This window comes from Pan troglodytes, chromosome 1 (assembly GCF_028858775.2).
Source record: "Pan troglodytes isolate AG18354 chromosome 1, NHGRI_mPanTro3-v2.0_pri, whole genome shotgun sequence".
Lineage (NCBI taxonomy): Eukaryota > Metazoa > Chordata > Mammalia > Primates > Hominidae > Pan > Pan troglodytes.
In genome coordinates this window covers 36189770-36471496 of record NC_072398.2, presented here as the reverse complement: position 1 = coordinate 36471496, position 281727 = coordinate 36189770, and the positions used below count along the sequence as shown (strand labels likewise).

The 281727-nt window shown below is 42.8% G+C and overlaps 5 protein-coding genes, 2 long non-coding RNA genes, 1 other non-coding gene and 2 pseudogenes across 30 annotated transcripts; 5 read left to right on the top strand and 5 right to left on the bottom strand.

Moving 5' to 3' along the window:
- Positions 1–23679: 23679 nt before the first annotated feature.
- Positions 23680–31316, top strand: LOC107974238 (uncharacterized). 4 transcript variants are annotated; one of them, XR_010150585.1, is made up of 3 exons: positions 23680–23796; positions 30005–30145; positions 30935–31316. It is a non-coding gene; the product is annotated as an uncharacterized LOC107974238 (long non-coding RNA). The 4 variants fall into 4 exon arrangements; XR_001716857.2 differs by having other exon boundaries at positions 23680–23808; XR_010150584.1 differs by having other exon boundaries at positions 23680–23808; positions 30001–30145.
- An 11217-nt stretch (positions 31317–42533) lies between these two features.
- BATF3 (basic leucine zipper ATF-like transcription factor 3) lies at positions 42534–57317 on the bottom strand. Of its 3 annotated transcripts, none has more exons than XR_001712395.4 (4): positions 57081–57296; positions 54372–54476; positions 43531–44434; positions 42534–43043 (listed from the first exon to the last, which is right to left on the bottom strand). XR_001712395.4 is itself a non-coding variant. In XM_016938395.4 (3 exons), the coding sequence occupies exons 1-3, from the start codon at positions 57156–57158 to the stop codon at positions 42855–42857; spliced, it is 372 nt and encodes a 123-aa protein (XP_016793884.1). In that variant the 5' UTR covers positions 57159–57317; the 3' UTR covers positions 42534–42854. The 3 variants fall into 3 exon arrangements, 1 of the variants encoding a protein (XP_016793884.1); XR_010150580.1 differs by having other exon boundaries at positions 44140–44434; XM_016938395.4 differs by lacking the exon at positions 43531–44434 and having other exon boundaries at positions 57081–57317.
- Positions 48293–48396, top strand: LOC112207040 (U6 spliceosomal RNA). Its single transcript, XR_002941522.1, has one exon. It is a non-coding gene; the product is annotated as a U6 spliceosomal RNA (small nuclear RNA).
- A 28214-nt stretch (positions 57318–85531) lies between the features above and the next one.
- On the bottom strand, positions 85532–87977 carry LOC134808163 (uncharacterized). Its single transcript, XR_010150575.1, has 2 exons — positions 87917–87977; positions 85532–87062 (listed from the first exon to the last, which is right to left on the bottom strand). It is a non-coding gene; the product is annotated as an uncharacterized LOC134808163 (long non-coding RNA).
- A 7032-nt stretch (positions 87978–95009) lies between these two features.
- On the bottom strand, positions 95010–148748 carry NSL1 (NSL1 component of MIS12 kinetochore complex). Of its 7 annotated transcripts, XM_003308742.6 has the most exons (7): positions 148455–148688; positions 144540–144618; positions 141357–141487; positions 139366–139420; positions 125319–125403; positions 96790–96857; positions 95010–95941 (listed from the first exon to the last, which is right to left on the bottom strand). In XM_003308742.6, the coding sequence occupies exons 1-6, from the start codon at positions 148686–148688 to the stop codon at positions 96800–96802; spliced, it is 642 nt and encodes a 213-aa protein (XP_003308790.1). In that variant the 3' UTR covers positions 95010–95941; positions 96790–96799. The 7 variants fall into 7 exon arrangements, with proteins under 7 accessions (XP_003308790.1, XP_514183.2, XP_054514518.1 ...); XM_514183.8 differs by lacking the exon at positions 125319–125403 and having other exon boundaries at positions 148455–148748; XM_054658543.2 differs by lacking the exon at positions 96790–96857.
- TATDN3 (TatD DNase domain containing 3) lies at positions 148741–173621 on the top strand. Of its 11 annotated transcripts, XM_063792332.1 has the most exons (11): positions 148837–148912; positions 149838–149901; positions 151994–152026; positions 153416–153489; positions 154012–154096; positions 159594–159656; positions 161218–161327; positions 161494–161549; positions 164612–164724; positions 169223–169324; positions 172008–173621. In XM_063792332.1, exons 4-11 carry the CDS (start codon positions 153473–153475, stop codon positions 172149–172151), a joined length of 690 nt encoding a protein of 229 aa, XP_063648402.1. In that variant the 5' UTR covers positions 148837–148912; positions 149838–149901; positions 151994–152026; positions 153416–153472; the 3' UTR covers positions 172152–173621. The 11 variants fall into 11 exon arrangements, with proteins under 11 accessions (XP_001170542.1, XP_009439720.1, XP_514184.1 ...); XM_001170542.7 differs by lacking the exon at positions 149838–149901 and having other exon boundaries at positions 148741–148912; positions 169244–169324; XM_009441445.5 differs by lacking the exon at positions 149838–149901 and having other exon boundaries at positions 148753–148912; positions 169247–169324.
- Positions 173622–180905: 7284 nt separating this feature from the next.
- On the top strand, positions 180906–181619 carry LOC134809588 (small ribosomal subunit protein uS7-like; annotated as a pseudogene).
- A 5402-nt stretch (positions 181620–187021) lies between these two features.
- On the bottom strand, positions 187022–204568 carry SPATA45 (spermatogenesis associated 45). Its single transcript, XM_001170715.4, has 3 exons — positions 204483–204568; positions 192795–193109; positions 187022–187198 (listed from the first exon to the last, which is right to left on the bottom strand). Exons 2-3 carry the CDS (start codon positions 193069–193071, stop codon positions 187179–187181), a joined length of 297 nt encoding a protein of 98 aa, XP_001170715.1. The 5' UTR covers positions 193072–193109; positions 204483–204568; the 3' UTR covers positions 187022–187178.
- A 5741-nt stretch (positions 204569–210309) lies between these two features.
- LOC134809583 (small ribosomal subunit protein eS28-like) lies at positions 210310–212138 on the bottom strand (annotated as a pseudogene).
- Positions 212139–213672: 1534 nt separating this feature from the next.
- On the top strand, positions 213673–260760 carry FLVCR1 (FLVCR choline and heme transporter 1). Of its 2 annotated transcripts, XM_514185.9 has the most exons (10): positions 213673–214626; positions 219140–219284; positions 228122–228262; positions 244894–244961; positions 246720–246823; positions 249314–249424; positions 249912–250017; positions 250572–250683; positions 256392–256459; positions 256622–260760. In XM_514185.9, the coding sequence occupies exons 1-10, from the start codon at positions 213889–213891 to the stop codon at positions 256694–256696; spliced, it is 1668 nt and encodes a 555-aa protein (XP_514185.2). In that variant the 5' UTR covers positions 213673–213888; the 3' UTR covers positions 256697–260760. The 2 variants fall into 2 exon arrangements, with proteins under 2 accessions (XP_514185.2, XP_009439725.1); XM_009441450.5 differs by lacking the exon at positions 249314–249424 and having other exon boundaries at positions 213734–214626; positions 256622–256820.
- Positions 260761–281727: the final 20967 nt, after the last annotated feature.

Genomic DNA, 281727 nt, shown 5'->3' with positions numbered 1-281727 from the left:
CTCTCCTCATGACCAGTAAAGCTCAGGAGATGAAGCCAAAACACACAAACCCATTTAAAGCTCCTGCTAGTGTTTCTCTCATATTCCATTGGCCAAAACAAGTCACAAGACAGCCTGACATCAAGGGGAGAGAAAATAGGGGAAGAAAGGATAAACACCTGCTGTTGATACACAGAATTGATACATGTGCAACCCAGGCCTACAGCTCACAGGCACCAGGGGCTTCTGAGCATTCTGGGCTCCTTCCAGCCCTCCCAGCATCACTGAGGCGGGGTGGGGGGACCACTGCTCCCTCCCTGATCATGGCCTGAAATTCCAAGTGTTTGCCCCCCACCCCAACCCCGAGGACACTACCAAGTAGGTGGCAACAGGAAAGTCTCTCTTCCTTTGACTGCCCCTCTCTACAGTCACCCCAGACCACACACCAGGCTGTACAGGTGTCTCTGGCAGTCTTTCCCAAAGGGGTGAGGGGAAATGTTAAAGCTGGGAGCTCTGCTGCCTTACATTTGTGTGTCTCCCAAGGCTCCCCTTCTTCCAAACTTCCTTTGAGAATTTCTACCCAGTGGCTGTGTGCAGGTCCTTCCCAAACATCCAGGAGCATCTGGCACTTCTGGAAGTTTGCTCAGAAGAGGAAGGAAGTGCATTTCCTACAGTTCCCCAATAAACCTCTCCCAGGGCCTCATCATCCAACTGCCAGGACCCACCCCCAATTCATTAACCATAAGGTTTAGGGAGGGGACTTGGCAAATCAGCCTCAGCCATATCCAAATGCCTGAAAGAAAACACCAAGAGAAGTTGGGGGGCAGGGTGAACGCTGGGGATATTGCCAGTAGGTAAGTGGGTCTGGGGGAAGAATAGACCTGGAAGATTTTACCACTGACTATGTGATCTCTGGCAAACCAATCTCTTTTCTGGGCCTTTATTTGTTTTAGTGTTGTTTTATTTGTTGAAAGAAGGGGATTGCCCTTGATGGCATTTAAGGTTTCTTCTAATTCTAACAGCCTGTGATCTAAGGAGCAAGGGGTGAGAAGGAAAAGACCAGCATATGGGTGCCCAGAGGGACACAGCACGGTGGGGGCCCAGTCATCTGGGGATAGCATGAGGCTAAAGTTCAAGTTCTTCAGCCCTTATCAGATTGTAGTCCTTATCACCAAGCTCAGCTTTACCTCTCAGCCACATTCAGGGTCATGGACTAAGGCCACGAAAATTGTGCACAACAGGGGCTACCTATCATGACGACTGCAGTATGTATGGCATCCCCTGGAGTTAGAGCAGTTCTGTCCTCATCGGTCACCACTCTCTGCCTCAAACCTCAGTTCCAGCAACTCCAAACTACCTTCAGTTCTCAGCACACGTCATGGTGCCTTCCACAGTTCCCTCTCCCTGCTACACCACTATCCCTTGATCTCCCTTCCCCTGCCCCAACCTTCCTCTGACTATTGCCTACTCATCCTTCAACATTCAGCTGAGTGTCCTCCCCACCCAGGTTCGGAGCCCCTCTGCGTCACTCCCATAATGCCTTATTACTGCACTCACTACACTGTATTGTACCTATCTGCTGTGAACCCCAAACTACTGTCTTACTAGACTCCAAGTTTCCTTGGGGGCTGAGGGGAGAAATTGTATCTTATCTGTCTTATTTTATGCCCAATGTCTTTCACAATACCAGACAAATGATAAACGGGCAATGTTTGGTGCATGAACAAAGAAACAAACGAACTGGGAAGGAAAACTAAAAGGAATGTCACATGCAGATGGTATAGGCCACCTTTGTTTCTCCCCCACACTCCAGCTGCCACACATACTACATCTATAGTTCAGTGAAATCATGTCAATAAACACCAAGGGTGAATGGTAACCTTTGAGCTAGGGAAAATAAATTGCCTGGGGAAGAAGCCTGTTGTCTGGTAGGCAAGAAAAGCCTTCCTTAGTGATGGTGGAGAGGAGAGTAAGGTTGGGGTGTAAGGTCGACTGGGGGCAGGATAGTCAGGAAAGAAGTCTCGAGGCGAGCAGGACTTGAGGGGCCAGTGGGGAGGAGGCTGGGTTTGGTGGGCAGATGGAGACCAAGCTGTCACACACCTGTGGCTCCACCAAGACAAGAAAGAGCCTGTGGCCTGGCCAGAGAGGGAGAAGAGGATTTGAGATGGAAATCTGAGTATGAGGTGTATGAGAGCAGTGGGAGAGCTCCAGCTGAAGGGGACTGAGACACAGAGGGACCCAGAGGGCAGAAGGAGGTGGCGCCCCTCCGCCCCCTTCTCCCACTCCCCTGGACTGTGCCCAAGGTGTCCAGAGCTGCCTCAAGCCCGGTGGTCTAAGCAGGAGACTTGGTGACGCTCCTTCAGAGACTGGCTTCAGGAAGTTAACTGGGCCTGATAATCTGGTGGAAATTTCTGTTTGTTTAGAGAAGATGATTAAAATTGCCTAGTCACTGGATTTGAATACTCAAGAATGAGTTTAATTGAGAAGAGAATGTTTCTTTTTAGATGAGGCAATAACCACCATTGCTGGGTTTGTTTGCACCAAGGGGAAGAACTTAAATATCTGAAATGTAACATGTCCTAAGATGATGGCCGGGGTGGGAGCCAGGGCTGACATGAAGTGTAAGGATTGAACCTTACCCTGAAACCGCCATTAAAGAGGTCACTTAGCACGGATTAAAATCCAGGCATTCACGTCAACATACCCTATGAATCTGCCCTCTCTGGAGCCAGGAGCAGCCAGTTCAGGACTTTCACTGGCCTGGCACCTGGCTCTGGTCTCACTTTACTTCCCATCACAGTCTGTCGGTCCAGAGACAGCACTGCGACTGCAAGTGTTTGGGCTGTGTGAGCATGTGCAGGTGCGGGAGTGCGCATGCACATCGCTGGCTGTGCGCGGTCTTGCAGCGTGCTTAGGCAAACCTCGCCCCCACCTGGGTCCGGGGCCGCAGCATGGTGAAACTGATGCTGTGCGAACACGTGTTTGATTCAGTTTAAATGGAGGTGGTGCGGACGAATCAAAGTTTTGCATCAATACGGTAGAACTTGCATAATCCAAGACCACCTGTTTCTTTTCTCTGCCTTCCCCATCCAAATCATCCCCAAATCATCCGTGAGAAGCCTCTGCTCCCATCAGTGTCATCCCTGGGGGACCCCATCAGAGAAGGGTGTGGGAGAAGCAGGTGCAGGTCACAGTCCTCCCTAGTCCATCTGCCTCAGAAACTATTCCTGGGGTCGGCGGCGTGAGGGACCCACCACCACGTGTCGTGGGCATTTGCCCCAGCACAGAGTTCACACCCCGTCCCCCAGGACCCCTTTGTGCGGGGGTCTGGGCAATGCATGGACTGGGCCACAGCCCGTGCCCCAAGCGAGTGGACTGCATTCTGAGGCACCTGCTCTATTTCTGCCCAGGCCAGGTGCTGTGGATCCAAGCACTGGGCATGGCCACAGCGAACTTCCCTGAACAAGTAGTACTCTTCCAGCTGATGAGTGCACTGGCATTTATTATGGTCGGGCCAGTGCTGGAAGTGGAGATGTCTATAAGATGATTATGAGGATAGGATGGAACCCATACTCTAAGAAAACAAAGAAGTCCATGGAAACGCACATCATGGGTATCTTCAAAAAGGACTTGCGTGGCGAGATCTTCAATGTGGCCATCCTTGGCTACCTCAGACCCGAAAGAACTTTGCTTCTTTAGAGTCACTTATTTCGGCAATTCAAGGTGATATTAAGGAAGCTAAGAAACGCCTACATTTACCAGAACATTTGAAACTTAAAGAAGACCATTTCTTCCAGGTTCCTAAAAGCAAAATAATGAATGGCCACTGATTAAAAAAAAAAAATCTTATTTATTCATTCACTGTATTCTAGTATTTCACTGCTTACAACTGTCCAGTCTCACCTTGGTTATAGTTTTAAAATCAAACATTTCCCCACAGCTGTGAACTAGTTTAAACAAAACAACATAGTTACTATATTGTGCTTCAATTGTTAAATTGTTAACAGGTTTTATTTATTTAAATACATAAAAAGCTTTATCTAAAAATAAAGATTTTCAAAATATGTTGATTAGAATGTACCACTAGAAGAGTATTGAGTGTCTTACAATGGAAATGAAATGTATATAAGTATGGGTTAAAAGGCAAGCCACTAATTTGAGATGAGAACTATAGTTCTCATGGCAAAAACCTTCATGTATGTACTTGCATAGCATATAGTCCTAAACAGAGAAGGCTTATAAAAGTAAATACATTAAATAGGAGTTGTATAGTTTATTATAAACCTAAGGGGAAAACTCCAGACTTTGTATTTGTGATATATGATGCATTAATATATTATTATAAGCATGAAGACATTTGTGAAACTTTTTTTGTCATTTTCTTTTTTCTTTTATTTATTTATTTTTATTTTTATTTATTTATTTATTTTTTTGAGACAGGGTCTTGCCCTGTCACCCAGGTTGGAATACAATGGTGATCAAGGTCTATTGCAGCCTTGACCTCCTGGGCTCAAGCAATTCTCTCACCTCAGCCTCCTGAGTAGTTGGGACTACAGGTGAGCCACCGTGCTCAGCTCAATTTTAAAATATTTTTGTAGAGACAAGGTCTCCCTACGTTGCCTAGGCTGGTCTCAAACTCTTGGCTGAAGCAATCCTCCTGCCTCAGCCTCTTAAAATGCTGGGATTACAGGCCTGAGCCACGGCACCTGGCCTTTAGTCATTATCTGGGCAGTCACATCATTGCACCATTTTCATTTTTGTATAGAGCTGCTTCGGTTCTAAGTGATCTAGACTCCCTCTGCATATCTTTATTGTTGTTAAGACAGTAAGATAGATGTTTTTTGAATCTATAGGTTCTCCTTTTTGTTGGATAACACTTCTTTCTTCTTCAGAGTAGATATTCTTGTAGATATCTATAAGACTTTAACATTTTTCTTGACTTTGATTTTTTTCCTTTTTTAGGAAAAACAAAGACACAACAGACTTCATCTTTAGATTTCCTCAAGATTTAAGTGAACACATAGCCGTTAGTTTATATGTACCAGTTTCTTAAAAAAAACACACATAAAATGCTTGTTTTCCCTCTAGCCTAACTATTTAAAGCCAATTAAACTATAAAATACTTAGAAAATTATTTATTCTTAATGTAACTATATGTTCCAGGACAAATCTAAACTGACGTAGTTGTATACACACAATGTAATTTAATGCTAGTCTAAGAATGCTTGTAGCTTGAGAGAAAGGCATAGATTTTGTTAAACAATCTTCATACTGTAGATTTTTTCCTCCTACTGACTGTGATTTTTGGCCACTTGAGTCTTTTTGTTGATATTAGCAGAATGTTGAAATCTTTGGATATTTAGGAAATTAAGATTACAGATTGTGTTGGGCCCTTTCAAACAGTATATTGCATTATAGTTCACTTTAGCAATAGATTTGGTGGTTGGTTTGGTGGAGGGATAGAAGTATATAGAAGGTAATTTTAAAAATAATTCACTATGGATCATTTTTTCCTAATCTGCATAAATGAATTTGAACTGACTTTAATAAAAATATTTTGAAAGTACATAGAAAAACATCTGAAGCAGTTGTTGGAGAAGAGGGAAACATGTATAAATTTAGTTGGATTGTGTTTTACTCTTTGGTAAACAATGCAGCTTGTGGCTTTTCATTTCTTTATAGAGCTATGTAGAAAATACTATTTTTCATATTAGAAATCCTGTACTTGAAAGAAGCCTCAATTATAAGTGGCTTCATGAAGTAAAGTTAAAAACAAACATGGAAAATGTGAAAATATTTGTGTTTGTTTTGTCTGACTAGCTTGCTGTTAATTATGTTCTCTTTAAGTGTGTGAATGTTCTTTTATACTTTATAGCCACCTTACATTTTGTTAAATAGCCATTGCTTTTAAGATGGATGGTATGGTGCGTAGAGGTTAGTTAACTGTATCCACATTTTTCAAAGTTTTATATTAACTACCTATTATAAGAAGTTACAAGGCCGGGTGTGATGGCCCACGCCTGTAATCCCAGCATTTTGGGAGGCCGACGCAAGTGGATCACGAGGTCAGGACATCGAGACCATCCTGGCTAACACAGTGAAACCCCGTCTCTACTAAAAATACAAAAAATTAGCCAGGCGTGGTGGCGTGCGCCTATAATCCCAGCTACTCGGGAGGCTGAGGCAGGAGAATCACTTGAACCCAGGAGGCAGAGGTTGCAGTGAGCCGAGATCAAGCCACTGTACTCCAGCCTGGGCAACAGAGCGAGACTCTGTCTCAAAAAAAAAAAAAAAAAAAAAAGAAAAAAAAAAGTTACAGTAGTGCCATTTTGATTAGTCTGAATGTTTTCAGTCCTTGAAATAAATTTTGACTAAGTAATTTTTTTTTTCAGAGCAGGAGTGGAAGTTTATTTTAAAAGCTTTAGGCCAGTAAGGAAAAAAAGGAAAGGAAAGAAGGAAAATGCAACTTGGAAGAGGGCCAAGCAGGCGACTTGAGAAACCAAGTGCACAGCTTCACATCTTGACTTGGGGGTTTTATTTGTTGGCATACTTCCAGGATCTTATTGGGAAGCTGCTGATCAGTTTCAGGTGTTTTCTATCTATTAGGAGCCTACCTTTCCCTGGCACCAGCTGTGACTAATTATTACTTTAAACAAACTGTTAACAACCGCCTGGCCATCACCTGATGGTTGCCCAACATTTCTGGTGTGTGTGTGGTGGGGAGCCCTCTCCTGCCGTGCTCATACCTGACTAGCTACCTACTGTAACATTTACCCCTGCCTTAAGAGTCCAAGACCCCAAATCTTTGATGGAAAGTGGATGAAGGTCAGTCTTCTGTAACTGTTTCCTGCTGACAGAGGGGCGGTGGTGGTTCTGTGAGTCTTAGCCTCTCACTGTCTAGGCTGAGTTGGCTCCATGAGTTGCTGAAAGTGGTATCGAACCAGGTCCAAAGAAGACAGAAGCAGGATTTTGCCTCAGTCATATCCCACAATGGGCAGTCTAGAGGCCCCTGTAGAAGGTGATTCTTGAATATTGAGAGGATGGTGTCCCTTACTGAGGATGATCTGGAGCTTAATGGCCTTACTTTGAGGTGAAAAGGCATTACTTATCTTTCTGCTTAAAAAGGAACCTCAGATCTTCCAGGGACTCGCAAGCGTGTTCGGGAGCTGAGGGCATTGTTTCCAGCTCTGGTGTCTCGGAGCCTTTCCACAGCTTCACTCAGGTGTGATGTATCCAGCTGGCGATCTCTGAGACTAAGTAATTTTTTTAAATGTTCCTTCTAAGTCTTTTTTTTTCTTTAACAACTCTATTCTTACAATTTCTTAAAATTGTGAACAACTAACCACACTACAAAGTTGGTGGACACAGATATTCACATTATAATCAAAGTAAACTTACCCAGCTGTTAATAAAACTTGCAAAACCATATGAAGCATATAGTCGTGACTTGCTTCCTGGTAATTAATCATGGTGGCCATAAGTAAGTCCAGCCATTGCCTTCCCATTTCCCAGGCTACAGGCTTAATAAGGGCTTTTCAAATTCCTGGATATTAGCTGGGCCATCTGGCTTTGTTTTGGCCGAGTAGCATCCAACTCCTCTTTCCTATTGGAGGGAAATCTCCTATTATATAGTCTTGGTGGGTGGCCATTTTGGAGACTAAAAAGACCAAGTCTTCCTTCTCTCTGCACTCAGCTATCCAGGTCATAGGCCTGAACCCCAGCCTGAGCCAATACTATATTGCTGCCAAGACTTCAATCTCGAACAAGTGACACATAGCCCAGAAGCAGTAGAATTCTTCTGCCGTGATGAGGAATCCACACCAGGCCACTCCGGCTAAAAGGCATGTTTTGTGATTCCTGGTTTTTTTCTGGGCTGTTTCCTCCAGACTCACACCACACATTTCTTCCAATAAATGTCCTTCCTGGTTACAACCACCAGATAGTCTTGGTTTCTTGCTCCTGAACGCGTTCCCCCTGATTGTGGCAGGCACTGTTGGTCACCCAGTGGCTGCTCCCCTTCCCTTTATTGCTAATAGAACCCCAAGTTTTTATTTCTTCATATCTCTACCTGGCCCAAGTATAGGGACCATGACTGGTCAGTCCTATCCCCTTGTGCAGCGACACGTCTAAGGTTAGGCCTGTGACCCAGCTCTAGCCAAAGAGACCTGAGGGGAAATGCTGGAAGCTTCTGGGAAAGGCTTTCCTCACTCATTGTGTCCCTGGCCCCTTTCTTCCTGCTTGAGAAGCCGCCACATGAGAAGAAAAGCTTGGAGCCACTGCAGCCATCTTGCCACCATGAGGGAAGGCAGCAGCAGCCCTAAAGAAAGCAGAGGGAGCCTGGGTCCTTGATCTCTCGGAGCCACCACAATGACCCTGGAATCACCTCCCTCTGAACTGCGGGTTTTCTCTGATGAATCAACCCTCGTCATTTAGTTCTCTTATACTAAGTGCTTTGTTATTTGCAGCCAAAACATTCTGATAAACTGATTCTCTGAATTTCACTGTCTTCTAAAATAATCATCTGTTGTTGGAGCTGGAAGAGATCTGGGAGAACTTTGAGTTTCTTTGTAATAGAAGAATCTGAGTTGGATATGGAGGCAGAAGCAGAGGGAGAACCCAGGCCTCCTGAGTCTTATCCTGTGATAAGCCTTTTCCTGTGGTGGTCTCCCCAGCACCCTGAGGAGGTGCCCAGGACATTTCACAGGGAGCCATGGGGATAGAGCCTGGATTCTGGCATCTGAGAATCATGGGCAAAGGGGCAAATAAGAAGGGGCAGAGTGAGCCTCTGCTGGGCCTGGGCAAGGCTGTGGACTGAGACACATAAGATGCCAGAGCTGTGTTCCTAGCTCTTTCTGTCAGAGCTCCTGTTGTATCCATGAGTGTGTGCATGTGTGTGTGCACATGGGCGCACACAAACCTTTGCCCTGGGTTCCACTTTTCAGACTCCCTCAGTCTCTAGGATCTCCTGCTTCCCCACCAGCCTGGCAGCAAGGTCCTCTTCCTCTCATGGATGAGTACTTTTTGCAGTTTCTGGCTGGTTTCATGCCCTTTACTTTTTTCTTTTTTCTCTTTTTTTCCACCTTTTAGGGCTTTATTTAGAAAGTGTATATGTAAGGAAGTAAAGCCATTTCCATTTACAGTTTACAAACTAGAACCAGTTTGCCTTGGAAGCCCAGTCTGGGTAACCAGCCATGTCCAGGCTGGCACAGAGGAAATCAGCACTCTTCCTGTACACCTGTAGTCAGCAGGTGAGATGAACAGGGCTGAAACAGCTCTTTAGTGTCAATTTTCATCACTGTGAAATCACCACTGTATAAATTTCACCACTGTATAAATCTACATTTATAGAGGGTGAAATGGGAACTGCTTTGAAAACAGTAATTGTGAGTGTATTCAAAACCAACCATAATGGAAAAAAATACAAGTGCATCAAATAAAGCCACAGTATTGTTTCTGAATACCATTTGGATAGAATGCATAAGAATGTATTACCACATACACACACACGTGTGTGCACACGTGCAAAAACTGAAAACCATGTTGCCCAGCCCAGAGTATTTGCACTTTATATGCAGGTGTATAAAAAATATATTGGGCACCTACCAGATGCTCACATCCTATAGATTAGCAGTTGTTCCCCCAAATCCAATGTAATTCATGAATTCTCATTTTCAGGAGAAACATTAATTTGGGTAAACCAAGGATTTTTACGGTAAAGATCTATAACGACTTTCAACTGAATTATCTCTTAAGTACATTTGTGTACATGCATATGTAGAAATACATTTACCTTACAATAGGACATAGTATTTTTATTTTTTAAAATGCAGGTTTTTTTTAAAGAAAATTTGCAGAATTTACTACACTAAACCCTTCACTTTTTTCATGCCACTGTACAATTTTTCCTACAGCTGTGCCTGGACCAAAGAGAGCTCAAAGAAAGGCTAAGAATTCACTTCTGGGACTTGCAAAGCTTCAAAAGAGTGAACCAGAACTAGGGGGAACATTGATCCTGGATGCAGCTGGCTGGCAGAGGTGCTGGTGTGCTGTTTCTTCAGCGGTTTCAGGAAGGCCCCCCCATCCCAAAATCACCCTTCCTTCACCTGGGAAGTCAATGCCTGAGACTCCACCATTAGAGATACAATGCAAACCTTCCTGGGAGACAAAACTCCTCATATACACCTTAAAGTGAGTTTTTATGATCTTTTCAAGAGGGTCAATGTTGAGAAGAATCCAAGTGGAGAAAGGATGAGGTTGGTTGAGGGTAGCACCAAAAGATTCTCTTTTTCACTCAGAATAGGTGCTGCAAGTCTGTCCTGCTGGTGATGCACATACTGGAGAACAAGAGGGTGGTGGAGAAAATTATGTAAACTTCCAGGGAGAAAATCTGGGCAAGGGGAAGGGCATGGAGGTGGGTGGTCAGGTATATCGGGGCATATTGTGGAGAGAAGTGTAAGAAGTATGTGGTTACTTTGGTAGTGGACACTAGAGAGACACTGAAGGTTCTTGAGGAGGAGAGTGACATAATCCAAAAGTCAAATCTGATGGCTATGTGGAGAGGATTGAATGGAGAGACTGGCATCAGGGACTCCAGGGAAGACATAATGAAGGGCTGAACATGGCCGTAAAGGAATAGGTAGAAAGGTCACAAGAAAGGCACAAAGTAGAATCCAGGTGAGCTTGTCCCCAAAGACGTGTAGGAAGAATGCTGATTTCTTTAAAGGGAACTAGAAAGGGAGGCCAGAAAGCTGGTTTATAGTGAAGAAATACCGAGTTTAAGGTACTTGTAGGTCATCCAAGTGGAGATATTATTATTGTCATTAGTATTGGCTGACAAACATTAAGAGATTACTCTCTACCAGGCACCATGCTAAGCCCTTCACATGCATTATCTCATTTAATTCTCATAACATCCCAAAGGGTAGATATTGTTATCCCCATCTTACAGATGAGGACACTACAGCTCCAAGAGGTTAGCTACTTGCCCAAGTTCCCACAGCAAGTAAGAACCCAGGCCCCTGGCTCCAAAGCTCCTAATCACCATGAGGCTCTGGTGCTTGGGGAAGAGGTCAGAAGCTGGTCTGTGGCCACAGAGATGACAAGGAAGATCTTAAGAATGGCTGGGACCTCCCTAATGAAATTCAAAAAGGAAGAGAAGAGAACGAATCTTTATGGCGTATCATTAGACAAGTCGCTGAACTGTCACCATCTGTCAGCTAACCTTGAATGAGACCTCTAAGAGCAATTTCCCTATTCCCCAGGATTTAAATGGGGTTTGGAGTTGGCATTGACAACCCACTAACAACAGCTCACAAGCTCACTAGCAGAGTAACCCGCAACTCAGCGTGAAGGAGGCTGTTTGCTCCTTCCACCCTCTAATGAAGACAACTTGTTTTTCTAAGTAGGACTTCTTTTCTGGTTGTAAGTCTTGGGACAGAACTTCGAAGCAAAATCTGGATGCAGAGGTGGAGTGGGATAGGAGGGAGCAGGTTTAGGGGTCACTGCACTTTTCAGCTATTCCTTGGGAGCTTCAGACATAGTCTGGAGGGTAGGGGAGACATTGATGAGATGAGAGAGTAGAGGATGGCCTGCAGATGGAGGGAGGTGGAGGAGACAGAGGCACAGGGCATGAGGGCTTGAGGGAGCAGGGCCTTGGAAGCATTCGCCCTCTCTCTGTGCTCACTTTTATCCACCAATTCCCCACTCTGTGCCTCTTCACTCTTTTTTCATCTTCTAAAAGAAAAGAAATTCAAGGGAACACTTACACTGAAGCCAAATTGGTTTCCTTCCCCTCCAAGCCAGGTGTCAGTGGTACCCCCCTCTCTTGGTCCCCCAGCATGATGGCTCCTCCTTCCTCATCCTGTATCCCTTCAGGAGCCACATCCAGCCCGATTAACTTCAGAAACTTCTCCTTCATCAGGCTTCCCTGGACCCCATGAGGTGAACCTTGAGAACTAGGAGAAAAGCTCCTACTCCCCTACCCCCAACCCCTCTTATGGCCTGGTGAGGAGAGGTGGGATGGGTGGGGTATAATCCCCTCTCAGCCTCCCCGTCAAGTCTGTGTTCCACACTCCAGGCCCCAGAGTCCAGCACACTTTGGGTTCCTGACACATGTTTGTGGAATGAATGAATAAATAAGTGAATGAGTGAATGAATGGGAGAATGGACATGCAACAAAGGATGCCAGAGCAGAGGCTGCTGAGTGGAGGAGGCTTCGGTGAGTCACAGGGCTCTCCATGCCTCCAGGGCAAAGCTGTGAAAACCATTAGCTGCAATTCAAGCCCAGCAGGCACAGAGCAAGCTTCAGTCACCCTGGCTGCAGAGTTCACACCCTGAGCACCCATCCCCAGACCAGCAGCCTTGCCTCCTACACCCAACTACCCCAGTGAGATCTGGTCACATGCCGGCCTCATCGTCCACACAGGCCAAGGGTATGGGGTGGAAGCTCCCAGCAGGCAAGGGCTTTGGCTTACTCACCTGTGTACCCCCATGGACAGGCTCACAGTAGGTGCTTAGTAAATACCAAATTAAGGAAAATAGAGTTATTTGGTGTTTGTTCTGGTCTGAATGTTTGTGCCCCCCACCCCTCCCAAAAAACTCAGATGTTGAGATCCTAACCCCAACATGATGGTACTAGGAGATGGGGCTTTATCGAGGTGATTACCTCCCAATCATAGGCCATTGGGAGGTGATTATGGTGGAGCACTCTTGAATGGAATTAGTGTCCTTATAAAAGAGGCCCAAGAGGGACCTGTCACCCTTTCTACCATGCGAGGACACAGGCAGAAGGCAGGCCTCACCCAACACTGAATCTGTCAGCACCTTGACTGTGGGCTTCCCAGCCTCTAGAATAGTGAGGAATAAATTTCGATTGTGTGTAAGCCACCCACTCTATGGTACTTCATTATAGCAGCCTGCATGGACTAAGACACTGCTCATTAGGTGCCAGCAACTTTAACACGCAGATGTCACACAAACCAAACAGTAGTTTTGAAAGGCGAGTCCTCCTGTGCCTATTTTTGCTGATGAGGAAACCAAGACAAAGAAGTTAAGAGACTTCCTAATGACCACAAAGTATTCTGGTAGCAGAGACCTGGCATTGGTTCAAATCAGGTCGTTTTGCTCTTAAGGCCATGTTCGTTCCACCAAACATAAAAACCCAAACCATCTGGGTTCTGGAGGAGGAAACTGGAAGAGAAAATCCTGGCGTCCCAGAGCCCACCCAGGTTTAGTGCACTTCCCTTCCTTCACCCCACTTAGGAGAGGCAAAGGAGGCACTGAGTAGGGAAGGATGGCAGCCCCTCCCATGTCTCCAGGTGGCTTGCTACTGAGGCCTCTCAGGTGTCCAGGATGGGGGAGAAGGGGACTATTCCTGAGACCTAGAGGGCTTGGATAAGGACTATTCCTGAGACCTGGAGGGCCTGCATAGGGACTGATAAGACCTAGAGGGCCTGGATAAGGTGAGCCTCTAGTCTACCCTAGGCCCTGATGGCCTCATCCTTCTGCTGGGAGCCATGTTCTGAAAGTACAGTGGATGAGAAGAGAGAGCGAGTGAGCCTGGCAAGGATAAACCAGTCCACACTTGACCCCAAAGCAGTGTGAGCTGGGAGTGAGCTTGGCCAGGAAAGTCAGTCAAGACGGAAACCCTTAGAAGACAGCTCCTGAGACAGATTGACATCAGCCCAGCCAGCCTCCACGAGCATGCCGAGGTGTCTGAGACGCACTCCAAAGGGCGCAGCCGGGTCAGCAAATTCCAACTGAGGCTGTGCTCTGCCTTCCAGAGCTTTGTGCCTGTAAGCAAGTCACTCACCTCTTAATGGAGATCATGATATAATTCACAAGATTGTTATGAGCATCGAAAGAGATGGGGCATTTGAGTGAATCCCTACCCAACAAAACATATGGAAGAAATAGAAAAAGGTATTCAACTAACATTTGTTAAATTGAACTGTTCTTATGTCTAGCTAGATGTGGGGTTTCATAGTTTTACTTGACTGGATTTGGGTTGTATTTCCCCATATATCCTCATTTTCCCTTTTGATTTGTAAGTGGGTGGGTGGGGAATGACAATAAAAATTCATTGGAGATGGAGCCAAGATGGCCGAATAGGAACAGCTCCAGTCTACAGCTCCCAGCGTGATTGAGGCGGAAGACGGGTGATTTCTGCATTTCCAACTGAGGTACCGGGTTCATCTCACTGGGGAGTGTCGGAAAGTGGGTGCAGGACAGTGGGTGCAGCACACCGAGTGTGAGCTGAAGCAGGGCGAGGCATTGCCTCACCTGGGAAGCGCAAGGGGTCAGGCAATTCCCTTTCCTAGTCAAAAAAAGGGGTGACAGACAGCACCTGGAAAATCGGGTCACTCCCACCCTAATACTGCACTTTTCCAACGGTCTTAGCAAATGGCACACCAGATTATATCCCTCACCTGGCTTGGAGTGTCCTATGCCCACGGAGCCTCGCTCACTGCTAGCACAGCAGTCTGAGATCAAACTGCAAGGCGGCAGTGAGGCTGGGGGAGGGGCTCCCGCCATTGCTGAGGCTTGAGTAGGTAAACAAAGCAGCTGGGAAGCTCGAAGTGGGCGGAGCCCACTGCAGCTGAAGGAGGCCTGCCTGCCTGCCTCTGTAGACTCCACCTCTGGGGGCAGGGCATTGCCAAACAAAAGGCAGCAGAATCCTCTGCAGACTTAAATGTCCCTGTCTGACAGCTTTGAAGAGAGTAGTGGTTCTCCCAGCACACAGCTGGAGGTTTGAGAACGGACAGACTGCCTCCTCAAGTGGGTCCCTGATCCCCGAACAGCCTAACTGGGAGGCACCCCCCAGTAGGGGCAGACTGACACCTCACACGGTCGGGTACTCCTCTGAGACAAAACTTCCAGAGGAACGATCAGGCAGCAACATTTGCTGTTCACCAATATCCACTGTTCTGCAGCCTCCGCTGCTGATACCCAGGCAAACAGGGTCTGGAGTGGACCTCCAGCAAACTCCAACAGACCTGAAGCTGAGGGTCTTGACTGTTAGAAGGAAAACTAACAAACAGAAAGGACATCGACACCAAAACCCCATCTGTATGTCACCATCATCAAAGACCAAAGATAGATAAAACCACAAAGATGGGGAAAAAACAGAGCAGAAAAACTAGAAACTCTAAAAATCAGAGTGCCTTTCCTCCTCCAAAGGAATGCAGCTCCTCACCAGCAACGGAACAAAGCTGGACAGAGAATGACTTTGATGAGTTGAGAGAAGGCTTCAGACGATCAAACTACTCTGAGCTAAAGGAATAAGTTCGAACCCAATGCAAAGAAGTCAAAAACCTTGAAAAAAAATTAGACGAATGGCTAACTAGAATAACCAATGCAGAGAAGTCCTTAAAGGACCTGATGGAGCTGAAAACCATGGCACGAGAACTACATGATGAATGCACAAGCCTCAGTAGCCGATTCGATCAACTGGAAGAAAGGGTATCAGTGATGGAAGATCAAATGAATGAAATGAAGTGAGAAGAGAAGTTTAGAGAAAAAAGAATAAAAAGAAATAAACAAAGTGTCCAAGAAATATGGGACTATATGAAAAGACCAAATGTACGTCTGATTGGCATACCTGAAAGTGATGGGGAGAATGGAACCAAGTTGGAAAACACTCTGCAGGATATTATACAGGAGAACTTCCCCAATCTAGCAAGGCAGGCCAACATTCAAATTCAGGAAATACAGAGAACGCCACAAAGATACTCCTCAAGAAGAGCAACTCCAAGACACATAATTGTCAGATTCACCAAAGTTGAAATAGAGGAAAAAATGTTAAGGGCAGCCAGAGAGAAAGGTCGGGTTACCCACAAAGGGAAGCCCATCAGACTAATAGCTAATCTCTTGGCAGAAACTCTACAAGCCAGAAGAGAGTGGGGGCCACTATTCAACATCCTTAAAGAAAAGAATTTTCACCCCAGAATTTCATATCCAGCCAAATTAAGCTTCATAAGTGAAGGAGAAATAAAACACTTTACAGACAAGCAAATGCTGAGAGATTGTCACCGCCAGGCCTGCCCTAAAAGAGCTCCCGAAGGAAGCATTAAACATGGAAAGGAACAACCAGTACCAGCCACTGCAAAAACATGCCAAATTGTAAAGACCATCGAGGCTAGGAAGAAACTGCATCAACTAACGAGCAAAATAGCCAGCTACCATCATAATGACAGGATCAAATTCACACATACCAATATTAACCTTAAATGTAAATGGGCTAAATGCTCCAATTAAAAGACACAGACTGGCAAATTGGATAAAGAGTCAAGACCCATCAGTGTGCTGTATTCAGGAATGCTGTATTCAGATGCTGCACCCATCTCACGTGCAGAGACACACATAGGCTCAAAATAAGGGGATGGAGGAAGATCTACCAAGCAAATGGAAAACAAAAAAAGGCAGGTGTTGCAATCCTAGTCTCTGATAAAACAGACTTTAAACCAACAAAGATCAAAAGAGACAAAGAAGGCCATTACATAATGGTAAAGGGATCAATTCAACAAGAAGAGCTAACTGTCCTAAATATATATGCACCCAATACAGGAGCACCCAGATTCATAAAGCAAGTCGTGAGTGACCTACAAAGAGACTTAGACTTAGACTCCCACACAATAATAATGGGAGACTTTAACACCCCACTGTCAACATTAGACAGATCAACGAGACAGAAAGTTAACAAGGATATCCAGGAATTGAACTCAGCTCTGCACCAAGCAGACCTAATAGACATCTACAGAACTCTCCACCCCAAATCAACAGAGTATACATTCTTCTCAGCAACACACCACACTTATTCCAGAATTGACCACATAGTTGGAAGTAAAGCACTCCTCAGCAAATGTAAAAGAACAGAAATTATAACAAATTGTCTCTCAGACCACAGTGCAATCAAACTAGAACTCAGGATTAAGAAACTCACTCAAAACCGCTCAACTACATGGAAACTGAACAACCTGCTCCTGAATGACTACTGAGTACATAATGAAATGAAGGAAGAAATAAAGATGTTCTTTGAAACCAATGAGAACAAAGACACAGCATACCAGAATCTCTGGGACACATTCAAAGCAGTGTGTAGAGGGAAATTTATAGCACTAAATGCCCACAAGAGAAAGCAGGAAAGATCTAAAATTGACATCCTAACATCACAATTAAAATAACTAGAGAAGCAACAGCAAACACATTCAAAAGCTAGCAGAAGGCAAGAAATAACTAAGATCAGAGCAGAACTGAAGGAAATAGAGACACAAAAAAACCCTTCAAAAAATCAATGAATCCAGGAGCTGGTTTTTTGAAAAGATCAACAAAATTGATAGACTGCTAGCAAGATTAATGAAGAAGAAAAGAGAGAAGAATCAAATAGACTCAATAAAAAATGATGAAGGGGATATCACCACCGATCTCACAGAAATACAAACTACCATCAGAGAATACTATGAACACCTCTACGCAAATAAACTAGAAAATCTAGAAGAAATGGATAAATTCCTCAACACATACACCCTCCCAAGACTAAACCAGGAAGAACTTGAATCTCTGAATAGACCAATAACAGACTCTGAAATTGAGGCAATAATTAATAGCTTACCAACCAAAAAAAGTCCAGGACCAGATGGATTCACAGCCGAATTCTACCAGAGGTACAAGGAGGAGCTGGTACCATTCCTTCTGAAACTATTCCAATCAATAGAAAAAAAGGGAATCCTCTCTAACTCATTTTATGAGGCCAGCATCATCCTGATACCAAAGCCTGGCAGAGACACAACAACAAAAGAGAATTTTAGACCAATATCCCTGATGAACATCGATGCAAAAATCCTCAGTAAAACACTGGCAAACCGAATCCAGCAACACATCAAAAAGCTTATCCACCATGATCAAGTGGGCTTCATCCCTGGGATGCAAGGCTGGTTCAACATATGCAAATCAATAAACATAATCCAGCATATAAACAGAACCAATGACAAAAACCATATGAGTATCTCAATAGATGCAGAAAAGGCCTTTGACAAAATTCAACAACCTTCATGCTAAAAACTCTCAATAAATTAGGTATTGATGGGACGTATCTCAAAACAATAAGAGCTATCTATGACAGACCCACAGCCAATATCATACTGAATGGGCAAAAACTGGAATGATTCCCTTTGAAAATTGGCACAAGAGAGGGATGCCCTCTCTCACCACTCCTATTCAACATAGTGTTGGAAGTTCTGGCCAGGGCAATCAGGCAGGAGAAGGAAATAAAGGGTATTCAATGAGGAAAAGAGGAAGTCAAATTGTCCCTGTTTGCAGATGACATGATTGTATATCTGGAAAACCCCATTGTCTCAGCCCAAAATCTCCTTAATCTGATAGGCAACTTCAGCAAAGTCTCAGGATACAAAATCAATGTGCAAAAATCACAAGCATTCTTATACACCAAAAACAGACAAACAGAGAGCCAAATCATGAGTGAATTCCCATTCACAACTGCTTCAAAGAGAATAAAATACCTAGGAATCCAACTTACAAGGGATGTGAAGGACCTCTTTAAGGAGAACTACAAACCACTCCTCAATGAAATAAAAAAGGATACAAACAAATGGAAGAACATTCCATGCTCATCAGTAGGAAGAATCAATATCATGAAAATGGCCATACTGCCCAAGGTAATTTATAGATTCAATACCATCCCCATCAAGCTACCAATGACTTTCTTCACAGAATTGGAAAAAACTACTTTAAAGTTCATATGGAAACAAAAAAAAGCCCGCATTGCCAAGTCAATCCTAAGCCAAAAGAACAAAGCTGGAGACATCACGCTACCTGACTTCAAACTATACTACCAGGCTACAGTAACCAAAACAGCATGGTACTGGTACCAAAACAGAGATATAGATCAATGGAACAGAACAGAGCCCTCAGAAATAATGCTGCATATCTACAACCATCTGATCTTTGACAAACCTGACAAAAACAAGAAACGGGGAAACGATTCCCTATTTAACAAATGATGCTGGCAAAACTGGCTAGCCATATATAGAAAGCTGAAACTGGATCCCTTCCTTACACCTTATACAAAAATTAATTCAAGATGGATTAAAGACTTAAATGTTAGACCTAAAACCGTAAAAACCCTAGAAGAAAACCTAGGCAATACCATTCAGGACATAGGCGTGGGCAAAGACTTCATGTCTAAAACACCAAAAGCAAAATAGCAACAAAAGCCAAAATTGACAAATGGGATCTAATTAAACTAAAGAGCTTCTGCACAGCAAAAGAAACTACCATCAGAGTGAACAGGCAACCTACAGAATGGGAGAAAATTTTTGCAATCTACTCATCTGACAAAGGGCGAATATCCAGAATCTACAACGAACTCACACAAATTTACAAGAAAAAAACAACCCCATCAAAAAGTGGGTGAAGGATATGAATAGACACTTCTCAAAAGAAGACATTTATGCAGCCAACAGACACATGAAAAAATGCTCATCATCACTGGCCATCAGAGAAATGCAAATCAAACCACAGTGAGATACCATCTCACACCAGTTAGAATGGCGATCATTAAAAAGTCAGGAAACAACAGGTGCTGGAGAGGATGTGGAGAAATAGGAACACTTACACTGTTGGTGGGACTGTAAACTAGTTCAACCATTGTGGAAGTCAGTGTGGCAATTCCTCAGGGATCTAGAACTAGAAATACCATTTGACCCAGCCATCCCATTACTGGGTATATACCCAAAGGATTATAAATCATGCTGCTATAAAGACACATGCACACGTATGTTTATTGCGGCACTATTCGCAATAGCAAAGACTTGGAACCAACCCAAATGTCCAACAATAACAGACTGGATTAAGAAAATGTGGCACATATACACCATGGAATACTATGCAGCCATAAAAAAATGATGAGTTCATGTCCTTTGTAGGGACATGGATGAAGCTGGAAACCATCATTCTCAGCCAACTATCGCAAGGACAAAAAACCAAACACCGCATGTTCTCACTCATAGGTGGGAATTGAACAATGAGAACACGTGGACACAGGAAGGGGAACATCACACACTGGGGCCTATTGTGGGGTGGGGGGAGGGGGGAGGGATAGCATTTGGAGATATACCTAATGTTAAATGATGAGTTACTGGGTGCAGCAAACCAACATGGCACATGTATACATATGTAACAAACCTGCACGTTGTGCACATGTACCCTAAAACTTAAAGTATAATAAAAAAAATTCATTGCAGATCTAGTATGTGCCAGATTAGTCCTTCTCAAAGCCTGGTTCCTGGACAGATTGCACCAACATCCCCCGAGATGCAAATTAGAAGTGCAAATAAATTATTGAGCCACACCATGGTCCTACTGCTTGAGAAACTTGAGGTGGGGCCCAGCAACTCATATTTTAATAAATCCTCAGGTGATGCTGATGCACACTAAAACCACCGTGCTAAGTGTTTTACATTAATAATCTCATTCAATTCCATACAAGCCTAAAGAGGTGGGAAGTATAATAACATCCCTGATTTACAGATGACAAACATGGGGTTTGGAGAGGTTAGTGGCCTGCTCCAGGTCCTCACCTGGTAAGGGAGCCCCAGGTCTGTGTAACCCACACCACTGCCCTCTCCCCTCACTACCTTGATGCCTCCCAGAAGTGAGACGCTTTTGTTCCAAGAGGGCTTCCTGTAGGCAGATGTGGGAGCAGGAGTCACTGGTGACACTGGAGCATTCTCCTGGGCTGATGGGTAGAATAGACAGCTATTTTTACTAGGTTTGCAAGACCAGCTGGATTGTTATCATCTATGAAACTATGCAAACATCTAGCACTAGGACTGTCCCATTCTCGGGCTGGAGCTAAGAAGACATCGCTACTAGTTTGCAATATTCCCAGGGCACCTACCATCTGCTAAGCATGAGCTTCCGCAACATTGAGACCTGTTGTAACCACTGACAATCATGTCGCCTTCAAGGATGGATTAAGTTCCTACTACTTGAAGGCACTGTGCTAGAGGCTTTACAATATATTCTTCTCCTGGTGTTATTATGCCCTTTAACAGATAAGACCGTTGAGGCTCAGAGAGACGCGGGGACAACAGCTCTTACGCAACGGGGCAGGGTTCTGGCCTGCATACTCTAAGGATGATTTCTTCCATTATGCTATCGTTTGAGAAGACAGGAGGGAGTAGGGGAGAACGGTGGGGGCTCCCAGCAAAAGGACAAGGCCCTCAGGGCCTGGGGTAGAACTGGAAGCCCACTCTTGACAATCAGTCCTTACCCAGGAGCACAGAGCCAGGGAAATCTGGTCCCAGCACCCATGCCCCCTTCCCCTCCTGGCTCCCTGACGCAGGAGAAAGCACCCTGGGACTCACTGCGGGCCTGCGGGCACCTGTCACTGATGGGAAGAGCTCCTGTTTCCTATGTGCGCCAAGAGGGCCCAAGGCAGACCTGCCAGCAGCCACGAGATGGCGCTGCGATCCAGGCGACTCCGGGCCCTGCAGCCACCCTCCCCGAGGCTGCCCCGCGGAGGACCCAAGCGGTCGCGGAGGACGCTCTCCCACTTCCCAACTTCCCTCTTTCCTCCCTCCTCCTTCCTCGCCCCCTGGCCCTGCGAAGAGTGAAGGCCGCATCAGGGAGCCCTAGGCCCAAGGGCGGGCTAGGACTCCCCAGTGACTCCCAGGCAGCCCGGGGACAGCTGCTTCTCCCCTCCCCTGCCCTCCCTTCCTCTTTCCCTGGGCTCCTCCCCAGCCGGGCCAGCCAGTCCTGGGCCACCGCGCTCCCACAGCACAACTGAAGCAGGATCGCAACTCGCAGACTTAACGACTGCACAACTAAACATCAAAAATGAACTCTTCGTTAGAAGACATCCCTCTGCTTGAAAACGTAGCCGTCGAAGTTCCCTCTATGTGTCAAAAATAAGTTATGCGTCAAAAATAAGTTATGCGTAGGAGCCAGAGTCCCGTGCCTGGTGTCACCTCTCTTTCCCAAAATCCTCTCCCATCAAGAAAACCATGCATGTGCGTGGGTCCGCGCGCGCGCACTTGGAGAGGTAGAATTTTGAGTTGAAAATCTGAATCTACCATGAAAAATTGTGTGACACCAAGCAAGTGTTTTAAGACTCTTTGAGCCTCAATTTTCTCATCCATAAAGTGGAAATAATACCTGTAATCACTTCATGGGCTGTTGGAAAAATTAAATACATCTAAACCATTTACAGGTGCTTTAACACATAGTAAGTACTCAGTAAATATTATTTCTTTTCCTCTGACACTTATGGTGTGTGTCCATCATTTGGCATTCAATGCAGGCAGCCTTGCGTTTTTGGCTAATTTCTCCTATAGGACATCCCATCCCCAAGGGCCGTGTCTTGCATATCTGTATGTTCAGGAGCACCCAGCACAGACTCGCGCCTGGTGCATAGTAATTAGAGTGGGCCATAGTGACCACCAAAAACCACGGCCTCTGGCTTCAATTCTGCCTCCCTCCTGTCTTCTCTCAGGTGCTGGCTTCATGCACAACCCTGCTAGCGCAGCTACGTAGTGTCCTCTCCTCCACTTCTCTGCTTTGGGGCGGGTGGTGCCCAGCTTTCAGTGGTGAGACCTGTAGCCTTTTGCTCTCTGCTAGGCCAGGGAGCCCCTTCTGAGAGGGTAAGGGGGGCCAGGGTGGAAGGGGCATGGTTCTTGTTTTGTGTCCTGGAGAGAGTGTGCTCCATATAAAGCCTGCTTGAGCAGAGGAGAAGAAGCCGGCCCCGGCACCTTAGCCTTGACCCAGGTTCGTGTGGTGTGGAGCCCTTGCTTCTGCTGTGATCGGGCCCAAAAGGTTAACAAGTCAGTTTGTAGAGGTCTGTGTCTGGGAGTTCTTTGGGGTTTTTATTTGTGTCTTTCCTGACTTTTCTATCTCTGAGAGTCAAGTCTTTCTTCCACATCTCTGTCTTGCACTGCAGTTCCCCAGTGCGCAATCATTCCATGTGTGTTGACGGACTGCCGGGCACATTGGCTCTGAAGGCTTTACCAAGCTGGCTCTCAGTCATATATATATATTTTTAATTTTTGAGACAGGGTCTCACTCTGTTGCCCAGGCTGGAGTGCAGTGGCACAATCATGGCTCATAGCAGGCTCGAACTCTGGGGTTCAAGCGATCCTCCCACCTCAGTCTTCTGAGTAGTTGGGACTACAGGTGCCTGCCACCACACCTGGCTAATTTTTATTTTATATTTTAGAGATGGGGATCTCATCATGTTGCCTGGAGCTGATCTCAAACTCCTGTGCTCAATCAATCCTCCCTCCTAGGCCTCCCAAAGCGCTGGGATTGCAGGAGTGAGCCAACAAACCTGGCCTCAATCAGGTCTTTAACCATCCAATTTATTCAATTCTGCCAGAGGGCCCCCTGCTGAAGCTGTTCACAGATTGCTCTGATATCATTAAAAAGCTAACCACATATGCAAATGAAGTGTTGGAGGTGTGAGGGTGGCTTGGGGTAGACAGTGCTTCTGGTTCATCTAGGAAGGCTTCCTGGTGGGGGAAGGGGAGGGGCTGAAGTTGTCATTGAAAAGGATGGAGTTTGATACAATGAGGGGGGTGGTGTGGTTTTAGGCCATAACCCTCCCTTTCCTGGGGCAGGTCCTCACATGAGTCATTCTAGAGTTCCCTTGCTGGTCAGTGGGAACATTCTAGTGTGTGACATCTCCCTGGCAACAAGCTGAGTTCCTGGAAAACAACAATCACAGAGAGACAGTCCACCACCTCTACCCTCTTAACTCTTCCTTAGAAACCCTACTGTCTGCAGCTGGGAATGAATGGAATGAAGGTCAAGGATGAAGTAATAACCAAATATTGGGTTTTGGGTGCCCTGGTAACTGTCCGGTTTCCAGTTAGGGTTCCTGGGTGACATCTTCCTTCTGGGGGAAGACAGAGTCAAATGAGAAACGTGAGTTGAGCCCAGGGGAAAGGATCATCCGGGAGATGCCTGAGGGGCTCCAGGGCATCGTAATCTCTTGCTTAGCTGGCAGAGTGGGGCTGACACGGCCAGCTGCTCTCTGCAGTCCTTGGCCTTCCTATTTCCCCCTGAGGACTTTGAGTGGGGAATCTAAACCATATGTCTCTGATTCATTTACTGTGAACTCATCACGTTGCTGTTTGGCAAGAGTCCTTGGATGTCTCGGAAGAGCTTTTGGTTTGGTTTCATTTGTTCTTTCTAGTGCTTTTCCTTTGAAATAGGAAGTTTATGTTTGCCAAAAATAAGTTGAAAAGCTAGATTTGATATTGGATCAGAGCATAAAAAGAAATCAAGAAGATATTATCCTTTGTGTTTCCCTATTTTTAACTTTGCAATGCAGGCAAGTCATAGCTGACATTTAATTCTGTGAATTGGGTGCTATCATTATCCCCATTTTACAAATGAGAAAACTAAAGCCCAGAGTGGTTAAGTAAATTGCCCAAGTCCACATAGCTAGTAAAGTGGCAGCTTTATATATGTGCACAGTAGCATCACCAAGGGCCTATCTTGCTTTTAGGGGCCTATGTAAATATTTTAATTTCTTTTAAAATCAGAAAAAATGAACTTGATGTTGAAAGAGAATTTAATGTATTTGTCTTTCTACCAACACAGTCATATAAAGTTTAACCCTTTCAGAAGCAGCACCATCTTGAGTACCAGGGAGAATGAGAGAGAGAATGGAAGGAGCAGTGGTTGGGTGTCCACTGTGCTCGGCGGGGCTGACCACTGTGTGAAAGTGGCCCAGATGCCACGTCAGCCCCCTCACTGAGGGGACTAAGCCCACACCCTAAGATAGAGAAGACTGTATTTAATAAAGTGCCACTGGGCTTTGACTAGGTAGATCACACGAGGCTTCACGAAGGAGCTGGGATTTGAGAAGAGGGTTAAACATGAAAGGATGGGAAAGTAGAGACAATTTGAGGAATGGAGAATTCCCTGTATTGGGGGAGACTGGGGGTAGCTGATGTAGAGGTTGTGTTAATTATTAGTTAAAACTCGGTTTCTAAACTACTTTTGAATTGTATTTTGTTTGTATTTCACTTTGAAGATCTGCATCTAGCTGTTATTTGTTTTCATTCTGTCAGTGATAATTAAAGCTCAATTGTTACTTAAACTCACAAATGATTATCTTCTGTAATAGAAAGGTAAACAGGACTTTTGTTTTTGTTCATTTTGTTATTTCCTGTTAGAGGTTAACTAATATTCATTCTTTAGCAGTTTATGTCTATATAGCAGACATAGATGTAGCAGGTATAGATATTGCTGTTTAGCAGCAATAATTAGGAAATTGTCCAAAAGGTCATAGGAAACCATCTCACTTCCTTATTTTTGCACCAAAATGACATACCAAACATTGCAGTGTGATTGCCATGGAAAGGACTCATGGTTTACAAACAGTGCCCCTCCGAGACAGGACTTGGTACAGACACCTTGGGGGACAAGGGGGTAGGCAAGGCGGGCAGGGAGTGGCCGGGGGGTGAGCAGCAGGTGGGTGCTGAGGTCCTTTTCCCTGCTTTAACCTGATCAGGCTGTTTACATATGTTAGGGTTTCTAGAAAAGATTTCATTTTTTAAAAGGGGGATCCTCTGAAAAAAATGAATTTGAAAACCACTGCTATAAAAACTTTAAGAAAGTTAAAATCTCTAGGAACTAGGTGGTTTATTTCTTTATTCTCTGCCTATTCCAGGAATAACCTAAGATGGCTTATCAAATATTAATACATATCATTCAGCAAGTTTTTTTAAGCAAAGCAGAAATGGAAAGAAGGAAAAATAATGATAGAGACGTCAGACATCCCCAGGGCAAGGTTCATGCACCAATGTACCCGAGGAGGAGCAGGCCAGCAGGGCTGGGCGGCACAGGCTGCAGCTGGCAGGCCTGGTTCACAGAAGGGTCACGCAGACGCAAGCCATCCTCCCTCTGCAGGATGAGGCGATGGTGGCCTGGGCAGAGCCCTGAGATCCTGTGGAAGCTCCTAGGATATTAGTGAGAGTCCTTGGGAGGTTTGTTTGACTTTGCACAAGCGCGTCGTTCTCCATCCCAGCCACCATCTTTGTCCTTTCCTTCCTTAAAGATGCATAAACCATGGCAAGTGGAGGTCTCTGCCTGCCCACCCGGCTGTCCTCAGTCCTCTGGCCACACACCCTTCACACCCTAGTCACCCCCCAATCAAAAATGATCAAAAGCCAAATTTGATCATTTGTCTTGGGTTTACTCTGGGCCAGGTACAGTTCCAAGTACTTCATACATTCAGTCCTCCATGTCTGTGGGTTCAACCAACAGTGGATAGAAAATATTTTTTAAAAACCAAACATCTATACTGAATATCTACATTTTTTTCTTGTCATTATTCCCTAAACAATAAAGTATAACAACTATTTACATAGCATTTACATTGTATTAGGAATTATAAGTAATCCGGAGTTGATTTAAAGTATACAGGAGGATGTGCATAAGTTAATGTAAATACTAAGCCATTTTATGTCAGGGACTTGAGCGTCTTTGGATTTTGATGTCCATGAAGACTGCTAGGTAAATTACTGTGTGGTTTCTCCCTGAGTCATCAGCGCAGGGATGAGGTTGGAGGAGCGAGGTTTTCCTGCCAGTATTTGGGTTCTCTTTACCCGAAGAAACCAATCCCCCGAAGATACTGAGAGACAACTGTATGTGTTAACACTTTTGATTCACACAACATCCCTATGAGGTGGGTAATATTATCATCCCCATTTAACAGATCAAGAAACCGAGGCACAAAGAGGTTAAACAACTTGCTCAAAGTCATACATCTGGTGACAGAGCCGAGATTTGAAAGCAGTTTGGTTCTGCGCTCTTTCTACTCTACCATGGAGCCCCAATTTCCCAACTCATTACAACCTGCTGGTTGCAGAGTGGGAAGTTATGCTGTCCCTGAGGCTGAAGTCCCAGGTTTTACCCTCAAGTGAGCTACTCAGTCACACCTTGGCCTGTCCTGTTTGGGGGCCACAGATGGCACCTTGCAGTCTGTCCAGCCATTTGTTGATATTGCAGATCCCAAAGAGAACCCAAGGTTGGAAGGAGTAAGGGAGCTCAAGGCAGGCTTTTCTCACAAAGGAAAAGGCAGCAAAGAAGTAGGATATGCAAGACAGGATCTTGGTTGCTCCATGGTTTCATCTTATCAATAATAATTGATGTTATGACAGATACCACTTAGAGCCAGACACTGTTCTAGGCATTTTACATTCATGATCTTATTTAATCCTCAAAGCAACTGAGCAAGGCAGGTATTATTAGTCTCACTGTACCAGGAGGAAATTGAGACCTAGAGGCCACAGTGAATTCATCTCTGCTTTTCCCCAGGCCATAGCACCCAAGTTTTCTACGTGGTCACCACCCTTGTGCCCTCTATACCCATTTGCACAGAAGCTCCTTCATGAGGGTTCTCAGGATCTGTATTTGCTTCTGCTCCTGCCTGTCAGTTCCTCAAAAGCCAAGGCTGTGCTCACTAGTTCTCTTCACGTCCTTCCTCTCTAACTCCAAGAGCCCCACAGAAAGCTCTTCGTAAGGTAGGCTCTGGTTCGATGCTGCAACTTCACAGCTAGGATGACATCAGCAGCTGGCACCGCTGGTGGAAATGCAGAAATGAGGAAACAGCCAAAAACAGAGTTCCCCGATCCTTCTTCACCCCCAACAACTCCTTACTTGCATATATATGCATAAAGGATGAGTCTGCCTAAACACCTTAGAAAAATGCCTACCCTTGAGCGTCCAAGCCTCAGCTGTGTAAATCATCATGCAAATGAGGCAGCAGCTGTGGGCCTGGTTGCCAGAGCCATTTGTGGGCCTGGTTGCCAGAGCCATTTGTGTCCTCTCACACCTAAAGAAAACACAAATACTGGTAGGAAAACCCCGCTCCTCCAGCCTCATCCCTGCCCTGATGACTCAGGGAGAAACCACACAGTAATTTACCTAGCAGGCTCCAGAAGCAGCCTCTTCACTTCCCTGCCAACCCTCCTCACCCACCCGCACCCCCGCACAGGCAGGGGGAGGTGATAATAAGCAGGCTCTTACCAGCTGTCTTTGCAGGGGCAGCAAAAATGATTGCTCAGCCTTGTTCAGGAGAACACACTCCCCCAGCCCTGGCTAATTCTTGGGCATGTGGGGCATGGGAAGGAAACTGGTGCCAGGCTGGCTCAGGTCTTAGAAAAGTGTCATTCATCTGGACAGTGCACGGACTTTGTAACAACTTAGTGATGGAACCAAAGCTTACTTTTGTGCCATTTATGAGGGAACTAATTTATAAGCAAAGGAACTCAACTATTTGCTCATTTATTCAATGTATACATGACAACACAATAAAGGAGAGCTTTAAAAAAAAACACCCTAAAAATGGCTGTTATTAGCATGAAAAATCAGCACTTTAGCCTATGGGAGAGAATTAGGCATTTTCAAGTTGTTTCAAGGGTCTTGAGTTTAGTAAAAAAACAGACCTAGAAATTTCAAATAATGCTTTTCTCTTTATTGAGATAGATTCACAGAACCCCCTTCTTGTCAACCTCTCTCACTCCATGCAATGAAAATACATAGCCTTCAAAAAAAATAAAATAAAGGCACTGTGTTTTACAATTTTTAAATAATTTACTTCTTCAAATTTTCAGAATATCTTCCCTACCTCAATTATTCTGAATGAATGAGATAACTCAGAAGAATGTTTTTATAAAGTGACTTTGGCTTTGGAATGTATTATTTGGGGTGCATTTGTAAGTCCTCTACATTCCAAGTTTGCTCTGTAGACCAGCAGCATTGGCATCACCTGGAAGCTTGATTGAAATGCAGAATCTTCAGTTCCCGATTCTCCTGGTCCAGGAGCTGCAATTTAGCAAGATCTCCAGGTGCTTTCAATGCACATTGAAGTTCAAGAAGCACCTGTTGGATATTGTCCTCATGGGCAATGACCTGACTTTGAGAGTTTTTGCTTTGCTCCCAATGATGCTAGAAGGGCTGGTTCTCTCTGAGCAAGTGGCAGTGTTCTGAGGACAGCTGGTACTAGACCTTGTTGGGGTTTGGCCTCAAAAACAGATCAAGTGGGTGGGTTCACACACCATGACCTTGGCAGCTGGCCTCCAGATCAGGAGGAGCAACGAGGACATTTCTTGAGCTACCTGTTGGATTCCCCTTTCTTGACTTCAGGGAAAGGAGGAAGTCCTCACAAATCCTTTTGTAATCTTCTCCTGTCTCCACTCTTTTATATCTTCAGTGTAACTGAGAGGTTTCACCAGTCAGGTAACCGGTCTTAAATTTCTTTTGTAGTAAATTTTGTATACAGCCTCGCACTTCCTTTAGAAAGTAGCATCTATTGTAACTTGGTAGCTGATTCAAAACTTCAACATTACATCTTGTGGCATGTATAATAGAAAAAGAACTGGGAAAACCCTAAGTGTTTACCAATTATTGGTTCAATAAATTATAGAACATCCATGCCATAGAGTATTAGGCAGTAGTTAAAAAGTATAGGGCCCGTCTCAATGTGTGAACATGAGACAGTGTCCAGGATGTATTACATGAGAAAGCAAATACTGTCGTCCCTCCCTATCCACACGAGATTGGTTCAGGAACAACGCAAAAATACCAAAATCTGAAAGTGCTCCAGTCCCTTATATAAAATGGTATATACTATTTGTATATAACCTATGCACATCCTCCGTATACTTTAAATCATCTCTAGATTACTTATAATACCCAATACAGTGTAAATGCTATGTAGTGGTTGTTATACTATGTTGTTTTTTATTTGTATTATTTATTATTATATTGGGTTTTAAAAATATTATCAATTCACAGTTGGTTGAATCCACAGATGTGGAATTCTCAGATACAGAGGGCCAACTGTATCTAGTATTACCTCATTTGTGCCTGAAAGAAGAGGAAACGATCTTCATGTATAGTCTTTATGTGCACAGAATATTGCTGGTTGTATATCTTAGAACCTGGAATAGCCACTGCTTCTAAACAAAGGGTCTTTTTTTTGTTTGTTTTGAGACAGGATCTCACTCTGTTACCCAGGGTGGAGTGCAGGGGCATGAACACGAATCACTGCAGCTTCGACTTCCTGGCTCAAGCAATCCTTCCACTTCCTGGCTCAAGCAATCCTTCCACCTCAGCCTCCTAGGTACTGGGATTACAGGTACACGCCACCTCGCCCAGCTAGTTTTTGTATTTTTTTGTAGAGAAGAGGTTTCACCATGTTGGCCAGGCTGGTCTTGAACTCCCAGGCTCAAGCGATCCACCCACCTCAGCCTCCCAAAGTTCTGGGCTTACAGGCGTGAGCCACCAAGTAAAGGGTCTTAAAGGCCGGAGCTGGGAGAAGAATTACTTTCGCTGTGTATTATTTGGTACTTTTGACTTTTTTTGAACTGTCTGTATATATTACATTTTAAATTCCCAAAGGATTATATAGTCATTTAAAAATTATGGTTATGAAGATTAATATAGCAGCATGAAAAATTTTTATGATGTAAAGTGAGAAAAGCGAACATCCGTAGTCAGTACGTGCATTCCAATGTCATCTATATAAAAATGAGCAAATAAAAAAAGACTCAAAGAAAAATGAACAAAATTTAAGAGTAGTTATGTTACAGCAGTGGGATTTTCCATAGTTATAGAAACCAACTTTATTGATGTATAGTTTATATGCAAAAATGCATCCATTTTAAGTATACTATTGGAGGAATTTTGACAAATTTATATACTCATATAACCATCACCACAATCAAAACACAGAACATTTCCATTATCCCAAAAAGTTTCCTTGTACTTTCTCATTCCATCCTGGTGTGCAATCAATGATGAGTTTTCTGTCACTATATCTTGTTTTCTGTCTCTATGAATTAGAATCATATACTATGTACCCTTTTTGTGTCCTGGCTCCTTTTGCTCAGCATAATACCACATCCATCCTCTCCTTCTTCCTTAGTAACTGCATCCTGGGCAATATCCCCAGCTGAAAGATTACGCTTCCCAGCCTTCCTTGCAGCTAGACGTAGCCATATGACAAAATGATGCCCAATGAAGCATACATAGAAAAGTCATGTGAGACTTCTGGAAAAGCTTCTGTAAAAGTGAGGAGCAGACACCCTTTTCTTTTTCTTCTCCTTTCTCTTGCTGTTGGCCTGGAATGTGGACCTGATGGATGGAGCTCTGGCAATCATCTTGGAGTATGAAGTGACCTTAAGGATGAACAGAAAAGAAAATGAGCCTGGGCCTTTAATGACACAGTGGAGCTGCTCCCAGCTTGGCTACCTTCCTCTTAGTCTGCTTTTATACAAAAATATATATATATCTTGTTTAAGCACAAATATTTTGAGTTTTTCTGCTGTTTGTTGCTAAAAGTAATTCTAATTGTTCCATAAGCCTTCTGGCACTATTGCATTTTTAAATTATGCATTTTTTGATCAAAAATTAAATTGTAATGTTAAAAAATAAAACTTTATACTAAGCTCTGACAAAAACAGTTTAAGAAAAACATTACAGGCTGGGTGCAGTGGCTCACACCTGTAATCCCAACACTTTGGGAGGCTGAGGTGGGTGGATCACCTGAGGTCAGGAGTTCGAGACCAGCCTGGCCAACATGGCGAAACCCCGTCTCTACTAAAAACACAAAAATTAGCCAGGCGTGGTGGCGTGCACCTGTAATCCCAGCTACCCATGAGGCTGAGGCAGGAGAATTGCTGGAACCCAGGAGGCAGAGGCTGCCATGAGCCGAGATCGCACCACTGCACTCCAGCCTGGGCGTCAGAGCAAGACTCTGTCGAAAGAAGGAAGGGAAGGGAAGGGGAGGGGAGGGGAGGGGAGGGGAATACAGACCAATATCCCTCATGAACATAGATGCAAAAATTCTCAGCAAAATATTGGCAAATTGAATCCTCAATATAAAAAATTAATATGCATGACCAAATGAAAGGTTGACTCAGCATTAAAAAATCAATGTCTATAGTCCCAGCTACTTGAAAGGCTGAGGCAGGAGGATCACTTGAGCCCAGGAACGTGTGGCTGTAGTGCACTCTGATCACACCTGTGAACTGCCACTGTATTCCAGCCCAGGCAACATAGCGAGACTTCATCTCAAAAAAAAAAAAAAAAAAAAATCAATCAAGTATTAATAATTCTCCACAGAATAAAAGAGAAAATCAAATAACCATCTCAATTGATGCAGAAGAAGCATTTGACAAAACTAATATTCCTTTATGATAAAAATTCTCAGCAAACTAAGAATAGACAGGAACTTCTTCAACTTGACAAAGGGCGAATCTGAAAAAAACTACAACTAACAACATAATTGTGAAAGACTGAATGATTTCCCCTAAGACAGGGAACAATGAAAGGATAACTGCTCTGAACATATCTATGAAATATTGTGCTGGAGCCCCTAGCAATGTCTAAGGCAAGAAAAAGAAATAAAAGGCATAAAAGGTTGGAAAGAAAAAGTAAAACTTTCTCTAATTACAGGTAACATGATTGTCTACGTGGACAATCCTATGGAATCTAAAAAAAAAAAAAAAAAATCCCAACCCTTCTAGAATTAATAAGTGAATTGAGCAAGGTTAAAGGATACCAGGGTGATATATAAAAATGAATATACTAGCAACAAAGAACTGAAGAATTAAAATTTTATAAATCCCATTTACAATAGCCTTGGAAAGCATGAAATATTTAGGCATACGTTTAATGAGTGATTTGTAAGACTTCTACACTGAAGATTATACAACATAACTGAGGCTGGGCATGGTGGCTCCTGTTGGTAATCACAGCACTTTGGGAGGCCAAGGTGGGCGGATGGCTTGAGCCCAGAAGTTCGAGACCAGCCTGGGTCTTGAACAAGGCGAAACCTCATCTCTATAAAAAATACAAAAATTAGCCAGGCATGGTGGTGCACGCCTGAAGTCCTAGCAACTCAGGTGGCTGAGGCGACAGAATCGCTTAAGCCTAGGAGATCATGCCACTGCACTCCACCCAGCCTGGGTGGTGGAGCAAGACCTTGTCTCAAAAAAAAAAAAAAAAAAAATCACTGAGAAAAATTAAAGAATATTTAAATACATGAATAGATGTATTATCATCTATGAATAGTGAAGACTCACTATTAGCAGGATGTCAGTTTCCTCCACATTGATCTATAGATTCAGTACAATCCTATGTGAAAACAGCTGGAGTTTTTAGACATTGACGAGCTGATTCTGACATATAAATTTACATAGAATTTTAAAAATAATACAATGAATCTAAAATAGAAAAAAATAAGACCAAGATTGTGACAGAGACACACATGAGGTTCTACAATGGCACAGAGGAAGAAAGAATAGCTCTGATTAGGTGACTCGAGGGAAGCTCCTCAAAGGAGGTGACTGAACAGCGCCAGCATCTGGGTGCTCAGGTAAGCATCTGACTTTTGAAAAAAACTCCCTGCTTGGTCCTGGTTGAGAACTATGGGTTCAAACAAGGTGGTGCCTCTGGGGACAGAGACGGGAGAACAGATGGAAGACAGGATGGACATGAACACCAACTGGACTTGGTGGAAGAAAAAAATCCAATTAACTCTGGTTTCCATCTTGGGAAGCTGGGTGGATAATGATTTCATATTCCAGGATTTGGGAAATGGAAAGCAAATTAGTTTTATACATGGCAGTGGGGATGAGAGAGAGGTTGAGAGAAAAATGATCTCTATATGCCCTCCAGAGAGCTCAGAAACTCAGTCCTCCCAAGTGGGTCCAGCAGTGCAGAGAGCTGGAGACAGGCTGACCCCAGCTGCCCTTTAGGTTTTGCCTCCGTGGGGCAGACCCTGCTGCTGAGGAAGTTGTGCTCTGAGCATTAGCTGGACAGTTGCTGAATCTTAGGGCTCTGAGCTACTATAAAGCAATTTTCTCCATGGTTTCGTTGTTTAGCATGGACTTTGTTAGCCTCTAGACAATTGTCCCTTGGTTTAGAATGCCAGAACAAATTTGACCAGTGGAGTCCAGTTCCAGGATTCTACTCACATTGTTCCACTGACGAGATTTTAATAAAGGGATATTTCCAGGGATGAGAGCCAGGTTACGGAGCCGACCAGGGATGTGGAGGCACACAGGAGCTCTCCATAGTGGAAGCTATTACCACGTGGAGGCTGGAAGGGGCAGAGGGAGAGGATGGTATTACTGAGGCCCAGTGGAGATTACAGCCATGGAGGAGGAGCTGGGCCCCTGGAAGAATGCAGCCACTGCCAGGCCAAGCCTCTGAATCAAGAGGGCACAGACAAAAAATATCCTCTATCACCACCCTCCTCACCCCTCAGTCTCCAACTGGTGCCTCCCACTGGCTAATGCCGATTGGAAGCCAGCAATCAGGGGAGCATGAGCAAAGAACGGTAGGGAAGGGACCAGGTGTGTGGGGTCAGGGGCAAGCAAGATACCAACACAGCCACACTGGAACACAGCCTGTGTAAAAGCAGGGGCATGGGTAACTCGGAGGAATGACAGAAAAACCATAGCACAGAAGTCAGGACTCTTGGATCCCTGCCCCAACGCACACTGAGCGTCCTGGGAGGCATGCTGCTGGCATCTTAGGCGTCGACTGCTTTGGCTGCAAAATGAGTAGGCTGGACCATTCAGTTGAGTGAACTTTGTGGCCTTCCACAGAGAGTTCTCTGACCCTGCTGTAAGTCAGCTGGCCCTCCCACCAAGCACAGACTGTGGCTCGACCCCAGGCAGAGAGGAGTAGTGCTGGGCGAGGGGAGTGCCGGGGAGGCCTGGGACTGGCCAGCATCTGGGACTAGAGCTGATGCTCCTCTTTTCCAGCAAACCCATGGGACATGCAGAGTCAACAAGGGACTTTTCTTAAACGTACTTTTCACGGTGGTGAGGTATATTCAAAAAGAAAGAAGAGTATTCATCTCCAGAGAGCAGCAGTTTCACAGACCCGTGTTGCTGTAGCTCCAAGTCCTGGTGCCCCCTGCTCAGTTCCTGATAACTGAAGATGAAACTTGAACAGCAAAAGGGAAGTTCTCCTGTCTCCTACAGGGTATCAAATCCTGTTTCTAGATGGTTTCAGTTCTTAAAGACACAGGATTCCATATTTTCTCACCCAATAAGCTGGAGGCAAAGAAGCTTCAGTGACCACCAACCACATTTGCACAGCCCTGGGGTGAAATGGGGCTGTACCGCAGAGCCTTTCTGGAATCCGGGTTTGAAAGGGGGTCCCAATATTTCCAACATGTGTCATCTTTCTCCTTATTAATGTAGAGAATTGGTCCAGGTAAGTGCACAGATTTGCTCAGTCAGCTCTGGGTCCCAGAGGGCCTCTTAGTTTTCTACAATTTTCTACCTTCCTAGTTTCTATAGGGTCAGATGCCTCATAGGAGCACATGCTACTGTTTTCTTTTGGAGGTGGGAAGGGCCTATTCACACTGGCTTCAAAGTTACTCACAGGTCAAGCTCAGGGAGTTGCTCGTTCCCTTACTGTGCCCATGAAGTGTCCCTGTCCTCTGGGAGGATAGACAGAGACTGGGATCTTGCTGCTTTCAAAGTGTTTGGTCACAAATACACGTTCAAATATGTGTTCTGCAGTTTATTTAAAGAGGATAAAGGAGGGAAACAAAAAAGACAAAGAGAAAAATAAGAAAAAGAAAAGGTGGAACAGGTGGTTAGCAAGGGTTCCCAAGCATGTGGAAATACATAGTAAAGAAAGAAGGTGATGCGTCCACTGAGGAAAAGGAAAGGGAAACGCTACCACAAAGATTTCACTGAGGCCCAAGGCGTTTTTCTCCTTGAAGTCAGACACCAGACACTGGAAGAGGTGGATACAAGATGCTGTGGCATCTTTCGCATCAGAACACAGTCATTTGTTTACTCATTTACTTAAATAAACAACAACAATATGGCCAGGTGCGGTGGCTCACGCCTGTAATCCCAGCACTTTGGGAGGCTGAGGCAAGTGGATCACCTGAGGTCAGAAGTTCAAGGCCTGCCTGACCAACATAGTGAAATCCCATCTCTACTAAAAATACAAAAATTAGCTGGGCATGGTGGCACGCACCTGTAATGGGAGGCTGAGGCAGGAGAATCACTTGAACCCAGGAGGCGGAGGTTGCAGTGAGCCAAGATCATGCCACAGCACTCCAGCCTGGTGACAGAGAGAGACTGTCTCAAAACAAGCCCCCCCCAAAAAAAACAAAAACAAAACAAACAAACAAAAAAACCCAACCAACATAACGGGATGCATGCTGTGATTCAGAGTCAAGGCAAGCAAATGGGAAAAGCCTCTCATCAAATTTGTCAGAGATCACAGAAGTCTTCTGAGGAAGCGGTGTCTAGCTTGTGCCCTAAAGGTGCTTAGGAGTTGGAGAGAAATGACGGGGAGGAATAGCAGCTATGAGGGCCTAATTCAGGACAAGGCAGCCCACCCCCCACAGGACAGCAGAACAGGTGAGGTGGCTCGGGGACTCTCTGCTCCTTGGAAATTACACAGTCAATACATCATGCCCTGACTTTCTCAGTGTCTCTATGCACTTGGGGGTAAATAAACATCTTCCAAAAACACTAGCTTCATTTGACACTGTTTAAATATATTTTTTAAAAAGGCAAAATCATGTTCTTATTTATACATGAAATATGCAAGTGTTAAGGCTTTTATTTATTGGAAATCACTAATCAATGAGGGAGCCAAGTGGTTGTAACCAGTTCAAAAGATAATCTGAAAAACAGGCATGTTTCTGGATTTGGAATATCAATATGAATGTGCAAATGGAGGCAAACTGGTCTTTCCAAGGGAGAGGGAGGAGGAAAATAAATTGATCATCTATGGGCAGGACATAATTTGCATGTCTACAGATAATGACTTTGCATTGTTATGAATCAGCTACAATTGACAGAGTTGTCAAAGCTCAAAGACACTGCAAGACTCTTATCAGATAACCTGAGGGGTGTCCCCTAGACAATGCATAGTTTCCTCTTGCATATTTTCCCTACGTGGCCAGCCTGTCAAATTCTCTTGCTTTTTGTCTCCTCTGGCCAGGACCACGGGTGATTTGTGTACCCAACTCCTCTGTGCACACATGATAAATGAAGTAATCCTAAGCAAATATTAAGGACTTACACGGTAATGATGTTGAACAGATAGAAATGTGATAACTATATTTACAGCATTTAAATGAAATTAAAGTTAACAACGGAAGAGATTTGTGTCCTGGGTCTATTTCTGTCTCACATCTCCATTATCATCATCAACCTATTGTCACTTTCATCACTGTTATTACAAGGCCTTTCTTAAGCAACGTCTTTGCTGATTTATGGGAACTCCACATTTACAACAGGCAAACTGACCTAGATGATGAATTATAGGAGCAAAGAAAGTAGGTTATGTCCATGCTCCTAAATGGGGAAACAACAATGAGAAATTCATATCACAAATATGAAAGTGATTTTGTAGGGGTTGGAGTAGGGGTGAAGGCTTAACTGGGATGAAGACAACTAGGGAGGGAGTACCCATTCAGTCAGTCAGTCACACAGATTTTTTTTTTTTTTTTTTTTTAGTGCTTACCATGTGCTAGGCATGGTGCTAAGCAACCAGGCATATAGGAATGAATAAAACACTCTCTGACCTGTTGCTTAAAATCTTAGTAGGTATGTTCCCTGTTCAGACCAGATGGGGGAAAGCATTAGATTTCCTCTGACCAAAACAAGACAGGTCTGGAGGTGAGATTTCAGAAGTTGTATGATAAGGGGGCCCTTTAAGGTGTATGTGGGTGAGGGATGTGTCTTTCCCTTGTGTGTCTTGTTTCACCACGATGTACACAATGGGGACTTAAGCTTTCATTGTTTGAACAATAATTTGTAAATTAATAACTAATCAGTATTTTAATCATTTTTATATTATTAGTATTTATTTTTATAAAAATTATTAGTTTATTGATAGTAATATTTATAATTGCATAAATGATTAATAATATTTAAATATTTATAATTAATATGATTTATGATTTGCATAAATAATTTATTACTAATAAAGATTCGATATTCCAAATGGTTACAACTAATTTGCAAATTAGCTGTAACAATTAAAGAACTTCTGGGAGGTACTTTCATTTATTCTTTCCACTCTCAGCCTCAGGTTGTTGTCCGCCACTGGTGTTTCTCAAACTTTCTTGCTTTCTCAATTTCAGAAAGTACTGCCTGGTGAATTGAGCCTTCTCTGGGTTTGTGACATTCTGGAAGGTACTTTTTGGTCTTGCCATTAGCCTGAAGGAAAGCCTAAGGAAGCTCTGTGAAAGCTGAGGATGCTTGGAAAATGGTCCTTTCTCTCAGGCTTCTGGGCAACAGTAATGATTACACATTGTCCAAGAACCTGCCAACCCCAAGTTCAGACAACACCGGGGCCAATTCAGAGCACAGCAGAAGCTTATATCCTACACAAGGCAACTGAAAACTTAACCCAGTTCCAGATGAGTCTTGACTAAGAAATGAATAGATAAGTAGCAGGTTATTAAGGGAAATCAGGGAAGTTCCAGAGCCCATCTCTGGCCTTTCAGGATGGTGTGGCAGAATGCAAACAATGGACTCTCCCTTGCACTTTCCCTCAGGGCTGTGGTTAGAATTCTGTGCTAGTAGCCTTCGTTCTGATCTGTGATGATATTTCTGGTCTTCTCAAGAATATCATACCAGAAAAAGGTGATGCTAGAACAGCCAAGAGAACAGGTGAGCTGTTTCAAGGGGCAGTTTGTCTTGAACACAGCCTTGGACTTAGGGTTCAAGCCCTTCAAGCATACCACGCCAAGAGCACTACCACTGCTAAATACAAACTTTTGGTGTGGGTCACGCTAATGGTGATGATGTCCGTGGTGGTGGTGTTGACCACACCTATCTCCTTTGTCTCACATAGATAGGGTGGGACGCTTTCATCAAGGTGGTCCATTTCCAAATGGGCACTCCAGAAAAGTTCCCTTGACTCCAAGCATACAACAGTTTCGAGATTTGGGCCTTGGTTGGCCACACCCTCAAACCTCAAATTATGCAGCATTATGGGGGTGTGAGGGAACTTCCCCCAGCACACCCTCCTGTGGATTCAGCAAAACCTTCCCAGGAGAAGGGATGATTTAGATTCAGAGAACAAGGATCCCCATTCCCTCCTTCCCTTTTCCAACCCTCTTTCCTTCTCTTCCTCCTCTCCATTCTTGCTTCTTTCTTTTTGCTCCCTGGCTCTCTTCTACAAGCCTCCTTCATGCAGCACGGATGACCCTGCCAGGACTTCCTGGACCTCAAGGGAGGGAAGGTGTGTCACTGAGAGCTGGGGCCTCCCTTTTTTTTTTTTCTAGTTCTTGCTGGGGCAAAGCCCACAGCCCTGTGTCAGTAAATACCCCCCGGGTGGTGGAGACCCCAGCATTGGTGGGAAAGAAGAGAGGGGCTTTTGGGACTCTCGCTTTCCTGTCTGTTAAGAGTCATCACTCTTTACCAAGATTTGGGGTCAAAATTGGGTCCTGATTACTGAATGGAAACCCCAAGGTTCAAGGCTGGCTGGTGCAATACAGGGCGAGATTGCGGACAGGAAGTGGTGGGGCTGTGTGGGTGTGAAGGAAGGACTTCCTCCCTCTCTGACACTTTCTATGCCGAGGGGGCCTTTCTCAGGCTGCCTTCCTTCCTTCAACCCAGCAGGCAGCCGCTCTGAGACTTGAGATGCAGATGCCCAGCACAAGGCCTGGTGCCCAGCGGCAGTACGAATAGAACCACGCAAATCCAGTCCTCAGCACCTTGTGTACTACCCTAGTCCCTCCTGGAAGAATACAGCACCTTCTCAGGCTTATACTCTGCAGAACTTTTACTTTTTCAGGTAGGAGTAGCCCAGGGGACATTTGTTTTTCAGGACTCTGGTCCCATCTCCAGTTATCTCAGAGGGGACATGACCCTCAGCACCATGGGCTGCCTTAGTTTTGCTTCCCTGCTTCCAAATATATTGCTTTCACATTGAAAGTGGAGGCAGTCTTGATCCTCCCAAAATTCAAGCTCAACCTCAAGCTCAACACAGCAGCTAGGGAGGAGGACGCCTGATTCAGTGGCTAATTTGAATAAAGTTCTCGATCACAGATAAAGCAATTGACAAATTGCAGCAAAGTAGCTGGATCTGGGAGATATTTAGGAGACATAATGGACAGGACTGGGTAGATTAGCTTGGGAACACAGAGAAATCAATAGGTTTCTAGCCAGGTGGGTGATGGACCCTTGATTAAATAGGTAAAAACAGATTGAAAAGCATGTTTGAGGGGAAGATGATGAGATCATGAGTGTATCTTGCGCCACGTTGAGTCATTGAGTGGAATGTGCCGGAAACATCCTCCGAGAGACACCTAACAGGCAGCTGGATGGATCCACAGGGCTGCCCACTGGAGAGAGAACTGGGCTCTGGGTACAGATGGGAAAGTTACCAGCATAGAGACAGATGGTGGCTGAGAAGAAGCAGGTAGAGCAAAGAACAAAGGTAAAGGCCATTTTCATAGGCTGTTGGGAAGTAAAGGAAAATAAGACTTGAGATGTGACCATTAGATTTAGTGACCAGAGCTTACTGGTAAACTCCAAGGAGTCAGTTTCAGTGAGGGGGTGGGAGAAAAGGCTGGATCTTATGGTAGAGCCTGACAGATATTCACCAAACCCAATTCTTCCTCCCACTGAGCCCTTGGCTAAATTTCATTTCCTGACCTCCCTTGTAGCTGGATGGGGCCAGGTGACCGAGTTCTGGCCATTGAACTGTGGGGAAGTGATATACCGTCACCTCCAGGACATAGTCCTTTGCCTCATCCCCCATGGACCCTCTCCTCCCCAGCCTCCCGGCCAGAATAGAGGGGCTGGGGGATGGCAAGGCCTTGAGGGCGCACAGCAAATGGAAGCTAGGGGACTAACGAGGATTATGATGTGGAGCCAGGGGATTACACCTGAGGTCAGGCTGAATAGGGCTTAAGGATAAGCAGGCCAACGGGGCCAGCAGGCCTGGACACCCTGAGTTAGCAGTGGAGTAGGGGAGCAGGCAGTAGAACAGCAACAACCACAAGGGTCGGAGCAGGTCAGCGGACAGTCAGGACAGCTGGATTTTGGAAGTCGGGTCAGCCAGAGTCCAGGTCCACAAGCCTGGAGAACTTGGAAATTCTGCAGGATCAGGCTGAGACTCCTGCAGGGCCACAAATTCCTGGAGTTGAAAGTCAGCAGCAGTAAAACTCCTGCATGTGCCAGGCACACACTTTGTATGTTCCTACTCACCACTGCAGAGACCCCTGGGATCCTGGCTCTAAGTCTACCATTACAGACAGGGTGCTCATCTGAACCGTGCAGATGGAAGGACAGGCCACATTTAGACACTACCTGAGCCGCACCCAGAGTACCTCCTTGTTACATCAGCCTGATTCAATTCATAGAGGATCAGGTGGGAGACCACCTGAGGTCTTAGCCTGGTTCTGCTGCTCACCCACAGGGGACCTTGAGCAAGTCTCTCCCCCTCGCTGCACCTGAGCCCCTTCTCTGCAAAGTGGAGGGGTCAGAATGGATGATTTTAATGTCTCTTGTTCTAAAACCTTGCATCATGCTTTCTGCCCCTGAACTCCCAGCAGGTATGAGTCCTGTTCTCTAACAGCAGCCTTCCAACACGTCTGACAAGGGCAAGTTTGCAGCCTTCAGCCCGTGAGTGTTAGAGACCAGGCAGGCCTCCAGTAGGAAGGGGAACTCTCCCTAGGAAAGGGGGTGTTGAGAGGAGTAGCCAAGAGTCAGCAAGTCCTTCACCCCTGGGAGGGGCTGCCTTCTATTTCTTTCTTGTTTTTTTACTTCTTTAACCATCTACATTTACAGCCAAGCACTTTCCTTTCTGTTCCCATTTCTTGTTCCCTTTATGATGGAATGGCTCCACCCTCCAGAACCACCTCTCTTCCAGGGAAAAAGAGAATTGGAGGATGGGGAGTGTCTTCCCAATTGGTTTTCCTTGCTGGGGCCAGCTTCTTCCTGGCTTGGTTCTGTTTTTCCCAAAAGGCGAGAGTCGGGCAGACAGGGCTTTTTGAAAAGAAATTGCTCCTCTTCTCATCTACCCGAATATTTGTTTAAATAAGGAGACAAATTTCTCCACTCAATTGTGACTCAGACTAATACAAAGTTTCTCCCCTATCCTACACCTACTTATAGAACAAGAAGGTGGCCTCAGAGTGGACAGTGCAGTTGAGAAAACCAACCGGGAATAGAAAATCTCCCACGCCAGTCCAGCATGAGTGTGAGAGTTGGCCAAGGTGGAAGGCTGTGCAGAGCATGACAAACACACGGGTCACACCCAGCATGCAACTTTGTGACCCAGCTGGGTCAAAGACTTCTGAAGGCCTAGAAGTGGCAAGGAAGTCCCATTGGCTTATGCTCCACCACAGCCCCCTAAAGCCACCTCCCCTGTCTGCTGTGGATGTGGCTGTGGGAGAGTGGCCAGGCAGGGAGGCAAGACCCATGAGCCACAGAACACCCAGAGAAGACAGAAGACGACCTCTCCAGGAAAAGGAAGTGTATTGTGCCTGTAAATTCCCAGAACTGGAGAAGGGAGAGACAATAAGCATCTTTATTATCCAAATTCTAGAGGAAATGGCTCTGCATAACAGCAGAACCTACTAGCTGCCAGGGTGGATGAGAATTCACTCCTGAGGGTGGCCTCCATGCTGGATCTGCACAAGGGCTCTGTAAGTTTGGCGCCTGTTGGATGTCGGGCTGAGCCCAGTCTGCAGGGAACACAGCTGGCTGGTCCTGGAGCTCCCAGGAGGCGGCCTGGCCACAGGTGCCCCCTGTATACAATTGTGAAGGAAAAGCCTTCCTCCCAGGTATGAAAATGACCAAGGCTCCTTGCTGGGCAGAGGAGTGTCCCCGGCTTCATCGGGGCAAGCAGCCGGCCACAGGGTCCGGCCGGGGAGGCACTGGCACAAAGTTCATAGGGCAGAGCAGCAGCGGGCACATCTTCTCGTGCTCCTTCAGTGCCTCTGTCAGGTGCTTCAGCTCCTCCGTCAGCTTCCCGATCTCTCTCCGCAGCATGGTGTTTTCTTGCTCCAGGCTCTCATATTCCTGGGGGAGACAGAATGGGCAAAATCATTTCTGGTGCAGTGTTCCCTTCCTCCGTCCTCCTGTGCCGCGCTGTTCACCTCTTGCCCATGAAAGCTGTCTCATTACGCATGTCCCCTCCACTGCTCAGATATTCAGATATTTGTCTATTTGATGAGTGTCTCCCCCCTCCCACTGGGAAAAACAATTTATTGAGGTATAACTTACATAAAATAAAATGTATCTATTTTAAGTATGATCCAGTGAGTTTTGACAAATGTATACACCTGTGTTGATCAATACACGGAACATTTCCACTACTCCAAAAAGTTCCCCATGCCCCTGTGCAGTTAGTCCCCCCAAATGCTGATGTGCTTTCCGAAGATCTCTATTGGGTTCACAGCTATACCCCCAGCACCTAGTACAGTACCTGGAACATAACAAATGTTTGTTGATTGCACTAACAAATGAATGAAAACATCCCTTGCCTTGGCTTTGCTCCAGCACTCACCTGTTCAGTTTCCTCTCCATCAGGGTTTACAGAGGCGTAGAACTGCAGGGTATCAGAGGGGTCCCTTAGCCCAATCCACACAATGTAGAAACCATCCATATCCAACTTGTTCTGGGCACTCCTGCCCTCAATGGACAGACTGTCATTTCTGGGCTGCTCTACTAGACAAATCCTCTTTGTTGGGCATGGTGACTCCCGCCTGTAATCTCAGCACTTTGGGAGGTCAAGGTGGGAGGATCACTTAAGGCCAGGAGTTTGAGACCAGCCTGGGCAACACAGTGGGACCCCATCTCTAAAAAAATTTGTTTTAACTAGCCAGGCGTGGTGATGCACACCTATAGTCCCAGGTACTCAAGAGGCTCTGCCAGGAGGATTGCTTGAGCCCAGGATTTTGAGGCTGCAATAAGCCATGATTACAGCACTGCACTCCAGCCTGGGTAACAGAGAAAGATCCCAACTCAAAAAAACAAAAAGAGGAAGAAGGAAGGAAGGAAGAAAGGAAGGAAGGAAGGAAGGAAGGAGAGAGAGAGAAAGAGAAAGAGAGAAAAGAAAAAAGAAAAGAAAAACTCTTCTTTGTACTGATCCAAACGCTCTCACTTTCAAATGTACCTGTTGGGTTTGGTTCCATTTAATAGAACCACATCTAGTAGATCCAATGCGTTTTTCAATATCGCAGTTCTTGAAATGTTAGGATACAGCATCTCAGGTCCTCTGAGTTCCTTGCATCAGGCTCTTCTTTGCCGTTCTGGGGACCCTCACCAACACACACTCCAATTTACCAGAATATCTCAGAAAATGTTGCTCCCAGGATGCAATGCATGGTTCTGGAGACCATGCCAAGGGCAAATGTGTGGCAGTGACCTCTCCTGTGCTGGGCCCAAGCCGCTGAGGATTCTCCCTGAGCCTGCAGAGAAATGCAAGCTTTATCTGCATGTGCTGCTTCTCCGTCTGTCCTTGGATGATGATGGATGCTATGGGGCTTAAGGGTAGGATTTTACATCCATCTCCACTGAATTTCATTCCTTATTTGGACATCTTCCAGACCAGCAAAATTGCAAAATCTTTTGGAATCTCAATTGCATCGTCTCATGAATGGTGACAGCACACAGCTTTAAGCCATCCACTAACTTAACACACAGGTCTTCCTTTTCTTCATCCAAGTCATTAATAAGTTCTACAAAAAATAGCCAATGGCAGAGCTCTACGGCATGCCAATAGAGACCCTCTCTAGGCTGGCAATCTCATTTAAATCTTGCTGAAATGTTTTCGTTCATTTCTAGTTTATAGTAAGGCTTTGTTGTACCATGCACATCATGCATTTCCCAAGCTCAGGGCCCAATTGCGTTACTCATCACACTTTCTCTCTGACTAGTAATTTTAAGGGAGTATCACTAAAGAAATGTGATCTTATAGCCCCCAAAGACACATGCAAATTCTCAACCCTGCCCCTTTGCTCTTGCAGTTATCCTCAACTGGACTGCCTTCCTCCTTTTCTGCATGGGTCCAGCTCAAGCCCACCACCTCCAGGAAGGCTTCCCTGACCACAGCACCTACAGGAACCACATCTTTTATTATGTGTTCTATTCTATTTTGTATCATACTCAATTTCACTCATATTAAGTAATGTCTCCCCCCAAAGATCAGAAATGTAAAGGACCTAGGAACTTCTGCTACTCCTCTCCTCTACCCCCTGCCTGATGCGCCACAGCACCAGCACCTACATGCTCAGTGATTCCTCAGCCCTCATCCTCTGTTTCTTCTTTAACCCCATCCTTTCCTTTCAGAAGGGACTCTCAGCATCTTCCTCCCTTTAAGAACCAAGGGGTCTGGCGGGGCTGCCTGTAGGGTCTATCTGAGCCATTCCCCAGGCAGGCTCCCAGGGTGGTCTGGAGCACTCTCCAGGGCAGCAAGCTGTTCTGGGGCCATGTGGCTTCACCAGTACACCAGCCCCATTCTGCCTCCATCCTCCTCCCTGCCTCCCACTCCCAAGCCTTCATGCCCTCCTTTGACCTCTGACAAGCTCTAGTTCTGGAGTGAGAATTCTGTCTACAAATCCAGCCAAAAGCTCTCCGTGGGCAAGGGGAGAGTCTGGATGGGAGGATGGGATGGAAGCCGAGGCGTCAAGGGAATCTTGCAGGCAGCAGAGGGATGAGAAAAGCTGCAGCACACACACACGTCTGCAAACACACACTCACACGCTCTCATACACATTCACACACTCTTACACACATACACATATACACACACACACGTCCGCAAACACACTCACACACTCTCATACACAGCCCGACACACACACTCTCACACACATACACACTCTCACACACACACACTCATACACAACCACAGACACACACACAGATACACAGTCACACACACATCTGCAAACACACTCATACCCAGCCACAGACAGACACTCACACACATACACACTCAACACACAGTCACACATACACTCTCACAGTCACACACATACAGTCATACACACATACATACACCTCGCACAGTCACACACACTCACAAAAACTCAGACTCACATGCACACTCCCCACATTCACTTTCACATACACACTCACACACACACACTCCACCCTGCAGCTGGAAATGCCCTTGACTTTCAAGTAAAATGGAGAGTACATTTGAATAGTTCCAACGTGCTAACATTTTAAGTAGATTCCAAAGGACAAGAAGCCCTCTTCCTTTGGTAGAATATTCCAAGCTGCCTTTCTACATATACTGAATTCCGCAGCAAGACGCTCTGAGCTTCCCAGTTTTGTCTCTGGAAGCCGTGCGCAGCCCTGTGGCCTGAGGCTTCCCTGACGTCCACTGCCCTCCTCCAACCCATGCTCAGAGTCTTCAGAGCCGCCCGACAGGTGCCCCACGGGCCCCTCATCTGCCTTCTTCATAAGGACTTTCTCTTCTAGGATTTAAGCATTACTCATAAACCCGCTGAGGGACTTTTATTGAGCTGAGGGAATAACAAGAAGAGAAGAAGTCAAAATCTTTAGGTGAGACGAGCCCTCTGAAAATAAAAAGAGGAGCTGGGAGGGAAGAAAGAAGAGGCCAGAGAACACCGAATAGCAGCAAAGGGGGAAGAAATGAAACCCACCTCACACCCAGAAGAAATTCCTGGAGTAAACGCAAACAAAAAGCAAGCAAAGAACATTAAACCCTTAATTATTTCCAAAAATATGACCCCTCTAGCTCGAATTCTGCCAAGTTCCAAATCCTTTGCCATGGGAGGGTTTGAGGTTGCTGTGCTCCCTCTCTGGGTATTTGTCGGGACAGTTTCAAAGCAGACACCTAAAAATTAGAGGTGGTGAAATCACTGTGGATCCCAGCTCTGCCTCAGAAATTAAGCTGCCTAAGGCAGTGGATCTCAAGTAGGGCAATTGTGGCAGTCTGCAGGGGACACTGGCAGCGTATGGAGACAGTTTGGGTTATCGCAGCTGGTCGGGGGTGCTACTACATCATGTGGCTAGAGGCCAGGGATGCTGCTCAACATCCAGCAGCACACAAGACAGGCCCCCAACAACAAGGAATTATGCTGCCCCATGCATAAACAGTGTTGAGGCTGAGAAACCCTGTTCTGGGCATCTAGGAGCAGGTGACTGGGATCAACGGGCTGCCTAGGGATACGCAGGGTCCAGGGTGCCTCTGAGGCTGAAGACAGGATCAAGGACTGGTAAAGAAGTGGGTACCAGGGACCAGATATGACAACTAAGGTGAGAAAGAAAGAAGTAGGAACAGGCTAACAGGAGGCCATAGCCACACACAGACCCCATTTCACAAGTTAGAAAACTGAAGCTCTGAGAGGTACAGTGACTTTTCCAAGGTCACATAGACTTGGGATCTGACTCCTAACTTCAAGGTCAACTGCAACTCTCTTGTAGCATCAACAATTCTGCTTTTAGTTAGCAGTGCCTGGGTCCAGATTTCCCCATGATGGTTACCAGAAGTAAGAGGCCATAAGATCTCAGGACTTCAGAATAAGTCTACTCCCAAGCCTTCACTGATGCACTTCCCAGCAGAAAAATTGTGTTACCAGCAAGGGCTGTACAAATGAGTGCCACAATCAGTTTCTAAGCCACATGGGTGCTGCCATGAAGCTCTCTCTTAGAACATGCAATATCTGAAAAAACCATGGCGACACATACCACAATCACATTGCCCAAGTCATTTGTCAGTTTGTGACATTTGGGGCTCCTGAGGATGGCACTGCTGCTTTCCTTTTGTGACTCAAAATTCTTTCTCAGTCTTACACCTTTGGGGTGCCTGGTCGAACCAGTCTGACCCACTTCTGAGCCACCTTTCAGCCTGGGTGAGACGAGACGAGACCCTGACTGTTCACTTTGGTTCTCATTTGTCAGTGTGGACTTTGGCACGCGCCTAGTGTTCAGAGATGAATGCAGGTCGAAATCCCCACGGGAGGTGTGAGCGGGTTGAAGGGATGATTTGAAAGCCCACAGTGAACTCTGAGGTCTACAGACACATGTTAAGAACTGCTTCTCATCACCGTAGTCCAACTGCCAGCAACCACTGCCCAGAAAACTCTGCCTGAAGGGGAACCCCAGCCCCTGCCTCTCTGGCTTGGCCTGTGCAGCCTCTTCCCCCATTCTCCCCTCCACAGAGGTCTCGCCTTGACGGACACTCCTAGGACTTTGGAGATGGAGAACAAGGAGGGGAGGGAGGTGGCCAAAAAACTCCTAAGAGCTGCAGCTGGGGCAAGTTTCTCAGGGTGTTGGAGGCAACAGAGGCTCAAGTACTCACTTCAGCAGCACATACATTAAAATTGGAATGATACAGGGATTAACATGGCCCCTGAGCAAGGATAATATGCAAATTCATAAAGTGTTCCATATTTTTTTAAAAACCCAGGAAGACGAAAGAGCAAAAAAAAACCCCAAAAAACCAGAGGCTCAAGTATAGGTAGAGTATGTGAGTGAGGTGAGGAGAGAAAAGTGGAAACTCTTGTTGCCCAGGCTGGAGTGCAGTGGCGCGATCTCGGCTCACTGCAACCTCCACCTCCCAGGTTCAAGCGATTCTCCTGCCTCAGCCTCCCGAGTAGTTGGAACTACAGGCGCATGCCACCACACCTGGCTAATTTTTGTATTTTTAGTGGAGATGGGGTTTCGCCATGTTGGCCAGGCTGGTCTTGAACTCCTGGCCTCAAGTGATCCACCCACCTCAGCCTCCCAAAGTGCTGGGATTATAGGCACAAGCCACTGTGCCTGACCAAAAAGTGGAAACTTTAAACAAGTTTGCTCCAAATATCCCCCCTCAGGATATGCAAGAAATGCAAGTAAAGGAGCTCCTAACCGTGAGGGATCCACCAGCCTCGGCCTCCCGAGGTGCCGGGATTGCAGACGGAGTCTCGTTCACTCAGTGCTCAATGGTGCCCAGGCTGGAGTGCAGTGGCGTGATCTCGGCTCGCTACAACCTCCACCTCCCAGCCGCCTGCCTTGGCCTCCCAAAATGCCGAGATTGCAGCCTCTGCCCGGCTGCCACCCCGTCTGGGAAGTGAGGAGCGTCTCCGCCTGGCCGCCCATCGTCTGGGATGTGAGGAGCCCCTCTGCCTGGCTGCCCAGTCTGGAAAGTGAGGAGCGTCTCTGCCCGGCCGCCATCCCACCTAGGAAGTGAGGAGTGCCTCTTCCCGGCCGCCATCACATCTAGGAAGTGAGGAGCGTCTCTGCCCGGCCGCCCATCGTCTGAGATGTGGGGACCGCCTCTGCCCTGCCACCCCGGCTGGGATGTGAGGAGCACCTCTGCCCGGCCGCGACCCCGTCTGGGAGGTGAGGAGCGTCTCTGCCCGGCCGCCCCGTCTGAGAAGTGAGGAGCCCCTCCGCCCGGCAGCCGCCCCGTCTGAGAAGTGAGGAGCCCCTCCGCCCGGCAGCCACCCCGTCTGGGAAGTGAGGAGCCTCTCCGCCCGGCAGCCACCCCGTCTGGGAGGGAGGTGGGGGGGTCAGCCCCCCGCCAGGCCAGCCGCCCCGTCCGGGAGGGAGGTGGGGGGGTCAGCCCCCCGCCCGGCCAGCCGCCCCGCCCGGCCAGCTGCCCCGTCCGGGAGGTGAGGGGCGCCTCTGCCCAGCCGCCCCTACTGGGAAGTGAGGAGCCCCTCTGCCAGGCCACCACCCCGTCTGGGAGGTGTACCCAACAGCTCATTGAGAACGGGCCATGATGACAATGGCGGTTTTGTGGAATGGAAAGGGGGGAAAGGTGGGGAAAAGATTGAGAAATCGGATGGCTGCCGTGTCTGTGTAGAAAGAAGTATACATGGGAGACTTTTCATTTTCTTCTGTTCTAAGAAAAATTCTTCTGCCTTGGGATCCTGTTGATCTGTGACCTTACCCCCAACCCTGTGCTCTCTGAAACATGTGCTGTGTCCACTCAGGGTTAAATGGATTAAGGGCGGTGCAAGATGTGCTTTGTTAAACAGATGTTTGAAGGCAGCTTGCTCGTTAAGAGTCGTCACCACTCCCTAATCTCAAGTACCCAGGGACACAAACACTGCAGAAGGCCGCAGGGTCCTCTGCCTAGGAAAACCAGAGACCTTTGTTCACTTGTTTATCTGCTGACCTTCCCTCCACTATTGTCCTATGACCCTGCCAAATCCCCCTCTGCGAGAAACACCCAAGAATGATCAATAAAAAATAAATAAATAAATAAATAAATAAATAAAAAGAAATGCAAGTAAAGAGCTTGAGTTACTTTGAGATATTCGGGAATGCAATCCCTGCAGTGTGGGATAGAGGAATACATGAAGAAAGCCCTTTGATGCGCTACAGTCTCCAGGGAGCAGCAGGCAGTGGCTGTCAGTGGCTGTTTTCTGGGCCCTCTGGTGTCTCCCAATGAGCTGGCCTCACTCCAGATTTGAGGAGGAGGTTCCTATGCATGGTGTCCCCATCCTAGATTGGCCTGGGAGGTCCAGGGGTCCCAAGGGGCTTTCTGTCATGGCCCGCAGTAGTGTGCAAGGCACTCTGTGCTCAACTCACTGGAGCTTGACAAAAGGGTTCTTTACACCATTTTTAAACCAGATACCTTGCCTCCAATAGTAGATTTAGTCATCCAATGATACCCACAGCTACAATGCCCTCCTGGAAGGAACAGAGAAGGGATTACTCACGTGGTGAGTAATGATTTGGTTCAGAGATGATGTTCCTTTGGTTCTGCAGAAGGTTTGGGATATATTTCCATTTTCCTAAGCCAGTCGTCTGCTTCCTCACCCGCTTGTGACCAACAACACTTGTGTGGAGCTAGTGAGGCTAAGGTGAGGGCTACAGCTCTGGGGTCTGTATACAGGTGGAGCCGCTGTCCTGGCCTCTTTGACCCTGTGATTCTCAATAAAGCTGGTCTTGCTGAGGTGATCTGCCAGTGGTGAGTAATCCTGACCCATTCCTTCAGCCCCACAGAGAGAGAGGAGAAGGGGGTGCTCTTCCGTGGAGTGTCTGGGCTTCAGATCAACCCACCCCATTTCTGAAAAGGGCAGCTGGCATGACTGTCATGCAACACAGTCTCTGGGTTGGAGAGCAGGCCAGGGACCCTACAGAAGAGGTCTCCACCCCACAGTTCCAAGAGAGGTCAGATAGGGGTAAACGTGGCACCACTCTGAAGTTCCCAGGCACCTGGTTCACTCAGTTGTCAAATGCAGCAGTGACAGAAAGTGCGAGAGAGCCAACGCTTCATACAGGTACTTTTTTGATATTGTAGTAAAATTCCGTGAGTATTTACATTACCTTCTGTGCTAGGCAGCATAATCGATTCACTCCTCACAGAAGTTTACATTCTAATCTCTTGAACCTGCGATTATGTCACCTTACATAGCAAAAGGGACTATGCGGATGTGATTAAGAAGCGTGAGATGGGGAGACTATCCTGGATTATCCAGGCAGACCCAACGCAATCATAAGGGTCCTTGTAAGTGAAAGAGGGTGTCGGGGAGTCAGAGAAGATGTGACAACGGAAACAGCACCAGAGTAACGCAGCCTGAGAAAAACGCAACCGGCCATTGCTGGCTCAAGGAGACTACAAGCCCGGGAACACTGAAGCCTCTGGAAGCTGGGAAAAGCAAGAAAACGAATCTTCTCCAGAACCTCCAGAAGGAAGGCAGCCCTGCTGCCATCTTCATTTTGACCCAATATGACCCACTTCTGATGTGTGACTGCCAAAGCTGTAAGATAGTAAATTTGTGTTGTTTTAAGCCACCAAATGTGTGAGAGTTTGTTTCAGCAGCAGTAGGAAATTAACATCCTTTCCTTGGGAAATTCTAGGCTTCCCACCGACAGGCAAAGCATGAGATCTTCCTCCTCTCTTTGTGACCCAATGGCAATGCCTTGGTATTTGTGAAATGGATCTACTCGACTGTGCTCCATGAAAGATCTTGTCCAAGATATTGTCCTCCAGATACATATTCAGTCCAGATTTACAACTGATGTTTTTAAAACTACTTTTTAAAAATATTAATGTACCTGGCTGGGACTAGGAGCTTCTTCAGGAGTAATGCCTCGGCCATCCAGCAGCACATGTGGTCTGAATACAGGGCCATGCACTAACTGGGAGCCACAGGTCCCCTCTGGGGGCTATTTTGGTAACATGACGCTAGAACCACAATTGCTTCAGGAGCAAGGGGGAAGAAAGAAAGGAGGCAAAGGGCATTGCCGTTCTTCTGTGGAAATTCTTCAGAACAAAGGCTGGGAGGGACCTTCTGTGACACTAGTCTAGAGACCTCAGTCTCTTTCTAGGGCCCAGCCTTCTTACTTCTAGGAAAGAATCTGACATTTATGATTTATGCCACACTGTGAATTTATATCGGAAGGTCACCTCTCTGTGGAGTATGTGCATTCTAAATTTGTTCTCTGTTCATTGTTAGAGTTTTAAGATTGCCCTTTTCCTCTTCTCTCCCCAACACACCTCAGAGTTTCCATGTTGCCAATGCCCCAGAATGGCCTTGCTGAGACGAGCATGGCAGGAGACCTGGCACAATGCCTCATGCCTGTAATTCCAACACTTTGCAGGGCCAAGGCAGGTGGATTGCTTGAGTCCAGGAGATTGAAACTGCTCTGGGCAACGTGGCAAAACCCCACCTCTACAAAACTACAAAAATGGCCAGGCGCAGTGGCTCACACCTGTAATCCCAACACTTGGGAGGCCGAGGCGGGTGAATCACGAGGTCAGGAGTTCGAGACCAGCCTGGCCAACATGGTGAAACCCCATCTGTACTAAAAATACGAAAAATTAGCTGGGTGTAGTGGCGGGCGCCTGTAGTTCCAGCTACTCAGGAGGCTAAGGCAGGAGAATCGCTAGAACCCAGGAGGTGGAGGTTGCAGTGAGCTGAGATCATGCCACTGCACTCCAGCCTGGGCAAACAGAGACTCTGTCTCAAAAAAAAAAAAAAAAAAAAAAAAAAAAAAAACCTACAAAAATAAGGGCTGAGGGGCTGAGGTGGGAAGATTGCTTGAGCCTGGGAGGTGGAGGCTGCAGTGAGCCATGATCATGCCATCACACTCCAGCCTGGGCAACAGAGCAAGATCCCGTCTCAAAAAGACAAGAAAGTATGGCAGGAGAGAGCTAAACTAAAATCTTTAATTATGCGCACCAACCCCGACAAAGACAAGACATGGAATGGTGGCCCACTCCTCAGATAGATCCTTGGATGCTTTCAAGGCCAGTTCCTGGTATGGAGCAGCTCCACGTCCCAACTGCAGGATTATGCAGGTGTATGCATGAGGGCGGAGGGAAAAGGAATGGCTTAGGATAAATCCTAGGCTTCTGATTTGAGTGATGAGAAAGATGGTTCGCTCCATTAACTACAGTTTGAAGACAATGAGAAGAGAAAGTCTCAGGGTAAACGGACAATAACACTCTTTTATGGATGTGGTACATCACAGGAGCCTGCAGTGGACCCACGGAGAAACAGCTCAGCAGACGCTGAAGCTATGGGGTCCAGGGTCCAGGACAGAGGGCCTGCCTGGAGTAATCAATGTTGGGAGCTGATGCTGGGAGAACAGATTAATAGATTAAGTCTTCCAGGGTGAGAAAAAAAAAAAGGGCAGAGTTTGAAACACTGGTCACCACCAACATTTAAGCAAATAGAGGGTCGAAGGCTAACAAAGAAATAGAGAAAAAAATTGGTGAAGAGGGTCAGGAAAACTAGGAAATGTGGTCTTTTAGAAGCAAAAGAGGGGAAAGCTTTAAGAAGAGATGGGTCCAAAGTGTCGAATGTTCTAACAAGGTAAAGGATGATGAGACCAGAAAGAGAGTCCTGGATAGGGCAGTGCCAGGGCACTGATGGCTGCAATGGGAGCAGTTTCTGTAGGGTGTGTGTGTGTGTGTGTACACACACACACATTGGGTACATGTGTGGATGTGTGTGTTTGTTTGTGTGTATATATATGTGTGTTGAGTGGAAAGGGGGTAGCAGAAATTAAATCACAGAGGATTGGGGAATAACCAGGAACCAGGGACACAGAGACAACAGGTGTAACTACTCTTTTTTAAGAAGCAAAGATGTTAGCGGATTACTTTGGAGGGAAACAAAACAAAACAAGAAGCAAGGACGTGAGGGAAGAAAAGAAACGGAGCAAGAACTTGAAAGGGAATCAGGGTCCAGAAGAGGCTCTGTTTTGTTTTATAATGAAAGAAACTTGAGCATGAGAAGCACTCAGTGGATGAGGGAGAAATGAACACGTCCGTGAGCAAACAGTGAGAACACTGGGCTGGAAGGACCTGGCAGAAATTAGATATGAGTGTTGCTGAAATCGTGATAAAGAGAACAGTCATCACCCCCACTCCCGTGCAAGGCAGAGGCTGTGTGGCTCTAAGGTGGCTTGCCCCTACCACGGTCTCACCTCATGGAGCTTGTCAGCCTTCTGGGTCTGCTTCTTCCGACTTCTCTGAGCAGCAACTCGGTTTTTTTCTCTCCTTCGGACCTTCCTGTCATCATCCTCAGGGCTCTGGGGAAAAACATTGGGTGGGTGTGATGTCGTGGCCCCTCGCCTTACCCTTTTCTGCCCTGTCTCATCACTCAGCGTTGTTCACTGAGCTTCATCATTTGCTTTGCAGTAGACAGCACCACTAGTTGCTATACCAATGGGCTCACAACAGCCCCTTGCCCAGGAGCACTCACCATGTGAGTGTGTGAAGTGTGTGGTGTGACCGCCGTTTAAAAGATGAGGAATAAGAAACTCAGAGAGGTTAAGGACCTTGCTCCAGGTATTACAGCCACTAAGTGGGTGAGTGGGAAGTGGAACTCAGGTCTGTTGGTCTCCAAATCAACGTTCATAAACCTCTAGCCCACAGGGCGTGAGCCTGGAAGAGCTGTGGTATCAGTGTCATCCATCTGAGACTGGAAAGCTGGGTGGGGGTGGGGGGCGGTGGAGAGATCTGCTATCTGGAACTTGCTGTTTGCCAGTCCTTATACCACCACACATGAAAGGTACTTTTGATACTGCATGCAAATCATGATTACACTTACAACTAATTGCAGCCACATAACTCTACCAACACACCAAATGATCTTAAACCCCACTGACAGTGTACTCATTTGAACAATGCTTGGCTGACATTTTGTTTCAGAAGTCAGCAAATTTTTTATGTGTCTTGAAAGCTGTTAGCTATATGTAAGATTTAACCAAATTCAGTCAAATCCCTCAATAGTGATCATGAAACAGGCAGGTGGAAAAATGCACCGACCATGGTAAAAACACTTCAATCAGCTATAGAAAACATGAAAAAGGAGAGCAGTATTTGCTTTCTAGAACCCCATAAGAAGATACCACCAAGCGGGAAAAATACCACACTTACAGAGTTTAAGAGCCAAGAGGTACAAACAAGGAAAACTACTCAGTTATTAATATTCATGGAATGCAAATATTAATAACACAAAAAAGGATATTTTCAGTTATCATTTGATCTCATCTTGTATTCCACATAAGACACACATCTTCCCAAGTTACTGCAGGTACGAAGTTTCAGATATGCAAGAATATAAAGGCATAAAAAGGAGAGGAATAAATAACATACATAGCAAATAGAAGCTTAAGGGAACAAAGTATGATAATACAGTCTTCTAGAGAGGCAAAGAAGTCTTGATAAACAAAACCAGAACATTACAGGGGAACATGTGGTTAGAAGACAGCTCTTTAGCTTTAGAATCACACAGATCCTAGTTTTGTATCTTAGTGTCAACATGGCCTTGTGTAAATGGTTTAAATTCTCTAAATTTTCCGTTTTCTCATTTATTGTAAGCATAATTCATTCATTCTTTCAATATGTATTAACTGGGCACCTACCATGTGCCAGACACTGTTCTAGACACTGGGGATACAAGCCCTAAACAAAGGGTCAGTGAACTCTGCAGACTTGGTGCTAACAGCCTAATGCTTAGGATTGGGATGCGATGAAATGAGATTTTGTCCTAAAGCTCCCAGCACACAGTATGCCCTCAAGAAGTTACCTGCCTTTGTTGAAGTTGCTACTTTAAAAAAAAATGTATTCTGCATAGTGCTTTTCATGCCTCTTTGCTCTCTGTAATCAAAAAGTCACTAGCACAAGAAAGCAGCCTGCATACTGCCCTCGGGGAGCTGACTCTAAACTGGACTCATCACCATGATCACACCTGCCAACCCAGTAGAAACATTTAATCAAGACAGAAAGAGGTGAGCGAAAGTTAGAGATAGTATTATGTTATTAACCATATCTGATTCAGTCTCAAAAATCCTGAGAGGTTGATGTTACTATATTCATTTTACAGATGGGGAAATGGACGGTCCGAGAGGTTAAACAAATTGCTCAAGGCTGCTCAGCCTGTGTGTGGCAAAGCCCAGGCCCAAACTCAGATCTCTGTGACACTCCAGCGACACCTGATGACGTGCCGGGCGCTGAATTGGGAAGGTGGGGAGTAAGGATGAAAAGACCCAGTCTTCGTCGTAAGGCAGGTGGCCAAGACCCAGGCAAAGTTTCCAGACGGCCGTCCCTGTGGCCAACCTGGTCTCTTTCCTGACTGCGCCGCCGTAAACGTTGCTAGGGGACAGCGAACTGGGAAGGGGCAAAGGGTTTCCACCAGCTGGGGGCGGAGTCGGCCCTTTGTGGGTTCCCCCCGCCCAGGCTGACTAGTCCGGCGTTCTCCATTCCCGCGGCAGCACCCCCCCAACCCGGGGGAATCCTGGAGGGGCTACAGGCGCGGGTGGTGGGGTGGCAGTCGCTGGCTGCGCCAGGATGGGGCGGCCCTCAGGGCAGTGCGGAGCCCACGTGCCGGGGAGCACCGGCCATGCCCGGCCAAGCCAGGCGTCGGCGCCCTCGGGCTTCTTCCCCCAGAGGGCGCAGGAGCTGGCTCAGGAGCCATTCCAGGCGCCGCGGACACTGTGCGGACGCCAGGGTCCCTGGATCGCCCCCACCCCCCAACATCCCTACGCCCCCACCTCTACGTGTCTCCGGCCGCACCGCCACCTCTGCACCTCCGCAGTCACCACCACGGAACTCCAGCACCCACCTCCTCGCCCCCCGCGGCGCGCCGGTCCCCGCACCCCACGGCCCTCCCTGAGCCTCTCGCCCTCTACCTGCGGCTGCGGCTGGTTCCCGGGCGCCGCGACGCTCCTCTGCAGGACGCTGCCGGCGGCCGGGAGCCCTTGCGACATGCCGGGCGCTCCTCTGGCCCGGCGTGCCCCGCCCCGCCCGCGCGCCCTGCCCGTGGGGCTGCCTACGGGCGCTGTCCCGCCGCCGACATCCTCGTGCCGCACCCACGGCCTCGCGCCGGCCCCGCCCCCTCAGGCTTCCCGCTCTCCCCGCTACTCCACGCGTCGGCCCGGTGTCCCCGCGCGCCAGTCCCGGCAGCCGTCCTTCCCGTCCCACGTCTGCCCCGCCCTCCTTCTCCCACCCCCGCCTTGTTTCCTCCTCTGCCCGCCCTCTCTCCGCACCTCGGGGTCCCAAATCCCACCCCTGCCGCGGCTTTCCGCCGGCGCCCCGCGCTTCGTGGAAGTCACGTGGTGGCTCTGAAACCCCGGAGGGAACGCGAAGCCCACCCACGCGAGGCGACGCCCGGGGGGGTGGGGACCAGGGGGGCGCCATGCAGCCTTTGGGGTCCTTCGGCCGCTGCCGGGGAACTCAGGTTGAGAAACACAGTGGGTGTTTTGGGGTCGGTGTTTTTTCCCGGTCCCATCGCGGCATCTTCCTGCGCCTCAGCCACGCCCTGCGTCCGCCCCCCGGCGCGGGGGTCACAGTCCCGGGGGACTTTCTCCTCGGCGATCAGTCATCCGGGCGCCACTCTCGCTCCTCCAGCGGCCCCGAAGCCGCGGCTCTGGGGCTAAGACGCCGGCTTCACCGAGTCCCACCGCGCACCCTGAGCCACGGGCGCCCCAGGGACTCTGCAGGGAGTGCCTGCCCTTCCCGTCTCGGGTCCGCCGGGCTGTGGGAGGGAACGAGGCGGGGCGGCCCCGAGGGTGAATTCCCGGAGCGGAGGGTGGGCATGGGGAGGATGTCCCGGACAAAAACGGTGACGGGCTTCCCTGAGAGCGAATCTGCCACGTGGGACGTCACTAGTGACAGGTTTGGGGATCTGGACCCGCCATGCCACGGTTAAACGGCCCAGATCATTTTTCTTTTTCAAGATTTATCTGCTCGTGCCAAGCTGGGGACCGGGTTGAGGTAGGGCAAGTCCCTGTCCACCTGCCTGCCAGTCAAAAGATGCGAAGCCAAGACAATTACACGTGGTCCTAGCGAAGGAAACACTAGCGGCCACAGGCTGTGGTCTGCATGCTGTGAGCACCGGGAAAGATAACCGCGACTCGGGATGGGCGGGTGGGAACCAGACCAGAAGGGCAGAAGTGCCTACCAAGTGTGGTCGCTTGAGTCTTCAGGTTTGTGGGCAGCAGTGGGCATGGGGACAGTCATTTCCGATTCCTTTCTAAGTCTTAAATGAGTGCACGTGCCCCCCGCCAGGATTTAAGACCCACTCTTGCAAAAGCTTTGAGAGAGCTTGAGTGAACTTGGCTGCCTGGAGGCCAGCGGGAAAGCGAGCGGAGATTCTTGTCTGTGTGATCAGAAGCTTCGGCCAACTGAGAGGCGGGGAGGAAGACGGAGGGTGGACGCAGCCCTTTAGAGTTGCAGCGCCACACTCCACAGCAGCAAGGCTGCGCAGCAGAGCCAGCGCTACGCTGGGTTATCTGCCCGGATTAATCTTCTCGTCTCCGTTATTTCATCACTCAGCTTAACTGGTGGTTGCCCCAGGACTATTTTGCATCCCACAAGGTACCCACACAAGGTGCCTAGCATAGCACACTACATACACTCAACAGGTGCTCAGTATATGTATTGCACTAGGTCAGCTGAAAGCTCTCATTCCTGAAGCACTAAAAGGGCTCTAACGAGCTAGGAAAACATCTGGGTCAAGGGGTTATCATTTTCAGAAGTGATTTCATTCCCCAGTGTTTTTTATGCACAGAAAAGGCAAGGTAGAAACACCTCGGGAACATTCCCGTGCACTCCTACGCTTTATTCTGGTCATGCCCACTTTTCTCACTGAACCACATCACATTTTAAGTCCTTTGGGGCTGCTGCTTCCCTGTCTCTCCCCAGGGAGCCTGGAACCATGCCCCAGCACACACGAACTCTTTATATAGGCATAGTCTACTGTCTTGTGTTACGCAAGGGTTTCTTCAAATGCATTTAGTCTTGGTTAACTAGGTAGCATTTAGGGCAGAGATCAATTTGATGTAAAGATCATACATCAAAATGAATGGATTAAATAGCTAGATACAGAAATGAAAATCAGAGAGCTAAAGCAGAATTAAATTCTTATTTAAGTCATGGAAGCATAGGCAACATAGTGAGACCCCCAACTCTACCAAAAATTAAAAGAAATCAACTAGCTGAGTGTGGTGGTGCACACCTGTAGTCCCAGCTACTCGGGACGCTGAGGCAGGAGGATCACTTAAGCTCAGGAGTTTGAGGCTGCAATGAGCTATGACTGCACCACTGCACTCCAGCCTCCAGGGCAACAGAGCAAGACCTTATCTCAAATAAATAAAATAAAGTTGTGGAGATAAGACAAGGAAAGGATCTTATAAGAATACATGTAATAGGAGAAATTGACTTGATAAGATCTGAACTATATAAAAGGGCTAAATTGTTTTAGATGACAGTATAACCAGGAATGTAAAACAAACAGATTGGATAAATACAGTGCATATGAGAAAGGGTTAATATACAGCCCACGAAAAAGAATAAGAATATTGAGACAACCCGCAAAGGTAAATTGCAGAAGGGATATGAAATGGCATTTCCCAGCAGAAGAAATAATCAAGGAAAATAGATATAGGAAAATATATATTAAAATAAGAACCTTTTTAAGTTAGCAAAATAAAAAGTAATATCAAATGCTAGGGAGAGTATGGTGAAATTAGTACTCACATGTTTCACTGGCTTCATTGTAAATTGGCACAAACCTGCTGGAAAGCAGTTTTACTGTCACTTTCAAGACCCATAAAAGAGTCATCACTTTTGACTCAATTTTCCTACTGCTAGAAAATCATCCTAGAAAGATCATTGAAAATACTAGGGAGAAAAATACTATATGCACTAGAAGTTCATAATAACATTTTAGGAGTGAAAAATGTAAGCAACATAAATGTCCAATTATAGTTGAATGGCTAAACAGAATATGTTATTGCCACAGGATAGAATGTTATGCATCTTTAAAATTACAAGCATGCAGGCTGGATGCAGTGGCTGTCACCTGTAGTCCCAGCTACTCTAGAGGCTGAAGTGGGAGGATCATTTGAGCCTAGGAGTGCAAGGTGCAGTGAGCCATGATTGCACCACTGAGTTCCAGTCTGAGCAACAGAGTGATACCCTGTCTCTTAAAAATTACAAACATGCAGACAAATTTGCCACTTGGAATGTTTATTTGATCTGAAGTAGAGTGAGAAAAAAAATCAGGATACAAAAAGTACATATATGACATGAACAGTATGTACGAATGTATGCATATGAGAAAAGATTGGAAGAAAACGTACCCTGATGGTAGCCTTTCTCTTATAATGATGGCATTATAATTTCTTTTACCTGTACTTGTTGAAAAATGGTTTTTATTATGTTAGCATCTTAAAACATTTCACATGTATAAGTGATATAAATATATTTGTATGGCACTAAGCTCCCTGGCCTCACCAGAATGCCAGCACTTCTCTGATCAAGTGGTTTGCTCTAATAACAGACTTTTCCTTGCTTTTCTGTAATATCTTCTCGTTTGTTTTATTCTCTTTAGTCAGAAGGAGAAAGAAAAATGAAAGTAAAGAAAAGATAAGAAGAAGCATTTCAAATGTCTCCTTTTCTTCAGCCTTTTATTTTCTTTTTATTTGTATTATTTTCCTTGAACTGGGAAGAGAAATTATATGATTTGGCAATTTCCGATTAATACCACAATTACCCTGGATTACATCTTTGGGGAGGGGGTAGGAGGTGCAAGAGGTTTATAGCTCAGTGACCAAATCCTCTGGTGATTCACTTCACAAAAGACAACCCTTTATAAAAACTCATCACTCCAGTTCTAGCAAACACTGTCACTGGTTCACCTTTGCTTCTCTTTTAGGAAAATTGGCCTTTCAGTCATTGTAGTCTCATTGCCCTTCCTTAGAAGGTGGTCCTGCGGGCTCCTGGTGGGGCTGGAGAATAGAAAGCTGAAGGCAGAATCTGCTGTGTTTGCCAGAACTCAGCCACTGTGTGTGGGGCCCCGTTCTAGGCACTGGGATACAGCAGTGGACAAAAAACCGTCCATACCTCCCGGAGCTCTCGTTTCAGCAGAGGAAGGCAGACAATAAACAAAATTTAGTAGTGTGTCAGAGGGTGGTACATTTTATGGCAGAATACAAAGCAGGGAATAGGGACTAGGTGTGGGGAGAGGTGCACTTTTGAATAGGGAGGTCCAGCCAGGCTTCTGGAAGGAGGTGAGAGAGGGAGCCCTTTGGATACCTGCAGGAAGTGGTGCAGGCTGCACCAACAGCAAATGCAGAAGCCCTATGAAAGCCTGCCTGGCACTCCAGAAACTGCAGGAGGCTCATGTGGCTGGAGTGGAGTGAGGAAGGGGTGGAGGCCAAGAGATGAGGTCAAAAAGGCGGTAAGAGCCAGGTCTTGCGGAGCCTCCTGGGCTACTTGCTTCTACTGCGCGTGAGATGGAAAACACTGGAAGCCTTTGGGCTGAGGTATGACGTGATCTGACTTGAGTTTTTTATGAGATCGCTTTGGTTGCTGTGTTAAGAACAGACTGAGAGGGGCAAGGGAGAAACAGGAAATGACAGCAGCAGTCCAGGATAGCTGGGATAGGGGCTTGGGAGATGTTGGGAGTGGGAAGGCCGAGGCAAATTTGCCAGGAAGTTAAAGGGCTTAAGCTTCAGGGCACCTCACTTACACAGGCCCCTGTCACGACAGCTCAGAAGGGGCCCTAGCAATGTGTCCGCATGGTGATGTATTTTAATAAAATGTGCAAAAAGGGGATATTTAAACCATAAGCTGTGAAGGCCACTGTTTCTTTTCACCCCAGCATCCCCCAGTCTCTTCATACCTAGTGGTATTGCAATGGCTATGGACATTTGAGGGACCTAGCAAAGGAAGGTTTAACCAGATATATTAATATAGTAGGGTATGTGGGTTTCAGAAACTCCTGTATACAGTCACATATTTGCTACACATTTTGTATGGCCTCCAGAATATTCTGACTGCCCACTGTGCTAACTCACTCGACAACATCTATTGTACTGAGACATGCATAGATCCTACACTGCCCTGCACCAGACATATATGTATCAAGGTGGTGGAGGGGAGCCCCAGAAGCAGTCTGTGAAAATCCTTCAAATCAACATACGTGTTAAGTTGTAAACAGAGGATTCATTTCTTATTTGCATCTAGTCAAAACCAAATTATCTCCTGTCGGGAATGAAAGCAACAATACAGCTTATACAGTTACAAATTGCATTTTGAAAAACCCAGAGGGGTTTTTTCCTTTGTTATCTGGAGTTGCATATTTGACTTTTTAACTGCTATTGGAAATGTGTTGTGAAACATTTGTTCATACATGAAGAGCACCATCCTTTTTCATCTCTAAATGTATGTGTGTGTTAAAGAACTGAAAGAAAAAATATATATAATTAATGAAATGTAAGAAAGACCTAAGGATAAGCAATTGAAATCAATAGAAATGTTTCTGATATTAATAAACAATTTGTAACAACATATTTCAGATTATACTAGAAGCAATAGTTTATTCAGAGAAAAAGATAAATGTCAAATGGAAGCAATGAGCAGGCTTTTGGGTTGTTTGATGATTCAATAATGAGGAAGGATGGATCATATAAACACAATAGGAAAATATTTACAATTCTTACTGCTTTCAGCTGAAATATTGACATTGATGAGGATAATACCAAGCTCATAATATGCCAACACGATGAGGACATTTATAACAAATTGGTTAATGAGTGTCATCAATTCTAAGAATATTTAAAATGAATCACAGGAAAAGAAAAATATGAAATACCCTGAAATGTTACAACTCATAAATAAAAAAATAGAGGTTTTTTCCAAATCTGACAATTCTTTTTGTTTGTTGTTGATGTTGCTGTTGTTGTTTTTGAGACGGAGTTTTCTCTTGTTGCCCAGGCTGGAGTGCAATGTCATGATCTCGGCTCACCACAACCTCCGCCTCCCGGGTTCAAATGATTCTCCTGCCTCAGCCTCCTGAGTAGCTGGGATTACAGGCATGTACCACCACACCCAGCTAATTTTGTGTTTTTAGTAGAGACGGGGATTCTCCATGTTGGTCAGGCTGGTGGTCTCAAACTCCTGAACTCAGGTGATCCACCTGCCTTGGCCTCCCAAAGTGCTGGGATTACAGGCGTGAGCCACCATGCCCGGCCCTACAATTCTTAAAAATTATATGACACTACCAATAAAGAATGTGTTGTGAAGCTGAAACAAAATTATCTGAATATTTTTTACATTAATTTTTCACCCATTACATGGAAAGACTGAATTATCTTTCTAGTCTGTAGAAAATGTTATTATGGAATCATTGTCTTATGAATAGGAGAACAAAAGCATGCTGCCAAAAACTATAGTATAAGAAAAAAGTATTAAAGAGGTATGTGGAGAAGTTAATTGAAACAGTATTTTTCCTGATTTTCTAATATTTTTGGTGTTTGTCAGCTTTTGAAATTTGTAATCTGCTGTACTTTTTTTTTTTTGAGACAGAGTCTCATTCTGTTGCCCAGGCTGGAGCGCAGTGGCGCAATCTCAGTTCACTGCAACCTCCACCTTCTTGGGTTTAAGCAATTCTCCTGCCTCAGCCTCCCGAGTACCTGGGATTACAGGCGCCCACCACCACGCCCAGCTAATTTTTTTTGTGTGTGTGTTTTTTAAGTAGAGACGGAGTTTTACCATGTTGGCCAGGCTGTTCTTGAACTCCTGACCTCAAGTGATCCACCCACCTTGGCCTGCCAAAGTGCTGGGATTACAGGCATGAGCCACCTTGCCTGGCCCTGTACTTTTTTTTTAGAATGAGAAAATTACTTTCCTAACTCAGAGCCCTGTTTGACAGTCTGTGACATTGTGGTAGAGATGGGCAGCATCTAATAGCTAGCTAACTCACAACCTTCCATATTTTCTTTTTTCTTTTCTTTTTATTTTTTCTTTCTTTTTTTTTTTTTTTGACAGGGTCTTGCTCTGTCATCCAGGCTGGAGTGCAGTGGCATGCTCAGGGCTCACTGCAGCCTCAACTTTCTAGGCTCAAGCAATCCTCCCACCTCAGCCTCCCGAGCAGCTGGGACTACAGATGCACATCACCACACGTGGCTAATTTTTGTATTTTCTGTAGGGACGGGGTCTCACCATGTTGCTCAGCCTGGTCTCAAACTCCTGGGTTCACGTGATCTTTCCACCTCAGCCTTCCAAAATGCTGGGATTACATATATGAGCCGTAACGGTCCATATTTTTATGATACTTGGTCATCCGTAATAATACAATCTAGAATCAATTGAAAAGCATAGAGAAGAAACAGATTCTCCATAATCCAAGCATCCACACAGAGATAACTGCTAATATTTTGGCATTTATTGCGTTCCCACTTTTTTCTATGCAAGTATATACTACATATATGCTTATATGCATGAAATCATACTCTAGGCCAGGCACAGTGGCTCACGCCTATAATCCCAGCACTTTGGGAGGCGGAGGTGGGCCTCAAAACTCTTGAAGTCAGGAGTTCGAGACCAGGCTGACCAACATGGAGAAACCCCGTCTCTACTAAAAATACAAAATTTGCTGGTCATGGTGGCGCATGCCTGTAATCCCAGCTACTCGGGAGGCTGAAGCAGGAGAATCGCTTGAACTGGGGAGGTGGAGGTTGCGGTGAGACAAGATCGTGCCATTGCACTCCAGCCTGGTAACAAGAGCCAAACTCCGTCTCAAAAAAAAAAAGAAAAGAAATCATACTCTGAGCTGCTTTTTCACTTAGTGTTACAGAGCATCTTTTCATGACAATAAATATACACCTGTCATTATTTTAAATATGCACAGTTTCCATAGCAGATATGCCATAGATGGTCTAAGTAAGTCCTTACTGTTCTGTTGTTTTTAATTTTTACATATGATGAAACAACATTGTTAATATCATTGTACTCACGTATGTCTGCACTTGTCTGATTATGGCCTTAGGATTTTTTTTTTTTTCTGAGATGGAGTCTCGCTGTGTTGCCCAGGCTGGAGTGCAGTAGCGCAATCTCTGCTCACTGCAACCTCTGCCTCCCAGGTTCAAGTGATTCTTCTGCCTCAGCCTCCCAAGTAGCTGGGACTACAGGCACCCACCACCGTGCCCGGCTAACTTTTGTATTTTTAGTAGAGACAGGGTTTCACCATATTGGCCAGGGTGATCTTGAACTCCTGACCTTGTGATCCGCCAGCCTTGGCCTGCCAAAGTGCTGGGATGTATTTATTTTTTTGAAACGGAGTCTCACCCAGGCTGGTGTGCAGTGGCATGATTTTGGCTCACTGCAACCTCCACTGTCATGGGTTCAAGCAATTCTCCTGCCTCAGCCTTCCGAGTAGCTGGGATCACAGGCACGCGCTGCCACACCCAGGTAATTTTTGTATATTTAGTAGAGACGGGGTTTGGACATGTTGGCCAGGCTGGTCTCGAACTCCTGACCTCAAGCAATGCACCCTCCTCAGCCTCCCAAAGTGTTAGGATTACAGGCATGAGCCACTGCACCCAGACAGGTGTTAGGTTTAATCACTAGGAATAGAATTGCTGAGAATAAGGAATATTTGTATTTGCAAGGTATTGGACACATATTACCAAATGGCCTTGCAATTAAGAGTCCTGCCAGCACTGTGTGAAAATCGTACTAGCTAATTAGGTAACATTTTTAGGTGGGCTACATTTCCAGATCAGAGGAACTCAACTTGTTTCTCAGATCACTTGTTGAATCCTGATGAAGGAGAAGAAATCAGGAACAGATAAATATACGATGGGGACCTCCCCACCCTCCGCCCCCATCCAACTTCCACAGGCAGTTCTACATTGACTCCCTGAAGCTGTGTCCCTGGAGCCCAGGATTCCCCAAGGGGCAGGCAACCTTAGTTCTGCAGCCTAATCCAAAATGCATCACCACATTTGCTCCAACCAAACTTCTCATCTGGCAGGCTTTTCTCTCCCACTTCACAGAGGAAAGACTAGGAAGAAAGCAAGTCAAACCCGGGTGTTCATCTCACCTCTGCTAAAGAATGGGGGAGTGATTTGGGGGAGAACACTTAATCACATTAGGTCAGGTTATTATCCTCTTACTTCCATGCATTGCATTGGTTATGGAAAAGGATAGAGGAAAAAAGAAAAATCTGAAGGAGAAAAAAGTGGGTGGGGGGGAAGAAGAGAGTAAAGAAGGTATTCATGGTGAGATGCCAGCAAGTGACTCTACCTGGGCCATAGAAGGTTCTGGAATAGAGACTGGGAAGTTTAAGTGACTGGTTCTCTGTCCTGGTGTTCTCCCTCTCTCCGTCTCTCTCCTTCCCTCTTATGCTCCCTCCCTCTCCCTCCCTTCCTCTTCCTCTCCTTCCCTGTCTCCAAGGAGACCAACCTCTCTCCTGGGCCTCTCCTGGGATATCCCACAGACATCTCAGACTCGGCATGCTCAGCATTAAGTTTATTATCAAACCAAATGTGCTCCTCTTCATGCACCATCTCAGGGACCTGTGCCAAAGGCTGCCCAGCCACTGGGGTGGAGGGCATGGCCACATTTTCTGTAGACCCCACACTCAGTCTCTATAGCTATAGCACCTACTCTGGGGCTGAGCCAGGTTTTGTGGGGCCTAAAGCTGATACTACTAGGAGCCGCCTCTTTAAGAAAAATCATTCAAATCTAGATATTCAAGTTAAATATTAAGTAGAATGAGAAAATAAATCTTAACAAAATATTGCAAATATAAAATTCCAGAAGATTGCATACTTATTTTCATTAATGGCTAACACACTCTACTGTGTCTGTTTTTGGCTGCAAGCTTTTTGACCACCTCTTCATATAACAATGCTTTTGAAAGTTATTTTTATAGAGATAATAGAAAGATAACTCACTCTTGTGATTGATTAAAATTATATTTTTGATATTTGAGATTACATAAATCATGTGATTGATTCTACCCAGAGGTATAGTTGCTGATCACTCACCAAAATTCAGGAATTCCAATCAATTCTATTTTCTATGATTCCCATCAAAGAGTATATACAGGCCAGTCACAGTGGCTCACGCCTATAATCTCAACACTTTGGGAGGCTGAGGCAGGAGGATTGCTTGAGCCCAGGAGTTCAGAGACCAGCCTGGGCCACAAAGTGAGACCACATGTCTACAAAAAAAAAAAAAAAAAAACCAGAATCCTACATTTTTACGTATCTAATGATTGGAAGCCTCTGCCACCAGCTAGCTTCCACTGCATATATTTCAAACCTCCACTGCCCACTTACTTCTGTTTTTGGCACTGTAGGACATGTTCATATCCAATCACCTCTGGCCCTGCACCTCGGCATCTCCATGCCAGGTAAGTTGGCTTGGTGTGTGTTAGGAGTATGTATCCTGGAAGCTTCGCTTTCACCAGTATCCTAGCAATAGCAACTCTACTCCCAAGTGAAACCCAAACTCACTGCAAACTCACCCAACTCCCCTTCTCTCTCTCAAAAATGCCCATGGCCACCCATGCCACCTGCCCTGAAAGAATATATGTCAAAGGGAAGGCTGGAGTGGAAAGAGACAGCAATCTTAATTCATTGAAGTCGAAATATCTTTCTTTTGCAAATTTTGCAAAATAAAATTTGTCTAGGTGAACACAGTACTGTGTCCCCTCCCAGGGCCTGGGAAGTGGATGGGCTGAAGCTTAACGTTAGTAGCTTCACAGTGAGTCCATCTTCACTTCTGTCTTCGCAACATCTCTATTCCTCTTCCTTTCATCTCCTTCCTCCCTTCCTTCCTCCTTTCATCTGGGCCACAGCAACAGCCCTGTGACAGGCCTTCCTTCTGCTCTCAAGGGCCTCCGGCCCATCTGACCTGCAAATTTGTCATGTGACTCCAGTATTTAAAATCCTGCCAGGATGTAGCCCAGCGGCTCTGCTTGGCCTCCAAGGCTTTCTCTAGAGGCTGCTCTGACTTTCCCTTCCCCGACTCGCCTCACCCTCATGCTCATGAGATAGAAGGACTGCTTAGGAACCTCTAGACCATGCCAGGATGTCTCTACTCTCTATGGCTTTTGTCTTTCTCGGTCCCTCTTTTCTCCACGCTTATCCCTTCCCCACCCCTAACTCAGTCGGCTTCATGAACACGTACTCCTCTTTCAAAAGTAGCTTCAACATCTCTCCCTCCAGAAAGCCTTTCCTTGACAATCAGGTAGAATTAACCACATATTTCTTTTTTCCACTACTCTACTTTGTTATAAAGTTTTTAAAATTTTGTTTTTATTTAATAAGAAATATATGTGAAGGAAGCAAGTACAGAAAAACATTTTTTAAAAGAAATATATGAATGCATTCCCAGAATAAAATGGAATTTAACCATTACAGATAAATTGAAAGTGATCAGCACTTTTTTTTTCTTTCCTGAGATGGAGCCTCCTTCTGTTGCCCAGGCTGGAGTGCAGTGGTATAATCTCAGCTCACTGCAACCTCTGCCTCCCGGGTTCAAGCGATTCTTGTGCCTCAGCCTCCTGAGTAGCTGGGACTACAGGCGCCCGCCACCACACCCGGCTAAATTTTTGTATTTTTAGTAGAGACAGGGTTTCACCATGTTGGCCAGGCTGGTCTCGAACTCCTAGTCTCAAGGGATCCGCCTGCCTCGGCCTCCCAAAGTGCTGGGATTACAGGGGTGAGCCATCGTGCCCAGCTATGATCATCACTTTCAATTCTGGTCATTAATTTTGTGTGTATCCTTCCAGATTTTATAATATGTATATACATACTCCTCATTTACAAATCTGTCTCCTCCTCCTAGATTACAAACCATATGAGGACAAAGGCAATGTCTTCATTATGCTGGCCCCTCCCAACTCAGTGCTAGCTGTAGTAATAACCAGCACTAGAAATGATGCATTGAAGCGCAGACAATTGAAGAAACTTGCCCACGTTACCCAGAGAAGTGACTGGGCTGGGATTCAAACTCAGGCAGAGCATGCACTTAATATAATTTTAATTGGTCAATAATGAATAAATAGTCATGTTGCAGCAAGTGACATTTGGATTAGATAGAAGAGTTACCCCAAAAAGAGGTCCAGTACATATCAAAGTACACATGAGAATGTTTAATGACTTCTACGTGCATCATGGTGGCATACTTCATTCAAAAATTAAGAAAGTATTATTACCATTATTTTTGAGACAGAGTATTGCTCTGTTGCCCAGGCTAGAGTGCAGTGGTGGGATCTTTGCTCACTGCAGCCTCCGCCTCCCAGGTTCAATCGATTCTTGTACCTCAGCCTCGTGAGTAGCTGGGATTACAGGGGTGCGCCACCACTCCCGGCTAATTTTTGTATTTTTGGTAGAGACGGGGTTTTGCCATGTTGGCCAGGCTGGTCTCTAACTCCTGGCCTCAAGAGATCCACCCACCTTGGCCTCCCAAAGTGCTGAGATTACAGGCGTGAGCCACCACAACCAACAATAACTTATTTTTTCTTATTTTCCCCAATTTTGTTTCTAAGGGAGAGGCGCCTAGCAAAAATGTGTTTTTGCTAAAGTCTTGTAATGCTGGTTTCTACTGAAGCCCTAAATGATGCCACACCATAGGAATTCTAGTAGTGTAGTATCTGAAGAGATTGCTCATTATCCTGTTTTAAACCATGAATAAGATATGTGCCATTTGTGACGTACTTAAAAAAATAATTTCACTCATTTCCTGTAGGACCTACTACCACCTACAACTGATTTGCATTTTCTTGGATCCATTTCCAACTTCTTGTGCCTGGCACAGAGCTGTGCTCACAATCCTGGTCACACATCTGCTGAATGAATAAACCACGAATGACTTCTACTGACAGCAGTGGATTTCCTTAGAAAGACACTAACAACTTTGGTAGTTCCCCTAACACTCAAAGTGGATGCCTGGGGCTGTTTCAAGAAATCTCTTTTCTTTCTTAACAATAGCCCATGCTCTTTGATAGTTTAGGGCAGAAAGAGCCTTAGGCCAGTGGTTCACGCTTGTAATCCCAGCACTTTTAGAGGCTCAGGCAGGAGGATTGCTTGAGCCCAGTGGTTTGTGATCAGCCGTGCAACATGGTGAGACCCCATCTCTATGAAAAATGGCACACACCTGTAATCTCAGCTACTTGGGAGGCTGAGGCAGGAGATTGCTTGAGCCCAGGAGTTGGAGGAAATGATCATGCCACTGCACTCCAGCCTGGGCAACAGAGACTGTCTCAGAAAAAAAAAAAAAATTAGCATCTCAGTCTTCTTTTCAAAAAAGCAGAGCCAGTTTGTTATTTCCCTCCAATAGACCTCACGTAGGCAAAATTGGATTAACCTTTATCCTTGGTTCCTGATACTCTGACATTGTTGTTTCATGAATATACTTCTTGTGTTTATTTATTACTCATTTGTTTGTTAATAATATAACAGACATCTCTAAACTCATCACCTAATCCAAGAACCAGAACGATGACAATCCCTTTTATTTACCTCTGTTCTCTTCACTATTCCAGCCCCTTTCTCCCCCATCTGTCTATCCTAAATTTTGTGTTTATAGTTTTGTCACATTTTAAAAATTAAACTTTTTTATTTTGACATATTTGTAGATTCTCTTGCAGTGAAATCCCATGTGCCCTATACTCAGTTTCCCCCAATGGTAAAATCTTGCAAACCTATGTTCTGTATGATATCACAATCAGAAAGGATATTTACATTGATACAGCCAAGACACAAAACGTTTCCATCACCACAAGGATCTCTCCTGTTGCCCTTTCTTAGTCACAACCACTTCTTGCTCATGCTTTGCCTACCCGCTCCTTTACCCCTGGTGACCACAAATCTGTTCTCCATTTCTGTAATTTGGTCATTTCAAGAACATTATATAAATGTAATCCTACAGCACATAACCTTTTGAGATTGGCTTTTCTTCACAATTCTCTGAAGATTTCATGGAAGTTGTTGCCTGTATCAATAGTTTGCTCCTTTTTTGTTGCTGAGTAGTATTCCATATACAGCAGGGATGTACCACAGTTTGTTTAACCTTGTCAAGGACATCTGGGCTGTTTTCTAGTTCTTGGCTATTACAAATAAAACTGCTATAAACATTTGTGTATCTGGGCATGGTGGCTCATGCTTGTAAGTGCCAGCACTCTGGGAGGCCAAGGCAGGAAGATTTCATCAGCTCAGGAGCTCTAGACCAGCCTGGGCAATATAGTGAGACCTTGTCTCTAATAAATAAATAAATAAATTAGCCACGCACGGTGGTGCGTGTCTGTAGACCCAGCTACTCAGGAGGCTGAGGCAGAAGGATTGCTTGATCCTAGGAGGTGGAGGTTTCAGTGAGCCATGATCATACCACTGCACTTCAGCCTGGGCAACACAGTGAGGCTCTGTCTCAAAAAAAAATTGGGTACAGAGTTTTGTGTAAACATAAGTCTTCATTTCTTTGGGATAAATGCCCAAGTGCAATTGCTGGGACACTTGGTAGTTGAACATTTAGTTTTCTAAGAAACTGCCAATGTGTTTTCCAGAGTGGCTGTATATTTTTAATTCCCACCAGCAATATGTGAGTGATACAATTTCTCTGCATGCTCTCCAGCATTTGATATTGTCATGATTTTTTATTTTATTCATTCTGATAGGTGTGTAATGATATCTTATTATGGTTCTAAATTGCATTTTCCTATTGACTACTAATGTTGAACATCTTTTCAGGTGTTTATTTGTCATCCATATATGCCGTTTCATGAAATGTTTATGTCTTTTGTGCATTTTATAATTATGTTGCTTGCTGTTTTGCAGTTCAGAGTTCTGAGAGGCTTTTTTGTTTTTTTTCAAAGTCTCATTCTTTTGCCCAGGCTGGATTGCAGTGGTGCAATCATGGCTTGCTGTAGCCTCAATCTCCTGGGCTTATGTGATCCTCCCACCTCGGCTTCCCAAGTAGCAAGGACTATAGCTGTGTGCCACCACTCCTGGCTAATTTTGTTTTGTTTTGTTTTGTTTTTTACTTTTTGTAGAGATACAGTCTCTTTATGTTGCCCAGTCTTGAACTCCTGGGTTCAAATAATCCTCCTGCCTTGGCCTCCCAAAGTGTTGGGATTACAGGCATGAGCCACCATGCCTAGCCAAGAGTTATTTATATATTCAAGATACTAATCTTTTGTCAGATACACGGTTTGCAAATATTTTCTCCCACTTTATAGCTTGTCTTTTCATCCTTTTAACAACATCTTTCAAAAAGCAAAATCTTTAATTTTAATGAATCCAATTTATCCATTTTTAAAAATGAATGATGCTTTTGGTGTCAAGTTTAAGAACTCTTTGCTTAGCCCTAGATCCTGAAGATTTTCTCCTAGTTTTTCTAAATGCTTCAGTTATATATTTGATATTTAAGTGTGTGACCCATGTTAATTTTTCCATAAAGCGTGAGACTTAGGTGGATGTTCCTTACTTTTTTTTTTTTTTTTTTTTTGAGACAGGGTCTCACTCTGTTGCCCAGGCTGGAATGCAGTGGTCTGATTTAGGCTCAAACTGCAACCTCTGCCTCTCGGGTTCAAGCAATTCTCATGCCTCAGCCTCCCATGTAGCTGGGATTACAGGCATGCACCACCACACATGGCTAATTTTTGTTTTTTTAGTAGAGACGGGGTTTTGCCATTTTGGCCAGGCTGGTCTTGAACTCCTAGCCTCAAGGGATCTACTGCCTCAGTCTCCCAAGGTGCTGGGATTACAGGCATGAGCCACCAAACCTGGCTGGTTGTTTGTTTCTTTTACCCATGGATGCTCAATTGTTCCAGTACCATTTGTTGAAAAGACTTATCTTTCCTCCTTGAATTGCTTTTGCACCATTGACAAAACTCAGCTGGCCATATTTGTGTGAGTCTACTTCTGGGTTCTCTATTCTGTGTGTTCTTGATCTGTGTGTCTACCTCTCTGCCAATATCCCACAGTCTTCACTATAGCTATATAATAAGTCTTGAAATTGGATAGACTGAGTCTCTCTACTTTCTTCTTTTTCAAGATTGGTTTAGCTATTCTAATTCCTTTGCCTTTCCATATACATTTTAAAATAATCTTGTGTATATATATTTTGGGATTTTACTTACTTACTTACTGGGATTTTGATAGAAATTACATTAAATATGTGTATAAATCTGGAGCGAATTGGCCAGATTGAGTCTTCCATCCATGGACATGTTGTGTCTCTTCTTTATTTATATCTTTGACATCCTTCATCAATGTTTTGTAGCTTTCAGCAAATAAGTCCTATACATGTTTTGTTAGATTTACACCCAACCACTTTTTGTTGAGTGATTGCAAATGGTATTGTATTTTTATTTATGTGTCCACATGTTCATTGCTAGTATAGAGAGATACAACTGATTTTTGTAGGTGTATCTTATATCCTGTGACCTTGCTAAACTCATTTGTAAGTTCTAGGAGTTTTTGGTGCATTCCTTGGGATTTTCTGTGTAGACAATCATGTCATCTGCAAATAGGACAGTTTCATTTCTTCCTTTCTGATCTATACAGTTTTTCTTTTATTTTCTTTCCTTATTTCACCAACTAGAATTTCCAGCACTATGTTGAATAAACTTCTGAGAGTGGACATTTTTGCCTTGTTCCAGATCTTAGAGGAGAAAGCATTCCATCTGTTATCATTAAGTATAATAATACTAGCTGTGGGGTTTTTGTAGCTGTCCTTTATCAAATTGAGGAAGTTCCCCTCCATTCCTACTTTTTCTGGGAATTTTTATCATGAATCATTGTTGATTTTGTTTTCAAATGCTTTTTCTGTATCAATTGATATGATCATGTGATTTTTCCTCTCTAGACTATTAATATGGTAGATTACATCGATTTTCAAAAATTTAACCAGACTTCCATTCCTGGAATACACTCTGCTTAGTTATAACTTTTTTTTCTTTTTTGTTTTGAGACAGAGTTTCGCTCTTGTTGCCCAGGCTGGAGTACAATGGCGCGATCTCGGCTCACTGCAACCTCCACCTCCCAAGTTCAAGCGATTCTCCTGCCTCAGCCTCCCGAGTAGCTGGGATTACAGGCATGCGCCACCAAGCCTGGCTAATTTTGTATTTTTTTTTTTTTTTTTGGTAGAGATGGGATTTCTCTGTGTTGGTCAGGCTGGTCTCGAGCTCCCAACCTCAGGTGATCCACCCACCTCGGCCTCCCAAAGTGCTGGGATTACAGGTGTGAGCCACTGCACCTAGCGAATTTATATATATACACTGCTGAATTCTTTATATTGCTCAAATCCCTTAGCTGTAATAGGACTATTAAAATTATTTCATATTGGGTGAGTTGTGATGGTTTGTGTTTTTCAAGGAATTGGTCCATTTGATCTAAGGTGTCAAATCTATGTGTGTTTCATTGTCCTTAGTATTCTTTTATTATCCTTTTGTTATCTGCAAGTTCTCTAGTGATAGTCCCTGTTTCATTTTTGATATTAGTGTCCTTTGTCTTCTCTCTTTTTTTCCTTGTTGGTCTTGCTAGAGGTTTATCAATTTCATTGATCTTTTCAAAGAATCAGCTTTTTGTTTCAGTGGTTTGCTTTATTATTATTATTTTTTTTACCAGCATCATTGATTTCTGCTCTTAATATTATTTTCTTATTTCTGCTTGCTTTGGGCTTATTTTGCTCTTCTTTTTTAGGTTCTTGTGGTGAAAGTTTTGAAACATTTCGTGCTATAAATTTCCCTCTTGGCACTGCTGTAGCACAAATTTTGATATATTGTGCTTTCATTTCCATTTAGTTCAAGGCATTTTATAAAAAGTTTCTTTTGAAACTTCCTATTTGACCCATGGATTATTTAGAAGAGTGTTATCTTGTTGTCCTCTTACCTTTCTGTTATTGATTTCTACTTTCATTCCATTGTGGTCAGAGAATACACTCAGTATGATTCTAATTCTTTTAATTTATTGAGGTTTGTCTTATGGCCCAGGATATAGTCTATTTTGGTATACATTTCATGGGTACTTGTAATGAATGTATATTCTTCTGTCATTGGGTGGAGTGTTCTATAAATATAGATTTGATCCTGTTTGTTGATGATGTCTGAGATCTAGAGACTTGCTGATTTTTTTGTCTAGTGGTTCTATCAACCATTGTCAGATTTCTTAATTTTTGCCCATCTAGGAAGTGTAAAATGTTATCTTATTGTGATCTTAATTTGCATTTCCTTGAGTTCTAGTGAGATTGGTTATCAAATTATGTTTTTATCCCTCATTGTACTTTTAAAAATATATCATTGATACTTTACCAATGATATAGCTTATGAGGTTGGTGCAAAAGTAATTGCAATTTTTTGCCATAAAAGTAATGGCAAAAGCCACAATTACTTTATACCAACCTAATAATTAGTCAAATTTATTGCTTTATTTTTCCTTGTTTTTTCCTGTTTTTGTTTTGGTTTTGGTCTTGTTTTTACATATGTAGTGACCTCTGCCAATGGATCTGAATAGAGATGGGTAATTCTCCTTGTGTATCTCTACCTGGGACAGTGCCACAAACAATTAGACACACACTTAGGTCAAAACCCTTCAATTATTCCCCATATTGTGACAAATATAATCCAAAACTTTAGGCTGACTTTTAAGTCGTATATGGCACACTTTAAATTTACCTAATCCAGCTGTGTCAATGCCTCCCTGTTTCCCAGCTTAGCTTGTTCCTCCCTCCACAATTTTGGCCATGTCATTTTCTTTGAATACAATGCTGTCAACCAAAATCCTATTTATGCTTTAAATGTGGCTCAAATGCTCCCTCTATGGAGACTTTCTTGATCATTCCAACTGGAAGTGATTGCCTTCTTCCTCTTAACAACAGATTATAGAACGTCTGTCATATAATGACTGCATGGTTTGGTATCATAATGCATACAGCTGGGAAACCACTGGGTGGTCTCAGTGATTCAGAGCAGAAGTGTCTTATTGTTTCTTTACATCTATTTTATTGACTTGTAGGCGAAGTGCCTTTCCTTTATTAATAGTCTTTTTTTTTAGATGGAATCTCACTCTGTTGCCCAGGCTGGAGTGCAGTGGTGCGATCTCGGCTCACTGCAACCTCCGCCTTCTGGGTTCAAGTGATTCTCCTGCCTCAGCCTCCCGAGTAGCTGGGATTACAGGTGTGTATCACCACGCCCTGCTAGTTTTTGTATTTTTAGTAGAGACGGGGTTTCGCCATGTTGACCAGGCTGGTGTCGAACTTCTGATAACCTCAGGTGATCTGCCTGCCTCAGCCTCCCAAAGTGCTGGGATTACAGGCGTGAGCCACTGTGCCTGGCCTCTTTTATTAATATTCTAACTCACGTAGTGAACATTGTTAAAATTCCATCTCAAATGACTATATCCACCAAAAGTGGTGTATTGGATAAACTGCCAACTTGTTCAGCAGAAATATTACTAATATGATAGATTGGAGGAATAAATTATTCAGAATGCTGATAAACTCATGCTATGAAGTGATTTCCACATACATGTCAGTTAGATGTGGGAGATGAACTATCAGTAGCAAAACAACTGACAAAATGTATTTTACTTGTGTATTTATTTATTTTAGATCCAAGGGATATGTTTGCAGGTTTGGTACATGAGTAAATTATATGATGCTGAGGTTTGGGTTTCTAAGAATCCCATCCCCCAAGTAGTGAACATAGTACATGATAGGTAGTTTTTCAACCCATTTCCCCTCCCTCCCCTACTCCTTTTGGAATCCCCAGGGTTTATTGTTCCCATATTTGTGTCCAAGTGTACCCAATGTTCATCTCCCACTTATAAGTAAGAACATAATAGTTCATTTGATTTTTGGTTTCTGCATAATTGCTTGGGATAAAGGCCTCCAGTTGCATCCATGTTGCTGTAAAGGATGTGATTTCATTCTTTTTCATGGCTGTATAGTAATCCGTGGTGTATATGTACCACATTTTCTTTATCCAATCCACCATTAATGGGCACTTAGGTTGATTCCATGTCTTTGCTATTGTGAATAGTGCTGTGATAAACATATGAATACAGGTATCTTTCTGATAGAATGACTTATTTTCCTTTGGGTATATTCCTAGTAATGGATTGCTGGGTTGAATGGTAATTCTACTTTTAGTTTTTTGAGAAATCTCCAAACTGCTTTCCACGGGAACTGTACTAATTTGCATTCCCAGCAACAGTGTATAAGCATTCCCTTTTCCATGAAACCTCACTAACATCTGTTTTTTTTTTTTCTTTTACTTTAATAATAGCCATCCTTACTGGTATGAGATGGTACCTCGTTATGATTTTGATTTGCATCTCTCTGATGATTAGTGGTGTTGAGCATTTCAAAAAATCTATTTTAAAAGTCTGACTTTTGGCCAGGTGCAGTGGCTCAGGCCTGTAATCCCAGCACTTTGGGGAGGCCGAGGCAGGCGGATCACCTGAGGTCGGGAGTTTGAGACCAGCCTGACCAACATGGACAAACCCTGTTTCTACTAAAAATACAAAATTAGCCAGGCGTGGTGGCGCATGCCTGTAATCCCAGCTACTTGGGAGGCTGAGGCAGGAGAATCACTTAAACCCGGGAGGCAGAGGTTGCGGTGAGCCGAGATCACACTATTGTACTCCAGCCTGGGCAACAAGAGCAAAACTCCGTCTCAAAAAAAAAGTCTGACTTTTATTGTGAGTCAAAGTGGGCAACACTCCACCGAATTTTGAACTTTTGTATCTTCAAGTTAGTTAGCTGATGGCAGATTTTGGAGTAATTATTGTTAGCTGATAGTTTCAGTGGTCTGCATACTATAAAGGGATTTACAAAGACTAAGTCTAAATACACCTTTATATCATTATTATTTTATTATTATTATTATTTACAAAGTTCCCAAGAGCTAGAATGTTATGTCATTTTTTAAAGTAAGTGATTTCAGGCAAGTTTCATACAACATATCTATATATAAAAGTAGCCATGAATTTTTATATTTTGCATGGATACAATTTTATATACCAGGCAATTCCAGACTTTATTAAAAATTGAATCATAAATTTTTAAGTCACAGAAGACTAGAAGAGATTCCTAAAAATGAAGATTCTCATTATAAAAAGGGACACCACAGAAAATTTAAAAATTCAGAAAACAGCAATAATTATTGATCATTAATAATAAATTATATATTTAATTAATACATAGTGAAAATAATTCAGTTATTGTTACCACCAATAACCCCTTTACCCAGAGACAACTGCTGATAACATAGATCTTAGAGAGATTGTCCTAGATCTTTTTTTGGTTTGCGTCTAGGCAAGATTATACCTGAGGTTTGGTTTTTGTTTTTCTTTTAATGAAGGACTCTGCACTGCTTTCAGCGTTCCAGGACTTAACAACACTGATGATCGGCAGTTCTTTGCGTTTATTTTTGGTCCTACATGTTGTTCTTCAAACCCATTTCCTCTTGTTCTTTCCCCAACAGAGGCAGAGAAGCGTTGGCCTCGAGCTCTGCCTATGACTTTCCTACAGAACTAAACTACCACACCTTAACCTGCTCTCCTCAGGGATGAATCAATTCAGTGTCTTTCCTCTTGGCAGGTGAGTCTCATTCTCCAATTGTTTTGCCACTTTGGGGCATCCCTTGAGCCTTCTGAGAGGTTGAGCGCAAGGCATATTTCTTCTAACAACTAGCTCACTTTATTGACATTCACCTACCTGAAAGCAGGAAGCTGGATCAGATAACTTTGGGGACTTCCTTTCAGTTTTGACTTTATGTGGGCCCTCTCGGGACGTGGCTTAGGATTCTGCTCATGGTAAATATTTGGTAAGCCTTACTGGTTGTATGACTCATGAGTGTGGTTCCTAATAAGAGTCACAAAAAACAGTAAAAGCAGTTCCAGGAATCTGCTGCTTACTCAGTAGTGGTGGATGCAGCAGGGAAAATAATGCAGGCTTCCTGCCCATTTCCCAGCCACTTCTCCGTATATGCACCTGGTCACAAAGGGATGGTCACAAAGACCATAAGACAGACCCCAGAGACCCCAGGCAACGTGTTCCCTGGCAGGGAGTGTGTCCTGCGGATGGTGTTCCTCAAGGAGCACAGGCTTCTTAGGGGTGGCTTTCACTCAGCTTGGAAGGGAGGTCTAGGTAGAGGGGCTCACTCAAGTGGACTCCTTCTCATTTCCTCGTTTCTTTCTAAGGAAGCCACTTTTAAGTGTGATGGCATTGAGACCGTGTATTGCTGCACCCCAGTGCCAGTGAACCTATGAAATACAGCCGTGCTCACTCTGTGCCTCACATGGAATCTCTCTAGAAGTAACTGGGAGGCCAGAGCAGGAGGGAGCCCAAGCAGTGGAGTGATGGGGCCAAAATGATCATCTTTTGAGAGCTCAGACTCATCAACATTCAACCTTTGCAGAGGCACCCAAGGCCTTTACTTTTGCAGAAAGTGCCTGAACTAGTCTGTCAAACACCTTCCAAAATTGGCCCTTTATTCTTTGGAAAGTTATTCACTACTCCCGTTATTCATCTTGCTCTTGTGTCTCTGACGTTTTATTTAAGCTCATACCACTTGCTCAGAACACCCCCAATCAACCTCTATCTTCTCTCATCATTCTCAGGGCTCCTGAAATTACCTCTTCCAGGAAGTCTTCCCTGACTAACAAGAACAATGAAACTTCCTGGCTTCCTTCTACACTAACCGCTCTCCTCAAATAACTTCCTTTTTGTTTTCACAGAACATAAATGCTGCAATTTATTTATTAGTTTAATGTGTGTTTTTAGACTCTCAGGAAGGATGTAATTATAGATGATGACTTCTGAGAAGTAGGATGGTGTCCAGCTTGATGTGCAAATGGCCCCAACATATCAGCAGCAAAGGCTGTTGCCACAGGTGTGACTTTGCAAGTAATTGCTCAGACTTTGCCTTCAGAACCTGTTCTATATTTCCAGTGGTGCTGCTTATATGTGCAGCATTAGCCAGATTCTTCAGTAGTATTCATTCAACAAATGCTTATTGAGAGCCTTTTATGAGCCAAGTACTGTTAGGTACTGGAGATATAGTGCCCATTGAATTTTTCTTTGAGAAATTTTATTTTTACCAAGCTCCCAAGAGGTAGAACTTTATGTCATTTTTAAAGTAAGTGATTTCAGGCAAGTTTCATGAAACAAATCTATATATAAAAGTCACCCAGGCTGCAGTGATCTCAGCTCACTGCAACCTCCACTCCCCACCACTCCCCCACCCCGCCTGCCAGCTCAAGTGATCCTCCCACCTCAGCCTCCCAAGTGGCTGGGACCACAGGCGTACACCACCACACCCAGCCTTTTTTTTTTTTTTTTTTTTTTTTTTTTTTTTTTTTAGTAGAAATTGGGTTTCACCATGTTGCCCAGGCTGGTCTCAAACACCTGAGCTCAAGTTATCCACCCACCTCAGCCTCCCAAAGTGCTAGGATTACAGGCATGAGACACTGTGCCTGGCTGAAATTTTTAAGATTATTGTGGTGGACCACCAATTTGGTGGCCCACACTGAACTATTTCTCTAAGTATTTATACCCTTGTGTAGTCTCCTATCCCTCTTGATTTTGAGCTGGGCTGTGATCTGCTTTAATTAACAGGATATAGTAGAAGTGGTGTTGTGCCAATTCCAGGTGTAAGGCCAAGAAGAGCTGGCAGTTTCTGCTTTTGTGGTTTTGATATCCCTTAGCTACCATGAGCAAAGACCTGCTACTCTGCTGGAGAAACTGTGTGGAGAGTCCACTTGGAAAGGGAGTGGCTCTGAGACTACAGGGAAAGGGAGAGAAGCTCAGACATTCCAGTGTCCCAAAGAACCCAGTCTCCAGCCAACCCAACTGAATACAGACACATGAGTGAACACCAGCAAGACCAGCAGACCATTCAGCTAAGCCCAGCTCAGATTGTAGAATTGTGAGCAAATAACCACTTGGTTGTTTTAAGCCACTAGTTTGGGGATTTTTTTTTTTTTTTAATACGAGCAACTGGTAACTTAAAAATCTCATCACTTCTGAAGACAGGAGAGTAATATACGATCTTCCAAAGCAGTTTCAAGATAATTTGATAGATTACATGTTTAGACATTTAAAATCAAGCAGAGGCCAGGTGTGGTGGCTCACACCTGTAATCCTAGGCATTTTGGCAGGCCAAGGCAAGAGGATCATTTGAGCCCAGGAGTTCGAGATCAGCCTGTACAACACAGTGAGACCTCGCCTGTACAAACAAACAAACAAACAAACAATCAACAAATAAAATAAAATAAAATAAAACAAGCAGAGTCATGGTAGCAATAAACCTTTTAAAAAAAAAACCTAGCCCCCTCCCCCTCCCCCTCTCCCTCTCCCTCTCCACGGTCTCCCTCTCCCTCTCTCTCTACGGTCTCCCTCTGATGCCCAGCTGAGGCTGGACTGTACTGCCGCCATCTCGGCTCACTGCAACCTCCCTGCCTGATTCTCCTGCCTCAGCCTGCCGAGTGCCTGGGATTGCAGGCGCGCGCCACCACGCCTGACTGGTTTTCGTATTTTTTGGTGGAGACGGGGTTTCACTGTGTTGGCTGGGCTGGTCTCCAGCTCCTGACCGTGAGTGATCTGCCCACCTCGGCCTCCCGAGGTGCCGGGATTGCAGACGGAGTCTCGCTCGCTCAGTGCTCAATCTTGCCCAGGCTGGAGTGCGGTGGCGTGATCTCAGCTCGCTACAACCTCCACCTCCCAGCCACCTGCCTTGGCCTCCCAAAGTGCCGAGATTGCAGCCTCTGCCCGGCCGCCACCCCGTCTGGGAAGTGAGGAGCGTCTCTGCCTGGCCACCCATAGTCTGGGAGGTGAGGAGCCCCTCTGCCTGGCCGCCCAGTCTGGGAAGTGAGGAGCGCCTCTTCCCGGCCGCCATCCCGTCTAGGAAGGGAGGAGCATCTCTGCCCGGCCGCCCATCGTCTGAGATGTGGGGAGCGCCTCTGCCCTGCCACCCCATCTGGGATGTGAGGAGCGCCTCTGCCCGGCCGCGACCCCATCTGGGAACTGAGGAGTGTCTCTGCCCGACTGCCACCCTGTCTGGGAGGTGAGGAGCGTCTCTGCCTGGCTGCCCCGTCTGAGAAGTGAGGAGCCCCTCTGCCTGGCAGCCGCCCCGTCTGGGAAGTGAGGAGCGTCTCCGCCCGGCAGCCGCCCCGTCCAGGAGGTGGGGGGCAGCCCCTGCCCGGCAGCCGCCCCGTCCGGGAGGTGGGGGGCGCCTCCGCCTGGCTGCTGCCCCGTCTGGGAGGTGGGGGGCGCCTCTGCCCCGCCGCCCCCTCTGGGAAGTGAGGAGCCTCTCTGCCCAGCCGTCACCCCGTCTGGGAGGTGTACCCAACAGCTCATTGAGAACAGGCCATGATGACGATGGCGGTTTTGTCGAATAGAAAAGGGGGAAATGTGGGGAAAAGAAAGAAAAATCAGATTGTTACTGTGTCTGTGTAGAAAGAAGTAGACATAGGAGACTCCATTTTGTTCTGTACTAAGAAAAATTCTTCTGCCTTGGGATGCTGTTAATCTATAACCTTACTCCCAACCCTGTGCTCTCTCAAACATGTGCTGTGTCAACTCAGGGTTAAATGGATTAAGGGCGGTGCAAGATGTGCTTTGTTAAACAGATGCTTGAAGGCAGCATGCTCCTTAAGAGTCATCACCACTCCCTAATCTCAAGTACCCAGGGACACAAACACTGCGGTCGGCCGCAGGGTCCTCTGCCTAGGAAAACCAGAGACCCTTGTTCACATGTTTATCTGCTGACCTTCCCTCCACTATTGTCCTATGACCCTGCCAAATCCCCCTCCCCGAGAAACACCCAAGAATGATCAATAAATACTAAAAAAAAAAAAGAAAAATCACTTCAGTTCTCAATGTTTACCTACTCAAAAAAAAAGCATACTAATCTTTTTTTAAAAAAAAAGAAAAAAAAAACCTAGCCCATATCAAGTTCTTAGATAAGAATTACCAAGTCCATCTTCCCTAAAATAAACTATGAAATTAATGCAATCCCCCAAAATTACCAACAGGATATCCTTGGCATCTCAGCCAAGCTGATATTAAAGTTCATGTAGGGAAATAAATAAGCCAAAGTAGCCAGGAACTTTATGGAAAAATAGTAATAACAAGTGGAGGAAGATAGTCCTAAGAAAAAATAAATCTATCATGATGCTCTACAAGTTAAAGCAGCACGGTACGAGCATATGAAAAGAACAGACTAGGAATAGATCTAAATATATATTCGATTTTATTAGATGAAAAATGCAGCCTCTCACATCAGTGGGGGAAAAGAGGTACTATTCAATAAATGGTGTCAGAACAGGTGGTTAGCTCTCTGGAAGAAAATGAAAGGATCAGATGTCCCCCATAAACAACTACTCTACTCAGTAGGAAGAAAAAAACCCACAAAACAATAGCATTAGTTCAGTTCAGAAAATCCAGTTCAAGCCAATTATTCAAACAGTTTTTGGGAGGTAACACTGTCTCTATGGGAAGACTTGGTATTTTTCAGATTTCCCTGCTGTTTATCAAGATGGCATATGCGTGTAGGGAGAAGAAGAGGTGCTGGAGCCATCTATCCAGGTCCCTGTACTCTCTCTGGCCCTCTGGTCTCCACAGCAAATGCCCCTGTCCACCTTGTCTCTGGGCACATCTGATGATAACGTCTGTGGCTGGTTTATTGAATTTGTTCTAGGCTTGTGTCCCCCACAGACCACCTGGCTCATCTCAGCTCCCAGCGGCACTGTGTTACCCCTGAGGTTGGCTCCTCTTCAATGTCCAGACCGCTGAGCCACTCTGCAGTCCTCAAATGCAGAGTGATTGGGTCACTCTCCATGGTGTCCACGAGAGGCTGCCAGCCACCTCGGTGGGGTCCTCCCACAATCCTCCACGTGGCACGTGGGGATCTCCAAATGACTTCTGTGCAACAACAGAGCCGAGCCCGGTCCCAGGGGCTGGATGGTGTCCCTCCCTCTGATGGACACCAGCACAGGACGGACTTTCCCGTCCTGTCTCTTCATGGTGGGTGAAGAGCACAGGGACAGCGTGCTTCCTGGCTGTGTCCTCTCAGAGGCCCTCCAGTCCAGTCTACTCCGGCCTTGGAGATGACTGCCGAGAGAGGGAGGGCGGGCTCTGGGTCACCCAGCTTCATCCTCTTCATCTTGCGCAGTTCACCAGAGGCAGAAGGGATGAAGGTTCCCCGATCCCCTTCTCTCCTAGACTGCCCCTAGAGCTAGTCCACCAGGCTTGGCTCCTAATGTGTCAAATGGGGGTGAATGGAATTTAGAAGATCTCTTTTTCTGAAAACTATATATGGCTTTCAAGACTTGCCTTGAGACTCAGAGCTGTTTCACAACCCTTTGTTCCAGGCAGGGCCCAGGATCCCCTTCTAAATTACTGAGGGGCAGTAAGTCCTGGCACTCAGCACATGGCAGGAAGGTCACTTAACCAGGGAAATAAGTATCAGTCAAGTTAATGTTTCCAAAATATACTCCTTGTAACAGACATTACCTAAATTTGAAAAAGTGACACAATTTCAAGCAGCAGTCAACTAAAATGATTCCTTTTGCAATTTAGGTTAATATCATAACTATACCACTGGAGAGAAAGGACAATGAATTAGACATGTGCCACATACTTCTCTCAAAAACTTTATGACTCAGTTGTCTGGAAGTTGTTTTGTAACCTTCTAAAATTCACACGTCACAAATTCAGAATTTACTATAATTATAATCCTGAACAATCAGGACTGTTAGCTTCCCACGATGAAAGAATGACTAGCTATGATGATTTATATTTCCCAAGAAATTAACAGCAAAAGTTCATATTTAACCTCATTAAGATAATAAATTGCTTTAAACAACTTTGGGCACTTTCTTAGACACTAGTATTACATAGTAATATTCACCATTCATTAACTGCTGGGAAATTTAAAAATGTTTGTTGATACTCTCTGTTGCTATGTGTCATTGAAAAAAAAATGAGAAGAACCAACGAGGTCGCTGTGGTGTAGCGGCGAGAGCGTCTGAGACTCTGGACAAGGCCTTTGCTGTGAACCACGGGGAGAAGGTGGAAGCAGAGTTTGTGGTCAGAAGGCCTCGCTCTGCTCTACATGGTCTATAGACCGCTAGGAAGGTGGCCAGGCACTTCCCTTCTCATCTCCACCTTTCTCATGAAATGGGCGTGGTAATAGCCCTTAATTCATGGATTGTCTTGAGGATTAAAAGAGATGATGCATGTGAAGCTTTTAGCATGATCATGGCATGTAGTAAGCACTCAATACATGGTAACTACTAGCATTATATTGATATTACCTTCAGCAAATAAGTTGATAACATTATATATGTAAACATTTATTTAAAGTATTTTTGTACAATTCCAGGCATAAAGTGGATTCTTTATATGCCTGTTTTAAAAATATGCTGCTTTAAACAGTTCTACAATTCACGCTATTTATTAATGGCCTTTTACCCAATCTGGGACACTATTACAGTTGTGGCTTTACTCAATTTCTTCCTTTTCTTTGGGTAATCTTTTATCTTGAACTACCAAGAGTAGATGAATTGTGAGCTCATATAGCTGGAACAAATCTGACATTGTGGGTTTGTTCAAACAATTTTTTCAAATCAGATTTACAGAGGGATAGAAATGAGAAAAGGAGTTTTATGTTAGGAAAAAAATGGTTTCTGAGAATTCTGAGGCTCTGATCTGATGAGTGAAGGGAACCACAGGCTTATCTGCACATCACTTATACCATTTGATGAGATCTCTGGAGAATGGAACACCTTCACAGACAACATCAGGGATAAACCTGATCACCGTCCCCTTTGTTGCCACATCTCGCAGCTTCTCCCTTCTGTTTCCTCTCACTCTGACTCGAGGAGGGCCCTCAGCGCAGAGAAAATTAAGTCTAGTGTTTGCAGGAGGGCAAGACTGGGAGTGCTGGGGGTGGGGAGGCCAGAGTCCACCACTCTGGCAAAGAGCAGTGTTTATTTGTGTGTTTGAACGTTTGTTCCCTTTGAATATGAAAGAAAAAGAAATGAGGAGTAATTTTAGTAAGGAGGATTTCTAAAGAAGCAGTCATTTGTCAATCTGAAATTTTTTTTAAAGGAAGAATTCTTGGGTTGGGCTTACAACAAAAATAAATTGCAGTAAGTGTTAAAACTTGCCAGTCAATTACAGGAATATATTAGTGTTCCATCGTAGTTTCTAAAACCAGACAAAATCATTTCTTGCAAGCAGCTAATTCCACAGAAGTTTCCAAACCCATGAGTTTCACTCTCAGGTTCCCTCTAGGAGCAGAAGTGCAGGTTTGCTTGGGCTCCTAGCCTCTCCCTCAGCTCCCTCTTTTCCCTCTAATGGATCCCTAGATGCTACTGATGGCTCCCCTAACTGACGGCAAATTGCTTGTGGGCAGGGTCTGTGACTTGGTTTACAGGTGTACATCCACACAGCTCTTAGCACAGTATTTAGATTCATCGAGTATGTGTGTAATAAAAGGTGTGGCTACGAAAAATCATTTTACAATATTGTCTGGCACATGGCTGGGAAAGATCCTGAGGCTCTGGAGCTGGGGTGTGTGGGACCTGGAGCAGGGGTGCCCTACAACTTTGCCCATTTTTATTATTCTGCCAGTGTCATCCCCTCATTTCTACACTTCCTCAGGATCAGAGGCAGGCACACAGGGCATAGACAGAATATGACAAGTCAGAGAGAATTCGAACACTTATTTTAACCTTTTCACCAAATTTTTGTCAGAGAAGGAAATGAAGCAAGATACCAAGGTCAAATCCTCCTCTCTTTTCCTTTTTCCTATCCGCTCTTCTGGTGGAGATGCTCGGCTATAAAACGGCTCAAAAGAGGAACAGCTAGAACATGGAAAAAGCAATGTAATCAGCTGGTGCTGCAAAAGGCAGTGATGTGTGGACGAAGGGGTTGCTGGGGTGACCCAGGCAGCAAGGACCCTGAGGGGGCAGGTAACCAGAAGCTGCCCTGTGGAGGAACTAAACCTCCAGAAGGATTTTTTTTTTTTTAAGAATGAAATGGGCCGGGCGTGGCGGCTCACTCCTGTAATCACAGCACTTTGGGAGGCCAGGGCGAGTGGATCACCTGAGGTCAGGAGTTCGAGACCAGCCTGGCCAACATGGTAAAACCTCCTCTCTATAAAAATGCAAATATTAGCCCAGCATGGTAGCACGCACCTGTAATCCCAGCTACTCAGGAGGCTAAGGCATGAGAACCTCTTGAACCTGGGAGGTGGAGGTTGCAGTGAGTTGAGATCGCTCCACTACACTCCAGCCTGGGTGACAGAGTCTCAAAAAAAAAAAAGACAAAGAAATGCGCCAAGTCTCAGGTATTTATGGACTGGTGAAGAGTTGTGTGGAGGGTGGCATTCCCATCAAGGTGGCATCAGGGGCAGAAATGGACAAAAGAACTCCAATGACATCATTGTAGAAGATGTGGGCCACAGAGCTACATGAATGGGCACCAAGGGAGGTCTTAAAATCTGCAACTAGGTATGAGCCCAAAGGCATTGGAGCCATTCTCTGAGTAAGGCTAGTCAAGGTGATGATAGAAATGCCCAATCTTTTACACAGGCACAGGAGTCAGCTGGAGCAGAAGACCTGCAGGGAGAAGTTGAATTTTCTTCTCTAGCTATCCCAGGCCACCCAGAAGTCAGGGGATGTGACCAAAGGAAAAGGTGATCAGAAGGCAACTATACCTGCTAGCACAGTGACGTCACTGAGGGATGTCAATGCCATCCTCTGCTCTTATGTCCTGCAGGGATATGGGAATTAGACTTAGTTCTAGTAGCCAGGAGACTCTGGAGTCCTAATTCAGGTCAGTTTCCCAGTGATCTGTCCTCAGTTTTTTACCTCTCCCCTCCCCACGCTCACCTTCTAAGTTCAATTAATAATGAATATAAATGCCACAAGCCATTAATGTGTGAGATTGTGATCCAGGGAAACCAACAAGTTAGAAATTTGCAATATGAACTCATTCATTCAACGAATATTAGTTTACAGCCCATGGGCAAAGTATGAGCAATGTAGAGACACAGCAACGAATTACAAGGGATTCTTTACCCCTGAAGCTTCAAATGAATATAACATTAATTTTCTCAAATCCTTTCATATAAAATCCCCAAGAACCCCCTTCAGTGGTTCTCTAGAGAGATACTTTTTTCTTCAGAGACTTTCATAGTATAATCTATTTGCAAAACAAATGGTCAGAGGGGAGAAAAAAAAAAAACCCGAAGAAACCAAAACTAGAATTATCAGCCAAAAACAGAGAATAGAAGTCTTATCTGAAATATACTGTGATAGGCCAGGTGCAGTGGCTCATTCCTGTAATCCCAGCACTTTGGGAAGCTGAGGCAGGAGGATGGCTTGAGCCCAGGAATTCAAGACCAGCCGGGGCAATATGGCGAGACCCCATCTCTAAAACAAATAAACTAGCCAGGCATGGTGGCACACGCCTGTTTTGAAACCCTGAGAAAGCTTCTGAAACCCTGAAAAACTGAAACCCCGAGAAAGGTTCTAGGGGATGATTTGTCTCTTAAACCAAATTTATTTTCCCTTAATTACTATATGCATTTAATTTTAAAAATCAAATCTATGAGGCTTCTATCAAAAATTATCAGTCCCTGGCCCAGTTCCCCCACCTAAGTTCATCCACAGAGTTAATACTTCCCACTTTGTCAGCTCTTTATTCTGCTACACTAAATTATATCCATATTGTATGATCTTGAATCAGCTTTTTAGACATCCACTGACTTCCAGTTGTGGTGGGTGAAGATTTCACTCCCCACTGCCATGTCAAAGCTGGTGTTCAGACAGTCACACTGTTACAAACATATGGATTGTACTGGTTGGCACAGAAGCCTCCTCACTATCCCTGCCACTCTGGCTGCTCCAGCTCCATGTCCTGGGACACCCTACCCTGCCCCAGGACCCAGCAGCTATAAGGGCCTCCACACCCCACCTTACTGCTTTAACCAATGTCCATCTAACTGTTCAGTGCCTGTGCTGTACTAATTGCTAATTCCCATCCTTTAGCCTCCCAGTGTAACTGTCCCAATTTTTTTTTTTTTTTTTTTTTTTTTTTTTTACTGAATTCAGATTCAGGGTTTTTATTATTATGGCTATATAAATATTGTTCACTGGAGAACTAATTTGTAACCATGATTACATTTCTTTTTTTGTACAGCTTTCTGCCTTTACTGTAGTGAATAACTGCCTTATTTTTTGTTTCTTTGAACACCTTAATCATATTACAAAACATCTCCTTTATACAATTTTCTGCATAGTTAACATTATCACTCGTGTTGTCACTTTTATTTTTTTCTGAAAATATCTCTTTTGGAGTCTTACATAGTCCTTTTTTTTTTTTTGAGATGAAGTTTCGCTCTTGTTGCCCAGGTTGGAGTGCGATGGCGTGATCTTGGCTCACTGCAACCTCTGCCTCCTGGGTTCAAGCGATTCTCCAGCCTCAGCCTCCTGAGTAGCTGGGATTACAGGCATGTGCCACCATGCCCAGCTAATTTTGTATTTTTAGTTGTTGGTCAGGCTGGTCTCGAATTCCCAGCCTCAGGTGATCTGCCTGTCTCGGCCTCCCAAAGTGCTGGGATTACAGGTGTGAGCCACCGCACCCGGCCTACATAGTCTTATTCCAACCTGGTCTGCCTAGTCTCCAAATCTGCTGATTAGTTAGTAGCCTGTAGACTCGAGTGTGCTGTGTTTTGGGAGCCTTAGTTTCCCAGATCCCATGGCTGCTGCTTTTTTGGTTTACCCTTTGGAATAGAGCACAGCCCCTGGTAGAACCCCCAAACAGGATGCCTTGGAGGTAATTTTTTTTTGACGCTTTGCATATCTGAGAATATCTTTTAGCTAATCATGCACTTGATTATTAGTTTGACTGTGTATAAAAGCCTAGGTTGTATATCATTTATGCTGAGAATATTGCTCCAGATGCTTCTAGATTTTTGGATTGTTGTTTAGTAATCTGATGCCATTCCAATTCCTCTTGGTATTCCTCAGGTCTGGGAATGTTTCTTGTGTTATTTCTATTTCTTTATTCTCTTTTTAAATTGAGATATACTTTACCATCTCACTCACCCTTTTAAACTGTATTGTTCAATGGTTTTCAGTATATTCAACAAGCAGTCGTGAATCACCATAATCAAATTTAGAGGGTTTTCATCACCCTCAAAAGACATCCCAGGCCAGGTGCAGTGGCTCACGCCTGTAATCCAGCACTTTGGGAGGCAGAGGTGGGCGGATCGCTTGAGCTCACAAGTTTGAGACCAGCCACATAGCGAAACTCCGTCTCTACAAAAAATACAAAAATTAGCTGGGCATGATGGTGCATGCCTATAGTCCCACCTACTTGGGAGGCTAAGGTGGGAGGATGGCTTGAGTTGCGGGGGCAGAGGTTGCAGTAAGCCAAGATAGCACCACTGTACTCCAGCTTGGGCAACACAGCAAGACCTTGTTTCACACACACACAAAAAATCCCATACCCATTAGCAGTCACTTCCTATTCCTTCCACCCTCTCCATCTTTCCAGCCTTAGGCAGTGACAGATCTAATTTTTGTTTCTGTAGATTTGCCTATTCTGGACAGTTCATTTACATGGAGTCTACAAAATTCAGCAGTCTTTTGTGAGAGGCTTCTTTCACTTGGCATGTTTTAAGGTTCATCTACACTGTGGCATTTACCAGTACCTCATTTCTTCTTATTGCCAAATAATATTCTATTGAGTGGATAGTCCACATTTTATTTATCCATTCATCAGTTCATGAACGTTCAACCTGCTGCTACAAACATTTGTGTGTAAGTTATTGTGTGAGCATGTTTTCAATTCTCTTAGGTTTAGAACGTGGAGTAAAATTGCTGGGCCATATGGTAACTGCATTATCTCTTTGATAATTTTGACTCTGCTGCTTTTTCTGCATGCTGTCTCTGGAATGGGTATCGATTAGACTTTGAACTTTATGAACTTATTCTCTTTATTCTTACTTTTCTAATTTGCCATTTCTTAATCTTTCTGTTTTATTTTTGGGAAAATTTCATTTTATCTCCCAGCCCTCCCACTGAATTTTTATTTCAACTTTCATATTTTTAATTTTCAAAAACTTTTTCTTATTTACTGAACATTATTTAATAGCATTCCGATTTTCCAAAAAATGTATGATTTTCTCTTCTTTCTGGGAGTACAGTCATCATTCTGGGATTTTGCTTTGTATGTATCTGTTTTCTTTGAGGTCCTTTATTCTCTTTGGTTTTTGTTTTAATTCACTCAATTAACCACTATGCATCGAGGGCCCATCATGTGCCAGCAATTATTCCAGGTGGATGGAACAAAGATTCCTGCCATTAAGGGACTTACAGTTTTTGGGTCTGTCTTTGATGCTGGAGACTCTCCTCAAATATTTGGTGAATCAGTTTTGTGCATTTTTAAAATATAAAACTTAAATAAAGTGCAGAAATTTTAAGTGTATAGTTCAACAAAATTTTACATACATATACAGCCATGTGAGCACCACTCAGATCAAGATACAGAACATTTCGCTCACCCAAAAATGTTTCCCGTGCCATTCCTAGTTAATATCTCCCCTCTCCCCAGAAGGAACCACCATGGCTTAGTTTTGCCCATTCTATGATTCCATATACAGGATGTATTCTCTTGTGCCTGGCTTTGCTTCTTTTATTCAATATAGTATCTTTGATATTGATCCACATTGTTATAACAGTAATTTGTTCTTTATTCCTGTATTCCTTCCCTGATTATTTGCCTAAAACATTCAAGACTGCTCAAATGCCACCTCTTCTACAAAGACTTCCATGGCTACTCCCCTAAGTTCCACACATACATCCATCATACCATTTGCTGCATGGCATTATCATTGTTTGCACACTCATCCTCTTCACTGGAATATGACCTTCCTCAAGGCAACACTTGTCCTGAGTGTTTTCATTTCCTTTATCAAAAGAAGTAATAACAGTGATCATAGAGTACTCATATGCGCCAGTTATTAGTCTAAGGCCTTCACATTATGAACTCATTTACTTCTCAGAATAACACTATGAGGTAGGCATAATTATTATCCCCATTTTGCATATGAGAAAACTGCAGCATAGACAGGTTATGTAACTTGCCCAATGTCACTGAACTAATAATGGTAGAACTGCAATCTGAACCCAGATGATCTGGCTCGGAGACTATGCTCTTTAAGATCTCTGACTTTTGATCATAGACAGGTTAAGTAACTTGTCCAATATCATTGAACTAATAATGGTAGAACTGAAATCTGAACTCAGATGATCTGGCTTAGAGGCTGTGCTCTTAAGATCTCTGACTTTTGATCCGAGTAGGTGTCCAACTGTATGTGTTGAACACATGAATAAATGAATGAAGGTGGATAGAGAAGATAGGTGTTCACCAGAAATCAAACAAATTCAGCCTTAGAAAAGAAAAAGTACATCTTACAAGATGAAATCATACTGTTTGAAGCAAATAAAAAATTTGGTTTTATTCACTTTGTCCTCTACGGAGCCCAAGCCATAAAGGGCCAGGGAAAGAGGTCCAGGATAAGATTTTCTGTGGGCTTGTGTTATGGACTCAATGTTTGTGTCTCCCCAAAATCCATATGATGAAGCCTTAACTCCCATGTGCCTGTAGCTGTATTTGGAGATGGGGCCTCTAAGGAAATAATTAAGGTTAAATGAGGCCATAAGGGTGGGGCTCTGATCTGATACAATTAGTGTCCTTATAAGAAGAGACACCAGAGAGCTTGCACTCTGTCTCTCTCTCCACATGCATGCACTGAGGAAAGGCCATGTGAGGACATAGTAAGGAGGTGGTCATCTACAAGTCGGGAAGACAGCCCTCACCAGAAACTGCATTTGCCAGCACCTTCTCATGGACTTCTAGCCTCCAGAACTGTGAGAAGTAAGTATCTGTTGTTTAAGCCACCCAGCCTGTGGTATTCTGTTATAGTAGCCTAAATAAACAAATGTAGATTTTGGTACCAGTTTTCAGAAACCAGCTTTGACAGTGTTCTCTCTTCTTTGGGACTAGACTTAACCTTCTTGTGTTCTTATTATTATTTTGAAACAGGGTCTCACTCTGTCACCCAGGCTGGAGTACAGTGGTGCCATCCTGGCTCACTGCAACTTCTGCCTCCTGGGCTCAAGTGATCCTCTCATTTCAGCCTCCTGGGTGGCTGGGACTACAGGTGTGTGCCATCACACCCTGCTAATTTTTGTATTTTTTGTAGAAATGGAGTTTCACTATGTTGCCCAGGCTGGGCTCAAGTAATCTGTCCACCCCAGCCTCCCAAAGTGCTGGGATTACAGGCATGAGCCCACCGCGCCTGGCTATTTCTTTTCTGAAAGATAATTTTAAGACCCTATTCAATCCAGACTCTTTTTATCATAGAGCAAGATTTGATTTTCAATTTTTTCCTTCAACCTTTCCAATTCCTTAAAACTACAGACTTTCTTGCTTTTAATCCTTAGCTTACTAGTTCTTGGCCTATGCAGAAATGCAACTTCTCCTCTTACACAGTATACTTATTCAATATTATTACTGCTATTGGTCATGCTTTTCTTAGTTAATAATGCTAATACGTACTGTCTTTCCCATGGTATTTCTATTTTAAACTCTGCTATAACTATGGAGTAAAACTCATAGTTTTACTCAAGAGGATTTCAAATCTCAGCTGTCTGCCTGGGGACTTTAAAATATAACCATTTTTTAAAAACTTATAAAAATTTCCAACACAAAGTAGAATATATTCATTACACAGATTCAACATTAACAGGATTTTTGTCACATTTCCTTAATTGATTCCTTGTTTCTCTGCTGAATACTTCAGAGCAAATCTATCATGTCATTTAAAAACTCTATGTAGCACAATATACCTCTCTTAAAAGGGAGGGACCATGTTCTTATATAATCAAAATGCAAGTAGCTTATATAATCTAATAGAATTAACAATAACTCTTTTGTTTGGGGACCTCTGAAGTGAAACAAATCATACAGAATTTTAATACTATAAAAACATTAGCACTGTAAAAACAGCCACATATTATACAGCCTCAAAACAGTTTTAAACTGAAGTCTAGTATGTTCAGAAACGCAGGGTGCTGACCCACCATCCAACTGAAGCTGAGCTCAGGAATGCCTAAGACAACTCATAAAAATACACAGCATCAAGATCAGTCTTTGTACATTATTTCAATGAAAAACACATGGCTGTGTACAAATATACAGATCTCAAACTGTAACATTGAAACACAAAATGCAGTAAAGTGGCTTTATAAGTTTTCTTCACTGAGACAGACCTTCTGGTGACTTCTGGTGAATCTAGACATTTATAATTATTAATACATAATAAGCAAGAGAAATACAGATTTTCCAACCTCATGATCAGTAAACTCCTTTGAAAAATGAATGAAGGTATCAGAGTCATCAAAAGGGGAAACAGTTGGTAAGTTTGATGGCCCTGCCTACACTGTATAATGTAAGACACACAATAAGAGCTATAAGAAACTATAGTTAAATGTTAGAAGTAAAGCCAATATCGTTTTCTCAGACTTCTCCCAGTGATTATATACCTGATATATAAACATCTTCAAATGTAAAATAGTTCAATAACACAATGACACTTTGCCAGTGTATTAATCTGATATATATTTTGAACTGGAATGATCTGTAAAGAAATAAATAAGAAACCCTAAAAAGAAACCATTAGTTCCAAGTCAAATTATGTTAATGGTCTATAGAAAAAAGTGAGTGCGGGCAGGAAACACTGGCTACATGCCAATTTTTATTTCAAAGAGTAATGTTGCACAAATAATAGTTATCATTGTCTTACACAACAAAAAATCCTAAAGTTAATCTCACAAACCTAAATTAGCTGAACATGGAGTAACAAAGTCAAAGCCAGTATTATCATCAGCACATTAATTTGATAAATCAAACTACATCTTTAAAAAAAAAACCCTGCATCTGCTGCTGTGCAGAACTGATAATTACTTTTCAGCATGTAAACGAAAAATCATTATACAGCTCTCTCTCTTTTTTTTTTTTTCCTAGAAAGATGTATACCAGGGAAACACAACAGAATTTGTTACTTGTTAAATCCCACAAAAGCTACAAGGGAGCTGAGAGTTGATGGCACTTAAGGACAGTAAAAGTCTGCACTTTTAATATTTTTAATACCCACTGATGGGCTTTGTGTCAATACTTTTTAAAATGCTTTTTATTTACAATAGATAAAACAGTAAGGAAATACAATATTATATCATATCCCCGCACAGAGATACTATATCTGTATAAATGAATCACTAGTAAAAGAGTTATTTCTTATTTCAAATGAAGTCTTATCTAGGTATTAATTAGGCTGTAATCTAAATGTTGATGGTGCCTATTTTCAACTCCCAAAATAAACAGAAAGAGCTCATGTATCAAGATTAATTTTCTTTGGCCGCAATGGATACCATTTTCTCTGGGGGCAGTCTTTAGTTTGCTTTCTTTTCAGTACCACGTTAGAGGTTTTCCTGGAAGCAGTCTCTGTTGGTGTGGTTTCTATCTGTGTTATAAAGTTCTCAGGTTTAGCATCTGGTTTCCTATGACAACTGGAAAAGACTTCTTGGTGAATCCTCTGGAGGTGGATAACAGGCTGCATCCTGAGAACTTGGGAAAATCCCTCTCCTTGTTCAATTAATGCAGGCAAGGACTTCAAACAAACAAAAACAGTAATATTCAACATTAATCTCAGGTTGAAACACAAACAGACAAAGATGGATGCCATACTCTAAATTTTTTTTTTTTCTTGAGAAGTCTTGCTTTGTTGCCCAGGCTGGAGGGCAGTGGTGTGATCTCAGCTCACTGCAATCTCCACCTCCTGGGTTCAAGCGATTCACCTGCCTCAGCCTCCCGAGTAGTTGGGACTACAGGCGTGCACCACCACACTTGGCTAATTTTTGTATTTTTAGTAGACGTGGACTTTCACCATGTTGGCCAGGCTGGTCTTGAACTCCTGACCTCAGGTGATCTGACTGCCTTGGCCTCCCAAAGTGCTTGGATTACAGGTGTAAGCCACTGTGCCCTTGCTGATCCAGGCTTTAAATGCTGGATTGTAGGTTACTTATGTGCGCAACCTGCTTAGCCTCTCTGTGCCTCAGCTTCCTCATCTACAAAAGAAATAACAGTATCTGTCTCATAGGATGTAAGGATTACATGAGACAATATATGTAAAGCAGTTGGATGGTGCCCATACCAATTATTCAATACATTTTAGCTGGTATTATTATCCAAAACTGTTCGGTGAACTGCTAACACCCAGAACACAAAAATATAATCAACCTTTAAAGAAGACAGGTATATTACCTGGCACATAGTAGGTACCTGATAAATGGCAGCTATTCTAAATGTTACTGTTGCTTAATAAATTCATTAAAGATTTATTTAAAGGACCGCTGAGAATTCCTGTTAGAGCAGACTAAAACACATATGAATGTTGAATGCAAATACCTAGCCATACATTTTGTTCATTTGATAATTTTTTTAGCACATAGCTTTTACCTTCATGGCTTCACTGATCTCCTTTGCTACTGTTTCCCCTCTGCATTTCAAATTTTCCATATGAGGGGCTGCAAAAACATTGCCAAACAGTATTTTAGGTTTTTATCTAATAGCAAATCATAAAAGGCATATAGATACTATCTGAAAGGCATATAGATGCTATCTGGACAAAAATCTGCTAGGATGATTCACCTCAGCTTAATCTTTCTTAGAGTGAGACCATTATAATAATAGAGTAAAACTAAAAGTTATAAGCATAAGATGGTACACAAAATTCTATTACGAGTAGTCATAACACTGTGTGCCCCTAAAAGAGAGTTCAATGTTCATTCTATACATTACCTACCACTATGTTTAACATCTTTGAGCACTATCATCACATTTTTAAATAAATACTTTTTATATTACTCTGAATTTTATAAAAGTAACACATATTCGATCTTAGAATATACAATCACACTGCACTGAGATCATGCCTAGATGGAATTAATCTGGAACAGATTATCAGTAATACTACTTTCTCTTTCCTTACTTCCTAATACATATTTTCTTCTTCCAATCTTTGCATATTCAATGATACAGAAAGATAAAAATCTTACTAAAACTCTAAACAAAACTGAAAATGAGAAAAAATTGTTCCATTATGAAATGATCTATGAATTAGTTTTTAGAAGAGTAGTTCTCACTAGAAATTTCTTAGAGTCAAAGCAAGTATATAACTATGTTAGGAGGGCCACATTTTCACTGGCTAGAAGAGATTGGTCAATAACCCAGGCAAAATATTTCTTTCATAACTGCTATTTTTCTTTTCTGACTTGTCTTAGGTTCATCTTTAAAAAGTGAGAACACATTTAGAAAAATGGAAATGAACCACAAAAACAGCTTACTGAAAGAGGGCACTCAAAGAAGGAGACAGACAATGGCAACACGATAATCTCAGAAAAGGGTTTTTTTTTTTGTACCAGAAATTTCTTTGGCAATTTGGTGAAACCTATGAACACCTTCTTAGAAAAATTTTTAATGTACTTGTTTTTTAAATTGAGGTATAATTTATATATAGTGAAATGTATAGACAGTAAGTTCAGCATTCAATTGACAAGTGTATACCAAGACACAGGACATTTTCATCACCCTAGAAAGTTCTCTTGTGCCCCTTTCCCAGTCAATTTTCTCCATAAGAAGCAACCATTTATCTGATTTTCATCACTATACATTAGTTTTGCTTATTCTAAATTTCAGAATGTTTTAAAATAAAATTTAAAATGTAAGTAGAAAATTGTGATAGGTAATATATGTGCTTCTTTATTGATGATTTAAATAACAAAATTGATGGCATAATGATTACCATAATATAAAAACAATGAGTGTAAACAACAGTGTGAGGTATCCACAACAACAGAAAATGAAAATATCTGTAGCTTTAAGTAACAGAAAGAAAGTTAGTGATACTGATAACATCACCACTATTACCTACATTCAAAATGGAAGGAAATGCTAAATTTCAGTTTGAGGCTAGTAAAAATAAAAATGTACTTTTTTTCCTATACAAGTTCACAGGAGGGTCCTAAGGATCCTTGCCTTGGAATAACATCATAATTTCTATTATTTACGATTTGAGGAGATTCCCCAAAAGTACTCAGGGGCATAACAATTGTTAAATTTTCTCTGTGGTATGGCAAATAAATAATTCATCCTTTGGTCCTCCTGTGGCAATATGGATTCTAGCCAGGCCCACACTTACTCTCTCTTCAAGCTTACACACCTGTGTAGGAGCTATCCGTTCAACGAACATTTATGATGTATCTTCCATGGGCTAGGCTTATGATTTGGTTTGGATCTGTGTCCCCACCCAATCTCATGTCGAATCATAATCCCAATGTTAGAGGTGGGGCCTGGTGGGAGGTGATTAGATCACGGGGCGATTTCCCCCTTGGTACTGTGTTATGATAGTGAGTGAGTTCTCATGAGATCTGGTTGTTTGAAAGTGTGTGGCACCTCACCCCCAAAACAGCTTCTTCCTGTTCCATCCATGTGAGGTGCTAGCTCTTCCTTTGCCTTCTGCCATGACTATAAGTTTCCTGAGGCCTCCCAAGAAGCTGAGCAGATGCCAGCATCATGCTTCCTGTACAGCCTGCAGAACTGTGAGCCAATTAAACCTCTTTTCTTTAGAAATTACTCAGTCTCAGATATTTCTTTACAGCAGTGTGAGAAGAGACTAATACAGCTGAGCAGCAGGTACTTATAATAAGTAAAAATGGTCCCTGCCCATCAAGGAACATTCAGTTTAGAAGAGAGAAACACAGGAAGTTCTTCAAAATTAGCTCAAACTTTTCCTGGGTAGTCTCATGTTTCCATGATCTCGGTTAACACATATCTCACCTCCTGCCTGAATGGACCCTGCCTTGCTACAGGCTCCCACTGGGTCCTGCACAGTTCTAGTACAATGCCTGGAAGACATCATTGCACTAATTTGTGTAGAATAAATTTCTCAACCCTATCAGACCCGACCCAACACCACCCCCAACTTCAGAACATATTTTGTAAAGATCCCATTACTATTCTAAAGCAAAATTCATAGGTAATATTTCTACACATATAAATAGAAATAAAGGGAGAAATAATATTCATCAAAATATGTACTTAATATGTTTAAATATGCTCAGACCCAACTATACCAGAAGACATAATGAAGTACTCTCAGACTTGTGCCTACTTATAATGAGTAAGCTTGGACTTAAGAAAATTTACATTTGAAGCCATTCTATACAGAAAGCAGAAGATCAGAAGTATGGATGGAACTTGAATAAAACTTAATGTTACATAAGAAATAATAGATTAGATTTATTTGAATATAAGAGGAAGAAAAACTGAAATAGAGATAACATACCAAGACAAAGTACTGACTGTTGAACTGGTGAAAATTAGGAAGTACATTATTTCTACAAATGAGATGTCCTTATTAAAAGTGTAGTGTCAAAATTATCCCCTATAACATGAAAAAGTGCGAGATTAAAGTCTACCAGAAAACATATCTCCTGCTTCAAAATTCCCATAATTTAGACTATAGTCAATATATACATTAACTTAAAAAGACTTCAAAGATCATACTGTCGAAAGGTGATGAGAAATAGAGGATGGATTAGGCAAAATATTAACACAAGAAACTATAGAGATGATATGTGGCTGACCTCTCTCTAGTTAATCTGACTAACACTCAAAACAGGCAATTCAAAACTATAATTAGAATACTTTAAACATTTTAAATCTTCACATAATTTCTTATCATTGTGGTACAAAAATATAATTTTTAATATTTAGTTTGACAATAGCAAATATACCTAAACCACTTTTGCTTAAAAAAAAATGAGATCCCTATATTTTGTGTGCTTCTGTTAATTCAGTAACATTTGGTTCTAGTCCTAAGGACTCTCAAACTTTGTTACATATTTTCCATCAGCTTTGCTGCTTTTGTAATAACTAAATACTGCATTTAATTAAAATCCCTTTTAATTAAAATTGTTGGAAATGCTCTAAGTAATTCCTTAGGAAAAAACAGGTATGAAAGTCTCAACTGAATCTAAAACATTTACTGATTAAATGTAGCTCTAGCTGCAAAGATTTTTGTTTACTTTGTTTTTTTTTTCTTTTTTTTTTTGAGATGGAGTCTCCCTCTGTCGCCAGCAGCGAGTGCAGTGGTGCGATCTCAGCTCATTGCAACCTCCACCTCCCAGGTTCAAGTGATTCTCCTGACTCAGCCTCCTGAGTAGCTGGGACTACAGGCATGCACCACCATGCCCAGCGAATTTTTGCATTTTTAGTAGAGACAGGGTTTCAGCATGTTAGCCAGAATGGCCTCGATCTCTTGACCTTGTGATCCGCCCGCCTCGGCCTCCCAAAGTGCTGGGATTACAGCCGTGAACCACAGCGCCTGGCTTATTTGTTTTTTTTTTAGCTCAATTTTCCCTTCCTCCACATGTTCATTAACAGGTTCCATGTATACTCCAAATATACTTCATGTATATTCAAATTCTTAAATACCTTGTATATACAATCTTTAAATATAATCACCCTATCTTAAAAATAGCATGCATAGGAGTGACATCATCAAAAATGGTGGCATAGGAGATTCCAAAGGCCCATCCCTCCACAGAAAAAAGCTGGCAAAATCTGTCACAATCAACTTTATCAAAAATCTGGAAAACAGTCAAGGGTTTTCACCAATCAACAGAATGTTTAATCAAGGCAAGAGCAAGTGAAATCTGGTAGGAGAACTTGGTCTATTTTAATTTACCCTTGCCCCATTCCCTTCTTCCTGGCTCGGTGGCAGTAATTCCCAGAGTGGGTTACTGGTGCTGGAGACAACAGAGTAGACTCTGCTCTCAAAGAATTGTATTGTTTTGACCTGGTGAGTGGCTCTCTGAAGGACTAACACAAAAGGCTTGCCTTTATTTCACCTGATTCGGAACTCTCTCAGGGTGGAAAAGTGGCTACTTGGAGGTTATCTGTTAAAAACATTGAAAGGTAACGAAGCAGCAGATGCAGCATGCAGCACAGGAAGTCAGTTGGGGCAAACAAACTGCTTGCTGAAAAGCTCCAAACAAGCAGGATGGGAAGGCAAAGGCCGTTATGAACTGCCTGGCTGAGAGCTGAAGGCATATCCCAACATACACCTACAGAGTTTAATGTTTTGTTTTGCTCCAGGCATTTAAGGAAATCTCTGACAAATCACTAGCTGACCACTAAGCTAATGGAATGGAGACTTCAGTGACTACAAACAACAAAAAACATGGTATTTCCAAAACAGGTTTAGAAAAGTCACTAAACAAACAACTCACCACAAGCAGCAACAACAAATCCTGGGAAGATGGAAGAATCTCATTTCTAGAGTTACCATATTAAAATATTTGAAATGTCCAGTTTTCAACAAAAAATTATGAGGCATGCGAAAATACAAGAAAGTATGGTCCATTCACAGGAAAAAAAGGAAATTAACAAACTGTCACTGAGGAGGTTCAGACACTGGACTGACTAGATAAAGACTTTCCATCAATTATCTTAATATGCTCAAAGAACTAAAGAAAACCTAAATAATGTGTGTCACCAAACAGAGAATACCAAAGGCAGACAGAAATTATAAAAAGGAACAAAAAAAATTCTGGAGCTAAAAAGTATAATAACTGAAATGAAAAACTCAGAGGGGAGACGGTGAGTGTTCAACAGCAGATTTGGGCAGGCAGAAGAATTAGGGAACTTGAAGGTAGGCCAAATGAAGTCTAAGAGATCTGTGGGCACCATCAAGCCCATCAATATATGCATAACAAGGCCAGGTGCCATAGCTCACGCCTGTAATCCCAGCACTCTGGAAGGCCAAGGCGGCCAGATCACGTGAAGTCAGGAGTTTGAGACCAGCCTGGCCATGGTGAAACCCCGTCTCTACTAAAAATACAAAAATTAGCTGGGTGTGGTGGTGCATGACTGTAGTCCCACCTACTCTGGAGGCTGAGGCAGGAGAATTGCTTGAACCTGGGAGGCCGAGGTTGCAGTGAGTCAAGATTGTGCCACTGCACTCCAGCCTGGACAACAGAGTGAGTGAGACTCCATCTCAAAACAAACCAACCAACCAACCAACAAACTATATATATATATATATATATATATATATATATATATATATGCATATGCATATGCATAACAAGCGTCTCAGAAGGGGAAGAGAAGAGACAGGGGCAGAAAAAATATCTTAAGAGATAATGGCCAATAACTTCCCAAATTTGATAATACATGCATTTACACATCCAAGAAGCTCAACAAACTCCAAGCATTTACACATCCAAGAAGCTCAACAAACTCCAAGCAGAAAAACTCAAGGAAAGCCACATCAAGACACATACTAATCAAACTGCTGAAAGCTAAAGACAGAATCCTGAAAGCAACAAGAGAGAAGTGATTCATTACATATAAGACATCCTCAATCAGATTAACAGCCAATGTCTCATCAGAAACCATGAAGAATAGAGCACTGGGAGGATATGGTTAAAGTGCTGAAAGACTTTTAAAAAAATCTGTCCACCAAGAATTCACTATCTGCCAAAAATATCCTTCAAAAATGAAGGTGAAATTAAGACATTTCCAGATAAAAACTGAGGGAATTGTCTGGACACAGTGGCTCATGCCTATAATCCCAGCACTTTGGGAGGCTGAGGTGGGCAGATCACTTGAGCCCAGGAGTTTGAGACCAACCTGGACAACATGGCGAAACCCCATGCCTAACAAAAATACAAAAAAATCAGCTGGGCTTGGTGGCACATGCCTGTAGTCCCAGCTACTCAGGAGACTGAGGTGGACGGATCACCTGAGCCCAGGGAGGCTGAGGCTGCAGTGAGCTATGATGGCACCACCACACTCTAGCCTGGGTGACAGAGTAAGACCCCATCTCAAAAACAAACAAACAAACAAACAAAACAAAACAACTTGAAGGAGTTAATAATTAGTAAACCTGGACTACAAAACTGCTAACAGTGTTTCAGGCTGAAATGAAAGGATGCTAGACAGCACCTTGAAGCCACACGAACAAATAAAGAATACCAATAAAGGTAACTACATAGGTAAATATAAAAGTTAGCTTGTGACGTCTCCTTTTTTTCTACATAATTTAAAAGACAAATGCATCAAACAACAATTATAAATCTACATTAATGGATATACAATGTATAAAGATGAAATCTGTGACAATGACAACATAAAGGGGGAGAAACAGAGCTGTATAGAAGAAGTTCTATACAGTATTAAAACTAAAGTGGTATTAATTCAAACTACATTGTTATAAATTTCAGATGCAAATTGTAATCCCCAAGGAAACCACTAAAAAAAACCCCTAAGAACTATACAGAAAATAATAAAAGTGGCACACTTCAAAAAGCTCAATTAAACAAAAAAGAAGACAGTAATGGAGGAATTGTGGAAGTAAAAAAGTATAGAAAACAAATACCAAAATAGCAAAAGTCCTTCCTTATCAGTAAGTGTAAATGGATTAAACTTTCCAATTAAAGACAAAAGTTGGCAAACGGATAAGAAAGACATGATTCCAACTCTATTCTGTCTATAACTCACTTTAGATCCAAAGACAAACATAGGTTGAAAATGAAAAAATAAACTAAGATGCTCCATGCCAAAGGTAAGAAACTGCTTAGATGAGTTGCACAACTTTATGAATGTGCTGCCAGTGAATCATACACTTCAAAATGGTTAAAATGGTAAATTTTATGTGTACTTTGCCACTGCCACAACAAAAAATAAGCATCCATATGTGTGGTAGTCTTCAAGATGGACCCTGTGGCCAGGTGCGGTGGCCCAGGCCTGTAATCCCAACACTTTGGGAGGCTGAGGTGGGTGGATCACTTGAGCCAGAAGTTCGAGACCAGCCTGGCCAACATGGCAAAACTCCATCTCTACTAAAAACACAAAAATTAGCCAGGCATGGTGGTGCGTGCCTGTAGTCCCAGCTACAAGGGAGGCTGAAGCACAAGAATCACTGGAACCCAGGAGGCGGAGGTTGCAGTGAGCTGAGATCGCACTGCACTCCAGCCTGGGCGACAGAGCAAAAAAAAAAAAAAAGATGGCCCCCAGTGATCTCTGCCTTGTGCAGGGTATTCATGCCTCCTTGTGCAGTCCTCTCCCACAGTGTACTAGGTCAGCCTGCATGACCAGTAACTAACAGCTCAAGTAATAGCAAATCACTTCCAAGATTAGGTTATAAAAAAGACAACTTCTGTCTTGGGTATTCATTTATTCATTCATTCCCTATGCCTTTCAGATCATTCGTCCTGCGAGAAGTAGGCTGACACGTTACAGAAGCTTATGGAGAGGCCCACGTTGTAAGGAACTAAAGTCTCTAACACACCAGCCAGGGCTGTACTGCCAACAACTATGTGAGTGAGTTTGAAAGTGGATTTCCCACAGTCCCAGGTGAGCCCTGAGAGATAACTGCAGCTCCAAATGACATCTTGACTACAACCTTGTGGGAGCCCTATGCTAGAACTACCCAGCTAAGCTGCTATCAGATTAATGACCCTCAGAAACAGTAAGAGATAACACATTTATTGTTTTAAGCAGCTAAACTTTGGGATAATTTGTTAGGCAGCAATAGATAACTAATACAACATGAGAGCAATATATTTTCAAAGGAATAAATTTAGGCTTATCTTAGGTAGAAATAAAATTCCTAGTGAGATTTATTTTCTTTTTTCTTTTTTTGACACAGGGTCTCACTCTGTCACCCAGGCTGGAGTGCAGTGGTGCGATCTCGGCTCACTGCAACCTCTGCCTCCTGGTTCAAGTGATTGTCATATCTCAGCCTCCTGAGTAGCTGGGACTACAGGCATGTGCCACCAGGCCTGGCTAATTTTTGCATTTTTTGGTAGAGATGGGGTTTCACCGTGTTGGTCAGGCTGGTCTCGAACTCCCAACCCCAAGTGATCCTTCCACCTTGGCCTCCCAAAGTGCTGGGATTACAGGTATGAGCCACGGTGACCAGCCTTACTTTCAAATAATATATGATTGTAGATAAATACTATAATTCCTTCACTTTAATGTGATTTATATCATCTTCTTGCAGTTTCAAATATATTTAATGATATGATAATATCTGTTAACTTTTTACTTAACACTGATTGAATAAATATTATGTAATCTAGTAACACTATGAATTGTTGTTAGGGATACGGAACAACTGTAACTATCATACCTGCTGTTAGAAGTATAAATTGAAATAACCACTTCAGAAAACTTTTTAGTAATAGCTATAAAAGCCAAACATATGCCTACATGTGACCCAAAAATTCTATTTCTAGATATATATCTATGAGAGATGAGTATAAATGTGGTATAAGAATGTTCATAGTAGCTTTATTCATATAGCCAAAATCTGGAAACAAATCAAGTAACAACAGAAGAGATAAATTGTCTGTAGACACACAATGGAATACTACACAATAACAAAGAACTTCTGCTACATTCAAAACGTGGATGAATCTCATAGGAATAACACCAATTTAAAGAAGGTAACACAAGAATGCATACTATATGATTCCATTTACATGAAGTTCAAGAAAAGACAAAAATCTATGATGATGTAAGTCAGAATAGTGGTTATACCTGATAGAAATGGTATAATGACTAAAAAGGGGTATGGGAAACATTTTGGGGTACTGGAAATGTTATACAGGGTATCCATAAGGCTGGGGAACAGGATAAATATGTGCTAGTTACATTTTCAAATAATATGTTCAATATCTTTTTCTTCAACCTCAATATATTTTTCCAAGTAAAACACTTCTAAATTTAAAGCAGTGGCCCCAATTGTGAATATTTTTTAAAATACAATAAACACACTGTTTTCTTTATGCTTCCAGGTTTTTTGGACACTCTGAATTGTATTTATTGTATACATGAAAACATAATAGGCACAGTATTAAAAAAATATAATCAATATACTGTTTAAAAATAAGTTTATCCTATATTTTCCAACTATGCAGATATTCTATTTCTAGATCATGGTGGCAGTTACATGTGTGTAGGTGTATGCATGTAAATAAATTCATAAAGCTGTGCATTATATGTTATACTGCAATATATGTGCACACACACACATACAATAATGAACAAAATATTTCTTAACATTTAATATGAAAAGTTATCTTTTATGAATAGGGTAAGGTCAAATCATATTCTTCTTCATTGTTATTATATTGTTTACATTACAAACTTTACAAAATAATCCATCACTTAAGGGATTTTGCGTTTTATTGTGTTTTTTTTTTTTTTTTTTTTTTGAGACAGGGTCTCGATCTGTCACCCAGGCTGGAGTACAGTGATGTGATCACTGCTCACTGCAGCCTCAAACTCCTGGGCTCAAGCATCTCACTCTGTCACCCAGGCCGGAGTGCAGTGGCATGATCATAGCTCACTGCAGCCTCAAACTCCTGGACTCAAGCAGTCCTCCTGCCTTAGCCTCCCAAAGTGATGGGATTACAGGTGTGAGCCACTATGCCCAGCCTACACTTTATTTTTTAATTAACGGCACTGATAACCATATTCACTGATTTGTGAAGCCTCTCACTAGGATTCTTAGAGACTAAGCGCCATCAATGACCAATATAAAGAATTCCTAAAATATCTCATGCTGCCTTAAAAAGAAATTTGTCTCTAAACTCACATTGCTGAACAATAGCTGTTTTCTATCGGTTGCACAAGCAATGACAATGTAAAAAGTGCTAAGAGTAGTTTGGGTTTGTGTGTAAAATGGAATTAGGTCCTAGGCTGAATAATTATAAACATATTTTAACAAATGAATGTCTAGTGAGATATCCTAAAGTTGTGCTGGACATATGAGACATCTAGTATGCCTGGCCCCTGACTACAAAGTGCCACCAGCTACACTTTCCCATTAATATGGCAACCAAAAACTTTCTTTCACTTTTTCAAAGGGTCCACTAGAGGGCAGTACTAACCCCAGTGAGAACCCTGGCATTCTCATTTAGCTTCCAGAACTCCCTTGGGAACAGGAAACACATTCTTTTAATCTCAGAATCCCTAATGTTGAACAGAGTGCCTAACGTGTACAGCAGGTGTTCAGTAGTCATGATGGACCAAGGCTATGATAGAGGGTGCCATGGAGGCACAAAGGAGGGTGAGATCAATCTAACAAGGGAACTGAAGGGAGAGGGAAATCTTCACAGGTGATGTAAGAAAATTGCCTTAATAGAGGATTTGGTGCTAGGTGAGCTGGGAGTCCGCTGGGGTAGGAGGTGGGTGGTAGAGGATGTGATACATCAAAGACAAGAGAATAAATCAAGAAAGAGTAGAAAACAGGAACCAGGAAACACGATTCAAAACATGAGAGAAGGAAGGGAAATTCCCAGGACGATGATGAAAGGAACAGGCAGGATGAAAATTTTGCACCAGGCCTAGACAGCGGCCAGTCCAGACTGGAATAGGAGGGCAGAAGGCTCCCAGAGAAGTATCTCCGAGGAAAAGATAAAGTTTAAAAATGGATCTGAGAGATAACCTTAAGTGTTTGCCATATTGAGATGAATTTTACAGTTCTGTTAGACACAACAGAAAACAAAGCAAACAGAAAAATAGGCCAGGTATGGTGAGCCACACCTGTAATCCCAGCACTTTGGGAGGCAGAGGCAGGTAAATCACCTGAGGTCAGGAGTTCGAGACTAGCCTGGCTAACATGGTGAAACCCTGTCTCTACTAAAAATACAAAAAATCAGCCGGGCATGGTGGCGGGCGCCTGTAATCCCAGCTACTAGGGAGGCTGAGGCGGGAGGATGGCTTGAACCTGAGAGGCAGAGGTTGCAGTGAGCCAAGATAGCGCCACTGCACTCCAGCCAGAGTCACAGAGCAAGACCGCCTCAAAGGAAAAAAAATAATAATAAAGCAATTATTGTTCCAAAAGGGGTAGAAAGCTATTCAAGAAAGAATATACTCATAGTAATAATTATCTGACTCAGGAACAAAATAATAATTACCTGACTCAGATTGAAGAACACTTACATAGTCATAAAAATACAAATATGAAATACTATTGATTTTTTTTACAAGAATGAAAGATTAAAAGTGAAGCTACTGAGTATAGATTATTCATTTGAGAAACTTAGTTATAAAAGGAAGAAGGGTACAAGGAAGAAAAACACAATGGCATGAAAACTTTCCCTACCTGTTCCATGGACAGCCCATTCCTATAGTAGTATGGGCTGACATACATTCTCAATCAATCTTATGCAATTTTAGCAACCCTGGGAGGCAAGTGGGTTTCATCAGCCTCCTTTTGTAGGTAAAGAAACAGAAGCTGAGAAATGTATCTAGACTTGAGTAAGAACTCACATCTCCCTCCTAGAATCCAAAGCACACACTCTTCTACATTCTATAACTTTCCAAAATACTGCTTTGTCAGGAATTATACTGTCCTCATAAGAATATAAGTTAACTAATGGTAAAAAGTTAGCTTCAACATAATGAAAATCTCTTGAAATAATTGTGCCTGGTAAAGAACTAAAACATTAAAACTCTAGAACAATTATAGAATTAAATGTTTAAACTATTAACTTTATGGTACCTTTTTTTCTTTTTAAATGAATTAAGTCCTTTGCATTTAAAACTAAGTAGCACCAATAATTAATAAAACCATTTTTTTAAAGACAAAAGAAGGAAAACACAACTAAAAATGGTCACTAAATATATGAATATATTATCTGTAAATGCATGAAAAAGGCATTTTTCCAACAATATCTGCTTAGGAAATTTCAAAATATATATACTTTTCACTCCCTCACTCAAGATTATTCTAAATGATTTTTTTCACATTTTGCAACTAGTAAGATCATACAATACTCCTGATATACAAGTATGTGACTTAAGACTGTCTCACATGCAGATGGCCGGTCCATGCCACGCAGGAGATGGGATGGGCTTTCTTGAGGACCATTCTCAATGCCTTCTCTCTAGAACCTCGTGACACCACTACTTACCCTTCTCACCACCAACAATGGTGTTAAAGGAGCCAAACTATTCCATATAAAATTCTACTTAAATGTCATATAGTGGAACTAATATGCATCTGAAATATGATTTTCCTAATTTTTTCATCATAAATGTATAGTATTTCAGCTACATTATAGATTAAGGTTTAATAAGCCTGTAAAGGGTTGCCTAGAAACATATTTATTTATTTATTTATACATTTTTTTCCCAGTGGGAAGTGTATTTCAAATTCCAAAACTCAGACTTACATGAATTTTTAAAGTGTAACTATTTGTGAGTGGCTACCTGTAAATATTGTGACAGTGGCTTAAGCAAGACAGCATTATTAGGAAAGAAGCGGAACTGCCTCTGAGTCCTCTGCCTGTAGGGTCAGCAAAAGAACTGGAAGTATCATTAAGTTTACCATACAGAAACTTAAAATAGCTCCTTGCCATCGCTACATGTTTAGTGAAGGACAGGGAAAAAAGGGAGTCTCTTCAGTTAATTTCAAAGAACTTTAAAAAAAGGCAATATGGAAGCAATTATTCATTACAACAGGATTATAAAAGGTTGTAAATGTCAAATGAGACCACATCTTATTGGTGGACAGCTCATCAGTAGATTGCTATAAGGATATTTTTAAAAAGAGTTTGCTCTTAAAAATGTGGAAGTTAGGCATCCTTGAGAACACTGCCTTCCCTAGTCACTTGCTTTCTAAAACACAGGGAAATGAAAAAGTGGAAATGAAAGATTGAGTAATCAACCTAGTTTTGCTTTCAGGTCACTGTACTGACTAAACTAGGAAACATGAACTTCCAAAAGCCTGCCCAAATTCAGAAATTCAGCAAAAAAAAAAAAAAAAAAAAGCACTAAGTGAGTACTTCCTTTCTATTTCCAATGTATTTTATGAATATAAACAAGCAATCACGCACAGCATCGGATGTGTGGCTTCTACTGGTTTCTAAAGAGGTAATTAAGCCATTAGAACCAAGAATTGGAAAACAGCATCCCTGGTGAAAATGAAACCAAAAACACAGCAGTGATTTATGATTTTCTGAAAGATAACCCTTTGCTACAATTTATAGAGATGTGTTGAACCCATTTGCTCAGTAGATGAAACCCTCTGCAGCACACCTTCCCACCTACACCTCACCACCTCCTTCAGTACCATGTTGCACCTCTCTTAAGGCACACTTTCAAACTCCTGACCCTCACTCGTATTATCTGGCCTCAGCCAAGTTTTTGACATTGTCTTGCAATGCTTCTTCCCTCTATTACTCACTTCACTACAGCCTCTCTGGTCTTTTGTTCCATGAATACTCAAGCTCATTCTTGATTTAAGAACTTTATTCTAGCTCTTCCCTCTGCTTGACAGCTCTTTTTCTTGATCATCACCAGATAAATTCCTTCCTGTTACTATCTCAGAAAAGTGTTTCCCCATCACCTAAACACACCACCCTAAAGCACTGATGTCACTTATTTATTTTTATATTTATTACTTTTCTTCTCCCACTAAAATATAAACTCTATAGAGTAAGAACTTTGTGCTGCTCACTAATATTACATCTGCCACATTGAGAACAGTTCTGTCATACTGTAGACATTCAATATATACAACTGAATGGACCGATGAGTAACAGTCACTCATGATGTATTTATTGGGCATGCTGCTATATGCTGGCTACATATAATGTAAATATAATATTAAAAAACTCATGGAGCTTTCAGTTTTGTGAGAGAGCATAAACAAGAAAATAAACACAAATACTTATAAGCTGTAACAAGTGCTATTAAGGAAATAAACAGGTGTCGTGATAAACAACTGGGGAGAGTATTTTAATGAGGGTGGTTAGGTAAGATCTCTCTGAGGAGGTAACATTTAAATGAGAAAAGAGAACTGGGAAGATGTCAAACTTGGGCGAGGGGGCATGCATGTGTGACAGTGAGGCACTTTCAAAGAACTGAAAGACTGGCAGCAAACAGGAAAGTGCCTGAAATAAATCTGGAGAGGTAGGTAGGGGCCAGATCACCTAAGGGAATGCTAAAAGTCTAGAGTTTAGGATTTTAAGCAGAGGACTGAAAACTGATTTGCATTTTTAAAAGTATCCTAAGACTTCTTAGTCAAGTTGATTTCAGTAGTGCATAAAACTCCCTTCCTGTGTCCAAAAGCATCAGCGAATATAGAAAATTAAAATGACATATCCTAAAGCATATACAAAATAAAACATTTCAATGAACCAGAAAAAAAGGAGAAGAGAAAAAGCTGCAAGTCAGGCTAAAGCTGCAGGCCTACCGGTAGGCAGAAGTAGCCAGGAATTGGCCTCCTGCAAGAGAAAAGGTGTTCGAAGTGCTCCAGAGAAACAGGAAACGAAGAGACAGCTTCACTGTTTGAAACCGAGGGCTGAGACAGAGTTTACCCACCCTGAAAAGGTGGCTGAAAAAAACTGCCACTAACCAGCCTGGCGCGGTGGCTCACACCTGTAATCCCAGCACTTAAGGAGGCTGAGATGGGTGGATCACGTGAGGTCAGGAGTTCGAGACTAGCCTGGCCAACATGGTGAAACCCCGCCTCTACTAAAAATACAAAAATTATCCGGGCGTGGTGGTGGGCACCTGTAATCCCAGCTACTCAGGAGGATGAGGCAGGAGAATCACTTGAACCCAGGAGGCAGAGGTTGCAGTGAGCAACCATTACATTCCAGCCTGGGCAACAAGAGTAAAATTCTGTCTCAAAAAAAAAAAAAAAAAAAAAAAAAAAACCAACTCAAAAGACAAAACTGCTCCTAACCGCTGCCAGGAAGCGAAGCTTACTTAAAGCTAAACCAGAAATGATGGGAAGCAGATAATGCCTCCAAGCCTGGGCCTGGACCAATCTCCAGTGTCACACTGGGACAGAGGCCCTCTGTTGCCAGTGTTAAGATATGGCTCCAGCCTGGGATTGTTTGGGGCCAGATGGAAGGCAACCAAACCTACTAGACAGAGGGAGTGAAAGCAGTGGTAGACAGATATGCACATGAAAAATTCTAGTCAAGAAGCACTTGCAAATCAAAAGTCTAAAATAAATGAAGAAATTAAAACCATGAAAGACAGCCAGTATAAACAATGTCAGGGAGAGGAATTTACTGCAGATGAAATGAAAATAGAGCAATATAAAAATGACTTTAAAATGCTACACAGCTCCAATAGCTAAAGAAAATCATAAGACATTGCAAAAGAAAAATAGGTTATAAAATAAAAACATAAAATACAAAAATAGAAGAAATGAGAAAGAAGCAAAGTTGAAGGATTAGGTTAAAGATTTTCTAGAATATAGGAGTCCTCAGATAAAAGTATATATGGAGATGTTAATGGAAGATGGGAGAAAAGAGGAATCTAGCAAAACCAAATAATCTCTCACAAAAAACAAAAATACATATATAATATTATTTAAATAAAATTGTCTCTGTGTGTATAAGCAAGAAAAAAATTACCAATAAAAACCATGGAGTTGCCCTCTCCCCTCTCCCCTCCCCCCCTCCCCTCTCCCCTCTTTCCACGGTCTCCCTCTGATGCCGAGCCGAAGCTGGACGGTACTGCTGCCATCTCAGCTCACTGCAACCTCCCTGCCCGATTCTCCTGCCTCAGCCTGCCGAGTGCCTGCGATTGCAGGCGCGCGCCACCACGCCTGACTGGTTTTCGTTTTTTTTTGGTGGAGACGGGGTTTCGATGCGTCGGCCGGGCTGGTCTCCAGCTCCTAACCGCGAGTGATCTGCCAGCCTCGGCCTCCCGAGGTGCCGGGATTGCAGACGGAGTCTCGTTAACTCAGTGCTCAATGGCGCCCAGGCTGGAGTGCAGTGGCGTGATCTCGGCTCGCTACAACCACCTCCCAGCCGCCTGCCTTGGCCTCCCTAAGTGCCGAGATTGCAGCCTCTGCCTGGCAGCCACCCCGTCTGGGAAGTGAGGAGCGTCTCCGCCTGACCGCCCATCGTCTGGGATGTGAGGAGCCCCTCTGCCTGGCTGCCCAGTCTGGAAAGTGAGGAGCGTCTCTGCCCGGCCACCATCCCATCTAGGAAGTGAGGAGCGCCTCTTCCCGGCCGCCATCACATCTGGGAAGTGAGGAGCGTCTCTGCCCGGCCGCCCATCGTCTGAGATGTGGGGAGCACCTCTGCCCTGCCGCCCCGTCCGGGATGTGAGGAGTGTCTCTGCCCGGCCGCCCTGTCTGAGAAGTGAGGAGACCCTCTGCCTGGCAACCGCCCCGTCTGAGAAGTGAGGAGCCCCTCCGCCCGGCAGCCACCCCGTCTGAGAAGTGAGGAGCGTCCTCCCTCCTCGTCCGGGAGGGAGGTGGGGGGGGTCAGCCCCCTGCTGGGCCAGCCGCCCCGTCGGGGAAGTGAGGGGCGCCTCTGCCCGGCCGCCCCTACTGGGAAGTGAGGAGCCCCTCTGCCCGGCCAGCCGCCCTGTCCAGGAGGGAGGTGGGGGGTCAGCCCCCCGCCCGGCCAGCCGCCCCGTCCGGGAGGGAGGTGGGGGGGGTCAGCCCCCCGCTGGGCCAGCCGCCCCGTCGGGGAAGTGAGGGGCGCCTCTGCCCGGCCGCCCCTACTGGGAAGTGAGGAGCCCCTCTGCCCGGCCAGCCGCCCTGTCCAGGAGGGAGGTGGGGGGTCAGCCCCCCACCCGGCCAGCCGCCCCGTCCGGGAGGGAGGTGGGGGGGGTCAGCCCCCCGCCTGGCCAGCCGCCCCGTCCGGGAGGTGAGGGGCGCTTCTGCCCGGCCGCCCCTACTGGGAAGTGAGGAGCTCCTCTGCCCGGCCACCACCCCATCTGGGAGGTGTACTCAACAGCTCATTGAGAACGGGCCATGAAGACAATGGCGGTTTTGTGGAATAGAAAGGGGGGAAAGGTGGGGAAAAGATTGAGAAAGCCGATGGTTGCTGTGTCTGTGTAGAAAGAGGTAGACATGGGAGACTTTTCATTTTGTTCTGTACTAAGAAAAATTCTTCTGCCTTGGGATCCTGTTGATCTGTGACCTTACCCCCAACCCTGTGCTCTCTGAAACATGTGCTGTATCCACTCGGGGTTGAATGGATTAAGGGCGGTGCAAGATGTGCTTTGTTAAACAGATGCTTGAAGGCAGCATGTTCGTTAAGAGTCATCACCACTCCCTAATCTCAAGTACCCAGGGTCACAAACACTGTGGAAGGCCGCAGGGTCCTCTGCCTAGGAAAACCAGAGAACTTTGTTCACTTGTTTATCTGCTGACCTTCCCTCCACTATTGTCCTGTGACCCTGCCAAATCCCCCTCTGCGAGAAACACCCAAGAATGATCAATAAAAAAGAAAAAAAAAACAAAAAACAAAAAAAAAACCATGGAGTTGAACTATGTTACATGTTGAGTGAAAAAAGAAAAACAATGACAGAATAAAATGCATTATGTAATATTTATATAAATAACTAAAAAAAACCCTGTGTCTACCTATGTGCATACAAATGCATTGATAAAGATCTAAAATTAGACACAGCAAACTGATAATAGTTGCCTATTTGAAGATGTGTGGGATGTGACAGATTGGGAGGTGAGGTTATGGTATATTTCATATAAATATGAATATGTATATATTTTCATATATATCTATATGTAATTATTAAAAATTTTACATTAAGCTTGCATTTATTAAAAGCACAAGAAATACAATTTAAAAGATAACCACAATTTAAAACAATAAGGTTAGAGCTACGGCAGTCGAATGGAGGATGTCTACCATAAACTTAAGCTAGGAAATTGCAGATAATTTGAATACATGAATAAATTTTCTGTAAATTATGCCCCCAAAATGTCCAGTGCATATTTATTCCTGTAACAATTATATAAGCACAGAAAAAAGGATAAATGAATTCATACCAGGTTAATGTTGGATATCTAAAGGGGTGGCAGGAAGAGAGAGAAGAAACCAAAAAGTAAAAATACAATGCTATCCTTGTTGGGTTTTTTTGAGACAGGTTCTCACTCTGTCACTCAGGCTGGAGTGTAGTGGCAGGACCATAGCTCACTGCAGCCTTGACCTCCTGGGTTCAAATGATCCTCCCTCTGCAGCTTCCCGAGTAGCTGGGACTGCAGGCGTGCACCACCATGCTTGGCTAATTTTTGTATTTTTTGTAGAGACGGGGTTTTGCCATGTTGCCCTAGCTAGTCTCAAACTCCTGTGCTCAAGCGATCAGCTTCCCAAAGTGCTGGGCTTACAGGTGTGAGCCACTGCATCCGGCCGACTTTGGTTTTTAAAAGGGACAACGTAATATGTAATTCAATCCTATTTATATAAAATTATGTATTGTTTGCAAAAATATAAATATTTATTGAGTGTACCATGTCAGAGAATAATCTTAAGAGTCAGGGGCTGGGCGCAGTGGCTCATGCCTGTAATCCCAGAACTTTGGGAGGCCGAGGTGGGAGGATCACCCGAGTTCAAGACTTTGAAACCAGCCTGGCCAATATGGTGAAACCTTGTCTCTACTAAATATGCAAAAGTTAGCCAGGCGTGATGGCGGGCGCCTGTAATCCCAGCTACTCTAGAGGCTGAGGCAGGAGAATCACTTGAACCTGGGAGGTGGAGGTTGCAGTGAGCTGAGATCGTGCCACTGCATTCCAGCCTGGGCGACAGAGCAAGGCTCCGTCTCAAAAAAAAGAAAAGAAAAGAAAAAAGAGGGAAAGCTGGGCATCCCAAAGTTCTTGCTCACAGGGAGCTTACAATACTGTGGGGAGGGAAGAGGAAAATAAGGAGAAATTATATAATATCTGTAAGTGGCAGAGAAAAATAAAGCAGGTTAAAGGGATACAGTATGATCAAGGGAGTCATAAGAGAATCTGACACAGGTTGTAAGGTGTATCAGATGAACTGACACTTTGAACAGAGAGCTGAATGAAGTGCAAGAGTCAGGCAGGTAGTTTCGGAGAGCAGTTTCAAATACAGGGAGTTGCGAGTATGAAAGTCGTAGGGCCAGTGTGTTCTTGGTATGTCCTGAAATAGCAAGAATATTAGTGTTAGTGGAGCACAGTAAGCGAGGGTGAGATGGTAAGTGAACACTGTCAGAGATGAGATCAGAGAAGCAGCCGGGGACCGTATCATTGAGGGCCTCTTAGACCAAAGGAATTATAATGGGGAGCCACTGGAGGGCCTTCAACAGGGAGTGACATAATCTGATTGTGCTTTAAAAGAAATTGTTTGGATGCTGTGTGAAAAGTAGAACTGGATGGAAGGAGACCAGGGTGTTAGTCTGTTTTATTACTATAAAGGAATATGTAAGACTGGGTAATTTATAACGAAAAGAGGTTTAATTGGCTCACAGTTCGGCAGGCTGTACAAGCATAGCACCAACATTTGCTCAGCTTCTGGTAGGGCCTCAGTGAGCTTTCAATCATGATGGAAGCCAAAGGAGGAACGGTACATCCATGGCAAGAGATGGAGCAAGGATGTGGATGTGGGGAGGTGCCACAGTCTTTAAAACAACCAGCTCTCAGGTGAACTCAGAGGGAGAGCTCACTCATTACCACAAGGAGGGCACCAAGCCACGGATGAGGGATCTGCCCCCATGACCCAGACACCTTGCACTAGGTCCATCTACAACATTGAAGGTCCCATTTCAACCATGAGATTTAGAAGGAACAAAACATCCAAACCATATTAATCAGTGGGAAAGCTATTATAGTGGTCCTAAGCTAATATGGTGACATGGATAAGAGCAGGAGAGACAGATTTGGTTGGTAAGCAGCAGGATTTGAAATATGTTTCCAAGGTAAAGCAGCAGGATCTACTGATGGACTGAGGATGTACAGGCATCATGCAATATATCATAATACTGGTTACTGGTCATAAACATGCTAATAGTGTTTATCTCTGGGTATATGATTTCATGTGATTTAAACTTGTTTCTTATGCTTCTAACATTTTTGGAATGTGCATGTATTGTTCATACAAGCAAGAAAAAGCAATAATATTACTTTCAGTGTGAAATAAATCAGAAAATGTACATGTCAAACACCATACTAGAAAATAAACATCTAGCTATACTGTGGTAAACTTCAGAGCATTAAGAATATAGAGAAAATCCGAAAAGTCAGAAGAGAAAGAATATCTATAAAGGAATGGTAATCAGATTCTCAAGAGACTGCTCATCAACAATGAATGTCAGGCATCCAGATTAGAAAGAAAAGAAGTAAAATATCTGTTTGCAGATGACATGATCTTCTATATATAAAATCCTTTAAAACATCCATTAAACAACTATTAGAACTAATAAATGAGTTTAACATGGTTGTAAGATACAAGATTAATATACAAAAATTAATTCTATCTCTACACAGTAACAAAGAAGAAACCAAAAATAAAATTTAAAAATAATTCAATTTACAAGGGCATCAAAAGAATAAAATATTTAGGAATAAGTTTCACAAAAGAAGTGCTAAAAGCTGGAAAACACTGTTGAAATAAATCAATTTCCAGATGGAAAGCCATCCATTATTCAGGGATCAGAAAACTTAACATTAAGATAGCATTACTCTCAAAGTGATCTACAATTTCAACACAATTCCTACCAAAATCCCAGCTGACTTCTTGACAGAAATTGACAGACTGATCCCAAAATTCATACGGAATTTGAATGTAAGGGATCAGAAGAGCCAAAACAACCTTGAAAAAGAAGAACAAGGTTGGAAGACTCATACTTTCTGATTTCAAAATTTCTTACAAAGCTATAATAATCAAGACAGTGTAGTAGTGGCCTAAGGACAGACAAAGATCAATGAAACAGAATTGAGAGTTCAGAAAGAAATCTACATATTACAGTCAACTGATTTCTGACACAGATTCCAACACCATTCAAGCATTTTCAACAAATGGTGCTTAAAACAACTGGATATATACATACAAAAGAATGAAGGTGGAAAACTCTTAGGAGAAAGGCAAGCATAAATCTTTATACTTTCATATTAGACAACAGTTTCTAAAATATGAAACTAAAACCAAAGCAACCAAAGGAAAAAAAATAGGTAAATTAGATTTTGCCAAATTTAAAATTTCTGTGCTTCAAAGAACATCATCAAGAAAGTGAGATGGGGAGGGGGCTTCAAGATGGCTGACTAGGGGCACCTGGCACCTGCCTCCTCCACAAAGAAGGACTAAACAGTGGGTAGATAATCACATGTCAAAGACAGCATCCAAGAAAAAACAGTGGAATTCAGCAGAACAGTGACAGGGAACAACTGAGGCATGGAAAGAAAGGGAAGCAGGGAAAATGTAAATGAGAGATCCCACATTTCTACTGCAGAATCCTGCAGTACTAACCACAGGAGAGCCCCTTGGCCCCTGCAGGCCCTAAGACTAGTATAGGGAGCTGTCTGGAGTCCATACAACATTAATTCCAGAGAGATAGCACTGGGTACCTCACATACCCCCAAAGCCCAAGACACTGCAGCATAGCACCATTTTGAGAATTCAACTCCCACCAGACTATATCCTTCCCTAGGGCCCAAAAGCCCCTACATCTCCACATCCCTGGAGCCCTGCTGACATCCCCACTGCATCCACCTGGAGAGCTGCAGTGGCACAACACTGACTGAACCCAATAGTAAAACCAGGTCCCCGGCACTCTAGCCTACACAGTGTCCTACACCCCAAGGAACCAGCAGTGCAGTGCACCAGGGAGGCTGCCCGTGGGACAGAGGGAGCTGAAACGCACACTCCTCAGAGCCTGAGAGCCATTTCCCTGGGGCCACCCAGCAGCAAGGCCACTGCGCACTGGCATGTGCCTTTAGTGTGCCTAGGGACAGGCCCACCCAGATGCTGTCCTGGGATCCTGATAATCACCCTGCCCTATCTGTCATGGTGGGTGTGTGAGCACATCAAGACAACAGACCACCAAGACAACAGACCATCGCCAGTGCCCAATCATACTGTCCAGGGCCTGGGGATTGACCTGCCCCGCCAGCTGCTTCTGGGGCACACACACACACCATAAGGGAGCTTAACAGCAGGTCCAGCCTGTGAGCCACTGGTGCCTGAGCACACTAACCAAGGGCAAAGGGATAGCCCTGCCCTGCCCACCACAACTTTAGGCACACCATCAGGAGGCTAAGATCAGGCCCACCCTGCTCTGCACCACTCTACCACACCAGTGTCTGAGAGCGCCATCTAGGGGCCCAGGAATAGCCTCATTCTGTCTGTTGCTGTGGGCAGGTGCACACACTCAGCCATCAAGGGGCCTGATAACAGGCCCAGCCAACATACTGCAGGTGCCTGAGCATACCGTTTGAGGTCCTGAGGTTCACCCCACTGGCCACTACTGCCGGCATCCACACACTCCTCCCCAGGGCTTGAGGACGGGCCTGACTAGCCTATCATCACCACCACCATCACCGCCAGGACCCCCCTAAATGTGCTCTGGGGGGACTGGCCAGCCCAGTCCATTGCCACCACCACTGCCGCCTGTGCTTGCTGCCTGGGGGCCTGACGGTTGACCCGCCACTGCTACTGCCATCACCAACACCACGCATACTGCCCAGGGACTCATGAAACCACCTGCCTGCCCATCCCATTGCTGTCACTGCTGGTACCTGAGCAAGCCACCTGGAGGCCCAAGAATTGGTCTGCCTGGACCTGATAACACTAGTATCTGTGTACACTGCCAAGGGAACCAAAAATGGATGTATTCGGCATGCCATCACCACCAGTGGGGCCCAAGAACAGGCCTGCCTGGAGTCCCCATCCCAAGTAAAGACCTATCATACCCTCCAGTACCAACCATAGCGTAAGTGACTAAGGAACTCACAAACATCACTGACACTGATTACACCCAAAGAAATCATGCAGAGACTATACTATTGTACACACCCGGAATCAAAGCTAAAGCACCCTACCCAATCAATATTATAGATACACCTACAGGCAAAAGTCTTTTCCTATGAAAGCCAATCTAAAAATCTGAAATAAGTAACTGTTTCACCAAATGTGCAGGTATCAACTTAAAGACATAAGAAACATGAAAAAGCAAGGAAACATGACACTTCCAAAACAACTATGATAATTCTCCAGCAAAAGATTCCAGTGAAAAAGAAATCTATAGGACAGGCATTGTGGCTCACCCCTGTAATCCTAGCATTTTGGGAGGCTAAGGTGTGTGCATCACCTGAACCTTGGAGTTCGAGACCAGCCTGGGCAACGTGGCGAAACCTCCTCTCCACAAAAATTACAAAAAATTATTAGGCAGGAGGATCGTTTGAACCCAGGAGTTTGGGGCCAGCCTTAGCAACACGGCAAAACCTTGCCTTTACAAAAAACACAAAAATAGCTGGGTTTGGTGGCAGATGCCTGTCGTCCCAGCTACTTGGGAGGCGGAGGTGAAAGAATTGCTTGAGCTCAGGAAGGCTGCAGTGAGCTGTGACTGTGCCACTGCACTCCAGCCTGGGACCCTGTCTGAAAAAATAAAATATAAAAAATAAAAGAAAACATGAAATACCTGAAAAATAATTCAAACTAATGATATTAAAGAAGCTCAGTGAGATCCAAGAGGACACAGACAAACACAAGGACATAAGAAAAACAATTCATGATCTGAATGAGAAATTTAGCAAAGAGATATCATTTTAAAAAATCAAACAGAAATCCTGCATCTGAAGAGTTCAATGAATGAAATAAAAAATACAATTGAGGGCTTCAGAAACAGACTAGATCAGGGGTGTCCAATCTTTTGGCTTCCCTAAGCCACACTGGAAGAATTGTCTTGGGCCACACATAAAATACACGAACACTAATGACAGCTGATGAGCTTAAAAAAAAAAAAAAAAAATCATGTTTTAAGAAAGTTTACAGCTGGGCGCGGTGGCTCACGCCTGTAATCCCAGCACTTTGGGAGACTGAGGTGGGTGGATCACCTGAGGTCAGGAGTTTGAGACTAGCCTGGACAACATGGTGAAACCATGTCTCTACTAAAAGTACAAAAATTAACTAGGCATGGTGGTGCATGCCTGTAATCTCAGCTACTTGGGAGGCTGAGGCAGGAGAATCGCTTGAACCCGGGAGGCAGAGGTTGCAGTGCGCCAAGATCGCTCCACTGCACTCCAGTCTGGGCAACAGAGTCTCACTCTGTCTTAAAAGAAACAAAACAAAAAAAAAAAAAAAAAGAAAAGAAGTTTACAAATTTGTGTTAGACCACATTCAAACTGTCCTAGGCTGCATAAGGCCCATGGATCACAGGTTAGACAAGCTTGAATTAGATCTTTTATTTATTTACTTTCCAAGATGACAGATAAGAGTCAGTGTTAGCATGCCTCTCCCACTTGGAAGGAAAGAATAGTGGCTAGAGAGTCACACTGTGAATTTTCTTTTTTCCAAGAACCACCACAGGAAGATGGAAGGAATCCACAAACCCTCTGAAAGAAGCAGCAGGCTGGAGCCTACTGCATGAGACAGGTGAAAAACTAAGTTCCCAGAGTGTAAGCAGGGGAATGAGCCTGTCTCAGAGCACACAACCCCACCTGCAAGTCTGAAAATCCAGACCATGGGAGAAAGCCTTAACCCTACCGAGAGCTGGAATGGATTTAGTCTACGTGAAATACAAAAGTAGATGCAGCAGCATGAAGTGCCTTGTAGGCATTCCCAGTCTCCAGCATGAACAGAGGCAAGCCATTCCTGACTGTATCTCACAGGGGCCCTCGAAGAAGCAGTCAATGAGTTCAGGGAGGGGTCATAGGGTGAAAGAAGCTCCCAGATGAATTTTGCGATATAATCTTGAGTAGGGATGAGCTCTCCTGAACAGAACCCACAGGGTGAGTGTAAAGTGTGCTACAGACATGAGCAGAGGAGCTGGGCGTCCGGCCTTATGGGCATATGGAGAAAGGCATGGTTATGGCCTTGGGCAGGTCTGAGTTCCGTGCGCAGACTGCCTGGAACTAAATCCAGTGAGCGAAGCACTGTGGGAGTGAGACCAGCGTCGTCAACTGTGAAAGAGCTGGGTGAGGCTCATTGTTGCCCACTACTCTCCACTCCCTTTGGGAACTCTTCTATGCAGCAGATGCAGTTAACTACCCTCTGGAACATTATCCCAGGAGCCTGAGGTCTCAAAGAAGTTCTGAAAGAAGTTCTGAATCTTGAAACAAAAGCTCTGACATGCACCTATATAGAACCTCCTGAAAGCATAAATCTCACAGGGCCTAAAAAACAACAACAGAATGAAAAAAACAAAGTATCTAGGTAACAACTAACATGATGATTAGAACAGTACCTAACATTTCAATATTAACGTTGAATGTAAATGGCCTAAATGTTCCACTTAAAAGATACAGAATGACAGAATGGATAAAAAACCACCAAGTATCTGCTGTCATCAAGAGACTCACCTAACATATAAGGACTCATAAAAATTTAAGGTAAAGGGGTGGAAAAAGACATTCCATACAAATGGAAACCAAAAGCGAGCAGTAGTTATTCTTATATCAGACAAAACAGACTTTAAAGCAACAACAGTAAAAAAGACAAAGAAGGATGTTAATACAATGATAAAAGGATTAGCCCAACATAAGGATACTATAATCCTAAATTTATATGCACCTAACACTGGAGCTCCCAGATTTATAAAACAATTACTATTAGATCTAAGAAATGAGACTGGCAACAACACAATAATAGTGTGGGACTTCAATACTCCATTGACAGCACTAGAAAGATCAAGACAAAAAGTCAACAAAGAAACAACAAACTTAAACTATATCCTAGAACAAATGAACTCAACAGATGTTTACACAACATTCTTCCCAACAACTGCAGAATATACATTCTCCTCATCAGCACATGGAACAGTCTCCAAGATAGGTGATATGATGGGCCACAAAATAAGTCTCAATAAATTTAAGAAAATCAAAATCCTATCAAGTATCTTCTCAGACCCCAGTGGAATAAAGCTGGAAATCAACTATAAAAGGAACTCTCAAAATTATACAAATACATGGAAATTAAATAATCTGCTCTTGTATAATTTTTGGGTTAACAATGAAATCAATATGTAAATTTAAAAATTCTTTGAAATGAATAATAGTGACACAACTTATCAAAACCTCTGAGATACAGCAAAAGCAGTGCTAAGAGGAAAATTCACAGTGTTAAATGTCTACATCAAAAACCCTGAAATAGCACAGACAATTTAATGTCACATCACAAAGAAATAGAGAAACAAGAACAAACTAAACCCAAACCCAGGAGAAGAAGTAACAAAGATCAGAGCAGAATTAAATGAAATTGAAACAAACAAAAAAACAAAAAATACAAAAGATAAATGAAACAAAAAGCTGGTTCTTTGAAAAGATAAACAAAATTGATAGACCATTAGTGAGATTAATCAAGAAGACAGAAGATCCAAATAAGCTCAATTCACGGTGGCTCATGCCCACAATCCCAGCATTTTGGGAGGCCAAGGCAGGCATATCACTTGAGGTCAGGAGTTTGTGACCAGCCTGGACAACATGGTGAAACCCTATCTCTACTAAAAATACAAAAATCAGCCAGGCATGGTGGCAGGCGCCTGTAATCCCAGCTACTTGGGAGGCTGAGGAAGGAGAATTGCTTGAACCTGGGAGGCAGAGGTTGCAGTGAGCCAAGATCACACCACTGCACTCCAGCCTGGGTGACACAGCAAGACTGTCTCAAAAAAAAAAAAAAAAAAAAAAAAAAGAAAGAAAGAAAGAAAAAAAAAGAAACTGGAGATATTGTAACTGATACCACAGAAATACAAAAGGTCATTCAAGGCTACTATGAACACCTTTATGTGCACAAACTACAAAATCTAGAGGAGGTAGATAAGTTCCTGGAAATATATAACCCTTCTAGATTAAATCAGGAAGAAATAGAAACCCTGAACAGACCAATAACAAGCAGTGAGACTGAATCAGCAATTTTTTAAATTGCCAACAAAAAAAAGTCCAGGACCAGGTGGATTCACAGCTGAATTCTATCAGACGTTCAAAGAAGAATTATTACCAATCCTACTAAAATTATTCCAAAAGACAGAAAAAGAGGAAATCCTCCCTAAATCATTCCATGAGGCCAGTATTACCCTAATACCAAAACTAGGAAAGGACATAACAAAAAAAGAAAACTACAGACCAATATCCTGATGAACATAGATGCAAAAATCCTCAATAAAATACTAGCTAACCAAATCCAACAGCATGTCAAAAAGATAATACATCATGATCAAGTGGGTTTCAAACTAGGGATGCAGGGATGGTTTAACATATGCAAGTCAATAAACATGCTACATAACAGAAACAGAATTAAAAACAAAAACCATATGATCATCTCAACAGAGATGGAAAAAGCATATGGTAAAATCCAGTGTCTCTGCTGGGCAGAGTGGCTCATGCCTGTAATCCCAGGACTTTGGGAGGCTGAGACAGGCAGACCACCTGAGGTCAGGAATTTGAGACCAGCTTGGTCAATATGGTGAAACCCCATCTCTACTAAAAATACAAAAATTAGCATGCCTGTAATCCCAGATACTCAGAAGGCTGAGGCAGGAAAATCGCTTGAACCTGGAAAGTGGAGGCTGCAGTGAGCCAGATCGCACCACTGCATTCCAGTCTGGGAAAGAGAGTGAGGCTCTGTCTTTCAAAAAAAAACAAAAAAAACCAGCATCTCTTTATGATTAAAAACCCTCGGGCTGGGCACAGTGGCTCACACCTGTAATCCCAGCACTTTGGGAGGCCAAGGTGGGTGGATCACGAGGTCAGGAGATTGAGACCATCCTGGCCAACACGGTGAAACCCTGTCTCTACTGAAAATACAAAAAATTAGCTGGGTGTGGTGGCGGGTGCCTGTAGACCCAGCTCTTCCGGAGGCTGAGGCAGGAGAATGGCGTGAACCTGGGAGGTGGAGCTTGCAGTGAGCCGAGATCGCGCCACTGCACTCCAGCCTGGGCGACAGAGCGAGACTCCATCTCAAAAAAAAAAAAAAAACAAAAAAACCCTCAACAAACTAGGCAAAGAAGAGACTTACCTCGAAGTAATAAAAACCATATATGACAAATCCACAGCCAACATCATGTTGAATGGGGAAAAGTTGAAAGCATTCCCGTTGAGAACTGGAACAAGACAAAGATGCCCACTTTCACCACTTCTATTCAACATAGTACTTAGCCAGAGCAATCAGACAAGAGAAAGAAATGAAGAAAATCCATATTGCAAAAGAGGAACCCAAACTGTCACTGTTTGCCAGTGATATGATCGTATACCTTAGAAAACCCTGAAGACTCCATCCTGGCTAACATGGTGAAACCCTGTCTCTACTAAATATACAAAAAAAATTAGCCAGGCGTGGTGGCAGGCGCCTGTAGTCCCAGCTCCTTGGGAGGCTGAGGCAGGAGAATGGTGTGAACCTGGGAGGTGGAGCTTGCAGTGAGCCGAGATCGTGCCACTGCGCTCCAGCCTGGGGTGACAGAGCGAGACTCCATCTTAAAAAAAAAAAGAAAAAAGAAAAAAAAAGAAAACCCTGAAGACTCATCCAAAAAGCTCCTAGATCGGATAAATAAATTTGGTAAAGTATCAAAGTGCAAAATCAGTGTACACACATCAGTAGCACTGCTACACACCAACAATGACCAAGCTGAGAATCAAATCAAATTAAAAAACTCAACCACTTTTACAACAGCTGCAAAAACAAACAAACAAACAAAAACTTAGGAATATACTTAACCAAGGAGGTGAAGGCCCTCTACAAGGAAAACTACAAAACACTGCTGAAAGAAATCACAGATGACACAAACAAATGGAAAACACATCCCATGTTCATGGATGGGTAGAATCAATATTGTGAAAATGACCATACTGCCAGACGCAATCTACAAATTCAATGCAATTCCCATCAAGATACCACCATAATTCTTCACAGAACTAGAAAAAACAATCCTAAAATTCATATGAAACCAAAAAAGAGCCCACATAGCCAAAGCAAGACTAAGGAAAAAGAACAAATCTGGAGGCATTACATTATCTGACTTCAAACTATACTGTTAGGCCACAGTCACCAAAACAACATGGTACTGGTATAAAAATAGGCACACAGATCAATGGAACAGAACAGAGAACTCAGAAATAAAGCCAAATACTTACAGTCAACTGATCTTTGACAAAACAAACAAAAACATAAAGTGGGGAAAGGACATCCTAATTGGCAAGCCACATGTAGAAGAATGAAACTGGATCCTCATCTCTCACCTTATACAAAAATCGACTCAAGATCGATCAAAGACTTAAATCTAAGACCTGAAACCATAAAAATTCTAGAAGATAACATCAGACAAACTCTTCTAAACATTGGCTTAGGCAAAGAATTCATGACTAACACCCCCAAAGCAAATACAACAAAGACAAAAATAAATAAATGGGACCTAATTAAACTAAAAAGCTTCTGTAGAGCAAAAGAAATAATCAGCAGAGTAAACAGACAACCCACAGAGTGGGAGAAAATATTCACAAATTATGTATCTGACGAAGGACTAATATCCAGAATCTACAAGAAACTCAAACAAATCAGCAAGAAAAAAACAAATAGTCCCATCAAAAAGTGGGCAAAGGACATGGATAGACAATTCTCAAATAAGATGTACAAACAGCCAACAAACATATGAAAAAAATGCTTAACATCACTAATCATCAGAGAAATGCAAATTAAAACCATAATGAGATACCACTTTACTCCTGCAAGAATGGCCATAATTAAAAAGTCAAAAAACAATAGATGTTGGCATGGCTGTGTTGAGAAGGGAACACTTTCACAATGCTGGTGGGAATGTAAATTAGTACAACCACTACTGAAAACAATATGGAGATTCCTTAAAAAACTAAAAGCAGGGCCGGGCACAGTGGCTCACACCTGTAATCCCAGCACTTTGGGAGTTCGAGGAGGGTAGATTACCTGAGGTCACGAGTTTGAGCCCAGCCTGGCCAATATGGTGAAACCCTGTCTCTACTAAAAATACAAAAATTAGCCAGGCATGGTGGCACACGCCTGTAGTCCCAGCTACTCAGGAGGCTGAGGCAGGAGAATGGCGTGCACCTGGGAGGCGGAGCTTGCAGTGAGCCGAGACTGCACCACTGCACTCCAGCCTGGGTGACAGAGTGAGACTCCATCTCAAAAAAAAAAAAACAAAAAAAAACTAAAAGCAGGACTACCATTTGATCCAGCAATCCCGCCACTAGATATCTACCCCAAGGAAAATAAATCATTATATGAAAAAGAGACATGCACACACATGTTTATAACAGCACAATTTGCAACTGCAAAAATATGGAACCAGCCCAAATGCCCATCAACCAACTAGTGCATAAAGAAAATGTGAATCCTACTCAGTCATAAAAAAGAACAAAATAATAGCATTCGCAGCAACCTGGATGGAGTTGGAGTCCATCATTCTAAGTGAAGTAACCTAGGAACAGAAAACCAAGCATTGTATGTTCTCATTTATAAGTGGGAGCTAAGCTATGAGGATGCAAAGGCATAAGAATGATATAATAGACTTTAGGGACTCTTTGGGGTAAGGTTGTGGGGCTGAGGGAATAAAAGACTACATTTTGGGTACAGTGTACACTGCTTGGGTGAGGAGTGCACTAAAACCTCAGAAATCACCACTAAATAGCTCATCCATGTAACCAAAAACCACCTGTGACCCAAAAACTATTGAAATAAAATTTAAAAAATATACAGACTAGATCTAGCAGAATAAAGAATTTCAGAACTTCAGCTACTCAAGAGACTAAGGCAGGAGGATCCCTTGAGCCTCCCAGGAGGTGGAGGCTGCAGTAAGCTATGATCACTCCACTGCACTCCAGCCTGGGTGACAGAGTGAGACCCTGTCTCAAAACAAACAAACAATGACAATAAAATGGAGGAGGAATAAAAAAAAAATGAAGAAAGCCTAACTGACTTTGGGACAGCATAAACTGGCCAAATATTTGAATTTTGGGTGTTGTAGAGGGAGAAGGGATGGGTAAAGGAAAAGAAAATCTATTTAACAACATAGTAGCTAAAAACTTCTCAAATCTTGCAAAAGATATACACATACAGATACAGGAAGCTCAAAATTCTGCAAATAGATTGAATCCCAAAAGGTCTTCACCAAGGCACATTATACTCAAACTATCAAAAGGCAAAGAAAGAGATAAAATTCTAAAAACAGGAGAAAGGCCTAAAGTTACATAGAAGGGAAGCTTCCTTTAGACTAACAGTGTATCTCTCAGCAGGATCATTACAGGCCAGGAGAGAATGCAATGATATATTTAAAGTGCTGAAAGAAAAAAACCTGTCAGCCAAGAATATTATTCCCAGAAAAGCTATCCTTCAAAAATGAAGGAGAAATAAAGTCTTCTCAGACAAGTAAAAACTGAAGGAATTCATTACTGCTAGACCAGCCCTCCAAAAAATGCTTAAGGAAGTTCTACATCTGGAAGCAAAAAGACAGTATCTACCATCATGTGAAAACACATAAAAGTATAAAACTCACTGGTAGAACAGACATACAAATGAGAGAGAGAGAAAAAACTCAAATGTTACCACTACAGAAAACCACTAAACCACAATGATAAACAATGAGAGAAAGGAACAAAGGATATATAAAACAACCAGAACTCAACTAATAAAATGACAGGAATAAGCCCTTACATATCAATAATAATAACCTTGAATGTGAATAGATTATCCACTTAAAAGACAAATAATAGCTTAATGGATAAAAAAGCATGGCCCAACTATATGCTGCCTACAAGAACCTCACTTCACTTGTAAAAACACATACAGACTGAAAGTGAAAAAATGGAAAAAGATACTCCACACAAATGGAAACCAAAAGTGAGCGGGAGTAGCTATACTTAGATCAAAGAGATTTTAAGTCAAGAACAGTAAAAAAGGACAAAGGAGGCCATTACATAATGATAAAGGGATCAATTCAGAAAGAGGATATAATAATTCTAAATATATATGTACCCAACACTAGAGCATCCAGATTAAAGCAAATATTATCAATCTAAAGAGAGAGACACCAACACAATAGTAGTTGAGGACTTCAACAGCCCACTCTCAACAGAAAAGATAAATGAAACTGATAAATGGCTAGCTAGACTAACCAAGATTGGAAACAAAAAAAGGAGGCATTATAACTGATACCACAGAAATATAAATGATCATCAGAGACTATTAAAACAGAACAACTATACACTAACAAACTGAAAAGCCTAAAGGAAATGAATAAATTCCTGGACATATACAACCTACGTTGATTAAACCAGGAAACAAACAAACAAACAAAAAAAAACAGAAAATCTGAATAGACCAATAACACATAACAAGATTGAATCAGTAATAAAAAGGCTCCCAAAAGAGAAAAGCTGCAGACCAGATGGCGTTCCTGCTAAATTCTACCAAACTTATAAAGAAGAATTAACATCAATTCTTTTCAAACTATTCCAAAAACCTCAAGAGGGAAGAATTGTTCCTAACTCATTCTGTGAGAACAGTATTACCCTAATACTAAAACCAGACAAGGACACAACAAAAAAGAAAACTACAGGCCAATATCCCTGATGAACAGACACAAAAATCCTTAACAAAATACTAGCAAACTGAATTGAACAACACATCAAAAGTCCCACTAGATCATAATACACCCTGATCAAGTGGGATTTATCTCAGAGATATGAGAATGGCTCAACATGTGCAAACCAATGAGTGTGATACATCACATCAACAGAATGAAGCACAAATAGCATACTATCATCTCAATAGATGCAGAAAAGGCATTTGATAAAATTCAACATTCTGTCATGATAAAAAAAAACTCTCAACAGGCCAGGCGCAGCAGCTCACGCCTATAATCCCAGCACTTTGGGAGGCTGAGGCAGGCGGATCACCTGAGATTGGGAGTACGAGACCAGCCTGACCAACATGGAGAAACCCCATCTCTACTAAAAATACAAAAATTAGCCGGGCGTGGTGGTGCATGCCTGTAATCCCAGCTACTCAGGAGGCTGAGGCAGGAGAATCACTTGAATCTGGGAGGCAGAGGTTGCGGTGAGCTGAGATTGTGCCATTGGACTCCAGCCTTGGCAATAAGTGCAAAACTCCATCTCAAAAAACAAAAAACCAAAAACCTCTCAACAAAAGAATGTACCTCAACATAATAAAAGCCATATATGACAAACCTGCAGCTAACATACTGAATGAGGAAAAGCTAAAAGTCTTTCAAGAATTGGAACAAGACAAAGATGCCCACTTTCACCACTCCTATTCAACATAGCACTGGAAGTCCTAGCCAGAGCAATCAGGCAAGAGAAACAGAAGGCTTCCAAACTGGAAATGAGGAAGTCAAACTGTCCATCTTTGCAGATGACATGTTCTTATATATAGAAAAACCTAAAGAGTCCACCAAAAAAAAAAAAAACAAAAAACCTTAGAAATAATAGACAAATTCAGTAAAGTTGCAGGATACAAAACAAACACAAAAATCAGTAGCGTTTCTATACACCAATAATGAACTAGCTAAAGAAGAAATCAAGAAGTCAATCCCATTTATAATAGGTATAAAAAAAAATAAAATATCTGGAAATAAATTTAACCAAGGAAGCAAAAGACCTCTATAAGGAAAACTACAGTACACTATTAAAAGCAATTGAAGAGAATATGATATAGTTTGGCTGTGTCCCCACCCAAATCTCATCTTGAATTGTAGCTCCCATAATTCCCACATATTACAGGAGGGACCTGGTGGGAGATAATTGAATCATGGGGGCGGTTTCCTCCATACTGCTCTTGTAACAGTGAATAAATTCTCATGAGATCCAATGGTTTTATAAGGGAAAACCCCTTTAGTTTGGCTCTCTGATTCTCTCTTGCCACCGCCATTTAAGAAGTGCCGTTTGTCTTCCGCCATGACTGTGAGGCCTCCTCAGGCATGTGGAACTGTGAGTCCATTAAACCGCTCTTACTTTATAAATTACCCAGTGTCAGGTATGTCTTTGTCAGCAGCATGAAAACAGACTAGTACAGGATACAAATAGAAAGACATCCCTTGTGCACAAATCAGAAGAATTAACATTATAAAATAACCATACTACCCAAAGCAATCTACGAATACAATGTAATTCCTACCAAAATACCAATAACATTCCTCACAGAAATAGAGAAAGCAATCCTAGGCTAGGTACAGTGGCTCACACCTGTAACCCTAGCACTTTGGGAGGCTGAGGCGGGTGGATCATTTGAGGTCAGGAGTTCAAGACCAGCCTACCTGGTGAAACTCTTGTTTCTACCAAAAAACAAAAATAAATAAATAAATAAATAAAAATTAGCTGGGTGTGGTAGTGTGCACCTGTAATCCCAGCTACTTGGGAGGCTGAGGCACAAGAATCACTTGAACTCGGGAGGCCAAGGTTGCAGTGAGCCGAGACTGCACCACTGCACTCAAGCCTGAGTGACAGAGTGAGACATTGTCTCAAAAAAAGAAAGAAAGAAAGAAAGAAAGAAAGAAACCCTAAAATTAGTACAAAACCACAAGAGTCCGAATAGCCAAAGCAATACTGAACCAAAATAATAAAGCTGGAAGCATCATACTACCTCACTTCAAAATATACTACAAAGCTACAGTAACCAAAATAACATAATATTGGTATTTAAAAAGACATGGACCAGTGGAACAGAACAGATGCATGGAAATCTAGGTAATTATAGCCACTGACTTTCAACAAAAGCACCAAGAACACACAATGGGGAAAGGACACCCTCTTCAATAAATGGTGCTGGGAAAATTGGATATCCATATGCACAAGAATAAAACTAGACTCCTATCTTTCATCATAGAAAAATCAGCTCAAGATGGATTAATGATTTAAACATAATACCCAAAACTATAAAACTACTATAGGGAAACATAGGAAAAACACTCTAGGACATCCAGGCAAAGATTTTACGGCTAGGACCTCAAAAGCACAGGGAACAAAAACAGACAAATGGGATTACATCAAACTAAAAAGTTTCTGCACAGCAAAGGAAACAATCAACAAAGTAATGAGACACCTGTTGAATGGGAGAAACTATATGCAAACTATTCATCAATGAGGGACTAGTATCCAATATATACAAGAAGCTCAAATAACTCAACAGCAAAGAAAAAAAAATCCTGTTAAAAAGAAGGTAAAGGATCTGAATAGACATTTCTCAAAACAAGACATGCAAATAGCCAAAAGATATGTGAAAAGATGCTCAACATAACTAAATATCAGGGAAATGCAAATCAAAACCACAATGAGTTATCAACTTACCCCAGTTAAGATATGACTACTATCAAAAAGATAAAAAATAACAAATGCTGGTGAGGATGTGAAGAAAAGGGAACTTTTAGACATTGTTGGTCAGAATGTAAATTAGTATAGCTACAATGGAAAACAATATGGAGGTTCCTCAAAAAAAAACTAAAAATAGAATTACCATATGCTCCACCATTCCCGCCACTGGGTATTCATCCAAAGGAAACAAAATCAGTATATCTAGGCAATATCCGCATCCCCATTTTTATTACAGCACTATTCACAATAGCCTAGATACGGAATCAACCTAAGTGTCCATCAACAGATGAATGAATAAAGAAAAGTAGTGTATATACACAATGGAATACTATTCCATCATAAAAAAGAAAATCCGGTCATTTGCAGCAACAAGGATGGAACTGGCATTAGGTTAAGTGAAATAAGCCAGGGACAGAAAGACAAAAAAAAAAAAAAAAAAAAAAAAAAAATCTCATGTTCTCACTCACATGTGAGAACTAAAAAAATTGATCTCATGGAGGTAGAGAGTAGAATGACAGTTACCAGAGGCTGGGAAGGGTATGTGCAGAGCGGGGAAGGCAGTATGGAGAGGATGCAGAGAAGTTAGTTGGGGGTGGGGCAGGGGTTTAAAAAAGAATTATTTGGGTAAAGACACACAGTTAGATAGAAGAATAAGACCCAGTGCTTGATAGCACAGTAAGGTGACAATGATTAAAAATAATATGTCATATATTTCAAAATAGCTAGAAGAGAAGATCTGAAATGTTCCCAGCACAAAGAAACAATAAATATTTAAGGTAATGGATATCTTAAATACCTGATTTGATCATTACACATTGTATGTATGTATCAAAATATCACATGTACCCCATAAATATGTACAAATATTATGTACCAATTTAAAAAAAATTTAAGGAAAGTGAGAATGAGAGAAAATATCTGCAAATCATATATCTGATAAGGGACTAGCGTCCAGAATACATAAAGAACCAGTATAACTCAACAATAAAAAGACAAATACCTCCCTCAAAAAACAAAGGATCTGAATAGATATTTCTCCAAAGAAGATATACAGATGGCCAATAAGCACATGAAACGATGCTCAACATTGTTAGCCATTACAGAAATTCAATTCAAAATCACAATAAGATACCACTTTATACCTACTAGGTTGATAAAAGAGCAGACAATAACAAGAGTTGGTGAGGGCATAAAGAACTGGAACCCTTACACACTGAGGGAGGAATGTAAATGGTGCAGGCACTTTAGAAAACAGTCTGGCAGTTCTTCAAAAGCTACATAAAGAGTTGCCACACGACTCAGCAGTTCCATTTGTGGGTATACATACTCCGGAGAACTGGAAACATATCCGTACAGGAACTTGTACATGAATGTTCACAGCAGCATCATTCGTAGTAGCCAAAATGAGTAAAATGTCATTGAGTAAAATGTCTGTACATTCTAGTGTTAACAAGTGACAAGAAGAAAAGTTTTTTAAAAAGTCTGTATACTCATGAATATATAAATATATAAAATACATAGTATATGTCCATACAATGGAATATTATTTTGCAATAAAAAGAAATGAAGTACTGATACATACTACAACATAAATGAACTTTGAAAACATTATGCTAATTGAAAGAAGCTGATCACAAGGGACCACATACCACATGATTCAATTTATATGAAATGTCCAGAATAGTCAGGTCTATAGAGATAGAAAGTACATTAGTGGCCGCCTAGGACCAGGGAAGCAAGATGAGAGACTGGAAATAATGGCTAAGGAGTGTTGGGTTTCTTTTCAGAATAATAAACCATTTTTTAAATTGATTATCATGATGTTGCATAACTCTGTGAATAAACTAAAGCCACTGAGTTGTACACCTTAAATGGGTGAACTGTATGGTATATGAATTATATCTCGATAAAGCCATTTATAAAGAGTGTCAAAGATAATGATGTAATAGATTCAGTATAATGAATGAAAGTAAATAAAACAAATTTCAAAAGCCTGCAATGTCAGCACTTTGGGAGGCCAAGGCAGGAGGATCACTTGAGGCCAGGAGTTAGAGACCAGCCTAGGCAATATAGAAAGACCCCATCTCTACCAGAAAAAAAAAAAAACAAAAAAAAAACTCAATACCAAGGATGAAAGAAAAACTAAGGGAGTTTACTACCCACAGACTTTTAAAGTATCTACAGAGGCACTTCAGCAAGAATAAAAGTGAACCCAGAAAAAAAGGTATAAAATTCAAGAAACAACTTACAAAATTTGGGAATTTTGATTCATAAATGTAATTAATCATTGAGTACAAAAAAAGTAGTAACCGTAAATTGGTGTTTTTTGTTTTTTGTTTTTTTTTTGAGACGGAGTCTCACTCTGTCGCCCAGGCTGGAGTGCAGTGGCGCGATCTCGGCTCACTGACAGCTCCGCCTCCCAGGTTCACGCCATTCTTCTGCCTCAGCCTCCCAAGTAGCTGGGACTACAGGCGCCCACCACTGCGCCCGGCTAATTTTTCGTATTTTTAGTAGAGACGGGGTTTCACCATGGTCTCGATCTCCTGAGCTCGTGATCCGCCCACCTCAGCCTCCCAAAGTGCTGGGATTACAGGCGTGAGCCACTGCGCCCAGCCCATAAATTGTGTTTTTTAACAATAAGGAAAATTGAGGTCAGGAGTTCAAGACCAGCCTGACCAACATGGTGAATCCCTGTATCTACTTAAAACACAAAATTAGCTGGGTGTGGTGGCACATGCCTATAATCCCAGCTACTTGGGAGGCTGAGGCAGCAGAATCGCTTGAACCCAAGAGGCGGAGGGTGCAGTGAACCAAGATCGCGCCATTGCACTCCAGCCTGGGCAACAAGAGAGAAACTCCGTCTCAAAAAAATAATAATAATAAATAATAATAATAAATAAAATAAATTAGCTGGGCATGGTGGCTTGCACCTATAGTCCCAGCTACTTGAGAGGCTGAGGTGGGAGGACTGCTTGAGCCTGGGAGGTCAAGACTGCAGTGAGGCTGTAATTGCACCACTGTACTACAGCCTGGGTGACAGAGCGAGATTATGTCTCAATAAAATAAAATTAAAATTAAAATAAAATAAAATTTATAGGAAACACAAATGGAACAGAAACACAGTATATAGTTTCCAAACTGAGAAAGAGAAAAATAAGAGGAAAAAGAAAATTCACTCAACACAATGGAAGGCAATAAAAGGAAAACGGTAAAACAAAACAATAACAACAAAAAAAACCAACAACAACAAAAACTTCTATATAGTATTTGGAAACTAAAAAATAGAGCTGAACTATGAAAGTTCTACATGTCAATGCTTGTGGTATGTAGCTAAATCAGGACTTAGAGCTAAATGTGTAGCCTTAAATGAATTTATTAAAAAATAAGACAAACAAATGAATTAAGTGCTCAATTCAAGAAGCTAAAAATAACGGGAACCTCACAAAAACAGGAGGATCATAATAAAGATTAGAAATCAAGGAACCAGAAAACAAACAAACAAAAAAATTAGAGAAGGCAACAAAACTAAAAGCTGACTCTCTGAAAAGACTAATTAAACAACAACAACAACAACAACCTAGGCTGGTGCAGTAGCTCACGCCTGTAATCCTAGCACTTTGGGAGGCCAAGGCAGGAGAAGCACTTGAGCCCAGGAGTTCCAGACCAGCCTGGGTAACATAGTGGGACTCCATCGCTACAAAAAAAATTTTTTTAACTAGCCAGGCATGGTGGCACATGCCTGAAGTCCCAGCTACTCAGGAGGTTGAGGCTGGAAGATCACTTGAGCCCAAGAGATTGAGGTGGCAATGAGCCATGATCATACCACTGCAGTTCAGCCTGGGTGGCTTCAGCCTGCCTCAAAAAAAAAAAAAAAGGAACCTAGAACAAGATGTCAAGATAAAAAGGAACAATCTAAGTTAGTCCCCCTGTAAAGGAATGGATAGTGGCATATTCATAAACTAGAATACTATATACAATAGCTAAATGAATAGAGAGCTCTGCGTGTACACAACGTTGACGGAGAAAAAAGTTACAAAATGATATGATCAGCATGATACAATTTATATAAAAACTTAAATCCCATACATTGTTTATGGATATGTATCTATAAATTAAGTATAAAAACATGAATAGCAAGGATTTACACAGCTTGAGGATCCTGGTTATACTTCTGAGGTAAGAGAGGGAGTGGAATGGAATAGTGGAAGACACAAAGAAAGTTTCAACTATATCTGAACATTTTAGTTCCTAAAAAGGTCTGAAACAAGTATGACAAAATGTGATTAACACTTAAATATGGGTGGTGGGAACAGAGATGTTCATTATGTTGCATTCTTTATTTTCTATATTTCTTTCAAATATGTGAAATATTTCAAAGAATAAAATAATCACACTGCCCTATGTATGCAGAATGAAATGGAAGAGAGCAAGAGTGAAACAAGAAGACCTTCTAAGAGAGCATTTGTAGAAATCCTGGCTAGAGTGATGGTAACCTAGAATAGAGATGACAATAGCAAAATGAAGAGAAGTCAACGAATGTGAGATTATATTAAGAACAATTTATGGGACTTATTGATGGACTGGGTATGAGGAACTTGACAGAAGAAGGAATCAAGGTTAACTTTAGCTAAAGCAACATGTAGGTATAGATGCCACTTACTCAAACAGGGAAAGGTGGCAAAGGAACCAGTTAGGGGGCATGAAAGAATCCTGTTTTATGTTCATCTTTTATTTCTCCTACTCAGACATAAGCTCTTTATGGGGAGAATCTGTCTGCTTTATCTTTGTATCCCCCAAAGTTCATAATGTAACTAAGTTGAATCAATGTTATACACACTGCCTAGTTTTGAAAAACAGACAACCCTCTTTAAAAGTGTCAGTTTTCAAAGACATTTTATATCACTTAATATTACAATAAAGGAAAAAAAACTTTCAAGAGGTTCCCACAAAAGTTTTCCTATGCTGCTGATTCAGACTTTTAAGGCCCATAGACATTTATGCTTTCCACTTTCTTACTAAGCCATTTTAATCAGTTTCATATGATTCTACCAGTTCGGTAGATTATAAGGTATACAATACTATAATGTATACTATTATAAATGGGATGCAATTTATAATAGGGTTATTATTACACAATATATCCTTATAAACTACTAGTCATATATTGTTTTGGTTATATAGTTTATACAGCCCCTTATGTGGCTTGGTTATACTACCACCTTGATAAGTAGGCAAGACATTCTGTAATATTTAGTGCAGAGCTGGAATTCACGCCTAAAGCATCAGGCGGCAAATCTAGAATTCGTCATTTTACTAATAATGAAACTGATGCTTGAAGAAGTCAGGTGACTTGGCCAAAGATATAAAGCTAATAACTGTAGGCTAATTTTGCTCTCCTTAAGGAACTGATGCTATTCGAAGCTTGTTAACATTATGAAAATGCATAATGAAAAAACTCAAAATTTATCCAAAAGACAGATTCTAATTCTTTTGCTTACTTTTTAAGTCTGAATCATATGGTACAGAAGATTCTTCCACTAATACTACATAATCAGAACAGTGAAAGTAAAATCACATTTCAAAGGGTCATTAACTAAGTGTGTTCTCCCTACGATAAAATGGTAACCAAGTTTCTTTAGAGGGAAATTAACTGTATCTAAAAAGTAATACTTGAGTATATCATAATACCACAAGTTTCAATTACTGTTTTTTTGTTATTCAAAACCAAAACAAGTATATGTCAACCACTGCATATTGGCAACTACCCCTTTTTAGTGAACCATGAAAACTGAGGAGTGTTAGGTCCTAGGTCAATTTTTAATGTCAAACACAATAAGTGATGTGATTTTAGTCAACTTCAGAGTAGCTTTATGCTTATACGTCCCCCCCTCTCAGTTTATCCCATTAGCTTAGGATATTTGGGGAAGGTGGAGGAACATATTAAAGAGTAGTTCAGAATTCAACAAAGTACTCAAAGCTTTAAGTATAAGTATCCCATATAAATAAATCCGGGATTTAACTGTTTTATCCTAACAGTTTAGAAATGTCATTTTAAGTGCCAAAGGGAAATTCCAAAAGGACTCTTAGAAAAACTGTTATAAATTTTTAAATGTGAGAATACAGTCATTTGAAAATATACATAATCCACATTTTTAGCAATGCTAGTTCTGCTGCTGGATTTACATAAATTTGTTTGTCAAGTTTATTTCTCCCTGTTGTATGGGATACATCTAAATGGAAACAAAACTGAGTTCAAAGGCATAATGAGTATACTTATTTCTTCTTAAATTCAATATATTTGTATTTGATTTTAGAAATAATGAGAAACCAATGATGGTTACTGCACCGGGTGTGACACTATGAGAGAATGCTTTAATAGTATAGCTTTGGCTGTAATGCAAAGAATAGATAGTACAATGACAGAGATAGGAGGGTATTAGAAGTTAGAGATGGGTATGTGTTATAATAGTCTGGGTCAGGGAAGAACTTTATAAAAGCTCAGATTCCAGGGTAACACCCCTGGAATTCTGAGTCAATGGGTGTAAAGCTAGTCCTCTTAATTCTAGATGAAATGCTAAACATGAATGACTGGTAGGAAGTTAAAGCATCAAAGGGAGAATATCCTTGATGCTGACCCTTTTAGAAGAATATCAGAAACCCATAAAAATTATAAGCAGATGCTTCATTTTTACCACAAATGGATACTGACTCACCTGGATCAGGGTCATATTTTAGGTCCAGTGGATGTACAACAGGGTGGTACTGCTTCTAAACATAACATAAATTAAAACAGATTTAATCACTTAATGCTTCATATAAACATCTCTTTCAGCTAATATGGGAGATATACTATAGATAGTACCATTCTTTTGAGGAAAAAAAATTAAATCCTACTGTCTGTAAGGAAGAGGAGGTGAGAAGGTAAAACCAAACTAAGTCTGAATTATGTCTTTTACAGTACTGCCACCTACTGCAGATACTAAGAAGTGGCACCATAAAAAAGTATAATCAGAAAAAGCAATCAAGCAAATTAAAAGCACAGAAACTGAATTTTATGTTTAAAGTACAGGGTAGTCTCCAATTATGAAGGGACTGTGTTTCAAAAGTTCATTCAGGACAAGTGTTTAGAACTCAAAATGCATATTTCCATGAAAACTCAGTTCTAAAAGGTGGCGAGGCTACATTACCACCACACTAAGCCTATATATCCTGTGACACACTGAAATTATAGTAGCAGAATTACTGGCACAGAATCTACAATGCAGGCAAAAAGAGGAAATTGCTCTTCCTTATTCTTGCCCAAAGCCAACAGAAGCCAAAAAGGTTAAAAGAAAGAAAACAAGAAGAAAAAAAAGGTCTTCAGCCAGCTGTGGTGACTCACACTTGTAATTGCAGCACTTTGAGAGGCCCAGGCAGGAGAATGTCTTTTGCTCAGGAGTCTGAGACCAGTCTGAGCAACAAGGAGGGAAGAAGAGAGGAAAGACGCAGGGCAGGGCAGGGCAGGGCAGGAAAAATTTTTAAAAAGGTCTTTGGTATCCTCACCTCATCCATTTTGCATTACTTTTTAAACTACCACAGCAGTACCTCACCTAGGCCAGCCGTCTTTCTTTTCTGCAATATTGATTACTAGTTTTGGGGGTTTAGGGGTAGTGGGGCAGTAACAAGGGAGACACTGAAAAATACACTTTCAATGTTTTTCCTGAAAAAAACTTTCAAGTGGGAGGGGTGGGGGAAGTGATGGAATGGGGTATTTGAGAACTGCTATAAAGAAAATTAAAAATTCTGCTCATGAATACTGTTTTTCACAGAATAACTAAAATGTTTTAGATACAATATTAAGCCGGGCATATAATGACCTGAAACAATCCTGAAACTGAGGCAACTAGAAGATTTATATGTGAACATTTATGTACTAATTTCAAAAACTAAAGGCAACAGTATAGCACAATCTAAACACAACATGTACCTCACTGGAGGGACAATGCTATTCCCAGCAAATCTCCTCTCCCCACCAAGGGAAGATTTGGGTCCAATTTTCTTGTGGATTTCCTATTTTTTATTTATTCTAGTCCTAATAAATCTGAAAAGATGAGGGTGTGATATGGTTGGTCATTGATATCTATAGTAATTATAAGAAGGAAGTCTACGGCTCTGCTTGTCTAAAAAGCTCGTGCTGAAGGAGCTGAATTCCTGGTCTTGTCACCCAGATGGTCATGATTTTTGCAGCAAAACAAATTACACCCAATTCATAAAGCAAATTTCAGTGTTATGAACAGGTACTAAAACAATCTTCCTCATCAATTTAACTAAAGGGTCTTCCAAAATATACAAACATACAAATATATGCCAAAAACAAACAACAAACAGAAAGAAAAGTGTTAAAAGAAAAGCTTCTTTTTCCATCCTTGTCTCAGAATCATAAAGTCATTGTCAGTCTTCCATCACCAATTTCAATTTTAACCACTCACTATAACTTTCATTTTTTTCATTTTTGAACCAGTGTGTTCAAAACACAGTATAGTATGACTATACTATGTCATAGTACAACTTAGAAGAGTAAAGTCTTACAAGAGACAAACAATACTAATTGAGGCAGGAAAGAAAAAGACAACAAAATGTCACTTATCTCCATGTAGAGCCTTATATTTTAATGTTTTTATTGTGGTAAAATATACTATAACATTTTAAAGGCAAATCATCTTACCAGAATTTCTTGTTTTGCTTTTATGGTTTTGATGACACATTCCAGGATCTTTCTGGGATACTGCTTACGTTTTGTGGCTAAATCTACTATGATTTCATCAAACTGATCTTCAAGTACTTTGATGTCAGAATCTATTTGAGGAAAAAAAAATGTATATATAAAAAGTTCCCTAAAACTCATTGTTTACATTCTGCATGGAAATGTGCTATAAACTAAATTTAGAAAACACAAAATAATGAAGGAAAACAAATATGGCAAGTTAATGAATGCCCCCACTTTGGTGATTAATTTATTTACTCATTGAACAATCAATTATTGAGCATCTATAAGAAGCCAGGCCTAAACAAGAGAAATACAAAGATGAGCACAACATGATTCCTACTCTCTAAGAGTTCACAGTTTGCTGAAAGAAACAGACAATTGCAAGGCAACCTGATAAATGCAATAGAGGTATGAGCAAAATGCCATCAGGACACAGAACAATGGAAAACTGACTGACTGGGAAATGTAAGACTTTAAAGAAGTAACATTTGAGCTTGAAATAGAAGTGTAAGTCCAATGGATAAAAAGTGTTAGGGGAAAAAAGGAATAGGGAGAAGCATTTTAGGCAGTGGAAACAGTATTTGCAAGATCCTAGTCTTTGGAGACCTGAGAAAAGTTCTAAATGGCTACAGAATAAAGTAAAGGAAAAATGGATGATAAAATATATAAGAACCAGGCTGTAAAGGATATTTAATATCAGGGATGCTAAGAAGTTTTGACTTATTATGAACTGACCCAAAGCTATGACAGTAGCAGTGAGTGGAGTAACTAGATCTGAAATAGGACTCAACTGGATTGATGGTAGGAAAAACTGAACGATACAGTGAGTTTAGAGTTTCTTTCATTTAGCTAACTCTACTTTATCATATGCTTTTTCATGTTTTAAAACAGTGATTCTCAAATGTTAGAAGAATCACCTAACGAGTATGTTAGGAGTACAGATTTTTTTTTTTAATACTTTAAGTTCTAGGGTACATGTGCACAATGTGCAGGTTTGTTACATATGTATACATGTGCCATGTCGGTGTGCTGCACCCATTAACTAGTCATTTACATTAGATATATCTCCTAATGCTATCCCTCCCCACTTCCCCGACCCCACAACAGGCTCCAGTGTGTAATGTTCCCCAACCTGTGTCCAAGTGTTCCCATTGTTCAATTCCCACCTATGAGTGAGAACATGCGGTGTTTGGTTTTCAGGAGTACAGAATTTTGATTCAGTAAGTCTGAGATGGGGCCCAGAAATGAAGCACCCTAGATGAAAGGAATATAGGTGATCCATCTAACTTTATTTTGAAAATCATTTTAAAGAGTAAAAATACTAAGTAGTTACAAATACTAAAGAGCTAAGTTCTTAGCTTAAATGGTCCTCATATTGCTCTGTTGTGTCAAAGTCTATGCTAGAAATGGACCTATTTATTTTATTGATCAGAAGCTTTATTAGGAAGAAATCTAACATCTGAAACATAATTTTTGAAACATTTTGAGAAATTGCTGATATGTTTCGGTATATACATATCAGATAATCAAGTATATCAGGTATAGTCTTTCATTCATGTCACAAATATTAATTGAATCCCACTAAATTAGTTCTTTTGAGAGCACCCTTTTTTTCCTTTTTCTCTTTCTTTCCTTCCTTCTTTCTTTCCCTTTCCTTCCCATTCATTCTCCCTCCCTTCCTTTCCTTCTTTTCTTTCCTTTCCTCCCTCCTTCTTTCCTAGATAGATAGAGAGAGAGACACACACAGATTGATTTTTAATAGCTTTTGGGGTACAAGTGGTATTTGGTTACATGGATGAATAGTACAGTGGTGAAGTCTGAGATTTTAGTGCACTCATCACCCAGTAGTATACATTGTGAAACTACCCTTCTTTTTGAGGGCAAGAAGTAATAGTTATTTCTTACTTTGAATAATTATTTATATAAGCAGCCCTCCCTAAATTTTCATTTATCCATTAAAAAAGTTAAATAATTAGCCTGAAGAAAATACTGTACTATTTCACAATTAGTTAAAAAAAAAAAAAAAAAAGTCTCCCAGGTAAATCTTTTTTGTAGAGAGGAACATGCTTTCTTAGCACCACCTAGTGATAAAGCTACAATTAAAATGTATCACAAAATTTGAACAGAAGCCAGGCGCAGGCCTGTAATCCCAACACTTTGGGAGGCCAAGGCAGGCAGATCACCTGAGTTTGAGAGTTCGAGACCAGCCTGGCCAACATGGTAAAACCCCATCTCTGTTAAAAATACAAAAATGAGCCAGGCGTGGTGGCAAGCACCTGTGATTCCAGCTACTTGGGAGGCTGAGGCATGAGAACTGCTTGAACCTAGGAAGTGGAGGCTGCAGTGAGCTGAGATCGCGCCACTGCACTCCAGCCTAGGTAAGAGTGAGACTCTGTCTAAAAAGAAAGAAAAGAAAAATTGAACAGGAAAGAATTATTCATTAATTTAACATATTTCATAGGTGCCTACTATGAGCCAAGAGTTGAGAACAAGGTCAGGAGCAGTGGCTCACATCTGTAATACCAGCACTTTAGGAGATTGAGGCTAGGAGTTTGAGACCAGCCTGGGCAACATGATGAAACCCTGTCCTCTACCAAAAATACAAGTTAGCCAGGCATGGTGGCGCATGCCTGTAATCCCAGCAACTCGGGAGGCTGAGGCACAAGAATCACTTTAACCTGGGAGACAGAGGTTGCAGTGAACTGAGACTGTGTCATTGCACTCCAGCTTGGGTGACAGTGAGACTTCATCTCAAAAAAAAAAAAAAATTGTCTTTAAGGAACCTTCTACAAAGATGTAACCTCATGATTTACACGGTACTTGTATAATTAATAATAACTTCACACTTTTAAGGGTACTTCACTCTAGAGATCACTTACAAAAATACAACTTGCTTTGTAAATAATTACAGAAATTCCCTGGGCCTCTTTTGTCATCTGGAGATAGCTCTACAGTATTTTCCAATAAACTATTGACAAAGAAGACTATTGAAGTCATAATCTCAGTTCTTTATTACTCCCCTAGTAAACAACTTCTTGAAAATAGATGACACTAAATATGGAGATTAAAAAACAGCATTCAAAACAAAATTAGCTGCAAAAATAACCCAGAAATTAATAATGGAAGGAAAAAGTCACATACCCATAAAACAATTATCTGAAGCTTCCTGCCATGCTTGCCCATTAATGCTGATATTCTCTTGCACAGCTGATTCAAAAGTCTGCAATAAATTCACAGTAGTTAAGTCACTAAAAATAATTTTAAATACTAAATTCAAACGTTTTAGCAAAATAATACTTTCAGATTTGTGACAGAGGAAATAAAGAAAAGTAGCAGAATAGCTAATTAGTATATTTATTCTTTTCAATGAAGATTCCACTTCAATCATTGATCCTACCTACATTTTGGGTCTCATAGCCGTTATGCTACCCAAGAGAAAATCTGATGCAAAATTTTGGAATATTCTTATAAACAAACAAAAAAAAGTACTCCTAGAATGAAAGAAAAAATAAAATCTAACAAATTTAGGCTCAGTTGAATCTCAGGGGTATAAGTACTATATATGCTGCTGAATGACTGTTGATGTTAACAAGAGGGAAAACATACAAGCTTAAAAATAAAATTATATTTTATAAAGGGCTGTATTTTTGAGAGATGAACACTTACGTAGCGATGAAATGACATGAGATCTAAGATATGCTTTAAAATAGCAAATGTAGGCCAGGTGCAGTGGCTCACGCCTATAATCCCATCACTTTGGGAGGCCAAGGCAAGAGGATTGCTTGAGGCCAGTTCCAGACCAGCCTAGGCAACACACTGAGACATCCTTCTCTACTAAAAAATTTAAAAATTAGCCAGGCACAGTGGCACATGCCTGTAGTCCTGGCTACTTGAAAGGCTGAGGCTAGAGGATTACTTGAGCCCAAAGGTTTGAGGTTACAGTGAGCTATGATTGCCACTGTACTCCAGCCTGGGAGACAGAGGGAGAAGCAACTGTAACAAAATTTTGACAACTGTTGAGTTTGGTGGTGGATATATGGGTGTCCACTGTACTAAACTAATTTTTTGTAAGGTTGAAAATGTTCATAATACATTAAAAGATAAAGAACCAAAAAACAAAAAACAAAAACAAACAAAAAATAGACAAATTGGACTTCATCAAAATTTTTTTTAAATGATGGACTAAAGGAATTCGGCAGTACACATTGCCTATTACCCAACAATTTCACTTCTAGCAATGCATCCTAAAGGACTACTCTCATAAAAACTAAAGAGAATGTGCTAGAAATGTTCATTTCAGCACTGTTTGAAATTTTTAAAATTGTGGGAAAAAACCTAAAGTCAAAATTAGAAGAGTTAAATAGACAATATTCATACCACGCAGTACCTAAAAAGGATGAAGACAAGCTCTATGTAACACTAACAAATAATAGACATGTTTGGTTTCAAAAAAGGCAGGTCAATAACAATTCATCAGCATGACATTATTAATGGAGACAAACAAACATAAACAGAGAGAAAGAGGTAAAGCCACAGAAAGGGGGTATAGAAAGTTTACTTTCCCCAAGTACTCTCCAAAATAGTACCTTATGTCCTAGAAGGAAGAGGGATGGGGAAGGGGAACTCAAAGAATTTTGCTTTATGCTACTGTTTGAATTTTTTTATGAGCATATATTTTGTACCCTTTGCATAATTAAAAATAACATAAACCAAATTACTGATAATTATGAGTTAAAGTACATATTCTACATTTCAAAGATTTCATAAAGTAAAATCCTTATTTTATTTTTTGTTTGTTTTTTGTTTTTTTTGAGATGGAGTTTCACTCTTGTCAACCAGGCTGGAGTGCAATGGCACAATCTTGGCTCACTGCAACCTCCGCTTCCCAGGTTCAAGCGATTCTCCTGCCTCAGTCTCCCGAATAGCTGGGATTACAGGCAAGCGCCATCACACCCGGCTAATTTTTGTATTTTTAGTATATACAGGGTTTCACCGTGTTGGCCAGGCTGGTCTGGAACTCCTGACCTCAGGTGATCCGCCCGCCTCGGCCTCCCAAAGTGCTGGGATTACAGGCGTAAGCCATCGCGCCCGGCCTATGTATGTTTTTAAATTATTTTCTAGAATTACTTTCAAGAATTGCTGAGAAAACATATTGTCTTTGTAATATTCATTGCAGACTGCTACCAATACTGTTTATAAAGAAAATCTGCTACTTAATATGCAGTTTTAAACAGAAATACAAAATAAAGCTTCTGCTTTATTTAAAATAAAACACAAGTGAATTCCTGTGGTAGTCTAAGCCCTGTAAACTTTATCTTATAATTCACTTTATCGTCCCACTAAATAGGATATAATAGGTTAAGCCAAGTTCCTCTTTTTCTGTAAGACACCTAAATGTTTTAAATACCTTAGCATTTCCTAGAATCAGACAAATTCTAAGATTATACAACAAAAGTCTTCTCCCAAAAAACTACTAAAAATGTCCTGAGATATATCCCTATTCTTGCCTTGCTTGCAAGGAGGGAATGACGTAAGAGTCACTATATACAAAACTACATACAGAGTCACAACCCAGGAGTGTTTCTTCATTCTTCCACTGAACCTTTTTTTTTTTTGAGATGGAGTCTCGCTCTGTCGCCCAGGCTGGAGTGCAGTGGCGAGATCTGGGCTCACTGCAAGCTCCGCCTCCCGGGTTCACACCATTCTCCTGCCTCAGCCTCCAGAGTAGCTGGGACTACAGGTGCCTGCCACCATGCCCGGCTAATTTTTTGTATTATTATTATTATTGTTTTAGTAGAGACGGGGTTTCACCATGTTAGCCAGGATGGTCTCGATCTCCTGACCTCGTGATCCGCCCGCCTCGGCCTCCCAAAGTGCTGGGATTACAGGCGTGAGCCACCGCGCCCAACCCCTTTTGATTTTAGAGTGAAAACATCTTCTTTACAAGACTAAAATAGGTTAAAAAAATTTGTGTTGGTTGAAAACTTTACTAAGATCATATATTTGCCCCTATACCGCATTTCCCAAGCCTTTCTTAAATATTTTTGCAAAGCCCTGAAGGTGGTAGTTTTTTGGGAAGACAAGAAATAAAGGGATTGTGTGCTTCCTTGTAACAGGCACCAATCTACTTACATGTAGGGGAAAAAATCTAAAAGCTCATAATACCGCATATTTGTGAGTTATGAATGACCACAGTGCAAACAGTAAAAATAAAGGTTAATAGGCTGGGCGAGGTGGCTCACGCCTGTAATCCCAGCACTTTGGGAGCCCAAGGCGGGCGGATCACGAGGTCAGGAGATCGAGACCATGCTGGCTAACACGGTGAAACCCTGTCTCTACTAAAAACACACAAAAAGTTAGCCGGGCATGGTGGCAGGCGCCTGCAGTCCCAGCTACTCAGGAGGCTGAGGCAGGAGAATGGCGTGAACCCAGGAGGCGGAGCTTGCAGTGAGCCGAGATCGCGCCACTGCACTCCAGCCTGGGCGACAGAGCGAGACTCTGTCTCAAAAATAAAATAAAATAAAATAAATAAATAAATAAATAAATAAATAAAACATGCAAAAGGAAAGATCAAATGCTGCTTGGGTGAATGGCTGACTTCCAGAATTACCCTTTCCAGGAGAATTCCTCATTGTCTACGGCTGCATTGTCCAACAGGTGAGCCACTAGCCACTTTGTAGTTACTGAGCGCTTAAATGTAACTAGTTAATATCTCATTCATTTGATATTATTACGTTAAAATATCTTGGATTTATTGGGTTAAACAAAATGTTTTATTTCCATTAATTTCACCTATTTCTTACTTTTAGTTTAAAACTACATAAATATTAGCTTGCCTTGTATTTTCACTGGACAGCGCTGGTCTAAGTAATTAATAAGACCCAGCTGACATTAGCATCTATTTCTTTCTCCTCTAGCGTTTCTCGAACTGGTTCTACAGTAGCCTGGGGCACCGTTAATTCTGCCAAGGCCTGGCGTGGGATCTTTCTGAATCCTAAAATCCTGGGTGTTGGGTAAGAGGATGATGAGTAAAGAAGTGGCTAACTGGTCCCGTACCCACTGCGCATCTCGCAGAGCGGGCTCCCGAATCTCCTCCGGCAGAGCGTCCCCGAGCTTTTGCACGAAGCGGCCGCACAGTTGTAGCATTTCGGTCACAGCCCGCTTCGAGGTGCAGCGCACCCGAAAGTCCTCTCGGGGAGTGGCGGAGACCAAGGCCTGGCTCTCTGTGCCAGCCGCGAGCTCCTTGTCCCATGGAGGGTCAAGGACCACCAACTCAGAAGACCCCGCCATTTTTCGTCTGAACTGTGGGCGGGGCACTCTGGAAGCGGAAAAGCGCGTTCACACTGGTGTAACTAGCATGCATCCGGCTGGAAACTCAGGACGCTGCAGCTGAAACGTTCCGGCTCCGGCTCTGCTGGCCGGTCTAAAGTGGCAGCCGCCGGGGCGCAATGCGAGCGGCGGGCGTAGGGTTGGTGGACTGTCACTGCCACCTCTCCGCCCCGGACTTTGACCGCGTATGTGAGGGCGATACGGGGCCAGAGGGAGCAGGGAGGCCCCCGTCCTTTCCCCTCGTGTTATCTTTGCTCTCCTCCCTTGGGACGAAACCCCATATCAGCCGCCCAGACCCTTGTTTATGGCCATATGACCTTGCCCCTCATTTCCCTATTCCCTATTTAACCTCAGACATACCGATTTTTTTTTCCTGATTCAGTCGCGGTAAGCTATCTCCACAAGGCTTTTGTTTGCTCTTCTGAGTTCCTGGAATCGTTCCCTCACTCCCCTTGGCTGGCCTGTTTTTCCCCTCGGGGCTCTCACCTCCTGGCTGAGATGCCAGTCTTTGTGGGAAGCGGTCCTCGAAACGCGTTCAAATCGGGGAGAGGTCGGGCGCGGGCTCACGCCTGTAATCCCAGCACTTTGGGAGGCCGAGGCGGGCGCGGCGCATCTCCTGTGTCCAGGAGATCGTGACCAGCCTGGGCAACATGGTGAAACCTCGTCCCAACCAAAAAAAAAAAAAAAAGCCAGTGATTGTGGCGTTTGCCTGTGGTCCCAGCTACTCGGGAGGCTGAGGTGGGAGAATCGCTGGAGCCCAGGAGGTGGAGGTTGCAGTGAGCTGACATCAAGCCACTGCACTCCAGCCTGGGTAACAGTGAGACCCTGTTTAAAAAAAAAAAAAAATTCACAAATGGGGGAGAGAGGCAAACAAACAAACAAAAATACATGGCCGAGTGTGGTTGCTCACACTTGTAATCCTAGCACTATGAGAGGCCGAAGCGGGTGGATCGCTTGAGCCCAGGAGTTTGAGACCAGCCTGGGCAATGTGGTGAGACCCCGTCTCAATTAAAATAATAATACACACATAAAATCAGTTACAAACTGTTCTACCCATTACGTGGGAAACTAGAGACTAATAATAGAGGATTAAGGGGGGTTTTATTTCAGGGGGAAATCCTCCCAGGAGCTGACACTTAAGGCTGAAAAGACAAGGAGCCACCCAAGCAAGGGGGTGAGTGTATGCTGGTTAGGGAAACAGATAGGTTGCAGGCCCCCAGACAAGCTAGAATTTGGCACATTTCTGTTGCCAAAATGCTAAGTGGAGCCTGATGAGCTAGAAAGAGAAAGGCATGAAACAAAACTGGGGAGGTTTGCAGGGGATAGATGAGGTGGGTCAGTAAGGAATTTGGATTGCATTTGAAGCACAATGCAGATTCATTAAAGGGCTTTTTTAAAATTAATTTTCATTTTTTTATTTTTTTAGATTGAGTCTGGCTGTGTACCCCAGGCTGAAGTGCAATAGCATGATCTCAGGTCATTGCAACCTCCGCTTCCTGGGCTCAAGAAATTCTCCTGTCTCAGCCTCCCAAGTAGCTGGGATCACAGTTGTGTCCCACCACGCCTGGCTAATTTTTTTGTATTTTTAATAGTGACAGAGTTTTGCCATGTTGTCCAGGCTGGTCTTGAACTTCTGGCCTCAAGTGATCAACCCTCCTTGGCCTCCCAAAGTCCTGGGATTACACAAAAATGGATAGGCATGATGCTATCCATTTTAACACCATTTTGCTGCTGGCAAATTTTGTATGGCAAATGGGTGGAGGAGAAGAGTGGAAGCTACAAGACTAGTTAGGAGGCTTTTGCAGTATATAGGCAAGAGATGTTGGCTGTTGGTACTATGATGATAGCAGGTGAGTTTGAGATGAATACATGGATTCAAGATACATTTTAGAGAGAGAATCCACAGTAAGTACTAAAGAATTGGATGTGGATAGCAAGGGAAAGGGAGGAGTCAAGGATGACTCAGATTATTAGCTTGTGCTATAGGGAAGACCAAGGTCTGAGGTGGAGGTGGGGAGGTCAGCAGAAGGAATAGGTTTGTGGGGAGAAAATAAAGATTTATGTTTGGGGCATATTGGGAAACCTAATCCCATCCAAATGAAGATGTCATAATTTTTAAACATGAGTCATGGGCTCAGGAGAGAATTACAAGCTAAAGATAAAAATTGGGGGCCGGGCGCAGTGGCTCATGCCTGTAATCTCAGCACTTTGGGAGGCCGAGGTGGGCAAATCATAAGGTTAGGAGATCGAGACCATCCTGGCTAACATGGTGAAACCCTGTCGCTACTAAAAGTACAAAAAAATTAGCTGGGCATGGCAGCGTGTGCCTGTAGTCCCAGCTACTTGGGAGGCTGAGGCAGGAGAATGGTGTGAACCTGGGAGGCGGAGCTTGCAGTGAGCCGAGATCGCGACACTGCACTCCAGCCTGGGTGACAGAGCGAGACTCCATCTCAAAAAAAAAAAAAAAACTGGGGACTCAGGCTGGGTTCGATGGCTCACACCTGTAGTCCCAGCACTTTGGGAGGCCAAGGTGGGTGGGTCACCTGAGATCAGAAGTTAAAAGACCAGCTTGGCCAACATGGTGAAACACCATCTCTACTAAAAACACAAAGTTTAGCTGAGTGTGGTGGCGGTCGCCTGTAATCCCAGCTACTCTGGAGGCTGAAGCAGGAGAATCACTTGAACCCGGGTGGCGGAGGTTGCAATGAGCCGAGATCGCACCATTGCACTACAGCTGGGAGACAAGAGTGAAACTTCATCTCAAAAAAAAGAAAAAAAATGGGGGCCTCAGCATAATGATGATAAAACCATGAGAGGAAGTGAAATCACTCAAGGCAAGTGCAGAGAGAGGAGCAGATGTTCTTGAAGTCTGAAAGAGGAAGGGGAGCTAGTCAAGGAGACTGACAAGTAGCCACCAATGAGAGAGTGGTATTGCAGAAGTGAAGGGTGGAAAGCATTTCAAGAAGGAAGGAGTAAGCAAGTGAGGGATTCCGAATGCTGCTGAGGAGTAGAATAAGATGAGGACAGAGAAATACCCTGTATATTTGACAATAGAGGCTTCTGTTTTAGTGCTGGGAACAGTAGCCAGACTTTACTGATAGTAAGAGTAAACAGGAGGTGGGTCAGTGTAGGCTCTTTGTTTTTCACCAGTCCATTAGTTGCTATCATTGTTATTCTTTGTGATGCCACAACTACATTGACATATACAGTCCAAGATTAGCTGCTTATTCATCTAAAATAATGGTGATTTCTTATGCTTGTTTTAGGATTTGGATGATGTGTTGGAGAAAGCCAAGAAGGTAAGTCAATATTTGTAATTGCTCTTTTGGTTTTTTATTTTAACTATCATTTCAAGCAAAAACAGCTTGAAATTTAGATATACTACCTTGATGTTGTTTCAGTAGTTTATAGTAAGTAGCATTTTTTATTTTTATTATTTTATTTATTTATTTATTTATTGAGACAGAGTCTCGCTCTGTCGCCCAGGCTGGAGTGCAGTCGTGTGATCTTAGCTCACTGCAACCTCTGCCTCCCAGGTTCAAGTGATTCTCCTGCCTCAGCCTCCTGAGTAGCTGGGACTACAGGCACACATCACTGCACCCAGATAATTTTTGTATTTTTAGTAGAGACAGGGTTTCACCATGTTGGCCAGGCTGGTCTCGAACTCCTGACCTGAGGTGATCTGCCCACCTCAACCTCCCAAAGTGCTGGGATTGCAGGTGTGACCCACTACGACCAGCCAATTTTTATTATTTATAATTAAAATAGAGACAAGGTCTGACTATATTGCCCAGGCTGGTGTCAAACTTCGGAGCTCAAGGAATCTACTCACCTTGGGCTCCCAAAATGCTGGGATTATAGGCATGTGGCACTGCTCCCAGCCTAAGTAGCATTTATTAAGTGTTTGCTACATGCCAGGTAGTGAGCTAAGGCCTTTCTCGACTTTACCTCATTCAGTGTTTCACAATAGCCTTCTGAGGAAATTACTAATTTATAGCCAATCATTCCCCATTTTTATAGATGAGGAATCTAAGGCCTAGAGATGAGTAACTGGTCCAAAGACACATGCTAGTGAAGTGATAGAGACAAGTTAGTCTGAATTCAAAACATGTTCCTATAGCTACCATGCTCAACAGCCCTATGGAACAAATTGGTCCATCTTTCAGTTTTTAAATTCACGTGGTTCTGGAGATCTGGGATATATTATTAAAGTTTTCTGAGATGTTTTGATTTGCTTAGAAAAATTATTTTTTTGGAAGTGTTTATGAAATTCATTGTAACTAGCATTTTGTGGCCATCTCAAAAAATGATACAGCCAGAAATGGTTGTAGTGCATTTTTACATACAGGTAACTTTCACTGTGGCAGCTTAATTAGGAATGTGGGCTTTGGACATATATAGACCTGATGACCTTGGGCAAGTTATTCGACATCCAAAACTCTGTCTCCTGATCTATACAGTAGACTATAGCCTACTTTATAGGTTTCTGTAAATTAAATGAGGCAATATTTATATTCACTGAACATAAGGTCCGAAACATAGTAAATACTCAATGATAGCCCTTCTGATTGTATTCATGAAGCATGGCTGAACAAGGATAACTAAAATGCAGAGAAAACTTGAAAATTTTCTATAATTTATATTAAATGTATATTGTTTGTAACCTTATTCTTTTTTTTTTTTTTCAGGCCAATGTTGTGGCCCTTGTGGCAGTTGCCGAACATTCAGGAGAATTTGAAAAGATTATGCAACTTTCAGAAAGGTGCTACTTTTAATTAAGATTTTAAAGGGTTGCTAATAAGAACACAGTTATGACATCCAGTTTATAATATCAAAGATCCATTTTTAAAGAGAATAAAGAGGAAAAAGCATTTTAAGATAGCCCTAAAGAGATTATTTTCTACTTATTCCTTTTTTTTTTTCTTTGAGAGATGGAGTCTTGCTCTGTCACCCAAGCTGGAGTGCAGTGGCGCAATGTCGGCTCACTGCAACCTCTGCCTCCTGGCTTCAAGCAATTCTCTGCCTCAGCCTCCCAAGTAGCTGGGACTAAGGCATGCACCACCAGGCCTGGCTAATTTTTATATTTTTTGTAGGTACAGGATTTCACCATGTTGGCCAGGCTGGTCTCAAACTCCTGGCCTTAAGTGATCCACCTGGTTCAGCCTCCCAAAGTGCTGGAATTACAGACATAAGCCACCATGCCCGGCCTCTACTTATTCTTTAGAATATGTTGTAATCTACTAGTCTACTGTTCCTGCTTTCTCAGTTGGTTCTACATTTTTAGGTATAATGGGTTTGTCCTGCCATGCTTGGGTGTTCATCCAGTTCAAGGACTTTCACCAGAAGACCAAAGAAGTGTCACACTAAAGGTAACAGTCATACAAAACAGGAACCATTAAAAACAAACAAACAAAAGAATTATTTGACTCAGTAATCCTCCTCTTTCTAATTTATATTCTCAGGAAATAATCCAAAAGAAGGAAACACTACCTTCTTTAACAAAGATGTTTGTTGCAACATTATTCGTAATAGAGAAAAAGTAGAAACAGCCTAGAGGTTCAGAAACAAAGGAATCATTAGTTAAGTTGTAGAGTGTTAAATATAATGCATTTATAGAAAATGAGGATTATAAAGTGTGTATAGCACATGGAAAATGCTTACTGTATAATATAGGGAGAAAAGCAGGATACCAAATAGCATATTCACTATAAGTGACATCTACATAAGCATATATTCATAAGGAAAAGACTGGAGAGAAAACACAGAAATGATAGTAATTGTGATGATCTGTTAGAATTATCTGTAACTTTTTTCACATTTTTTTGGTACTGTAGTCATGTTGCTTTGGCAAAAAAAGTGATAGAATATCTAGAAAAAGAAAGATACAAATTCAGAGGTGCCATATACTATTAGGGAACAGATTAGTTCAAGTAAGTAGTATTATCTTTGAACATAGAACCATTGTTACAGGATTGCTCTCCAGCTATTAAATTGCACTGATTTGTACCCTCTCTAAAAACGTCCTACCCGCACTGACTCACGATAGTCGGTATGTCTTATATTTCACACTTGTCTCCTGACTCAGCATCAGGAAGATCCACAGTTTCATGAGTGTTTTATTGCATAATTGGTTTGATAGCCCCATTTCAAAGAAGTAATGACTTTTTGTTACCTATGAATAAATTAAGATATAGTGCCATTTAAAAAATAATAATGTAGGCTGGACACAGTGGCTCGTGCCTGTAATCCCAGCACTTTGGTAGGCTGAAGTGGGCGGATCATGAGGTCAAGAGATTGAGACCTTCCTGGCTAACATGGTGAAACCCTGTCTGTACTAAAAATACAAAAACTTATCCAGGTGTGGTGGCATGCACCTGTAGTCCCAGCTACTCGGGAGACTAAGGTGGGAGAATCGCTTGAACCCAGGAGGCGGAGATTGTAGTAAGCTGAGATTGCTCCAGTGCACTCCAGCCTGGGTGACAGAGTGAGACTCCATCTCAAATAATAATAATAATAATAATGTATCTCTCTTCCTATATTAAGATACCTTAGGTAGCTCTACTTATTTCAAAATAAAATTCATGACCAGGCATGGTGGCTCACACCTGTAATCCTAACACTTTGGGAGGCCGAGATGGAAGGATCACTTGAGCTCAGGAGTTCAGACCAGCCTGGGCAACATGGTGAGACTCTATCTCTCAAAAAAAAAAAAGTAAAAGAAAAGAAAGAAAATAAAATTCATTCATTTCAGGTAAAAATGCTTATCCTGTAGCTATCCTGAATTGTTAAGTATGATAAAATTAGCTACATTGCCAGATAATCACAGTTCTACAAATGTGGAATCATAGCAAGGCAGCACTTCTTTCATTTATGTGGGGATTTATACCAATAGACATTCATTTAGTTAGGTAGTCAACCAGTGTGTACTGAGCACCTGCTACATGCCAGGCACTGCTGTCAGCACTGCAGACCCAATTATGAGTAAGATCGTGCTCATGGAAGCTAGATTCTAGATGGCCCAGACAGACAGTCAACAATTACATGAGCAGGAAAACTTTCGATAGCACTAAGTGCTTTGAAGACAGTAAAACAAGATTATATAGTAGGTGTTGTGAATGCTGATTGTTAGATGATATCATCAAGGAAGGACTCTGGTAGTGACAATTGAGCTGCAACCTGAATGCTACAAAGGAACTGGCCATGCAAAGAGAGGATCAGGGTGTTATATGCAAAGGAAACAGCAAAGCACAAGGGTCCCAAGGTAGGAATAAGCTCAGTGTAGTCAAGAAGCAGAAAGAGGGCTGATATGGCTAGAGGAAGAGAGGAAGTGATAGTGATGGGGTAAGAGGGATGGGCGGAGATCTCATACAGTACCTTGTTGGATTTTAGTTTACATGCAGTGGAGGGTTTAATGTGAGAAGTATCAAGATGTAATTTATGTTTTAAAAAGATCCTCTTGGCTCTGGCGAAAATGAGTTTGGTGAAGAAAAAAAAACCCCTTGGCTATGGTATGAAGAGTGAGTTTTGAAGAGGGCAAAACATGAAAAGGGGAAAAAGTTAGAAGGCTACAAATGATGCTGGATGGGACCAGAGTACTAGCATTGGAGGTAGAGAAATGGGTGGATTTGGCATATGTTTGGCATTAATATAGAATTGATTGGACTGGTTAACTTACCAAAGTAATTAATATGCCAACAATATGATAGGTACTTCTTTTTTTTTTTTTTTTTTTTTTTTGCGATAGAATCTTGCTCTGTCACCCAGGCTGCAGTGCAGTGGCGCCATCTTGGCTCACTGCAGCCTCTGCCTCCCTGGTTCAAGTGATTCTCGTGCCTCAGCCTCCTGAGTAGCTGGGATTACAGGCACGCACCACTACACCCGGCTCATTTTTTGTATTTTTAGTAGAGATGGGATTTTGCCATGTTGGCCAGTCTGGTCTCAAACTCCTGGCCTCAAGTGATCCACCTGCCTTGGCCTCCCAAAGTGCTGGGATTACAGATGTGAGCCACCACACCCAGCCAATAGGTAATTCTTGATTATCAAAGCAGATATGAACTTATCAAATGTTGTGATAATACTCTGGAATAGACTAGAGATGAGCAGAGTTAGCCCTATTTTATTCCAGTTGCACTTGTAGTCCATACTACAGTTTAGTTTTCTCCTGCTGATTAGATTATAAACCCCTTTAAAACAGGAAGTATGCCTCATTGCACCTTTACAGGCTTCTAAAATATGTGGTACAAAGGTAGGTATGTAGTAAGTATTCATCAAATTAACTTGTTTTATAAGATGAATTACCTAGTATCACACAAACCTTTTAACATATTCCTGAATTAATTAATTCATTCAATAAATATTATTACCAGGCACAGTTTAGGCACTGGGGATAAACCACAATGAACTGTGATGAACAAATGATGCTGGATGGGACCAGAGTACTAGCATTGGATGTAGAGAAATGGGTGGATTTGGCATATGTTTGGCATTAATATAGAATTGATTGGACTGGTTAACTTACCAAAGTAATTAATATGCCAATAGTATGATAGGTACTTCTTTTTTTTTTTTTTTTTTTTTGAGATAGAATCTTGCTCTGTCACCCAGGCTGGAGTGCAGTGGCGCCATAATACAATTCACTGGCGGCATTCTGCTGCCCCTGCATGCAGGGTATTTGCTCTCCAGTTAGCTGCTGTTTCTACTTGTTCCACTTTACTAATTTCTGTTAAACACTTGACCCCTGTTCTAAAGGTTCTGAAGACTAAACATTTTCTATAATAAAAAAATCTATTGTAATTATTTAAAATCATTCTGAATAAATCTCTTCTCCTCCTTTGATCCCTTTTGCCCTCCTTCCTTCTTTCATTCATTCCCTTTTTTGTCCCTTCTTCCTTTCTTCTTTCAGCAGCATGGTGGAAACAGCATGCATGAGCTTTGAAGTCAGAGGGACCTGGCCTACTGACTTCTGTGATCTGTGGCACATTACTTACCTTTGCCAAGTCTGAATTTCCTCATTTGTAAATAATGAATAATTATATAGTAGTATTATGCCCAATCATAAGGTATAGGGGTAGGTAATCTTTTTTTTTTTTTTTTACAAAAACCGTAATAGGGTGGGGTGCCATGGCTGACTCCTGTAATCCCATCACTTTGGGAGGCTGAGGTGGGAAGATTGCTTGAGGCCAGAAGTTGGAGACCAGCCTAGGCAACATACACAAAAATTTAAAATGTTAGCCAGGCATGGTGGCACGTGCCTATAGTCCCAGCTACTCGAGAGGCTGAGGTGGGAGAATCACTTGAGCCCAGGAGTTCAAGGCTGCAGTGAGCTATAATTGCACCACTGCACACTCCAGCCTGGGTCACAAACTGAGACCCTATCTTTAAAAAAAAAACAAAAACACAAAAGTATAATAGAACCATTAGCTGTTAAGGAACTTGAGACCTTATGAAGGGAGTGGGGATAGAACTGAGGGCAGAAATAGACCTATAAATAGCCTTATAAATATGTTTACATCTACTAAAATAAAATGACAAAGACCACACACACAAATAAATTTGTACATATTAAATAAGTAATATGAATTATATTCTACTATTAATTTTTATTTATCATTCTTGACTTGCTGAAAGCTTCCAGATCTGTTTTATTAGGAGTTTGAATAGTCTCACTGTAAATCTGTTTTGCTTTTTCATAGGTAATACATATTCCAAGAGGCATGGTTTTTTCTTCATCTGATCTTCCTCCAACTGTGTAATTTCTGTGACTCAGGCTTTCTAAGTGTTAGACATTTCCTGGGTGATTTCTCCTACTTCTCCAGTCCCTCTGAGATCTCAGAGACATAGAGTAGTTTGGATGTGTGATATGGAAAAAGCTTTGCCTGGAACTGTTTAACCTACTCAGCTTGTTGTCAAATAGCTTTTCTGACATCTAGGGTCATATACCCATCATTTTTCATGACAATGTTAATTCTTCTTCCAGTCTACTAGAATATATTTCAAGTCTACTAGAATATATTTTAAGGCCTTAACTTACCCTCCTTCATCTTTGTTCTCTCTCTCTCATAGTTGTAAAATCTACTCCTGTTCCTCTATCATCTGCTTTACCTTCCTTTTCTTAATTCTCTCTTGTTCTGATTATCCTCAGGAGAAATACTTGGCAATTTATATATCCTGAAACTAAAATTTGCAATGTAGTCTAAAAGGTATCTAGAACCAATTTTCCATATATTTATTTTCCCTGCCTAAGAAGGGAACCCTACAGGGCAAATTCTCCTCAGTGGAAAAGGTAATATCATTGAAACTAATGGTACACAGCTACTTCAATATTTAACAAGCATATATGAGATACTCATTGTTTATATTGCTGGGCATCTAGAACAAGTAGTCAAAGCAGGGCTATAAAGACAAATGAAATCAGTGAAAACAGTGCAAAGGAAGTATGGGATTATCATTATAAACTCACCAACCAGACGAATTCTAAGGGGAGAACCCAACAATGCAATCGCAAAGCTCACATGCAGAGATGACTCCCTGGTGGTTTGCCTCTCTTTTTCTTAGTGATTTCAGAATGTCCTAATGCCTCCTAAATGTCAGGAAATACCTCCTAAACAGAAGGCCATGTTTAAGTGGCGCTCTTCATAAAAAGTCATATTCTTGTAACCCGAATGGGTATGGGATATGTTTCTACTCAAACTTACAGGTAGAGGTACTCACCATTTTAGAAGGATTACTATTGGTAGTTCTTTGACTGCTTAAATGGATTAAATGTATGTAAAGCACCAGGATGGCATAGCACCTAGCACATAATAGGAGCTTGTGAAATAGTAGTTCCTTTCTTCCATTTTAACAATTTTACTTTTTTTCTCCCAGGATTTGGATGTAGCTTTGCCCATTATTGAGAATTATAAGGATCGGTTGTTGGCAATTGGAGAGGTAAACACCCACTAGCTGATCAAACAACTTCGAATTCAGACTTCTATATGATATATGAAAATAATCTTTAGTTCAGTATTGGTGATTATAACTGACTTGTATAATTATGTTCACCCCACTTAGCCAAATAATAATTCGTTGATACTTCTTTAATAAGCAAGAAAGCTTGGGGATGAAACAATCAAAAGCCTTACCATAGGCCTACCTTAATTGGAGAAAAATAATAGCATTTCTAAATACTTTGCTTTTTTTTTCTTATGCTTAAATATGGGTCCTTGCTCTGGTGAGTTAATATAGTATCTATAATTCTTCATAAGTAATTTAGAAACACACTTTAAATGGGCTAGAGTTTGTAATTAAAGAACTTTTTTATTTAAATAATTTATAATTGTGAATTTTTTTTTTTTTTTTTTTGAGACAGAACCTTGCTCTGTCACCTAGGCTGGAGTACAGTGGTACAATCCCAGCTGGAGTGCAGTGACGCAATCTCAGCTCACTGCAACCTCTGCCTCCCAGGTTCAAGTGGTTCTCCTGCCTCAGCCTCCCTACTAGCTGGGATTACAGGCATGCACCACCAACCCAGCTAATTTTTTTGTATTTTTAGTAGAGACGGGGTTTCACCATGTTGGCCAGGCTGGTCTTGGACACCTGGCCTCAAGTAATCCACCCACCTTCGCCTCCCAAAGTGCTGGGATTACAGGCTTGAGCAATCGTGCCCGGCTAATTGTGAAATATTTTTATTACTTGGTAATAAATTCCATTTTTAATTAGAGACAAAAGATAAGAATAACACCTAAATTCAGAATATAGATTATAGAATGCATGCCAAAATAGTCCTAGGAGGAGTCATCTATAGTCTGTGCCGTCCAATATAGTGGCCACTTAACGGCTTCTGAGCATTTGAAATGTGACTGCTCTGAATTAAGATGTGCTGTAAGTGTAAAATACACTGTGTATTTCAAAGTTTTAGTACCAAAAAGAAAAAAAAAAAAGGCTGGGCACAGTGGTTCACACCTGTAATCCCAGCACCTTGGGAGGCCAAGGCGGGCTGATCACTTGAGGTCAGGAATTTGAGACCAGCCTGACCAACATGGTAAAACCTTGTCTCTACTAAAAACACAAAAATTAGCCGGGCGTGGTGGCGGGCACCTGTAATCCCAGCTACTCAGGAAGCTGAGGCAAGAGAATCGCCTGAACCCAGGAGGCAGAGGTTGCAGTGAGCCGAGATCACGCCACTGCACTCCATCCATCCTGGGTGACAGAGCCACACTCCGTCTCAACAAAAGAAACAAAAAAAAGGAATATAAAATAACTCAATATTTTATATTGGCTACATGTTTAAAATAATAATATTTGGGATATATTGAGTTAAAGTATATTATTAAGATTAATTTCACCTGTTTTTGTGAATATTTTTAATGTGGCTACTAGAATTAATATTTTTATGTGGCTTGCTTTTGTGCTTCACATTATATATTTGTATTGGATAGCATCAATCCAAAGATCTCTTTTGAGGTTCCTTAAACCTAAATATGTAATATCTTTTATTTTTCTGCTCTAGGTTGGACTAGATTTCTCCCCCAGATTTGCTGGCACTGGTGAACAGAAGGAAGAGCAAAGACAAGTCCTAATCAGACAGATCCAGTTAGCCAAAAGACTAAATTTGCCTGTGTAGGTTAATTATTTTCCTATGTTAATAGCTATAGAGCAAATTAAATAATGATCAGAGTTCTCCTGAAATGGAACTCTACATTTATTTTTCTCCGAACTACTTTAATAGATCAAAAACAATACTTTCAGAATGGTACTTAAAAGAAATGTTGTTATCGTTAAACAGAAATGTGCACTCACGCTCTGCTGGAAGACCTACCATCAACCTTTTACAAGAGCAAGGTATTTCGTTTCCTGAGAAAAATAGGCCTGATGTTCAAGTTTGACAATTCCAGTTTATGTTCTCATAAAGCAAGCCATGTTTTAATCTGATTTCTTGAAGGGCAGGGGCAAGAAGGGGGGCAGAAATCATCTAAGATGATGTTGCAGGTCAGGCTACTGTTTACAAGGTTTTCAGTGTAATTATGATATTTCCCAGGCCCAGATAGAGTAAATGAAAAGTTGAATACAATAATTTATGTCCCTTAATTTAAAAATTAGCAGCTTCATAAAAAACAAAACAAAACAAAATTAGCAGCTCCAGTTTCTTTTATTTATTTATTTATTTTTTGAGACAGAGTCTCACTCTGTCGCCCAGGCTGGAATGCAGTGGCGCAATCTCAGCTCACTGCAACCTCTGCCTCCTGGGTTCAAGCAATTATCCTGCCTCAGCCTCCCATGTAGCTGAGATTACAGGCACCCACTATCACATCCAGCTAATTTTTATATTTTTAGTAGAGCCGGGGTTTTGCCATGTTGGCCAGGCTGGTCTCGAACTCCTGATCTCAAGTGATCCAACTGCCTCAGCCTGCCAAAGTGCTGAGATTACAGGATGAGCCACCGTGCCCAGCCTATTTAATTTTTTGAGACACAGTCTCACTCTGTTGCCCAAGCTGGAGTGCAGTGGCGCAATCTTGGCTCACTGCAACCTCCACCTCCTGGGTTCAAGCTATTCTGCTTCAGCATCCCAAGTAGCTAGCATTACAGGCGTGTGCCACCACACCCAGCTAATTTTTGTATTTTTAGTAGAGACGGGGTTTCACGATGTTGGCCAGGCTGGTCTTGAACTCCTGACCTCAGGTGATCCACACGCCTCGGCCTCCCAAAGTGCTGGGATTACAGGCGTGAGCCACTGTGCCTGGCCAGCAGCTCCAGTTTCTTAATCAGCTCAATCAGCTGATTAATGGGGAAAAGGTTAAAAAAAAGAAGGGCAATCACACAGCAATCACATTGCGTCACTGTTTTTTTATGTTTTATAGCTGCTACTTCAGAAATGCAGAATTTACAGAAATGCAGAAATACAGATTTTGGCCATGATACATACACACTCTCTTCTTTGCCAGTTGTTCCTAAAGTAAAATTACATCTTATGGCATTATTTTTCAACATTTTAAAGGTGCCATCCACAGTAAGAAATATAGTTTATTTTGAGACTCATATTTACATAAAGAAAGCTAACAAAAGTTTAACAAGCAATCCACATAAGTATATGTATGTATAGGTATGTAAGTGTGTGTGCTACATACACACACACACATATGTATAAGCACTCATTGGTTGTACTTATGAAACTAAACTAAGTTGGTTTCATAACTCACTTATGTTCAGAACCATCTAATAGTCATTCATACCATTTGAAAAAACTCTGTCAAATAATAAAGTAAATGAAATTGCCTGCCTAGAAATCAGTGATGAATAGTTCTGGAGTCACTGAAAGCATGATTTTTATGCAGGCTGAGCAGCTACCCTTTAATAACTGGGGATAGTTTTATGAAGCCCACTCTGACTATTGAGTTTGTGTCACTTAGTTCCCCATTTCTTCTTTCACTAGCATTTTTGTTAAGATAATCCATTTGACTGCTTAAAAACCTCCTGTTAGAAACAATTAGCTCACAGACTTCTAGAAAAGGTCTGATGGTGCAGAAAATTTATATTTGTCTTTAAAATTGAATATTTCTCTCTCTTTTTTTTTTTTTTTTTTTTTGAGACTGGGTCTGACACTGTTGCCCAGGCTGGATTGCAGTGGGGCGATCTCTGTTCACTGCAACCTCCACCTCCTGGGCTCAAGAGATCCTCCCACTTCAGCCCCACAAGTAGCTGGGACTATGGGCACACACCACCACACCCTGCTAATTCTTTTGTGTGTATTTTTAGTAGAAACTGGGTTTCACCATGTTGCCCAGTCTGGTCTCAAACTCCTGAGCTCGCTCAAGAGATCCTCCCTCCTCAGCCTCCCAAAGTGCTGGGATTACAGACATGAGCCACTGTGCCTGGCCAACATTATTGAATATTTCAATTTTATTCTGAAGATTAAGAATTTATTCTCTCTCTCTCTCTCTCTCTCTCTATATATATATACACACACACACATATATACACACATATATACACGTATATACATATATATACACTATATATACATATATACACATATATACATATATACACACATATATACATATATATATATATTTATTTATTTTATTTATTTATTTTTTTGAGATGGAGTCTCGCTCTGTCGCCCAGGCTGGAGTACAGTGGCACAATCTTGGCTCACTGCAACCTCTGCCTCCCGGGTTCAAGTGACTCTCCTGCCTCAGCCTCCCAGGTTCAAGTGACTCTCCTGCCTCAGCCTCCCAAGTAGCTGGGATTACAGGTGCCCGCCACTACGCTCAGCTAATTTTTTTGTATTTTTAGTAGAGATGGGGTTTCACCATGCTAGTCAGGCTTGTCTTGAACTCCTTACCTCAGGTGATCGCCCACCTCGGCCTCCCAAAGTGCTGGGATTACAGACGTGAGCCACTGCGCCCAGCCTATATGTTTTTATTAGTTTATTTTTTGAGACAGAGTCTCACTCCGATGCCCAGCCTAGAGTGCAGTGGTGCGATCACAGCTCACTGCAGCCTTGACATCTCAGACTCAGGTGATCCTCCCACCTTAGCTTCCCGAGTAGCTGGAACTACAGGCCTGCACCACCATGCCCAGCTAAATTTTGTATTTTTTGTAGAGATGGGGTTTCACCATGTTGGCCAGGCTGGTTTCGAACTCCTGGGCTCAAGTGATCCGCCTGCCTTGGCCTCCCAAAGTTCTGGGATTACAAGTGTGAGCCACTGTGCCTGGCCTAAAATTTACTATATTTTTATTCCATTCTTTGAACACCATACATTTATCCGCCCTTTAGAAGTTATAGAACCTCTTGTTTATATCCTAGTGACCAACATTTACTTAAAATTTCAGACTTCTGTTATTTAATTTGATTGATGGGACATAAAATGGAATACTGCCTTATCTTTCATTTTTGAAAGGTGCTGAGAAGGTACTGCTGCATGCATTTGATGGTCGGCCATCTGTAGCCATGGAAGGAGTAAGAGCTGGGTACTTCTTCTCAATTCCCCCTTCTATCATAAGAAGTGGACAGGTAAATTTTTTCATTGAAACTCATCTAATACTTATGAAATAAAATTTAAAACATGAGCTTTTCTTCCATACTTGTGATACTATTCTAGTTACATTACAAAAATTAATCTTAGGTATCTACCTCACATATATATAAAAATGAACTCAGAAATTGATCAAAGACTTAAATATAAAACCAAATAAGGCCGGGCGCAGGGGCTCACCCTTGTAATCCCAGCACTTTGGAAGGCTGAAGCGGGTAGATCACCTGAGGCCAGGAGTTCGAAACCAGCCTGGCCAACATGGTGAAACCCCGTCTCTACTAAAAATACAAAAATTAGCCGGGCGTGGTGGCATGTGCTTGTAATCCCAGCTACTTGGGAGGGTGAGGCAGGAGAATCGCTTGAACCAGGAGGTGGAGGTTGCAGTGAGCCAAGATCAAGCCATTGCACTCCAGCCTGGTCAACAAGGGCGAAACTCCATCTCAAAAAAAAAAAAAAAAACTGAAAATTCTTAGAGGAAAACAGGCCTTAATTTGTGTGACTCCTTGATTAGGCTGTGGCTTCTTAGATAGGTCATTAAAATCGTAAGCAACCAAAGAAAAAAACAAATGTATTGGACATAATCAAAATTTAAAATGTTCACAATAAAAAATTTAAGACTTTTATAATTCAAAGCACATTATCAAAAAAGTGAAAATACAACCCATAGAAAGATAAAAAATATTTTCAAGCCATGTATCTGATAAGGGTCTAGTATCCAGAATATATAAAGCACCATTACAACTCAATAAAAAGACAAATAACCTGATTAAAATATGTGCAAATTATTTAAATTAGATATTTCTCTAAAGAAAACATACAAATGGCCAATAAGCTCATAAAAAGACGCTCAACCTCATTAGCCATTATGGAAATAGAAATCAAAGGTACAGTGAGAGATACAACTTCATACCACTAAATTTGGAGTTCCTTAGAAACTTAATAAAATTACCATGTGACCCAGCAATTCCACCCCTAGGTAGATACCCAAAAGAGATTAAAACATATGTCCACACAAAAACTTGTACATAAATGTTTATGGCAGCATTATTCATAATAGCCAAAAAGTAGAAACAACCTAGATGTCCATCAGCTGATGAATGGATAAATAAAATGTGCTATATCCATATAATGGAATATAAAGTCATAAAAAGGAATGAAGAGGAATAAAGTCATGAAAAGAAATGAAGTACTGAGTCATGCTACAGCATGGATGAACCTTGAAAACATTATACTAAGAGAAAGCGACCAGACAAAAAACCACATCTTGTATTATTCCATTCATGTAAAATGTCCAGGTGAGGCAGATCTATAAACACAATATAGATTAGTGGTTTCCAGAATTTTGAGGGGAAGGATAATAGGGAGTGACAGCTAATGGGTATGGGATTTCTTTTTGGAGTGATGAAAATATTCCAGAACTAGATAATGGTGATGATTGTACAATTTTGTGAATATAGCAAAAAACACTGGATTGTGTACTTTTAAAGAGTGAATATTATGGTTATGTGAATTATAGCTTTAAAAATTAAAAACTAGGCTGGGCGAAGTGGCTCATGCCTGTAATCCCAGCACTTTGGGAGGCTGAGGCAGGCAGATCATGAGGTCAGGAGATCGAGACCATCCTGGCTAACACGGTGAAGCCTCGTCACTACTAAAAATACAAAAAATTAGCCAGGCATGATGGTGGGCGCCTGTAGTCCCAGCTACTCGGGAGGCTGAGGCAGGAGAATGGCGTGAACCCGGGGGGCGGATCCTGCAGTGAGCCGAGATGGCGCCACTGCACTCCAGCCTGGGTGACAGAGCGAGACTCCGTCTCAAAAAAAAAAAAAAAGAAAAAAGAAAACCATCCACAACCCAATCTAAAATTTAAATCGGGCTAGGCACTGTGGCTCACACCTGTAATCCCAGCACTTTCGGAGGTCAAAGCAGGCAGTTCACCTGAGGTTAGGAGTTCAAAACCAGCCTGGCCAACATGGTGAGACCCCTTCTCTACTAAAAATACAAAAATTAGCTGGGTGTGGTGGCGCATGCCTATAATCCCAGCTACTCAGGAGGCTGAGGCAGGAGAATCACTTGAACCCAGGAGGCAGATGTTGCAGTGAGCTGAGATCGCGCTTCTGCACTCCAGCCTGGGCGACAGAGACTCCATCTCAAAAATAAATACATTAATTAATAAAAAAAAAAATTAAATTGCATAAGAACCTTAGATTTGGGCCAGGCATGGTGGCTCATATCTGTAACCTCAGCACTTTGGGAGGCCAAGGCTTGCGGATCACTTGAGCTCAAGAATTTGAGAACAGCCTAGGCAATATGGCGAAACCCTGTCTCTACAAAACATATAAAAATTAGCCGAGTGAAGGCAGGGCACAGTGGCTCACGCGTGTAATCCCAGCACTTTGGGAGGCCGAGGCGGGTGGATCACGACGTGGTCAGGAGATCAAGACCATCCTGGCTAACATGGTGAAACCCCGTCTCTACTGAAAATACAAAAAATTAGCCGGGCATGCTGGTGGGCGCCTGTAGTCCCAGCTACTTGGGAGGCTGAGGCAGGAGAATGGCGTGAACCCGGGAGGCGGAGCTTGCAGTGAGCCGAGATCGCGCCACTGCACTCCAGCCTGGGCGACAGAGCGAGACTCTGTCTCAAAAAAAAAAAAAAAAAATTAGCCGAGTGTGGTGGTGTGTGCCTATAGTCCCAACTACTTGGGAGGCTGAGGTGGGAGGATGTCTTCAGCCCAGGAGATGGAGGGTCCAGTGAGCCGAGTACGTGCCACTCCACTCCAACATGAGTGACAGAGCCAGACTGTGTCTCCAAAACAAACAAAACCCTTAGATTTATAAACATAAAGCTTTGAGTGCCTTAAAGTGGATGTTAGAAAGAAACACTGAATGTGATGAGGGTGGAGAAACAACAGAAATCACTTCCTTGTCAATGTCGGCACATGATACCAGATGTTTGGATTTCTGCTTGCTGGGTATACCTCATTTTTGCTATGGTTACTATTCTTTGGTTTCCCTAGAAGCTTTGGATAATTTTTAGGAATTAGTGTTTATATTTTAACATAACTTTTAGTAGTGGAATTATGAGAACATCCAGTTAGCATTTATCAATTGAATTGTTTTTTTGAAGCAGAGTCTCACTCTGTCGCCCAGGCTGGGGTGCAGTGATGTGATCTTGTCTCACTGCAATCTCCGCCTCCTAGGTCCAAGCGATTCTCCTGCCTCAGCCTTCCGAGTAGCTGGGATTACAGGCGTGTACCACAATGCCTGGCTAATTTTTGTATTTTTTTTTCCACTCTGTGGCTGGGCTGGAGTGCAGTGGCGTGATCTCAGCTCACTGCAACCTCTGCCTCCTGGGTTCAAGTGATTCTGCCTCAACCTCCCGAGTAGCTGGAATTACAGGCAGCCACCACTACGCCTGGCTAATTTTTGTATTTTTAGTAGAGACGGGGTTTCACCATGTTGGCCAGGCTGGTCTCGAACTCCCAACCTCAAGTGACCAGCCTGCCTTGGCCTCCCAAAGTGCTGGACAGGTATGAGCCACCACCCCTGGCTTAATTTTTGTATTCTCAGTAGAGATGGGGTTTTATCATGTTGCCCAGGCTGGTCTCGAACTCCTGGTCTCAAGTGACCCACCCACCTCAGCCTCCCAAAGTACTGGGATTACAGGCGTGAGCTACCACAACCGGCCTATCAGTTGAATAGTAAAAAATAATTTTTTTTTTGAGGCGGAGTCTCACTCTGTTGCCCACTCTGGAGTACAGTGGCGTGATCTCGGCTCACTGCAACCTTGCCTGGCTAATTTTTGTATTTGTATTTTTATTTTATTATTATTTTTTAATTTTTTTGAGATGGAGTCTCACTCTGTTGCCTAGTCTGGAGTGCAGTGGCATGATCTCAGCTCACTGCAACCTTGCCTGGCTAATTTTTATATTTGTATTTTTATTTTATTATTATTATTTTTTATTTTTTTGAGATGGAGTCTTGCTCTGCTGCCCAGTCTGGAGTACAGTGGCGTGATCTCGGCTCACTGCAACCTCCACCTCCCGGGTTCAAGTGATTCTTCTTCCTCAGCCTCCTGAGTAGCTGGGATTACAGGTGCCTGCCACCATGCCTGGCTAATTTTTGTATTTTCAGTAGAGATGGGGTTTCACCATGTTGGCCAGGCTAGTCTTGAACTCCTGACCTTATGTTCTGCCTGCCTCAGCCTCCCAAAGTGCTGGGATTACAAGTATGAGCCACCGTGCCTGGCAATTTTTGTATTTTTAGCAGAGATGGGGTTTCACCATGTTGGTCAGGCTGGTCTTGAACTCCTGACCTCGTGATCCACCCGCCTCGGCCTCCCAAAGTGCTGGGATTACAGGCGTGAGCCACCGCGCCCAGCCTAAAGCATAAATTTTAAGTTATTGCAGAATAAAATGCATTATTAGTATGTCAATTTAATGCTCTTTATCTTTATTTCTCGTGTTTTAAACTTAGCTGCTTTCTCTTTTCTCTAAGAAGCAGAAACTTGTGAAACAATTGCCTTTAACTTCTATATGCTTAGAAACAGATTCACCTGCACTAGGACCAGAAAAACAGGTAAATGGTTTTCTAATTTCTATATTATTTAGATTGTATCTTTCATTTGAGTTCTTTTCAATTTAGCTGTATTTCTCATTATAGTGTAAATACAGTGGAATCCTCATATACTGCCAGATTGAGGGCTTATATTAACTTTATTTCAGGTCTTTCTAAATATAGCTGTTGTGCTCCAGATAATATTATTTGATAATGAAGCATGTCCTAATGTATGTAATAATAAGAGTCAGACCAGTGTAGTAAAAAGCACAGTGTCTGCAGTCAGAAAGACAAATTCAAATCCTGTTATCTACCTAGTAGCTGACTTTGGGCAAGCTATTTAATCTCTCTGAAACTGCTTTTTCATTTATAAAATATGGGTAAAATAATAAATACATTAAAAGATTATGGTGGGCTGGGCACGGTGGCTCACACCTGTAATCCCAGCACTCTGGGAGGCCAAGGCGGGCAGATCACCTGAGGTCAGGAGTTCGAGACCAGCTTGACCAACATGGAGAAACCCTGTCTCTACTAAAAATACAAAAAAATTAGCTGGGCGTGGTGGCACATGCACCTGTAATCGCAGCTACTCGGGAGGCTGAGGCAGGAGAATCGCTTGAACCCGGGAGATGGAGGTTGCAGTGAGCCGAGATCGCACCATTGCACCCCAGCCTGGGCAACAAGAGCAAAACTCCATCTCAAAAAAAAAAGAAAAGATTATGGTAAGTATTATATGAAGTAACGTATGTGAACGTACCTAACAGTATCTGGTATACAGTAGGTACTCAATGAGTGTTCATTTTTCTTCTTTTAATTAGCATGTTATAATGAAGTTCTATTTCTTTCAATACAAGTATTGATATAGTCATGGGTTTATTTATATGATCTTTGCTGTTAGTATCTCTTTTTGTTATTGTAAGCCACAAAGAATCATATTTTAAATTTCACTCTCTTTCATATTGCTACTATTTTAAATTGTAATTTTCTGAAAGTAAGCCACAGTATATGCTTTATTTGCTTTAGGCAGTACCTATTACAATGACCTCCCAATGTGCAGTTTAATAAGTGCCTTTGACTACCCATCAGATCTGTGTCTCTATGCCTGCAAATTCAGAGAATTGGCACTCAAAATTTAGAGGTTTGGGAACAGTAGCAATTATTATCCGTTTATTCAGAAACTATGATTATATGTGATTGCAATGTGAATTTTACTAACTGATGTTCAATTAATGTTTCTATTTTTCTTTTTATTTTCTTTCTTTTCTTTTTTTTTTTTTGAGACAGGGTCTACTCTGTCACCCAAGCTATAGTGCAGTGGCGTGATCACAGCAACCTCGACTTTCTGGGTTCAGATGATTCTCCATCAGGCATGTGCTACCATGCCTGGCTAGTTGTTTTTGTTTTTGTTTTTGTTTTGTTTTTGAGACAGAGTCTTGCTCTGTCGCCCAGGCTGGAGTGCAGTGGCGCAATCTCAGCTCACTGCAACTTCCGCCTTCTGGATTCAAGCAATTCTCCTGCCTCAGCCTCCCTAGTAGCTGGGATTACAGGCTTGTGCCACCACGCCCGGCTGATTTTTGTATTTTTAGTGCACATATATTTCATAAAAACAGGATTAACTTGGACATATTATTTTATAACTGATCTTTATGTGGTAAACCTCTGTATATATTTTTTTTTGTTAATTTTTTTTTTAATAGAGACAAGGTCTTACTATGTTGCCCAGGCTGGTCCCAAACTCCTAAGCTCAAGTGATCCTCCCACCTCGGCCTTCCTAAGTGCTAAGATTACAGGTGTAAGCCACTGCACCTGGCTGAACCTCTGTATATATTAATAAACATACTTTTCTTCATCATGTTTAATAACTGCATAATATTCCAGTATGTGAGTTTACCATATTTAACTTGCTATTGGTCATCTAGATTGTATTATAAACAACATGATTAACATAAATCTTTGTGCCCATTTTTAATTTTTTTGGGCTACATTACCAAAGTGCATTTTAAAAATTTTAACAATAATGTTGTTCTTCTGAACATTATCATCCTGAGTAGATACTTATTGATAGTAACAATAATAATTTATTTCATAAAATCTAAATGTTAGTGATTGTAGAGGCACCATTGTTTACCATTGTTTTATGACCATTAAGAAAGAAAAAACACTGCCAGTTATACTATGAAATACCACTGAATCTAAATGAAATATACTGTATCAATTTCAGAGATGTTAAAATAGGAGAGGAAATGCATCTTAGAATCAGTGAAATACCAGTACATAATCTATTTCATCTTTCCAATACATGTTGGCAATTCTTGAATCAAACTGTCATGTAGCCTGTGAGGTAGGCGGCCAACCAGCAGAGCAGTGACCTTTTACAAGCATTCGCCTAAGCAACAAACCAAAGGACAATTAATCCATTAGTCAGGCAGGTTACCAGGTGTTCACTGTTTGCAGACTGCTTCATGTGCTAGGAGCTAGGGACTTCAATTGTAAATACCCCAGGGTTCTTTTCAGGAGCAGCACAGATTTACAATCAACATTGCAGCCACACCTCCCTCCCAGCCCTCATCCCCACCTAAAAAGAAAAAAAAAAAAAGGAGCCCATCAGTTGTTTTTACCAACTCATTTTCTTCTATCTATAGTCTCCAAGGATCTGCTTCCCTTCAGTGTCATGTTTGACATGGTGTCTGCTGTCTTGTTTCAGGTACGGAATGAGCCCTGGAACATTTCTATTTCAGCAGAATATATTGCCCAGGTGAAAGGGATCTCAGTGGAAGAAGTTATAGAAGTGACGACACAGAATGCATTAAAACTGTTTCCTAAGCTCCGACACTTGCTCCAGAAATAGCTTCAAAACCATCCATTACAAAATCGAATCAACTGCAGGGGGCAGCATTTGAAAAATAGAAATGTTCTGATGAAGAATCTGAACTGAAGAAGCTGTTTTATAGGGTTATAGAAGATTGTAATTGTAGAGAAATATTTCTCTTAGAAATAAAACTGGGCTTGGATCCTGAAACCCTGGGTTCTGATTCTAGCCTTGCGCTGCTTTTCAATTAGCCGAGTTCTGGCAGGATATTGGGAAAATACTGCTGCTACTTACATTGCCCTTTTATATAGAACCACCACCTGAACTGAAACCATTGCTACTGGGAAGAGTGGCTCCCACAGGAAGAGTATAAGCACTACTGTGATAAGGATGGAGTAAGCTAAAGTATACTTTTTTTTTTTGATGGAGTTTCGCTGTTGTTGCCCAGGCTGGAGTACAATGGCACAATCTTGGCTCACCGCAACCTCCACTTCCCAGGTTCTAGCGAGTCTCCTCCCTCAGCCTCCCAAGTAGCTGGGATTACAGGCATGTGCCACCATGCCCAGCTAATTTTGTATTTTTAGTAGAGACAGGGTTTCTCCATGTTGGTCAGGCTGGTCTCGAACTCCCGACCTCAGGTGATCCGCCTGCCTCGGCCTCCCAAAGTGCTGGGATTACAGGCATGAGCCACCGCGCCAGCCTAAAGTGTGATCTTACCACCTATTTTTCTTCCCATAGGAGTTAGCCAGTGAAGGGAGAATGTCTTGTTTTCTGTGCTATCAGAAATCTCTTTTCTAGGTTTGTAAAATTGAACTTTTAGTACTTCGAATTATTTCTCTTTAAGATAAAAATGCATACGATTTTTACACTGATCTTAGATTTTTGACTTATGAGGCCAATGGTTTAAACAATCATTATTAAATACCAAGCCCAAAAGTTTAGTTAATACACCAATTGTAAGTTCTGGTCTGAATTTTGTCAACATATTTATAATGTAAATGGCATTATTAAAAATGTATCTGATTTCTCTGTGAACAGTAATATTTCGTATTTTTAAGTTTAAAAATGTTAGTGTAAGCCAGGCACAATGGCATTCACCTGTAGTGCCAACCACTCAGGAGGCTGAGATGGGAGACCTTTTAAGGCTGAGTTTGAGTCAGGCCTGGGCAACATAGATGTGAGCACCTATCTCTAAAAAAGTAAATAAATAAAAATCTCAAAAAAATTAAAAATCTCAGGTGTAAAAACAGTTCTGTAGATAGATGGTAGTGATGGTAGCATATCAATGTTAAGGTATTTAATGCCACTGAACTGTACACTTATAACGAATTAAAATGATAAATTTTATGTTATGTGTATTTACTACAATTTTTTAAAAATCGTATATGTAGTTTAACAGGTGTGGTCAATATCAAAACTTAGGTATTTAATCTTGTTAAATTATATAAGCAGCAAATGCCGGAAAAAGTACCTGTCATAGAAAAAAATAAACTTGCTAAATCAAAGTGATTTTATGAAATGATCTTCAATAAATATTTTGAAATGAATTCATTTATGGAAGAATCAAAACTAGGTCAGATTGTCCAAACCAGACTAAGAAACTGAATAGGGTATTTTATGAGGTATTTAATGACTCATCAGCACCATTATAAATGAAATTCCTACATTTAACAGGAGATTATATTAAAAACGGACTTTTAAGCTCTCTTCCAACTCTGTATTTCTTTTCCCTATTTCCTACCTTCTGTACACATACCCTTTGTCAGACTCTTACCATTAAATCGTTTAAGGTTCAAGTTAAATTACTTCATCTTGCCTCATCACCCAGCCAGACATGATCTTTGCCCTCTAAATTGTTTAGCCATTTTCTTCATGTATTCATCCATTTGTTTGTTTCAGTTATTAAGCCCCTCCTATAGGCTGCCCACTAGTCTAGGTTCCTAGGTTACAAAGATGAATAAGATATGATCTTTGCCCTCAGTTCACAATTTAATCATGGAGATAGCCAAGTGGACAAATAATTTCATAGCAATGTGAGAAGTGCTATTGTTAGAGGAACCCCTGCTTACCAGGCCTCTGGTTTAATAAAACATGACTAGAGGCTGGGCACAATAGCTGACGCCTGTAATCCCAGCACTTTGGGAGGCTGAGACAGGCAGATTACTTGAGGTCAGGAGTTCAAGACCAGCCTGGCCAACATGGCAAATCCACATCTCTACTAAAATACAAAAAAATCATTCAGGCGTGGTGGAACACACCTATGATCCTAGCTGCTCAGGAGGCTAAGACACAAGAATCACTTGAACCCAGGAGGCTGAAGTGGCAGTGAGCCGAGATCGCACCACTACACTCCAGCCTGGGCGACAGAGCAAGACTCTGTCCCCACCCCCCTACAAAAAAGAAAACATGACTAGAGTGACCCCATCTTAAAGTGAATAGCTAGGCACTCACAAGGCAGTTATAATATTAATACTTATGGTCTGAAAATAGCCATAAGTATTATAATTACAAAATATTCACACCTGTAATCCTAGCCCTTTGTGAGGCTGAGGCATGTGGATCGCTTGAGGCCAGGAGCTTGAGACCAGCCTGGCTCACATGGCAAAACCCTGTCTCTACTAAAATATTAATGGTTTAAAAAGCTGGGTGTGGTGGCGCATGCCTGTAATCCCAGCTACTCAAGAGGCTGAGGCATGAAAATCGCTTGAACCTGGGAGGTGGTAGTTGCAGTGAGCCAAGATGGTGCCACTGCATTCCAGCCTGAGCAACAGTGAGACTCTGTCTCAAAAAAAAAAAAAAAAATTATGGTCATGCAGGACATCTCCCACTAAGCCTGCAGAATGTCCAGATGTCCTGAGTGCAGCCCACTTCACTCAAAGATAACATTAATGAGTAGGCTTAGTTTGAAGGATTAATGGTCCTTATAGCACCAATAGCCTTGACCTTTAGTGAGCATATCTGCACATTCCAAGTTTAATCATAGCTCCTTATAGTTTCTTCTAAGTAGAGACACTACCCAAGGACAGTGTGTTCCTCCTGCTTTCTGAGGACTTACTACTCTCTAACAGAGTAGTTCTAATAAACTTTCTTCCTTCACTGTGCTCTGTGACTCCTCTCCAATTCTTCCCTGTGCTAGACCCAAGGACTGGCTCTTGGAGTCTCTTTTCCAGCAACACTATAGCAATATAGAACAAAGTACTATAAACCAGTTCGTTGACACTTTCACATATTCCTTTTGAGTATAGCTACCTGTGTACGTGTTTTCCATCTTTAGAAATTGCAAGCCTTTTGAGAACAAACCAATTTTAGTTTGTTTTTGCATCTTCTACATAGTCTGAAACAAGGCCTGCAATATGATATGCTTTCAATTTTTTTTTTTTTTTTTGAGACAGAGTCTCACGCTGTCACCCAGGCTGGAGGGCAGTGGTGCAATCTCGGCTCACTGCAACCTCCGCTTCCCGAGTTCAAGCGATTCTCCTGCCTCAGCCTCCCAAGTGGCTGCTATTACAGGTGCCCACCACCACAACCAGCTAATTTTTTTGTATTTTTAGTAGAGACGGGGTTTCACCATGTTGTCCAGGCTGGTCTCGAACTCCTGACCTCGTGATCCGCCCTCCTCGGCCTCCCAAAGTGCTGGGGTTACAGGTATGAGCCACCGTGCTCAGCCTCAAATATTTTTAAATAAGTGAATGGAGGCAGTAAGTCTTAAACTGACTGCAATAGAGAAAAATATTTATCTTTCAATCTGCAATGGCTATTGGATATCACATACCTTTCCACATTTTTTTTTCTAAATGAGTCCCACTCTGTTGCCCAGGCTGGAGTGCAGTGGCACGATCTCGGCTCACTGCAACCTCTACCTCCTAGGTTCAAGTGATTCTCTTGCCCCAGCCTCCTGAGTAGCTGGGATTACAGGCACCCGCCACCACGCCCGGCTTATTTTTTGTATTTTTAGTGGAGATAGGGTTTCGCCATGTTGACCAGGCAGGTCTTGAACTCCTGATCTCAGGTGATCCACCTGCCTCAGCCTCCCAAAGTGCTAGGATTACAAGTGTGAGCCACCGAGCCCAGCCTCCTTTCCACAGTTTTTTGAGAAACATATTTTTCTCCTTTAACTTATAAATCTACTAAATACCATCCAGAGATTTCCTAATGTTGAACCATTCTGAAAAATAGGAATAAACTCTTTTGGCCTGGAACAAGTCTTTCTGCATTCTATAGGAACACCCTCTCCCCTCAACTGAAAGGCAAAAAGAGATCTGCTGCCTCCCTCCCCACACTGCCACAGCATATGGTGACCTTCCTTACTAAAGGAAATGGTTCGTATTCTAGCTCCTTTTTTTTCTTTTCTTTCTTTCTTTCTTTTTTTTCTTTAATTTTTTTTTTAGGTTAGAGCAGAAGTTTAATAAGCAAAAGGAAGAAAGCTGTCTGGATGAGAGAGGGGTCCCAGAAAGATGGGTTGCCCTCTTATTCTAGCTCTTGTCTTTATTTGAGTAAGAATCAGATGAAATTGTCTTATTCTTTAAAGAATTGTTATCGGCTCTTTTCTTTCATTATTTTGTAACTAAGAGTTCATTTAATCACCTTGCTGCTTGCTCTTTATCTCTGGTTCACTATTTTCCTGTCGTAATTCCCTCTGTACTTTGCTGTTGCACATTTCCTTCCCCTCTCCAAGCCCGCCTTCTAAACTAAACATGAAAAGGAATCCCATTTTTGCATGGTCAAGCTACACTCATACTTCAGAGTTTAATTTCTTGCCTTTGCCCTTTCTTGCCCTTTTGTGCTTTTGACAAAATACTTCAAAGCAGCATATGTAAATTTTCATTTCATTTATAGGATCTGAGTAACTTAGAAAGGGTTTCCAGAGACTGTTCTATGCTTGTTAGAGCTTAGCTTTTCAAGCATAGGCAAATCTCACTGTCCTTTATAAATTATGACAAAGTCAGTACTGATGATTACAGAGTCAGTAAAAAAGATAAAATGGAAAGAGATGAGATAATTCAAAGATTACCAGTGCTACAAGTTTAAACGTAGGACTCTAAGCAAAAATATCCTAATAGGACCTCCTGAAACCCTTCCTCTTTGGCTAATTCTGAAACACACATATCTCCAAAAAAGATGACTTCTTTAGTGAGCATTCCTGTAATTCATGAAAATCTGTAGTATTTATGCCTTAGGTATTAAAAATGGTGCAACGATAACTTCTCATTTCTCAGTTTAGTAGTTTAAGTTATACATATTGAGGCTAGGCACAGTGGCTCACGCCTGTAATCCCAGCACTTTGGGAGGCTGAGGCAGGTGGATCTCTTGAGGTCAGGAGTTCGAGAGCAGCCTGGCCAACATGGTGAAACCCTGCCTCTACTAAAAACACAAAAATTAGCTGGTCTTTGTGGCATGCACCTGTGGTCCCAGCTACTCAAGAGGCTGAAGGAGGAGAATCACTTCAACCCAGGAGGTGGAGGTTGCAGTGAGCTGAGATTGTGCCACTGCACTCCAGCCTGGGCAACAAGGCGAGATTCCGTCTCAAAAAAAGTTGTACATGTTGAGAACCTTGCCTAGCATGTAAGAACAGAAAGTGTTAAGAGCCTAATGTGTGTACAAGACTTTTCTGTGGATTACTTCTGAGGCCCAAGTAATTTAACTAAATTGTATAAATTCTCACAGCTAATGTGTGATACATTTAGAACTATAATACCCTGACTTCCATCCCAGCACTGTTTTCCAAATATCAAATGCCTCCCAGTCTGCCACCTACATGAGCTTAAGTGACATCCTTCACAGGCCATCCTTAGAGTATTGCAAATCAGGAACTCTGAATTGGGGGCCTGGCCTCTGAGTGTACAAGCAATAACTGAGGGAAGTATTAGGGAGGGAGAAGGGATCTTGTGGTTCACATGGATGGACGTTAGGTTGGTTGTTTTTGTTTTTTTTTGTTTTTGGTCATCCCATATGTGAGTTCCCTTTGTGTGGGGAATGCCTCACCTTATTAAGCAAACCTGCTTCCCACTATAGAAGTTAAAACTGCCAAGCAATCACTTTCCAGCCCCTCTTGCAACCAGGACACTGATCTTAAAAAGCCAGGACTGAGCTTACTGCATGCTCACAAGTGTGGGTAGTGTGGCAGGGATTTTAATGGCAATATTCTGAGCCTAGCTTGCAGAAGGTGGCAGTGTGTTAGCCACACAGTCTATGCCCAGTGTCTGTGGCAGTGGAGTCTCTATGGTTCTTGTACACTGGCATGAGTTTGTTTTGTCATCCCTCCTGGAAATTTTATGAACTATTCAATATCCTTCAGTAAATTCCTTTTCTGCTTAAATTAGCCAAATTTGGCTGGGCACAGTGGCTTGTGCTTATAATCCCAGCACTTTGGGGGGCCAAGGCGGGAGGATCACTTGAACCTAGGAGTTCAAGACCAGCCTGAGCAACATAGGGAGACTCGGTCTCTACAAAACATTTAAAAACTTGCCAGGCATGGTGGTGCATGCCTGTGTTCCCAGCTACTTGAGAGGCTGAGGTAGAAGGATCGCTTGGGCCCAGGAGGTCGAGGCTACAGTGAGCCATGATTGTGTCACTGCACTCCAGCCTGGGTGACAGAGCAAGATTCTGTTAAAAAAATAAAATAATAATAATAATAATAAATTAGCTAAATTTTGTTTCTGATGCTTGCCTTTTTTTTTTTTTTTTCTTGAGACAGAGTCTTTCTCTGTCACCCAGGCTGGAGTGCACTGGTGCGATCTTGGCTCACTGCGACCTCTGCCTCCTGGGTTCGAGCAATTCTCCTGCCTCAGCCTCCTGAGTAGTTGGGATTACAGGTGCCCACCACCATGCCCAGCTAATCGTTGTGTTTTTAGTAGAGATGGGGTTTCTCCATGTTGGTCAGGCTGGTCTCGAACACCTGGCCTCAGGTGATCCACCCGCCTCGGCCTGGGCGGGTGGGATTACAGGTGTGAGTCACCACGCCCAGTCGTGATGCTTGCATTTTTAAGAACCCTGTTTAATGAGAAAATCAATACCCTGAAGTAGTTGTCATCAAGAGACCCTTAGGAAAATGAAGGAAAATAGGAAAGAAGGAAGAGAGGGAAATCTGGGATTGGTTATATAGCCTGCATAGGTCTCCAGGCAGCAAAATTCCAATTAATTTAAAGGATGAGACACTGGAAGGATATGGAAGATGCTGATCATACTTGTGAAAGCATTTTAAATTCTTATGGCAAGAAGGATATGTATTGACTTGGGGGCAACCAAGGGATACACTGCAATGAACACTGTTTAATATTTTGGGTCTACTTTTCATATAATAAAGTGAGAAAGCCCTCATTTTATGAGGCAGGACCCATCTTCCACCCTAGAGACTAAAAATGCCAAATATTTAATTTCCCAGTGTTCCTCATTATTATGGCAAATACATGACTTAAGTTCCACCAATCAGAGGTACACAGCCCAGATTTTGAGTCAGAAGCCAGGAATATAAAGAAATCAACTGCATGGGACTTTGTGCTGGTGTGGGAAGTAGCAGCTGCACCCATTTTCAGAGGCAGTGGTGGCACTGATCCTAGTAGCTGTATCCAGTGTCCCAAGGCAGTGAGTCTTCATGGACCAGCCTTGTGACCTGATTTGGGGCACTGTTTCTAGCTCTATAACCTACAAACCTGGTTTTTGGCCCTCTTGGAGATTATGTGAGCTACCTAATATATTAATAAATTTGTATGCTTAAATTAGTCAAGGTTGGTTTCTGTTTCTTGAAACTAAACTCTGACTGATAGGGAAGGCAATCAGTCCACAAAACTCCACCATTCCCAAGACCAAAACTTACCTTCCTCTCTTTCACTCCCATCTTTCATGTATTTTGAGGCTTCTTTCCTGATTTTAAAATGTCAGGATAGGGAATAAGAACTTTGAATTTTCCAGGAATTGCTTAACCTCAACCCCAGAGATGGTCTTGAGCCATTAAACCCTTAGGGGTAGTTATGCCTTGCAATTCATCAATAGCCACAATTCACTGTTTATGTAATACTCCTGTCATTATAAAAAGCCCTCTTGTTGAGGCCGGGAGTTGTGGTCATGCCTGTAATCCCAGCAGTTTGGGAGGCTAAGGAGGGAGGATCACTTGAGATAGAGTTCCAGACCAGCCTGGCCAAATGGTGAAACCCATCTCTACTAAAAATACAAAAAGTAGCCAGGCATGGTGGGTGTGCCTGTAGTCCCAGCTACTCCGGAGGCTGAGGCACGAGAATCACTTGAACCCGGGAGGCGGGGGTTGAAGTAAGATGAGATCAAGCCACTGAACCCCAGCCTGGGTGACTGAGCAAGACTCTGTTAAAAAAAAAAAATCCTTTTGTTGGAAACTCAGAAGAAAAGTCAGTAGTCAGGAATTAATTTGACCAGAAAGAATACACCCGTTGGAATCAAACAAAGAATCGAGTCTGTGAAATTGTAGCACAAAACCCCACACAAAACAAGTCCTAGGGGAACTTCTCCCCAATCCCCAAAGGTCACAAGAGATCTCCAATAACCCCATTTCCCAAGGTTCCTCTCTGGGTTTGAGGTGTGTCACACAGCTACCTCTACCACCACAACAAAGCTTGCCAATGCAATACTGTCACCAAACAGAAAATTACTGGACTGACTAACACATATTATCGGGGAAGCCCATTTTAACAGGGGCCTTCTGAAATCAGTAGCTTCCTACAGAAGGACTCTACATGCAAATATCATTTGAATCTGCTTCCTCTCACTTTCTTATCTGGGACCCAAATGGAAACATTTATTATTGATGTAATTTAAGAAGCCTAAAAACGATCATTGAAATATCTAGTTTCCTGTCTGTGCCAGGGCGACACATGGTCCACACCAAACAATAGAGATGCTCAGGCTGTGCCCTCAGGGACCAAATGGGAGACAACAGCACCTGCGGGGACAGAGAGCCCAGACATCAAGCTCTTTGGGAAGTGGAGCACCCATGATGTGCATGCAGATCAATAACATTTCCCTGCAGGATTACATTGCAGTGAAGAAGTATGCCAAGCACCTGCCTCACAGTGCAGGGTAGTATGCCGCCAAACGCTTCCGCAAAGCTCAGCACCCCACTGTGGAGTGCCGCACTCACTCCATGATGACGCACGGCCGCAACAACTGCAAGAAACTCGTGACCTTGCGCATCGCCAAGTATGCCTTCGAGACCATTCACCTGCTCACAGGAGAGGACTCTCTGCAGGTCCTGGTGAACGCCATCATCGACAGTGGTCCCCGGGAGGACTCCACACGTATTGGGCGAGCCGAGCCTGGGCCGTGAGACCACAGGCTGTGGAAGTGTCCCCATTGTGCCGTGTGAATCAGGCCATCTGGCTGTTGTGCACAGGTGCTCGTGAGGCCCTTTGGGGCAGCCCCACGAAAAAGAGAAGAGAAGAAAGAGAAAGAGAAAGAAAGATCAAAAACTGTTAATAAAATAGCAATTTGGTTTTCTTTTTCTGTGTGGGTTTTTTTTTTTTTTTGAGATGGGGTCTCACTTGACAGAGCGACGATCCAGGCTGGAATGCAGTGGCGCCATCTTGGCTCACTGCAACCTCTGCCTCCCTGGCCCAAGCCATCCTCCCACCTCAGCCTCCCAAGTAGCTGGGACCACAGGCACAAGCCACCATGCCTGGCTAATTTTTGTATTTTTGGAAGAGACAGGGTTTCGCCATGTTACCCAGGCTGGTCTTGAACTCCTGAGCTCAAGCAATCATCTCACCTCAGCCTACCAAAGTGCTGGGATTACAGGCATGAGCCATTGTAGCCAGACACAAAATTTGTTTTTATTTAAATGTTATTAATTTATGTTTAGGGACAGGGTCTCGCCGTGTTGCCCAAGCTTGTCTTGAACTCCTGGCCTCAAGCAATCCTCCAGCCTCAGCCTTCCAAAGTGCTGGAATTACAGGCATGAGCCACCACACCCAGCCACAAATAGCAAATTTCTTACAATTCCTCCAGAGTGCCAGTCAGCCTTGCTCTTTACTAAATTTCCCAGAAGCCTACCAAGGCTGCCCTGTGGATTTCCTGAGCCACCTGGTAGAGCTGAGGATAATGGGTTTCATGTGGGGCCCGCTCTACTCCTCTCTGGTTCTCAAGGGCACGGGCAAGGCCAGAGTCCATCCACCCCAGTGGAATTCAGAGAGTGGGGAATTGGGAATCACGAGCATTGGCCTGGGTCTTTCAGATGCCAGAGAATCCCCCAGTATAAGGTAAAGGGTTATTTTGGGGGACAGCTTCTGTGATGGTTAATTTGATGTGTCAACTTGGTGAGGCTACATTACTCAGCTAGTTGGTTAAACATTATTCTAGATGTTTCTGTGAAGGTATATTGTAAATTAGATTAACGTTTAAATCAGTGGACTGTGAGTGAAGCACGTTACCCTCTGTAAAGTGGGTTGGCTTCATCCAATCAGTCGAAGGCCTTAGAAATAGAAAAAGACTGACCTCCCCAAGCAAGAAGGAATTCCACCAGCAGACTGCCTTTGGGCTTTGCAGGGAGCCAGGGCAGAAAAGGAGGAAAGTGTCTGTGATTTAGTGCTACTGAGGAAACCCATGCATTGACAGATATGAAACACTCCTGGGAGGGGGTAGAGAGCATATGGACTTTCTGCCATTTCAGGTAAGGTCAGAGTCCCAATGGATATATTGTCTTGTGACTTTTGAGTTTCTGGTTTTAGCCTGAGACTGTTTTAGGGTGTATAGAGGAGGATAAAGTAGAAAATGCCTAAGGTGGTGTTAGAAATGCAAAATGCTTGTTCCCCAGTGCAGCAAAGAAATAGCACTCCAACATAAATTTAATTTTCTCAGCAAGGCAATTTTTACTTTCTGCAGAAAGTGTGCCCTTCACAGATGGAACAATGGTGAGAGCATACCTGGACAGGGGAAGGGAAGGAGTTATTCCTGATGCAGGTAGCTCCTACTGCTGTGTCGTTCCCCTATTGGCTTAGGTTGGACAGCACAGTCTAAGCTAATTCCGATTGGCTATTTTAAAAAGAGCAGGAGTACGAGCCGGAGTGGCAGCATGAGTAGTTTGGTGGGAAAGATGGTTAGGAACAGGTAACTAAGGTGATTTAGGTCAGACTGGGTGACCAGGCGTGACTCAGGTCAGAGCAGGTGACCGGAATGAGTCAGGATGAAGCAGGTGACCAGGGGAACAGATGTGAATTACTAATTAGGACTGGTGGGAGAGTTGTTTACTGAAACCAGAGGCAAGGGGGTGAAGAGAACCAGGAAGTTAAACTTTAAAATGGAGAATCAAAGAATAAGAGAGCTGAACATACTAATATACTCAGCCAGGCGTGGTGGCTCACGCCTGTAATCCCAGCACTTTGGGAGGCTGAGGTAGGTGGATCACATGAGATCAGGAGTTCAAAACCAGCCTGACCAATATGGTGAAACCCTGTCTCTACTAAAAATACAAAAATTAGCCAGGTGTATTGGTGCATGCCTGTAATCCCAACTACTCAGGAGGCTGAGGCAGGAGAATTGCATGAACCCAGGAGAAGGAGGTTGCAGTGAGCCAAGGTCATGCCACTGTACTCCAACCTGGGTGACAAAGCTAGACTCCATCTCAAAAAAAAAAAAAAAAAACAGGCTGGGTGCGGTGGCTCATGCCTGTAATCCTGGCACTTTGGGAGGCTGAGGTGGGTGGATCATGAGGTCAGGAGATTGAGACCATCCTAGCTAACACGGTGAAACCCCGTCTCTACTAAAAATACAAAAAAAAAAAAAAAAAAAAAAAAAAAGATTAGCCAGGCGTGGTGGCAGGTGCCTGTAGTCCCAGCTACTTGGGAGGCTGAGGCAGAAGAATGGCGTGAACCCAGGAGGCAGAGCCGGCAATGAGCCGAGATCACGCCACTACGCTCTAGCCTGGGCAACAGAGCGAGACTCCATCTCAAAACAAACAAACAAACAAACAAAACATGCTAACATACTGATTCTTTGAAGAGAAAATTGGGGTTCACTATAAATTTAACAGTGGGATCAGGGGTGAGGGAAGGTTTCCAGAAGGAGGTGGTATCAAATTAAATCTTGCACAAATTGAAGTTAGGTAGAGAGGAGGTAACGGAATAAGGCAAGTTCAGAGAGTCACAAGTAGGTCTATAAAACCAGAGGCACACAGCTGGGAGGGTGGATAGGGTTAGGAGAGAGCTGAGGTTAGAGAATGTGTTAATTGTACTGTCCAGCTGGGTGTGGTGGCTCACATATGTAATCCCAGCACTTTGGGAAGCTGAGGTGGGAGGATTGCTTGAAGCCAGGAGTTTGAAACCAGCCTCGTCAACATAGCCAAAGTAAAAAAATTAGCTGGGCATGGTGGTGCACACCTCTCTTCCCAGCTACTTAGGAGGCTGAGGTGGGGCAATTGCTTGAGCAGGAGAGGTTGAGGCTGCATTGAGAGGTGATCACCCCACAGCACTCCAGCCTGGGCAACAGAGTGAGACCCTGTCTCAAAAAGAAAAAGAAGAAAAAGAAATGTACCGTCCATACCCTGACACTCCTTTACTAAAACCTATGTGTTTATTTCCTATTATTCATCCTAGCTAGAGCCAAAGAAATAATACTGTATTTGATAGTCTTTATTTGAGCTTCTGAATGTGGGGAGATAATTATCTACAGGACTTCCATGTTTCTGCACATCTAGGGAGCAGAAGCACTGACGACCTTTGTTTCAGGTAATCTCTTTGGAAGATCGTGACTCCCTCTGGAGCAGAGGGCAGCTCTGTTTACCATCCACTATAATGAAGATAATGTCTCTTTCTGGGCAAAGGTTGGGTTTCTTTAAGCTCAGGATTCCTCAGCTATGAGGCAAAACCTCTGCGTGTGTGGCATCTACCTGGACATCTTCACATCGCCCCATGGATCTTGAGGGAGTGGGGGAGGGCAAGGGGAACCGACCCGAACATGAGGCTTGTGTTCCTTGCTGTGCTCTAAGTAGTAAAATCCTTTGCCTCTGAACCAGGAGCCTCATGTCTTCTGTAGGTGCCCATGACAGCTGTGCCAGGATAATCCTTTAGTTATTGACACTAGGTATTTGCTTTAAAACAAACAAACAAAAATAGGCCAGATGAAGTGGCTCATGCCTGTAATCCCAGCACTTTGGGAGGCTGAGGAGGGCGGACTGCTTGAGGCCAGGAGTTCATGACCAGCAACATGGCGAAACCCCATCTCTACTAAAAATACAAAAATTAGCCAGGCATACACTTGTCATCCCAGCTACTCAGGAGGCTGAGGTGGGAGAATCATCTGAGACCGGGAAGTCCAGCTGCAGTAAGCCATGATCATGCCACTGCACTCAAGCCTGGGTGACAGAATGAGACCCTGTCTCAAAAAAAAAAAAAGGCAGACTTTCACCATGTTGCACAGGGTGGAGGGCAGTGGCTATTCACAGGCATGATCCTGGCACACTACAGCCTTGAACTCCTAGACTCAAGTGATCTCTCACTCCAGCCTCCTGAGTAGCTGGGACTATAGGTATCTGCCACCACTGCCTGGCTAGGTATTTGCCTTTTGGGAAGTGAAAAATTAGCTGTAGTTCTGTGTCGTTTCTTATTATTATTTTTAACATTTTCTCGTGGTTGATGAGTCTTATCCACACTGTGCCCTACTATATAGTCCTGGCTGACATAGGGTTTTAAGTCAGCTGGCTTATCCATATCCTTTCTAGTATCAGAATGCTCTGGCTCTCTATGAATCTGAGCTTCCTGTGGAAGTAGAGAGCAACCAAATAAAAAGTGAATGTCTTATTGAAATAAATACAAATGCCAAGAAGCTCTAGGTTCCAGGCCAGGCAGTGCTCTGCTTGGCATATGGACTAGGTTCTTAACCACACAAAGGAACATAAGCCAAGTTAAGATCCGAAGAGGCTCATGCCTGTAATCCCAGCACTTTGTGGGGCTGAGGCGGGCAGATCACCTGAGGTCAGGAGTTCAAGACCAGCCTGGGCAACATGGTGAAACCCTGTCTCTACTAAAAATACAAAAAATTAACCTGGCATGGTGGCACACACCTGTAGTCCCAGCTACTCAGGAGGCTGAGATGAGAATTGCTTGAACCTGGGAGGCAGATGTTGCAGTGAGCCAAATCACACTGCTGCACCCCAGCCTGGGCAACAGACCGAGACTCCGTCTAAAAAAAAAAAAGTGATTTGAAGAGACTGTGATCCAAGAAGCAATGAAATGGAGGTGATAGTAGCCAAATAGGATGTGGCCATGAGATAATTCTAACCATCACCACTGTGGGGATGGACAACGTAATGTAACAGAAAGCCCTGTCTACAGGCACCTTATATTAGCCTCTCAAATATCTCCTTATTCAAATAATCAAAACTATAACTTTAACAGAGGAAGTTAATCTATCATTTAGAAGCAAGTGTTAACTTTTTAGCCTTCAACCTGATCAGTGGGGTTGGTCAATATATTCCACTGAGTTATAGAAACAAATATAAACTATTATTTAAACATTTTAGATTACTAAGGAGAAGATCGCCTGGGCATGGTGGCTCACACCTGTAATCCCAGCACTCTGGGATGCCAAGGCGAGTGGATCACCTGAGGTCAGGAGTTCAAGACCAGCCTGACCAACATGGTGAAATGTCATCTCTACTAAAAATACAAAAGTTAGCTGGGTGTGGTAGCATGCGCCTGCAGTCCCAGCTTCTCAGGAGGCTGAGACAGGAGAATAGCTTAAACCCAGGAGGTGGAGACTGCAGTGAGCTGAGATCATGCCACTGCATTCCAGCCCGGGGAACAGAGCGAGATTCTGTCTCAAAAAAAAAAAAAAAAAAAAAAAAAAAAGGGATCACTGTAAACTAAACTCTTAGGTATTCATGTTTGAAAGTATCTAAAAAACTCAAATCCTCTCTTCAAATCATCTAAGTATAAATGATAGAATGGAATGAATAAAGATATAATATGTTTTATGTGACTTAATGTTTTTTGAGGGATCTAGTGAATACTTTTGTTTAGCTTTGTTTATAATTAATAATTTGTAAATAATTTAGACACACTGAAGAAGAATCAAAGAGAATGTATTTCCGTGTGTCTCTGGAGATGCGCTTTATCCAAATATGGCATTATCTGAAAAAATAAAAAATAAAAAGTATTTGTTATATAACTTATAACACATTTCATGGTTTTAAAAATAACCCTGGAGGGCAGAGTATTGTTTTTCAGATACAGGAACTAAGGTTTAGAAACACCAAATGGGCCAGGTGCGGTGGCTCACACCTGTAATCCCAGCACTTTGGGAAGCCGAGGTGGGCGGATCACGAGGTCAGGAGATGGAGACCATCCTGGCCAAGATGGTGAAACCCCATCTCTACTAAAAAAATACAAAAATTAGCCGGGCGTTGTGGCGCGCTCCTGTAGTCCCAGCTACTCAGGAGGCTGAGACAAGAGAATCGGTTGAACCCGGGAGGCGGAACGTGCAGTGAGCCGAGATCACGCCACTGCACTCCAGCCTGGGCGAAAGAGCGAGACTCCGACTCCAGAAAAAAAAAAAAAGAAACACCAAATGGCGGCCAGGCGCAGTGGCTCACGCCTGTAATCCCAGCACTTTGAGAGTCTGAGGTGGGCGGATCACGAGGTCAAGAGATGGAGACCATCCTGGCCAACATGTTGAAACCCCCATCTCTACTAAAAAGACAAAAATTAGCTGGGTGTGGTGGGATGCGCCTGTAGTCCTAGCTACTCAGGAGGCTGAGGCAGGAGAAATCAGTTGAACCCGGGAGGTGGAGGTTGCAGTGAGCCGAGATCGCAACACTGCATTCCAGCCTGGTGACAGAGCAAGAAAAAATCTCAAAAAAAAAATTAGCTGGGTGTGGTGGTGCACACCTGTAATCCCAGCTACTCTGGAGGCTGAGGCAGGAGAATCGCTTGAACCCCGGGCAGCAGAGGTTGCAGTGAGCCAAGATCGAGCCACTGCACTACAGCCTGTGACAAAGTGACAGAGTGAGACTCCGTCTCAATAAATTAAAAGAAAGAAAGAAAGAAAGAAACACCAAATGGTTGGGCACGGTGGCTCACGCCTGTAATCCCAGCACTTTGGGAGGCTGAGGCAGGCAGATTGCTTGAGGTCAAGAATTTGAGACCAACCTGGGCAACATGGGAAAATCCAGACTCTATTAAAAAAATACAAAAGTTAGCCAAGCATGGTGGCACATGCCTATAGTCCCAGCTACTCGGGAGGCTGAGAGGTAGGAGGATCGCTCGAGCCCAGGAGGTTAAGGATACAGTGAGCTATATGATCACACCACTGCACTCCAGCCCCAGTGACAGAGCAAGACTCTGCCTCTAAAAAAAAAAACAAAAAAACCCGCAAATTACTAAAAGCATGATACTAGTCAATGACAGAGGCAAAACTTGAACCCAGGTGTTTTTAATTCTATATATTTAAATAAACTGCCCCTCTTTTGGGCTCCACATCTCCAAGTGGAAGATTGAAAAGAGGGCCTGGAAATCTCGGACTAAGAGAACTTCTTTCCTAGTCTTCACGTCACTATTAATAGAAGCAAAGAGGAGCACCCAGAACTCCAAATACTCTATGCAAAATCTGTAACATTACTTCCCCTCAACACACAGGCCTCCCCACCAGGTTAGACCACCGCTAGGTTCGACCACCAGGACTAATCTCATTCTGTCCCTTATCCCTGTTTACACTGGACTCCTCAAGGAACCCAGGAGTCCTGGGTCATCCCTCATGCCCTGGATAGTAATCCCCATATAGTTATATGGGCAGCAATACACCCTCCATCCAACACCTCCTATCCCCCACCCTGCTGTTTTCTGTTTCCCCATAGCTCTTACCCATTTATCACTATCTGATCTGACATTTACTTCCTTTTTTTTTTTTTTTTTTTTTGAGACGGAGTTTCGCTCTTGTTGCCCAGGCTGTACTGCAGTAGCGCAATCTCTGCTCACTGCAACCTCCTCCTCCCGGATTCCAGTGATTCTTCTGCCTCAGCCTCCAGAGTAGCTAGGATTACAGGCACGCACCACCATGCCCGGCTAATTTTTGTGGGGTTTCACCACGTTGGTCAGGCTGGTCTCGAACTCCTGACCTCAGGTGATCCACTCACCTCGGCCTCCCAAAATGCTGGGATTACAGGCGTGAGCCACTGTGCCTGGCTGAAATGTACTATTTTTTAACTTGTTTATCTGGCTGTCTACCCAGTGAAATCTAAGCTTTTTTTTTTTTTTTTAGAAATAGAGAAGAGGTCTCTCTATGTTGCCCAGGCTCCTGGGCTCAAGGGATCCTCCTGCCTCAGCCTACCAAAGTGCTAGGATTACAGGCATGAGCCAGCACACCAAAACCTAAGCTTTTTGAGGCAAGATTTTATTCATCACTGTATTGACAAGCACGTAGAAGAGTGCCTGACATAAAGTAAGCACTGATATATATTCGTTGAATGAATAAAGAGTAAATGAGTGTTTCTTCCTCTTGCACAGGTATGCAAAGGAAAGGAGTACAGTGCCTTCCAATTCGTGTTGAATATGTCCAGCAAAATTACTGTATTATTACCCTCCTGCATTTCTAAAGATTATTCCACAGCAACCAACTAAGGTTGCTGTGAGAAACTCTTAGGTTTGTGAGCCATTGCCCAAGGACATAGCTATTGGTCTCGAGAGGAATGAGGTAAGTTCTACCACTACTTCTGGGAAAGTATATTCCATGTCCCAACATTTATTCAATCAGCCAGGAAACGTTTCCTGAGTTCCTAATTTGTGCCAGACACTGTTCTAGGGACTGAAGATAAAGTAGTGAAAAAAGCAGATACCATCCCTGCCTTCAAGGAGCCTAGCCTTCATTAGGGAGTGATAAACACTGTGGTAAAAAAGAAAGCTGGGTAAGGGATTATAGAGTGTTGAGGAGTGCTGCTTAGATAGGGTGGTTTCTTTTGTTTATTTTTAATTTCAGTAGTTTTGGGGGTAAAGGTAGGTTTTGGTTACATGGGTAAGTTCTTCAGCGGTGATTTCTGAGATTTTGGTGCACCCATCAACCGAGCATATAGTCTTTTATTCCTTGCCCCTCTTTTACCTTTCTCTCCCTTGGGGTTCCTAAAGTCCATTATATCATTCCTATGCCTTTGCATCCTCATAGCTTAGCTCCCACTTATAAGTGAGAACAGACAATATTTGGTTTTCCATTCCTGAGTCACTTCACTTAGAATAATGGCCTCCTGGCCGGGCGCAGTGGCTCAAGCCTATAATCCCAGCACTTTGGGAGGCCAAGATGGGTGGATCACTTGAAGCCAGGAGTTTGAAACCGGTCTGGCCAACATGGCGAAACCCCATCTCTACTAAAATACAAAAAAAAAAAAAAAAATTAGCCGGGCGTGGTGGCAGGCAATCCCAGCTACTTGGGAGGCTGAAGCACTTGAACCTGGGGGCAGAGGTTGCAGTGAGCTGAGATCACATCATTGCACTTCAGCCTGGGTGACAGAGAGACTCAGCTTTCACAGAATTGAAGAGAGTTGGGGCCTTGCTCTGGGTTAGGCTTTGACTTAAGGAAATGTTGTGGCTGGGTTCATCTGTCCAGATCACTGAAACTTTCTCCCTATCAGCAATAAGGCTGTTTTGCTTTCTTATCATTTGTGTGTTCACTAAAGGGAATTTTTAATTTCCTTCAAGGGTTTTTCCTTTGCATTGATAATTTGGATAAATGACTGGCACAAGAGGCCTGGCTTTTGGCCTATCTTGGCTTTTGCCATGCCTTCCTCACTAAGCTTAATCATTTCTAGCTTTTGATTTAAAGTGAGACGTAATACTTCCTCCTTTCATCTCAGGTGATCCGCCCACCTCGGCCTCCCAAAATGCTAGGATTATAGGCATGAGCCACCTTGCCCAGCCCTAGAGTTATTTTTGAATAAAACAAACACATGACTGTTACAAATTAACTCTAAACACAGTGGAGAATCTCAGCTTTCTACACCACACTGTATCACACTCTGCTCCACTTCCTAAGAGCACTGGGCAAGTGTAAAGTCACAGCCACATCAAATAATTGAAATCTCAAGTGTGGTGATTCTTTTGTTTCTGATCTAAATTAATAATTTGTTGGTTGTATTAGATATGATTACACACCCCCTTCTCTTTTTTTCAAATAAATGAAAAAATGCTATCTCAGCTGCCTGCCTAGACTAAGAAACAAGTATTCACAATGAAAGTATTTATCAGCTCCCCTTCTTCCTCCTATAAAATAATACCACCACCATCACCACCATGCCATCCCCTGCCCCCAACAACCTTCGTCCACTTTTTTTTTTTTTTGAGAAGGAGTCTCACTCTGTCGCCCAGGCTGGAGTACACCGGAGTGATCTCGGTCACTGCAACCTCCACCTCTGGGATTCAAACAATTCTCCTGCCTCAGCCTCCCAAGTAGCTGGGACTACAGGTGCGTGCCACCACGCCCAGCTAATTTTTGCATTTTTAGTAGAGATAGGGTTTCACCATGTTGGCCAGGCTGGTCTCAAACTCCTGACCTCAGGTGATCCGCCTACCTTGGCCACCCAAAGTGCTGGGATTAGAGGCGTGAGCCACCGCGCCCGGCCGCTCCACATTTTATTAGGGCTTTTTGTGTGATATTTGTCATCAAAAGGATCTCCACTGCACCTCAATTTTGCACATGAAATGTTTGTAAAGGCCAGAGAAATTGATGAGATAGCAGGTTTCTGAAGTTTTTGTGGTCTATTGTAACTATTATAACAACTCTTATCAAAATGTGGTTCTCAGGCCATTGGCATCAGCATCACCTTAGTCTGCTGAGAATGCAGATTTCCAGGCACCTCCCTAGAGTCTACTGAATGAGATGGCCTGAAGCTGAGGCCTGGGATTCTGTATGCATAAAAAAAGAGAGTCTCTGGTCTATAATAGATCTTACAATCCACCAGCCTAGTTTAATGACACTTTTACCTTCAAACAGATTGCCTTTATGCTACACCAGGGCAATACTCAGGGACCTCTTTCAATCCCAGAAATTCTTCCTAATTTTTAGGAATACCTACAAATCATTCCTATACATTGGTTAAGAATCCTATCATAGGCCGGGCACAGTGGCTCATGCCTGTAATCCCAGCACTTTGAGAGGCCAAGGTGGGTGGATTACCTGACGTTGGGAGTTCGAGACCAGACTGACCAACATGAAGAAACCTGGTCTCTACTAAAAATACAAAAAAATCAGTCAGACTTCGTGGTGCATGCCTGTAATCCCAGCTACTCGAGAGGCTAAGGCAGGAGAATCGCTTGAATCCAGATGGAGGTTGCTGTAAGCTGAGATCGTGCCATTGCACTCCAGCCTGGGCAACAAGAGCAAAACTCTGTCTCAAAAAAAAAAAAAGAATCCTATCATAGGCTGGGTGTGGTGGCTCATGCCTGTAATCGCAGCACTTTAGGAGGCCGAGGTGGGTGGATCACCTGAGGTCAGGAGTTTGAGACCAGCCTGGCCAACAAGGTGAAATCCCGTCTCTACTAAAAAATACAAAAAAATTAGCCAGGCGTGGTAGCAGGCGCCTGTATTCCCAGCTACCTGGGAGGCTGAGACAGAAGAATCGCTTGAACCCGGGAGGTGGAGGTTGCAGTGAGCTGAGATCGCGCCACTGCACTCCAGCCTGGGCGACAAGAGCAAAACTCCATCTCAAAAAAAAAAAAAAAGAAAAATCCTATGATAACTTCTTACTTTTTGGTGGAAAGTGCTTTCTCTCCATGTGAGCAAGGAGACTCAGCTTGATCCAGGAGCTCCTGCCACTGTTGGGAACAGGCTCTTTGGTTGTGGTATCAGTAAAGGACTGATAGGCACCCGGGAAGTGCCTCTTTTGAACTCTCAGTAAGCTGACTTGATTGCTTCGCTCCACCAAGCAGTTGGATTCACGCTTTTTGTTTATCTCCTCCAGGAGATGTTGTTTGCTTACTCCATGTTTTTTCATTATTTCAGTGGTTCTGTTTATAGATGCCATTATGCTCACAAACCAATTGTCAAGTGATTCTTGCTGTCCTACAAACAAATGAAAAAATACTTTCAATTGTCTTTTTGACTCAGAAGCCAGTATTCACAATCACGTTTGCCAGTTTCTCTTTTTGCCTTCTATAAAATAACACCACAACCACCACCAAGCCTCCCACCCCACGCTTCACTTTTTTATTTACTTATTTTTTTAGACAGGGTCTTGCTCTGTCGCCCAGGCTGACACACAGTGGCATGATCTCAGCTCACTGCAACTTCCACCTTCCAGATTCAAGTGATTCTTGTGCCTCAGCCTCCTAAGTAGCTGGAATTACAGGCACGCACAACCATGTCTGGCTAATTTTTCTATTATCAGTAGAGATGGGGTTTTGCCATGCTGGCCAGGCTGGTCTCGAACTCCTGTCCTCAGGTGATCCACCCACCTCAGCTTCCCAAAGTGCTGGGATTACAGGTGTCAGCCACTGTGCCCGGACAGCACACCTCACTTTTTTTTTATTTTTTTATTTTTTGAGATGGAGTCTCACTCTGTTGCCAAGGCTGGAGTGCAGTGGCTCGATCTCAGCTCACTGCAACCTCCGCCTCCAGGGTTCAAGCAATTCTCCTGCCTCAGCTTCCCGAGTAGCTGGGATTACAGGCATGCACCACCATGCCCAGCTAATTTTTTTTTTTTTTTTTGTATTTTTAGTAAAGACGGGGTTTCACCATATTGGCCAGGTTGGTCTCGAACTCCTGAAGTTGTGATCCACCCGCCTTGGCCTCCCAAAATGCTGGGATTACAGGCGTGAGCCACTGTACCCGGCCACACCTCACTTTTTATTATTGTTTCTTAAGGGTTTTATTTTTGTTTTTTAGGTGTTCTTCAGGGGAAACAAAGGTTAAAAAGATATGGTAAGAGGATATATTATTGTTTTTTAAAATTATACTATGCATTGTTTTTTGCTTTTAGAAGCGTTATTTCTTCTGATTATAAAAATAATACATGTTTATTACATATATTAATAATGTAATAGATAAATAATACATGTTTAATACATGATTATAAAAATAATACATATTCATGGTAGATAATTAAGAAAATACAGAAAAACATAAAGTAGAAAAGTTAAAATTACTCTCGTTCCAGAGACATCCATTAATATTTTGGGTGTTACTTTCCCAATAAGTATCCAAAGGGATTTTATTTTTTAAAAGTGGCGGCCAGGCGCTGTGGCTCATGCCTGTAATCCCAGCACGTTGGGAGGCCAAGGCGGGCAGATCACAAGGTCAGGAGTTCAAGACCAGCCTGGCCAACATAGTGAAACCCTGTCTCTACTAAAAATACAAAAAATTAGCCAGGCATGGTGGCAGGCACCTGTAATCCCAGCTATTCAGGAGCCTGAGGCATGAGAGTTGCTTGAACCCGGGAGGCAGAGGTTGCAGTGAGCTGAGATCACGCAATTGCACTCCAGCCTGTGCGACAGTGTGAGACTCTGTCTCAAAAAATAAAATAAAATAAAATAAAGTGGCCAGGCGCAGTGGCTCACGCCTATAATCCCAACACTTTGGAAGGCCGAAGTGGGAGGATCACTTAAGCCTGGGAGGTGAAGGTTGCAGTGAGCTGAGATTGTGCCATTGCACTCCAGCCTGGGTGTCAGAGCAAGATTTGGAAAGATAGCGAAATATTCAGCACTGATAAATGATACAGTCCACAGTCTCAAGAAGCTCAAACAATAGCAGTCAGGATTTTTAAAAAGCCCACGCTGAGATTACAGTGAACTTAAAAAGAAAAGAAAATCTTTAAAGCAACCAGAGAATAAAAGGAGGGGCAATTGGACCAACAGCTGACTCCTCAACAAGCAATAACATAAGCCAGAAGACAAAGAAATGGGGCCGGGCGTGGTGGCTCACACCTACAATCCCAGCACTTTGGGAGGCCGAGGCGTATGGGTCACCTGAGGTCAGGAGTTCGAGACCAGCCTGTCCAACATGGCAAAACCCTGTCACTACTAAAAATACAAAAAAAAATTTAACCGGGCATGGTGGTATGCACTTGTAATCCCAGCTACTCAGGAGGCTGAGGCAGGAGAATTGTTTGAACCTGGGAGGCAAGGTTGCAGTGAGTCAAGATCATAGCACTGCACTCCAGCTTGGGCGGCAGAGCAGGACTTTGTCTCAAAAAAAAAAAAATACATTCGTCATCATCAGTCACTAGGAAAGTGTAAATCAATACTACAATGAGATATCACTACATACCACTAGAATGGCTGAAATGAAAAAGACTGACCAAACCATGTGTTAGCAAAGATATGGAGGACCTGGAATTCTCATATGCTGCTAGTGAGAATGTAAAATGGAACAATGTCTGGAAAATAATCATGCAGCTTCTTAAAAAGTTAAACATACTCCTACCATTTTATCCATTCCTAGGTATTTACCCTAGAGCAATGAAATTCTCCATACACATGCATAAAGAAATGTATCTGTACATATGAAAACTAACACATGAATGTTAATCACAGCTTTTTAAAAAACTTTTGTTGTTGTTGTTGTTTTTACACAGCTTTATTTTTATTTATTTATTTTTGAGACAGGGTCTCTTTCTGTCACCCAGGCTAGAGTGAAGTGGCATGACCATGGCTCACGGCATCCTCGACCTCCCAGGCTCAAGCCATCTTCCCACCTCAGCCTCCCAAGTAGCTGGGATACAGGCGCAGGCCACCACACCTGGCTATTTTTGTTTTTATTTTTCATAGAGATGAGGTCTCATTATGTTCCTAAGGCTAGTCTTGAATCCTGGGCTCAAGGGATCCTCCTGCCTTGGCCTCCCAGAGTACTGAGATTACAGGTGTGAGCACAGCCACCAGGCCCAGCCCGCTGCTTTATTTTTATGAGCCAAAAAGTTCTAACAACCCAAATGTCCATCAGAAGCAGAACAAATAAATTGTGGTATATGTGCACAATTGACACTGAGTTATAAAATATATTTATATATATTATATGTATATAATATATTCCTTTTACCTGAGATGCTAATTCATCAATATATATTTTTGAGTAGAGTTCATATATTGTCGATAAACACAATATTATGGCTGAAGCTCAAAATAACTATGCTGAGTAAAAAGAAAAAAAAAAGCCAGACAAATCAGAATGTATAGTGTACGATTCCATGCATATAAAACTCTAGGAAATATTAGGCTAGGCATGGTGGCTCACGCCTATAATCCCAGCACTTTGGAAAGCTGAGGAAGGAGAACTGCTTGAGCTCAGGAGTTCAAGACCAGACTAAGCAATATAATGAGACCTTGTCTCTACAGAAAATTCAAGAATTTAACTAGGTGTGGTGGCACCTGCCTGTAATCCCAGCTACTCAGGAGGCTGAGGTAGAAGGATGGCTTGAACCCAGGAGGTGGAGGTTGCAGTGAGCCGTGATCACAAAACTGCACTCCAGCTTGGGCAACACAGCAAGACCCTGTGTCAAAAAAAAAAAAATGCTAGGAAATATGAAGTCCCCTACAGTGACAAATGAAAATCAATGGTTGCTTGGGAATGGGGAAAGGTAGGCAGCAAGGGTGGCAGGGATTACAAGGGATATGAATAAACTTTGGGGCTGATGAATATGTTTATTATCTTAATTGTGGTGATGCTTTCCTGGGTGTATGCATATGTCAAAAACATCAAACTGTACATTTTAAACATGGACAGTTCATTGTATGTCAATGACCAGTCAATAAAGCTCTTACATAAAATTGGGCTGAGTACCTAGCACATTGCCTAATGAATATCAGGTGGTTGATAAATATTTTAATGAATGAATAAATAGTATATATTACTTACAAGTTTTGATTTTCTTTCACTTTAATATAGTTATTGTGAGAATTTTTCATGTCTTTACATATGTGTCAGTAATAAAAATGTAAGATTTGATAATGTAATAGTCTATCATGTGAATTTATAATTTTTTTCTTTTTTTTAATTTAATTTTAGTGGGCCAGGCGCAGTGGCCATGCCTGTAATCCCTGCACTTTGGGAGGCCAAGGCAGGCAGATCACCTGTCAGGAGTTCAAGACCAGCCTGGCCAACATGGTGAAACCCCGTCTTTACAAAAATACAAAACTTAGCCAGGCGTGGTGGCACGCACCTGTAATCCCAGCTACTTGGAAGGCTGATTCGGAAGAATCACTTGAACCCGGAAGATAGAGGTTGTAGTGACCGGAGATCGTTCCATTGCACCCCAGCCTGGGCAGCAGAGCGAGTCTCCGTCTCAAAAACAAACACACAAAATTAATTTTAATTTTAAATTATTTCGTTTTTATTTTGTTTTGTTTTTTGAGACACAGTCTTCTCTGTCGTCCAGGCTGGAGTGCAGGTTCAAGCGATTCTCGTGCCTCAGCCTCCCAAAGTAGCTGGGATTACAGAGGCGCACCACCATGCCCAGCTACTTTTTGTACAGGCGTGGGCTACCGCCCTCGCCTGTTTTGTTTTGTTTTGAGACGGAATCTCGCTCTGTCGCCCAAGCTGGAGTGCAGGGGCGCGATCTCGGCTCACTGCAAGCTCTGCCTCCTAGGTTCAAGCCATTCTCCTGCCTCAGCCTCTCGAGTAGCTGGGACTACAGGCGTCCGCCACCACGCCCGGCTAATTTTTTTGTATTTTTAGTAGAGACGGGGTTTCACCATGTTAGCCAGGATGGACTCGATCTCCTGACCTCTTGATCTGCCCGCCTTGGCCTCCCAAAGTGCTGGGATTACAGGACTGAGCCACCGCACCCGGCTCTGCGCTCACCTTTTAAATTCTCTCTCTCCCTTTTTTTTTTTTTTTTTGAGGCGGAGTCTCTCTCTGTCTCCAGGATGGAGTCCAGTGGAGCGATATCGGCTCACTGCCACCCTGACTTCCTGGTTTCATGCGATTCTCCTGCCTCAGCCTTCCCAGTAGCTGGGATTACAGGCATGTGCCACCACACCCAGCTAATGTTTGTAAGTCTTTTTAAATTCTTTTGGAGTGGGAGACACCATCTTTCCTTTTTTTTTCTTTTCTTTTGAGATGGGGTCTCATTCTGTCACCCAGGCTGGAATCCAGGCGCATGATCTTGGCTCACTGCAACCTCTGCCCCCTAGGCTCAAGTGATCTTCCATCCTCAGCCTCCTGAGTGGCTGGGACCACCACAAGTGCGCACCACCATGCCCAGCTAATTTTTTTGTATTTTTGGTAGAGACAGGGTTTCACCATGTTGCCCAGGCTGGGCTGAAACTCCTAAGCTCAAGCGATCTACCCACCTCAGCCTTTCAAAGTGCTGGGATTACAGGTATAAGCCACTGTGCCTCACATTAATTATTCTTTTTATTGCTAGACTTTAGGTTGTTTTCGATTTATTTTTATAATAATGCTTTGAAACACATTGAAGTGACAGAAATCACACAAACACACATTGTTTTAGGAAAGCTACCAGAGCCATCAATTTTTCTTTCCTAAATAAGCAAAGAAGAGGTATCTTTCTTTTTTTTTTTTTTTTTTCTTTTAAGAAGGAGTCTTGCTCTGTCGCCCAGGCTGGGCGTCACTCCCTCTCAAAAAAATAAAATAAAATAATAAAAAATAAAAAGGTCAGTTTGTCAAGTGCCTATTTTTGTTTGTTAGTTTTGAAATGGAGTCTCACTCCGTCACCCAGGCTGGAGTGCAGTGGCGCGATCTTGGCTCACTACAGCCTCTGCCTCCTGGGTTCAAGCGGTTCTCGTGCTTCAGCCTACTGAGTAGCTGGGATTACAGGTGTGCACCACTATGCCCAGCTAATTTTTTTGTATTTTTAGTAGAGAGGGGGTTTTCACCATGTTGGCCAGGCTGGTCTTGAACTCCTGACCTCAAGTGATCTGCCCGCCTTGGCCTCCCAAATTGCTGGGATTACAGGCGTAAGTCATCACTCCCGGCCTGAGTTAATTTATATTTTGTTAAAAGTCCATTTTAGGCTGGGAGCGGTGGCTCATGCCTGTAATCCCAGCACTTTGGGAGGCCGAAGTGGGTGGATCACCTGAGGTCAGGGGTTCGAGACCAGCCTGGCCACCATGGTGAAACCTGGTCTCTACTGAAAATACAAAAATTAGCCAAGTGTGGTGGCAGGAACCTGTAATCCCAGCTACTCAGGAGGCTGAGGCTGGAGAATTGCTTGAACCCGGGAGGCAGAGGTTGCAGTGAGCCGAGATCACACCATTGCACTCCAGCCTGGGGGACAAGAATGAAACTTGGTCTCAAAAAAATAAAATAAAAGCCCATTTTATAGGTGAACTGCAAATAAAACATAGATGTCTTAGTTAAAAGTTCACCATGAAATTCTCAAAATTCAAATTCTTATTACAAGTTACCTGACAACTGGAGCTAAATAAAACAAAATAGACACAGTAATAGAGTCTAGTGGTACAAGCATATTTTTTAAGTAAAAAAGATTTGATTAATATTTTACCTATGCTGCCTCCTAACTGTATGATTTTGTTTAAGTTACTTACCTTCTCTGGGCCTCAGTTTCCTGATGTGTTAAATGAAAATAATATCCAGGCCAGGTGCGGTGGCTCACGCCTGTAATCCCAACACTTTGGGAGGCCTAGGCAGGTGGATCACCTGAAGTCGGGAGTTCAAAATCAGCCTGGCCAACATGGTGAAACCCTGTCTCAGCTGGGCGCGGTGGCTCATGCCTGTAATCCCAGCATGTTGGGAGGCTGAGGCAGGCGGATCACTAGGTCAGGAGATCAAGACCATCTTGGCTAACATGGTGAAACCCTGTCTCTACTAAAAATACAAAAAAAAAAAAAAATTAGCCGGGCGTGGTGGCATGCACCTGTAGTCCCAGCTACTTGTGAGGGTGAGGCAGGAGAATGGTGTGAACCCGGGAGGCGGAGCTTGCAGCGAGCCGAGATTGCACCACTGCACTCCAGCCTGGGCAACAGAGCAAGACTCCATCAAACACACACACACACACACACACACACACACAATTAGCTGGGTGTGGTGGCACATGCCTGTAATCCCAGCTACTCTGGAGGCTGAGGCAGGAGAATCGCTTGAACTCCAGGGGCAGAGGTTGCGGTGAGCCAAGACTGCACCATTGCACTCCAGCCTGGGCAACGAAAGTGACACTCCATCTCAAAAAAGAAAGAAAGAAAGAAAGAAAAGTAAAGAAAATAATATCCAACTCACAGAGTGTCATAAGGACTAAATGAGCTAATAAATACCAAGAGCTTAATACAACCAACCCTCAATAAGTGGTAACTTTATCATATTAAATAGGCACTTTGAAAAAAGTTTTGTTCAATTTGATAAGTAAATAATTTAGTATTTTCTTTTCTCCCCAGTTTCTAATCTTGTTTACTTGCTGTGTGACTAGAATTGGCTACATAATTTGTAGGGTCCAGCGAAAATAAAAATGCTGGACCCTTTATTAACAAACAATGGAGATGTTCAAGGTAATGACAGTAAAACTTTAAGCCAATTGTGAGACCCTTCTGAGCAAAGGGCCCTATGTGACTGTTTGGGTCTCATGCCTGTGAAATTGGTTCTGTGTGTGACATAGGAACAGGCCAATTCCAACTGCTAATTCATCCAATTTTACAATCTCTTAAATGGAGATAAGTAATATGTTTAACTCATGACTTTGAAAGGTCTGGTCCAAAAACCAGACAAGTCTTACAGGTTAGTTCAGGATCTGTGCCTTATCAACCAAATTGTCTTGCCTATCCACCCTGTAGTGCCAAACCCATATACTCTCCTATCCTCAATATCTCCCTCCACAACCCATTATTCTGTTCTAGATCAACCTAACTGACCCCATAAATCCTAAATCCTCTCCCCACTCTCCTTTCCATTCCTTAAAAAACAGCCCTAAAAGCTGCTCCCACACTAGCTCTCCCTAACTCATTCCAACTTTTTCATTACACACAGCCAAAGTGCAGGGCTGTGTGGTCAGAATTCTTACACAAGAGCTGGGACTGCGCCCCATAGCCTTTCGGTCCAAACAACTTGACTTTACTGTTTTAGCCTAGCCCTCATGTCTGTGTGCAGCGGCTGCTGCTGCTGCTTTAATACTTTTAGAGGCCCTCAAAATCACAAGCTATGCTCCACTTACTCTCTACAGTTCCCATAACTTTCAAAATCCATTTTCCTCCTCACACTTGACGCATATACTTTCTGCCCCCCAGCTCCTTCAACTATACTCACTCTTTGCTGTGTCTCCCACAGTTACCATTGTTCCTGGCCTGGACTTCAATCTGGCCTCCCACATTATTCCTGATACAACACCTGACCCCCATGACGCTATCTCTCTGATCCACCTGACATTCACTTCATTTCCCCATATTTCCTTCTTTCCTGTTTCTCACCCTGATCACACTATTGATGGCAGTTCCACCAGGCCTAATCGCCACTCACCAGCAAAGGCAGGCTATGCTATTGTATCTTCTACATCTATCACTGAGGCTACTGCTCTGCCCACCTCCACTATGTCTCAGTAAGCCAAACTCATTGCCTTAACTCAGGCCCTCACTCTTGCAAGGGACTATGCATCAATATTTATACTGATTCTAAATATGCCTTCCATATCCTGCACCACCATGCTGTTATATGGGCTGTAAGAGGTTTCCTCACTACGCAAGTGTCCTCTATCATTAATACTTCTTTAATAAAAACTCTTCTCAAGGCCACTTTACTTCCAAAGGAAGCTGGAGTCATTCACTGCAAGGGCCACCAAAAGGCATCAGATCCCATCGCTCAGGGCAACGCTTATGCTGATAAGGTAACCAAAGAAGCAGCTAGCCTTCCAACTTCTGTCCCTCATGGCCAGTTTTTCTCCTTCTCATTGATCACTCCTACCTACACCCCACTGAAACTTCCACCTATCAATCTCTTCCCACACAAGGCAAATGGTTCTTGGACCAAGGAAAATATCTCCTTCCAGCCTCACAGGCCCATTCTATTCTGTTGTCATTTCATAATCTCTTCCATGTAGGTTACAAGCTGCTAGCCCGTCTCTTAGAACCTCTCATTTCCTTTCTATCGTGAAAATCTATCCTTAAGAAAATCACTTCTCAGTGTTCCACCTACTATTCTACTACCCCTCAGGGATTGTTCAGGCCCCCTCCCTCCCCTACACATCAAGCTTGGGGATTTGCCCCTGCCCAGGACTGGCAAATTGACTTTACTCACATGCCCCGAGTCAGGAAACTAAAATACCTCTTGGTCTGGGTAGACACTTTCACTGGATGGGTAGAGGCCTTTCCCTCAGGGTCTGAGAAGGCCACCGCAGTCATTTCTTCCCTTCTGTCAGACATAATTCCTCAGTTTGGCCTTCCCACCTCTATACAGTCTGATAATGGACCAGCCTTTATTAGTCAAATCACCTGAGCAATTTCTCAGGCTCTTGGTATTTAGTGGCTCCTGGTTTTACCTCAAATCACCACCCTTAAGTCTCTGTTTAAGTGGATAGAAGATCTTCATTGACAAAGTACACTCCAATACTTTCACCCTGATGAAGTCCTATTCTTTACTTTTATACTCACTCTTATTCTGGTTCCCGTTCTTATGCCACCCTCTACCTCTCCCCAGCTATCTCCACCACACCGTCAATCTCACTCTCTCCTAGCTGTTTCTAATCCTTCTTTAACAAACAATTGCTGGCTTTGCATTTCTCTTTCCTCCAAAATCACCCAGGCCTCCACTTACTCACTGCTAAAAAAAGAGGACTCTATATTTTTAAACAAACAGTGTTTTTACCTACATCAGTCTGGCCTGGTATATGACAACATAAAAAAACTCAAGGATAGAGCCCAAAAACTCACCAACCAAGCAAATAATTATGCTGAACCCCCTTGGGCACTCCTTAATTGGATGTCCTGGGTCCTCCCAATTCTTAGTCCTTTAATACCTATTTTTCTCCTTCTCTTATTCGGACCTTGTGTCTTCCTTCCGTTTAGTTTCTCAATTCATACAAAACCACATCCAGGCCATCACCAATCATTCTATACGACAAATGCCCCTTCTAACAAGCCCATAATATCACCCCTTACCCCAAAATCTTTCTTCAGTTTAATCTCTCCCACTCTAGGTTCCCACGCTGCCCCTAATCCTGCTTGAAGCAACCCTGAAAAACATTGCCATTATCTCTCCATACCACCCCCAAAAGTTTTCGCTGCCTCAACACTTCACCACTGTTTTGTTTTGTTTTTCTGATTATAATATAAGAAGACAGGAATGTCAGGCCTCTGAGCCCAAGCTAAGCCATCATATCCCCTGTGACCTGTACGTATACATCTAGATGGTCTGAAGCAACTGAATATCCACAAAAGACCTGAAAATAGCCTTAACTGATGACATTCCACCACTGTGATTTGTTCCTGCCCCACCCTAACTGATATGATATATTCTCCCCTGCCCTTAAGAAGGTACTTTGTAATATTCTCCCCGCTCCACTTAAGAAGGTACTTTGTAATATTCTTCCCCGCCCTTAAGAATGTACTTTGTACACCTATCCCAAACCTATATGAACTAATGATAATCCCACCACCCTTTGCTGACTCCTTTTTTGGACTCGGCCCACCTGCACCCAGGTGAAATAAACAGCCTTGTTGCTCACACAAAGCCTGTTTGGTGGTCTCTTCACATGGACGCACGTGACAAAAGGGGCTTTGAAGGGCTGCCCAAAATAGCTCAGTTGGGAGAGCATTAGACTGAAAAGGGCTTTGAAACTTTTTTTTCTTTTCTTTTTTTTCTCTTTCTGAGACAAGGTCTCACTTTGTCACCCAGGCTGGAGTGCAGTGAGTGACTTGATCACATCTCACTGCAGCCTCAACCTCCTGGGCTCAGGTGATCCCCCCACCTCAGCCTTCCAAGTAGCTGGAACTACAGGCACACACCACCATGCCTGGCTAATTTTTGTATTTTTTGTAGAGATGTCATTTTGCCATGTCGCCCAGGCTGGTCTTGAACTCCTGGGGTCAAATGATCCTCCTGCTTCAGCCTCCCAAAGTGCTGGGATTACAGGCGTGAGCAACTGTGCCCAGCCCAGGTTTTGAAAATATTAAACATGCATATACAGTAGATCCTCATTACTCATTGATTACATATTTGCAAATTTGGCTACTCCCTAAAATGTATTTGTTATACATATAGCAAATAGCACTAGTAGCACTAGCCTGGGAAAAAGATCAAAACTGTGGTTTCCATATTGCTTTTGCGCCATCCATATTGCTTTTGAGCCATTGTAAAGTCGAAAAATTGTATGTCAAACAATTGTAAGTTAGGGGCCGGCCGTATTCTTTCTAGGAGCAATGGTTCAGTATTTGCTAATTTAATGTTTGTGGCAACTTTATAGAACATAACTATCATAATAATAAGAACTGACTGTATGAGAAAATATATTACTATTTCTACAGGTATACTATTATAAATTACCTTTAGCATACTACCATACAGCAACCCAAAGCGTGTTTCAAGTCCACTGGTGTGGATTAGCCCACTGGGATGACACCTTGGTGATGGAATATTCTGATCAGTGCCATTCCAACTTTGTTCTATTCATAGAAGCCTGGTTAAGAGAGGTTCTGGAGTCAGAGATCATTTACTTACCAGCCAGGTGACCTTGGATAAATATAAATTCCTCTACCCTCTTTTTTTTTTTTTTTTTTTTTTTTTTGGAGACAAGGTCTTGCTCTGTCACCCAGGCTGGAGTGCAATGGTGCAATCACAGTTTCATTATGTCGGCCACGCTGCTCTTGAACTCCTGAGCTCAAGCGATTCCTCTTGGCCTCCCAAAATGCTGGGATTACAGGTGTGCATCACCAGGCCCAGCCATTCAACCCTCATAATATTGGTTTCATCATTTGCAAAATGGGGGCTAAAGATACTGCTTTCACCAAGCTGTGTGTTTGTATGCGTGGTAAGTGATGAGGAGGGAGTTGAGATTAAATTAGGAATGCATGTAAAGCTTTTTGCATTGTGGCTGGCATCAATTTATTACATGTACTGATATGTTTTGAGCACATACTGTGCTTGGAGCTATTGTGGATACTGGGGACAAATGGGTCCTTGCCCCGATGAAGAAGAGTTCTAATCTAAAGATTCATTGTAAGTACTCAGTAAGTGGTAGCTACTTTATTGGTTTTATTAAAACTTTATATTTTACATGGGGAACTTCTTGTTGTTTGTTTTTGTTTTGGTTTGGTTTTTGAGATGGAGTTTCACTGTTGTTGCCCAGGCTGGAATGCAATGACACGATCTCGGCTTACTGCAACCTCCATCTCCCAGGTTCAAGTGATTCTCCTGTCTCAGCCTCCTGAGTAGCTGGGATTACAGGCATACGCCACCACATCCAGCTAATTTTGTATTTTTAGTAGAAATGGGGTTTCACCAAGTTAGCCAGGCTGGTCTCGAACTCCTGACCTCAGGTGATCTGCCTACCTTGGCCTCCCTGGCCTCTTTTGTTTTTTGAGACAGGATCTCATTCCATCGGACAGGCTAGAGTGCAGTGGTGTGATTGAGGCTTACTGCAACCTCGACCTCCTGAACTCAGGTGATTCTCTCACCTCTGCCTCCTGAGTAGCTGGGACTATAGGCGTGGACCACCACAACTGGCTAATTTTTAAATTTCTCATAGAGACGGGGTTTTGCCATGTTGCCCAAGCTACATGGAAAGTTATTTTATTCATATATTTCTTTTCTAAGAAGAGGAGGTCTCCAGTTTTTTTTTTTTTTTAAATCTTCAGGTCACTCTGGAATGTTTCCAATGTGGAGGAAGGGGGCCCGGCAAAACTAACTAACTGACTAACTCACTACATGGAGAAGCAACTCAAGAAACAAGCTGACTCAAGAAATTAGAGATCATTCATAGTGCCATTGCTGCCTTCAAAGGTGGGCAGTGCATTTTTTAAAAACACATTTATTTATTTTATTTTTTTGGTGGCAAGGTCTTGCTCTGTTGCCCAGGCTAGAGTGCAGTGGCATGATCTTGGCTCACTGCAACCCCTGCCTCCAGGGCTCAAGCCATCCTCCCACCTTAGCCTCCCAAATAGCTGGAAGAATAGGTTTGTGTCACCAGGCCCGGCTAATTTTTGTATTTTTTGTAAAGACAGGGTCTCACTATGTTACCCAGGCTTGTCTCGAATTCCTGAGCTCAAGCCATCCTCCTGCTCGGTCTCCCAAAGTGCTGGGATTACAGGCCTGAGCCACCGCTCCCAGCCAACACATTTATTTACTTTTAGAAAATACAGTTTAGTTCAACGTAGTTTATGTATATCTGCTTTCACTACATCTTAAGAGATTCAGAAAGTTCTTGTTAATAATAAGGCCCAGCATGGAACTACGATGTACTTTGCATTTGTATAACCCAGGTGGAAGAGCATATGTAGGCTAAAGAAACAAACAAAAAACCGATAAAAGAACAATAGGGCCTAGCCAGGGTGAAGGTACCTTAAAGCAACAAGAGAGGGAGGAAGGGGCTTCCGAGAAGGAAGGAAGAAAGAAAACTTCAGGAATAAGTGTTAGAGGGCTGTTGCAGTGGCTCACTAATCCCAGCACTTTGGGAGGGTGAGGTGGACAGATCACTTGAAGTCAGGAGTTCAAGACCAGCCTGGCCAACATGGCGAAACCCCATCTCTACAAAAAACACAAAAATTTGCCGGGCATGGTTGCATGCGCCTGTAATCCCAGCTATTTGGGAGGCTGAAGTGGGAGGTTGAATCTGTTTAGTAAATTGGGGGCTTAGAATATTTCATTTTTGGTTTACAGGGGCTTGAGTTCTCCTTGTGGCCTGTCCCCATATGGCATTTCCTCTAGCTACAGTTTTCAGGAGCTATTTGGTCTCTCAACTCTAAGCATACAAAACCCTTAAGACTCCTCTGTAGTAGATGCTCTGAACAAGCCAGGGCTGGGAAGGAGGTCTATTTATTTTTTGACTCAATTCTTTCATCAGCGTTTCAGTAAGTGAGTTACAAATTAGTGAATCAAGAGGAAACATGTGAAGCAGTTGCACAGTTTTTTCGGAGTAAATCTGGAAATGAAGATATTAGTTGCTACAGGTGGGAGGGGTGAGCAGAGGCAGATTTACCATGAAGTTAATATGAGGGTCTCTGAAGGCTTGTATCTCTCTCTCTCTCTCTTTTTTTTTTTTTTTGACAAGGCCTCACTCTGTTGCCTAGGCTGGAGTGGCGTGATCTCAGCTCATTGCAGCCTTGACCTCCTGGGCTCAAGCGATCTTCCCACCTCAGCCTCTCAGGTAGGTGGGACTACAGGCATGCGCCACCAGGCCCAGCTAAATACTGTATTTTTTTGGTAGAGAAGGGGTTTCGCCATGTTACCCAGGCTGGTCTTGAACTCCTGAGCTTAAGCGATGCACCTGCCCCAGTCTCCCAAAGTGCTGGGATTACAGGCATGAGCCACCGCACCCGACCTCATTTAAAATTTTAATTTTGATATTAGTTTCTTAAATAACACCCCCATCCCCAAATTAAGCCTTTAGGCTCTAAAAACCTGGATCAATTCTGGATATGGGAAGTGGGGGTGAACAGAGATAGTACATGTCTCAATCAATTCAAATTAAGCAATTAAAAATTGCAAAAGAAAGTGAGAGTTTTAAAATTGCTAGCACTGGCTGGCTAACTTTGTATTTTTAGTAGAGACAGGGTTTCACCATGTTGGTCAGGCTGGTCTTGAACTCCTGACCTCAGGTGATCCACAAGCCTCGACCTCCCAAAGTGCTGGGATTACAGGTGTTAGCCACCTTGCCCAGCCTGAATCTCATTATCTTTAAAGCCAACATGTCAACTAGCTAATATGATAAATTAAATCATGCCCAAAGGAATAAGAACCAGATGTAACATGGAAAATTTAGTTGTGATTTGACATTGGTTATATTTAAATCACGCAACAGGTAAATTTAAAGCCAGACATGAAAGGCAGGATCTGCCTTAGCAAATCCTCAGAGATATTTTAGGACAGGAAACTCTGCCATTGCAGAATTAAATCTCTAGTACCTTTACACAAAAATGTACAAATAGTTTCTATCATCTTTCTGTGCCACCATAATGGTGTGCATGAATGCCAAAAAGAGACCCACATGCCAGGTTCTTATTAGGTCATGCTCTAAAGTCATGGTCTGGTTTCTAACTGTGATGATGAAGCATGGTTATATTGGTGAATTCAAAGTCATTGATGATCACAGAGCTGGGAAAATTGTCGTGAACCTCATAGGCAGGTTAAACAAGTATGGAGCAGTCAGCTCCAGATTTGATGTGCAATTCAAAGATCTAGAAAAATGGGCCGGGTGTAGTGGCTCACACCTGTAATCCCAGCACTTTGGGAGGCCAAGGCCGGCAGATCACTTGAGGTCAGGAGTTCGAGACCAGCCTGGCCAACACGGCGAAACCCCATCTCTACTAAAAATACAAAAATTAGCCAAGCGTGGTGTGGGCACCCGTAATCCCAGCTACTCGGGAGTCTGAGGCAGGAGAATCTCTTGAACCCAGGAAGCGAAGGTTGCAGTGAGCCAAGATCTCGCCATTGCACTCCAGACTGGGCGACAAGAGCAAGACTCCATCTCAAATAAATAAATAAATAAATAAATAAATAAATAAATAAATAGATCTAGAAAAGTGACAGAATAATTTGTTCCCATCTCACCAGTTTGGTTTCGCTGTACTGATGACCTCAACTGGCATCATGGACCGAGAAGAAACAAGACAAAAACACAGGAGAAAAAATCCTGGGACTCTTTTTTTTTTTTTTCAGGAATAAATATATACAAATAAAATGTCTCAATGGAGGGAAGAATACATGTGGGAGGATTCTGATTTCCAACCTTCTCCTCTACTCCTCCATTTCCAACTTGATCTTTTCACAGAATAGAACCATATAGCCTCTGCTGCTCAGGTGGACAGAGCCTGATGCTAGTAGGAGTAAACTGAAGGCAAGGTTGCCCAAATCTACCCACCTCCCCATGAAACATCACGGATTGCACATCCAATAGCATTGTTCTGGTTTGCATCTTAACCTCTGAGGCTCGTAAACTGTGGCAAACCTTTGTTCAGGGACAACTACATCACTCCTATTAGCATCTTGGACCTTGGCTCCTGGATGCTGTCCAGATCTCATATTGCTGAAGTGTTACTTATTCAAATCTCTCTGACTTGGCATTCCACACCCATAAAGTAGCTCAATCTCATCTTGACTCCTAGCCAAACAATGCTCCCAGTAGTATCTTTTTTGACAGAGATTAAGGTTCATTTTACGTTATACATCCAAACATTTGATATAAATAATGACTCATGTTTAAACTGGTTAATAAATATCTACCACTGAAGCCAGAGAAAGAAGACAAGATTAAGAAATTAGAATGGTGGCCGGGCACGGTGGCTCATGCCTGTAACCCCAGCACTTTGGGAGGCTGAGGTAGGTGGATCACCTGAGGTCAGGAGTTCGAGACCAGCCTGACCGACATGGAGAAACCCTGTCTCTACTAAAAATACAAAAATTAGCCGGGTGTGGGCACCTGTAATCCCAGTTACTTGGGAGGCTGAGGCAGGAGAATCACTTGAACCCGGGAGGCAGAGGTTGCAGTCAGCTGAGATTTCATCATTGCACTCCAGCCTGGACTCCAAGGGCAAAGCTCTGTGTCAAAAAAAGAAAAAGGAAAAGAGAAAGAAATAGATTTCACTCCCTCCTTCCCTTCCTTCTGGAAGTTTGCAAGACTTTTTTTGTTTTTGTTTTTGTTTTTGTTTTTTTCTGAGACGGAGTCTCACTCTATTGCCCAGGCTGGAGTGCAGTGGCGCGATCTCGGCTCACTGCAAGCTCCATCTCCTGGGTTTATGCTATTCTCCTGCCTCAGCCTCTCGAATAGCTGGGACTACAGGCGCCCACCACCATGCCCGGCTAATATTTTGTATTTTTAGTAGAGATGGGCTTCACCGTGTTAGCCAGGATGGTCTTGATCTCCTGACCTCGTGATCCACCCGCCTCGGCCTCCTAAAGTGCTGGGATTACAGGCGTAAGCCATTGCACCTGGCCAAGATTTTTTTTTTTTTTAAGAAATAGATTTCACGTGGTGGTGGGCGCCTTAATCCCAGCTACTTGAGAGGCTGAGGAGGGAGAATCGCTTGAACCCAGGAAACAGAGGTTGCAGTGAGCCGAGATTGCATCACTGCACTCCAGCCTGGGTGACAAGAGCGAAACTCCGTCTCAAAAAAAAAAAAAAAAAAAATAATAATAATAATTTAAAAAAAGATTTCCTTCCTTCTCTCCTCCCTCCTTTTTTCCTTCCTTCCTTTCTTTTTCTCTCTCTCTTTCTTTCTCTCTCTCTTTCTTCTTTCTTTGTCTCTTTCCTTTCTTTTCTTTCTAATTTGGCACACAAACACTTTATTTAAATGCATATCTCAATTCCTGTGCGGCTGGCAAATAAAATAAAGGAGCAGATCATGGCACAGCATTCTCATGGACCAAGTGGTCGAACCCAACATCCAAGACCCAGTGAGCAGCCAAGCTCAGTGCAACCTCCAGGCCTCTCGCTCTGACTCCAAACAGGGTGAGCACATAGCCCTTGCGCATGGGGCCTTTCACACTGTGGATGATGGAGTGGCTTGTGTCTATAAATTCCCGCATGCACTGTCCCTGAGAGCTGGTTCTGCCCAGGACCTTGGTGACCCTGGCTAGCTAGATAGGCTGCACATGGCTGGTGTCTGTGATGGCGATGCAGCAGCAGTTGGGCAGAGAGAAGAAATAGATTTCTTTACAAAGCAAGTAATTATTTAAAATATTCACGGTAATTCAGTATTCATTAGCTGTACTCAGTAAATATTTATTGAACACCTACTATGTGCTAGGTACTCGCACAAAGTACACTGGTTACAAATTCTTGAAAAATAGTAGCGGTAGCAAAAAGCAACAAAACTTTCAGCCCTGCCCTTATAGAACTCACATTCTAGTGGGCAGGGAGAAAATAACCAGAAAAAGGCCCAGCACAATGGCTCATGCCTGTAATCCTAGCACTTTGGGAGGCCGAAGTGAGCTGATCAGTTGAGACCAGTCTGAGCAATGTGGCAAAACCCCATCCCTACAAAAAATACAAAAAGTACTCAGGCTTGGAGGTCAGCCGAGAGAGAGAGAGAGAGAAGGAAAGAAAGAGAGAGAGAAAGAAAGAAAAGAAAGAAAGAGGCCAGGCTCGGTGGCTCAGGCCTGTAATCCCAGCACTTTGCGAGGCTGAGGCGGGCGGATCACGAGGTCAGGAGTTCAAGACCAGCCTGGCCAATATGGTGAAACCCTGTCTCCACTAAAGAAAAATACAAAAATTAGCCAGGCATGATGGCGCGGGCCTGTAGTTCCAGTTACTCGGGAGGCTGAGGCAGAAGAATCGCTTGAACCTGGGAGGTGGAGGTTGCAGTGAGCCGAGATCCGCCACTGCACTCCAGCCTGGGTGACAGAGCAAGACTGTCAAAAAAAAAAAAAAAGAAAGAAAGAAAGAAAGAAAGAAAATAACCAGAAAAAAAAAGTAAAAATATAGGACATTTTAGGTGAAGGTAAGCACTAGGAAAGAAAGAAAAAAAAAAGCAGGGAAGGGATGTTGGCCGGGGCGGGCGGAGGGGGGGATTTATACAGTTTGGCCAAGGCAGACATTATAATAATGCACTTATTCCTTAGTTTAGAACATGTAGCATTTCACCTGTACCGAGAAATGCCTGATATATTTCATACATGACCAAAATAATAATGTAAGAGGCAATAAAAAAGTGCAGGGTTTTAGGGTTCTAGATATCAGCACATTTTAAGATTAAATGCATGGTAAGAACACTTGTACAATATACACCTAGTTTCAACTTAAATTTAATAACAAACTCTTTGGAGTCTCTCTCTCTCTCTCTTTTTTTTTTCCCCAAACATAGCTTCCCAAGGAGCAGAAGGGCTGAATTTTCTCTAGTTCCAGGAAGACCGCAAGGCTACTGTGCCCTGGATGTCTCGTTTTAATTTTTTTATTTTTTTATTCTCCAGATCTCAAGACGGTGTCTGGCACATACCATTCAATACAAATTTGGTACCTGGAACCCACAGAACCCACTGAATATGCATGTCCAGTAACTATTAACTACATGTGTTGGTGCAAGGGAGAAGGTCGAGCAACCGGATCTGCTCCATCATAGCCCGTCTCAGTTGCTTCATTCAAGTCAGCGGGGTGAGGTTGAGGGGATTCCAACCTCACAAGGGCAGATTTCTCATGGACTCTCTTTCTCTGGTTGTACTGGAACACTTTCTGGCGTTATTCCTCTGCTGGGACAGCATGAACTTATGAAACGTGGTCCTGTCTGCCCTAAAGCCAGGGTCTCACTGACAAGGACAGCGATGCTGGGGCGAGAAATAAAGTTCGTCCTGGGCCTGCGTACGGTACAGCGCCCTTGGGAAGCCCTTGTGGAGTTGAGGGTGATGCCCACTTCTTTGTCTCCCTCATTCTGTTTCGGTGGCTCTCTCGTTCCCAGTTCCAAGCTGCCCACTTGTTAGAGGAGCCACTGCTTACCAGGCATCTGGTTTAATAAAACATGGCTAGAGCGACTGCATGTTAAAGTGAGTAACTAGGCACTTACAAGGCACCTATAAGGTTAATGCTAAAGGTCTGAAAATAGCCGCATTCTAAGCTGACCAACAATTATAATTACACAATATTTATGGCCATACAGGACATCTCCCACCAAGTCTGCGGAATTGTCCAGATGTCCTGAGTTTTTTTTTTTATTTTTTAGACAAGGTCTCACTTTGTCGCCCAGGCTAGGCTGGAGGGCAGTGTGGTGCGATCTCAGCTCACTGCAACCTCCGCCTCCCAGGTTCAAGTAATTCTCCTGCCTCAGCCTCCTGAGTAGCTGGGACTACAGGCATGCACCACCATGCCTGGCTACTGGCTTTTTTTTTTTTTTTTTTTTTTTTTAAATAGATGGCATCTCAGTATGTTGCCCAGGCTGGTCTCGAACTCCTGGGCTCAAGGGAGACTCCTGTCCGGCCTCCCACAGTCCTGGGATTACAGACGTGGCCACCGAGCCCGGCCCAGCCCTCTACTCAGAGATAACGTCAATGCGCAGGCTTAGGTTGAAGGATTAATGGTCATTAGTGCACCAACAGCCCCTACCTTTAGTGGGCACATCAGCACATTCCACGATTAATCACAGCTCCTCACAGTTGCCTCTAAGTGGTGACACTACCGAAGGACGGGAGTTCCTCCTCCTGCAGTCTGAGGACTTGCACTCTCTAACGGAGTAGATTCCAATAAACTTGCTTCCTTCACTGCGCTCTGTGACTCGCCTCCAATTCTTCCCTGAAGTAGACCCAAGAACCCTCTCTTGGGGTCTGGATCGAGACCCCTTTTTCCAGCAACACAACCCGCGGGGCCGCCTCCCGCCCACCCTCAGGTGCAGGAGACCCGGGGCCATGCATCCTTCCGGGCAGGAAAATGTCAGCCAGCGCTCGCCGGCCGCTTTCCTCCCCCGCCTCCCGCAGTTCTCGCCCGGCAGCTCCCCGACTGGCTCTCGCGCCGGACAAAGGCGCACGCTGATTGGCCGGAGGGCCGTAGTCATGCAGGACGCGCGACTCTAGGGGCGGGACCAGACAAGGGGTGACTGCCGCGCGGCGCGGGGGAGGAGACCTTCATCTGTTCACGCGGTAGCGCGGATTGCGGTTCGCGGCGCGCGCCACCGGGGAAGGAGCGGTGGGCCGAGGGGTTGGAGGTGGGGTCCCAGGAGGACCTCGGGCTGTGGGCCGGGAGAGCGGAGTTGGGGAGTGGGGCGGGGGAGCGAGGTGGCGCCGGGGAGCGAGGTGGCGCCGGAGAGCCTGGGATATGGCGCGGCCAGACGATGAGGAGGGGGCGGCGGTGGCGCCCGGACACCCGCTCGCGAAAGGATACCTCCCGTTGCCGAGGGGCGCGCCCGTTGGGAAGGAGAGCGTGGAGCTGCAGAACGGGCCCAAAGCGGGCACCTTCCCGGTGAATGGGGCCCCCCGGGACAGCCTCGCTGCCGCCTCGGGAGTTCTGGGCGGGCCTCAGACTCCACTGGCCCCAGAAGAGGAGACCCAGGCCCGGCTGCTGCCTGCGGGCGCGGGAGCTGAGACCCCGGGGGCCGAGAGCAGCCCGCTGCCCCGGACGGCGCTCTCCCCGCGGCGCTTCGTGGTGCTCCTGATCTTCAGCCTGTACTCGCTGGTCAACGCCTTTCAGTGGATCCAGTACAGCATCATTAGCAACGTCTTCGAGGGCTTCTACGGTGTCACCTTGCTGCACATCGACTGGCTGTCCATGGTGTACATGCTGGCCTACGTGCCCCTCATCTTCCCGGCCACCTGGCTGCTGGACACCAGAGGCCTGCGGCTCACCGCCCTGCTGGGCTCCGGCCTCAACTGCCTGGGTGCCTGGATCAAGTGCGGCAGTGTGCAGCAGCATCTCTTCTGGGTCACCATGTTGGGCCAGTGCCTGTGCTCGGTGGCCCAGGTTTTCATCCTGGGCTTGCCCTCCCGCATCGCCTCAGTGTGGTTTGGGCCCAAAGAGGTGTCCACAGCTTGTGCCACCGCCGTGCTGGGCAATCAGGTAAGTACTGGAGTGGTAGGTCAAAGTCAGATCCTTAAAAGACCGGAAAAAGTCATAGGCCGTGAGAACTATGGCCTGTATGGATGAACTGCCCCAGGAGGTATTTGTCTATAAAAGAGGAGATGAAGCCGTTGAATAGGAGGCCGTCTTGGATTGAAGTGGGCTATAAATTTCTTTGTAAGGACAAAATTTTCCAAACGACCTTGTCATCTTGCTTTGAAAATTACCTATAAAATAATTAACTGGGCCGGGCGCGGTGGCACACACCTGTAATCCCAGCACTTTGGGAGGCCGAGGTGGGTGGATCACTTGAAGTCAGGAGTTCCAGACCAGCCTGGGCAACATGGGGAAACCCCGTCTCTGTTAAAAATACAAAAATTAGCCAGGCCTGCTTGCGGGTATCTGTAGTCCCAGCAACTCAGGAGGCTGAGGCAGGAGAATCTCTTGAACCCGGGAGGTGGAGGTTGCAGTGAGCGGAGATTGCACCTTTGCACTCCAGCTTGGGTGACAGAGTGAGACTCTGTCTCAAATAATAATAATAAACTGTAACCATAATAATAATAATAATTAACTGTATTGGCTTGTGTATGCCTAACGTGGAAAATTTGTCAATGCAGTAACGAACAAGACTTGGGGTATTATTTTTGTCACCAGTGTATTTGTGAAAGGAAGGTATTGAGTTCTGGGAAGATTGTTTCCATTTTGAGAGGTCATTGTGAACAGCTCCCTTTTAATTTCATATATTAGCAGTCAGCACAGTGCCTGGCACATAAGGGACACATAAATGACTCCTAACCAAAAGTTCTGGGCTGGGCGTGGTGGCTCACGCCTGTAATCTCAGCACTTTGGGAGGCTGAGGCAGGCGGATCACTTGAGGCCAGGAGTCTGAGACCAGCCTGGCCAACATGGCAAAACCAAATACACAAAAATTAGTGGGGCATGGTGGTGCATGCCTGTAATTCCAGCTACTCAGGTGGCCAAGGCATGAGAATCTACATGCTTATTGCTTTATAGTCATTTCCCTTATCTAAAAGTACAGAAGATGGAGTAGGTTGAACTATAGTTGTTTGTCCAAAATACTTGAGTTGGTTGCATCTGCAGGTTTGGACAGAAGCTATTATAAAGTTTTTTGTGTGTGTGTGTGTTTTTTTTTTGTAGAAATGGGGTTTCTCCATGTTGCTCATGCTTGTCTCGAACTGCTGAGCTCAAGCTCTCTGCCCACCTCTGCCTCCCGAAGTGCTGGGATTACAGGTGTGAACCACCACGCCCGGCCATGATTACATTTTATTTGTCACACATCTCTCAGTTTAAATTCATTTTTAAATATTCAGTAGCATTTCTTGATCCCATTTAGAGTTGCCCAGTCACTCTCTTTACATTATTTTACTTTAATTCTCCTTAATAGCACTCATCCCTGTCTCATATGTTATTGTTTACATGTTCATATGTTACTTACCTATTACTTTTCTCTTATCCCCACCATTAGATTGTAAGTTTCATGAAAATAAGAATGTGGTCTGAATGTACACAGCTGTATCACCAGCATTTATTACTCTCCATAAAACCATGTTGAATAAATAAAGGAGCTTCAGACTCATACAGATACTGGCCAGCTGGATAGTCTACTTGGATATCACATGGGAACACACCACTCAAAATTGCTTTCTCCTTGCTCATTTCCCTTTATCTCTAATGCCACTGTCTTGGTTTGGGCCACCCACAGCTCTCACCTAGAGCTTGCTAACTGTCCTCCCTATCTGGAGCCCTTGCTGTCTTCCCTCTGTTCTCGCATTCATCCAGTGTGGTCTTTTACAATGTGCGAATCTGTTCCGGGTACATCCTTACCCCCTGCAGTGGCTTCCATTGTCCTTAGGATAAAATTCAAACACTCTAATGTGACATATGGGACCCTCCAGATCTGCCTCCTGCCAGCCCTTCCACTTTATCTGTCCGCACAACCCCTGTCTCCACAGACATATGCTTTCTCTGCTCTGTGCAGAACTATGCCTACTTACAGTTTCTCACAAGGTCGTGCCCTTTCCCTCCTGGCCTTGTATGTAATGTCCTGTTGGCTTGGAATATTTCTTCACTTGACTAACTCCAATTTCTTATTCAGATCTTTGCTCCTCCAGGAACTTTTTCTGAACCCCATTTCTTTTCATTCTTTTTGATAGCTGAATAATATTTCTATATAAGGTGCTCCCCCAAAGTACTCTCTTAGCTACCATGATCATATGTCCCAGTTTGCTTGGGATAGTCCAGGTGGTACACCTGTTGTCTGGTATGATTACTAATGAAGTCCCTTTCATTCTGAAGAGTATTCTAGATGGATAGTAAATTACGTGGTCTCCCCAGTCTTGGCACTGTTTACGTCTCAATCACAGTACTGTATTACCACCCTCTCTTGTAATTACCAGTTATATTCTTTCTATCTAGCTTTTTGTTTTATTTTTATTTATTTATTTATTTATTTAGAGATGGAGTCTTGCTCTGTCCCCCAGGCTGGAGTGCAGTGGCGCGATCTTGGCTCACTGCAAGCTCTGCCTCCCGGGTTCATGCCATTCTCCTGCCTCAGCCTCCCGTGTAGCTGGGACTACAGGCACCCGCCCCCACACCCGGCTAATTTTTTGTATTTTTTAGTAGAGACTGGGTTTCACCATGTTAGCCAGGATGGTCTCGATCTCCTGACCTCGTGATCCACCCACCTCGGCCTCCCAAAGTGCTGGGATTACAGGTGTGAGCCACCGCGCCTGGCCTCTATCTAGCTTTTTGTAAGGGAGCGAATGAAATATTTGATAAGTGTGACTATCTCTGCCTCAGACTCCTTTCTTGGGCCCTTCCTCCTCACGCCCTCCCTCCTAAAAATCTTCCTCCTAAAAACCTTCCTCCATTGAACCTCCTAATAGTTTGATTTTATTTCTTGTGATTATGATATTTAGCCATATTTTTTGTTGAGGTAAAATTCACATAACATAAAACTAACCATTTTAATGTGTACAATTCAGTGGCGTTTAGTACATTTACAGTGTTGTGCAACTGTTACTTCTGTCTAGTTTCAAAACATTTTTATCCACCCGCAAAGAAGGCCCAATACCTACTAAACAGTCACTTCCCCACCATTGCCCCCTCCCCTAGCCTGTGGCAAGTACTAGTTTCCCTTCTCTTTCTGTGGATTGACCTGTTCTGGATATTTCATATAAATGGAATCATACAGTAGGTGACCTTTTGTGTCTGGCTTCTTTCACTTAGCTTATTTGCAAAGTTCATCCATGTTGTAGCACTGTATCAGTACTTCATTCCTTTTTAATAGCTGAATAATATTTCATTGTATGAATATACCACATTTTGTTTATCCATTTATCTGTTGATAAATGGGTTATTTTCACCTTTTGGTTATTGTGGTAATGTGAATAGGGCTGCTATGAACATTCATATGTAATTATTTGTTTGAATTTCTGTTTTCAGTTTTGGGGACATATACCTAGGAGTAGAATTGCTAGGTCATATGGTAATTCTATGTTAAACTTATTAAGGAACTGCCAAACTTGTCTGCAGTGGCTGCACCATTTTATAGTCCCACCAGCCGTATTCAAGGGTTCCAATTTTTCCACATTCTTGCCAACACTTTTATATTGCTATTATTGTTATTATAGTAGCCATGCTACCTGGTGTGGAGTGGTATCTTATGGTTTTGATTCGGGCATGTTTTCAAATGCTTATTGACCGTTTGTATATCTTCTTTGGAGAAATGTCTATTCAAGTCTTTTGCCCATTTTAAAATTGGGATATTGCTTTTTTGTTGTTGAGCTGTAATAGTTCTTTATATATTCTGGAAGCTATACCCTGATCAGATATATAATTTACAAATTTTTCTCATTCTGTAGGTCATCTTTTGTCAGCCTTATTTTACATATTCTTATTCCCCTTTTGTAAGCATCTGCAGGGCAAGGACTGTATATTACACAGCTTTATAATAGCAGCATCACTCAGATGGTAGGAACTCAGTAAATGTTTTTTGGATAGGAGAGATATTGGTAAGCAATTTCCCTTTAACAATACAATAGTAAAAAAGACATTAGAGCATAGTAGTTTAGGCTGGGCGCAGTGGCTCACGCCTGTAATCCCAGCACTTTGGGAGGCCCAGGCGGGCGGATCATGAGGTCAGGAGTTCGACACCAGCCTGACCAACATGGTGAAACCCCGTCTGTACTAAAATACAAAAATTAGCTGGGCGTGGTGGAGTGCGCCTGTAATCCCAGCTACTCAGGAGGCTGAGGCAGGAGAATTGCTTGAACCTGGGAGGGAGAGGTTGCAGTGAGCCAAGATTGCGTCACTGCACTCCAGCCTGGGAGACAGAGTGAGACTTTGTCTCAAAAAAAAAAAAAGAACATAATAGTTTAATTTTCAAAGCACCTTTATAAACACTAGCTGTCCTCTTTATGTTCTGTTAATTGCCAGCATTTACTTTTTTCTCTAATGATAATAGCTGTTAACAGGACTATGTGTTTTTCAGCTTGGAACTGCAGTTGGCTTTTTGCTACCACCAGTTTTAGTACCCAACACACAGAATGACACAAATCTCCTGGCTTGTAATATCAGCACCATGTTTTACGGAACATCAGCTGTTGCCACACTTTTATTTATTTTAACAGCAATTGGTAAGTGAATTACTTTCCCTAAAGCTTAAATGAATGCATGATAGAAATTTGAGGATAACTAACTCTGGAAATTTTTGTTGATAATATCTCAAGTGTCATGTGCTTTGTTTCATTCTTCCATGCCCTGTCTTGCTCAGGTAATGAATGCTACAACCCTAGGGATGTTATGGCCCACTACATTTGTTTTCACATTGTGAAGGGTTTGAAGACTAATTCATTTATCCCTCTACTAACTTTTCTTCTTGGTAACTGTTGGTTTCAAATATATTACCTGCCTCCTCTTCCCATATTCACCTACATGGTCTGCATCTTATGCCTCTTATGCCTACCTAGCCGGGAACAAGTTCTTGCCATGCTTTGAAGTGATGCACGTAGGCTATGGTCTTTCTGGTAATGCTAAATTCTCCCAAGGATTTCCAATTTAACAATTAACTGGATCTGAAAATGTTGACTAGTGAATGGTCCTGGGCAGCAGCAAGCTGTTCAGCAGAATTTCAAACTGTGGCAACTATCTACTTGTTAGGCCACTCCAGCAAAGCACGGCTGCCACCACTCGTCACTGAGTCCTCTCGTCTGAGCCTGTCTCTTGAAGCAGTCAGTCAAAATCAACTGCAAGCAGCCATCATCAGTTTGGAAGAAGCTTTGGGAAGGTCTGCTTTTTAAAGTTTATTTTTAATGGGAAACTTTTGATTTCAGGGAAAAGGATAGGTAAGGTTTATTTAAGTAATATAGCTGCTAGCATAACTATAATATTGCCCTTTAGGCACTCATCTGAAATCGATTTGAAGAGGAAAAGAACTAATAAAGTTGAAATGCCATCTTTTAATCATTCAAATTTATAATTTCATTATAGCTGGAGTTTTAAATTTATATACTAGTTTTTACAATGGCTATAATAGTAATGGAAAATTCATATTTTGTGATCTCCAGATATAAAATTCTTAGTTTTCAAAGAAATGTATGCTGAAGATTCTAGAGTGTTTGGGTAGAGACTGCCTTGGTAGATGAACTGCAGGATCCAGGTACAGGAAGCTCAGCCCACGTACTTAATTTCCCTTAATATAATGAGCAGAATGTTCTCCTGGTAACATATGAAGTATTCAAACATGTCTAATCCACTTGTTGGTTTTTGTTTTCAGTTAGTTATGGAGTAGCATATTTGTAATGTGCAGACTACTAAGAAGGACACATTATTCCTATCCTATTTTAGCAGTTTAGCAAAGTTTTAAAAGAAATTTGTATTCTTAAAAAAAAAAAACACCAAAATTCTTTTTTTTTTTATTATAAGTTTTAGGGTACATGTGCACAACATGCAGGTTTGTTACATATGTATACATGTGCCATGTTGGTGTGCTGTACCCATTAACTCGTCGTTTACATTAGGTATATCTCCTAATGCTATCCCCCCCCCGCCCCCCATCCCACAATAGGCCCCGGTGTGTGATGTTCCCCTTCCAGTGTCCATGTGTTCTCATTGTTCAGTTCCCACCTATGAGTGAGAGCATGCGGTAAAAACACCAAAATTCTTAAGTCTACTTTTCTGGTAGCCATGTTTGATTTGCTAGATGAAATAGGAAATACATTTTGCATAAATGGACCTTCCATTTGCAATAGGGATTTTTTTTTTTTTTTTTTTTTTTTTTTTTTTGAGACAGAGTCTCACTCTGTCACCCAGGCTGGAGTGCAGTGGCATGATCTCAGCTCACTGAAACCTCTACCTCCCAAGTTCAAGTGATTCTCCTGCTTCAGCCTCCCAAGCAGCTGGGCTTACAGGCATGCACCACCATGCCAGCTAATTTTTGTATTTTCAGTAGAGACAGGGTTTCACAATGTTGGTCAGGTTGGTCTCGAACTCCTGACCTCAAATGATCCACCTGCCTCAACCTCCCAAAGTGCTGGGATTATAGGCATGAGTCACCAGGCCCGGCCAGCAATAGGGATTTTTAAAGTATAGAATTCTCTCTCTTTTTTTTTTTTTATCAAGACGGAGTCTCGCTCTGTCACCCAGGCTGGAGGGCAGTGGCGCTATCTGGACTCACTGCAATCTCTGCCTCCTGGGTTCAAGCAGTTCTCGTGCCTCAGCCTCCCTCCCTGGGATTACAGGCATTTGCCACTGCGCTTGGCTAATTTTTGGGGTTTTTTTTTTTTTTTTTTGAGACAGAGTCTTGCTCAGTCAGCCAGGCTGGAGTGCAGTGGCGCAATTTCGACTCACTGCAACCTCTGCCTCCCAGGTTCAAGGGATTCTTGTGCCTCAGCCTCCCAAGTAGCTGAGATTACAGGCGCGTGCCACCATGCCTGGCTAATTTTTGTATTTTTAGTAGAGACGGGGTTTCACCATGTTGGCCAGGCTGGTCTCGAACTTCTGACCTCAGGTGATCTGCCCTCCTTGGCCTCCCAAAGTGCTGGAATTACAGGCATGAGCCACCGAGCCCGGCCTTTTTTGTGTGTTTTTAGTAGAGATGGGGTTTCACCATGTTGGCCAGTCTGGTCTTGAACTCCTGACCTCAAATGATCTGCCTGCCTCGGCCTCCCAAAGGGCTGGGATTACTGGTGTGAGCCACTGCACCCGGCCAAAATTCTCTTTCTTTTGATTACTTTTGTGTCTTCACATAAATTCTGATTTTCCTTTTTTTTTTTTTTTAAATCCTCTTCAATTGCTTGTCTCAGAAAGAAGTGAGAAAGTAAGAGATTGCATGTAAGATATCACGAAATCATACATGTGATGTGTGTATGTTTAAACTGCTACAAATAAAAGATCTTTACTTGTTGAAGGAGGGAGACCAAGAATGATAATAATAGGTATGACTATTGGCATATTACCCTTTGTTATTTGAGAAATTAAAAGAGATCTGATTATGTACTTAACTAATTATGTACTCATGGCCTACAGGTAGAGAGTGGAAATAGAAATGAGGGGAAAATAATGGGAAATATGGCATTAAACAAAGGCTCTTTGTCAACTTTTGCTTGGAGGACTCTAATTTTAATTTTATGATCCCAAGCATATTATAAAAGCAAGATAGTATACAGCTGTGATATGAAAGTCTTAAGTTGAAAATTGTGACATTTAAATAGAACACATACTTGTTTTCCTCATTCCCAAATATTTGCTATTGAGCAAACTTTGGATTACTTAAAAAAATCCATACCAAATAAAGTTCCTTAATTACTAAAAGGTGATTTTACTTCTCTCTGAATTCTATCCATACTTACTTTGGAAGTCCCACCACGTCCTCATAAAATAATTTAATTTTGTTGAGATTTTTCCGCAACGTGACATGTACTAAATTGATACTCAGCAGTCTGCTTAAAATATTGTCTCAAAGGTTCATGCCATGTAACTGTTCCTCTCCTTCATGGAGCTTATATTGAGTATAATCCATCTAGTGTTTCCAGGAATTAACCCAAGCATTCCACTGAATTTCACACTAATACCCTATTCCTATTAGGAGAATTCTATTATAGCCTCAAACATTTGGTTTGTTGGTATGTGCCAAACATGTTTGGAGGCTCACTACATGCTGTATCTCATTTAATCCTCATGACTCTGTGAGGAGGGTACCAATATTATTCCCATTTTATAGATGAGGAAACTGAGGCACAGAATTTAGTTAAATCTAATTTGTCCAAGGTTATAGTAAACACTGAAGGTCAGATTTAAGCCTAGACAATTTAACTCCCTATATAAAAGTTACAGATAAAAAATAACATTTTAATTTTTACTGAGCCTTATTTTTTGTTCGAATTCAGATTCTTGCATAAGTGGTAATGCTGTTGTATTTAAAAGCTGTTCTTGTGCAGCAGAGCAGTAAACTATGTCATTTAACTCATGTGTCAATTAAAATACTTTCCTGATTCACTAAAATGAGTGGATGACAGAAGCCAAAAGTAATCACAATAAAAATATTTAATATTAATGTGCTTAAACACATAAGCATATAATGTGTGCATAATTTTACTTTTTTTTTTTTTTTTTTTTTTGAGATGGAGTCTCGCTCTTTCACCCAGACAGGAGTGCAGTGGCGCGATCTTGGCTCACTGCAAGCTCTGCCTCCCGGGTTCACACCATTCTCCTGCCTCAGCCTCCCGAGTAGCTGGGACTACAGGCACCCGCCACCGCGCCCGGCTAATTTTTTGTATTTTTAGTAGAGATGGGGTTTCACCGTGTTAGCCAGGATGGTCTCGATCTCCTGACCTCATGATTCGCCCACCTCAGCCTCTCAAAGTGCTGGGATTACAGGTGTGATAATTTTACTTTTAATTCTTTTTTAAGAGATGGGGTCTCGCCCTGTCACCCAGGCTGGAGTGCAGTGGCACAATCTCAGCTCACTGCACCCTTGATCTCCTGGCCAGGCTTAAGCAATCTTCCTACCTCAGCCCTCTGAGTAGCTGGGACTACAGGTGTGTGCTATCATGCCTGGCTATTTTTTATATTTTTTGTAGACAGGGTTTCACCATGTTGCCCAGGCTCTTCCCAGCTTGCCTTGGGCTCCCAAAGTGCTGGGATTACAGGCATGAGCCACCATGCCCAGCTGCTTTTGATTCTTAATTCAAGATATCTATAAACTTTATTTTATTTTATTTTATTTTGAGACAGAGTTTAGCTCTTGTTGCCCAGGCTGGAGTGCAGTGACGCGATCTCCGCTCACCGCAACCTCCGCCTCCCGGATTCAAGCCATTCTGCTCAGCCTCCCAAGTAGCTGGAATTACAGGCGTGCACCACCACACCCGGCTAATTTTGTATTTTTAGTAGAGGCAGGGTTTCTCCATGTTGGTCAGGCTGGATTCAAACTCCTGACCTCAGGTGATCCGCTTGTCTCGGCCTCCCAAAGTGCCGGGATTATAGGCGTGAACCACCATGCCTGGCCTGACTGCATACTCTTAACAGAAATACATTTAACTTAGTCTGTAAGAATTTCAAATTCCTGAGGCAGTCTCTGATTTTTTTAAATAAATATTCCTCGAAAAAAGACAATATATTTTGTGTTGCACTTGATAATTACAGAATTATTTTACATATATTGTATCATGTAATCTTCATAACAGCTTGCTATTGTTATTTACATTTTATCGATGAGAAAGCTGTAAAGGTGAGAGACAGAAGTTTACTTCCTCAAAGTCATACAGTGAGCTGAGGCAGAGCCAGGATTCAAACATTTATTTGTCTTATAATAACCTAATATATGTAATATATGCCTGAATCACACAGGGACAAATAACGAAATTTTAAAAATGTTAAAATACGGTTTTAAAATGTAAAAGTAGCCCTAAACAGCAATAGATTTGCAACGTATTCATCACAGGAGGAAAAGTTTGAATGTGGTGCTCGAGAATATTTTGGCTACTTTATAAGACTAACGCCAGAAGTGGAGAATAACTGCTTCAAATAATCAGTTGTTTTATTGGTGCAAATTTTTGGTTGGGAGAAGACAATAGAAAGCTATTATTTTTCTGTTTCAAAGGAGAAAGAAGAAGCCATATATCATCCTTTGAAAGTAGCAGTTAGGTGTAAACAAGGCCATAGATCCATGGTTTTTTGTTTCTCTTTCTTCAAGTAGACTTAAGTTCGACTTTCCTACAACATGTAGCTGGTAAATACAGGCTTGATTTTTGCCAAAAGATAGTTGGACTTCCTGAAACTAACAGATAACTCTTGTATTCAAAAAATAAATGTAATGGATTTAAAGACTGGTAAGAAGTATTTTCTTTTCTTTTCATTTTTGAGACACAGTTTCACTCTGTCGCCCAGGCTGGAGTGCAGTGGTGCGACCTTGGCTCACAGCAACCTCCGCCTCCTGGGTTCAAGTGATTCTCCTGCCTCAGCCTCCTAGCTGGGATTAAGGTGCCCACCACCCCTGGCTAATTTTTGTGTTTTTAGTAGAGACAAGTTTTTGCCATGTTGGCCAGGCTGGTCTCCAACTCTTGACCTCAGGTGAGTTGCCTGCCTCAGGCCTCCCAAAGTGTTGGGATTAGAGGCGTGAGCCTCTGCACCCAGCCAGAAGTCAGAAATATTTTCATTTTTGCATTTCAGTTCAGATTTGGGCCATTTAGATTTATTTTGCCATGGTAAATAAAAAAGTAAGAGACTTAAGATTCATTAAATACCCATGACTACCTTGTAAGCATAGTTTTTATTTTCTGAAACTTTGTTTTATAACTATGTGAGTTCTGCATTACCAATCTTAGTAAGAAGAGATATTTCCTATCTGATTAGGATACAAAGAGACTCAGGAAAAGACAACAGACATCCTAACAGTACAAGATCAGATAGAATGAAAGGAAGAGGAGGATTTGCAACTTAAACCTTTTATGTGTACCAGCCTTCCAATGTAAGGATATTAAAAAGTAAATATTTATGAGTTATATCTCCTCTTTAATTAGTTGTAAGATCTGTAAAAAGAGAAGTATATTTTAGTTTGATAAGTTTTAGTTATATCACAGTTAATGTGTTGGTCAGCAATGAACTGTAATTTAAAAAATTTTTAGCAGCAAACAGGAAAATTAGAGAATTATAGTATTTCATGGAAATTTTAAGGGTCATTTCTTACTTTCCCAGTGATTGTTTCTCCCTGGCTGGTTTTCAAAAGCATTTGGGGAGTTTCGTGTTTAAAACAGTTTCTTTGGCTTCATCCTGGAGTTTCTGATTCATTGAGCCTTGGGTAGAATCTCAAAATCTGTATTATTTTTAATTTCCAAATGATTCCAGTTGCTAGGTCCATCAGATCTAACCCTCTTTCAAACACAAAGCAGGTCTTCCTTGTTGGAAGAAAGAAATAGCCAATTAAAAAAAAATCCTAATTTCTATTAAAAAAAAATTTTTTTCTTGCTGTCTGGCTGAGAATGGCAGAAAAATCCTAATTTCTAAAAAAAATTCCTAAACAATATTATTTACTGAATCCATTTACCTTCTTTTTTCTTTCTGTTTCTTTTTGTTTGTTTTGTTTTTTGAGACAGTCTCACTCCGTTGCCCAGGCTGGAGTGCAGTAGCACAATCTCAGCTCACTGCAACTTCCACCTCCTGGGTTTGAGCAATTCCTGCCTCAGCCTCCTAAGTAGCTGTAACTACAGGCATGTGCCACCATTAATGCCTGGCTAATTTTTGTATTTTTTTGTAGAGACGGGGTTTCACCATGTTGGCCAGGCTGGTCTCAAACTCCTAACCTCAAATGATCCACCTGCCTCGGCCTCCCAAAGTGCTGGGATTACAGGTGTGAGCCACTGTGCCGGGCTTCTTTTTTCTTTTTGAATTTACCCTGTTTCATCAATCTTGAGGTATACCTTTTTCATGAAATCTCTGAAATCAAGATGCCTTTAATAATCAGTGGCATCTAACATTTGTGGTAATTGAGATATGGTTATGTGAAAACCTTCTATTGATACCTGGCAAGATCATTGACTGCAAGTATTAGAGTATCTTAGATTCAATGAAGTATAGTATTTTCCTTCTATTGTAGTTAACAATTTTGAGAGAGTTTAAAGTTTTGAGTCAATACAAAGTCTAGATTTTAATTTCTGCTGTACCATATTTTAGCAGTTCAGCCCTTCTGTAAATAGTTTTTTGTGTTTTTTGTTTGTTTTTTACAGACAAGGTCTTGCTTTATCACCTAGGCTAGAGTGTAGTGATATGATCCCAGCTCACTGCAGCCTGTATTCCTGGGCTCAGTGAAGCGATCCTGAAGCGATCCTCTCGCTTCAGCCTCGCAAGTAGCTAGGATTACAGGTGCATGCTGCCATGCATAGCTAGTTTAAACAATTTTTTTCTAGAGACAGTCTTGTACAAGTGATGGACCCACTTTGACCTCCCAAAGTGCTGAGATTACAGAAGTGAGCACCATGCCTGACCTGTGAATTAGTCTTGACTTCTGGTTAGCCTAACCCTAAAGAAATCTCTCTCTAGTCATTTTTTATGGAAAGTTGGTCGATCTTTCCTGCACAGCAAAAAGGTGGTCTCTAGATGTTGTCTGCCTGGGATGGCTGTGAAATTTCTAACTAGAAATGGATAGCGCTAAAACTTAGAGTGTCAGACACCATATACCACCACACTTTTATGTCTCTTAGCTCTACCCCTGTACTTTCCATATGCAGCTCAAGTGAGTTAGCAAGACCTAGCTCTGCTTCCATGAATCTACCTGGAGTTTTTCAATCCCAGAGGTGCAGTTGGATCAGATGATAAACTTTATATCACATTTCAGAAGAAAATGGTTACTAACTCAAGTCCTTTAAAAGTTCAATAGTATATTGGCTTCCTCATATCTGATTTTTTATTTCTTTTATTTTCCTTTTTTTTGTTTTGAGACAGGGTCCTGCTCTGTTGCCCAGGCTGGAGTGCAATGGCGCAATCACAGCTTACTGCAGCCTTGACCTCCCAGGCTCAAGGGTTCTTCCCCCTTCAACCTCCCAAAGAGCTGGGATTACAGGCATGAGCCACTGTGCCCAGCCTTCATGTTTATCTCTAATTACAAATTGAACTGAATTTAAAAGTAGAATTGTTGAATATTTAATGTAGTAAAAATTAGTCTTTCTTAGGTAAAAATAGAATAATCAGTAGGCAAGGTTGTGGCATATTATTGATGGTTTTGCAGTTCACTTATATGAATTGGCCATATCTCTGAGTTTTAGTCAGTTTCAGAGAACTGAGATGACAGTGTTAAACTATTCTTCACTTAGAAATCAGTGAAAATGAAAACCCTTACCATAAAAGACTTATATACCTCTTTAAACTTAAACTGTATTCTGTCTGCTCACTAAGAATGATACATATAATTACATATTGTAATATATAACAACATATTGTATATATATTAAATATACATAATCCTTTTCGTGTATATTCTCAGCCTTCAAAGAAAAACCTCGGTATCCACCAAGTCAGGCTCAAGCAGCTCTTCAAGACAGTCCCCCTGAAGAGTACTCCTATAAGAAATCAATAAGAAACCTGTTTAAAAACATTCCTTTTGTCCTTCTGTTGATCACTTATGGTAAGTGGTTTTCTTGTACTTTCTTTAATGTCTGTGTGAGCCTTTCAGCATTGTGGATTCTTTTCATTTAACCTAGTGGTTTGAACTTCAATGAGATTGGCCTGTTAACTCTACAGCATAATCATGAACTTAAACTAAAAGCAGAAAATCCAGGATGGATCTTCTTACATATTTTTAAAAATAATAATTTTTAAAAGGTAGTTTTTGGCCAGGCATGATGGCTCATGCTGGTAATCCCAGCACTTGAGTTGGCCGAGGTATGTGGATCACTTGATGTCAGGAGTTGCATGTCAGGACTAGCATGGTGAACACGGTGAAACCCCATCTCTACTAAAAATACAAAAATCAGCTGGGCATGGTGGCACACGCCTGTAATCCCGGCTACTCAGGTGGCTGAGGCAGGAGAATCGCTTGAACCTAGAAGGCAGAGGTGGCAGTGAGCCAAGATTGCGCCACTGCACTCCAGCCTGGGCAATAGAGTGAGACTATCTCAAAAAAAAAAAAAAAAGAAAGAAAAGAAAAGTAGTTCTCAAATAGAGAAACTCGGTCTTCTTTTGTGAGTTCTCATGGAGTATTTTAGGCCATTTGTGAACTATAGTTATCCTGATGTAAGCAGGTGGGAAATGCTATCAACAATACTTTTCTTTGACACTGTGCAAGCTGGCATCTGTTTTGATTACTCAGTCAAAAGTGGACATTAAGGAACTCACCTTAACCAGTTCTGACATCTAAGAAAATTCTCTCTCTCCACATCTTTCAGGATAGCTGACAGGTATTCATCCTGACACTGTAGCTTTGACTGCAGACACCAACACACTTGGTTTTCTTCAGAGTTTTCTGACGGTTCATTCTTTGTTTCTTGTGTTAACACCATTTACATGAACACCAGCACTCCCTATTTCTGTCTTACTTGCCTCCAGAAATCACTCACTGCTATTCTCTGTTTCACATTTTTTGGGGATACACACTCTAGTACATAAATGTTTTACAAGTTGTAACCAATTAAGTCCGGACCTAAACTATTTTTATCAGGATTAGTTCCTTTTTTTTTCAGTAGAAATTGCTAATCACCAAAGTTGAACATTTAATCTAATTCCTATATACCCATATCCTGTGTATGGCATCATCCAGCTTCAACAGTTATCAATATTTTGCCATTCTTGCTTCATCTATTTCCTCCAGTTTTTTTCCTGGAATGTATTTTTTTAAGACGGAGTTTTGCTCTTGTTGCCCAGACTGGAGTGCAGTGGCACAATCTCAGCTCATTGCAACCTCTGCCTCCCGGGTTCAAGCAATTCTCCTGCCTCAGCTTCCCAAGTAGCTGGGATTACAGGCCCCCACAACCATGCCTGGCTAATTTTTCATATTTTTAGTAGAGAAGGGGTTTCACCATGTTGGCCAGGCTGGTCTCAAACTCCTGACCACAGGTGATCTGCCCGCCTTGGCCTCCGAAAGTGCGGGATTACAGGCGTGAGCCAAAATGCCCGGCCTTTCCTAGAATATTTTAAAGCAAATCCCAGATGCCATATCTCATCCTTACATGTTAATACTTTTGCATGACATAGTTCATTTTCTTACTTTTGCTGGTTATCTCCTTGTTTAGGTTAAACCTAAAATTCCTAATTAGATATAGAGAAAATATAGTGGCTTATTGTTAAATAGTAGAGCAAATTCATTTCTTTTGCCTGTCATTTAATTTTCTTTTTTCCTTTTTTTTTTTTTTTTGAGATGGAGTTTCTCTCTGTCACCCAGGTTGGAGGACAGTGGTATGATCTCGGCTCACTGCAACCTCCACCTCTCAGGTTCAAGCAATTCTCCTGCCTCAGCCCCCCTAGTAGCTGAGATTACAGGCACATGCCACCACACCCAGCTAATTTTTGTTTTTTTAGTAGAGGCGGGGTTTCACCATGTTGACCAGGCTGGTCTCAAACTCCTGACCTTGTGATCTGCCCACCTTGGCCTCCCAAAATGTTGGGATTACAGGCGTGAGCCACTGCATCTGGCTTGGCTTTTTTCTTATCACTCTTTTATCACTCACTTTCCCAATACAAAATTCTCTTTCAGCCACACTTATAACCAACCCTGTCACAGACGTACACACACACACACACACACACACACAGACACATCTCCACATGCATATACACTGTTAATTCTAGTCTCTGTAATTTTGTGCCAATATTTCTTTTACCGGAAATGTGCTTCTTTTTTCTGTAAGCAATCCTATAAGAGCTGGCTTAATGTTTGCCTCACTTATTGTTCATTTTCGTGTTCCTTCTTTTATTTATTCCATCAATAGCTATCAAATACCAACTAAATGTATAGTAGTGCTCTAGATGCCTTGTGGCTAGAAAGAGGCATGATATATGATTTCTGCCCATAGGAAATTGATCATCTAATTGGGGAGATAATATAAACATCTGAAAAGTAACAATATAGTCGGTATTTATCAAAAGGATAACAACACAAGATAAGTTGTATGGCAAGTGCATGCTGAAGCCCTTCATTGAGGCCTATCATTGAGAAAGGATAAATGAAGGGAAGCCCTAGGGATGGCAGGGAGAGTCTCACAGAAGGGAGTGGTTGAGCTGGGCCTTGAAGAGAGGGTTGGATTTGAATAGACAAAGGGGAGGAAGAAAATGGCACCAGCGAGGGTGTTAGATGGTGCCTTCAGTGAATACTCAGGTATCTGTGGAGTTTTGGTGTCTTTGATACCACATCACTTAATACTTACTGGGGCCGGGCACAGTGGCTCACTCCTGTAATCCCAACACTTTGGGAGGCCAAGGTGGGTGGATCACTTGAGGCCAGTTCAAGACCAGCCTGGCCAATGTGGCAAAACCCCATGTTTACTAAAAATACAAAAATTAGCTGGGCATGGTGGGTGCGCACCTATAGTCCTAGCTACTCGGGAGGCTGAGGCAGGAGAATCGCTTGAACCCAGGAGGCAGAGGTTGCAGTAAGCTGAGATCGTGCCACTGCACTCCAGCCTGGGTGACGGAGCAAGACTCCATCTGAGAAAAAAAAAAACAAGACGGGAGGAGCCAAGATGGCCGAATAGGAACAGCTCCGGTCTACAGCTCCCAGCGTGAGCGATGCAGAAGACGGTGATTTCTGCATTTCCATCTGAGGTACCGGGTTCATCTCACTAGGGAGTGCCAGACAGTGGGCGCAGGCCAGTGGGTGCGCGCACCGTGCGCGAGCCGAAGCAGGGCGAGGCATTGCCTCACCTGGGAAGCGCAAGGGGTCAGGGAGTTCCCTTTCCGAGTCAAAGAAAGGGGTGACGGACGCACCTGGAAAACTCGGGTCACTCCCACCCGAATATTGCGCGTTTCAGACCGGCTTAAAAAACGGCGCACCACGAGACTATATCCCACACCTGGCTCGGAGGGTCCTACGCCCTCGGAATCTCGCTGATTGCTAGCACAGCAGTCTGAGATCAAACTGCAAGGCGGCAGCGAGGCTGGGGGAGGGGCGCCCGCCATTGCCCAGGCTTGCTTTGGTAAACAAAGCAGCCGGGAAGCTCGAACTGGGTGGAGCCCACCACAGCTCAAGGAGGCCTGCCTGCCTCTGTAGGCTCCACCTCTGGGGGCAGGGCACAGACAAACAAAAAGACAGCAGTAACCTCTGCAGACTTAAATGTCCCTGTCTGACAGCTTTGAAGAGAGCAGTGGTTCTCCCAGCACGCAGCTGGAGATCTGAGAACGGGCAGACTGCCTCCTCAAGTGGGTCCCTGACCCCTGACCCCCGAGCAGCCTAACTGGGAGGCACCCCCCAGCAGGGGCACACTGACATCTCACACGGCAGGGTATTCCAACAGACCTGCAGCTGAGGGTCCTGTCTGTTAGAAGGAAAACTAACAAACAGAAAGGACATCCACACCGAAAACCCATCTGTACATCACCATCATCAAAGACCAAAAGTAGATAAAACCACAAAGATGGGGAAAAAACAGAACAGAAAAACAGGAAACTCTAAAATGCAGAGTGCCTCTCCTCCTCCAAAGGAACGCAGTTCCTCACCAGCAACGGAACAAAGCTGGATGGAGAATGATTTTGACGAGCTGAGAGAAGAAGGCTTCAGACGATCAAATTACTCTGAGCTACGGGAGGACATTCAAACCAAAGGCAAAGAAGTTGAAAACTTTGAAAAAAATTTAGAAGAATGTATAACTAGAATAACCAATACAGAGAAGTGCTTAAAGGAGCTGATGGAGCTGAAAACCAAGGCTCGAGAACTACGTGAAGAATGCAGAAGCCTCAGGAGCCGATGCGATCAACTGGAAGAAAGGGTATCAGCAATGGAAGATGAAATGAATGAAACTAAGCGAGAAGGGAAGTCTAGAGAAAAAAGAATAAAAAGAAATGAGCAAAGCCTCCAAGAAATATGGGACTATGTGAAAAGACCAAATCTACGTCTGATTGGTGTACCTGAAAGTGATGCGGAGAATGAAACCAAGTTGGAAAACACTCTGCAGGATATTATCCAGGAGAACTTCCCCAATCTAGCAAGGCAGGCCAACGTTCAGATTCAGGAAATACAGAGAACGCCACAAAGATACTCCTCGAGAAGAGCAACTCCAAGACACATAATTGTCAGATTCACCAAAGTTGAAATGAAGGAAAAAATGTTAAGGGCAGCCAGACAGAAAGGTCGGGTTACCCTCAAAGGGAAGCCCATCAGACTAACAGCGGATCTCTCGGCAGAAACCCTACAAGCCAGAAGAGAGTGGGGGCCAATATTCAACATTCTTAAAGAAAAGAATTTTCAACCCAGAATTTCATATCCAGCCAAACTAAGCTTCATAAGTGAAGGAGAAATAAAATACTTTACAGACAAGCAAATGCTGACCGATTTTGTCACCACCAGGCCTGCCCTAAAAGAGCTCCTGAAGGAAGCGCTAAACATGGAAAGGAACAACCGGTACCAGCCGCTGCAAAATCATGCCAAAATGTAAAGACCATCAAGACTAGGAAGAAACTGCATCAACTAACGAGCAAAATCACCAGCTAACATCATAATGACAGGATCAAATTCACACATAACAATATTAACTTTAAATGTAAATGGACTAAATTCTCCAATTAAAAGACACAGACTGGCAAGTTGGATAAAGAGTCAAGACCCATCAGTGTGCTGTATTCAGGAAACCCATCTCACGTGCAGAGACACACATAGGCTCAAAATAAGAGGATGGAGGAAGATCTACCAAGCAAATGGAAAACAAAAAAAGGCAGGGGTTGCAATCCTAGTCTCTGATAAAACAGACTTTAAACCAACAAAGATCAAAAGAGACAAAGAAGGCCATTACATAATGGTAAAGGGATCAATTCAACAAGAGGAGCTAACTATCCTAAATATTTATGCACCCAATACAGGAGCACCCAGATTCATAAAGCAAGTCCTGAGTGACCTACAAAGAGACTTAGACTCCCACACATTAATAATGGGAGACTTTAACACCCCACTGTCAACATTAGACAGATCAACGAGACAGAAAGTCAACAAGGATACCCAGGAATTGAACTCAGCTCTGCACCAAGCGGACCTAATAGACATCTACAGAACTCTCCACCCCAAATCAACAGAATATACATTTTTTTCAGCACCACACCACACCTATTCCAAAATTGACCACATAGTTGGAAGTAAAGCTCTCCTCAGCAAATGTAAAAGAACAGAAATTATAACAAACTATCTCTCAGACCACAGTGCAATCAAACTAGAACTCAGGATTAAGAATCTCACTCAAAGCCGCTCAACTACATGGAAACTGAACAACCTGCTCCTGAATGACTGCTGGGTACATAAGGAAATGAAGGCAGAAATAAAGATGTTCTTTGAAACCAACGAGAACAAAGACACAACATACCAGAATCTCTGGGACGCATTCAAAGCAGTGTGCAGAGGGAAATTTATAGCACTAAATGCCCACAAGAGAAAGCAGGAAAGATCCAAAATTGACACCCTAACATCACAATTAAAAGAACTAGAAAAGCAAGAGCAAACACATTCAAAAGCTAGCAGAAGGCAAGAAATAACTAAAATCAGAGCAGAACTGAAGAAAATAGAGACACAAAAAACCCTTCAAAAAATTAATGAATCCAGGAGCTGGTTTTTTGAAAGGATCAACAAAATTGATAGACCGCTAGCAAGACTAATAAAGAAAAAAAGAGAGAAGAATCAAATAGACACAATAAAAAATGATAAAGGGGATATCACCACCAATCCCACAGAAATACAAACTACCATCAGAGAATACTACAAACACCTCTACGCAAATAAACTAGAAAATCTAGAAGAAATGGATACATTCCTCGACACATACACTGTCCCAAGACTAAACCAGGAAGAAGTTGAATCTCTGAATAGACCAATAACAGGAGCTGAAATTGTGGCAATAATCAATAGTTTACCAACCAAAAAGAGTCCAGGACCAGATGGATTCACAGCCGAATTCTACCAGAGGTACAAGGAGGAACTGGTACCATTCCTTCTGAAACTATTCCAATCAATAGAAAAAGAGGGAATCCTCCCTAACTCATTTTATGAGGCCAGCATCATTCTGATACCAAAGCCTGGCAGAGACACAGCCAAAAAAGAGAATTTTAGACCAATATCCTTGATGAACATTGATGCAAAAATCCTCAATAAAATACTGGCAAACCGAATCCAGCAGCACATCAAAAAGCTTATCCACCATGATCAAGTGGGCTTCATCCCTGGGATGCAAGGCTGGTTCAACATACGCAAATCAATAAATGTAATCCAGCATATAAACAGAGCCAAAGACAAAAACCACATGATTATCTCAATAGATGCAGAAAAAGCCTTTGACAAAATTCAACAACCCTTCATGCTAAAAACTCTCAATAAATTAGGTATTGATGGGACATATTTCAAAATAATAAGAGCTATCTATGACAAACCCACAGCCAATATCATACTGAATGGGCAAAAACTGGAAGCATTCCCTTTGAAAACTGGCACAAGACAGGGATGCCCTCTCTCACCGCTCCTATTCAACATAGTGTTGGAAGTTCTGGCCAGGGCAATCAGGCAGGAGAAGGAAATAAAGGGTATTCAATGAGGAAAAGAGGAAGTCAAATTGTCCCTGTTTGCAGACGACATGATTGTTTATCTAGAAAACCCCATTGTCTCAGCCCAAAATCTCCTTAAGCTGATAAGCAACTTCAGCAAAGTCTCAGGATACAAAATCAATGTACAAAAATCACAAGCATTCTTATACACCAACAACAGACAAACAGAGAGCCAAATCATGAGTGAACTCCCATTCACAATTGCTTCAAAGAGAATAAAATACCTAGGAATCCAACTTACAAGGGATGTGAAGCACCTCTTCAAGGAGAACTACAAACCACTGCTCAAGGAAATAAAAGAGGATACAAACAAATGGAAGAACATTCCTTGCTCATGGGTAGGAAGAATCAATATCGTGAAAATGGCCATACTGCCCAAGGTAATTTACAGATTCAATGCCATCCCCATCAAGCTACCAATGACTTTCTTCACAGAATTGGAAAAAACTACTTTAAAGTTCATATGGAACCAAAAGAGAGCCCGCATCACCAAGTCAATCCTAAGCCAAAAGAACAAAGCTGGAGGCATCACACTACCTGACTTCAAACTATACTACAAGGCTACAGTAACCAAAACAGCATGGTACTGGTACCAAAACAGAAATATAGATCAATGGAACAGAACAGAGCCCTCAGAAATAACGCCGCTTACCTACAACTATCTGATCTTTGACAAACCTGAGAAAAACAAGCAATGGAGAAAGGATTCCCTATTTAATAAATGGTGCTGGGAAAACTGGCTAGCCATATGTAGAAAGCTGAAACTGGATCCCTTCCTTACACCTTATACAAAAATCAATTCAAGATGGATTAAAGATTTAAACGTTAGACCTAAAACCATAAAAACCCTAGAAGAAAACCTAGGCATTACCATTCAGGACATAGGCGTGGGCAAGGACTTCATGTCCAAAACACCAAAAGCAATGGCAACAAAAGCCAAAATTGACAAATGGGATCTAATTAAACTAAAGAGCTTCTGCACAGCAAAAGAAACTACCATCAGAGTGAATAGGCAACCTACAACATGGGAGAAAATTTTCGCAACCTACTCATCTGACAAAGGGCTAATATCCAGAATCTACAGTGAACTCAAACAAATTTACAAGAAAAAAACAAACAACCCCATCAAAAAGTGGGCGAAGGACATGAACAGGCACTTCTCAAAAGAAGACATTTATGCAGCCAAAAAACACATGAAAAAATGCTCATCATCACTGGCCATCAGAGAAATGCAAATCAAAACCACTATGAGATATCATCTCACACCAGTTAGAATGGCAATCATTCAAAAGTCAGGAAACAACAGGTGCTGGAGAGGATGTGGAGAAATAGGAACACTTTTACACTGTTGGTGGGACTGTAAACTAGTTCAACCATTGTGGAAGTCAGTGTGGCAATTCCTCAGGGTTCTAGAACTAGAAATACCATTTGACCCAGCCATCCCATTACTGGGTATATACCCAAATGACTATAAATCATGCTGCTATAAAGACACATGCACACGTATGTTTATTGCGGCATTATTCACAATAGCAAAGACTTGGAACCAACCCAGATGTCCAACAATGATAGACTGGATTAAGAAAATGTGGCACATATACACCATGGAATACTATGCAGCCATAAAAAATGATGAGTTCATATCCTTTGTAGGGACATGGATGAAATTGGAAACCATCATTCTCAGTAAACTATCGCAAGAACAAAAAACCAAACACCGCATATTCTCACTCATAGGTGGGAATTGAACAATGAGATCACATGGACACAGGAAGGGGAATACCATACTCTGGGGACTGTGGTGGGGAGGGGGGAGGGGGGAGGGATAGCATTGGGAGATATACCTAATGCTAGATGACGAGTTAGTGGGTGCAGCGCACCAGCATGGCACATGTATACATATGTAACTAACCTGCACAATGTGCACATGTACCCTAAAACTTAAAGTATAATAAAAAATAAAAAAATAAAAATAAAAATAAAAATAAAAAAAAATAAAAGAAATAAAAAAAAAACACAAAAAACTTGACTATACATAAAAATGATTAAGTTAATTGCAATCTCGGTTTTACTGGTCTCTCAGTCTGTCACCCAGGCTGCAGTGCAGTGGCGTGATCTTGGCTCACTGCAACCTCCACCTCGCAGGTTCAAGCAATTCTCCTGCCTCAGCTTCCCGAGTAGCTGGGACTACAGGTGTGTGCTACCACACTTGGCTGATATTTGTGTTTTTAGTAGAGATGGGGTTTTGCCATATTAGCCAGGTTGGTCTCGAATTCCTGACCTCAGGCATCACCTAGGTATTAAGCCTAGCATCCATTAGCTATTATTTCTGATGCTCTTCCTCCCCCAAACCCCAAAGGTCCCAATGTGTGTTATTTCCACCCCTCGTGCACCATGTGTCCATGTGTTCTCATCATTCCGCTCCCACTTATAAGTGAGAACATGTTGTGGTTGGTTTTCTGTTCTTGCCTTAGTTTGCTGAGAATAACTGCTTCCAGCTCCATCCATGTCCCTGCAAAGGACATGATCTCATTTCTTTTTTTTTTTTGAGATGGAGTTTCACTCTTATTGCCCAGGCTGGAGTGCACACAATCTCGGCTCACTGCAACCTCCGCCTCCCAGGTTCAGGTGATTCTCCTGCCTCAGCCTCCCGAGTAGCTGGGATTACAGGCAAGTGCCAACACGTCCAGCTAATTTTTGTATTTTTAGTAGAGACAGGGTTTCACCATGTTGGCTAGGCTGGTCTCGAACTCCTGACCTCAGGTGATTCACCGCCTCAGCCTCCCAAAGTGCCAAGATTACAGGTGTGAGCCACCGCGCCCGGCCTGATCTCATTTCTTTTTGGCTGCATAGTATTCCATGGTGTAAACATACCACATTTTCTTTATCCAGTCTATTATTGATGGGCATTTGGGTTGATTCTGTGTCTTTGCTATTATGAATAGTGCTGCAGTGAACATACATGTGCATGTATCTTTATAATAGAATGATTTATATTCCTTTGGGTGTGTACCCAGTAATGGGATTGATGGGTCAAATGGTATTTCTCCTTCTATGTCTTGGAAATTGTCACACTGTCTTCTACAATGGTTGAATTAATTTATACTCCCTCCAGCAGTGTAAAAGTGTTCCTTTTTCTCCACAACCTTGCCAGCATCTGTTGTTTCTTGACATTTTAATAATCGTCATTCTGACTGGCATGAAATGGTATCTCATTGTGGTTTTGATTTGCATTTCTCTAATTATCAGTGATGTTGAGCTTTTTTTCCATGTTTCTTGGCCACATAAATGTCTTTTTTTTTTTTTTTTTTTTGAGAGAGAGTCTCGCTCTGTCGCCCAGGCTGGAGTGCAGTGGCATGATCTTGGCTCACTGCAAGCTCTGCCTCCCGGGTTCACACCATTCTCCTGCCTCAGCCTCCTGTTGTTTATATTATATTTTAATATAAACAATAGATGTTTATATTATCTCCCCAATTAGATGATCAATACTCCCTCCTGAGTAGCTGGGACTACAGGCACCCGCCACCACGCCCGGCTAATTTTTTGTAATTTTTAGTAGAGACGGGGTTTCACCATTGTTAGCCAGGATGGTCTCGATGTCCTGACCTCATGATCTGCCTGCCTCAGCCTCCCAAAGTGCTGGGATTACAGGCGTGAGCCACCGCGCCTGGCCATAAATGTCTTCTGAGAAGTGTTTGTTCATGTCCTTTGCCCACTTTTTAATGAGGTTTTTTTTTTCTTGTAAATTTAAATTCCTTGTAGACTCTGGATAATTAGATCTTTGTCAGGTGGATAAATTGCAAACATTTTCTCCCATTCTGTAAGTTGTCTGTTCACTCTGATGATAGTTTTTTTTTTTTTTTTTGCTGTGCAGAAGCTCTTTAGTTTAATTAGGTGCCAATGAATGAACTTTCTGAACCTGATAAAGCTTATCTACAAAGACCCTATAGCAAATATTATACTAAAGGCAAACGTTAGAGCCATTATCCTTAAGAATCAATAAGAAGTATCCTTAAGGATATTTATTGTCATCACTTCTGTTCAACATCTAACTGGAGGTCCTGGCTGGCTCAGTAACACAAGAAAGAAGAAAAGGTATACGAAACAGAAAAAAGGTGTTATTGCTCATAGTATGATTCTGCATATCAGAGGTCAGCAAACCATGACCCATGAGCCAAATCTGGCCATTGCCTGTTTTTATATTAAAGTTTTGTTTGTCTACATATTGTCTATAGCTGCTTTTGAACTACCAGGGCAGAGTTGAGTAGTGACATTAGTTACATTAGAGACCGTATGTCCTACAAAGCTAACAAAGGTTTACTACCTGGTCCTTTACAGAAAATGTTTAGTGATCACCCATCTATTAAAATAATACAAGAGAGACCAGGCACGGTGGCTCACGCCTGTAATCCAAGAACTTTGGGAGGCCGAGGCGGGCGGATCACGAGGTCAGGAGATCGAGACCATCCTGGCTAACATGGTGAAACCCCGTCTCTTCTAAAAATACAAAAAATTAGCCGGGCATGGTGGTGGGTGCCTGTAGTCCCAGCTACTCGGGAGGCTGAGGCAGGAGAATGGCGTGAACCTGAGAGGTCCGCCTCTCAGTGAGAGGCACTTGCAGTGAGTCTGCTTGCAGTGAGCTGAGATCGCACCACTGCAACTCCAGCCTGGGCGACAGAGTGAGTCTCCGTCCCAAAAAAAAAAAAAAAAAAAAAATACAAGAGAACCTAGAGACAACTATTAAAACTAATAAGAATGAGTTAGCAAAGTTACTAAATAGCTGACAATGTGAAAATATCAATTGCATTCCTATGTATTTATAGGTATTGTATTCCTATGAAAAGATATCTTTTATAATAGCAACTAAAACTATAAAGATATCTTAGAATAAATACACCAAAAGAACTTCATAGAGAAAATTAGAAAACATTGAAAGGAATAAAGGGAGACCTGCATCCTAGGCAATGTGGCAAAACCTCATCTCTACAAAAAATACAAAAATTAGCCAGACACGGTGGTCTGTGCCTGTAGTCCCAGCTACTTGTGGGGCTAAGATAGGAGGATTGCTTGAGCCCAGGAGGTCAAGGCTGCAGTGAGCTGTGTTTGTGCCACTGTACTGCAGTCTGGGTGACAAAGTGGGATCCTGTCTCAAAAAAAAAAAGACCTAAATAATTTATTTTTTCTCCAGCCACCTCTCCCCTAAATAATTTAAATGGAGGGATATACCATGTTATAAAAGATTTAAGATTATAAGGATGCCAGTTAATCCTTACAGGACCACTGTGTTATCAAATGCCAGTTGTAGATTTTGATTGATTTTTTAAAAACCAGATACAGAAACTGCTTAGGAAATTAAAGAGTTTATTTGTTGAAGGAATTATAAGGAGGAAGGAGTTGGGAAACACTGGAGAGTTCAACAGTATTTTCTGATAAAGTTCGAGTAGTTTCTCGACTTCATGTTCTTCACCAAAGGGGTCCAGAGTTAGGGATCATAATGTTTGCGTGAGGGTCACAGCATACCTTTTAGACATGTCCCTGTCCCCCCTCCATGCCTAATATGATATATATAAGCTTGGAGCAGTCTTGCTTGTGGGATACTCTGGATAAGGAATAATACTTCTAGAATAGAGCTTCGGGATCATATATGCAGTGTCCCAAACTCAGGACCCAAATGGACTAAGATAAAATTTTTTTTTGGAAAAAAATTATCTGTAATAAAGTCTATAATATAAATAGATGTCTTTATAGACTCTGTTGACCAAGCTGGAGTGTAGTGGTGTGATCTCTGCTCACTGCAGCCTTCACCTCCTGGGTTCAAGCAATTCTTATGCCTCTGGCTCCGGAGTAGTTGAGACTACAGGGACGCACTACTATGCCCAGCTAATTTTTTGTATTTTTAGTAGAAATGGGGTTTTGCCATGTTGCCCAGGCTGGTCTCAAATTCCTGACCTCATGTGATCCATCCACCTTGGCCTCCCAAAGTGCTGGGATTACAGGCATGAGCCACCACACCCGGCCAAATTTTTTTTTTTTGAGGTTGCACTATTTGGAGAAAAGATGATTCCTTACTATCCCAACTGTTGCTGTTTGCTCTCTGAAACTTAGATACCATACTCTAGGTTCAGATAACATAGTATTTTTTTTTTTTTGGCTGTTATAATTCTTCATCCAAATTTTTGCTATCCTTATTTCAGTATGTATTAGATTCAAAGTCACCATAGGGTGCAGTGCAGTAGAGTACACTCAGGCCTGAGCACAGGCCTCATTTGTTATCCTCATCTTCCGCAGGCTAACCCAGCGTGGACCACGTGCATTCTTGAGCTCAGTGGGAAGTTGAATAACAAAGGCCAGTTACCCAGGTGTTTTTGATAAGTGTTGTTAACAAGTTTTTAGACGAGCTATAGGTCTCATCCTTTAATCGCCAGTTTAAACAGGGATTGTAATGGAACAAACCAACTGTAAAAATTCCTGTGAGTGAAGTAAGGGCCAAGAACAGCAAAGATAATTTTGATGAAGAACATGGTGAGGGACTCATTCTTAGTTATCAAAATTTATAAATCTATGGTAATTAAGATGCCATGAGTAAGGGATAGACATCAGATCACTGGAACAGAATAGAGAGCCCAGAGACCTACCTTGGGTGTCACTTGACCTAGGCTAGCTTATATTAATCCTGCTGGCCAGGTGCAGTGGCTCATGCCTGTAATTCCAGCACTTTGGTAGGACAAGGTAGGCGGATCACCTGAGGTCAGGAATTCAAGACCAGTGTGGCCAACATGGTGAAACCCGGTCTCTAATAAAAATACAAAAATTAGCCGGGTGTGTTGGTGGGCGCCTGTAATCCCAGCTACTCAGGAGGCTGAGGCAGGAGAATCACTTGAGCCTGGCAGATGGAGGTTGCAGTGAGCCGAAACTGCTATTTCACTCCATCCTGAGCAACAGAGTGAGACTCCTTATTAAAAAAATAAATAAAGAAAGAAGTCCTGCTAAAAAACTTCAGTGGCCTGAAACATGAAAAGTTTATTTCTTGCTAAAACTGCATGTCCAGTGTGAATTGACAGCTAGTTTCTGCTCATCAAAGTTACTCAAGGATACAGCCTGACATCTCTGTAAATGCTTCCATGATTACTAAGGCAGAAAACAGGGAATGTCACCTTTGCTTATATTTAAAGTCATGTTGCCATGCCTAGAAAAATAAAAACTAGAATATTTGCAAACTGCTCTAATAACTAGTACATTATACATACAGGAAAACTTGAGGTTTTGCAGAAGAGGAACTGTTTGGTAAATTGTCCCAGGATAATTGATTGTCCATATGGGAAAAATAAACTAAAATTAGATCTCTACATCATACCATGCATAAAAATGAATTGTAGTAGAGACCAGAGAGTAAAAATAAGAACTTTAAAGTTTTAGGAACAAATATAGGAGACCATCTTTAGTATTCCCAAAGAATTTCTTTGTCTTTTTTTTTTTTTTTTTTTTGAGACAGAGTCTCACTCCGTCGAATTTCTTTTTTTTGAGACAGAGTCTCGCTCTGTCACCCAGGCTGGAGTGCAGTGGCACAATCTCGGCTCACTGCAACCTCCACCTCCCGGATTCAAGCAATTCTCCTGCCTCAACCTCCCCAGTAGCTGGGACTACAGGCGCACACCACTGCGCCTGGCTAATTTTTGTATTTTTAGTAGAGACGGGGTTTCACCATGTTGGCCAGACTGGTCACGAACTCCTTGGCCAGACTGGTGTCGAACTCCTGACCTTGTGATCCACCTGCCTCAGCCTCCCAAAGTGTTGGGATTACACGTGTGAGCCACTGCGCCCAGCCAAGAATTTCTTAATGCAAAAAACATAAACCCTAAAGAAGTATATTGATAAATATGATTATATTAAAATAATCTTTTCTAGGAAGACATTATTGAAAAAGGGAAAAGACAGGACTTAGACTATGAGAAAATTGTCTGCAATGCATATAACCAACAAAGGATTAGTATTAGTTAAAAATAACTCCTACAAATCAGAAAGAGCAAACAATCCAAGGACACCAGAAGACATTTGTGTGTCTGTCTGTGTGTATTGTCCTTATGTGATATTCAGCCTTACCAGTAATCAAGGAAATACAAATCAAAGCTGGAGTAAGATGTAATATCACACACATTCACATTGGCAAAATAATTTAAAATCTGGTGAAAACAAATTTGGCAAGGATGTGGAGCAGTAGGAACTCTGCTGGTAGTATGAACAGATAACAACTACTTTGAAGAGCAAATTGCTTATATCTAGAAAGTAGAAGGTCTACTCTAGATATATACTTAGAGAAGCTCTTATATATAAGAACAAAAACATAATACTCATTGCAGTCTTGTTTTAAACAGTGAAAAACTAAAAAAGAAACCCTTAAGTGTCTATTGACAGGACGAGATAATTAAATTGAAGTATATTAACATAATAGAATACTGTACAACAGAAAACTAATGAACTACAACAAAAAATATCAACATGGATACATCTCAAAACCATCTCAATATTGTGTAATAAGAGCAAGTTGCTGATGGATACAAATAATATTTATATATGTACAGAATACTTCTAATTGTTTATGAATATGCATATATGGTAATATATAAAATGATAAGCACCAAGCTCAAGCTAGGGCTTGACTTTGGTAAAGAATAGGATTGGGAAAAGTCTGAAAAATGAATCTGAAGCAAAGATGGAAAAATGTTAATGTTTGCCAAATCCGGGTGATATATGAGGATATTTGTTGTATTCTCTATGCTATTTTATATTCTTAAAATACTTAATAATAGATAAATAATAAACTTAAGTTTTAGCTTAATTTAGGTTAGGAGTCTTACCTAAATTCATACAATACATGCTAGGAGACATCAGGATTCAAACCTATCCTGTGCTTCTCATAGCCAGTTATTTTTATTGTTCACTTCTAAAGTATCCTTTGGGAGGCTGATGCAGTAGAATTGCTTGAACCCAGGAGACGGAGGTTGTAGTGAGCTGAGATTGCACCACTACTCTCCAGCCTGGGCAACAGAGCAAGGCTCCATCTCAAAAAAAAAGTATTAACTGATTTTGTCTTATGAATTTTCAGTGAGTCTTTGATACAAAAAGGTAAGATCTCTGAAGCACAGTTTGTTAGGCTTTGCACATTTGTTGGCTGTAGTAGTACATTGTAGGAATTCAGTAAACAATCCATTGCTTGACTGGTTGCCATATATGTGTTGCATGTGGGGGTATGATTTATGGTCAGTATATCTCAATCTAAATAATAATAGTGTTAGGACAGAGTTCTGCTATTATATCTTTAGTACAGTTAGGTGTTAAATTCATTAGTCCAGGTTCTGAAAGGGAATGGCAATGGTTTTTAATTTCCTTTATCAACTGTGTTAAGAAATGTATTTCCACAATTGTCACATAATATTCCATGTCACTTCATGAACTGGTAAATGACACACTTTTAGTATTCTCTTTATTATTGTAGGTATCATGACTTAATATCATCTTTATTTATTATTGTAGGTATCATGACTGGTGCCTTTTATTCAGTCTCAACGTTATTAAATCAAATGATATTGACATATTATGAGGTAAGCTTCTGCTTATATCAGATTGCATGCCTGGCCAAGAATTTTTCTTTAGCAATATAATTGTCCTTAGCAAGGTCATGAGATTAAGGGTTATGACATTGTTGCTATCAAATATTTACATTTGTTTTAATTGAGAATATATTTGTTAAAAAATGAAATTCCCACAACTTTATATATCTAATTGGCTTTTATTATCAATTCGTTTATTGGACAGCATCCCATCTAAAGATTTAGAAAGGTACTGATGAGCTGAGCAGAGGAGATGGGCTTTATAGGCAGAAAAAGGCTGAAGAAAGCAGAAACAAGGAACAAAGAGCAGATTGGTTGTTACAAAGTTACTTTCCTTATAGGAGTAAAACAAAGGGGACTGGGCCCCATCTGATAGGTTGCTATGAATCTCCTTTTTTTTTTTTTTTTGGAAAAGTGGCCCATTTTAAAGTTCAGTTTGATTATGTGGCACCTAGCACTAGTGACACCATTCTATGTGGTCTGGTCTGTTGGGCCTAGTGTGGGAGCTCACTCCAAAACAATGGCCTCCCATCATTTTAATTTAACATATTTAATCCAGTTTATAAAGCACATAGTATGGCCAGGCGTAGTGGCTCACGCCTGTAATCCCAGCACTTTGGAAGGCCGAGGCGGGTGGATCACCTGAGGTCGAGACCAGCCTGACCGACATGGAGAAACCCTGTCTCTACCAAAAATACAAAATTAGCTGGGCATGGTGGCGCATGCCTGTAATTCCAGCTATTCTGGAAGCTGAGGCAGGAGAAACACTTGAGCCTGGGAGGTGGAGGTGGCGGTGAGCCGAGATCGTGCCATTGTATTCCATCCTGGGCAATAAGAGTGAATCCCCATTTGAAAAAAAAACAGGCTGGGCACCGTGGCTCACACCTGTAATCCCAGCCAAGATAGCGCCACTGTACTCCAGCCTAGCGACAGAGTGAGACTCCATCTCAAAAAAACGGAACAAAACAAAATACACACACACACAATATGGAAAGCAGAAGTTACTATCCCTGTGACAATACCTAAGTTTATTTTTAGGAAATAATATGATTGGTTATATGGAAAAAGACAAAACATTTTAAGGGAACTCAGCATAAATATAGATAAATAAATATCAAGTTTTGATTGACCTATCTTTGCTTTTGAAAGGATAAAGCAGTTGTACTATATAAAAGCTATCGATTAACCTCCTTTTCAGATATCTATACAGTGTCATACCTTGCTTAGTGACAGGAATACCTTCTGAGAAATTCTCTAGGCAATTTCATTGTTGTGTGAATATCATAGAGTGTACTTACGCAAACCTGATGGTGGTAGAGCCTGCTACATACCTAGGCTATGTGGTATAGCCTATTGCTCCTAGGCTATAAACCTGTGTAACATGTTACGCTACTGAATATTGTAGGCAGTTGTAATACAATGGTAAGTATTGTGTATCTAAATATATCTAAACAGAGAAGGTAGAATAAAAATACAGTATTATAATCTTACAGGATCATACTGTATATATGATTCAGAGTTGACCTAAATGTAATTATGGAGCACATGACTATCTATACTTAAGAATCCTAACAAAAATCATTGTACTTCTAACCATAGAGGATTAAGGAAAATTTTAAGTAAGCACACCTACTGTGTGCTTAGTTTTATCTAATTATTTTCATTGACTGTGAAAAGGTGTGGGAATGTGAAGAGTCTGAATTAGTTAATCCATTTATTTGATCAACTTCTTACATAAATTTTTTTCAGGGAGAAGAAGTCAATGCTGGAAGGATTGGGCTAACGCTAGTAGTAGCTGGAATGGTGGGCTCTATTCTTTGTGGCTTATGGCTGGATTATACTAAAACATACAAGTAAGTGAAAGTAAATACATGTATGGTGTATAACCAAAGGTATTTTGATTTTAAAGGACAATTTGCTTTTTATTTCAAGAAATTTAAAACATGTTATTACTTAAAGATACGAATTCTAAACACTAGTAGGTTCTCTTCACTTAACAAGTGTTTCTTTTTTTTTTTGAGACGGAGTCTCGTTCTGTCGCCCAGGCTAGAGTGCAGTGGCGCAATCTCGGCTCACTGCAACCTCTGCCTCCCGGCTTCACGCCATTCTCCTGCCTCAGCCTCCCGAGTAGCTGGGACTACAGGCACCCGCCACCATGTCCGGCTAATTTTTTAATATTTTTAGTAGAGACGGGGTTTCACCTTGTTAGCCAGGATGGTCTCGATCTCCTGACCTTGTGATCCACCCGCCTTGGCCTCCCAAAGTGCTGGGATTACAGGCGTGAGCCACCGCGCCCAGCAACAAGTGTTTCGATACTCTATGTATTGTATTATTTTATTGGTCACATTTATTTCAATTTTGAGAACTTGGGTACCTTATGAGCCCCTTCTTTCTAACAGTACTCATACCTACCACTTCCGAAGGAAGTATTTCTATTCTAAAAAGAGCCATTTCTGAGAAATATTTGACTTTTGATAGACTTTATCTTGTTCTTTTTTTTTTTTTTTTTTTTTAGGTGGGGTCTCACTCTGTCACCCAGGCTAGAGTGCAGTGGCACCATCTTGGCTCACTGCAACTTCTGCTTTCCAGGCTCAAGTGATTCTCCCACCTCAGCCTCCTGAGTAGCTGTGACCACAGGTGTGCGCCACCACACCCGGCTAATTTTTTGACTTTTTGATAGAGACAGTGTTTCACCATGTTGCCCAGGCTGATTTTGAACTCCTGAGGTCAGGCAATCCGCCCACCTCAGCCTCCCAAAGTGCTGGGATTACAGGCATGAGCCACTGCACCTGGCCTATCTTGTTCTTTTTTTATGTTGTGGGCTTAAATACAAAAACAAAAAAGTAGTTCTTTCCAATCAAAAAATTATTGTTGCGCATAAGGCTTTATTTTGGTAAGAACTTTGTGTCTAAAGTACGCCCAGACTACAGTACCACTTAACTGTAATATAATGCATAATGTGAAAATGCTGGCTTGACACAATGTCTTATGCCTGTAATCCCAGCATTTTGGGAGGCCAAGGCGGGTAGATTGCTTGAGGCCAGGAGTTCGAGACCAGCTTGGGCAACATGGTGAAACGCCATCTCTACTGAAAATACAAAAAATAGTCGAGTGTGGTGGTGGGCACCTGTAATCCCAGCTACTCAGGAGGCTAAGGAAGGAGAATTGCTTGAACCCAGGAGGCAGAGGTTGCAGCGAGCTGAGATAGCGTGCCACTGGTCTCCAGCCTGGGTGACAGAGCAAGACGCTGTCTAAAAAAATAAAAAAGAAAGAATAAACTCTGTTAATTGTACATTATATGGAACCACCAAAAGGCTAATACCAAAGAAAATGAATGATACCAACTGGGAGACTAAGAAAGGGGTTTCAGAGGCAGCATATTTTGCTCTGGGAGTGAAAAGAATCGCCACATTTTGTAACATGCCAAAACTTACCCCTGTACTTGGAAATGAATGAATGAAACTATTAAGGAATAAATGAATGAAATATGGAACTGTGTCCCGTGTACCTTTCAAGGCTCAAGATATATTTGATATTATTAGTCTAAACGCTACCAAAAGTATCTCTAATCTTGAAATTCTCCATATTCTTCCATAATTTAAGACAGCACTTGCCTTAGCTTCATTATTTTAAAATGATAGCTTACAGTGAAACCTACTTGATATATAGATGAAGGGAGCATATGTAAAGGATTATATTTCTTAAGTCTTTCATCCGTTATACATTTAGAAAACTTGATAGGCATAGACGTGTGTTCTTTGCCACTGTGGCTTCCTTCTCAGGGTAACTGCCATTCATTCACCAAACTCCTGTTGTGTGCATCTTTCTTAGATGAAAATTATGGCTGGCATTATGTGATCCCTGTTCTTAAGATGTTTGTGGTCTAAATGGAGCAAATAAGGCATTCACATGTGAAAAGTTAAGTAATATAAAAAACTAAAATAGATGTCATAAGTTTTATAGTGCCAGTATGATAAGGGAATTTGGAAGAAAGAGAGACTCTTATAAACTGGTGTGGTTACAGAAGGCATTTGGAAGAGGTAGAATTTGATCCGAATCTTGAAATGTGAATAGGGAACTATCCCATTTGGTGGCATAAAAATGATTTTATTCCTATAAAAGGATCCTATCTGAGCATTCGATACGGTGTGGTTTTCTGGTGCTGCTGAATCTTAAATTAAAAATGCTTTAAAATTTGTGCTTTGGTGGATACATATTTCCATGGACAAGAAGGGGTGAACTTTGAAAAACAAAGATTCATTACTGAACAGATAAGAGTGATGATTTTTGTATTCCTAGGAGAATCAGACAAAATACTAACAGCTTTGTTGTTTTTGTTTTAGACAGACTACTCTGATAGTTTATATTTTGTCTTTTATTGGAATGGTTATCTTTACTTTCACATTGGACCTTAGATATATTATCATCGTGTTTGTTACTGGAGGGGTGCTTGGGTAAGTATCAGATGTGTTTAGGAGGAATGATAGCATGCTGTTATAATTCTGAAGTATTATTACTCTGGTCTTTAATTTTTTCAGTTCATCCAAAGTTTCTTCAATATTTTAAACTTTAAAGGACTCATTCTATGCATATAAACATGTAATTCTTAAGAACTATTAAAAATTATTTAAAATTGGTTTTTGGTATACCATAGGTAAAAAATGGATGAGCCTTACTTAATCTGTGTAACTTTATTTGGTTACAATCAACTTATAAAACTAGAAGTAAATTTTTCTCAGAAAAAAATGTGTATTTGTTGCTTCCAGTTCTGTAACCTTGAGCTGATTGGTCAATGATAATAGTTCCTGACTTTGACATAGCAACTTCAAAATATTCACTTATTTGGTCATTAGAATAAGCCCGAGAGGCAGAATGATTGCATCAGTATGTGATTGTGACTTTCTGGTAATTCTTTCTGTAATTCTGGATTTATTTTCCTAGCTTCTTCATGACTGGTTACCTCCCTTTGGGTTTTGAATTTGCTGTTGAAATCACTTACCCTGAATCTGAAGGTACTTCATCTGGTCTTCTTAATGCTTCTGCACAGGTAAACCTCTGATTTCTCTAAACCTGAGATGATTATTATACCAGATATTCTAGTGAGTAATGAGTTTGACCATGGTTTTATTTGTTGTTGTTGTTGTTGTTTTGTTTTTTGGAGACAGAGTCTTGCTCTGCCACCCAAGCTGGAGTGCAGTAGTGCAGTCATGGCTAACTATAGCCTCAAACTCCTAGGCTCAAGCAATCCTCCCTCCTCTGCCTCCAGAGTTTTTGGGACTGCAGGTGCACACCAGCATGCCCAGCTAAATTTTTTTTGTTATTTTTTGTAGAGATGGTGTTTTGCCATGTTGTCCAGGCTGGTCTCGGACTCCTGGGCTCAAGCAATTCGCCTACCTCAACTCCCAAAGTGCTAGGATTACAGTGGGTGTGAGCCACTGCACCCAGCCTGACCATGGTTTTTGTTTTAACGATTCAACTTTTCAATGAATGTTTCTAGAAACCAAATCATATAAACAAAATAAGAAAAGTTCTGGTGAAAACTTTATACTTGCTTTAAATAATTTAACTTAATAACGAATGATTTTTCTTATTGTATTTTAGATATTTGGAATTTTGTTCACATTGGCTCAAGGAAAGCTCACATCAGACTATGGTCCTAAGGCAGGGAACATTTTTCTCTGTGTCTGGATGTTTATAGGCATCATATTAACAGGTAAATTAGGGTGTTTGCCTGGCAAAAGGACTTGTGTCATGTGTTAATTTTCATATATATTGCTTCTCAATAGCTTGACAGAACTCAAGGGGAAAAAAATGAGATAAAAAGCAGGACATTATTTGTTTTCTTCTAAAGACATGAATCTCTTACTTCATTTTGCAGATTTCAAATTCAATACAGTTACTCTGCATAGCAAGCAAAACTATTGTAATAAGAGTAGTAAAGGCTGGGTATGTTGGCTCATGCCTGTAATCCCAGCACTTTGGGAGGCAGAGGCGGGCAGATTACTTGAGGTGAGGAGTTTGAGACCAGCCTAGCCAACATGGCGAAACCCCGTCTCTACTAAAATTAGCCAGTTGCGGTGGCGCACACCTGTAGCCCCAGCTACTTGGGAGGCTGAGGCAGGAAAATTGCTTGAACCCAAGGGACAGAGGTTGCAGTGAGCCAAGATCACACGAGTGCACTCTAGCTTGGGCAACAGCGAGACTCCGTCTCAAAAAAAAAAAAAAAAAAAGAGTAGTAAAGACCTGGAGTTGGGAAGACCTGGCCTCAAATTCCGATTCTGTTGCTCAGTGGGAGTGTGACTTTAGACCCGTTGCTTAACCTCTCAAATCCTCCTTTCCTTATTTACATAATAAGAGTGTTAAAGCCTGCTTTATAGGGTTACTGTGAGGATTAATTGAAATGGTTCATGAAAAGTTCCTAGTGTCTGGCACCTGGGACGTGCCTAACGTGTTACTATTGTTACAATGTGGTAGAGATGGTAAGCAGTCAAGTGGTAGTGGTGGAAATAGTATGTGGAATCCTTAGCTAGTGCTTATACTTCTTAGGTATAGTCATTATAGACATGGGCAGGAAAGAAAATAGTGCTCAATCTGCAGAGAAAGAGAATGTCAAAGAATTTTTATCCATAGTTTGCCCATGCACATGGGTGTACAATAGATTTGGAAGCAAGACTTATGTTCAGAACTTTTTCCAGGCACATACTTTTAAAATGTCATCATTCCCTAAACATTATAGTATAACAGCTATTTACATTGTATTAGGTATTAGTAATCTAGAGATGGTTTAAGTACATAGGAGGATGTGTGTACGTTATATGTAAATACTTGCCAGGGGTGTCCAATCTTTTGGCTTCTCTGGACCACATTGGAACAAGAAATATCTTGGGCCACACGTGAAATACTCTAATACTAATGATAGCTAATGAGCTAAAAAAAAAAAAAAATTGCAAAAAATCTCATAATGTTTTTAAAAAATTTGTGAATTTGTGTTAGGCCACATTCAAAATTGTCCTGGGCCACATATGGGCTGCAGACTACAGGTTGAACAAGCTTATACTACACCATTTCATATAAAGGCCTTGAGCATTCGTGGATTTTGGTATCTGAGGTGGGGTCTTGGAATCAATCCCCCGCAGATACCAAGGCAGATTGTGCTTCGTTGATCTGGTTATAACTTAGTTGGAGGATCTGGTTATAACTTAGTTGGAGAATCTATCAGAAAGATGTGAATCAGAATTTCTTCTACTGTTTGTGGAATACCTGATCATTCTTTGTGAAACCTTCAATATGAAATCTCACCAGTGATAGACATTTTGGATATACACAACTACCTAAGGTCGCTCACTCAATTGTATGAATGATAGGAACCTGAGCATTCATTCATGAAGCTAAAAGAAAGTGAATGCACTCTGTTTCCTCAAAGAAAAACATCTTATCACAGGGAGTTTTTCCCCCTGTCCAGTTAGTAAAATAAAACATACAAAACTGTGAAATATGTAATACATTAACTGCTTTAACTATTGTTCTTTCATAAGTAATTCCATGTTGGTTCTTAATTCCTAGGCAAGTACTATATCTTATCTAAGATTATTACTATTGGCTGGACGTGGTGGCTCATACTTGTATTCCTAGCACTTTGGGAGGCTGAGACAGGTGGATCATTTGATGTCAGGAGTTCAAGACCAGCCTGACCAACATAGTGAAACCGTGTCTCTACTAAAAATACAAAAAAATTTAGCCAGTTTTATGGGCACACACCTGTAATCTCAGCTACTTGGGAGGCTGAGGCAGAAGAATTGCTTGAATCCGGGAGGCGGAGGTTGCAGTGAGTGGTGAAGATCACACCACCACTCCAGCCTGGGTGACAAAGTGAGACTCCGTCTCAAAAAAAAAACAGTATTATTGTTATACCAAAGAAGGGAGCAGTTTTGTAATCCTCCTTCAAATTACTTTTACAAGAGATTCATGAATACTAATTCAAACAAATCAAGTCTAGAAAATTAAGAAGTGAAAATAGATCTTTAAAATGAGTTTTACATTGATGCTTTTACCATCTCAAATGGTATTCCCTGAGGCACAACAATATTGAAATCAGGGCCCTGATTAATACCCCCAAATTATTACCCCTACAGTGGCCTCCAAGTGTTTAAGCGAAAGGAAGAGTAGTAAATCTCTCCTCTTAAATCAGAAGCTAAAAATGATTAAGCTTAGTGAACAAGTCATGTCAGAAGCCCAGATAGGCCAAAAGCTAGTCCTTTTGCACCAAACAATTAGCCAAGTTGCTAATGCAAAGGAAAAATTCTTAAGGGAAATTAAGAATGCTACTCCAGTGAACACAAATGATAAAACAGCCTATTGATATGGAGAAAGTTTGAGTGGTCTTGTTAGAAGATCATACCAGCCACAACATCGCCGTAAGCCAAAGCCTAATCTAGAGCAAGGCCCTAACTGTCCAATTCTGTGAACGTTGAAAGAGGTGAGAAAGTTGCGGAAGAAAAGCTGGAAACTAGCAGAGGTCAGTTCATGAGGTAAGGAAAGAAGTTGTCTTCATAACATAAAAGTGCAAGGTGAAGCAGCAAGTGCTGATGTAGATGCTGAACTAAGTTATCCAGAAGATCTAGCTAAGATGATTGATGAAGGTGGCTACAATAAACCACAAATTTTCCATGTAGATGAAACAGGCTTATACTGGAAGAAGATGCCATCTAGGACTGCCATAGCTAGAGAGGAGGAATCAATGTCTGGCTTCAAAGAACAAGCTCATTCTCTTGTGAGGGGTTGATGCAGCTGGTGACTTCACATTGAAACTAATGCTTGTTGACCATTCTGAAAATCCTAGGGCCCTTAAGAATTAGGCCAAATTTTCTCTGCCTAGGCTCTAACAATGGAACAATGAACCTGAACCCCGTAGTTGATAGTACATCTGTTAGTAGCATGGTTTGCTGAATATTTTAAACCCATTGTTGAAGCCTGCTACTGAGAAAAACATTCCTTTCAAAATACTACTGCTCATTGACCAATTCACCTGTTTACCCAAGAGCTCTGATGAAGATGTACGAGGAGATCAATGTTGCTTTCATGTCTGGAAACACAGCATCCCTTCTGCAGCCTGTGGATCAAGGAGTAATTTCAACTTTCAAGTCTTATTCTTTAAGAAATACACTTCAAAAGGCTGTAGCTGCCAGAAATAATTATTCCTCACTTGGATCTGAGCAAAGTAAATTGAGAACTTTCTGGAAAGGATGCACCATCCTAGATGCCATTAAGAACATTCTTGATTCATGGGAGGAGGTCAAACTATCAACATTAACAGGAGTTTGGAGGAAGTTAATTCCCATTCTCATGGATGATTTTGAGGTGTTCAAGACTTCAGTGGAGGAAATAGCTGCAGATGTGGTGGGAATAACAAGAGAACTGGAATTAGAAGTGGAATATGAAGAGGTAACTGAATTGCTGCATCTTATGGTAAAACCTGAACAAATGAAGGGTTGCTTCTTTTTTTTTTTTGGGGGCCGGAATGTTGCTGTGTCGCCCAGGCTGGAGTACAGTGGCGCGATCTCGGCTCACAGCAAGCTCTGCCTCCCGGGTTCAGGCCATTCTCCTGCCTCAGCCTCCTGAGTAGCTGGGACTACAGGTGCCCGCCACCACGCCCGGCTAATTTTTTGTATTTTTCGTAGAGACGGGGTTTCACCATGTTAGCCAGGATGGTTTTGATCTCCTGACCTTGTGATCTGCCTGCCTCGGCCTCCCAAAGTGCTGGGATTACAGGTGTCAGCCACTGCGCCTGGCTGGGTTGCTTCTTATGGATAAGCAAAGAAAGTGTTTTCTTGAGTTGGAATCTACTAGTAAAGATGCTGTAAATGTTGAAATGACAACAAAGGATTTAGAATATTATATAAACTTAGCTGATGAAGCAGTGGCAGGGTTTGAGAGGATCGACTCCTGTTTTGAGGAAGTTTTGTGGGTAAAATGTTATCAAACAAGTATTGCACACAGAGAGATCTTTCATGAAAGGAAGAGTTGATTAATACGGCAAACTTCGTCACTGTCTTACTTTAAGAAATTGCCACAGCCGCTCCCACCTTTTAGCAACCACCACCCTGATCTGTCAGCAGCCATCAACATCAAGGCAAGACCCTCCACCAGCAAAAAGATAACTTGCAGAAGGCTTGGATAATCATTAGCATTTTTTAGCAGTAAAGTGTTTTTTGTTTTGTTTTGTTTTTTTGAGATGGAGTTTCGCTTTTGTTGCCCAGGCTGGAGTGGAATGGCGCCATCTGGGCTCACTGCAACCTCTGCCTCCTGGGTTCAAGTGATTCTCCTGCCTCAGCCTCCTGAGTAGCTGGGATTACAGATGCCCACCACCACAACCAGCTAATTTTTGTATTTTAGTAGAGATGGGGGTTTCACTATGTTGGCTAGGCTGGTCTCGAACTCCTGACCTCAAGTGATCCTCCTGCCTCGGCCTCTCAAAGTGCTAGGATTACAGGCATGAGCCACTGAGCCTGGCCAGTAAAGTGTTTTTAAATTAAGGCATGTAGATTGATTTTTTTTTTTTTAGACATAATGCTATTGCAAACTTTAAATAGACTACAGTATAGTATAAAGATAACTTTTTATGCACTGGAAAACAAAAAAATATGTGCAGTGGTGCGATCTCTGCTCACTGCAACCTCCACCTCCCAGGTTCAAGTGATTCTTCTGTCTCAGCCTCCCTAGTAGTTGGGACTACAGGTGCGTGCCGCCACGCCCGGCTAATTTTTTGTGTTTTTAGTAGAGATGGAGTTTCACTGTGTTGGCCGGGATGGTCTCGATCTTCTGACCTTGTGATCCACCCACCTCGGCCTCCCAAAGTGCTGGGATTACAGGCATGACCCACCACGCCCAGCAATATTCACTCTTTTGTGGTGATCTGGAGCTGAACCCACAATGTCTCTGAGATATACCTGCATTCCCTTCTGCCTAGATGCCTTCCTCTCCTCTTGTCTGCTTGACAAGTTATTACTCAGTTTTTTCCAGTATCAAGTATGTCTTCTCTGGAAAGCCTTCTCTAATTTCCTTTGGCTGACATAGACTTTTTTTGCTCCCACTTCCCCACCATACCTTGCAATTATCACACACTGTTATACTTGTTTACATGTCAAAGTTTCCCTAGATTGGAGAGTCGTTTAAGAAAAAGAATTACACTTTTCATTTTTGTATCATTGGTTGCTGGCATTCCCGTATTTGTTAATAATGAATGACTTATTAATTGTTAACAACTTTAGAGAGGTACTATTATTTTTCAGGCTGTTGGGATGCTATTAAATATCATGACACTACAGTGTATTAAATTTGACAATACCAAGAAAGACTTTGAGCTGCTTTTTAAAAAAATCTTCACGTAACAGTTTATAGTAACTTGATGCCCCTCTGTTTCAGCATTAATCAAGTCTGATCTGCGAAGACACAACATAAATATAGGAATTACAAATGTTGATGTTAAAGCTGTAAGTAATATTTTTATGATTATACTGTTGAGAAGTATGTATAGAATAAATGTGAAACCATGTTTTTTTATTTAGCTATTTTTCCCCCGAGTCAACTGTTGATCTGTTATAATAGGATATGCCAGATGCTATACATTTTTAATCTTCTGATTGTTTTTATAGATACCAGCTGACAGTCCCACAGACCAAGAACCAAAAACGGTTATGTTGTCCAAGCAGTCAGAATCAGCAATTTGAAGAGAAAGGAAAAGTTACTGTCCTGTAGTAATTGGGGACAATGTGATCATCCTTGGAGAGAGATGTGAGCACCAAGGCTGGGTTTGTATGTGGTGGGGGAATAAACACACTTACTTGAAAATTACCATATGAACTCTAAATGCATAATTATTATTTTGCTTAATTGTTAAATTAAGGGAAATTTTCTTAAAATTCTTCTGTTTACATCATGTTAACACTACTATTTATCTAATTAGTATCCGGTTTTTAGTCTCATATTGTGTCTGAAAGTAAGCTTCTTGACGTTTACTTTTTAAAAGTCGATGTTTTTCTTTTTTGTAGAAAATGGAAGCTTAGAAGACTTTTTAAAGTGATAATATGGGGTGTTCAGTCCCCATAAGATATAATAGTTCATGCAGTTTATATATTAAAATATCCAGTGGAACTAAATGTACAATATATTCCTAATTGGCTGCCTTTTTCACTGTGCTGACCAGCTGTTCAAGCCACTTCAGTTTGAGTACAACATACCAACATGACACTACTCACCCACAAAGGACAGCATTGGGATCAGGCTTTCAGATGACCTCTAAGATTTTTCCCATTTATTGTACTCTTGTTACAAAGTACTTTTTAACACATGCAGTCAATGGCTATAGAAACTATTCTGTGTACAGATTCTACCCAGACTTTGGTCTTAGATCTATGTTCTAATTAAGGAGCCTGGTTACAGGTTCATTCTGTCTTGAGTTCTTTTCTGTGCTGCCTTTCTATCATGGATAAATGCTAACGCTGTATTTTTTCACTCCAACTTGAGATAGAGTAGTTTTGTACCCATTGCCTTTTTTTTCTTTAAACTCTCTTTTTTTTTTTTCCTGATGTATAACTTTCTAGTAAGATAATTTCATCATGTATATTACTGGCTATTTCATGATTTCATGTATCACATCCTATATTTTGCCTTGAAGATTCCTGAAATAAGGAAATCTGTAATAACTTCAGATAGCCTACATGTCCCTATTTAGTGGAGACCTCTTGAATGCTGTTTGAATTCTGCAGTACCATTTTTATGACCATTCTCCTTTGAGGAATACTATGCCCAGGTACATGCTCTATCAGTGTGCCGGGAGAGTGGATTCTTTTCTTCACTGCAGAGTCATCACACTGTTGGAATAGTCTGCTCTTTTACATGCTCAGGTAGGGAAAATAGGACCAAATATATTTCCACAGTGCCTACCACTGTGTCATGTTTACAGTGAGAGTTTAAATATTGTTGATGTCCTGACTCTGTGAGCTCATAGGGAGTATCTTCATAGTAATGACATTTGATCAGCCATAAAATTTACATTATGTTCATATGCACCCAAAAAAGCTAGTCAGGTAATGAATACCCTTGAAGTGAATAGCAATTTTGATTTAGGCAGTGTGTTAGGCCATCCTTGCATTGCTATAAAGAAATATTTAGGCTGGGCGTGGTGGCTCACGCCTGTAATCCCAGCACTTTGGGAGGCTGAAGCGTGTGGATCACCTGAGGTCAGGAGTTCAAGACCAGCCTGGCCAACATGGTAAAACCCCATCTCTACCAAAAAAAAAAAAAAAAAAAAAAAAAAAAAAAAAAGGCCAGGCGCGGTGCTGTGGCTCATGCCTGTAATCCCAGCACTTTAGGAGGCCAAGGCAGGTGGATCACAAAGTCAGGAGTTCAAAACCAGCCTGGCCAAGATGGTGAAACCCCATCTCTACTAAAAATACAAAAATTAGCGCAGTGGCAGGCGCCTGTAATCCCAGCTACTCGGGAGGCTGAGGCAGGAGAATCGCTTGAATGCGAGTGGCAGAGGTTGCAGTGAGCGAAAATCACGCTACTGCACTCCAGCCTGGGAGATAAAGTGAGACTGTCTCAAATAAATAAATAAATAAATAAATAAATAAATAAAACCTGAGGTTGAGCACGATGGCTCACACCTATAGTCCCAGCACTTTGGGAGGCTGAGGTGGGTGGATCATTTGAGGCCAGGAGTTGAAGACCAGTCTGGCCAACATGGCAAAACCCCATCTCTACTAAAAATACACACACACACACACACACACACAAATTAGCCGGGCATGGTGGCACACGCCTGTAGTCCCAGCTTCTTGGGAAGCTGAGGCATGAGAATTGCCTGAACCTGGAAGGCAGAGGCTACAGTGAGCTGAGATTGCGCCACTGCACTCCAGCCTGGGTGACAGAGCGAGACTCTGTTTCAGGAAAAAAAGAACAGAAATACCTGAGACTGGGTAATTTATAAATAAAAGAGGTTTAAGTGGCTCACAGTTCTGCAGGCTGTGTAAGCATGGCACCAGTGTCTGCTCGGCTTCTGGGGAGCCCTCAGGGAGCTTTACTCATGGTGAAAGGCTAAGTGGGAGCAGAGATGTCACATGGCGAAGCAGGAACAAGAGAGCAGGGAGGTGCCACACACCTTCAAACAACCAGATTTTGTGAAAACTCACTCATTACTGCAAGGACAGCACCAAGCCATGAGGGATCCACCCGCAGGACCCAAACACCTTCTATTAGGGCCAACCTTCAACATTGGGGATTACATTTCAATATGAGATTGGAGGGACAAGTATCCCAACTATATCAGGCAGAATATATGCATTGATATATATTGAAATTATAACATTCTCTATAATCAAGTGACTGTAAATTATGTAGAATCTGACCCTGGGGAATGTGTTACCTAAAGAATTTGACTAAGAATCAGGAACTCTGTGTCCATGTCCTGGATGTATTTCTGTATGTTCTTATAACTCTGGACAAATCATTAAACCTCTCTGGGCAGCATTTTCCTCATCCATGAAATGAATGTGTTCAATTTGATCTCAAAGATCTTTTCAAAATATTAAATGCCATTAATCATGGAATAGACCAAATTATTGTATCACAGGAACTTGAATCCAGCCAGAGAAAAATTCCCTGGACAATTGGATAAACAAATGTGATTGCTACCTTATGGATACAAGGGACTTTTACATTTCTTTTTAGCCTTTTTAGTCAGTTTAGGGTAACTCAAGCAGAGTATGTCCAATCATTAGCTTCCTTTGATATTTACATTACAGGTAAAAACGGCCAAAAATATATTTTAAGGTCTCTCCCCAAATAATTGTTTTTATTTTTAAACTATCAATGTTGTTTAAAATAATCATGTACTTGTTGAGTTCCTGAGGTTTGGAACAAATTACAAATAAAATTTAGAATACTTTATTTCTGAAAAGCATATACATATATGTTATGTTTGTTTTTCCTTGTTGATTAGAAAGGTGATGGAATATGTGACAATGCAAAATGAATTGATAATTTTTCTGTATTTTCAGTGAAAGTTGTCTGTAATATGTCAAGCAAGAATGTTATAATTCTACAGTAATGTGTGACTTAATGACAGAGCTACATTCTGAGAAATTTGTCATTAGGTGATTTCATCATTGTGTGAACATCATGAAGTGTACTTACACAAACCTAGGTGGTAGAGCCTACTGCACACCTGGGCTAGATGGCAAAGTCTGTCGCTTCTAGGCTACACACCTGTACAGCATGGTACTGTATTGAATACTGTAGGCAACTGTAACACAATGGTATTTGTGTAATCTAAACATAGAACAGATAATACATTGTGCTACAATGTAATAATGGCTGTGGCATCACTAGATGATAGGAATTTTTCAGTTCCATTATAATCTTGTAGGATCTCTGTCATATGTGGTCAATTGTTGATCAAAACATGACTGTATGTCGTATTTTCAGAAAATGGAATAGGTAATCATCACTTGTGTGAATTTTAATCAAATGATTTAGGAAAGAAACTGGATGTTTCAAAAGCTGTTGCATTTATTACACATGTCACAAATACAGCTCTTGCCTTTTGAGAATGTTGGAGAGATGTCTTTAAAAAATATGTTTGTGTGTAAAAATGTGTCTGTATGCAATAGCTAGAAAAATGCCTGTGTCTTAAGTCATTACTCATGTTCTAATTTTTGTTCTTTGTACTATTTATCTGTATGCTTGTTCTTCAGTATTTCAGACTCAAAATAAATTTATTTTTTTATGTTAATTTTCTGTGACTTTTTGAAAAATTCTGATGCTTAGGTACACATGGGGAGTTTAAAGGGATTATAAAATTTCAGAATGGGCAAAGAGGGAATGAGGTAGTGCATGGAACATAAAATGAGGAAACAAAGTCTACCAGGGTCAGGGCTCAAATAGATACTAAAATATTTTATTCCTTTAAAAGTAACTTTAGAGAGTGATGTTAGCAAGATGGCAGAATAGGAGCTTTATATCATCATTCTTCCACAGAAGCATTGATTTTTACCAGTACTTTCAGATGGTAGTTGTTTTGTAGGAATCCAGAAGTCCTATGTGGAAGTTCCAGCACACCATTGGAGCAGAAATATCTGAGAATAAATGCATTAAAGAAAAGGAAGAAGAAGATTTTCACTTTATCTGCATCACTCCTTGAAGTTGGCACAGCTTAGTGGCAAGAGAGACTCCCCTCAGTCCACAGTTTCTCCCATGGGAGAAGGTGATAGCATAGTGAGAGTGCTCAGCCCCTAGCTGTGTGGGATGCTGCCTAAGAACCCTACCTCTTTCTTGCTCCAATTAAAATACTGAGGTGATTGTCATAGCTAAGTGTTGGGAAAGGCTGGGAGCAGGGAAGAAAGGCCCTGAAACCTACTCAGCACTCCACAGACTCCATCAGGAAGCCTACCCACCAGCCACTGGGATACCTTGCATATGGACCTCCCACATGACCCATGGCCACCCCAAATTCTCTGTGCACCTCACCCCCATCTCCCTGAGGCTGGCTTCCCAAGCATGCCACATTGGATGGCAACTGCAAGCATCAAATATAGAGACAGATGGCTTGATTGTGGAATTGAAGCAAGGTACACAAACTTGAGTGCTTCAGGGCACCACCCTAGGGGAAACAAACAGGAAGCTGTCAGCACCTGGCCTGGCTTTGTGGGATTGAGATAAGGCATATAACTTTTAAGAATCCCCTGCCGCAAGTGGGAACAGGGGTTGTGGAGCAGGTGAATCCACAGGAAAGGTAGGAGAGAGCCTCAGAATTCCTAGCCAGGCAGATTGATGAAGGCATTTCTCTCCTGAAGCTAGTCAATAAAGACTGGAGGAAGTGATTTTCTTCAAATGCAAGGATAGAAATGGAAGACTTCAAGAAAACAAAAAATGGAAACATGATATCACCTAAGGAGCACAATAATATTACAGTAACAAATCCAAAGAACTTGAGATATATGAATTGCTTGACAATAAATTTAAATTGTTTTAAGAAAATTCAGTGAGCTACAAGAGAACAGATATACAACTCTATGAAATCAGAAAAACAATGCATGAACAAAATGGAAGTTCAGCAAAGAGATCATAAAAAAATTCTGCTGAAGAATACAATCAGAAAGGAAAAATGCAGTAGTCAACAGCAGATTTGATCAAGCAGAAGAAAGAATCTGAATTCCAAGACAGGTCATTTGAAAATATGCAGCCAGAGGAGAGAAAAAGAATGAAAAGATTAAAGAGAGCTTATGAGATTTATGGAACAACATTAAGAGCTAACAGTTGCTTTATGGAAATAATAAAGGAGAAGAGAAAGAAGGAGCAGAAAGCTTATTTAATAAAGCATGGCTGAAAGCTTCTCAAATGTGGGAGAGACACAGACATTAAGGTATATGTCGCTCAAAGTTCTGCAATCTGGTTCAACCCAAAGAAGACTTTGCCAAGACACATTACACTGAAATAGTCAAAAGTAAAAGAATTCAACTTTTTTCCTTTTTTTTTTTTTTCTCTTTTTTGAGACAGAGTCTCACTCTTGTCTCCCAGGCTGGGGTGCAGTAGCATGATCTTAGCTCACTGTAACCACCTCCTCCTAGGCCCAAGTGATTTTCATGCTTCAGCCTCCCTAGTAGCTGGGATTACAGGCATGCACCACCATGGCTGGCTATTTTTTTTTTTTTTGTATTTTTAGTAGAGATAAGGTTTCACTACGTTGGCCAGGCTGGTCTCAAACTCCTGGCCTCAAGTGATCCACCTGCCTTGGCCTCTCAAAGTGCTGGTATTACAGGTATGAGCCACTGTGCCCAGCCAAAAATCAAAGAGAATTTTTAAAGCAGCACAAGGAAAAAGAAGCTTATCACATACAAGGGAGACCCCATAGGCTATCAGATTTCTCAGCAGAAACCTTGCAGGCCAAGAAGAGTAGGATGATATATTCAAAATGCTGAAATTTAAAAAAGAAAAACTGCTAACCAAGAATACTTTACCTGATAAATCTGTCCTTCAGAAAAGGAAAGATTAACTTTCCCAGACAAATAAAAACTGAGGGAGTTAAATCACCACCAGACCTACCTTGCGAGAAATGCTAAGTGGAGTTCTTCAAGCTGAAACAAAATGAAAACATAAAAAGGTATAAAACTCACTGGTAAAGATACGTATATAGTCAAAATCAGAATATTCTAATACTGCAGTGGTTATGTGTAAATCATTTTAACTCGTGTATAGGCTAAAAGATAAAAATATTAAAAATAACTAGCTTTGGTAATTCATTAATTGATACACAATGTAAAAGGATGAATATTGTGACAGCAAAAGCATAAAATGGGGGCGTATAAAAGTGTAGAGTTTTTGTGTGTGAACAAAGTTAAGTTGTTATCAGCTTAAAATTGACAATAAGATGTTTTATGTAAGCCTATTTTAACCACAAAGCAGAAACCTGTAGTAGACACACACAGATAAAGAGAAAGGGACCTAAGTATACTACTAAGGAAAATCATCTAATCACAAAAGACAGTAAGAGAGGAAGAAAAGGACAAAGGATCTTTAAAACAGCCAGAAAACAACAAAATGCCTATAAGTTCTTACCTGTCAATAATTACTTTAAATGTAAATGGGTTAAATTATTCCAATCATAGACATAGATTGGCTAAATGGATTTAAAAACCAAACTGTATGCTGCTTACCAGAGTCACTTTAGCTTTAAAGATATACATAGGCCCTAAAGGGATGGAAAGAGAGAATCCATACAAATGGAAACAGAAATAGAGCAGGATAGCTTTATTTATTTATTTATTTTTGAGACAGAGTCTCACTCCACCCAGGCCAGAGTGTAGTGGGGTGATCTCGGCTCACTGCAACCTCCACCTCCTGGGTTCAAGTGATTCTCATGCTTCATCCTCCCAAGTAGTGGGGATTACAGGTGTGCACCACCACACCCATCTAATTTTTGTATTTTTAGGAAATGGAGTTTCACTGTGTTGGCCAGGCTGGTCCTGAATGCCTGACCTCAGGTGATCTGCCTGCCTTGGCCTCCCAAAGTGTTGGGATTACAGTTGTGAGCCACTGCACCTGGCCAGGGTAGCTATATTTAAATCAGACAAAATGGACTTTAAGTAAAAACTTTGGCCAGGCGAGGTGGCTCACGCCTGTAATCCCAGCACTTTGGGAGGCCAAGGCAGGTGGGTTACCTGAGTTCAGGAGTTCGAGACCAGCCTGACCAATATGGTGAAACCCCGTCTCTACTAAAAATACAAAAATTAGCTGGGCGTGGTGGCAGATGCCTGTAATCCCAGTTACTCAGGAGGCTGAGGCAGGAGAATCGCTTGAGCCTGGGAAACAGAGGTTGCAGTGAGCTGAGATCGTGCCACTGCACTCCAGCCTGGCCAACAGAGTGAGACTCTTGTCAGAAAACAAACAAACAAAAAAAACACCTACAAAACTTTAACAAGGGACAAAGAAGACTATTATATAATGATAATGGAGTCAATTTTATTTTTTATTTTTTGAGACAGAGTCTCGCTCTGTCGCCAGGCTGGAGTGCAGTGGTGTGATCTCGGCTCACTGCAACCTCCGCCTCCCAGGTTCAAGCAATTCCCCTGCCTCAGCCTCCCAAGTAGCCAGTACTATAGGCCTGCACCACCATGCCCAGCTAATTTTTTGTATTTTAGTAGAGACGGGGTTTCACCACATTGGCCAGGATGTGTACGTGCAGGTCACAGGGGATATGATGGCTTAGCTTGGGCTCAGAGGCCTGACAGTAGGGAGTTTGAGACCAGCCTGACCAACATAGAGAAACCACATCTCTACTAAAAATACAAAATTAGCCAGGTGTGTTGGCACATGCCTGTAATCTCAGCTACTCCGGAGGCTGAGGCAGGAGAATCACTTGAACCCGGGAGGTGGAGGTTGCAGTGAGCCGAGATTGCGCCATTGCACCCCAGCCTGGGCAACAAGAGCAAAATTCCATCTCAAAAAAAAAAAAAGAAAGAAAGAAAGAAAGAAAAAGAAAAGAAACAAAGTATTCATCATGGATTACAGGATAAAAACATGGTCTTTGTGGGGCCCAAAGTCTGAGGTTTGAAACCTATTTATGATCTTGGGAAAGTAACTTAAACCCTCTGAATTTCTGTTTCCTCCTCAATTAAATAGGACAATATTTCCTGTTTTGCAGCTTTGTGGTGAGGGTTAAATTTAAGCAGAAGGCACACAGTAGGTCCTCAATGAATCAGATCCATTATGACTCTCATTTTAAAAAACAGTGTGAATAGGAACTTGCTGCTGATACACACTTAAGAAGCAGCAGCCTGATTTGAAAGAACCAGTGTTCGAACTTGACTTTTTTTTTTTTTTTTTTTTGAGATGGAGTCTCACTCTGTTGCCTAGGCTGGAGTGCAGTGGCGCAGTGTCAGCTCACTGCAGCCTCCACCTCCCGGGTTCAAGTGATTCTCCTGCCTCAGCCTCCTGAGTAGCTGGGATTACAGGCATGCGCCACCACGCCTGGCTAATTTTTGTATTTTTTTTTTTTTTAGTAGAGACAGGGTTTCACCATTTTGGTCAGGCTGGTCTCGAACTCCCGACCTCGTGATCTGCCCGCCTCGGCCTCCCAAAGTTCTGGGATTACAGGTGTGAGCCACCACCCCAGGTCTAAACTTGACGTTATTTATAAGCAGCTGCCAATAAAATTATTATTTTCCCAAAATATTGTCACTTGCATGTGTATGTGGGTACAGTGCTGGGCACTGTGCAAAGATGGTGAAACAAAAATGAATTCAGAAGATATCTGAATTCAGGGGAGATACGGGCAAATAAGATGGTAGCCAAGGGATTTGGGCACCAAAAGAACAAAACTGAGTTGCTTTGTGAGCAGGAAAAATGGTTCCTATATTTATCGCACAATCCTCAACAAAGGAAATTAAAAAACAAGCTAAGCTAGAAAGGAAGCCACCAACAAGCCCACTACCCATGAACAACTCACTTTTCTTGTTCTCTTTTAGTTTATAGGCATACATAATTTTACATAAGAATAAAGCAGTTTCTATATTTAACATAAGACCATTGTCAGGCCTCTGAGCCCAAGCCAAGCCATGGCATCCCCTGTGACTTGCACGTATACGCCCAGATGGTCTGAAGTAACTGAAGAATCACAAAAGAAGTGAATATGCCTTGCCCCACCTTAACTGATGACATTCCACCACAAAAGAAGTGTAAATGGCCAGTCCTTGCCTTAACTGATGACATTACCTTGTGAAAGTCCTTTTCCTGGCTCATCCTGGCTCAAAAAGCACCCCCACTGAGCACCTTGCGACCCCCACTCCTGCCCACTGAGCACCTTGCGACCCGCCACTCCTACCCGCCAGAGAACAAACCCCCTTTGACTGTAATTTTCCTTTACCTACCCAAATCCTATAAAACGGCCCCACCCTTATCTCCCTTCGCTGACTCTCTTTTCGGACTCAGCCCGCCTGCACCCAGGTGAAATAAACAGCCATGTTGCTCACACAAAGCCTGTTCGGTGGTCTCTTCACAAACCCCTTCTCCTTCACCCTTAGCAGCAAGTCCCGCTTTCCTGGGGCAGGGCAAGTACCCCTCAACCCCTTCTCCTTCACCCTTAGCGGGAAGTCCCGCTTTCCTAGGGGGCAAGAACCCCCCAATCGCTTATTTCTGCACCCCAACCTCTTATCTCTGTGCTCCAATCCCTTATTTCCTCACCCTGACCTCTTATCTCTGTGCCCCAATCCCTTATTTCCGTGCCCCAACACCTTCTCTGCTTTTCTGGAGGGCAAGAACCCCCCACCCCTTCTCCGTGTCTCTACTCTTTTCTCTGGGCTTGCCTCCTTCACTATGGGTACGTTTCCACCTTCCATTCCTCCTTCTTCTCCCTTAGCCTGTGTTCTCAAAAACTTAAAACCTCTTCAACTCACACCTGACCTAAAACCTAAATGCCTTATTTTCTTCTGCAATGCCGCTTGACCCCAATACAAACTCGACAGTAGTTCCAAATAGCCAGAAAATGGCACTTTGAATTTTTCCATCCTGCAAGATCTAAATAATTCTTGTCGTAAAATAGGCAAACGGTCTGAGGTGCCTGACATCCAGGCATTCTTTTACACATCAGTCCCGTCCTAGTCTCTGTGCCCAGTGCAACTCGTCCCAAATCTTCCTTCTTTCCCTCCCGCCTGTCCCCTCAGTACCAACCCCAAGCATCGCTGAGTCTTTCTAATCTTCCTTTTCTACAGACCCATCTGACCTCTCCCTTCCTCCCCAGCCTGCTCCTCGCCAGGCCGAGCTAGGTCTTAATTCTTCCTCAGCCTCTGCTCCTCCATCCTATAATCTTTTTATCACCTCCCCTCCTCACACCTGGTCCGACTTACAGTTTCGTTCCGTGACTAGCCCTCCCCCACCTGCCCACCAATTTACTCTTAAAAAGGTGGCTGGAGCCAAAGGCATAGTCAAGGTTAATGCTCCTTTTTCTTTATCCCAAATCAGATAGCGTTTAGGCTCTTTTTCATCAAATATAAAAATCCAGCCCAGTTCATGACTTGTTTGGCAGCAACCCTGAGACACTTTACAGCCCTAGACCCTAAAAGGTCAAAAGGCCGTCTTTATTCTCAATATACATTTTATTACCCAATCTGCTCCCGACATTAAATAAAACTCCAAAAATTAAATTCTGGCCCTCAAACCCCACAACAGGATTTAATTAACCTCGCCTTCAAGGTGTACCATAATAGAAAAAAGTTGCAATTCCTTGCCTCCACTGTGAGACAAACCCCAGCCACATCTCCAGCACACAAGAACTTCCAAACGCCTGAATCACAGCAGCCAGGCGTTCCTCCAGAACCTCCTCCCACAGGAGCTTGCTACACGTGCCGGAAATCTGGCCACTGGGCCAAGGAATGCCCGCAGCCCGGGATTCCTCCTAAGCCACATCCCATCTGTGTGGGACCCCACTGAAAATCGGACTGTTCAACTCACCTGGTAGCCACTCCCAGAGCCCCTGGAACTCTGGCCCAAGGCTCTCTGACTCCTTCCCAGATCTTCTCGGCTTAGCGGCTGAAGACTGACACTGCCCGATCGCCTCGGAAGCCCCCTAGACCATCAGGGACGCCGAGCTTCAGGTAACTCTCACAGTGGAAGGTAAGCCCGTCCCCTTCTTAATCAATACGGAGGCTACCCACTCCACATTACCCTCTTTTCAAGGGCCTGTTTCCCTTGCCTCCATAACTGTTGTGGGTATTGACGGCCAGGCTTCTAAACCTCTTAAACCTCCCCAACTCTGGTGCCAACTTAGACAATACTCTTTTAAGCACTTCTTTTTAGTTATCCCCACCTGCCCAGTTCCCTTATTAGGCTGAGACACTTTAAATTATCTGCTTCCCTGCCTATTCCTGGACTACAGCTACATCTCATTGCCGCCCTTCTTCCCAATCCAAAGCCTCCTTTGCGTCCTCCTCTTGTATCCCCCCACCTTAACCCACAAGTATAAGATACCTCTACTCCCTCCTTGGCGACCGATCATGCACCCCTTACCATCTCATTAAAACCTAATCACCCTTACCCCACTCAACGCCAATATCCCGTCCCGCAGCACGCTTTAAAAAGATTAAAGCCTGTTATCACTCGCCTGCTACAGCATGGCCTTTTAAAGCCTATAAACTCTCCTTACAATTCCCCCATTTTACCTGTCCTAAAGTCAGACAAGCCTTACAAGTTAGTTCAGGATCTGCGCCTTATCAACCAAATTGTTTTGCCTATACACCCCGTGGTGCCAAACCCATATACTCTCCTATCCTCAATACCTGCCTCTACAACCCATTATTCTGTTATAGATCTCAAACATGCTTTCTTTACTATTCCTTTGCACCCTTAATCCCAGCCTCTTTTCACCTTCACTTGGACTGACCCTGACACCCATCAAGCTCAGCAAATTACCTAGGCTGTACTGCTGCAAAGCTTCACAGGCAGCCCCCATTACTTCAATGAAGCCCAAATTTCTTCCTCATCTGTTACCTATCTCGGCATAATTCTCATAAAAACACGTGCTCTCCCTGCCAGTCGTGTCCGACTGATCTCTCAAACCCAAGCACCTTCTACAAAACAACTCCTTTCCTTCCTAGGCATGGTTAGCGCGGTCAGAATTTTTACACAAGAGCCAGGACCACACCCTGTAGCCTTTCTGTCCAAACAACTTGACCTTACTGTTTTAGCCTAGCCCTCATGTCTGCGTGCAGTGGCTGCCACTGCTTTAATACTTTTAGAGGCCCTCAAAATAAGTAGAGGCCTTTCCTACAGGGTCTGAGAAGGCCACCGCAGTCATTTCTTCCGTTCTGTCAGACATAATTCCTCAGTTTAGCCTTCCCACCTCAATACAGTCTGATAACTGTATTTATTAGTCAAATCAGCCAAGCAGTTTTTCAGGCTCTTAGTATTCAGTGAAACCGTTATATCCCTTATGGTCCTCCATCTTCAAGAAAAGTAGAATGGACTAAAGGTCTTTTAAAAACACACCTCACCAAGCTCAGCCACCAACTTAAAAAGGACTGGACAATACTTTTACCACTTTCCCTTCTCAGAATTCAGGCCTGTCCTTGGAATGCTACAGGGTACAGCCCATTTAAGGTCCTGTATAGACGCTCCTTTTTATTAGGCCCCAGTCTCATTCCAGACACCAGACCAAACTTAGACTGTGCCTCAAAAAAAAAAACAAACAAAAAAACAAAAAAACAAAAAAAAAAACTTGTCATTCCTACTATTTTCTGTCTAGTCATACTCCTATTCACCATTCTCAACTACTCATACATGCCCTGCTCTTGTTTACACTGCCAGTTTACACTGTTTTTCCAAGCCATCACAGCTGATATCTCCTGGTGCTATCCCCAAACTGCCACTCTTAACTCTTGAAGTAAATAAATAATCTTTGCTGGCAGGACTATGCTGAATCTCCTTAGGCACTCCCTAATCAGATGTCCTGGGTCCTCCCAATTCTTAGACCTTTAATACCTGTTTTTCTCCTTCTGTTATTCCATTTAGTTTTCCAATTCATACAAAACCGTATCCAGGTCATCACCAATCATTCTATACGACAAATGTTTCTTCTAACATCCCCACAATATCACCCCTTACCACAAGACCTCCCTTCAGCTTAATCTCTCCCACTCTAGGTTCCCACGCTGCCCCTAATCCCGCTCGAAGCAGCCCTGAGAAACATTGCCCATTCTCTCTCCATACCACCCCCAAAAAAATTTTCGCCGCCCCAACACTTCAACACTATTTTGTTTTATTTTTCTTATTAATATAAGAAGGGAGGAATGTCAGGCCTCTGAGCCCAAGCCAAGCCATCGCATCCCCTGTGACTTGCATGTATATATACGCCCAGATGGCCTGAAGTAACTGAAGAATCACAAAAGAAGTGAATATGCCTTGCCCCACCTTAACTGATGACATTCCACCACAAAAGAAGTGTAAATGGCCAGTCCTTGCCTTAACTGATGACGTTACCTTGTGAAAGTCCTTTTCCTGGCTCATCCTGGCTCAAAAAGCACCCCCACTGAGCACCTTGCAACCCTTACTCCTGCCCACTGAGCACCTTGCGACCCCCACTCCTACCCGCCAGAGAACAAACCCCCTTTGACTGTAATTTTCCTTTACCTACCCAAATCCTATAAAACGGCCCCACCCTTATCTCCCTTCGCTGAAGCCCGCCTGCACCCAGGTGAAATAAGCCGCCATGTTGCTCACACAAAGCCTGTTTGGTGGTCTCTTCACATGGACGCGCATGAAAACCATAAGCATTTTCCAATTGTCCTTTAAAATCATTATTTTCCATAACCACATAATATTGCAATAAGCTGACATAACATCGTTACCTAATGCTTCTCTACTCTTGGACATTCATTCATTCACTTATTCAACATGGAGCATTTAGAATTTTGTCAGTTTGTGGTAGGAGCTGGAAATGCAAAGACAGTGTTCCTCTTTCAAGATGCTCAAAGACAAGAAAAGAAATCATTTCAGTCCACAGCACTTGCCAAGAGGACATACATGTGCAAATGAAACGGGAGCCCCAGGGGGGCAGCGGCCCCTTCTGCTAGACACAGACATGCAGGAGCAGACTCAGTTCTCAGTGTTGGAATCAGGCAGGGCTTTTCTGATCGTTTGAGCAGAGGATTGCGCTGTTCAGGAGGCCCCAGTTTGAGTGTTTTATGCCCCTTATGCTTCTCTGTCCATCCCAGAACTCATTCTCACCTTCTAGTTTGTCAAAATACTCTCTCATCTCCTTTCATCTCAGATACAAAAGACAGGCAACAACCTCAAATATAATCCCAGTTGTATTTGCATTTTAACGTGGTCTAGACTGAATAGATACAGCCCTGCCTGCCTCCGTTGTCCAGTAAGACAAACGGGGTGAGGTTTTGGCTCTCCTTGTGTCGTTATCGTTACTCTGCCTTTGACCAGTGCCTCTTTGGCTTGCAAGTACATCTGACTTTTTCTAAGCCCTGAAAATCTGGCTGCTAGACCCTCACCTGGCACTGTGCCTGGAGAGAGCCATTTTCATTCCACAGATGGGGAAATCACCCTCTCTACTGGTCATTTCATGAACTGTTGCAGACTCATTGCTGAAATTTCACTGGATTGTGGTGAGGGGGTTGGGGGTGTTGAGGATAAGGGACCGGGATGTGCCAGTTCATTTCAGCCATATCATCAAACCTGTAGCAGTCACTTGCCCCAAACACACACACTCACACACACACACACGCACACCAAGACCTCCCACTGCCTGGATGGAAGGTCACATTGCATGGGGCAGTGGTGAAACATTAGCTATCAATGACCTTTCTAGTGACGCATGAAGCCAAATCATGGGATGGTCTATGCGAGAACAGCCCAGTGACTCAGCCTAACTGGAGGTAGAAGTTGTCCAGGACCCCACTTCTGTGAAATGGGAGACAGCATGCTGTTTTTCACCAAAGGCTGCTCCTTTGTGGAATCCCTTGGGTGCCCTCGGGCTGTGCTGCTCCAGGCCCCACCCAGTGGCCCAGTGAGGGGCTCCCTTCCACAGGAACCCCTCAGCGACACCCGCATGCTTTCTCCATTCCCAGTCCCTGGAGATGAACAAGCAAGAAATGGCGGCCCTGCGCTCAAACAGCAGATGCACGTGGGGCAACAGGATTTGGACACAGTGTTAGCCTCGGAGCCAGGTTACTTGGGAATCTATGAAAACAAGCTCTCCAAGTTGGGATAGATGCTTGCCTGTGCCTGGAAGAGTGAAAGCACCAATCCTCAGCATTTCTCCCCCATTGTATGCTTCTCAGGGAGAAAAGGACACGACTTTCTCTCTTTCTCTCTCTCTCACACACACACACACACACACACACACACACACACGAGTACTATGTATTTCTGCAACACTGGGGTAAATGGATGAGGTCTGTGAGTGGAGGCCCCAGCATGATCTCCAGTACCCCAGCTCCTGCCTCCCACCCCAGGGCCAAGGGCTCGCTCCATGGCATCCCTTAACCCAGAGGTTCCCAAACTTGGAATCACCCGGAAGGCCTGTAGGAACACAGTAGGTCTGAGGCGGGACCCAAGACTTTGTATTCCTAACAAGGTCCCGAAGAACCCTAGGATCTTGCTGGAGCTGCTGTTTTGGGACTATACCCTGAAGGCATCGCCCTGCAGTAGCTGCCCCAGGCAGCTGAGAACAGCCACTGCCTCTCTCCACCGTGGCTCCCGGGCTGTCCCAGAAACACTCCCTCTTGCCTGACTGGAAAGATGACCTGGCTGTTCTTTTCTTTACGGAAGGCTTTTGTATTTCCCCCATGAAGAGGAACAATATAGAGATTCGGTTTCTCGGGCAGCCCGGCTGTTCCAAACCCGTGGGTGCATCTGTGACTGTGGTGGGGAAGGAACACAGATGGTGCTGCGAGGCCGTCTCCAGACTGTGGAAGCCACAAGCCACTGGCGTCTGCTTCTGTGGAGAAACAAACTTCAGCCACCCACGGGCGCCTCCGCAAGGGCCGGGCTGATTCCTCGAGAGTGGCTGGCGCTGGGCCTGCCCAGCACTCTTCCCTACCCTACGCTTACCTTCCTCTCCTCCCCTATCCTCTGGGGCAATTCAGAAACGGAAGACACGGTGGATGTGAGAAGGGAGTGGGGAGGATGGGGAAAGGCGGGTTGGAAAACCTGGCCTGGAGGTAATAAAAGTGACTTCCCACCCAGTGAAGGCAGCACTGACACCCGCTCCATGCAGTCCCGGGATGGCCACCAAGTGAGGAAGCAGCAAAAAAGAGAAGACGCAGGGAAGGAGAGAAGAGGCTCTGCCCCGCAGACTGCATAGGAGATCCACCGCTTCCAACAGGGAGCATTCCTAGGTTTCAACCATAGCCCTCGTTCTTCTGAGAGAGCAGAGGCATGAAAGACAGACGTTCATTGTCTTAATTTTTTTTTTTTTTTTTTTTTTTTTTTTTTGCTCCAGGAATTACCTAGAGATCCCCAGGACTGCCACGCTGGGCCAGACTCACAGGACACTACTTCCCTGAATTATTCGCTTCTAGAACTATTGATGATGGGTTCATGTAACCCTTCCTTGATTTGTTTGTTTTCACTATGTTATTTATAAAGATAATGGGTTGTATGATAAATACTTCTTTTTTCTTTCTCTCTCTCTCTTTTTTTTTTTTTTTTTTGAGATGGAATCTCGCTCTGTCGCCCAGGTTGGAGTGCAGTGACGTGATCTCGGCTCACCGCAACCTCTGCCTCCCGGATTCAAACAATTCTCCTGCCTCAGCTTCCCACATAGCTTGGATTACAGGTACCTGCCACCACGCCTGGCTAATTTTTGTAGTTTTAATAGAGATGGGGTTTCACCGTGTTGGCCAGGCTGGTCTCGAACTCCTGACCTCTGGTGATCCACTCGCCTTGGCCTCCCAAAGTGCTGGGATTACAGGTGTGAGCCCCCGCGCCCGACCTTCTTTCTCTCTTTAAATTATTTCTTAAAATTGATTCTCTCCTTTGGATGTTCATCCCACAAGTTGATTATGGAATTGGTTCATTTATTCATTCAACACACATCTAACAGCACTTTGGGCCAGGGGTTGGGGTTGCAGAGCCAAGCAGGACCTCATGCTAGCTCTTTTAGCTTAGTGAGGACAGACATGTGGAGAACTTCAAAGGTGAGAAAGTGCTAAGGAGGGGCCACACGGCATGTGTGGCACATTAGTGAGGACGGCTCTGCAGAGGGGTGGGTGTGCTGGGGAGGGAGTGACGGAGGAAATGGCATGGCGGAGCTGAAATTTGGGCCGAGTCTGATGGGGCACCCACCAGTCCCCCTAGTGAGACCTCCTCTAGTTTTCTATCTTTTACCACAGACAGGAGTTTCTGCCCTTAGCAAAAGCTGCAAGTGCAGGAGGACCTGACCTCCCCAGTCTTCCTTTCGATCTCAGGTTTTCTTCCTGCACTGTCTGAGCTGACTGTTCCCAAAGGACACTTGGCTGGTAAGTTTTATGCATTCCTGTCACTTCCTTATCCTCCAAAATAAGGTGGGCTCTTGAGAAATGGGAAAGATTCTCTGGAATTTGAATGGTTCACAAGAAGTCTCTTCTGGACAGGGGACCAGATCTCATGATGGTTCCTTTCCAAAACTCAAATTTAGTGTGCACAACAATAAACAGGAGTGCTTATAATTAAAAAAAAAAAAAAGACACAGATCGCTCAAGCTCACTCCCAAAAATGGATTCCTTAGACCCAGGATGGGCCCCTGGAATTTCATTTTTCACCAGCATCCCCATGTTCCTGCAATAATTGGGCAGCGGTCACCTTTTGAGGACTACTGACCCCTTAGAATAAAGCCCTCAAGCCTTCCAAGGCTGTGGCCACCTATTTGGAGGACCACCTGGGCTGTTGATGAGTAGGGAGTTTCCTCCTGCAAATAGTGCTCTAGGGGGCTTGGCAGATCTGACAAAGTCCCTGGCTTGGGAAGAAGCCCAGCTGGTGCATGGTGCAGGTCTGGGAAAGTGCTCATTGGTGGCTCTTCTGCAGAAGGGGTCCCAGGGGACATCATTCACTATGCCATCAGTAAGCAATGCTGGTCAGGCTCTTGGCTAGAGGGTTGCGGTCCTACTGTAGGAGGGGCTAAGCATATGCTCCATCTGTGGAGAGGATGACAGTTCCTGAAGGGCTTCATCTTCATCTGCATGATCTCATTTGACCATTGCAACCACCCCATGAGGGAGGCAGGCTTTGAGCCACGTAACCAGTGGCAGCACCAAGAGATGTCTGGGAGGGGCTCAGTATTGCCCTGGTTCCCAGTCCCCAAGGCTCCTGAGCCATCTCTAGTTAGCCTATAATCTAAGCAAAAGATAAGTCTACTGAGATATCTTGTTGGGCTATACCTAAATGTTTGAAATGTCTATTTTATACTGAGTTTGCCTAAATGTCAGCAATTTTATCATGACCTAGTATTCAATTATGAAAACAAATCATAAATAGAATAATATTGTTTGCATTTGATGTTCATAGTATTTCTCTGAAGAACTGAAGACTCACCTGTACCAGATGTATTGGTGTAAAAATAATAAACAATCTGTAATAAAAAGAAATGGCAAAGCCAAAAAAAAAAATCTAAGCAAAAGAGTGTGCCTGTGCTTTCAGGCCCTTTTCTAGCACCCTACTCCCCTTCTTTAGGGTACATTGGTGTTCATAAGTGCCTCCTATAAAGAAGCCTGGAGCCTCACTCAACCAACCATTTTGCAGAAAAGTAAACTCAGACCCAGGCTTACCAAAAGATGCATGGCTAGAAAAGAATGGAGTCGGAACGAGGGCCCCACTCTTGAGATTCCCAGGGGAGGCCTTTGCTGTCTCATTCGGCTTCCTTGGGAAAGAGAAGGTCAGATCAACCTTGAGCAGGGAGTGGCTGGCAGCAGCCTCAGCCTCAGGCAGGTGCCAGTCTATCCCCACAAAACAGAGGGATGTCTCCAAGAAGGAGTCCGCACTGATGACCAGCCTGAGGGCATCAGATGTAGGCTGCCTTCCACCTGGCATGGAACTGCTGCTGGCTCTTCTGCCTCCCAAGGCCTGAGACACGATTGCCTGGATTACTCCATGGAGCCGGGGCCTGTGCAGACCCTCAAGAGAGGTCTTTTGCACCAAACCTGTTGGGTAGCTGCCCTGGTGCCCTCAAGGTGCCCCCCTTTCTGTGCCCACCTCATCTTTGGGGCCTCACAGTGAGGATGTGGCCAGTGACAGGGGCTGGGGAAGATACACCAGGGTAGAGAGGTGGACACTCCGGGCTTCTGGTTATGATGATGATGATAGCCAGACTGGTGATTCCCAAACTGGAGGGTCCTTGGGATCTTCTGGCAAGGCAAAAAGTCCAGCATGCCATATCCACCGACTCCTGAGTCAGATACCCGGAAAGAACCTGAGGTTATCTATGTCAGGCTCTCTGATGACGATTTTGTGTTGAATAAAGTTTAAAGCACAGATCCATTCATGCTTTCTCATGTTTATTTTAATGACTGTTACGTACTTTCAAGTCTGTGGCCGGAAATGTATCTTTAAAAAACCACCTTGCTTTTGAGTGATCTGTACTCTGAGGGTCTGTGGCCCACGTGGTGCACCCAGAAGAACAGTGGGGCATCCAAGGACCACCATCCCAGGCTCAGAGGGCTGGGCACTGGCATCTGGGGCTCATGGTGGCCGAGCTGCCGCATGCTGCTACAGGGGCCCCATCCATCCTTCTTCTGGATGAGCCGGGCAGTGGCTTTGCTGCTCCTCCTCCCTCACATCCCAATCTCCACTCTGCACCCCTAGCTTGGAGTTCTGTGCTCTCCCAGGGAAGAGGGGACTCTGCCTGCCTTGGTACCCCCTGAGGATGATGGTAGCATTTTAAAGCCTGGACCCTGTTGGGTTCATCGGTCCAACCACAGATGCCTCTTCCAGCCAGCTGTGCCTGGTCCCTATGAAATGTAAATGTAGGTGGGTTCACCCTTCTGGAAACAGACTTTGGGTCTGGCTCCGGGCTGGACTCTAGTTCAAGTCTTAAAAACTGTCCAAGAGGCAGACCCAGGTAAGCCCCATGCTGGGCACTGTGGGATTCCCAGAGCCTTCTAGAATTTGCTTCCTAATCTACGTGTTGTCATTGCTGCCACCTCAACCCCAAGTTTGTCCCCAGAGCTGGAGGCTTGACTGTTGTTCACTTTATGGCCACTGGAGGACAGTAAGAAGCACTTTCCCATTTGCACCCTTCCCGTGGGCCCCATCCATTCCTACAGCAGAGACGGTCAGACCTGCGTGCACCCCAATCATCTGAAAGTCTTGTTCAAATGCTTTTGTCCTGTCCCTTACTTGCCGTGTGACTTGGGGCAGGTTACTGACTTTTCGGAGCTGAATTTCAGATTTAGCTGGTTTGGGGCTGAGAGTTTGCATTCCTAAGTTCCTTGGTGATATGGCTGCTGCGGATCAGGGAGATCATCAGAGGCTAAGATCTCCTGCAGTCTCCTGGGAGCCTGGCAGCCTGGGATTTTGCTCTCCTGGTCTCACAGGAAGCAGGTGGAGGTGGCCACGGCTCTCCTCCCTGGAAGGTTCCTCTACCAGCTCCACCCTTCAACATCCCTTATTGCTAAATCCCTAGGGAACCTTGCCACCAGAGGCCTCCATAGCCAAACAATGAACCTTTCTCCAACCACAGGAGCTCAATAGAGGGTAGATGCCCTCGGAGAGAGAATAGGAAGAGGAGAAAAGTAGCTGGAGAAGGCCGGAGAAGAAGGAGACAGGAGTGAGCCCTACACATGGACAGTGGTCCTAGAGCAAGTTGCAGACAGGACAGCCACCATGGGTCTGGGCGCCTGAGATGGGAGACAGTTTGGCCCACTAAGAAGATCCCGGAGGCCGAGTCCTAGAGGCCCCTGTCTTAGTCTGTTTGGACTGCTATAACAAAAATACCATAAACTGGGTGGCTTATAAACACTAGCCATTTATTTCTCGCAGTTCTGGAGACTGAGAAGTCCAAGATCAAGTTGCTGGCAGCTTTGGTGTCTGATGACAGCCCATTCCTCATAGTGGCTTCTTGCTGCCTCCTCACATGGTAGAAGGTGTTAGCCAGCTCTCTGGGATCCCTTTTATAAGGGCACTAATCCCTCATGACCCCCTAAGAAACCCACCTCTCCCTACTTTCACATTGGGGGTTAGAGCTGAACATGTGAATTTTGGGGGAACATAAGATTCAACCCTTCCTGCACTTCCTCCTGGGTACCTTTCCCAGGCGCCTGTGGCATACGACTGAGTTCTGGTTGGTGGGATGTGGGTGGAAGTGATGCCACTCCCTGGCCTGCAGAAGCCTTCCGTGTGACTCTGCACTCACTCCCTCATGTGGTGTGTCACTGGCATGTCAAAGCCCTGGGATGCCTCGGGATTCATGCCTTGAAGATGATGGTACCTCGGCACCCTAAATGGTTGCATGGAGCCCAGCACCCCCTCCCCAGGCCCATCAGATTTTACATGAGAGAAGAGTGAACTCCTATTGAATGAAGCCGCTGGGATTTCAGAGCCTACCTCTTACAGCATCTGCCATTACCTTAACCAACATATCCGCCCCATGCTCTGATGTGAAATGAGAAAGAGCAGATACCACCATACTTCATTAGCTTCATCACAAGCACATTTAACATCTTCTGCTCCAGGATAATAACAGTCACCACAAACTGAGCGTTGATCATGTGCCAGCCTTTGTTAGTAACTGCTTTGCCTGTATTAATTCAGGCAATTCTCTTCACAACAATCTAATGGTTGGTAAAAGGTGGTGCTATTACAATCCCTGTTTTGCAGATGCAAGCTGAGTTAGGTGGCTGGGTGCTGTTAGGTATTGTGCCCAAGGTCACACAGCGATAGTCTCTAGTAAGAGGCCATCTGTCTCTAGCCCTCACATGCTAAACTACACCATCTGCTCCCCAAAGACGCAAGGCCCAATCCTCAACTGTGAGGAGCTCGTGTTTCAATTGGGAAGACCTGATATATACCTGGGAGCGTGAATTTGGGATCAGGGAGCAGAATTTTTCTGACCCTACTGTTGCTTGCTAAATTCAGATATATATGACCCCAGAGTTGAAGGAGGAAAGGAAAATGAGATTAATGGGACAAGGACAGGTCCATAGTAACCTTAGGGATTTGAGCAAATAATGTATAAGTTTGAAAAACTCCGTGTGAATCACATTCCCAAATTTCCCTTTCCCTCCCATTCTCTGCACCACCCTGCACTCTTCTTTAACTTTGTGGTTTCAGGTCTCTCCCAATAGTTGAACAAAGGAGAGAGTCCTGTTGTATCCCTGGAGCCTACAACAGTGCCAGGCACACAGTAGATGCTCAATAAATATTTGTAGAGTGAATTAATGGAGAGAAACAGTTGGCTGGAATTTGGCAGCAAGTTCCCATCTACTCAGGGTCTCAAATCATTGAATCTTATGGACCGTGGGACACTCAAGAAGCCATTTGGTCCATGCTTTGCTTCTACTGAGGACTACCTGCCAGCCACCCCCTCTTTCCTTTTCTTAAAGACTTAATGAGGCCGGGTGCGGTGGCTCACGCCTCTAATCCCAGCACTATGGGAAGCCGGGGCAGGTGGATCACCTAAGGTCAGGAGTTTGAGACCAGCCTGGTGAAACCCCATCTCTACTAAAAATACAAAAATTAGCTGGGCATGGTGGTGGGTGCCTGTAATTCCAGCTATGTGGGAGGCTGAGGCAGGAGAATTGCTTGAATCCAGGAGGCAGAGGTTGCAGTGAGCTGAGATCACACCACTGCATTCCAGTCTGGGCGACATGAGTGAAACTCCGTCTCAAAAAAAGAAAAAGAAAAAAAAATACTTAATGAATGTCAGGGCTGATGGAGACCTTTAGATACCATCTAGCTCTGCAAGTCTCAAACTTGATCATGTACAGTATTCCAGCTGTGGACCCCACTCCTAAAGATTCTGATCGAAACTGTCTAGGTTGCAGCCTAAGCATGGGGATTTTTAGCAGCTCCCAGGTGATGCTAATGTGCAGCCAAGCTTTAGAAGAAGGGATGTCTTTCAGTCCCCTCCTTTTATGGACCCAACTTCAGAGAGGGGAGGGGCATGCCCAGGATTCTCCATGGGTTATTGACAGGGCTGACCCCAAATCCAGCGAGTGCTGCTCTCTACCCAAAAGGCATCTCCATTATCTGTTCAGAAAATGCATTTTAGGGTCTCCTGGCTCTTTCAGTAGAAAGTTCTTCCTTAAGTCACATCCTTCAAGCTTTTCCTTGATCTGCCCAGAGTAGATTTAGTTTGAATCCAGCAGAAAGTGCAGCTTCACTGAGGTCCTCCCCTCTGCTCAGTTCTGTCCTCCCTTTAAAATCCTGTGCATAGCTGGGGGCGGTGGCTCAAGCCTGTAATCCCAGCACTTTGGGAGGCCAAGGTGGGTGGATCATGAGGTAAAGAGATCGAGACCATCCTGGCCAACATGGTGAAACCCCGTCTCTACTAAAAATACAAAAATTAGCTGGGTGTGGTGGCACGTGTCTGTAGTCCCAGCTACTCGGGAGGCTGAGGCAGGAGAATCACTTGAACCCAGGAGGCAGAGGTTGCAGTGAGTCAAGATCGTGCAACTGCACTCCAGCTTGGTGAGAGAGCGAGACTCCATCTGAAAAATACAATAAAATCCTGTGCATTGATGTATTCAGTTTCTTGGAGAAGTCTCCGATGATGCACCTCCTTGGATGCCTCCCTCTGCTCTACCTCTTTGTCCCTTGCCACTTTGTTTCTGGCCTTCCTTCCTCCACCTGGCCTCTAGCCCATTCATTCTTCTTTGGGCTAGTCCTCCCCAGATCATCACTGCCCCCGCTGAGCTGCTCCCCAGCAAGACCTGGAAATAAGTGAATTTTTGACTCCTCATTTTTCACTCCTTCATCCTTGTGACTTCCCTCCAGCTCTGCAAAGGGAGGGCTGGCCCCAGAGGATCCGGCTCTGTCTCCCTCACAGCTGGCAAACAGCTAACTTGAGTCATGGCCTTGGAACACAAATAATCTGTTCTCATTTATTTAAAAAATAAAACAAACCATCAGCAGCCAAAACAACACACTGATAAAGGCTTTGGTGAAAGATGATCCAGAGTAGATAAACTGTTCCTTAATCAGCAGTGTGGTAAATAAAACCCCTCTTGGGGAGCCTTGCTGAGGGTATTTTGGGCAGCCTGGAGAGTTTTTAACCCTCATTAGCCCCAACTAAAAATGGACCCACTGGAATTTCTGCACGCAGCTATTAAGGATTGAGTAGGACTTTGAGTGTGTTATTACAAACGCTCTCACTGATTATGCCTCCCAATCCCTCATGAGCAGAGGAGGAGGCTGTTTTGTGCCTATCTTCCAGGGGTGAGATCACTGCTGCTCTCACGGTTTCCTGACAATTTCTTCACCTCCCAGCCATTCCCTTGGGCTGAGTAGAACATCCCCTGCTGCCTTTTAGAACTTTGCCAATCATGGCTGGGCATGGTGGCTCACGGCTGTACTCCCAGCACTTTGGGAGGCCGAGGCAGGCAGATCACCTGAGGTCAGGGGTTCAAGACCAGTCTGGCCAACATGGTGAAACCCCATGTCTATTAAAAATGCAAAAATTAGCTGGGCGTGGTGGTGGGCACCTGTAATCTCAGCTACTTGGAAGGCTGAGGCAGGAGAATCACCAGAACCTGGGAGGCGGAGGCTGCAGAGAGCCGAGATCACA

Bases quoted from the DNA above. Each gene is read 5' to 3' on its own strand.
- NSL1 (XM_514183.8), bottom strand. From the start codon at position 148,688: ATGGCGGGGTCTTCTGAGTTGGTGGTCCTTGACCCTCCATGGGACAAG. The intron at 96,858-139,365 runs GTGAGTCAGTAT...ATGTTTTTGCAG, and splicing joins AAAATATGACCCTGATCCAG to CCCCTCATATGGAAAATTTG. The intron at 95,942-96,789 runs GTAAAAGCTATG...GTTTGTTTGAAG, and splicing joins AGATCAGTGAAGCCATGAAG to TCCTTGCCTGCATTAATTGA.
- TATDN3 (XM_514184.8), top strand. From the start codon at position 148,847: ATGCGAGCGGCGGGCGTAGGGTTGGTGGACTGTCACTGCCACCTCTCC. The intron at 148,913-151,993 runs GTATGTGAGGGC...TGCTTGTTTTAG, and splicing joins CCGCCCCGGACTTTGACCGC to GATTTGGATGATGTGTTGGA. The intron at 169,325-172,007 runs GTAAATGGTTTT...GTCTTGTTTCAG, and splicing joins CACTAGGACCAGAAAAACAG to GTACGGAATGAGCCCTGGAA.
- BATF3 (XM_016938395.4), bottom strand. From the start codon at position 57,158: ATGTCGCAAGGGCTCCCGGCCGCCGGCAGCGTCCTGCAGAGGAGCGTC. The intron at 54,477-57,080 runs GTAGAGGGCGAG...GTTTTTCCCCAG, and splicing joins GGAACCAGCCGCAGCCGCAG to AGCCCTGAGGATGATGACAG. The intron at 43,044-54,371 runs GTGAGACCGTGG...TGTCTCCCCCAG, and splicing joins AGGCTGACAAGCTCCATGAG to GAATATGAGAGCCTGGAGCA.
- FLVCR1 (XM_514185.9), top strand. From the start codon at position 213,889: ATGGCGCGGCCAGACGATGAGGAGGGGGCGGCGGTGGCGCCCGGACAC. The intron at 214,627-219,139 runs GTAAGTACTGGA...TGTGTTTTTCAG, and splicing joins CCGCCGTGCTGGGCAATCAG to CTTGGAACTGCAGTTGGCTT. The intron at 249,425-249,911 runs GTAAGTATCAGA...TTATTTTCCTAG, and splicing joins GTTACTGGAGGGGTGCTTGG to CTTCTTCATGACTGGTTACC.
- SPATA45 (XM_001170715.4), bottom strand. From the start codon at position 193,071: ATGGCATCTATAAACAGAACCACTGAAATAATGAAAAAACATGGAGTA. The intron at 187,199-192,794 runs GTAAGAAGTTAT...TTATTTTTTCAG, and splicing joins AAAGCACTTTCCACCAAAAA to ATAATGCCATATTTGGATAA.